A 288,358-nucleotide genomic window follows, 5' to 3' on the forward strand; every position below is an offset into this window, starting at 1 on the left:
TTTTGCAGCCTTCATGATCGTTAGCATTAAATTGTTACATTTCAATCCTTGAGCCAAAGCTTTACGCGTTTTCCTCCTACCATTATGTTTTATGCCATGCTTATAGATTTATGACATGCGAATGTGTGCTGCCAATTTTCACACATGGCTGTAAGACACACATGCATGTCTGTCTGTTTTCCTAAGGGTCTGCTGCATCTAACTTTATTTTTAACTTTGTAATTTTAATTGTTGTCTTGTACTTAAAATCTCAAGTTGGGACTGGTACGACGGTAGTAATATTGCTGGTAAATAAATGTTCAGAGCTTATTTAGGGATGTACTTCCAGCAAATGTGTGCAGACTTAAAAACTGGGACCAGAAGAAGAAAGTGGCCAGTTCCTTCAGCTCCAGCTGCCTCCTTGGCTTCAGACAGCTATACAGTTCCTTTCTTGTAGCTGTTTTTCCTTCCCGCAGTTGCAGGGAAGCTTCCACGGTGCAAAGACATTGCCATCTTCAAGCTGTCAGCTTTGTATTTTTTTGAGGCATAAATGGCAACAGTTAAAGCTAGAAGCTGAGAGCTCCCATGCTGATGTACAAGATGCGCAAGGTTATCTGACAATTGCCAAAAAACAATTCAGAAACATCTGTCTGTTGTGCGATTAAAAACAACGTCTCTTAGAGCCATCTGTCTGCTTTTGGATTAGCTTTAGATTGTGGAAATAACCTGCTTTGTTTAAGGTGATACAGTTATTTTTCTATATTACACCTGTGACTAAAATTAGAGATGGATTTAATGTGATACATAATGATTCTGAAAAGGAAATATTTTTGTCTTAGACTAGAAATAATGGAATAGATTCAAGGAGCATTTCAGTGCTGAATCTCTTCTAGGGTTTGAGGGGTTATTTCTTTGTTATTTTGGAACATTTTTACTGACAGACTTGGGGAATAGTTGAAGCGAATGCTATTGCATCAAAATTTGTTTGCTTAGTAGAAATTCAAAATGAAGTGGCAGATATTTGTTTCCTGCAATGTTGTTTGTTGCGATGGTTGATTTGGGTGTTTTGTCCCAGTTGTAGTACTGGTGAATAGGCTTTTTTTTATTTGAGAAACTGTTTTTTCCTATTTTTACCATTCTGAAGGTGGCCAAGTTCTTGCACATGCTATACAAGAGTCTTGTTTTATTTACTCCACTGTTCATTGGAGTTGAAGCTATGCTGGTCTGTCAAGAGGGCGAGGAGAAGACAGTTTTAAACAGAGGCAGCCAACGAGAATGGAAAGTGACAGCCGGTTGGGACTGTTGTCTCCCTGGTGCAATGGGAACAGCAGGTGTGTTTTGTTTCAATTCTAAAAGAATAATCACCCCACTGAGAAGAGTCACCTCTGCTAACTATGCTTGAGAGGAGCCCATAATGCACAAAGCTGCTCTCAGCTCTATTGAGGAGTAGTTCTCTCATACCTACAGACAAGAGAAGCGAAGCAGGGGTAGGCTCCTTTGTGAGGTCTCGCTGGCCTTTTGAAATTATGCCTCTTCAATAATCATTTTTGTTGTGCCCCACTGTTCTTAAATAGAGGACAAGAGTAAGGCCACAAGTAAGGTCGGGATTTTTCTTTGTAAGAATTTCATATGAGTGTGTTGTTCTGAGTAACAAATGGAGTGCTATTAGAAATAATCCTTTCATTTTCAGATTATTTTTCTAAATTTCTTTTTCTTACCATCCAAATGGCCAAAATACAACTTCTGCTATGGATATACTGCTTTTTTTTCTCCAGAGTTCTAGATGACAGATGGAGTTACTGATGAGAATCTTACTTCTAATGAACTAAACTGCACCAAACATGTCCAGTTAATACAAACTTCGTCTGCTGTCTTTTTAAGCCAGAATCTTGCTATTCAGCTAGCTGATAAAGTACACTTAGAAGACTCTTCTGTTGTTTTACTGTAAAACAAGCAACTGCAGAGGTCAGAATTCAGCGTCAGCATCACACTGTGTTAGCTGGTAAATATATGTATTTTTAGAAGCCTTCTAGCAAATAGTTTATTTCCAGTTATGGGGAAGCTATTAGGACTGTATTAAGTTCAAGTCAGTCTAGGAATTAAATGTTTTTCTTTTTGTTGAGGACTGTCTGCAAGACAGAAGAGATTCATTTTGCCTCAACTCAAGAACTATGAAGATGTAACTAGGAATTTTATGGGATTTCCTTGTGAATGCCAGTTGTTAAATAGTTTCAGCTTCAAACTGTTGAATAGTTTGTAGTTGAAATTTGTTGTTTGCAAATAATTTGTCCAGCAATGTTTGTACCAGATTAGTTTCAAATTTTTCTGCATGGTTTTATTGTAGCTGATATTAACAGGACATGGTAAGAGAATATTTAGGTTGGTTTCTGGTTTGGATCCTTTTCCCATGGGCTCATGAAGACATTATGCTCCTAACACAGTGTTTCATAGAATAGGTTCTATCATCTCTCTATTACTTATCTAGGTTTTTTGGCATGATGGATACTCCTCTCTCACTTCGTGACAACTTTCGTCATTGTTTCACTTCTCAACAGTGTGAAATTCTTGAACAGCGACTTACTGTCTACGAAGCCTCATGTTGACACAAACAGAAAAAGGGACACACTTCCACCTTAGTGAAAGCATGGTGGGTAAATGCATGTGTCGCTGTGAGTGGGGACAGAAGGTGGCGTGCTTCTGAATAGATGCTTTTCTTCTATGTAGCCCTTTTATTGTACTTTAGATCTTTAGCCAAACAGTGTGTCACTGATCCAGACTCTGATCTATAAGTAGGTGCCTTCCAGCACTGTTTATACTTTTCAGAGTCACAGATCATTGCTCTAACAGACACGCCACCTCATTTTGCATACCCTTTACATACTATTTCCAAGTAAACATCTCCCACTTCCAGGCCCATCTGCACTTTATTCTAGCCAAGAATGGTGCTTTTGCATGTTAAATCATCCTGGCTGAACACATGGACCAGAATGTCACTCCCTTGCCTACCTTGCATCTGAAGTCAAAATCCTGTGGTTGATATCCTTCCATGCCTTTAAGAAAGGGCCTGTTCACAGATTACATATTAAACACTTGCAAACAGTAAGTGAACCACTAACCTTTGTATTTGCTGGAATTTTGTACTTAAAATAGACTACTTTAATATGGATCAGTGACAAGTGAACTAAAAGGTGTACCTTTAAAGGATCCTCCTTTTTGACACTTACAAATTTCCCTAATTCTCTCCTGCAGGCAACTTTTTAGATTTTTTTTTCCTATTACTAGTAAATTTTGTCAGTATCAAGGTGATATGAGGTATTGTGTACAGCACAGTGGATAGAATGCCCACCCTATCAAGCTCTAAATGGAGAATTAATTATTTCCATCCTCAAAAGCTTAATAAGTATTAATAAACCAAAGGGTGAATAGAAAAAGCTGAAGGGTTCTTATTGTTTTGCTTTTTAATTAACTTGCTGAGGATCATAAAAAGCCTGTAGTTGGCTGAGAATAATAATCTTGTTTCCTGCTTCAAAATCAGTACATAACCGTAACATTTTTAACCTCTGACCCAACGTAGGTTTTAATTAATGATGTTAATTATAAAAGGGGAAAAAAAAGTATTTTCTTAAAGCTGGAGTAAAATTTGTGTGGGATGCTAATAGCTGGATTCAGGAAATGAAACTACTTAATTGAAGATGTTTTGAGAGAGCGTGATTGCCATTGAGTATTTAAGTAGGTTAGTTTTGTTTCCTTAATAGATTTGGAGAATTAATGTAGGACTTTTTCCTTCTCCCTTTCTTAATGAAAATGTAAGTTTGCAGAAATAGTCTTTGAAACCATCTGGCTTAATCAACTTTAAAGTCCTCCCATAAGGAAGCTTTACATGGCTTTTCTTGTTTTAAAGGAATTCGATATGAAGAAAATAATATATGCCTTATTAGCTGGAGACTGTGTAGTAGACTCCCTAAGGCAACTGTCCAGCACAAGATGTCAGAAGCTTGGAGTTGTCCAAATTGTGAAGGGCTCTGAAGACTGCCTGCAGACTGGACTGACTTTCTTACAAAGGAGCTCCTGAGCTGGTTTTGATGGTTTTAATGGCATCTCTAGGGAAAAAAGGAAGAAAAAGGAGGAAATAACCCCAAACAACCCTATATATATGAGGATCAGCTATTCCAACTCATTGTCCCTTAGAAGTGATTTATTACCTCATGTCAAGTTTCAGTCTTGAATGAGGAAAGAGCTGTACACATTCATTCTGTTGAGATGTTTGGGCCATTCCCTGAAGAAATTTGTTTTTCTGCTGTGACAGAAAAACAAATTCAGTGACACTTATTTTTTTTGTGGAATAGTTATCTGCCAGTTACTGATTTGGATCCGATCAGCAGAAGATCATGTGATTATCAGAACCAGAAACGGGTTAAGAGAGGTGGAGGTAGGGATGGAATGAGTGAAACACAGAAGACACTGAGTAAAACTTTGAATGGTTGTGAAGATAACCATTTTTTGTCATTGTCTTCTGTTACATTTTTAAAACCTATTTATTTTAGGTTTTATTGTCTCATATCCCATTACAAGTTTCTTTCTTCCTTCTGGGGACTTTTTTGGGGGTTTTTCCCCCTTTGGTTGGAATTAAAATCTCCAAAATGTTTAATTTCCTGTGGTGTCTCAGTTCACCTTCTGCTCCTCAGTTCTGCATGCAGAACCTAACTTCTAAAACCAACTCTGTGGCTCTGTATATACGCTGGAGTCAGGCTTGCTTTCTTTCTTTCCCTTATCCCCTCCTGCGAAATGTGTGGACAAATGATCACAATCACAAATTTTACAGGAGAGGAGAAGAATGAGGAGGAAGGGCTGTATCAAGGTTTTGTGAGAAAAGATGGAGAAATAATGTGGAAGGAATTTCTTACAGTATCGGATCCTTTATCGCATTGCTGTGCTTTCTAATTATGTCTTTCTCCTTTTGGGGCAGGGAAGATCACTTTAATTTCTTGAATTTGTTTCTGGTTTTTGAATAGTGGCTTGGGTTTTATGCCCTCCTTCTACTTGCAGGAAGATGGCTATGATGACAGCCTCGAAATGAATGGAGCCAGTGTCACATGTGCCTGGCAGAGTGAGCTCGTATCGTTTATTATTTGGGATTAGTGATGAGTCGTCCACTTTGGTCCGTTCTGCCAGGACCTCTCTCCTATTTTTTTCCTACTTCCTATTCTGTCATAGTTCTAAATAACTGTCAAGGGCAAGAAGTGCAGTTTGTAGCATTTATTGAATATAGTCAGTAATTGGGTGTCTGTTTCAGTCCTTGGGTTCCATGTAAGTTGAAGTAACTATTATTCACCCTCTAAAAAGATTACTGAATTCCTTATGCACAGAATGTGCTGTCATGACAACTTCGTTTTCTCAAAGAAAATGTTCCCAAGTAATGCTCAGCCAAGGCAAATGGTTTCTTGCTGATCTGTTTCTACAAGCCTTAGTAAATATGCGCTTTATTATCCTGCTTGTCTTAGTTTCCCCTAGAATAGATTTTGTACTTTCTTCATTGTGGTCCTTCTGGGTGCAGAGTTTCATATTGGTGGTCACAGAGGCAATTCATTGTCCTTGATGTAAGCTACTCCTAAAATTTCTTGTTGTAATAATTGTCATGAACAGTTTAATAAAATCAGGTTTTGTCTTGTGACTAGTATTCTGTCGTTTGACACTGGACAAGCAAAAGTGGGTATGTTCACTTGCTGCTTCTCCTGCACTGGTTCCTTTTGACTAAAGTGGGGAGAGGCTGTGGAAGTGTTACACGTAATCCTAGCAACTCGGAGACTTCGAGATAGGACTTCTCTTAGCATTGGATTTAAGACGTCATAGAAATCATGCTATGAACGCTTCCTGTGATTTGCCCAGGGCAAGTCTGTAAGTCTCAATATCAGAGACTACCAAATCTTCAGTACAGAATCATAGACTAGTTAGGGTTGGAAAGGACCTTAAGATCATCTAGTTCCAACCCCCCTGCCATGGGCAGGGACAATCAGTGGTTGTTTATTAGTGTGTGCACTCTAACAGGTTTTGTTGGATATGAGCTTTTTACACTATCTTTTTCCTCATATTTAAATCAGGAAGATTATTGGTATGAAACAACTCTTGCTGTGAAGTGCAACTGGTCTGTACCTTCTGTTTCAATGAATCTTGCACAGTGCATCGTCACTTGCTTGATGACACCCTTCTGTTCATAATGTACCCCAATTTTTGCAACCAGGTGGTAGTTTGGAAATTGGACTAATAGGAATTCTTAAAAAAAAACCGTTGGTATCTGCTTCAGGCTTCATACCACCATGCAGAACTGGGATGGATTTTTGCACAAAGTGGGTGCCAGGTGTATCTTGTCACTTCAGTTTCACAAGTTGGTTCAGGCTGTGCTGCTCGTTTGTGAGACACAGATGTTTTCCCAGAGGGGCAGAAGTCTCCACATTTGCACATTAGGGACGCCAGATGCTCATAGCCAAAATAGTTGTGAGTAGGTTGATATAGCATAGTGTGATCCAGATCAGATCCTTGGTGAGTCTTCTAACATGGGCATTTTCTATCCAAAATGTCATTGCAATCCTGGATACATGGCATTCAAATACAAGAGACTCTTCATATGCATGTACAAAGAAACTTCACAGCTACCTGCTAGGCACTACTCATGTTCTATTAGAAAAAGATCACATTATTTCATATACGCCATGTTTCTCTTGGTGCTTCAGTTGACAAACTGATGGCTGTTTTCAGAAGGTCACTGATCATTCAGCCACACCAGAGGGAAGGGCAGTGCAGAAGAAGTGAATGGACAACCAGTGCTTTATTGCAATTGCTTTTGGAGAGAAGAGGAAAGACTTTAGATGGCTTTTAAAAAAACTCAGATGAAAGCAAATGGGTTTGTGAGTGAAAATGATGTAAAATAATGCAATCAGTAAGTTATTAGTCCTGTTGTCTATTCTAATATTGTCTGCTGGCAAGAAATTACTTGAAAATGTTGTGAGCTTACGGCTCAACACTGATCAGGTTCAGAGTGCCTTATATCCTTTGAATTTTCTGAGTTCCTCTGCAGCTGCCTTAAATGCGAAGGTCCCATGGAAATACTGTTTTGAGTAAGAAAGTGATGATAGGTTTTGTCCATATTGCCATGCTGTGCAAGCACATAATAAGTATGTCAGGGTGCAGTAGAGGCCAGTGGCTCCATGGGGCTGCACTGGTTCTAAGCTGATCCTTGACTGCCAGAGCCAAGCCCCCAACAGAGGGAATGCACTGGAGCCCATGGACAGAGTCCTCTGAAAGCTTAACCTCAAACAACAGCCTCTACAGCAAATCCTACGTGAGCAGTGTTACATGGCTGCAGTGTCCTCGGACTTGCCTCTCAGGTGGTGAGTACAGATAGCCTTCACCCTCCACCTTCAGAGAGATCATGTTGTAATGTTGAAATGGTTGGACTTGATGATCTTCAAGAATCAACGTAGTTGATTCTGTGATTCTGTTTCCCTTGCTTTTTCTGCACTATGCCTTGTTGTGTTGTGCTTGTTAGACCTCGTGGGACAGCCACATGTGGATGTGATGGCTTCTTAATCTGGTTGGTGTCAAGGGCAAAATTCTCTGAAGTGGTGTGTTGAACATTTTTTTCTTTGAAAGAAATGCTCAGAGGTATGAAGTGACTTGCTCAAGATCACATGGCAGGTAGAGGGGCAGAAGTATCCCAGCCCTCTGAGTCTTGCTCCTGCCTTGCCCAACGGGCGGCGTGTCCCGTGGACATACCTTTTTCTTGCTAAGAGAAGAGTGAAAGGGTCAGTCTCTTGTTTAGCAGTGATGAAATAAATTCCATTTTCCATTTAGATGGATCTCCAGAGTAGATCCCACACTTACTTTGTTTGCTTGATTGGATACAGTGATGTATCCAATACAGTTTGCGCAAATGGATGTGCTGTGGAGCTATTCAGAACCTAGGAAATGCTCATTAAAATAATGTACCTCTTTACTAGTACCTCTTTAAGTTACCAAAAACCCATTAGTTTATTTTCCAGTAAGAAATGCAACAGATATTTTTATAGGCAGTCCCTAGAAATGGTGTCACAAAAGGAGAGAATCAAAATGAAATGGTGACGTTGCCATTAGTTGTTATTTTTCTTGTCCTCCATTCGCCTTTGATTTAAGAGAGTTTCTTCTTCTTTTCCTTAGGGAGGAAAGTAGGTGTGGGAAAGAGATTTACTGGGCTGAGACCATATTTCTGCTGGTAGTTGCTCTGCAGCTTCATCCAGAAGAGCTTATTTCTGTTTTTCACCCCCTCAGGGCTCACTGCCTTGGGAAGTGCTTTAGATAGGAACCGTGATCCCTAGCTGAATTACAGCTCCAGCTAACAGTTTGCCCACAGATCAGCTGTGATTTTGGGAGCCTTAAAATACTTGTATGTTTTGTTCAGGACTTCAGGCTCGCTTTTTAAAGACATCGTTTAGAATAGAAAGAAAGGTATTACAAGGATCTTTTACATTCTTAAGGCCGAGATAGAAATCATTTTCAGTAGTCAGAAGTTAGATAGTGACAAATCTTTTGATGACAAGATTTCTGTATTTTAGCACGTTTGATGCCCATTCAGCAAAATAAGATAGAATTATAAAAGACAGATCCGTGACTTGAGTAATTGCACGACGATCCATAAAGGAGATTTTATTGGAAAATAAAATGTCAACAATGTGATTCTTAATGTCAAGGTAAAATTACATTTCACAGTAGTGGCTGTTGATAGAAACATTTCCATCTGTATTTTGTGAGTATATTTTTTCTCTAGAAGAGATCAGAGAAATCAGAATTTAATACTAGTTTTTTAAAAGCGAAGTGAAATTATTATTTAATCTCTTTCCTTGTTGGGGTGCTAAGCTTTACTCTCAGGAGGCAGATACCTGCTTAAACTGTTGCTAATCTAGTGTCTTTCTAAGTTTACAGCAGCATAGCCAGAAGCATATTTTGGCCTGCTCTCAGCAACAAAAGGTTTGGGATCTCTTTCAATGTTTTTGTTCTAAAATAATGTTTACACTGCTGCACTGCTGAAGCTCTAATAATTGTCTCTGGTTTCACATCTTTCCTTCACATTGTCTCCAGACTCTGAAAATTGCTAATGTTAGAATTAATGTGTTCTAACATAAATTACTTCTTTGCAGGCAATGAGCTGAGGTCTAAAAATACTAATGATGAACCATACGTTTCATAACCCTTGATCTACATGTCTGTGTGCAACTGTCTTAATCGATGAAAGCGTCTATCTTATCAAAAGTTGGCTTGCTTGGCTTTTAAAATGACAAACATTAGCTTTCATTCTGCAGGAAGTAGTTTAATCAGTTGTTCATGATTGCTCGGTCAGAGTTCTGTTTCCTCGGTGCAGCGCTTTCCTGGCACGTCCAAATAAATGCAGCAACACTTCTCATGTTGTGAAACTTCAAAAGTATCTCACATCAACCCTGGTTAATATGAAATGGAATCACAGCTGCATCTCTTCAAACTTTTGGAAAATATTTCCCAAAACAACTGCTTCGAAACAATTGCACCCTGACAGATGCAAAACAAAGGAAAAGGCATGCGAGTGGAGGCAGTGGTGGAATTTAGAATCATAGAATAGTTAGGGTTGGAAAGGACCTTAAGATCATCTAGTTCCAACCCCCCTGCCATGGGCAGGGACGCCTTACACTAGACCATGTCACCCAAGGCTCTGTCCAACCTGGCCTTGAACACCACCAGGGATGGAGCATTCACAACTTCCTTGGGCAACCCATTCCAGTGCCTCACCACCCTCACAGAAAAGAACTTCTTCCTTATATCTAAACTGAATCTCCCCTGTTCAAGTTACCCCTTGTCCTATCACTACAGTCCTTAATTTATTCTACTCTTGAACATTACAGACATCCATTGGAATAATTTAATCTCTTTGCATAAATATTTTATCATAATATTACATTGGGCTATATATATAACAAAGTAGTATGCAAAGCATTTTAATATAATTGAAGTAACGTTTGATCAGAATAAAAACGCTTTTTATATGCTGTAAAGAAATGTGTATTTCTCCCCACATGGAAGAGAATTTTTTAGAACCCCATTCCTCACTTCTTCAGCATATTCCTCCATATTGGAAAGTAGAATTTAAAGTCAAGATATTTCAGAGTTGAAGAGGTAGGAACTTTATAATGCAGTTTTTGGGGTCTGGGGATGAACACGAATTCATCATGGAGGTAATCTGTGAAATATAGGGGAGGAGGAGGAAATTATCGATGCCAAGCATTTTGTGCTGAAAGTTTACCAGGCATTTAGGTTTTTGAGCAGCAGCAGCAGCGTAAGCAACCAAATAGTGCAGATTTCTGATTCAGTGTGGAGTGCTGCTGGGGTGGAGTTATTTTGTTTTAAATGCTTTTTGTTTTAAATGAGTGTGTAGAAGAGTCTTATTTAGACCTCACTGAAAATAAGCAAATCGTGATCCAAGTGCTTTGTGTTGTGAGTGAGATGTAATGTTTAATGTGTTGCAGGTTCTTTAATGTTTTGCTCAAGAGATATATAAACTCCTTAAAAAACAAACACTCTCAAAAAGGTAGACACAATGGAAAAAATCTACAAGAAACTCTTGGGCTACTTACACAAACTGAGACTAGCTTTGCAATATTTGTAAAATCCACAAGTTGTGCTATTCAGAAAAGATGGTTTAGATTCTGGAAGCTGTTTAATTTTCTTACCATGACAGGATTGTAGATATGAACAGTTTCTAACCAGGCAGATCCACAATGTTGCAATTCTCACCCTGTACACCGTGGGGACAGGATCAAGTTTATCCCAAATGGCACTTGGCACCTGGCACCTTCTGCTAGATCTTGTGCTGCTAATGGCGTTGAAACTATCTGCCTGTAAGATCTGGGTTCCTGCTCTTTGAAGGGTGGAGGCAAAGCAGAAGTCCTTCTTGTACATGGTGCTAGTGTGAGGAAGGCTTTCTATTTTACCTCCACCTCCCCACTTACTCCTAAAAACAAGTCTATGTACGGTCTCTGTTGTGGCCTCGCCGTCCCAGTACCAGCAATGTCCTCTCCCCAGGTCTGATGACTTTTCTGACAATACTAAGTTTTACTGGCAAACGATTGAAGCATGTCACGTTTACGTTGAAGTCTTTCAGAAGCATCATTCTTCTCTCTCTTAAAAACAAGAATAAACACAAATTGTAGACTGTCATGTGGGTTAAGATCTACCCATGTGTAGTTTCTGCATCTGTGGAGCTGAGGAAGTAGAGTGAAAGGCAGCTCTGGAAATATGGCACAAATCTGATGTGCAGAGTCGTAGAATGGTTAGGGTTAGAAAGGACCTTAGGATCATCTAGTTCAGATTCTCTCTTAAAACTAGCAGTAATAATATCTTCATTGACTGTTTTATTTTGTGTTTTTCCTTTTGGATCTCAGCATTTGGCTGTTATAAACAGAATGAAAGTGCTACTTTACTGCACAGAGTACTGAAAAACTGGTGGGTAGCAGTGGCGTGTTTCACTCTTGACTGAGCTTAGCTCCTACCTATGACCATAAAGGGAAAGGCTCCCTGGTAACTAGCTACTCCTGCCAAGTAAGCACAAACATATTTAAGATGCATTTTTCATGTCACTTCTAGGACAAGAATTCTAATTAAAAACAAAACCAAACCAGACTCCATATGAACACAGCCCCAGTCTGGGACTTGGAAGAAGAAATTCCTGCCAAAGTAGTATTTACATCAGTCTTACATCAGCAATTGTGATGTAATTTCTTTACATCAGTATTACAATGCGATACTGATCTATCGAAGAGGCTTCTGTGACCATTAAATAGATACTTAATTTTTTTTTAAACTATGTGCCTGTCAATTACTTTAGGTTAACATCCACACGTGATGATAGGTCACTGGGTGTTACAGCTACATAATAGCTCTGAACTGGCTGCTACTCAGGCCACCTCCTCTTTCTGACCTCTGTGTGTGTGTATATGAGAGAGAGGGAAGAAATGTATTCATAAAGTTTTACAACATACTCTGAAAGGTGGCCAGCTCAGACTCTTGTCAGGCCAAGGGAGGAAAACTATTTATCAACCTGTTTTATGTGAAGCGTGCATTACTCTTCTACGTGTGATAATACCTAACATCCGTTGCAACTGCTCCATCCTATTGATGGTGCATTTGGCTTTCTGCAGTGTGAAAAAAGTGGGGATTTTTTAGCTTCTGAGGATAAAAATCACCTGTATTTTTCACATATTTCATCCCTTGTTAGCCTTACATATGATTTAGTAAGCCCAAGGCAGTTTCGAAATGAATGCTACATACTATGACCAATTATGATCTTTCAATAAATAAATCCTGTTCGCCTTTATACATTTACTTTTTTTCTTACATCTTCCTTTTTCCCTTTGAAAAATGTGCTTTCCAGCTAGCAAAAACATGGAGAAACCCCCCTGACTTCTGTGTACAGAAATGATTAATTCGTGATCTATGTACACTCTTTGTCTTGCCTGGAAAATACAGGATCTGAGTTGGTCTTGGGAGAAACGAGTAATTTGCTTTGCTTTATTAGTCCTGAATTTCATTTTTTACTGGCTAGAGGAATATGTGCCCTAAATCTCAGCTTGCACATTACCCCATTTGGAAGGGCTTGCTTGTGAATACCAGTATGTCTTTTAATAGCTTATTTGATCAGTGTGGAAGTCTGTTTCAAAAGAAATTCAAGAAAAGGTGTTTCTAATGCTTTTGTAATAATTGGGTAGTTGGGGGTTTTGAGCTATAGTGTGTATCTGCCTGTGGGAATCTGCAGGTATAACAAATAGGCAAGAAATCAGTAGTAAGCCAGCTGCTCCTTTACACAAGCACTCTCAGTATAGTTTCCTCTGTTTACCGTAGCATTAGACATCGCTGGACCTCTGGATCCAGATAACTGAGGTACTGTTATAAACACTGTCGTGTTTACTTCAGCAGCAAGATCACAGTTCTGTGTCATTTAGTAATGCAAGCTGACATGATTTAGGAGACATAGAGAAACAGTTGAGGTCCCATGGAGCATTTGTGCCACTGCTGTCACTCAGGCTGGCCCCATGGCCCTCACAGCTGCAGCTGGCTTTGAGAAAGTCCTCACTCATCATTCTTGTTCCAGTGGTGGAGCAGGAAGAGCTATGGTTAGACCAACTAATCGACTCCACTTTTAATTCTCATTTTCTTCAGTAAGAAGTGTGTGCATCAGCTTCAAGTGGTGACAGCTGATATTTCCTAGGTGTAGATGATCTTCTGAAATTTGTGGTTCTGAGCAGCTAAGTAATTGTAAATTATGAATCCTTGCATAGCATGGAGTAAACAGCTAATTTATCTGACCAGCATTCTGCATTTTTTTTCTCTCCTTTGGCTGCTTCCTTTTAAGTGCAGCCAGTCTACAGGTCACTCTAACAGCAGAAAGTAAATGTACAAATATGTGTGGTGAGAATGTAGGTGTCTGAGAATAAAGTAACTAAGAATTGAAAGACTTTCTTCCTGTACTTGGTAAACACACAAATTATTAAGGAAAAAGTAAAGCAAGTGGGGTGAAGTGATTAGAAAAAATGGCTGAGAATTACTGCAACATGTTCATTTGCTCCCTAATAGTAGTTTCATTCTAGCTTTAAGAGAAATATTTTAAACTTAGTTTCTAAGGAGATTAGTCATCCATGAATGTGCTGCATTTGTCCATCTGTCTGCTAGTCTTTGCATGTTCCCAATACATGTTGAACCTGTTGCTAGATTTCCATTTCAACGGAAAGCAGAGGTTTATAGGGTATGAAATTTCATAGATGTTAGTGGCTGGGTAGAGGCCATTTAATATTTTTACAGTTCAGCAGTTGCAGAGAACTTCCCCAATACAATGTGGGGCACACTGGAAGTTTAGCAGGTTCTGGGATATAGGAATTCAAAGGGATCAGGGTGCTGTGTTGCAGGGGTCCTGGGAAGTGACCAGGGGAAGAATTGAGTGGGAAGCAAGAAACACGCACACAAAAATCATAGTCAAAAAAGCCTAGCCACTCTTGCTGTTCATCAAACATGTGTGATGAACAACCAAGCAGTTACACAATTTGTATGGTCTGAAAAAGCCAAACAAAAGGATTGGGAACCAATTGTTATCATGGCCAAGCACATATGTACCCACCTTTATGTGTCAAGGACTTGCTGGATGTGTGACCTGAATACCATTGCCTATTGTATTATTTTCAGTTGACTTACTCATCTTAAGCAACCGCCATCAGCCTTCCTTTATACATTCCCTCAGTTGCACCTGTAGGCCCAAGGTTTACCAGGCAGTTCAGGCAATTTACTCCTTCAGAGCTGTGCCATTACACTAGGCAGCCATGCTGAAGTTCTGGTAGCATTGTTTCAATGAAAGTAAGTTTAAAGCAAGTAAGTTTAAAGCAATGAGAGCAAGTTTAAATTAACACTATGAGTTTTCTTCTTCTGGGATGTTATCCGTGATCCTCCTGGAAACCAGCCTCAGTGGCATTTCTGTAAAGAACATCAAAGTTACCCTTCTTCTGCCCCACCTCACAGCCTTCTGCAGAAGAGAGCAGCCCCACGCCTTTCAAGATACAGATGTTGTTTTTGAGCTCTTGAATTAGCTAATTGTCTGCCTGCACAGTATATGCCTGTTCTATTTGTCTTATTTGGAATAAACTGCTTATCAGGGTCTGTGGTTAAAATGTAGTCAAGCCATAGGAAAAATCTGAAGTTCACATTATAATCTGGAGAGAGAATTTGGAGAAACGAAAGGCTGGTCATGCATAATGCTTTCATTTCCATAGCAAATATATATCCTATAAAAGGATGCCAGAAAGGAAAGTAGAATAACAAAAGTGAAGAATTGCCACTTTATAGAATGATTTGTCACCTGTTGACAGTTGTGCCTGTTGGCAGAAAAGTTCATTATGAATGATAAGTTGAGGGCTCAAAGCAGGACAGATAGAAAGCCTTGAAGATTTGTCCTTGAAGGCTGGTGATGTACAGCACGGGTTCTTTCTCGCTGTAATGGAGGTTAGTGTAGTTTCATGTGACTTAGTTTAGTTTAAGATATATCTGATCAAAAGAATTATAAAATGAAGTATGTTGATAATTAAACCATGTTGTGGCAATACTGGTAGAGTGCTTTGTGAATGTTTTTACAAATAAATGAAGAGAGGGCTATAGGTACTGAGAACTAATGAAAATCAGAGTACCCGATTGTAAGCCTAATTTTCATAAAGATGATCTCAGAACAAGAAGTTGTATCAGTTGAAGTATTCATCATCCTAAATGATCATAAGAAAAACTGAGAGCAGACCAAGGTTAATGGAACCGTTCAACCAGTAGAGAATTCTACCTCATGCAATCAAGAATTAGGCATTTCTGTTGCCATATTTGAAGCAGTGGTTTCTGTTGCATCCAACTCCTTTTTTCCCCTCATATATTTTCAGTAGAAATCTTGTATGTGTAATGCAGAAGAGACAACAGCAGGGTGAATGTCTCATTGATTACATGTTTTTTTCATGCTCCCTAAGGTGATAAAGGTGAAGCTGTATGTTCTCCCTACTTCCCACTGCCATTCAAACAGATTAGGTGTTTTGTACATGGGGAAAGCCATTTTCTTTCCTTCACCATTGAGTGTAAAAAAGCACTTGGCTTAAGGACTGCCAAGTAAACAATCATTTGACCCGTGAAGGCTTTTCCTTCAGAAGAAATGAAACTGAAGAATGTGCTAACCTTGTGATGAGCTTATTTACAAGGATTTTAAATCTAAGAGCAAAAGGGTATCTCAGTTAATGTGGGAATTCCTACTGCTTTACTTCACCTTTTTGTTTAGTCACCATATTACCAGTGTATATTTACTTTGACTGTTAATCTTCCACTGACCTTGCGCAGCTTCCTCCTGGGTTGGTTGACCTTGAATAGCAGTTCATCTTCCCTCCTGCATTTATAAAGACACATTTTTTAACATAGATTTTCTGGAATAGAATAACAGACTCTGGTCTACATAGTTCAAAACCGCTGGTTGCAGAAGTAGCTTGAGAAGTGTCAACAGCATTCTCAGGTCTGATATTCTGGTTCTGTAGGGATCAGATATTGCAGGTGAGAGACGACATCTTTAAAATGTACTCATCCCAATTTATTTCCTGTTGTTCAGCTGTGCTTCCTGTTGTGGGTGCTTCTGTGCTGAAAAAGACTACCCAATTAAAGTGTAATGTTGTCTTAACTATCGGCATTAGACTCGGTTGTGCATGCCTACTTATGAAATCTAGTGAAATTATGTGGTGACACCATATGCCTCCCACTCTTACTGAGTGTTGACAGGTTTCTCACATATATTCTATCTGAATGCTGTAACTACACATAGATGGAGCAGATGGAGTTACTCTGCTTTTAATCAGAGAATGTATTTGCTTAGGAAAAACATGCATTTGTTGTTTCCTAATTTTTTTTCGGGGGGAAGGAGGTTTTGTATGTTATTTATAGGGTTCTTTCTAAGTGGTTGAAAGCAGAAATGATCAGAGAATAGCTGTTCAGATAAGTATTTTGATAATAATATTTGGTAGGAAGAAGAAGGTGAAGATGACAACCCCACAGGGTTGTTCCGTGTCGTAAGTTTGACCTTCAGGTATAGAGGACACAGCTATGGAGAATGGCTCTGCCTCTCTTGTGTATGGCTGCCATGCTTGCATGCTTTAGTCAGGCCACGTGATTATAATCACAGCATTTCAGCTTGGTTCTTTATCTAATCTCTAGATAACTTGTTCACTAATTGATTTACAGTAAGAAATGTAATTAGTTCTGATAATGGCTGGGGTTTGTTTTTTAATCCTATTTGCCTTCTTGTCTTCTTATTTAGTAATACTTGCATAAATAGAGATATTTAGGAATATAAACCCTGAGTTTTTTTTTTCTAAGTACCTGTTAATACAAAGAAGACCAGTTATTTAAAGCATTTGATCTTCTGACCTTGTGACATCTCACCACATCAGTAGTCAATGAGAACAGCATCCTCTTTAAGTTGGAAAGCTTTTACTAATTGAGATCTTCCTTTATCTCTGTTTTACTATGGTAGGTTAGTCTCATGTTTGTCTAATATGCATGATTGCTCTTCTTTTATATAGGCTTGTGTAATTTTCATGCCGTCGCTTTTATAGTTATTTTTGATGAACATTCTGATAGATTGTTAATAAAGGACTTGTATCTACTTACCTATTTTGATTTGAAATTGTATTTCATAAAACACATTATACACTGTGCCACAAGTCCTAAATAACTCAAGTTGTTAAGGAAAAGATACCGGAATATAAGAACATTTAAAACATATGTTGACTAAATTAATTTGGGGGATGAAACAAAGTGATGCATTTTTAAAATCTATACATACTTTGGAGGGTCCGTTCCAATGCTAATTTCAAGATGCGCTATTATTTAACTGAAAAGACTAAGAACAGAATATGCCCCCAAATGACTAGCATGAAAGAACGACTGAAACCAGTCACTCATCACTGCATCTTGAGAACAGTCCCCTTGCCGATGCACTGCACAGGTATTTTCTAAGAAAAAAAGGATTTGTGTCCTAAAAGAAGCCAGTAGAATCTACTTTCAGTAGATTCTTCAGTGTCATAAGTCCCTTGTAAGGATTAGTTAAGTCATCACACTTCCAGAACTGTCCACCTTCCCCTCAATTTGTAATACAAGGAGTCTTCCAGTGCCAGAATTACATGTTACAATTTCCAGGTTTCAGACAAGTGATTTAGAACTGGGAGAGTTGTTGAAAATGAATTCGTTTCCTCCCTCAGTTCCCATATTAATCGGTCTTTGTAAAGGAGCAAGACCAAATCCCATTCCCAAAAAGTATATTCAGCCTCTCAGCTACTGTATTGCTGCTGGACTGATGGTTACAGCACGTTACTGACTTGGCTGTAACTAAATAGCAAAAGGTCTGATCAGTGAGAGGAGTAAGCAAAGTGATCTCTCCCAGCCTTCTTGCAAGAACAGACAAGCTGCACCCTGCAGCTCTGCCCAGCAGACCAATGGCAGAACCACTCATAGCAGCTGATGGCAACTTCTCTCTCTGCTGGAGCTAACGAAGAGCTAAGAATATATGAAACACACACAAAGGGAAGATAACAGCCCCAGCCCCACCACAGCAGTACTTCTAGGCAGTCTCCCTTATTGCATCCTCCCTTCCAGTAGTGTTTTGAAAACAGCTATTAAAGGGCTAACAATGAGCAAATGCTATGCCTGTCAGATAGTGTTACGCCAAAACCAAAAGAATTAAAGTCCGATTTGATATCACAAAGCTGAATTTGGGCATTTGGTAATTTTGGTAGGTAGGCTTTCTGGTACATCATCAACGGTCTCCATCTGCATCAGGAAGTGATACAGACCCTACTCAGAGAGCGACTCATTTGTTGTTCACAACCCAGCACTGAGGTCAAGAAGTCCTCTCTGTCCCATTACAATGTTTGGCCATTGATCTTAGCTTTCGTGTCATCATGACATCTGGCTTAAAAATTTAACTGCTCTTCTCTCTCACCGTATTTCATATCATCTTAGGAACCTTGCTCTATCCTGTTTTATATATTTTAAAGTCTTCCAGAACTGGAATGCCCATTTAGCTGTAACCATTTTCATTTTTTAATTGAAAGTCTGTGAGCACTGAAGTGGTGAACTTAAAGACACTTTCATGAAAATCTCTTATCTCTTCTGAGGTAGAAAAGCCTGTGAATGTCCTCATAATTACTTTTGTGGATATCTTATTAATAGCCTTGGGGACGTACACAAACATTTAATTATTAGGAAAGAAGTTAATACAATGAAGAATATCATACTACTGATGAAGCTTAGAAATACATAGAACCCATTAATTGATAATTATGTTGAAAGATAAGCACAATTCAATTCATTTTGCTTCAAGCAAGGAGTTTGTGCAGGTTTTTACTTAGGAAGAGATGGTGAGAAATCCTGCTGTATGATTCCATGTCAATAGTTTGTTTCTTGTCCTTGGTTCTAAAACGGTGTTGATTTAGTAGGGGTTATTTCCTTCCCTTTTCTTCCCAGTATGTCTTTTTCCTTTGCATGTTACTACAAAAAATAAATTATCACAGGTAGCAGGAGAGAGCTTTAGCATTGGCCTGTATAGCATGAGAGAAAGTCAAGGAAAAGCCAGGCAGGCAGAAGGGCTCTCTGTGGAGCAATGCCCCAGTGGCTTGTTGCATCGCCACCTGCTCAGCCCAGATGCAGCACTGTCACACACCAAGGAGTCACCTTGACAGACCAGAAACTAGGCTTTGGCTGGCTTTTGTTAGCCCATGGGGGTGTCTCACCACAGGGTAAGAGATGATGGTCTGTCTGCTTTTGGGGTGCCTGCCCCTGTACCTTCAGATCCCTTCCTACCCCCCCCAAGTGTCTTGAGGGCTACTTTGCACAAGTAACTCACAAACACCTTCATGGTGGCTGTTGTCTTTTATGTCCCTGGAAAGTAACACGTAAATGAACACATAGCTCTATTTTCATGTTGTATCAACTTGTACTTTCTTACCTGTTTTAGTAATAAAGCCAGTTGTTAGCTACACATTGTTAGTTGGCCGTGAGTGTGGGATACAGAAACCCAGTCAACTGCTCTGCTCCACATAACATTGCAGCAATAGAGGGAGGGAAAATACATCGATAGATGCGTTTCATGCGGCTGCAGATTAAGATCTCTTGTCCCTAATTTTGAACATTTCTAGGGGAAAAGCAAGCTGGTTTTTTCAACCACTATTTATACTATAATCTCTTAGTAATTTAATTTAAAGGAAACTGTCAAGTTTAATTTGGTCTCAGATATAAGCCTGTAAAAACACACTTTTTTAAGCTTTTTGTGACTCGCCTAGCAGATTTATTTTACATGCTTTTAGAGATACTGTTTTATTTGTGAGTTGACAAACACCTTTTGGGATAATTCTTGCTTGAAATGCAGTATTGAAAATACTTGATTTTCCTCAAATTTCTTGGAAAATTATTTTTCTTTCTAAAAAAAAGCGAATATTTCACAGTAGTATTCACAACAAAACAACAAATGAAGTATTGTTAATAGTACAGATGAGGAAATGCATTCATAAAAGGCATAGATGTGTGGAAGAACTACAAGACTTCAGGATTGCTTTACCCTGTAGACTTTGTTCTTCCCAAGCTGCTGCTTAAGCAAAAAAATCTGACAATTCTGAGAAGAGATCACAAAAATCCACAATTTCTGATTGCAGTTTCTAAAAGACAAGCTTGAAGACAATTGTCCTATTTTTGTATTTTCGCCCTATTTTATTTTCAGGTAAAAGGTATTAAAATCTTATAGAAGCTGAATAAAGAGTTAGGACTCCTCCACACTGGGCTGAATTTGCTGCAGGATGGGAAAGAACTGTCTTAAGGGCAAAAACATAAGGAAGGACTTAACCAGTAAAATAGGAAAGGATAAAAGTAAACGTAAATGCATTTGTGGCATCACATCAAAGCTGAAATTAGGGGAGATTTTCAGTGTTGGAATGCTTTGTCAGCTGAGGTCGGGCTGTGGCTCAAAAATAGAGGGAGTTTGGCTTTTGAGTTCCTGGTGCCAAGTGAGAGGTACTGCAACCACACAGCACAAAAGCTCTGATCTGCAATGATCACCCTCTGTCAGTTCAGTTTTGTTCTAAAAATGCATCAGGTGATGTCTGAGCAGGAAGTTGGCTGATTCCCTCTCATATGCAGAGGATATTTTGGTAGAAAGTCTGTCATGTTTCCTGCCATCACTGAGCTGGGTAAACATTTTTACTGCTGGTATCTGTTATGTGCAAATCCAGTATTAATGATGGGGGAATCACAGCTTTTATACACTCGGCAGCATTACAGCCTGACATGTGTCTGTGTAATGTACTGTAGACATGTAAATCAGTGCCATTAATTACTGTGGAAAACTTTAAAAACCTCCCAGTTAGTTTTCCAATAACAAAAATGCACATAGAAAGAAAATGTTTTCCCTGAGAAGGCATCGTGTGATACGAAAAAATAACAACAATAAAATCATTAGACAAGCTCCCAGCTGTGAGCTGCTTCACGTATCAATTCAACACCTCGATTACACTACTATGTACACTGACTAACATAACAATTTTGCCAGCAAAGTACTGTGGAGCACTCTTCTTTTTTTCTGGAAGATTTAAAGAAGAAAAGGATAATATGTGTTTTGCAATAGCAAATTATGTAATGAGCACAGCAGGTTGGCTGCGCACTTGTTTTTGAGGAACTGTGTATTAGGTAAGAAGTCTCTCAATATAATCTTGGTGGATGAATTAATTTATTCCAACTAATTGTATTCAGGGTATGAACTAACTGTTTTGGAAGAAAGTGAGATAAGGCTGGATTCTCAGTTGCCTTCTGTTTTCTGTAGCTCTACTCTTCAAACAAATGAAAATCCCTAACATAAAATGTCTGTGCTTGCTGCTGGGATCAGTTGGCTTCAGAAATGAATGCAACTATGCAATCCCAATGTTACTTCTCTGTGAAATGCATGCAATATACTACTTCAGGTGGGATTGAGGGCTCTCGCCTGGTAACATTTTGTACTTTGTATCTACCTGGACTAATTTTTGCACCTTTGTGCTTACCTGCAAAGAGTTTGTCAAAATGGAAGAAAATACAAGTTTCAAGAGACAGTTTCTGGTGAAACCTTCTCATTCCATGTCCTGGAATGCAGGCATAGGGTTAGTGGTTAGGCAGTCGCTGTCAGAGCTAAATTTAGGACTCGAAGTTTTGTCAGCGTTTTAAATAGAAATACAATTTTATTGCAGCTGCAACAGAGCCTATTACTACTTCAGGAATTTGATCCCCCCAGAATGTTCATATTCTCTGTGAGGCTTCCTTTTAAGTATGGGGATATTCTTCTAAATGTTCTGCAGAGCAGTACTTACCGAGTACCTTCGTATTGCAATGGCCATGCTAAGTATACTTTAGCACTATCACAATAATTGTCTTCTGCCATCTCATCTCATTTCATCACATCTCATCTCATCTCATCATCTCATCTCATGTTTTTTTCCTCCCTGTATGTTGAACAGATGGCCTTGAGCTTTGTGTAGGTGATTAATTAAGCTGCACATAACAGGAGTATTTTTTGAATGCATAAATTCCTCTTAACAGGATTTTAAATTCCTTTAGCAACCAGTCTGCTCGGGGTAGGAGTGTGGGGGGGCAGGATATTTTTATTTTTTCCACTTTTCTTTTAGATGCATGCAATATGTGTCTTGAAATAAATGTCTATATGTTGTGCCAGTTGTTAGAAAAGGCTTAGGTTTCAGTTCTGCTGGATTGTAAAACTTAACATTGGTATCAATAAACTGAAAAAGTTAAATCCTGCTGCTGAGAATATAGAAGAGACTTCTGTGGATGCGCTATAACAAATGGCAATGTGTATAGGAGAAGGCAGGCATTGCTTCGTCTGACAAGGTCTGTTTAGGGCACAGGGACCTGACTTGAACTAGCTGTAACATGCATTGAGAGTACTTGCGCTGAAAGAAGAGGTGCCCTTATGGCGAGGTGAAATCACGAGAACAAACCCTACAGACAGATGTTCTCTTATGCTTGTGCAGCTTCTATCAGTGAGTAGTCTACTGAACGAGTTTATTGGCAAGAGCATTCATGGGCTTGGTTGATGCAATACAGTGTTTTGAAAATTTTGTTAACATGTTTCAGAAACACCTCCTTGAATAAAGGCATTCCTTTTCTGTCAACACTCAACAAAATATTTGAACACTTGAGCTTAAGAGTTAAAATGTGTCAGGGTCACCATGTTCAGTGGGATGCTAACAGTCTGGAATATTGTGTTCAGCTCTGGGGTCCCCACCACAAGCGGGATGTGGACCTGCTCGAGTGAGTCCAGAGGAGGCCACAAAGATGATGAGAGGGCTGGAGCATCTCTCCTATGAAAACAGGCTGAGGGAGTTGGGGCTTGTTTGGCCTGGAGAAGAGAAGGCTCTGGGGAGACATTATAACAGTCTTCCAATACCTAAAGGGGGCCTACAAGAAGTTGGGAGAAGGACTTTTTACAAGGGCATGTAGTGACAGGACAAGGGGGAATGTTTTTAAACTGAAAGAGGGTAGAGTTAGATGATATATTAGAGAGAAATTCTTTGCTGTGAGGGTGGTGAGACACTGGCACAGGTTGCCCAGAGCAGTTGTGGATGTCCCATCCCTGGCAGTGTTCAAGGCCAGGGTGGACAGAGCCTTGGGTGACAAGGTCTAGGGTGAGGCATCCCTGCTCATGGGATGATCTTTAAGGGCCTTTCCAACCCAAACCATTCTGTGATTCTGCGATGATGATCTGCAGGTTCCAGGGAGGATTTCGGGTCTCCAGGAACCTCTATGATGTGTCTCGAAAACAGGTTCAATTTTGAATATTGAGTGGGTAAAATAATGTAATTACACATGACCTGCAAGTATACAAAGGTTCATTTGTAGAAATTAAAATGCTTTGGTTCCTACAGAGAGGAAGGAATGAAGTTTCAGATTTGATAACATCCTGGTGTCTTGGGTCTGCTTGCAATAAATCATTATTCTGCTGATGTACTCCACTGGACAGTCTTCTAGAAGCCCAGGATAATTACTAAAGGTGCATGAAGTTTATAGTTAATGGTTGCTGTAGCAGTGTATTATCTCAGTTATAGCAGTAGAATTCAATGTATGCTGTGGAAATCCAGTATGAAGGGGATGTGTATGTGTGTGTGCCTGTGTGTTTGTGTGTGCACGTAGGTGTGCTGCAGGATTTCTTGCTGTATGTTCCTTCTGTGTTTGTTAACAGTGTGGGGAGCAGAGCTAAAGGGAAGCTCATCTTCTTAGGAAAGGAGGTTAATACAAAAAGGGGCGCCTCAGGAAGGTGGCCAAGGATAACCACGTATCTTGAAAATCTTCTACTGTATTCTCTGTCTTTACATCTGTTAATAAACAATCTGTGATACTTAAATGTGAACATGCACATACCTGAGAAGAATGAAATCTTGTGAGGTTAATCCATTGTAATCCTTTGGTTGGCACCTTTGCCAGCTTCTTAAAAGTTTTGGGTTCCTCAGGCAATTTTTACAGGACCCATTTCCTTTTCCACTGATTAACACTTAGAAAAAAAACTTTTCATCTTTCAGAAGGCAAAAATATTTGGAATTTCTTGTCGCAAGGATGTATATTTGAGTCTCTTTCTTCATTTTCTAGATATATTTTGGGACTGTTACAATCCCTTGGGGAGCTTTTTCTTTGTAGGATGACAGCAGAAAGAGCCCTTGGTGGGGTTGGATTGTGGGAGTGCATGAGCTGACACTGCACACTGAAGGTGTATATTGATTAGACACATGCAGACCATCTTAAAAACTTCTTCTGTGCCACTTTCATTACAAGTTTTCCAACTAAATGGGCAGCCTTGTTTCTCATTCTGCCCTTAGTAGGCTGGTTGGTTCATTGGAGGAGCTTTCCTCACTTTTTCTTTATGCCTGCCTTGCTATTGCCCACTTACATGGGGAAGTATAATCCTCACGGTGGGTGACCTGTCGTGCTGCTCTCTGAACAGTATCTAGATAGACAAATGCGTTGTGCCATAGTGATCTCTTGCTCTCTTGATCCCTTTGGCTGGAACATGCAACAGGGATCAGAGCTGAGTCCACTGATTAGTTCTTAATCATATGAGAAGCCCCACTGAACTGAATTGCTGCCACTCACTGTGACTCTGTGTATGCCCACTTATGTGTCCTAAATTAAAATGCTTATAAAAGGTTTAGCTTGATATATCTCAGTATGTAACTGAGCACTTTGAAAAAGCTGTAAACATTTTGCTCTGTTAAAAGGGGGGAAATAATGCACACAGTTGCTTTTTGCCTTTGGCATATTAGCCTTTTTTTTTTTGATGACTTTTACTGATGTTTCTGTGTATTAGCTGATGAGGCCAGTTTTCCACTGGAACATTAGCGCTTCGGGTCTGTATCTTGTCACAAGAGGTGGCACGCTTGAGATGAATTGCGTACAGTGTAAGGAGACGGTGAAGCGGTAGTGAAGTAGTTAATGCCTCTTGGCCCCGATTACAGTGCAGCTGGCCCAAATCAACTCAGAACATTTGTAGTACAGAAATTGCTCCAGCCCAAATCAGCCAGGCTTCTGAGAAAAGGATCAGGGTGGCCTTTTTGCTAGATGGGGAGGTTAAGATGACCAGCGTTAACTGGATGCCTGATTTAAGTGGAACACTCTTCTTTAATACAAGCCTCCTTTCATCTTAATGGTATTGGCAGAGCAGCCCATTTGTCTCAATTTCCTTTAAGCAACAGTTCTCACGCCAAACCTTGAAAACTGCAAATTCTGCTGTACTTCAGCAAAATTATATACCTTGGACTTACTCAGGTTTCCACAGAAGGTGACTAATTTTCTGTCTTGTCTCTTCCTGATACTACATATGCTTTCAAGTACAATAGCATGTTGTGGTATGAATATGAATGTAACATGATCTGCAAATTCCGTGTACTGTCAACATGATTCCCTGATGTAGCCTGAATGACCAAATAGATGTAGTAGTGTTAACTGTATTAATATAACATTTTTCACTGGTTAGGAATACAAAATGCAGTGAAACCCCTAACACTCTTCTTTGATTCTGAGGAAATTTGAGCTGAATAATCAACATGCTTACAACAACTTAGTTGAGATGATCGACATAGTACAACTTGCTGCTGTTTGTTTTCTTGTCAATAAGTGTTCTTTTTATAGCAGAAATAATGTGTAAGTAATATTCTAATGTGAAATGTTTTTCTTCCAATGAGATTTTCTATTATCCCCATTGTGGTGCTTTGTTTTGAGCCTGCAGAGCTTTGTTGATAAAGATCTCCCTTTTGACATTTTGCTGCCAACGTAGATGTCAGAGGATGTTCTAATTCATCCCTCAAGAAAATTAATTCAAGTGAATTCTAGAAATATGAATGAAGTATTTGTTCTTACTATTTCATATAGTCATTTCTGGAACTTAAATATGTACATATGCATACAGAGAACTAAGCAGTGTAGACGTATTGCCAGGGGACTTGGTGTTCTGCACAGGAGGTGTCAGGGACATGAGAGAGAGGGAGGGAGGTGATGCAGTGTTTCTTTCTGGATCTCAGTAAGAAAGGCCTGACAAAAACCAGCTTATTAAAACAGCTGTTTTAATAAGGCAGAATAAGAAGAGAAATAAAAAGAACAGGTAAATCTTACATCCCTTCAGACTTTGAGCACCCCACATTCACACAGGACCCTGGGTGGATCTCTTCCCGTGGCATACTGTGCAGATCCTGTCTGTGGCAGAAGCTCCTCCTTTTTGGTCATTCAAGTTAATAAGTTTAATTTTCTTACACGGAAACAACTCCGTTTGTAAAGGATGTTGGCATGAGAACTTCCTGCTGCACTTTTAGACAAAAGCAAGGCCCCTCAGGTGGCATGACCAGCAGTACGGAGGGGGAGCTGCCTGCAGCCCCACTATTAACAGTGAGCTGGCTGCAGTTGTCCTGTGGCCGAGAGATTTGTGCAGCGCAGCAGAGCACAGGCCTGGGCATGCTCAGGCTAAAACTGTTCTGGAGCCCTGAGTCCTCACTGTGCAACACTCTCCAGTCAGGATCAACACGTTTGACCCGTTGATTCACATGCAGTTTACCTTTCCCAAAGTTACTATAAGTTACAGTTTATATTAATATCACATGTACAGGCATGTTCTGTTGGAGGTCACTGACTCCTCAAATACAGACCCTTCCATAAGGCTCCCAGGGCACTTGCTCTGCTGTTGCTCTGCTGTGGCACAGGTGGGATTTGCCATATGGAACTTGTATTTGGTTGTAGCAGGTAAAAGCATCAGGGATCTATTCGCAGGCCACTGAGTTGTTTCATAACTCTGGGAGTTAGTCTTCTCATGCATAATTCTGCATGTCAAGGAAAGTGCAATTTTCTGTCAATACACAGGTCCCAGCATGATGGGACTTTGATCCTGGTAAGATGCTTTTGAGATTCAAAGAGTATTTCCTGATAGAGAAGGAGAGCATGAGCGTATATACTGCGTAGCGTTTACAGTTTTGTATATCATTTCCTGCTTTTTCTGGGGAAGGCTTCTCTGAAATCAGACTAGTTTTGTTGTGTGGTTTTGTTTGTTGGTTTGGGAGTTTTTTTGTTTGTTTTGTTGTTGTTTTGTTTGTGGTTTGTTTTTGTTTGTGGTTTTTTTTCCCAAAGGAATTAAGTAGTGTTTTCCTTCTCCTCCAGTCTCCCAAAGAAACACAAACCCAAATAACTTTCAATCCTCTTACCAGGTTTCAGAATTTGTGCAATAAACCTTACAGTTCAGAAGCTGTGGCTGAGCTATATAGCACTTCTTAAAAGGGTGTGCAGCCTGCAGACATTGAGGATTGTCTGACAAAATTCAGTCTTGATAGACTGAATTTTGAGTACTTCTTACCTCATGTATAAAAGTACATCCTATACCCAGTGAGTTCCTTAGGCTTGAAATGGGTTGCATAGTTGCTATGCTTCTCCTCATTAGACAGAGAAGGCTGAAGTGTGAGGTAATGATGAAATGTGTTCCTATTTATATATGCCCACCTCTCTTGATATTCTTTGGCTGAGAGCAGCAGGATCCTAATTGCTGCTTCTGTACCGCTGTTTAGAGGTATGAAAAATTCATAGGACAAACTTAGCCCTGGATATATCTGGACCTAGGTCCATTGCAGCTGTTCTTTGCATTGATCTAATTATAAAGCTTTGATTATTGTATTGATTTAGCGGAGCTGTGCCCGTTTCTGCCAGAGCTGAATTTGGCTCTGTGGCTTCAGATGGAGACAAGTGAACAGAGTTCTTCCAGGCTTCGCCAGAAGGTTATTCCCCTTTGACATTGCCACAGAGGTCCCAGTTTGATTATGCAATGCATCAATGAATAGATTGCACACAAAATGAACTGAGTCAAGCCAAGATTTGTAAACCTTACTAGATAATTAAGTTGGACATAGCACTTTGCCAGCAGCTGGCAAAAGCAACTGCCGTGGAGAAGAGATCAGTTCACATATCAACTTCACTCTTAAAAAGGTGTGTGAATATAAACTGAACACATTAAATACTTCAGGTTGGTTGTGTGTTTTTTTCAAGGAAAGGGTATCTTTGTCTTGTGTTGCTTTTTCCATAGTGTTGTGGATTTTAAGTGGTTTGCCAAGGCGAAAGTCTAATGGTTGGTTGGAGGTGGTTTTTTTTAATCTTGTTAAATCGCCAATTTTATTGAACATTTAACAGCTTATCACTTGGGTTAAAACACTTTAATATGATGATATTAAAGCATGGCACATGGATTGCTGATGGGACACCATTTGTTACCATTTTGCAGACAAAATAATTCCAGGCAAACTAATTTAGGAAAAGTGGAGGCGAGGGAAGGACAGACAGTCTGTTGTACAAGCTAAGTTGGCTGGCAGTGGTGTTTTCAGAAAAAATAACATTTTGTCAACGTATTATTGCAAAAGATGTTTCTAATTTTTGACCAGCTTTCTTACATACCCTGCACTTTGCAGCTGTAAACAGTGGGCATGTGGATTAGACTTCTGGCCAGTCTCAGTGGAAGAGCAATGTCCCGTACAGGATTGACTCCTAGGCAGTGTTGATCCATAGAAAGGTGAAGCAATTAGTTTGTCATAATAAGCTGGCATAGCTGAGGAGTTTATTTATATAAGCTTATGATGATGATCACTGATGTTCTGTGTCAACAACAGTATTAAAAATTTCTCCTCCTCAACAAAACTCTGTCAGTTCTTGAGTTCAGCTTTTATGGCATTACTGTCGCTTACTGAATGCAGATCTCCTTGTCCCTCCACTTCCCAACATAAAAGTACTACTGGGGAGATTGATGTGTGCCAAACTTGCCCACCCCATTTCCTAAGGGCACATCAGCATGCAGAGCTGAGACACTGAAATGAAGATACAAGTATCTCTGTTGGAAACAGGAAAGAAGAAAACTCATCAAACTTGGAATCATAGTCCTAAGTCCATCTTGGATAGGGAGAAGAAAACTAACAGTTCAGGAGTGCTTTTGTGTGGGGAATTTTGGCTATTAATGTAAAAAACACAATTTCTGTGTTTAGCACTTAAAAATAGAGCAGAATTATGCGTTTTATTTTACACAAGAAATTGTTATAGGCTTTTTAATGGAACTAGTTGCACAGTGTTTGTTTGCTAGACTGGTTTGAGGGGTATTGAGTGCAATCTTTTATGGTGACTTTACCCCCATACTCAAAGATGGATAAAAATAAAAGTAGCTCTGAAATAGACATTTGTCTTGACTCCAGTACAAAAGCACTAGCAGGGCTAATGATTCAGGAAGACTGAGTGAAAGAACTGACCCTGTGTATTAGTAAACATGTTGTCCCAAGCCTTCATCTCATGTGATTGTGGAATTTCAACAAATGATACTTGAGTGCCCTCAAAGAGCCCTCATCTCTTTGGTTTTCTCAGGATTTGTGCTTTTCCCCTTTTTTCTAGCCTAAGTATAATTTGGATATTTTTTAATGTACGGAGGGAATGGAAATACATTTTGAAGATGTTAGTGTAGATCCTTAGTGTTTATTTGCAGGACAAATTTCTTTGGCAGTCTGGAGGAAATTGAGACTCCTCTGTGATTTTAAAGGACCAGGGAGCGTTTGGAGTTAAGGATTGTTGCTGTGTATTTGCAGTTGCCAAGCTCGTTACACGTTTTCCCACCCCGTGTTTTGGCTGTGGTCCAGCATCCATTGTTCTTCATGACAGGGTGTCTTTCCATTACTTTCAACCAGTATTTGATAAGGCTTTTTTAGGCTTAAGAATAACTGTGCCTCCTTCCAATGACTATTACTAGTGTGATAATCCATAGCCACAGAAGTTCAGCTTTGGAAAGGTGTGAATGAGCTTGCTTGAAATTCCAGAGGTTCCCAGAAAAAAATAATATACTATCTCTGTGCCATCTATTACATCCTTCAGTGAATGGTTAGGTACACGTTTACTTCAAAATCAGATGTTTCACAGCTAAAATGAATTGAATGAAATTTTTATGGCTACCAACAGAGATCACAAAGCTCCATTATTACATAATCCGCAAATGAAAGAACCGTATCAAGGGCATAATTATGTCGTCTTTAATTAAACAGCACTACTGTGCACAAACACAACTCCTAAAAAATAACCATACAGAGAACCGGTACAGTTTGTATGAGCATTCTGATATCTTCACGTGAAACAGTTTTCCAATCTCAGTAACATACTGAAAAAGAATAATAGTTATTCTGGTGTTAGGAAGTTGCATAGTTTTTCTTGAATAGCTTAGGCTGTGCATACTCTCCATACAGTGGCACTGCACAGCAGAGGTAATGAAGCTGTTAGCATGATCTGTCATGCCAGAAAAGATCCTGAAAATAATTAGAAAGTGACTGTGAATATTTAGCTAGGGTACATATTAGATATGCTGCATTCTCTTGTAGAAGGTACAAGTTTGCATTTAGAAATACTCTATGACCTCTAGCAACTGCTATACTTAAGTCAGAAATACAGACTTCATGAAGTCTGGTATGCTCCAGTGTCATCCTGTTCTGGTAAAAGGCATGAGCTTCTATGATACACCGCTTATCAGGTGCATACAGGATTCATTAAAAACCAAAACCAAACCAACAAACAAACACAAATTTTATATTGTCATTGTCATGAGAGAGCTGTCAGCATATTTTTTTCCAAAGGGATTTGGTAGGTGCATGTCTGTCAGCTCATGCAATTTTTATCACATATGGAAATTAAATACTGGGAAAAAAGAGACAAAAGCACATTTTAGGTGGGCAGTGTGTGCATCAGCTAATGAGGGTGTGTAGGTTAAGCTGAAAACAATGAAAAAATAAGGAGGGAAATTAAGGTTGGTGCAGGAATTTTAGTAATGTGTGTTTAGAATGTGGTTTCCGTTAATGATGACAAATTGAAAGGGGTGTTTTCATTATCTGCACCTTATCTTGATCTCATGAGGAAAAATGGTGAATATCATTACATCTTTTCATTGTTTTGCCTCTAACCACAGAGAGAATTTGTAGTTAACTTGCTACATGCATCTCAGGATTATTTACTTAAAGTTGCTTAGGGATTCATGAAGATTTCAAAAAGCTATTTAATGTGGGTACTTGGGAGTAAAAAAATTAATTAGACCATTTCCTATGTAGAAGGTAGACATTTAAAATGCATTGTAGGATTAAGCTTTTACATATAGCAAAACAGAGTTTAAGTTCACTTGAAGAAATGCTAACTTTCCAGAATGAAATGAAGTGCAAACCACGGTGTAATCCTTGAGGACTCTGAAACTCAGCACTATGGGGGTCAATATTTTATTAGTTTTAAATTATTTCAAGGCAGTTAATTTTTTTTTTTCTTCGTACTGTAAAGCAGCATGAAAACACCAACCTGGCAGGAGGCATTCCATTATCAAAAATAATGCTCAGAGGATTAGGATACGTGCACGGGAGAACTTTCTGACGGTGTGGCAAGGTGATCACTTGTGATTGCGCTAACACTGTTTTTTTAGTTACCTGTCCGTTGTCTAGCTTACAATAAATGATCTTGTTTTCTTCAGTGCAAGGAAAAAGGTTACTTAAAGCAATGCCAGAGGCCCCACACAGCTGGACAAAGCCTGTTAAAGTCATTTGAAGATCATTACTGTGGTCATAAGCAAGTATCTGCCCCATGCATAGCTGACACAACAAATTAGCCGCTCGGTTTTCTGGTAGTAGTGTGCAAGTTACACAAAGGGTAACTAAGGAGAAAACAGGATGGTTTTGTGCTTGTGATCAGAATTCTGCTCCAACTCTGTTTTACTAGAAGTGTTGTTTCTACCTTTAGCATGTCTCAGTGTTATTTATGTCCCTTTTGTTTAACAGATACAAAGACACGGCCCTAAAGCACAACAGGATGGTCAGCTTATCAGTTCTGCTTTACTCAGAAGTCTGATTTTGTTTAATTTGGAGTACCTGGGTAAAAAGCCCTAGAAGAGGGCAATGCCTGGATGCTAAATAATAACTATAAATAAAAATACCCCTAATATGTTAATATCTTAATCTTTTATACTCCTCTTGCTGTTCCAAGGAGAGTTTATTAAATGCAAACAGGTAATTCCTGATCAGTGGATATGTTATAGGATAAACACGAGGCACTAAACAAAATTAATTAAAAAGAAGCAAACATCATTTTGTGTAGCATCCTACAGGTACAATGAAGATAAATACACAGGAGATTAAATTTGTGAGATAAGTTTCGTATATTATTTGTCTACACTTGCACTTTTTGTTTTATTTATGAAAACAAACAGTAGCTCAATAAGTGCAGCATTGCCTGTACTAGGAGCAGACCATAGGCTTTGTACTGAAGTCACAGACCCTCCAAACTGGAGTTTGTCAAGCTTATTTTGTCTGAACTTACCTTGAACTGCCTGCAGTTCTGTTTTGGCTTTTTTAGGTGTCACAGCAGTTTTCCTCACAGACAGGAGGCTGTGCCTAATTTGGTTTACTTTTCACAGAATCCCAGATTCTAAGATTGGAAGTGGTCTCTGGAGGTTATCTAGTCGAACCCCCTGCTCAAGCAGAGTCAGCTAGAGGAGGTTGCTTAGCACAGTGTCAAGTTTTGAGTATCTCTAAGGATGGAAACTCCACAACCTCTATGGCCAACCTGCTCAAATGTTTCACCACCCTTACAGTAAAAAGTTTATTCCTATGTTTAAATGGAATTTTATTTCATTTCATTGGAATTTTCATAATTTCGGTTTGTTCCCATTGCTTCTTATCTATTTACTGGTTAGCTCTGGTAAGAATGTCACTCTGAGTCTTTGCTTCTCTCAGTAGACATTTATGTACATAGATAAGATCCCCTTCTGAGCCTTTTCTTCTGTATTTCCATACATCCATACACGTCTTCACTCCAGTATTTCCATCTCTCTCTTGAACTGGGTAGCTGAGAGCTGGACCCAGCACTCTGGATGGGAGCTCACCAGTGCTGAGCAGAGGTGAAGGTTCGCTTCCCTCAACCTGCTGCAGTGCTCTTTCTAGAGCAGCCCAGGGGGCTGTTGGCCTTTTTTGCTGCAAGGGTGCGTTGCTGGCTGATGGTCAGCTTCGTATGCACCAGGACTTCCAGGTCCTTCTCTGCAAGGCTGCTTTCCAGCTGGTCAGCCCACAGGGTGTACCAGTGCCTGGGAATTTTCCTCTTGAGGTGCAGGACTTTGTGTTTCCTTTTGCTTATCTTGGCGTAGCAATGATTTTTACGTAGATGGTAGCAGTAAGTAGCTACTCTGTGTAGACTGAAATATTTATGGTTGTATCATGATGTAGTGTGGAGGAATACAGTCCTGGGTATAGCCAACTCCTTTCAAGTGGGGGTGTAGGATGGAGTGTAGAGGAGTACGGACATGGGATGATAGAAAAACGGGGACAGGCTGGCACTGTAGTTAGCAATGGTCAGTTAAAGAAATACAGATACGGAACTGAGTTCAATCAGGTCTAGGACAACAGAACAAACAAATACCACCATCCAACATACATAAAGCATGCCTTATGTAGTACGTTTGGATGTAATGTCACCTTGCATGCCAGTGAAGAAAGATCAAGGTGTAAGAATGTGTTAGCAAATATCCAAAAATTACTCCAAGCACATCCCTTGAGTGAAGAGGAAGAAATCATCAACATCATACTCCTCCCAGAGAAGGAGAATCAGGATGCTGTGGAGTCACTGTACACCCCCCACCCCACACATCAAAGTGACTAATTTTAATATCCACAGGGGTAAAGAAGGCTAGCAGAAAAAAAGCATTCATATTAGACATGTGTATGTAACAATTTTAACTAATGATGAAGACTTCATTCTGTATTTTTTCCTTTTCTGTTTCTGTAATAATTAGACATAAATTACTAATAATTCATTGATTAAACTACTAACATTTCTGGCATAATAGTAAATTCTTGGCTTTGTGTATAAAGTATGTTTTTAGCCCACAACAAGATTTTGAATATAACACCTCTGTGTGATCCTTCTTTCTATATAAACGTCTCTATTGACCCAAACCACTGTTCAGAAACCTGAAGGATGGTTCAGGCCTCGATTCACTTTAGTTTCTACTTAGAAAAACTGTGTTACTCCTTTCATGTATCTTCTTTTAAACCAAACTCACTATCTTCCCAGTTCTAGAAGTGTGCTTGGTGCTACTAGTGTCTGTGAGTGGGAAGATGCATGTCCTCTGAAGAAATTCCCTCTGCTACTCTGTAAGATTAGTTCTGTCCTGGCACATAGGAACTCAAATACTTAGTTCTTTCTCTGCTTATTCTGGCTTGGTTACACAGTGTTTGCATAATGTTTCTAAATTCCATGCCAGAGCAAAACTGTCTTATTGCACTCTTCAATCTTTTCTCTTCCTCGTCTGGCAAAGGGTTGATTCTTACATGATTCCTCATCAAGAAACACCTTTAGATGATAAGTAAGATGAGAAATCGCTTAATATACTAAGTACATTCATTCATTCAAGAACCCATAAATATTGCCCAGATGTAACCACTTGTTTAACCACAGTCAGGGCCCAGGTAACTTAGCCACTTAAATATAGCATCAGTTTAATGCATGTACTTTCACTGTTACTAAATACCAAAGCAATCACCATAGTAACTGCCACACATATGCTGCAGAAGGGAAGACTTAGTGAAAAGAGCAAGCTTTGAAGTCAGGTGCCTTTGTCATTGAAAATAATCACACGAATCATCTTTGCAGCAAAAGCCTGCAGACTGTCAAAGGGAGAAGTCGGGTGCAGGTATTTTGAGCACTTGTGGAGGACCGATCTGGCCTGAGAGCTGTGCCTCATTTCTAGGCCTAAGTAAGATCTTCAGTCACTAGTTAATTACTGTGTTCAGTGTTTCCATAATAGTATGGTGTCTCCTGAAATATGCCTTGGGCAGAGTGAACTCTCCATTGCTTTGTTTTCATGGAAATCCACAAACGTAGCTTGATCGTACTTAGGTTTTAAGGGGAGGACTGTATGTGTCACTAGGTTCTCAGTGCACTTTGGGAAAAGGGCCTTGAAGAGCTTTCTTGTATGTGTACTCCTTTCAGTGTAACACCACATGATAAATCTTATAAAAATGTTTAAAGAACCCTGAAATAACAAACGTTAAATAAAACAAAAATAAACTAAGCAAAGGAGAGGCTAATAATACGAAAGAATAAACATGGCATTTAAAGCTGTTGTAAACTAATCCCCTGTATTTAAATTAAAATTGGTGAGGGTGACAGGTATTGTGCATGGGGTAATTTCTACTACATTTTTTCTTTTCCTCTCTGTTAAATTCTTATTTCAGCTAAATTCTTTCTTCGAATCATCCAGAATAAGGTTGTCTCTGTTGTTTTGTATGCAAGAGTTGATTATGACAGACTTTGCAATCAAACAGCAGATATCGCAGCAGATTTGGAAATACCATCCTGCACAATATAACTGATTAAAATAAAAGCACCTCATGCCATCCTTGTACTCATACCCCAGTGAAGTCTTTTCCCCTGATACTCTGCTTACTACAGAACATTTCACTGCAGTCTGCTTTTTCAGAAACAAAGGCACAGAAGTGAGATCCCTACAGAAAAATGCTGTGTGAATTAAAAAATCCTTAGTGCCACTTCCATCCAGATGAAGGGGAAAATGGCGGTAGCTTTGATACCTGAGAATATGAAAGTGTAAGGAAATGTGCAGAGAGAAGCAAGAATACTACTGCTGTCTTTGAAGGCGTGCAGGGAACAAATATCCATTACTTGTAATATTCGTCAGAGTAGAATAAATTATGTTGGAGAAATTGGATAGGGGAACCATGAAAATTAAAATTTGTCAACTCAGACTGAACATAAACATATGCTACATGCTGGAGGTAATAAAGAATGTGATTCCTCTGTTATCTTCAGAAATGGGAAATAAAAGAAAGAATATACACCAGTATATTAAAAAGGGTAAGAACTTTTTTTAGGGGTAACACGTGATAAACATAGCAATTGAATTATATCAGAGGGCATCCATTCCATGCACTGAAATATATTATGCAAAGGCTTTTGACCTTTAAAAAATATGTTGATGATTTTCCTCTGCATACACAAAAATGTCAGCATAGGTGCAAATAAATGTCATTAACTTTGGTTTTGTATTCAGAGTATATCCACAAGGACCAAGATGTGCTGGTATTCAGACACCTGAATGGAGAGCATTCGAACCACTCATTAACCCCCCTAGTTCACTGAACTGCTCAGGCTGTCTCGGAGGTGTCAGCTTCTCACATCACCAAGGAAATATGTTCTTATCAGGTCTATGCAAAGTGAGGATGCATATGGTCTTTCTATTAAAACTGCATGCATCACATGTCCAGTTTCAATTTTCTGTTTTATCAACTGAAATAGACATGTATGTGTTGTGGTTTAACCCCAGCCAGCAACTAAGCAACTTCTCAACGTTTTAGAAGTGTATGTTTGTTCCTTAATTTTACAGAAGTGTTTCAGTGTTCTGAAAGTAAATGCTATTGCTTTAATAATAACAAGGAGGAGAGATAAATGCCCTCAGGCAACTTAGATTTCATCAGTATTTTCATACAATTTAATGATGATTGATTGCATATATTGTTGGGAATTGCAGGCACTCAGCATATTTAAAAATTAGGTCACTTGTATAGATGTAGGAGCCAAATTTAAGCATCCAAGCTGAAGTAAAATTCACGAGGGTGCTTAATTGCATCTTGCATACTAGCGTGTTCTGGAAAGCTGGATGCTTTAAGGGTAGATGCCTACCTCTTGTTCAGATCTTTGAGTCCAGTAGCAGTACAGAGATCAGTAAGCAAAGTCATAAGTGTCTGCAGGACGGAATCATTGTAGACATCCCTTAAGGTACATTAGATTGTATCAGGGCTCATAATTCTCCTTTCTGATACATCTTGGTAACTTTCAGCATGCTGCCTTGGCATCCTACACCAGTACGTTACCAAGCTGCTTAAATGCTCCATGAATTTATGATAGAACCGTGTTAGGAATTTTTTCTTTAATAGCTCATTGACACATTTTGTACTGTACTATTGAGAGATTAATAGGGGACTCAATGATGGAAGGCATTGTAATAGCTACTTTGCAGCCATTTACAAATCGTTCTGTCTTTCAGTGTATGATTCAATATGAATTTAGGTTTTAAATGTGTTATGAAAAAATGTTTTCCTGTACTGACCTGATTTTCAGACATTAGTAACCAAAGCACTCTACAGGGAGAGCACCTTCTGCTGTGAACATGATAGCTCTGGAAATAATGCTTTTTACCTGTGCTCTCCATTTATATCATGAAGACTACACAGTTTTGGAGCAGACAGAAACAACAGAACAGAAATTCCTTTTGTCCGGGAATACTTCTCTTTCAGGGCTCTAAGGGAGTCAAAATCACTAGGCAGTGTGATGTAGCAATAATAGATGTTGCTTGGAGGATAAGGAGGCAGAAATGGAAAGAGTGGGAGGGCTGCAGGACAGTGTCACATGTACACCTGCTTGTAAATGTTTGTGTGTGTTTCTGCTTATGTACATGCATATGCAGCTGTGTGGGAAATGTATATGTGCAAAAGCACTCAAAAATACATCAATAATTGGCTGACCTTTCTGAAACTTCCGCATTTTAATGAATGCTGTTATACTTAATTCTGAAGCGTACGGTACTTTGTGTGACTTGCAAAAAAACGTTCAGTGATATGTCACTATCTTTTTCTTCAAGGGGCATAAGGCTTTAGTCTTTATTACGTCATTTGGTTGTCCTGAAGTTAATTATTTATGTTGGCTTAAAAATCTAGTTTAGCAATATTGCTAACTGACATTGCTTAGTGACATTGGCAATGGCTCTGCTAACTTGTACAGCAAATCCAGTTTTGAAAATAACTTAGCCTGGATGTTTTAAGGTTTAAATTAGTGGTTATAAGGAATCCTTAAAGGTTTTTAGAGTTTGGATTTGGAGAAATGTCAGAAAGTCAAGCTAAGCTGACTTCTTCAGTGTACAACCAAGCTGCAAATTGCATGCTTGAAGAAAACGTTAGAGAATTCGCATTAATGAATGTTGCGTGACTGTCCGTGCAGAGCAGATTGGATCAGTAAAGTTCAGTGCTGCATTCCTCAGTATTTTGATGCACAGTATTTCGAGTACACAGTGCAAAAATCTGAAGAAGGGAGTAACTTTCAAGATTTATGAGATTACATTTTATCCTTCCTTTCAGACTTCAGAGCTCAAAGGTGCCGCTGCAGAACATGACAAATCAATCTGCAGGTTAGAAATAATCCCAAAGCGTTCAGCGGAGCTGAACCTCCGCACGGCTCTTAACCAGTGATAACAGAGTTTGATGAGGGCAGATGCTCAGTGACTGTGGCCTGCATAAAGGAATATGTTCTACCATTCTGTGCCTGTTACAGAACTTCACCGTACTCCTACAGGAGAGATGCTGGCTATGATAGCTTGTATATTGGGCTGGTTCAGACCTTTCTTTGTAAGATACTTGTCTGTTGAAAAAAAACCAACCCCTAGTTCCTCAAAATTGAAACCTTTCTCAAGAAAAGGTCAGCTTTAACAAACGTTCTCCCTTTAGGAAAAAATACCAAAATGTATAGAAGCTGCTCTTGTCTCACTATAGCAGCCTAAAAATAAAAGTAATTACCTGTTCAGAATTTCATTTTGAAATTCTAGTGAATCTGTAATAAAATACAAACATTTCAGAATTAGCTGTGTGTTTTCCTATTAGACGCAGAATTTTGTTTTATTCTTAGCTCTTAGATGTGTCACATTTTCACTATTCTCTGTTCCACAGGCTTTCTCTATTTAAACTTCCCAAATATCTTTGTAATTTTTCAGTTCTGTTAAGTTAGAAAGATTCAAATTTGGTAAAATATCAGGCAGAGAAAAGCGGATACCTACCTAGGGATGTGGCTTACTGGGGATACATCAAGCATATTTAATTCCAGTTTTGATAGTGGGTAAAATCTCTTGTATAGCAGGTCATAAACAGTAATCACTGTTGTTCAGTATTGCATTTAATTACTGTTTAGTAGAGCATGCATAACATCAGTGGTGGATTTGTGTTCCTTCCCTGTTCGCTAAGATGTAGAACAGAGGAGGAGATATTTGATGTTTTTAGGAATAGTTCTTTCTTTATTTAATTTCAGAATATTTGGAAAGCAGGGTGAGGGAAAAGAATCCTGAGCTGGCAGTGGAAAATAAGGAAGGTCATTTCTTCAGTCTAAGACAAAATTATGTTAGTTTTAAATCCAGTTGGAAGAAACTATCACACAGATAGTTTAACCATTTGAAGGAGTTCTTTGCACCAGAGGAGAATAGTATGGCAACTCGAGCCATAATCTTGAGCTTTAAGTAGCTTTTCAAATGTCCTGAACCAGGAACAGAAGGATCTTTGAAGATGAAGCATAAAGCCTGGAAGTCAATTCAAAGCAGAGGTGATGGCTGAGATGTCTGATACTGTACTCACCTGTGGCAGAAAGCACAGAAAGCTTTTTCCTAAGTAATGTATAATGGCTGCAGACTAAGGAAGAAATAACGAAAGCATGAATAACAAAAAGTAAAAGAGGAGGCTCATAGTACATCACTCATTTTATCAAGACCACACTTGAAGAAATTATTTCACAGAAACTCATGAGTAAGACAGGGGAAATCAGGCTGACACAAGACTCTCAAGGAGTTCAATGGATGTTGTTTTGAATGATCTTTCTGTTTTCATGATCTGTTACACTTTGTAATTTACGAAGAGAAACAGAAAAGATCACAGAATGAAGGATCTCAGGTTTGTTTTGGGGGTTGTAACTTTTTAATAAAAATAATATTGACAAAAAATCTCTAAAGGAACCATTCAGGTGTCATCTCGTGCACAGCCGAGCTAACAATACTGGTTCTTGGAGACCTCTAGATTTGATTCCCCCTGTGCATTTAATACGACTCTACAGCTGTCTAAGAGTAAAAGGGCTATAATGATTGGAAGGAGCTGACAAGTGCAGACAGGAATGCATAACAGTGAAATTTGCTGATTAGAAAACACTTTTGCACACTGAGAACAATGTGATATTATGTACTTTCAAGATGTCAAAATTGAAGTTCTTGCAGCTGAGTGCCAGATGCAATTTTGTAAGAATAGGCTCAAATGGAATGAAGTCGTCTTGTAAGTCATGCTTGTACAACTAGATAAGTGCTCTTCATATCTTGATTTTTATTTATTTTGCACTAGAGTGGAAAAAAAGGACATTCGAGAAATTTTTATAGTATGAGGGTTTTTTTTCCTCAAAACCCTTTACTCTGCCACTGTACACCTGCTTACTCTAGCAGGAATTTGTAAACAGAAACAGTTTGGAAAACCAGATTATACTAATTTATATGTTATATTAATCAGTATTAATATTAGATTAATACTGAAAATAATTATTATTATTAATTAAAATAATCTATGATTAAAATCACAGATTTAATAGAACTTTTCCTTTAAATGCTAACTACTTAATAGTTTTGTCATGGTAAATACAACTTAATTACAAACTAAATGCATGTTCTCGCACATCAGTTGTTAATTATGGTTAATATGGTAGACCCAAAAGTAATTACCTTCAACAAGAAGAGAGATTGTAGAAGGCAAAAATAGTCATGTATTTACATCTAACAGGGTGCATTCTGTGCTAATCTTCTTCCACTACGTACTGCTTCACTTGTAAATTAATGATCAATGATTTCCATACAAGAAAGGACTAACTCAGTATTTTTCCCCTATAAAAGAAGCCTTATAGATTTGTTTGGTTATAAATTCACTAAGCAGAAAAATTAAGAAGGCAAATGATGCATACAACCAAGTTAAAATGAACTGTGAGAAAATCATTAAAAATTAATGTGCCTTAAATTTCATTGTAAGTTATTTACTACTCATGTTAGTTTCATTGCTAATTCAAGAAAACAAACAGATGAACAGGCTTTATTTTACCTTAAATGGCACAGTGATATAAAAAAAGCAGCATTCAAATATGCTCTTTTATTGGGAATTAGTATCAGGGCATGATAGAATATCAACATATTATGACAAATCCTTAGAATGCATGACAGAGCAATTGTATGTGAATTGCAGTGTGGAGATGCAGTGTCACTTTGATTGACTTGTTTTGTTTTCATTTGCTGTACCTTAGAATTTTATTAGCAAGTGCAAGATTGAAGAAGCAGATTTTGCTATTGAAAGCAGCTGTACACATGGGTTCTACAATCCAGGACTGATACTCAGAAGCACTGCTTGCTTTGATGAAAAGTTTCAGCATTTCTGTGGATAAATCCTTTGCATTAGAGACGTGGTACTAACAAATGGAATCTTGACACTTGGAACACATTACTCTTCTTTCCAAACTTGGAGGGCAAGGGCTGTTGCTTGCCAAATAATGCATCTCAACTGAGTTGTGGGAATGGGCAGAGTAGAAGCAGTGCAGAGAGTCAATAATTATCAGTGTGGCATAACAGGAGTGGAAACTAGAGCTAGTGTCCATAATTGGACTCAAGGAGAAATGCCAATGACACCAAACATCTCTTACTTTGGAATAAGTTATCAGCATTGTCGTGGCATTCCAATTGCAGTTATGTATTTTAGAATTGGCAGAAAGAAGGAAAATAACCTTTACCATTGAATCACGTCTAAGGTGAAGGTCTAAAGTGGCCTATTTACATGTGCTCATGACTTTTTGCTCTTCTGCCTCAGAGGGCATTACTTTCTCAGTCCTCAGAGAATTTAGCTGGTGCTGTGAAACAACATACACTAAAACTCCACAAGGATTCATGACCTGTCTTTGCATTTACACCATACTTAGTTATCAGAAACCATCTTGCATTCACAGTTGGCGAGTAAATGATGGTGCCCCCTGATGCTACGCTGTTTGATTCACTAGTTCCGTACTGAGTATTTAATCTAAAGCAAGTTTGAAGGCTTTGCATACGATGTTTCAATAGGAGTGATGGAGAAACTAGTTTTTTTGTGAGTATCTTCCTTCTTGGCTTTATTGACCACTTCTTTAGTAAAACTCATGGAGAGGAAGCAGAGATTTCTCAGGAAGTTGGCATTGGAAATCAGAATTGCCCACCACGAGGAAAACAGAATCACGGTCAGCTTTTTTTATTGTCTCACTAAACCACCAGCGCCCACTTCTTTCATCTGATAGTTTCATAGAACCCTATAGTAATTTAGATTGGAAAAGTCCTTTGAAGGTTATCTGGGTTAAACCCCCACTCAGAGCCTGGATAACTCAGAGGAAAATCACATTGTTTGACAAGTTAAAATTTGAAAATTGCCACAAAAGGAGATTCGATAACCTCTTTGGGTGACCTGTTCTGGTGTTTGTCTATGCTTATGATGACTTTTTCCCTAATATCATTGGACTTCCCTGTGTGTGGCCCATGGGTCCTGCAGTGTGAATGCTGAATGGAACCCTGCCTGTTTATTTTGAATAAAGGTTGCCTTGCTTCTTGAGGAGGTAAAAAAATTCTAGTTAAAAATGACTGCTCTGTTATTTTGTACTGCGGTAGTGACTTCAGATTCTAAGACAAGAGTGGGAAGAAACACACTACTGTGACCTCATAGCTACTCTTGAAAGATAACTGAACTTCCTAATATCCTACAAGCCTGTAGGTGCGTCTTCAGTGATAGAAAAACAATGCCTGTATCACACTACAGACCAACTAGTATTTCTCATTTAATTACGACACATTGAATCAGTCATGTGTAAGTTTTTGTAAAGAAATCTTTTGGCAAGGGATTTGCTGCACCATGCTAATGTTTGTGTTTTCTGTTATTGTTATGAATTTTATTCATCATATAAATAATATAATGGGGTAAAACTTCTCAGTTCCTTATGAACTCAGTGAATCATTCAGAATGACCTGTACTGATTAATTCTGTAGTTGTGGCAGCATGAAGGTTTTTATTTGTCCATCTATACAATTCTGTCTTTTCTACTCCTGCAGAACAACCACATCACATTTTACTATCACACAGTTCTCTTTGTTAAATGTTTTGCTTTACTCTTTCATAGCATTTCGTACTGAAGTCTGTGAAGACCTTTTTAATTTGAAGCCCAGTTGCACTTTTTTGTTGAAACTGAGAAGTTGAAGGCATTTTGTATCATAGGACTTGCTTGTGCTTCATGATGATGTATTGCCACAGAATTGGTTTATTTTCAGCCACAGATGAAAGTGTGAGACAAGCTTTGTCTGAAAATGTTTTCAGTTAGAAGGATAGTATAGGTTAGAACTTGGAAAGGTACTTGGATTTAGATCTGCTTTACAATTACAAATTTGCCTTGCCAAACACGGTATATCTTTTCATGTTTGCATCTTGGTGTCCCCATCTATACAGGAGAAATAACATTTTAACCCTTTTAGGAGATGTTTGGATAAAGAGGGTTATCCTGGTATATTGAGAGCAGCAGCAATAACATCATAGACCTATAACAGAAAAGATAGATTTTTTTAGAATTTAGAATGTATTTATAATGATAATTTATTGCTAAATTCATGTGTTTTGAATATTCATGCCAGAGTTTCATGCCATTTTTCATATTTAAACAAACAGCATGACTTAATGAAGTTTTATGTAAATGTAAGCAAATATAATGCGTTAAAGACCTATATATAATTTTGTGTACTGTATACTTAGTACTTGTCTAGTGAAAATACAGTCAACATATCTTATGGAAATACTTTAAAACATTTTAGGTAAAGTATTATTAAGTGTCATTTAAGTAGTTACCTGTACCCACCTTTTGCATCTGCAGGAAAAAAAACAAAATGGTAATCATTCTGCTTTAAATTTCAGAATAAAGCAGAAGATTAGTAAGATATTTATGAAGAAAGTGAAGTGGAATCCATTATATTTTCAAACCAAGTGCTTTTTCTTTCGCTGTCAGAAGTGTCGCCTTTGCCTTTGCAATTGCCACAGATAGTCAAGTTTATTTTTATTTCAGCTTTCAAAAATAAACTATACAGATGCTCACCAGTCACAGATGTTACAGGCAGAAATAGCACATGGACTATTAGACTACTTAATACAGAACATGATTGCTGTACACTTTTCTAATGACTTAGTGTTATCTCCCTTTTGAGTATAAGTAGAGCATTAAATCACTTCCATTTTTGTGAGTATCACATAAAAATACCAACAGTTGAATTCTGTCTGGCTCCAAGTATTTTGATATCTGATTTTTCCAAAGCTTGTTCAATTCTTTGTTTAGAAACCTATTACCAAGCAAATTTTTAGAACCTTTTTATCTCTGGTTATATGATAGTTCTTCCTCAAAGACATAAGTTATTACTACTGGCAACATCTCATATCTCTTAAAAGATACATTTGTTACGTTGCTCCAACATAAGGCAACAATTATTTTTCCTCATAATTCTGTTCAATTCGTCATGAAGACTTATCCACCTTAGTGTACAGTAATTGCTCAGATTTTTTTTAGTGTTCTGCACTTTCTCAAGATTCCAAGACGTGATTGATCTGAGCTTTGCATGAGGTTTTTGTTGTTTGGTTTGGCTTTTTTCCCCCATTTTTAGCCAGTGTTTAAGTTCCATCACTTCTTTTTTTTTTTTTTTCCTTAATATCCTTACTTATTTTTCTAAAATAAGTAAATATTCGGTGTATTTCCAGGTGTTAGGTATTTATTTGTATGTATTTTGGTGACTTTATCTAAGAGAATCACTGCGTTAGAACCACTTCCTGAAAACCAGGCAAATCCTGTGTAACAATGCCAGCCCTACCACAAATACCAAATAGAGCCTGCATCACCTTGTGGAGGATTTGAGTATGGCAAAGAAAGGTATAGTAATTCTCTCGAGGTTTTGCATTGTTTGTAAAAGCTATTAAATGAGTGAGACAGGATGGAGGATTGAACACATGAGGACGTATTTTGTCATTAAGAGTCCTCATATATACTAACAAATCACACTTGAGAGTTGCACCTTTTTTGTAGGACCTTTTGCTATTCCAGAGTTGGTCTTTCTTCGAATGGAGTTCTAATATGTAATATAATTGGAAACCGTGGCAATTATGTCTACATTGATTTCACAGGGGTAATTGCAGGAGTGTATTCCATACAACTGCATCCAACAGCGGTTTCCTTAGTAGCTGAAGAGAACTGTCAGGTTTGTAAACAGTTGCTGTTTCTCATTTATGATAACCATTTATCAGCAGTGGTCATTTTGGCCCGTCCTGTGACATAAGCAAATATCTTTTTCTGAAAGGAAATAGCTAACTCACCAAAAAAACTGGAATGAGATGCCATCATTCTCTGTGCGGGAACTCGGCTACGAGACTCTCTCTTACCACACATAATCTAATCATGTTTCCAGGATGGTGTCTCTTAGTTTGTTTTGCTGTAGTATTTGATGTTATACAACTGGCAGACTTTAAAGATATGCAAGTTGCTTTTCTAGTCACTTTGTATTACGGTAGCATAAATCTTTTACTTACTTACCACTATCATTCTTTCACATTTTTATCCTCAAAAATCTTATTGCTCTGTTCTCTTCTTGTGACCACCTTTTATAATGCATTTTGAGTTCAGGCATTTTCCTGATGTCTTATATTATGTGCCCCCCTGCTGTCTTCTAATACTGCAAGATATGTAAGGTAATGACTACAAAATGTGCAGTAACAGTTAATAGCAATCAAAAGAGAATCGATGTGTGTATTTTTGCTTCAAGATGTTTAGCATGTTTTTCTTTGTTTTGTGAGGGAACCTCTTAGAAATATATATATATGTACACATTTATTGATTCAACTGCGAAGGCTAGGCATTAGATGATGAATAATCAACCCTGAATAAGGAAAATCACTTTCAGTGGCTAAGAGGAGAATTAAGAAGGTCAAGCAGACAGAAAACCTTTTGTAGGAATTTTGTCCTAAGTGTAGGTGTCTTCTCTGCTTTCAATTAGAACCATTATTTTGGGTTTCTGCTCCACTTTGTGTAATGGCAAGCCTCGTCAGAGTAATTTGACTGATGCTCTTACTGGCCTTTCCTGCCCTGCTGTAATAAATGTACACTTGTGTGAGACGCTGAGGTAAGTCATTTGCTCTTCTATGCCTGCAGTGTGTTAGCTAAGGATGATACTTAGCCAAACATTAGCAGCTCCATTACCTCCTTACAGGGATTACCTTTATGCTGCACTAGAAAGGTTTTACATTTTTCCTTTGTATTTTAGTCAATGGTAAGATCAGGAAACTGTTAAATACAGCGATTTTCTCATTTTTTTTTCAGTACATAAGAACATCATCACTGTTACACATCACCATCCTCCTTTTTTCCTGCCAAGGGAATAAAACTACCCTTTTCAAGTACATTTACCCTCTGCTTCAGCTTCAGTATTCCCACAGAATTAGATCAGCATATCAAGTAAAGCAGTTCAATAATAACCTTTCTTAAATAGGTCAACTTTAGACTTATTTTTTCACAGACATGAAGAGGAGGTAAAAATGACACTAGATCTTGAACACCAATAGCCTGTAGCTAATTAAAATTAATTGCAAGTTTAACAGATATTCTAAGTTATATGCATAAAATTGACAAGCACAATAAAAAATGGAACATTAAATTCAGTTTAGTACTAAATTGCATCTAGAGAGATTAAAGAGATATGTCCATAGAGATAACTTATATTTACGAACAGCAGGATACTAGGAAGTTCAGAAGGAGACAGAAAATGGATAGGCTGAAAATAATTATAACCAAATGTAACTTTTTCCAATTCAGAAACCTAAAGGAAAACAAGGTATAGTAGAGGAAGGACTGAAGGTGATCAAGATTCAGAGTCTTCAGGTGGTAGAGCCACAAACAGTATTTGCTCAGGGCAGTACTTCTGATCACATATCTCCAAAATCGTCTGAAGGTTGTTAATTAAGAATGGAAGAGTAATGATCCTTTATGTCTGATTACAGCTCAGTTCTGCTGGTTTGGTAATTCCCACAGATTTCTATTGTAATCCTGGTTTAATCCAGTAAGTGCTTACAGAATCTCTGGTAACACTTGCAATGGGATTTTAGTGTTTGTGCTCTGTTTTGTGTTACACATTTATACTGACTGTGGCTGGTAACACTTGTAGAAAGCCTGTTACACCTTACATACTACCTATCCAAGAAAAGAGATACGGAAAGGGAGAAAACTGTTTAGAAAACTGGGGATTATCTACAGGTTGCTATCATGTTCTTAGTTATTTTTTTTGAACTTAGAATTTGTGCATATTCTTATGTCTGTTACCTTGGAATACAAAGTATCTGGGACCTACATGCAATTTATACTTAATTACTAGATCTTCAGTAAGCTGCTCACTAGAGGTTGGAGTGCTGGCAAACGACGTTTAGAATGCTGCTGCTTGTCCTTTGGGGATTGCAATGAAAAGCGTGGCTAACAAATCTAACAAATGTTGTCACTGAGCCACTGCTCTAAATGCAAATGAAACTGAAGTAAAAAAATCCCCCATCCATTAAGGTTCGAAGTAATATTACTGCCATGTTGTTTCCAGAGGTTGAAGATTTGTGTGTGAGCTAAACTTCAACCACAGAAGAGAGGAATACCAGTGCTTTTCACATCTGACTGCCCTTGAGTGCTCTGAGACTTCAGTAATTGAGGAATTCAGTTGTCCACTTTCTGTGGAAATTATCGTAATTTCATTGCTAACAGTGCCATATAATTGTAACCAAATGCTGGAAAACAATCTATAGGGAAATAAGCTTCCAGTAAAGAAGACTGCTGGCTTCTACCTGGTTGTGAATGAAATAATCCATTATCGAGATTCCTGCAACTAGCTGCTGTTTAAAAATGAACACTTAAGTATGCATCAGGGCACAGTAAGGTTTTCTGTATAAAATTTCACTCTTGGGATAGTAGTTGAGAACACTGCTAGCCTTTTAGCAAGTGAAGTGACACAAGAATGGCCTAAAATGTAGAAACTTCTTGGAAACAAGTGCTAGTATTTTTAAGAATAGGTAAAGTTTGTTTCCATTCTGCCACAGTGCAATACCTTAGCATGTGACCTCTATCAGCTTTAAAGTAATCTTTAAATCACCACCTTTAATACTTCAATTTTTTTCTATCCTTTTATGCATCACATATCCCAGTATCCACTAATACAGTCACCAGCTAGTAAGTTGCATCCATTGTTATGTGTTTCATATACCCCATTCATTGTACTCATGTTCATAAAATATCTGTCTCGTGTCAGGGTTTAAACGGTGTGCTGAGTTCAGCTGTAACAGCTATTTTTCTCCTTCTTAGTAGCAGGTGCAGTGCTGTGTTTCAGCTTTAGTCTGAGAACAATGCTGGTAACACACCGATGTTTTAGTTGTTGCTAAGTAATGCTTACTCCTATCAAGGACTTTTCAGTCTCTCATGCTCTGCAGTGAGGAGGGGCACAAGAAGCTGGGAGGAAGCAGAGACAGGACACCTGACCCAAGCTAGCCAAAGGGGTATTCCATACCACAGCACGTGATGCCCAGTATAGAAACTGGAGGGGAGTCACCCGGAAGGCCCAGATCACTGCTCAGGTCAGGCTGGATATCGGTCAGTGGGTGGTGAGGAATTGTATTGTGCATTGCTTGTCTTTTATTGTTGGGGTTTTTTTCCTTCCCTTTTTAGTTTTATATTTTCTCCCTTACCATTATTATTATTATTGGTGGTAGCAGTAGTAGTTTTTTATTATACCTTAGTTACTGGACTGTTCTTATCTCAGTCTGTGGGGTTTACATTCTTTCGATTCTCCTCCCCCTCCCACCGGGAGCAGGGGAGAAAGAAAGGGGGGAGTGAGCGAGTGGCTGCGTGTTTCTGAGTTACCGGCTGGGCTCAAACCATGACAAACAGGAATTTTACTTAGTATATTTAGGAAGCCCCAACCTGGTGATCAACAAAAAAACCCTGAAAAATGTAATTTTTCTTAAGATATCTGTAGAATATCATGTATAATACCATGCTGGTCTTCTTTTGATAGTAGGTGGGGGGGGGGGATAAAAAGAGTTTGGCTATGAACTAGATAAACAGTTTTATTATTACTTTAATCGGTATTTTACACAAATCCAGTTTTTTTCTCTTTTGACAATTTTTTTTGCTTTTGACTATTGCTAGTGCAGAACCTCATAGGTTCTGTGTACAGAACTTACACAGACTTTGAACTGCAAGCTCTTTCTTCTTAGCTTATTAAGCTGGTTTTAATAACTGAACCTCGTCTGTAATTTTATTATCCTTGTATTTGGTGTTGTCCTTGAGTTTATTTGTTACTGACTTTACTCTTGGAAACGACATTACGTTGCAACTGTATATAAGGCAGTATCTAATTTGGCCCAATCCAGACAGACATGCCAAGTTGAGAGGGATCCTGCTAAGTAGGTAGATGCTGGTTTTCTCCGAAGGCCAAAACTGCTTGGCAGTATTTCCTTGTCATTTCTTTCCTCTCCAGTATTCCTTGGAGATATGAGGAACTCCGTGTGTTTAAAGCAGAGTAACTGGTGGAGGAGATACTCCTTTTACGTGCTTGAAACTTCGGTCTAGCATTTGGAGAACACATAGTACTTTCTTTCTGATGCTTCTGGAAGAAATAAGTGGGTTACTCTGTTACGAAGTCAATAACAACAAACAGAACTACTCCTGAATATTGTAGAACTTGCATGGAGAAGTAGTTTTCATCTCCCTGCAGCCCATCACATCAGCTTCTGACATCTTCAGATCCAACTAGGTGCTTTAAAGTTCCAAAATGAAGCAGATGAGGAGAAAATGTGTGGCTGTTCACAAGTGGCACACTGTTAATGTTACTGTGTTTTGGAGACCTAATTTCAGCAGACTGGATCTTTGTCTTTAACTCCTTTCTTTTGAGTTCCCATTCTTGTGACATTGTCTTGTCCCTTGTAATTCATCCCCTCTCTTAATTACTCACCCTTCATTAATACATATTTCTTTGGCCAGTAAGAGCAAGATGAGAATTGATTGGCATGACACCCCTGAGGCACTTAAACCAGTCTGTTGTCTCCAGACTGGCAGCATGTCATAAGCTTAATGTTTCATTCATGGAGAACATAATAGTGCTGTAAAAACAACACCAAAGTTCATCTGTTGGCAGAAGCACAGCTTTGCTAAGGCTGCTGTAAAGATCAAGTGGAAAGCTCTTTCGGGAATGTAAAATTGACACAATAATGTTAAATTTAAATTAAATCCATTATTTGCCAGGAATAATGAGAAAGCGTTATGTTCTGCTAGTGAGAAGAGCCTGCAGGGGTCCATTAGTGTTTCTCAATATATGATTGCCAGCAAGTTTCAGGATGAAGTGTGAGTGGGGGTCTGAGCCTTACATAGTTGCAACAGGGCAGTTTGTGCAACACAGCATTGAGTTGACCTCTGTGACATGGTATTCAGTGGTCTACACCTGCTATAGCACAGGGCTCATCAATAATATTTTACATATTCAGAGGATAACCTTTAGAACAAGGAAAGGATGTATAATGTTGTAAATGTAGTCATTCACGGTGTTTATAGTGCTAACATATACGAAGCCTGAAGGCCTAATCTCTTGTCAACAGAAGAAACACTGGGACAAGTCATCCAGCCTGTTTTCAACATCTGCTTTAGAGTGAGCTGAATGCTCTTTCTGTCCCTGTATAAAGGCAGTGGGGATAGCTGGCTTGGGTATAGGCAGCTCCAGATGGATTGCACCAACAACAATTTGAATACAGTGCAGTTCCCCACACCGGAAATTATTCTAGGATCATAGGGCACTACAGAATAAGTGATTAGAGACTTGGTAACAGCAAACTCAGTAACAGCAAACAGTTCATATGGACTCCTAGACCAATAAATTAGCCCAGGGAGATCAGGAGGCATTATCCAGATTTATCATGATGCCATCCAAACATGCTAAGCCCTTCTCATCACTGCAGATTGTCTTAACTCTGTCTGAAGGCTTTTTTTTACCAGTAGTTCAACAACTCACAGGTTTCTGCTACACAGTGAGGCCACCAAGGTGTCTGAATAGAAAGAGTTATCAGTGATGTCCAGAGAAACTAGTGCTGAGAATTAGGTATAATAAGCATATAAAAGGGCACTGTGTTAAGGCTACTTGTGCACCTCAGTTCTCAAACCCATTTTTACCAGGTTTTTTTCTAAGATGAAGAGCAAATCATGCATACTCAGTAATTATGCCCGTTACTGTATATATATTTGATGTAGCACTTACTGTTTGTATTTTCCCCACCTTTTCTTTAAGCATTTTCTGAGTTTGCAAGACTATAGTTTTGCTCACTTGGCTTTGTTGGAGACGTGTACCTAGAGCCATCGTAAAACTTGCTAGCTTTTTTTCCTTCATCCACGTAGGTTCCATTGAGATGAGCTGGTCTCGTCATCAACTCTGTGATACTCTTTCACTTCTTTGGTAGCCTCAGGGAAGAAGTAGACACATAATTGAGGACAGGAGTCAGCATCCACACAACATACTCATGGCAGTTGAAGTACAGTACATAGAGGGAGTTTTCACTTTTTGGATGTTTAAGTAGCCCTGCAATCTTACAAAAAGTATCTTAAAAACTTGAAGACTTTTGGTGTTGTACAGACTTTCAAATGCTTTTATGCATATGGATAAAAATACAGTAGCTCTTAACCACACCTGCACTGCCCAGCTAGACTGAAGACAATAACTATTACTGAAAAGTCTGTTTAAATTCATTTGTGCCGTGTGCAGTAATAGACATTAAGTGCTCCTTGGAGCAAGCAACCAGTGATTTTTCTCTTGACATTAAAACCAGAAATCATTATTATTACAAATGATAATTAATGAGCAGATATACACTACACTAATGCAAGATGGTTTGGTGCAGGGAAAAGAAATACCCATCAAAGAGGACTGTTTCATTAAGTTAGCTGATAAGTGGGCTTGACCATATATTTAAAGTACTGCTTAATTAATTTTTTCTTGATTACACAGTGAACAACGCTGTTGCTACAGTACATTAGAATCTCACCAAATGTCACCACCCAGTTGGATGCTTGCAGAGGTTTATTGAACTTTGTGAATTAAGAAATAAATGAACAGGCATGATGAAAAGTCACAGTTGCTACACCACAGTGTTTCTTTACTACAAAAGGTATAATTGCAATATACCTGATTTTTTTATCTATAATACATAGGATAATACTATTTCATTCTATTGCTAATAAGTGCAGGTAATCTATTGTCAAGATAATGAAGTCTTACTCATGAGACCTCACTCTAGCGTCTGCTATGTGACCTATGAGGGCAGAAGAGACTTGTCTATAGGCAGATTCTTGTGATGATGTTTTCATATTTTCAAGATTTAAGTTGTTTACTGCATACTAATTCAGATCTTCTCCTTGGTTATTTCCCTGCTTTCCTGTTGAGTGACATAAATAAATTAGGAACAGAATATATGTGGGGTTTTTTTGTTTTTAAGGAAGTGAATATAAAGGAAAACGTAATGCATAGGAAGCGAGGGCAAACATAGCTTGGACCTGCAGTGTGCTTGAGTAGAAAAGTCAGGAAGCTTTTATTTAAAAACTGAAGGCGACATCTTTCTACTAACTTGAAAACATGGTATTAAGAGATGTTCGGGAATCCAGCACACATTATTCAGACCCTAAGGCCCAAATAAGGCTTAAAAAGGTCAAAGTTCTGTCTCCGGTAAGGAGTCATAGCACTAGGTGAAGACACAGTATAAATACCATTGAGTATTTTAATACTATTAATAATTAAGCTGAAACCACTGCTGACTAATATTATGGGAGCAGCTGTTTATCAGCTGGGGCAGCTAAGTCACTTAATGCTTCTCCCATTAGAAAGGATTTGTGTGACCTTTTCTTTGAACAGTATTAATCCATGCAGTGTTTGGAAAAAAGCCTTTGCTATTAGACAGAGGAAATCCATTCAGTTTAGGGAGGTGCCTTTGAAAGAACATGTTTTCTGCCATCTTCAGGGAAGCAGCAGAGGATGCTGCGTCTGCTAGAATTTAGAATTAGCAGGCAGCAGGGAGAGAAAGCACCCACTCTTTCCTGCTTTGCCATTCACTGGAATTAGTTTAGTAAATGCAGCAGAAATACATCTGTGCTAAAAGCTGGGGTACTTGGATGATACCTCATGAAAGGTACACTAATAGTATCACTCCTCTGGTCTGCTTTGGAGGAAAAAAACCCTGATATGCAAAGAGCTCTGGTCAGTAACATTGTTTAGATTGGAAAGTGAAGCACTGGGATGTTAATAAATAGCAAATTCACGGGGTTTACTTATGCATTCATGTGTTGATTTTAATATTGTCACATTGCCGTTCCATAGTAGACCTGTCTTGCTTAATTCAGTGTCCGTTAGTTTTTTAACTCAGCTAAAATAACTTCCTTCAGTGGCGTGACTTGTTCATAGAATTATGCTACTGAATACTGCTCTGGTATTGGCAAATGTTGAGCCTAATTTGAAGCTCCAACCCTACCCTGACAAATATACACATCAACACTATACCTAAATGTATGCTTCCAGCAATGTAGTTTGTTTACCTTCCTCTCTATAGTTTAAAAAGTGAAACACTTTGTTTAATGACAATATCAAAAGGCCTCAAACATTGCTGCAAGAAAACAATTTAAAATAAACAGCAGCGATTAGAACATTTATGTATAATGTATTAATTTGTGTACAGGGCAATAGAAAAAAATAGATAATTAGTACCTGGGGAGCCAATTCTCAAGATCTAGGGATCATTATGGAAATCTTTTTGTTGATTCTTTCCCAAATGGTGTTTATTTGCTTCACAAGATGTTTTTGTAATTTTTTTTTTTTTTTTTAATGCTTTAAGTTTGTTAGGATCTTGCAGAAATAATTGTCACTCATTTGAACAAAAATAATCCCATTAAAATGCCAATGGCAGAAAATGAAAGACAGGGAGCATTCCAGCAACACTGATCTGCTCTTCTGAGAACTCGCCGTTCGGAGTCTAAAAATAAACACACTACTATGATTTCTATGAACTTTGGCTCTGGTTCTTGTTACTTGTAAGTAACAGCCTAGGAGTAATTTCATAAACTTCCAACTACTCCTGCCACTTAGGTAGAAAAAAGTCCGAGTTAATTTGATTGTAGACCCCAGCAAAAGACAGTTCATCAGTGTCAGCACAAATTGTTGGGTTTTCATAGATCATGAGATATTGCGTGAATGGAGGGATAAAAACATATTTTCCCCTTTCTTTAAAATTCTTCCTGATGTCAACTATGGCCAGAAACAGGCACAGTATTTTTAAATCTGTAAGGAAGATTTAAGAGGCTTAGCTGCATGCTTAGAGCCCACCGAATACAATAAAAATGTTGTAATAGTACAATTTTAAACATTTCTTTCGGGTTTTGAACTTGCTTTAACACAAATTTCTGTGCCGATAATGTTGTTTTACGTGGATCCATAGAGTTTTTGGAGCTCAAGTTACAAATGCAAATTCAGAAATACTTATTTTTTTTATGCACACATGGTATGATTTTCACAGGCAATAACAGCATGATGTTATGAAAAGTTACAGCTAACTGCTAATGCCAAAATATCAAATATTCAAAAGAAAATCTCACCTCCTCTTGCAAGGTGAGAGTTTTAACTGCATCCTCAGGCAATAAATTGTAGAGCTTTTGGAGACACAGGGTTTTAAGTAATGTCAACTTTCTTCTGATGTTATGAGCAGGGATAATTTGCAGCATTCCACAAGGTGCATAGGAAAGGCTGTCTAAATCATGGCAGCATGCTGCTTTTGTGGTAAAGCTTCCCAGAGCTTTTGTCACATTCTTGGAATGTTAGCAGTCACCTCCCACTCCCTGCAGGGGTTTACAGAGAATCATAGAATATCTCAAGTTGGAAGGGATCCATAAGGATCATCAAGTCCAACTCCCTGCTCCTCACAGGACTATCTAAAGCTAAACCATATGACTATAAGCATCATCCAGATGCAACTTGAACTCTGTCAAGCCACAACCACATCCTCATAGACCCTGTTCCTGGCCACCCTCTCCGTGAAGAATCTTTTCCTCATGTCCTGTTTGAACTTCCCCTCGTGCAGCTTCATCCCATTCCCTCATGTCCTGTCCCTGGTCGCTGGAGAGAGGAGATCAGCACCTCCCCATCCACTGCCCCCCTTGAAGAAGCTGTAGACTGCGATGAGGCCACCCCTCAGCCTTCTCTTCTCCAAGTGGAACAAGCCAAGTGGCCTCAGCTGCTCCTCATAATTCTTGCCCTTTAACCATTTCCGTTGCCCTCCTCTGGGCACGCTTTAATAGTTTGGTGTCATACGGTGGATAGCCTGCAGTTCACTCAACTGGAAAATTCCTGTGCACCAAATGGAAGGTTTTAATTTTATTTTCTTTTTTAGCTGTTTTACTTGGGGAAGAAAGGAAGTTAAATGGAAGTGAGGATTTTGCCTTTAATCATTAGCCTTTTTTTTATAATACATGGCTAATGTTGTAGCAATTTTAATGAATGTAGAAGTCTCTGTAATTAAGAAATAGTAGTAGATGCTCCATAAAGCATAAAAACCCCACAGGTGTCAGAGTCTGCCATCCTCGCAGCATGATGTTGTATGGATGGTGATGTGGGTGTCGGGATCCAGCCAAATTCTGTAACTATGAAATTGAAAGGGATGTGTTGCAGATCAAGCCGCACTCACTGCAGCTGCCTAGAACTTGCACAGCCTGTGCCTTTTCATGCAAAGATGAGAAGCGGCTGAGGCAGATAGAAAAAAACATGTATTTTTTTAGTCTTCAGTATGTAAAACAGAAATATTTCAAAGACTGTACTCCCAAAAAGCCAGGCCACTTAAGAAAATATTTGGTTACGATTTCTTTCTGGCTTTTAATGTTTTTTTCCACCCTTACCTCTTTAGAGGCAGCTCTGTAACAACAGATTCTACCTCAGCAGCTTGGCTGCTATTTGAAAGGTGAGTGAACTCCCTAATTAGGGGAACACAATTTCTACTTGCTGCACTTCAGCATGTCTAGGGAAAGCAAAAAGTAAAGAGAGTACAGGTGCCTGGTCACCCATGTGATATATGATGTGAAGCGTTATAATGAGTAGAGAGTTGGGTTGCAAGGGAAATGTTCTGGACCTTTTAATCATATCTCATGCATCAAGTTGTAGTTCTGTTGTCAGGGAAACCGCTTTGCCTCTCCCTGTTCTGAATCATTGCCTGTGAAGTCCTGTGCATTGCAAGGAGAAAACCCAGAGAAGGATCCAAACAATACATTATTAAATACCTTTAAATTTATAACATTGATCTGTCTGATTTGGCACTTACCTTCCACCAGGTGAGGTAACCTAATGGTTTTCTATGATGAAAAAGCTGAAGCACTGCATTTTTAAAACAAAAGTATTGCTTTTCCAACTTCCATGGTTTTCAGAGTCTGTCATTTCTGAGAGCTATGAAGTTTGGATAATCTACTTAAAATTAGGCATGGGCTATCAAGAAATCATTTGGAGTGGCTAGAGAATGCACGTGTGGTATGCAGCTGTTCAAAGCTAGAAAGTTTTCTGTGACCTTGTAGAAATCCTTTTGTTAACAGTCCTAAAAATGTTGGATGCCTCAAATTTCGGAGGTCTGCTTTGGACAGCTGTTGCCAGTGTTACATTACAATAAGCAAGGTGTGTTCTGAAGGTAGATTAACAGACCATAAAGGCAAGCTTTAGTCAGTCAGAAGTTTCTAAGCAAAGCTACGTTGGTTTTTTAGTCAGAATTAAGAAAGAATCTTAAGACTCAGAAGCTGACGACTTGCCTGGTGTTAGCGTCAGGTGTGGAGACACCTCATTGTCAATGGCATCTTCCAAAAATCAAGGTTCTAATGCCTTCCTTTATGTGAGGTTGGAACGTTCGTAATCCTCATTCAGGTTCTTGGCACTTTTGAATGGTTTAACGTGTCTGTTAAGCTTTGAAGAGGAATGTAACAACAGCCAAACCCAACTTAGGTTTCCAGAAATACTGTATGTATCATTTAATTAATCTTCCATTGTTGACATGTATTGTTGACATCTCCTGTGTTCCTCCTTGTAGAATAACTAATACAGAAAGACAGCCACATCTGACTCCCTCAAATATATTATGTTACTAATGGGCTAAAATAGAACAGCCTTCCTAAATAGCAGAGGAAAAGATAAAGCTTTAAATTAATCTACAGAATACAGAAACAGGACTACCAAAACAGAAAAAAATGGCCTGCAGCAGGCTTTGAAATGGAAATAACGACACAAAACCCATAAATATAAGTTCACTGAAGTAAACTGGCGTTAAAGCTGGGAATATTTCTAGGCTTAATATAACTCTAATGCTTGCTTGAATTTCTTTGTTCTCTCACACTAACGGTGCTGAAAAATCTTCTTGTTATTCCTAAGAGTTTCCTCCTCATTCATTGCAATAAACACTTTCTCCCATATATAATTCAGGGACTTTTATTTCAAGTTCTAACAAAATCTGTAAGTTCCACATTAAAAAAGGCTTCTCAGTAGCACATTGCTAACTTAACACAGTGTGCATACAGTTATTTTCCTTTTAAACACGTTCATGCAAATTCCCTTCTGTCTAGTGAGGATCAGAGTTCTACATCTAGATGCGGACAACCCCTGCAACGGGTATTGGGTAGGAAATACGGCATCCTTGGGCGCTTCTCAGTAGCTCGAAGGAACTAGAAAGAAGATCTTAAAGGGATAAAATAGATAAAATTGAAAGAAATTTTGAAAGAACTTTTGTGAATCGCTTGTTAGAGTGACTATTTTACCAATTTACTGTATAATTTGGAGTAAATTATTTAACCTTACCAGACTTCAGCCCACCATTGTAAATTCGGATTAATGGCACTTTTCCACTTTAAGTGGGCACTAGTATTCCTGCATTTTCCATTTCTAACAGGTCTTAAGAGGATAATTGCATTAAAAATTGTGAATGATACAGCAGGGAGAGCTGTTACCTCCATTTACATAGCAGAAATACAGAGAAGTTCCCTAAACAGGTGTTTGAAAATAGCTTGAATAATACACCTTACTTCTCCTTTTTCTTTGGGGTCTAAGGGACAGATTGGCTGGACTGTTTTCTTTCTTTTTATTCCTACGTAGAAGTTTGCTATAAAGTCATGTAAAACAGCTTCATAAGAAGAGCAAAAAATGCAGTTAAAATGATTACAAAAACCCACCCAAGGCATATGCATTGGATTGCCAGATCAATGGCATCAATTTTCTCCTTTCCAGAACATCTTATTTAGTTCCCAAAAGAGTAAAGTTTAAGTAAAGTGAAGAAGCAGTAAAAGTCAAACTGTTAAAGGCTGCTTACAGAGATCAGTTTCAAACTCAAGCCTAGTTGACAGCAGAACTGCCTTTGGTCCTGGCTGGCTGAAATGAATCGACTGCTTCTCTCTTACCGGTACCTTTCATACTAAAAGTATATGACAGATCAGTATGAATGTATCCTTTCCTGATGGTATGGATGAGTGAAGTCTCAAAGTGAAATAAAGCTATGCCTCTAAGGTCTTTGTCAAGAGTTGGATTTTCTCTCTTCTAACATTAAGCATAAAACCCACAGTTCAAAACTTTTTTTACAAGTCTTACTTCCAGTCTGTCCTCTGATACACCTTATCCTATCCCCATTAATACCTTTAAATTTGGTTTGAAGAAAGCAAGTTCTGGACCATAGACTTATTCAATACACATTCCAGAAATGGAGCTATATACAACTGCGCATTTCGCTTGCCCTCAGCCTCCTGCAGTTGCATCTTCCCTCTTGGCACTGACAGCCTGGCTCCTTTCCAGTAGAAGGTGTTTCAGAGGCCATGCAGAGGATGAGTAGTCCCACAGCTGCTTATCCGTTGTTCGAATGTGCTGGAGCAGTCTCCACTCTTCCACGGCAATCCCAAGTGCAGGAGAGTGAAGCTGGGGAATGCAATTTGGGTTTTAACCTGTGTTCTGCTTACCAAGTCTCCTCCCCATTCTAGAAGATCTCAGAGGAGCTTTCAGCTGCTGCCTTGTTCTTGTGCATGTTCACTTGCACTGAGTCTTATACCTGCTGTTGCCTCTACAGAGGACCTCTCTCCTTAAACACCTCTGAGAAGCAGACATAAAGTCCTTTACTCCAGCCCTGGAGCGAGCTGGAGTTGTCTGTGAAAGGAGTGTCCTGCATGTCTTTCTGGCTGCCCAGTGATATCATATAGCTTTTAATGCAAATATTAACATGTGTAATATATAGTGTAAAATAGAAAAATGGCCTATAGAGAAACCTGTGGCCACCAGCTTTCGTGGTGAGAATGACCTACTTTATATGTTAATTTATTATTTTCAACCATTATAACTCATCACAGGAGACTGCGTAGTCTCATAGTTCTCCTTTAAGTAGTGAAAAGAAAGTTAATTCATTGCTCTATCTGTGCCAGTTGAATATTCGAGAAGTAAATTGAAGTATTTTTTTCTGTCATGCGAATATGACTCATACATGTTTATCTGTACTCACTATCTTACCAATATTTTTTGTTAAAAAATCTTCCAGGGAAGAAAGAGGAATGTATAAATACAAAGTTTTTAGTAAAATGCTCCTTATTGTAATAAACAATGTATTTGTTTAAAGTTTGAGTGCATGGAAACACACACACACACCCCCCCCAGTTTATTTTATCAGTATCTTCTGCAGTTCACAGTGCAAAATATATCTAAGCTAGTGTGCTAATTTGATTGGTTTTTTCCTTCAGTATTTCTAGCCTTTTCAAGAAGGAACAATGAGGTTATGCCTCTATGGAAAGGTATTAGGATCTGAGATTGTTTATCAGTTTTTGGCTTTTCAAGAATCATGTCATCTGTCTGTTTCTCAGTTTCTTAACTGAAAAGGGGAAAAAGGATCATAATACTACTTTGATAGCTACTAATGAAAATCATAGTATTGTGGCTAAGTATTACTAATTTTTTTGCTGGTAATTCTTTCAGGAGTATTGTTTTTCTTGTTGCTTAAGAATTGTCAGCAGAAGGATTTTACTCAATGTGTTTGTTCAAAATAATTTGCCATATAGAATATGTGAAAAAATACTAACATTTCTTAGTGTGTTTGCTTCTCAGATGTTTGCTTCTCAGACTGTTTCAATTTCCTGCAGGCATGGTAACATGATGTTTTAGTGAAGGGCATTTGGCTGAGTTTATGGATTTGATCCTGCAGCAGTGAGGAGCGGTATATTTAAAATACTAGGACTCCCTTTGAAGAATTTGCTTTATTATACAAATGCTGTATAAAATCTTACATCATGTAGGAACACGGATGTTGCTGATTCTTTTTCAGTGGGGAAAAAACCCAAACCCAAACAACAGGGAAATCACTTCGGTAGTGTAATCAAAAAAAGCAACCAATACATTTTTACTTGTAATTGAAATATATTTGCCAATGTGGCTTCCTCCAGGGTATGTCATAATGGAGACCCCTGCGATCATTTGCGTGGCTGTTGCGTCTCTTGTCAGTATTACCCATGTCATCTATAAAATATTTGAGCAGTCTGTTCTTTTGGGTAGTGTCTTGTGCATTGTAACTCAGAGCTGGTCCTGCAGATGATACTGCTAAAAAAAAAAAAGGTAATAAGATACTGTGCCAGCAGTATTCACTGAGAAAATAAATGTTTCTATTCTCAACTCTGAAATGGCATTTGTAAGAGTTTCTGTCTTCAGCTGTCTTTCAGGCACAAAAAGCCAGCCAGACCTGGCATCTAGTCACATTCGCAGGCCTGGTCTCACTTGAAATGCATCTGTACAGGTGTGTTCTGAAACAGATGAGTTTGTCTGGATGGAGTTTACTGGGAGATTATTTTATATTTTTGGTGTGTACTGCACTGGTATTGATGAGAAAACTTAGGTCTTAATCTGCAGTATATGATAGATCATGTATCAGCCCTACACGTAAACCAGCAGGTTCCTTCTGAAATACGTAGTTCAGCCACAGGCTGCGCTACCTTCACATCAGCACAGGTGCTGCGTGCTTGGGTGCTGGCAGGTAAGTCCTCAGTCACTCGGGGTATTTGCCCCCTACACTCTGTAGTGCACTGTGCGTGTACTGTGAATCATTTTATCAGGGTCTTTGGTGCACCTTTGCTTTATGGAAACCTACTTTTGTGTATGATGAGAGCACTTTTCTGAAGGAAAAAATGTAGAACTGCTTGCAGATATTGGGGGATCTCCCTATGAAACTACTGAAAGTTACTCCATGCAAAAACTAATAGCAGTACTGCATTGTGGAATTTACAGAAGCTTTCCATTTTATTGAAAAGTATTCTCCAACTCTCTCAGCATCATCCCATACAAGCAAAATATTTTCAGCATTGCTGGAGGAACAAATTACCGTGAGTTAAAATGGACTGTAGTTTATAGCACACAGATCCTCGACAGTACTCCATGCATGTGCTTTTATCCCTTGGTAAATGAAAGGTTGTTCAATGAAATTAGGGTAGGCAAACCCTCCTACACCACAGAAAAAGAACACACACAGAGACTACTTTCAGCAGAGTAGCTGACATGCTGTAAAATTACAGCCTAGTTTGCTTCCTGGTAGCTCATTTAGCTATTTCATGTAGCCATTCCCCTATTTGCTCTGTATCGTAATAATTTTCAGTATAGGCTACAAGTCTTACTTATCAAGATTTATGGGCACTGATCTGGCTTACATTTGCATATTAAAGAGTGTTGTATGTTTGGAGTATCTAGGAAGGATGAATCAGGCCACAACAGGGGTGGTACAACACCGTCATTAATCTAAAGAGAATATTACTGCGCTTGGAGGGCCATATGGTCTGCTGGCCACTCTCTTTTTGATGCAGCCCTCCATACGGTTGGCTTTCTGGGCTGCAAGCGCACATTGCTGGGTCACGTTGAGCTTCTTGTCAACCAACACCCCCAAGTGCTTCTCCTCAGGGCTGCTCTCAAACCATTCTCCACCCAGCCTGTGCTTGGGATTGCCCAGACCCAGGTGTAGGAACTTGCACTTCGCTTTGTTGAACTTCATGAGGTTGGCACTGGCCACCTCTCAAGCGTGTCAAAGTCCCTCTGGATGGCATCCCTTCCCTCCAGTGTGTCGACCGCACCACACAGCTTGGTGTTGCTGGCAGACTTGCTGAGGTTGCATCAATCCCACTGTCCATGTTGCCAACAAAGATGTTAAACAACGCTGGTCCCAACACTGACCCCTGAGGGACACCACTCATCACCGATCTCCACTTGGACACCGAGCTGTTCACCGCAACTCTCTGAGTGTGACCATCCAGCCAATTCTCTATCTACCTTATCGTTCTAAAATTAATTGTTCTTGTTTTGTCCTCTGAACCAGTGCTTCAAAGGCAGCTTTTGAAGTGAGTTTGCAAGATATTTTAAATGGAAGATATGTTGCCTGCTCCCTTGCAGCCTGTGATTTCTGTCTTCCTTTCTACACCCCCTCTGCATATGCGCTGTTCACTGTGCAGACAGACTGAATTTCTTCCGGTGCTTTCCCACGAATCTGCTATTATTTGTTATTCTTATTTTTACTGGCTATCTCAGCATCTGCTGAATTCTAGCAGTCTTCCTTCTGAACCTGAGACGTTCAGTTAATCTTTGCACAAAAGAGAAGGTGGAGCCCGTGGTCAAATGCAGCCATCCGCCTGCACAATTCCTACAAGCTCCGGGGGCTAATTTTCTGTTATGCTAACCTGAGGCTTCCTAAACCTTTTTCACTAAAAGATTTGCTGGCTTGTAGAAATGGAAGAGAAGTGATTTTTCAGAAGGTCCCTGTTCAGTGCTGTCTATATATTTTCAGGTCTTTGTACCAGAGAATTTCCAGTTGCAGAACAGGGAGGATTTCTGTGGTAGAAGAAACGAGGCTATGAAAGCAGTAGCAGTTGCGAGACTGCACAAATTACGTATTTTTCTCCTTGCAGCAGCAGAAATAATCTATTGTTGCCCCCATGTTGAATAGCAGCAGATGTTGGGGCTTTACAGTACACCACGTTCTTAGCTGAAAAGACATTAGTTGCACAGACTTTGAAATATCTTCTGTTGGTCTGTTTCTATTCATAAGGTGTAAACAAACCATGCTTACCTTTGACAGGATAAAAACAAGCAATACAGTATTCAGGCAATTTTTTCCAGAAGAAAATCCAGCTCAGATTTCATTGTGTAAGAAAATACGTTTCCTATAAAAAGGTTCTATTTTCTGTTATTTTCCAGTCCTGTCTGCTCCCACACTATTCTCACTTCACAATCACAACCAGTAATGCCCAATACTGGCAGCCAAAAGAAAATAGAAATCAGCAAATACTTTATTTATTGAAAAATGCTATTTCAGAATTGTCAGAATTGATAACCAGTTCAGGCAAAATTTACTGAAAAGTTTCAAATTCCAGGTGGAATGAAAATGCAGCATTTTAGAGTGTAAACAATGCCTTAACAATTTAGCAAATGCTGAAATTAACTGGAATCTTCCATAAACAATGTTATCAGCATTTCTGAAATCTTACTTCAGGTTCCTATAAATTAATGACCGAGGAAACAGAAACTACTATGTGTGGGAATGCTCTCGCCTCTCATTTTTTACTCTCCATTAATGTTAGAACTCTTGAGGGTTGTACTCATTCTTTCTTAATGATATTTTTCCTTTCTGCAGAAACTATGTAGGCATGCATTAAGCCACTATAACCTTGTGATAGCCTTGTAAAGGGGAATTTGAATGAAAATCTTCTATACATTCCTGGACTATGTCTTCAGTGCTTGAGAAACTACTGGGTTTTTGTTTTGTTCCAAGAGACTCCAAATTGCTTTCACTGGAGTATGAGAATAGTTAATGGGTAACTGATACGAGTTAACAGGGAAGAAACCAGCATTTTCCATTGTGTCAAAGGCAATGTTACTATTCCCAGACACATTCTAGTCATAAAAGTCAACCCTTTGTTATCTTACTGTTTAAAAGTGAAAAAAAAAGTTTGCAGACAAGTGCAATAAAGATTTGGAATGAGGACTACACCTTTTAATGAAATGCAACTTGCAAAGCTAAAATTATTGATCTAGTCTGTGGAAATACATGATTTATAAAGGAAAAGAGGTGAAATTGATTAAAAAAATGTTGACCTATCTTTAGGTAGAAGTTTATGAAGGCACAAAGGAAACAGGATGAATCAGAATAGAATAGTCTTCATAACAGTCGCTTTTCTCCGTTTTGGAGAAGACATTCATATAATGTTTCATCCTTGTCTACTCTACTTACTTCCAAATGTATTTTTCTAATATTATCACTTCCAAATTGTTTTCACAGAGTTCCTCTGGGTTGCCTATGAAAGAAAATGGTAGCTTTTCCATTATGCAAGTTTTTCTGTTACATAAGTTGCCATCATTCTCTGGTAATATTTGAGTAAAGGTCTCTGTCACAGGAACCCACTAATTTTACAGAAAATTATGTCCAGGCCAGGGGTAGGACACAGTTGTCCCTACAGCATGCATCCGGTTACTTATCGGATGGATTCTACTCTGTTACTGCCAACAATGCAAGTAAACATACTCATTTTCTATCTATATGGGAAGATAGAGTTTTGCTCAGCGTGACTGTTGTGAGCTTCTCTCTCAATCCTATATAGTCTTGATGAACTTCTGCATTTCTCTTGTGCCTCAAACAGAAGCTCAGATGGCAGAGAACACATTTCAGAAAGAGTATTTTAAGCAGGTTCAATAATCAGGAGTATAAAGCTTTTCTAGTTCCAGTTATATTAAAACGCAGGGAAATAGAGCATGCGTGTCAGAGAGCATTTCTTCATTTCCATGCCTGGGCCTGACCTCATTTCCCTGGGAAGTCCAGGCTTTCAAAAGTAGTGGTGGCTGTTACCCAGCAGCATATTGAAATTGCATCTACTTGAGGTAGAGTTTCAGAATACAGAAGCAGCTGGACCTGACGAGGGCTGGGAGGTGGGGTAGGGAGGGAGATAATCAGGCAATTTTTGTGTCTTCTGTAGCAGCTGTGACAAATGAGTGAGGCTTCATCCTACAGGCCATTTTCACTTTTCTGCTGTGCTACATATCTCCCTCCTAATATTATCATCATTTTTCATACCTTTAAGATTCATCTCACAGGCACAAAGCTTTTGGATCATGGACCTTACATCCATAATTGATTCCTCAACGGGCCATCTGTGACTTCTTTCTTGATAAGGTAGCTAAGAACGTAGAATTCGGTTCCTTGACTTTCATTTTTATTCATGCCACTTTCTAAAAGGGTTTCTGACAATTTCTGCTCATAGATCTCTGTGCTGCATATATTCATTGTACAGCTATATGATGTGATTTTGCTAAGTAATCAGCGGGAGGCAGATCTTTCTTCTACTTTTACCTTGCACATCAGACTAAAACCAAACTACATTGTTTTTCTACACTTGGTTGTGGCCTGTTACCACTTCATCAAAAAGCAACATGCCTACTTTCGTGGGCACTTGCAGACACTATTTTTTATTATGTAAGTATGTAGAAGTCATGGTGGAGACCAGAATACCATGTTGCAGGCACTGAGTGCACACATACGAGAAGCTGATTGCTGCTGTAATGTCAGCCTTCAGACTTTCAGCCTTTATCACCAGCTAAGGACAAGCAATAGGGAATAAAGGCTTGCAGAACCATGAGTTTTCTTCTGGGGAAAACGTGCTTGAAAGTTTTTAAGGCCTTGCTTTTATCCCTAAGAAACACCTCTGGTGCCCAAGGGGCAAGCCTGGAGGGATCTGGCCATGGCAGAGCAGGTCAGACTGCAGGCAGTGCCACCTTCCAGCTTGCAGCTATTCTGCGTGGTGTCACTGTTTCTCCCAGCAGCCACTGCCATAGCCTTCCATAGCGCGACATGTGGCAGAAGTGCAGTGTGTGACCTTCCTTAGATGATCATTTTAACAGTATGGATCATTAGCATGTCTTTAACTTCTCTTATTTCGTATTAATTAAGAAGTTCAGCATTTCACTGGGTTGTCATTAATACCTAGAAATGTTGCATGGATTTACTGAATAATGTATCGAGTGCAATTTCATACACGAGGGAGGAAAGGTTATTTCTTTGCTCCATAGAAAGAGGATCTTGACTTTTTTTTTTTCCTGTGGCCATTTTATGTTTCATACTTTGTGCTCTTCTCAGAGAAAATTAAATGATCTATTGCAAATACCATTTCCTGAGTGCCTTTTGGGGTTTTGTTTTGGGATGGATTTTTTTGTGGCATGCAGGAAGAAAAATTTGATAGCAGGTAATACAGGCTTCCGGGATGCAAAACTGTAGTAAGTGCTAATCTCAGTTCATAATAGGATCACTCCATCTACCCAAAATCTGAAAAGTATAGAAAACAGGGAGAAGTGTCCAACAGGGTTGTGTAACTAGTAACATCCGCAAGCTCTCACTTACTCTCTGACTTTATCCTATCTGCCTTTTCATATATTATTAGCAGCAAATCTGTGACAGGGGGGAAAAAAAAGGTGTCTTGCAGGAGTTCTAGTTTACAGACATCTGAAGGACAGAGGTAGAATGGTTTAAACATCAGCTCTTGCTCAGGGTTGTGCTTCAGGGTACAATCACAGAATCATAGAATGGTTTGGGTTGGAAAGGACCTTAAGATCATTTAGTTCCAACCCTCTGCCATGGGCAGGGACACCTCCTGCTAGACCGTGTCACCCAAGGCCCTGTCCAACCTGGCCTTGAACACTGCCAGGGATGGAGTATTCACCACTTCTTTGCGCAACCCATTCCAGCACCTCACCACCCTCACAGTAAAGAACTTCTTCCTTATATCTAACCTGAACTTCCCCCATTGAAGTTTGAACCCATCACCCCTTGTCCTGTCGCTACAGTCCCTAAGGAAGAGTCCCTCCCCAGCATCCTTGTAGGCCCCCTTCAGGCACTGGAAGCTGCTCTGAGGTCTCCACGCAGCTTCTCTTCTCCAGGCTGAACAGCCCCAACTTTCTCAGCCTGTCTTCATAGGGGAGGTGCTCCAGCCCCTGATCATCCTCATGGCCCTCCTCTGGGCTTGCTCCAACAGCTCCATGTCCTTCTTACGTTGGAGACACCAGAACTGTACAATCAAACCCTTTAATTGCACTGGAAATATTTTCAGATACTCTGTCTCTTAAAAGAAGAGGCTAAGAAACCTGTCTTAGTTCCACATTTCATGATCTTTCTGCTGTTTGCCATTGTAAGCAATGCTGTTAGATTTTATTAGATACTTTTACAGAACAGGAAAAAACTCCAAACAGTGTGATAAATTTTCCATCCAGATGCTCAGCCCATTCAAAAGGAAGGTGATAAGACAATACTAACAGGCCTTAGGGGATTAATAAAGTTCTTTCATAAAATGAAATTTGGAATTAGGGCATTTGAATTAGCTCTATAGTAAGATCAAGGAACCCTGTTCAGTTAACTTCCGTTTTGAAGTACACATCTTTGAGCGTTTGATTTTTGAGGCTGTTTCAAAGTGGACCTGTGTTACGCCTTGTAAAGTTATGCTCAGAATATATACAGTTATACCCAGTCATTGTAAGTGTAATTCAGAGTAGCTGAAATAACCGTAGCCCATGTCAGAAGAAAATTTACTTAAAGTTATTCTTAATAAAGTTATTAAAGTTATTATTAATAAAGTTATTAACCCAGTGTTTAACCAAATTCAGACAAAATGCAAATCATTTATGCAGTTGAAGATAGAGCATAGCAAGTTTGTGGTAATTGTGATATTCTGCCTCATGCAAAACTATTGGAAGAGCTGATTTTGAAAGATTATGTTTGTATCTTTACTGATATGTAAAGATTGGTACTGTGAGGCTGATGCCGATGCTGATTTTTGTTATCAGTATATACAGAAAGGCCCCTTCCATCCTCAAAGAGCATCTCTTTACTGGTCCAGGAATGGGGGCATCTTGCTGATGCGGCTGCCTTCTGCTCTTCTCTTGTAAGCAAGAATGTCACAGTCCTCTGTTGGCATAGCCACCAGACCCACATCCAGCAGCTGCCTTGTAAAACACCTTTCACTACGTAGAGGCTAAAGACAAAGGTAGCTTGAGAAAACATGCAAAATGAACAAGGGGTGTAACTGGAAAGGATTTTCCATCTTGTTTGGAGACCCCCTTTTTAAAAGTCTTTGTAATATACTCTTGAAAGGATGGAGAAAAACACACTTTCATTGATTTCTGTCTCTGCTGCTGAATACAGTTTCCATTTTATGACAGTAAAGAACTATGTTCATAAAATTGACTTCCCACAAAAACAATTCTGCAATAGGTTTAGGTTATGGGGAAGGGAAAGGGTGTACAAAGCTCAAGCTGATTTTGTGAAATGAACTCCACTGAATGTATTTTGTCTCTTTTTGAAAAACAAAAAATCCACACCAAAATGCAGCTAATCTATACTGCATTAAAACATATATTTCCTCACTCTCACATACAAGTGGCAGTTTCTCTCTCACTTTCCAGAAGATGTTTAATAGTGCAGAAAAACAACAAGATCTCCTGTTATGAAGACTTCATTATTACGCTTTACAGTTATGGTACCAGTGCACCACAAAACAGTATCATCATTAACAACTAAACTGGTGTCAGCAGCATAAAAATGAATGAAGAACACACTGATGCAGAATACATTTGTTTTGTGTTTATTACCTTACTAATTTATAAAACCATTAAAACGGTTGTAGATGTCTTTGTTAATATGTGAACTCACAAGGTGATTCTGTACTAACAACAGCAAATACAAATGAATATAATGAAATTAATAACCAGAATGAGGAAAACAGCTTTTAAAATCTGGGATGATATATCTTCCCAGTCGTAAATAAGTAATTAAAGAGAAAACCTGACTATTCTTACTTGTGCGTTTTATTTCTGTTAATTGTGGCACAAATTAAACATAGTGTAAGGAGTAATGGATAATTATTCGAAGGCAATTAAAGATTCTGAAGGCTGTATGGTAATTATGATTATTTTCTTTGGAAAATGAGAGTGCCATTTATTTCTAATGTATGCTATGTAATTAAGTCCATATGTGATTATCTTTCTCTTACCATCCACTTCCCATGGGAATTGTTTTTTCAAATGTCTAACGAGAGAATGCACTTGCCTGCAGTGGGACACTCCTGTACATAAAGAATTTCTTAGGTTTTGTTCAGCATGACTTCCTAGTTGATTTTTACTTCATGACTTTTGACATTGCCTACCTCGTGTTAGACACATGGCACAGTCACTTCTGTGACTTCTTCTTGTGTCAGCGCCTCTATTCCTCTCTGAATTCTCCATAATTTAGGATATCCCTCAGCTTTTGTAGAGCTGTTCTGTTGTGCATCTACTCATGGCTCCATAAAGCTGGGCTCCATTAAGTCTTCCTTGTGAAGAGATTGAAAGACTGCTGTGCAAACCCTCCAAGCCTGTGTTCTGAGCTGCTTCTGTAGCCAGATAAGCAGAGAGGCAAGAGAAGCTACAGGAAGTGAAGAAAATTGCCTTTCAAAATAAGGCTTGATGTTTCAGCTGATAAAGAACTTGAACGCTGCCCTCTACACATGTTAGTTTTCCCCTTCTCTTCAGGTCTTTCCAGCCTAGTCCTTTCCTAGCTTATAGAAGGAGATCTGTTGTGTGCAAAATGAAGTAGAGCTTGACTTCAGAAGGAGGTCAGTATGGTGTGTGCTCTGAGGCCCGTAGAAATCTGTCTTCGAAATGCACTCATTGTTTCAGCACGCTTTGGCTTGCACTGTACCATTTTATCACTCATTGAAACCTTTTATGTGGTCAGCGCAGAGGATGACTCTTAACACTGCACTGGCTTTTCTTGTGGCTCTTAACGCAGCTGCAAAAGGGATGGCCTGATGATAAAGAGGTTCTCTCCCAGTTGCGCATGGCTCAGCCATTAGCAACAGGTTGATCCCATGCGAAGTCCCATCGGGTAAGTGTACTACCTGGGAAGCTACACGGGTAGTGCTTTCCAAAGGTGTCAGAAAAGCAGCAGGAAATGTAGCATCCAGCTGCGTTGCCCTGGAGGAAACCAGTAGGGTAAAAGGAAGATTATCCTCTGGGTGTGCTATGAGGACATACATATATATGTGCAGTGGGCAGGCGCAGCTGTTGCAGCTCTTTGTGTTGGTGGGCAGGAGCCATGCAGCCAGGTGCGGGGTTTATGTTTGGAAGAAGGTAATGACCTGGAAACAGGGGGTAGAAGCAGATTATGGGCGTTTCATGGCTTGTTGAGGTTCTCTTTTCTAGACAACAAATACGAAGCCATAAACCACAGGAATAAAGATGACTGGACAAGTTAAATTAATGCCGCGTTCCACGATTTACTGTATTCTTAATGTTGATTGTATTTTACTTATTACTCTTAATGTCTATAGCTTCCTGAAGTGGGACCTTCTGCTTAATAGTTCTGAAATGCCACACATGGCCAGATAGCAGTGCTGCTAATAAAGTCCATAGCATACTTTTTCTCTATGAAATGTACTATAACATGAATGTTTAACAGCTAAAAACAAGAGGTTTATCGTCCCGAGTGTTTAAACAATATTGAAATAAAATGCAAGGCTGTGCAGTATTTGTGCACCCTATACTAATATCCTAAATCACTTACTAAATGGCTATATACTGCTTTATTTACATATCTGTTAAATACTGCTAAACATCTGCAGAAACAAAATTGCTTGTTAGTACTACTGATGCGTATATATTTAACCAGATTTCTGGATTTCATCACATGAAGGTACTTTGAAAATAGAATTTGACACATGTAAAATTGATTTGAAACAAAAATTAGCTTCCTAAAGCAGTTAAATATGAACATAAAGAGTGTTGGTTTTATCCTTATTTGTTCAGGATCTGAACAGCTTGTCCTCAAAATACACGCACCTACATTTAACTCATTGCCTGGTGTATCACATCAAAGTTCAGCATTTTAAAGTTATTTGTCAGTTTGTATGCCAACCTTTTCCAATTTGGGCACATATAATTAAGTAAGTAAATCAATATTTAAGCTCCTAAACAAAACTGAACTCGGCCTCATAGAGCTGCAGAGAGTTAGTGGCTCCCTTCAGAATTTGATGGTCTCAGCAATTCTTGATAATCACGCTCTCCTTGTTTGGATGCCTGAAGTCAGTTACTTTATATATACTGATTCAGAAATAGGAAATGATGATTTGCCACAATGAGATTCTCAGTGAAGCTGGATTAATCAAGGACTAAATAGATTACCACTGTAAAAGGAAATTGCCTTTTTTTTTTCCCCCCAAACATCTGAGGAGGAAATTTTAGCTAGCTTGCTCGAAAACTCTTCTTTAATCAGCTTGAATATTATCAGCAAAACGTAAGAAAAAGTAATAATTCTCTCTATTCTGATCTATAGATTCAGGTCAGTCTTGTCTCAGCCAGTGTTTTACAGGAGAAAATATCTATGTTTGAATGGCATGCATTGTACAACTAACTGCATTTTAATAATGAGCTTAAATGGAATCTAAGAAATAATCATTCATAAATGAAAGCTGAGGAAGAATGATAAAGAATATGTCTTGCCTTAAAATTAACAATAGTGCCAATTTTTGTCATTTCATCCCCAGTTAATCCATTCCATGATTAAATCCGTATCATGCACAAAAGGCACCAAAAGATGCATATCCTTGTGAACTTGTTATTTGTCCCACTGGCACAAGAAAATGGATTTTGCAATTGATTGTGTCAGTTAAGTATAGCATATATTAATTGTGCTGCCTACCAGGGGGAGCTCGTGGGGTTCCTCTGGAAAAGAGACAACCTCCTGAGGTCTTCATTACTTCTGATTGCATGCTTGCTTTTCAGGTTGTAGCATTGCAGCTTTGCGTTGCAATGCCAATAAGAAATAAGGCAAGGTGGAAAAATATTCCCGATCCTACAAGCCACATAGCATTGTTCATGTGGCGATGAGCCAGCCGCACATGCCGCATGAACGGCAGATCACAGAAAGAAAAGAGTTCCTGGAAAACTTGCCAATGCTCTTCAGGGATCTTTCAGCTCTAATGTGGAGCTGAGCCAGGACAAGAAAGCAGCAAATGTAGCTGTAAGAGTTATGATGGCACCCACACTGCTCATCAGCTACAGGTTGGCCTCCTGAGTGTAGGGGAATAAGAAGGCAGCTCTTTCCATTTATTCAAAGGTACCACTTCTTGAAATTCACAAAGGCTGTATAAAGTGAGTAGGAATGCCTCTTTATTACTGCATCAGAAAAAACATGAAATAATCCTGGTGATTAATCAAAAACCATAGAATCATAGAGTCATAGAATGGTTAGGGTTGGAAAGGACCTTAAGATCATCTAGTTCCAACTCCCCTGCTGTGGGCAGGGGCACCTCCCACTAGACCATGCTGCATATTTTACAAGTTCCTTTCCAAGGTGCAAAGTCTATTTGAAGTTGTGCAGGTGTAGCTGTTCAGGTCATGTACGTAGCGTAACATACATTTTCCAAGGAAAATTGTGTAAAAATGTTACATCAGTGATCATGAAAGTTTGCCACTGTTTTATCGTACAATACATGAAACCCTCCTCTAATTGCTTAAAGGGAATAATACCCTCATGTTTATTTTAATAGTTTCTAAGCCAGTGAGCAAGAACCTTATACTGTAGTCTATGGATATACAAGCTTATTACTGGCAACGATCCTGTCAGGACAAATGAAGTGTTTGCTCTTAAAACTAAGCTGGATAGCCTTTGTCTAGCTTGAAAGCCACTCCTGCACACAATGAAATCCATTTCTTTTTTGATAATCTTTAGGTGAAGGTAGACAACAGGCTATTATTTTCAGCCTATTCTATTCAGCAAAAGGACTGGTATATCTTACATGATTCAATCTTGCTATGATGAAAGGAAGACCAGTCTTGCAAAACGTTGGTCACATTGTGCTGAAAAATAATATCTTTCTGTTCACTGATTATTTGCTATCCCTGATTCCACATCAAATTCATGTTCTTTCCAAGAATCAGCACTTCATGCTTGAAGTCACATTTGAAAATAATCTGCTTTTTTCTTTTTCATAAATTACAGCAAATTGTCTGAATTGTGTATATTGTTAGCTCTCCATTTTAGGAGTGATGATAGAAAGGAATAATAGGTCACTGGCTTTGACTGTGTCCTTTTGTCTTACATAGTCAGAAATAAGTGTAAAATATACTGAATTTGGTATATGGAGGCAGATGGGTTCCCAGTTGCTTCTCCTACTGCCTCAGAACAAAGCAGAGGGAAAGAAATACCGAGTTACAGACTTGCATGAGAAAGGGGAAGCGGTTTTCCTCCAGGGTTGGTATGGCATAATGTTTGCTTTAGGCAGATGAAGTACTTGAAACTGCTTCCGAGCTGGACTTTACAAATGTACTCAGGTGCTTTTTTGGCTGATAGGAAGGTAATTATATTCTTAAACATTTGCTGAATTTGGGGTTATGAGTATGATCTCTCACTTTTAATATCATTGCTAACAGGCAAAAAGGAGAAACTTTGTTTTGGGAGGAAAGGGTGGCCTGGAGTCATTAAATATCTCTGAGTTTGTTTAATCTGTTCAGCTCCTTTACCTAAACTGAGTGCGAGTGCTCCAGCAGTGGAACTGGGTGTCTGAACTGCACAGTCAGTTCGCTCCTGAGGGGTTCCTGTGGAGATGCAGCCACCTTCTGAATTTAGATAAAGATGCAGGAATGTGAAAAGATGAAGGCATCATTAGAAGGCTGAAAAGCTGTAAAATGTTCCATTGTTTAAGCAAGGACTTTCCTTAGTACTTAGTAAGTACTAAATATAATGTTTCACATTATAATTCAGTTCAGAAACATTATCTTTCATCTGATCACATATTTATAGATGTTGGGGATTTTTTGCCTTGCAGGTGATGTTCCTAATCACTGCAGGCGATTTTCCTAATCGCAGAATAAGTTTTCAACATCTACAGTAGCTCTAATAGGCTCCCCTCTCCCATCTTTTACTCTTTGAATTTCTTCTCAAAGTAATTTTTTCTTCTCTTTTCTTCTTTCACAATTTTGCAGAAACATTTGAGTAATTTGTCCCTGCATGCAGTCTAACAAAACATCTACAAAATGTTATTACCTGCAATGATACACTAATAATCACATTTACTTTACACATTTTAAACAGCAATACATTATGTGATTATATTTTTTAAAAGGGGGGTGTGTGTATGTGTAACTTATCAGCACAAATTATACGGTATTATTATTGTTCTCCAAGCAGGCAACAGTCCATCAAGTGTGATGTTAGCCTACATTTAATGTTATCCAGGGCAAAGAGAAAGCTGAGGCTGGCATTTTTAAGAAGATAACATGGTTGTCATGTTCTGGTGCTGGCGCCACAGAAAAGCTACCACAGATTTTTTTTCTGCTCCTTTATTGGCTAAAGCCATGAGAAGGGTAATTAATTCCTCATCTGTTATATCATGGGTGGTTGGCTAACTGCCCTTTTCTGAAACCGTGCTGAAGGGGAGATGGCCTTATTACCATGATGAAAAACGGTGTGTGTTGTTTTTTCTTTTTAAATTCTTCAAAACCCAACTTCATTCAATAAGGAAAACAGTGGGGTTTTTTTTCTTTTAAACCTCTTCACTCTGCATATGCCGCATATCTCTTGCCTTGAAGCTTGTGTGAGTTGGCTGAAAAGAAAGCTGAAAATTCCTGTAAGCTCTGTTTTCTTTCTCACTGCCAATCTTGCAGCTAAGTAGGTTCTGCCTACTGCCTGCCTGCACAATACTTACTGTGTTCAGAAAAGAGAATGACATACAGGGTCTTTTCTCCCTCTTGTACATGTTACTGCTGTAACCCTTCTATCAGGGCTTGGTTAAGGTTTAAAGAGTTTAATACTGAAAACACTGATTGAAGTTACCAGTGGGAAACCAGGAAAAGATATACCAAACTTTTCTAGTGCTTGGGATTTAATTTTCTCTGTTTGGAACCATGAGTCAAATAACCAACAAGCCATACTTTTATAAAGGGAAGAAAAAAAAATTGTGCAAGGCAAATAAATTAACAATTAGTATTTCTAAAGATTAATTAAAACAATTATATGATGTTTCCTTTGGTGACCAGCTAGTTTTTGTTGGATTTCTGCAGTAACATGCAGTTCAAAGATTTTTAAGACTTGCTGGGTGCCAGGGTCTGGCTGGTTTCTGTTAACCCCACTTCACTGACTGCTCCCATCACCTGCTTCTATCTCTGCTGCCCACACCTTGCAGGGGTCCTCTGCTAGACGTTTTTTGCGTGCCATGCTTACTCTGTCAGCATCTCCGTGTTCATCCCTTGTTCTGTTAGTCATCTTCATTAGCTCTTCGTTGTGCTGCTCCTGGTGCCTTGGCCATACCAGTTAACTGAGAGAGGTTTGCTGACAGCTATCCCATGTCGGCTCTTGGAAGAGAGCGTGCAAGGGCGAGGTGTGTATAGTCTTTTTGCTCATAGAAGACTTTTAAATGTCTCATTCTGTCTGGCACACACACGAGATGCATATGCAAAGCTTTGCGTCTTGCACCCCCCCATAGCCTTTAGAATGGTGACGTGTTACCTGTTTAAGGTGAAAGCATCCACTCACTTCAGGCATAACTGATTGTTTTGGCTTTGAACACCAGTTCAAGTACATACTTCTCTTCATTCTGCATGTAACAAGAGAGATGAAGTTTGAGAGGTCACCTGTTTGCGAGGCAAAGAGTACACAGTTGATGTTATTCCAGTATTTTTATACTTGAAAGCATGTTACAAATCCATCACATCTTCCCAGCTTAAATGCTATAGCAACCTGGGGTAGTATAAGGTGTCCCTGCCTGTGGCAGTGGGGTTGGAACTAGATGATCTTTAAGGTCACTTTGAATGCAAACCATTCTATGATTCTGTGATTCTGCAACACAGTATGGTTAATTGTGCTCAATCTTAAAAATTTACTCCTGAATTCTTGCATTTTGTACATTGGACATAAAATTTCTTTTCGTTGCAGAACATGTGCCATTCTGTGTCTTTAATGAGTTTTCCTTACTGGGGTGTCCAACCCAGTGAAGTGGAGAGTTTGTGGCATGTCAAAGCTCCTAAGGCAAAGACACAGATTTAGTATGTAGAATCCAATTATTTTTTTTGGACAGGAGAAAGCCAGTTGTAAACCAAAATTAATTTCACTGCTTTCCAGTGTTAGAATTTTTATTAAGCGTCATTTGACCTTTACCATCTGTACATCTGAGATTTGCTTTAGTTTGACCGCAACCATATATTAAAGACTTTTCTCTTTAAGGTATTGATAGATACATAAAATGAAAGGCCAGATTTTTCTCCTGGGAATGTCATCTGTAGTAGATCTCCTCTTAAAGTATTTGTTTGGCATTTCATAGATTTTAAGGGCAGGCAGGAGCATGCTGATTATTAACTCTAACTTCCTGCATTAGCTACGCTAAGTACCTCATCCAATTAATTTATGCTGCAAGACCCCAGCTTGCATTTAAAGCTACAGATACAAGTTTCTAATGACACTCATCTTGACTTAGACATTTTAGGTAACAGAAAATCCACTGAGTAAGTAGGTTTGGTTAGTTGTGCCAATGTGTGTTACTGCACTTGGCATTAAAATGTGCAGGGTCTTATGAGTCTTGTTTGTTTGTTTTGCCTTTTCTTTCCTAGTTTAAGAACCTGTATTCATTGGTACGTTAAAACATACTTACTGGCTTCAAAGTTCAGCACTAGTTGGCATGCAGTTAAAAAAGTTCATGGTAGTTGTTTTGGAGATTATTATCTTACAGTCAGACACAAACTGAAGTACAATTAGTTTTCCCCAAGCAAGCAAGCAAGCAAGCAAACTTTCATATCTCTCGGAGCTATAAAAAACACACACAGTGTGTACACATCTATAGCATATCTTTCTTTTTCTTCTTCTCTTTTTTTTTCTCATGAATGTTCCCACTTCCCCACTCCTTTTAATCTTTCTCTGTCAGTTTAGTGAAAACTCGAAGAGAAAGAGTAAGAGTGACTGTAGAAATACTTGTGCAAAATACTTGTCTTGTTCACATTGGACAAATACACAGACTAGTTTTGCATTGGAAAAATAAGAAAATTTAACATGCAAGTTCATTTCACACGTCTGATGCAGCTGCAGGTTGGGTGAGTGTTACAAGGGAGAATTTTCTGTTACAATATGTTGTCTCTCCTACCTCTAAGCAGGTATTGGCTCATCCCTTTTAGACATTTTACATATCTACTAAAGGAGAAAAAAAGCAGGGAAATCTTGGTACAAAAGGTGAAGTACTGATATAGTAGGATATTTTTTAAACTAACATAATTGTCATGATTTGTGCCCATCTGGCAACTAAGCACCACGCAGCCACTCACTCACTTCCCCCACTCCCCAGTGGGATGGGGAGAAGAATTGGGTAAAACCCATGGGCTGAGATAAGAACAGTTTAATAATTGAAGTATAATAATAATTATAATAATAATGATAATATAATAATGGAAATAAAGACAGAGAGAGAGCAAGGAATAAACTTTACCTCCCAAAAAACCCAAGTGATGCACAGTACTCACCACCTGCTGACCAATACTCAGCCTGACCTGAGCAGCGATCAGTCCCTTCCAGGTAACTCCCCCCAGTTTATGTACTGGGCATGACGTGCTGTGGTATGGAATGCCCCTTTGGCTAGTTTGGGTCAGGTGTCCTGTCTCTGCTCCCTCCTGGCTTCTTGTGCCCCTCCTCACTGGCAGAGCATGAGACTGAAAAGTCCTTGATGAGGGTAAGTGCTATCTTCACAACAACTAAACCATTGGTGTGTTATCAGCATTGTTCTCAGAGTAAAGCCAAAACACAGCACTGCACCAGCTACTGGGGAGAAAATTACTCTATCCCAGCCAAAACCAGGATAATAATGCAAAGGAAAAACAGAACAGTGAATAAATTGAAATTTGGCAATCATAACCCAGTATCAGAACAATGGGTAATGACACTGCTCTTCTACATCCTGATTTAGGAGTCACAAGATCAGTTCCATTGAGAGAAAGTTGATCCTTAAGTCTAATCTAGGCTTTACTCAGGCAAAATTTCATCATTAGCTTTTCTTAAGGGTTTTACTTGTACCGACATTCCTTTATTGAAGTAGGATTTAAAAGTGTTTCAAGTTCAGGTAAAATTACAGTAGACAATATTCTTACTGGAAGGTATTCATCCAGCAGTTCTGTATTCTAAAGAAATCTTGGAGGAAAGCTATACAACCACACTTTCTTTTACTCATCATTTATGGTAGTAGTCTCAGTTAATCGAATAGTGGCGTAATCAAGCAAATCAGTGCTCTTTTTCCATGCTAATAATCTGGGTAACTTGGTGACAAAAACATTCAAGTGAGACAATCAGAATACTTTCCACAGTTACGTGCTTTTACCCTCTGTTGACCTTATGTCAGTATGTTAGCTGTAACAGTAGTATTTATACTGAATGAAGTTCACCTGAGTGGTATCACTACATGGTGATTAATAAGTCAGTTTGGGCACTTGTAACTACAGTGGATCATGAACATATCGCTAGAAGTACTGCAAACATTAAAGAACAGATCTGAGAGAAGTAGAGAAAAATCCATCATCTGGTTATGTTGGTGGTAAGGTGGTGCAAGCTGCATCTTGCAGAGATGCCATGTTTCAGCACAGGATTTAAAAGACAAGAAGTGGACAGTACTTACAACACATTTCTTTCTGACAGTTACCAGCAGGTCCCTTTTGGCTTGTAAATCCCATTTAACAGCGATTCATTCCATGTGGTGTTGTCTCGCGTGCTGGATCAGCTGCCGCCTGTTCTGTTCCAGTGCCGTAAGCGTCATGTCATAACATATGACTGATGCCATAAGCAAAGAAGTCTCAAACTCCCAGCAGGACTTCTTTTTGGAAACAAATGTGTCAGCTGGGTTCTGGTAATCTGATGTTGCCTTGTGTATTTTCTAACATTCTATTTTTTTTACATCTATATCTCTATGTATATATTTTTTTTTATATATATATTCAGTGACTGTTTTAACAGTAGTTTTTATCTTATCAATTACTCACACTTTTCCTTTTAGCATTTGTCTACAGGTTAGCAATTTATCTTCTCCTGTATCAATGATACACTTTTATTTAGTTTTCTTATGTTCCATATCTATTTCTTCCTGTCTTTGATGCGTTACCGTGAATCTCTCAGTAAGATCTCATGTTTGACATCTTTCTGTGCCAGAAATCCTCACTCTATTTCTTACACTGGTATGAACCTTAGTAAGTTTTCTTCTCTTCGTGCTGAAGAGAGTTTTCTTTTGTGTTTGTTGAGTGCCCAGTGCAATGAGGCAGCTGGTTTTTATGAGGCAATAAATAATTAGGAGCAAAAAGCACCAAGTATCTGATCTAGCTGCTCTTCCATTGCATTCCAGGAACTTCAAAATACTTCACATATTCTCATCTTAGCTTGAAGACCATATTAAGGAAGCTCTTTTGTTGTCCCTATTGTTGGAACATTTGTCCTCATTTACAGGCTGAATTTACCCCTTAAGTTCTTTCGGTGGATCTATTTTTAAAACGATCTCCAAAGTCCAGGATTTAGCCTCTAGAACCAAGGCAAATATAAGATGATAATTGTCTCTGATTCTTCCTCCTTCTGAACTAAGTGTGCAACTGTGTTGTTTCTGAATAATGTTAGCCTAAGTGTTGTGCCTCTCTCTCCCTGCAAAATCATAGAATCATAGAATCATAGAATCATAGAATCGTAAGGGTTGGAAAGGACCTTAGGATCATCTAGTTCCAACCCCCCTGCCATGGGCAGGGACACCTTGCCCTAAACCATGTGGCTCAAGGCTCTGTCCAGCCTGGCCTTGAACACCGCCAGGGATGGAGCATCCACAACCTCCCTGGGCAACCCATTCCAGTGCTTCACCACCCTCACTGTAAAGAACTTCTTCCTTATATCTAATCTAAACTTCCTCTGTTTAAGTTTGAACCCATTACCCCTTGTCCTACCACTACAGTCCCTAAGGAAGAGTCCCTCCCCATATACAGAAAGAATATAAGCCCACATTTTGTCCTTCATAAAACGTCAATTGGGAAAGCTTATGTTAGGGACTAATTGAATGTAAAAGCTCATTCCTGTTTACTACTGATATGAGTGTTCAGGGTTTAATTTGCAAGTTTCACCACAAAGATGAGTTCCCGGGCTAAAAGCTGCGAAGCCATGTAGGTCTAGATATACAATTTTCGAGATTTGTCTCTGATCCAGTTTGTGCTCAACACTTCATGACCTGCAGTGCCTTTTCATTTCAAATAATAGTAGTAATGCGTATTATTTTCCCTGCTGTATTTACATGCTATATTGAGAGCAAAAAGGAGCTGAATTGAAAGATTTCAGGAAAAAAAATGCCTTTTTTTTTTTTTTTTTTAATTAAGAAAAAAACCCCACCACTAATTATCCCAAATACTTTTGTTTAGAAATGCTGCTAGGGTGTCCTTTGGAAGCTGTGGTTCACATCTCCCCTGTCTCACTCTCCTACAAAGACAGGCAAGCGGATGAGACAATACTCCTGCACGTCTCACCTTGCAAGCAGTAAAGGTGTTATACCATTGAAATCCCTAACACAGATGCTTTCTGGAAGTTGCTAACGTCATGTGTCCAGCCCACATGAGGCAGAACAGGAACATGAGGAAATCAGTGAAGTTTAGTGATAAATTATTTTAATCAAAACGTTTGATTATTTTACAGTTTTCAGTAAAACACCCTTATGTTTTGGGCTCTTTGCCCAAAAGAGCAGAAGGCTACCCCTATGCAGTAAAGTCTCCTTTCATAGTCACTTTCAATTAAAGTTAGGAAGTATCATGCTGAGTATGAAAAGTCTGTATTGAATCTGGTACCAAAAGCTACAGTAGAGTGGAGGAGAGTAGGATAGTTATAAGAGAATTGGTCAGAAGGAAAGATGAAAGGAGTAAATATGTGGTTCCCTTGGAATTTGACATTCTTAATTACCCAACAAACTAACAGGTATCTTGACAGGAAGTTTCGTAGAGGTTTACAGACCAAGTACAGCTAGCTGATAGTAAAATCACTGGAAAAAGAGACGGTTTTCTCCAGAGGCCAGACCTGAACTCCTGTCCACATTATTTTCCTAAGGTGTTTTTCTGTCTCTGCAGGTTGCCTCACTACTTTTGGGTGCATATGCACTGATATCTCCCAAAGCAATTGACATGAAATGAATTGATTACTAGCTGTAATGTGCTAACATTAAGACCAGTGTGTCTTTAAGCAAGACAGCTTCTTGAACTGAGGTTTGTAAAGCAATTCCACAACCCTTGGAATTCAAGTAACAGACCAAGATAGAGAAGACATTACTTTCTCATTTTGCATTGAACTTGTAGGTTTGACTGCAGCTGTGGTATTTTGGGAAATGGCAAAGTGACACATTATCTATCAGATACTTGCAGACAAGATATTTTAAGTCTGGGAACAACACACCTACCCAAATCCAGGAAGACAATTCTCATATCACCAAGAAGCTTAGGTCTGCTTCGTCTGAAACAGTCCTTCCCTAAACTGCATTCTTACTGAAAAAATCGAAGGACCTGTGATTCTCCCTCATCCCCCTCTGACTAAAAATTTTATCTTCACAGAACAGAAATTACACAGAAAAACAGCCAGTTGGATTAGGTGACAAGTCAAATAGTTCAAACAGTGATTTTCAAATATTCAGCTTCAGTAAATGCTTTGCAGACAATCATAAAGTGAAGCATTTCGCAGATCATATCAAAGGTCAAATTCAGAAGCACATTTGCTCAAAAGGAGAGCTTGTTCTTCCTCTAATGACACTAAATGCTGAATTAAATTGCAGTGATAACTTGTGAAACACTGAAATAGCATGACTGTGGTTTAGTATCTGAAATATCTAATGAGCATGTGATAGTTTTTAAATAATTACATGCTTTAAAACAGCAATTAAATGAAACCAAGAGTTCAGGACATTATAGGTAATATCAATTGCAAATGTGTTTCAAAATCATTAATTTTCTTTTTTCCCTATTAGTCATTTTCTGTATATGTCTACTTACCGTGTAATTCATTGTATGTGGTCAGAGATTTAGTGCCATGCATTTGTAGAAGTAGAACCATAGTTAGCACTTTAAATAATAGTAGACTTTAAATAGTAAAAAGAAATTCCCTTTTACCCTGCAAAACAGTGAGCTTCTTCCAGGGTTCACCAGATTGCAAAACCATGAATTAACCAGGCTAGTGTCTTTAAAATTTTTATTCATTTTTCCACAGATCTCCTTCTACTGCTTTTAACCAACTGGTGGTCTGTTTTCAAGAGCGACTTGTTTTCTTCCCTGACAATAATAAGTCAGAAAAAGATGTAGAGCCATTCCTAGAAGGTGGAGAGCTGGCACAGTCAAACCATATGCAGTTTCCCTCAGCTCCTATAGTAGAGGCAGGAAGGGACAGACCCCAGGACGGCTGCAGCCAGTGCTGCTGAGCCACTGGGTGGTTGCCTGGGGAGCACAATCTTTGTCCTGTGCCACTTTAAAGGCTTGAGCAGTGGATGAAGAAGCACTCACAGGTTTCTGTGACTGCCTCTCCCTTTATCGTTTGCCAAATATAAACTTAAGCAAGCAGCTTAGCCCACAGTGTGCTGCTAAGCAGAGGTCAGAAATCTGGATGCTAAGTTGCCCGGTAGAAAGAGGATTATATTCTATACTTAGCATCTGTGAATAAATATATGTTTTTCCCAGTATACCAAAGCTAAATCATAACAGAACTTTTATGATACCTTAAACATCTCCACAACAACATTTAAAATGTGAATTATTCAGTGCCCTTTCTTCATTATCCACCCTACTTCATCTTTCCGCTGGAGGTGGCAAATGACCACGCACCTTAGCTGCTGTGGCACTTTTCTGCTGGAAAAATAAAGTCTTAAAGCACTATAAAGCTGTTGATTTGCCCAGCACATTCAATTCTTAGGTTTCACCTTAAATGGTGACACACGGCTGACATATTTGTGTAGGGGCGATATGACTATTTTATTCCAAAATTAACAAATTATAACAGTTTACAGCATCAAGTTCAGCCTTGCAGAATTCTCATACCCAAAGCAAAAAATACATTTTAGAGCATGTGTTTTTACCCCTGTTGTCAGCCTCTGAGTCAATGACACATGCATATTTCTCAGTGTGGAGCATTTTTTTCCAACAGTAACTTTAATGGCTGAAATCATGAAACACTGAACAAATATCGTTAATGATTCCTTTTAGCAAAAGAGCTTTTAATGACTTCTCTGGTTGTGCTCCTTTTCTTTAGTCCAAACATTATTCACTTTTCTGAACATTCATTCCACTGAATAAACACGTAGCACAATCATCATGGTGCCAGTGCTATGTCTTGAACAAACATTTTTTAGTTAAAGAAAAATCTCAGTGCTTTCCTTCCCATTTGCATTATGATGCAGTCAAAATTGATGGTACCTCTTACTGACAGATTAAATATACTACACAAAGGCTTTAATTCCCCTTCCTCCTATTGAATCTCAGAAATTTAAAGGTTGCTTAATCAGAAATCAAGATGCATTAATGTCTTGGAGTGAACAGTTAAGACCACCAGTAGTCTAATATATATACAACTGTACTTAGTTTGTAATGTGGTTCTTTTGAAATTTGGTAGCACAATCACAAATGACAGGGATGAAAGGACATCAAGAGGACATCTAATCCCTTTTCTTGCCCAACACCTGCCTTATTCCTGATAGATATCTATCTAATGTATTCTTAAAAAAAACCTCTAATACTAGAGATTCCACTGCTGCCCTAGGCAATCTCTTCCAGTGGGCTTCATTATCCCAACATTAGAAAATTGATCATCATGTCTCACCTGAATCTCCTTTAATGCGGCTTAAGCTCATTACTATTTGTCCTATTGCCTTGGACACGGAGGATTTTGCAGCAGCTTTTTACTGCTTGAAAGCTGTTATGGCTCAGCACTGTCCTCTCTTTGCCAGACAAAGCATCTCTGTCAAAGCACATTTTCTTTTGTTACTACTCTCCCCTAGAGTCCAGTTGGCCCACATCTTTCAAACAGTGGGGTTTTACCAATCCTAAGTGGAAAAGATTGTGCTGCGTATTTTGCAGGCTCTGTTTATACCTCCTGGTTTATGTTTTCATAATGGATAACACTGTTCACTCATTATGATACTTTAAAACCAGCAGATCTTTCCTATAAAATCACCTAGTCAGTGATGAGTCATTTTGAATACATACAGCTTATTTTTTCTGCTGAAGTGTGAAACCTAATGTTTATTTCAATATTTGGCAGAGTATTTTCCCAGTTTTTCAAGATCATTCCCTCATTTACTGAAAGTAACACATTTGTGGTCTGTACTGAGTAGCTTCTGTGTGACTTTATAATAAGCATGCTCTCAACTGGGCCATTAAGAAAAATATGACAAATACCAGGCGAAGATGACTACGTAACACATTCTTTCATTTTGACACTGATGGACAGTTTCTAATCGTGTTTTCACTTGCTGTAGGTTTTACCTAGCGTGAAGCAGGTTGTGAGAATGTTGTGTGAGGAAAACCTCACTAAAGAGAAGATACATGAGAGAGATCTAATAGCCCTCTATGAACTTTTCAAAGAAGGAAATTAAAAGTGATTTGACACCATTTATTCTTGACAAATCCACGTTAGATGTTACTAATCTTATTTTCTTCAAGGTGCTGAAGAATCACTTGTGTGACACATTCCAGTATTTTTGCAGGAACTAAAGACTACTTTGGCAGAGAGTAAACCCAAGGAAGGAAGGGAGGAAAGGAGTGAGGGAGGAATGAGGGGAGGAGTGGGGAGGAGAGGAAGCCCCGCATCCCTCTTACCATATTGATAAGTTAAATCAAACCTCAAAAAGGTCCAACAAATACCATAGACAGCTGTCTGTAACTTTCTTCATAATCTTACCCTGCTCCCCTGAGGCTTCAGCTGAACAGAGGGAAGCTTGTCAAGGGATTCAGGGATTCAGGAAGAAAAACACCAACCTGGAGAGGTGTAAAATCCTATAGGAAAAAAAGCAGGGTGTCAGTGTGGTTGGCGGTGTGGATATGGTGGGAGATAGCAACTCAGCAGTGTTACAGATTTTTCCCAGTGAGCATTACATATCATCCTTTCCCCTCCTGACTGGTGCCTACCTCACTAGCCATGACTGTTCCAGTGCTTTGTCAGGATGGGTAATTCATGTTTTTTATGTCCTAGATACCTTCTGTGAGTTTATCAATAAACCATTACTTTACACTCCCAAGTTGTGTGCATCCTGCTTCCAGCAACTCTGTGCCCAGCCCAAGGTGCCTGAAGAAAGTACCTTTGGAGGGAGGGAGAGCAGCTGCAGAGCTTAATGTCTGGGAGTAGTGGAGGGAGAAGGGGCACTTGGAGAGAAAGGTCTCCTGTTCTGGTGGCAACAAGCCCTGAGACTGCAAGCCTAACCTGTATCCTTTGAAATCCATTCTTTCCTGTTGCCTTTGTCACCACCTTGATGCCTTTGCGCAGCCACTAACAGCCTGATTGCTTCCAGTGAACACTGCAAAGTCAGGGAAGAAGCTGTTTGCCCTTCTGGCATCGTAAGCCAGTGACTTACTTTCTCCTTATAGTAACCGAAAATTACTTAATCTCACTATTATTATAACTGTAGTCAGTTCTCATGTTTTGGTGTCCTTTAGTTTCAAGCTTAGCCTAAAGCAGTAAGCTTAAAGTAAAATGTTGTTATACTTTTCTAGCAATCTAAGGATGTATGGTAGTTTTCTTTCCACCTCTCCTTTCCAATTTTTTACGTATGGGTGTACTGAAATGCTCTGTTTCTAATGCAGTTCTGGAGCAGAACAAAGGGATGAGACAGTACTGATCAGTTAAGTAGTGCTTATATCTGCTTTACATCACAGGCCTTTTCCTCCCTACCGCACTGCTTTCATGCCTTGAGATTTTTCTTCCATCCTGCATTCCAGTTTAAGCATAACTGGTAGCACCACTTAATTACTATTTTTTTTTATCTTGTGAAAGTATCTGATTCACAAATAACCTAAGAGAAGTATTCTGTTTCATGACTGCTGCATCATTTCTTCCAAGTGGAAGTAAAGCCCAATTGTCCTTGCAACACAATGGAATTTCCCTTTGTTGGTACAAGGTGGAAGAGTGTACTCACAAACGTGTGCAGGGGCAAGCAAGTCTGACAGCCAGATTGTTGTCTATCTTAGAGTCTGTTTTCCAGTACTACAGGAGAAGCTGAGTTTGAATTCTCTAGCTGATATGTAATGCCTCATAAAGTTTATTCAATACTCATACGCATAGAATATGTTTCATATAGCAAAAGTTAAAAACTTGTCCACCATTGTGGTATAGAGGTGGACAGTTGCTGACACTGCAAATATGCCAAATTGTTTTTTTCCTTCTCCAAAACCCCCTCCCTGGCCCTTTCTCAGTCCATGCTCTATCTCATTCTCAGAAGAATCACTGGAATCAGCATTGTACTTCAGCAGGGTTAGATTGGGCACTACACTGTAATTACCTTAAATCTGCACTTAAATCAGCCCTAAATCAAGACTAAAATTTTACGTACTTATATTTGCATACTTGAGTGATGTAAAAATTGAACTCCATGCTAGTGTAAAGTAGTAATGCTAAGGAATGTTATTTTCTGTCTGCACCAAATCTTTATTTGTATTTGGATTGTTGACAAGGTTTAAAATGTTGATAGATTGTATGAATTGCATAAATAATTTTCACAATTAAAGAAAGAGATAAAAAATTTGAGCCACAAATGAAATGAGGAGAGACAAACTCATTCTCAATACACTACGGTACAATTCCATTCTCATCATTTTGGTATAATAATGTTAGTGTAGTTGCTAAATTTGAACTGGATTCTGGATTCACATTAACAATAAATGATTGCAGTCTGCGTTTTTTATTATCTCATTACATATATATATACACATTAGAAGTTAACAAGTCGTTTGTGAAAATTATGTCCAGGTTTTGATGAGAGAATGTTCTGTTAACCAACACAACTATAATGAAGTGTGAAAAACAGCTTACAGAGTATTAATAAATGTGACAATCATCCTCAAGACGTGACAAACATTAGTAGCTTTCAGAGTTGTTTATTCTTCAGTAAAGAGAGCTTGCAAATGGATCTTTCAGAAGGAAAACTTAAAAATATATTTTTATACTTTGCTTTTTTAATGTCTGCTAAAGCAGTTAATGGTAGAAGACAATTTTAACACTGAAAGGCTGATCTGTGTATATTTTTACTATGTAATCTTTACATCTTAAACTCACTGCAAAAGCATAGCATGCACTTGTTTTTACATTACTCTTTGATGCCCAGTTCTTTAGAAATGCACAGAAAAAGTGCTTCTAAATGGTGGCTCATAAAGATACCTAAATAGTAAATAAATATTTTTTTTTTGTTTGAAATTTACCAGTCCATCAAAATCTAAGCGTTTCATGGCACAGTGTAGAAGTTGGTGGCAATCACCAGGTTGTTCAAATGGAGCTGAGGAATCTGCCTTTGGAGCAGATTTCCAATCACCTCACCCACCCAGCTCCTTGGCAGCGTGCCTGGTGGATTGCAGACAAGTGTAGACTTCAAGCTCATGACTTTGTACCTTTCCATTGTCCCAGTGTCTTCCAGCTCTTTCCTCCACATCCCCTCCAAGATTGTCCATAAATGCTGGGTAGAGTCAGAATCTATTTGTCAAAAGTTGTGCTTTGTTATTTTTCTAAATGATAGGACATTTTAAATACATGTGATTCTTAACAAAATTTCTTTGCTGTGCTCTGTTCTCCATATCCTCACTCCTTTTAGTACTCAAGCAGTTGTGAGGTCACCTACCAGAGTTTAACTCTAAACATTTAGCATAGGTAACATGAGAATCTAGCATCCATGTTAGGAATGGCTGTGGCAAGTGGTAGAGAAAGGGGTTGTAATTAATAGATTACACACAAAAGACAATGATCCATGCCAGCAAACTACATAAGCATCACCAGGGTTTCTTCTGTAGTATGTTGACTGTCTAACTCCACTGAAGAAAGTTATGTAGAAATTCAATGACTCAAAGGAGAATAAGTTGTCCTGGATATAATTTCTTCAAAAGCTTTAATTGATATGTTTTCAGTGCAGTATCTCCTTCAAAACTGTTTTTAAAGTGATTGTTAATATCGTGTAATAGTCTGATAAATACACTTCTGTGTCAAAAATCATAGAAAAATAAAGCTCTCTACTGAGGATGAGATTTTGTTCAAATGAAAAAGATTATGCTAATTCTCTATGCAGTCTACTTCACCAAACCATTGTGTCAAAGACCATGTAAAAGCTATTCTATAAAATTGCTACAAAAATCCTCACACAAATTACTATTCTTTGAATATCTGCAAAAAAGCTTCTAATATGTCAGGGGACACACACTGAGTCAGGGGATACACGTTAATTAATCCCCACCATTATGCACTTCTGACTGTCAGTTTTTAGTGTTTTCATGTTCTGACTTCAGATGTGAGTACCACGTGCAATAGCATTCACTTTTACATTGATCCATTTTCATGTGCATTTGTGTGTATAGGCAGGCCACTACTGAATGTGTTGGTGTACTTCCTTCTCCAGTCTTCCAACATGCTCCTCTAGACAACCAGGTCTGTAGCTCACTTTAAATCCATGCAGTCATGCTCATATGTCACTAAGTATTTTTACCATACATCTAGTTGCCCTCTAGATACATGCTCTTATTTGTCATCAGCTTGGTGAAGTAAAGGAGACCAAACTGCAGCCTCCATTGACTGCCAGTGAATGATAGTATTCCCTATTAGCATATTTTCACCTAGTAATAGTTCACATGGCTTTGTGAAAATGGGTCTTGCAAGATAAACATTATTCTATTTGTCGATTAGATTATGCATGTGGCTGAGAAAAGTAACTTTCTAGTTATTTTACTTAGATTTGACATTGGGAATAAAATAATTTCTAAATAAGTGGCTAATTGGTCTATCTTGAAGTGCTTGACCATAAAGAAGCTTTATTGAAATGAGAGAGATGCAGCACAAGTCTTACAGAGCTGTACAGATCACTCAGTGAGATGGTTCCGGTCATATGCAATACTTTCTTAAAGCTGCAAAGATGCAGGCATTCAGGAAACAGGAATATGGGCTGCAATGCAAAGGGAGTGCGCAGCACTCTAGAATGCAGCAGTTCAGTAAGAATTATTTTAGTATAATGGTGAATAAAAACATTGATACGACAGAAAAGGGCTAATGTTGTTGGAGAGTTATGCAGAGGGGTGGGTAGATGACTTTTCTCTCTTCATGTTTGTCATTGATAAGATGAATGTTGGAACACCATGTCCAGTTTCAGTTTGCAAGGCCTCTTAAGGGGGAGGGTGCTGGTCTCACCCAAGAAGGTGGCACCTAGGTGTCTCTGACCAGAGGAAGTGTGGTGACAGCCTGCTGCAGTCACGGACTCCTGGCTCCCCACTGTGCTAAAGGAGCTGATGATGCCTCCTGCTGGGAGCAGTGTCCAAAAGGTTCCGGCCACAGGGAGCAGCTCTAATTCACATCAGCTATAGCCAGCTTCAAAGCTGAGAGCAAAGTGGACACAAGGGAAAATTCTTTTTTTTGCCCCCGACTTTACTAATAACAGCATCTGGCCCTGGCTAGGAAGGAGCATGGCCAGATGTCACTATGGCCAGGGAGGCAGTTCTGGCATCAGGTATGGTTTGAACAGAGACAGCATTATGTAGGAGCCTTGGTGAGCACTGTAACAGGGGTGTGTGTGGCAGGATCTCCCTCCACCTGAGAGTGGGCTGTAAGGAGACACCCGTAGAGATCTGAGGGCCTAATAGCATGCAGAACCCTCAGCTGGGTCGTGGCAAAGTGCTGTTTGGAAGCACAAATGAAATTTGTGTGTATTTTTAGAAGTCTGTTGGACAGGTAAAGACAGGACAGAAAAAAAGTTGTAAAGGAGTCTCTGGAAGGAATAATCTGATTTTACTGCAAAGCAACGTCACTGGGTTTCTTCAGGGGTGAGTACCTTTCAGCAGAGTGCCATAGTAAAAGACATACATTAATTACATGCTCTTTGTAAATGGGAGATCTAATTGGACAACCAAGTGAACTTTCTTGTCCCTAAGATGTCTGAAATGAAATTTTGATGAGTAAATATTATAAACAGTAGGCTTATGTTTGTTACATTATTTTTTCTTTTGTTTTTCTTTAGGCTGAATAAAGAGCATAAAAGTTTTGAGCCACTCACATGTTAGGTGTAGATTAAGACACAAGTATTTGCAGCATGAGTATCTCAAGTGACATTGCCCCTGATAGAGGGAAGCAGCACAGTGTATTTCCCTTTCTAACACATCACTACTTTCAGTAGATTTCTTTCCTCAGCTGTGCCAAGTATCGCTTCATCTTCCTGGTTAGATGTTTTCCGTCTTGTTCTAGACTACAGTGTCAGTTCTTCTAACTGAAAGTTACTGATTTTTTTGATATCTGAGATATCATCAGCGAGATAGCTGATAAAGGTGTCTGTCATATTAGTAGCCTCAGAAAAAGGAAACGTGAGGGGAACCTGTCTCATGATTCATGAGAGCATATCAATGTCTAGGCATGTGAAATGTCAGAATTTAGAAATATATAGGTGATAAGTAAAAAGAGTAACTATAATAGCGGGATAAAAGAAAGAAAGGTACGTTATTTTGATGCCTTACTTGCATCTTTCTGCTACTTTTCCTTGACTGAATTTCAAATTTGCAAAGGCAGGTCTACAGTGGAGGCTTTTTTTAATAACTTTAAGTATGATGATGGAGTAAGGCATTTATGTCAGTAAAACTCCTTTTAAAAGTTTTAAAATATATGAATCTATTTGGTTTTACTTGAAAAGAAGTTATGGAGCTGAGAGAATTGTCAAGAGGGTTTGTACCTGTACCATCCTGCCATGCTAGCTAGTAAAATCTTGCCCTGCTGACAAAGTTTAATGCCCAACTGGACCTTCTGGCATTATTGTCCTTTTATGTGCTCCTTAATATTTTCATATTACAGTAATCCCTCCTGGCAGAAGATCAGTATCTCCAAAGGCTTATTAAATTAAAAAAGGCAGAAAATGGCAGAAAATGTGTTTTATTTGGTAAAAAGACAAAAAAAAAAAAAAGGTGAATGGGTTGCTCAGAGACATCCATGAATTCTGCCAGAACCTGTCATCTGAGTATTTATCCCTGAATGTCTGTGCCTGCAACTGGGAAGAATTCTCCTTCCTCATTCTTATTAAGTATTAATGAAAAATTTACTGGTAGCCTAAAATTTGGCTGTTTTAGAAGAGCATTTTTGGTACCATAACATTTTTCTGACCCTTTTGGGGATAGTAGAGCTGCCTGCCTCTAGCTGTCAAAGTAACGGCATTAACCAAGTTCAAGTCACAGGAGTATTCTGTGTTCCCAGTAAAGAAACTGAGCTGGTAGTGCCAGAATATTTTTTTCAGTGTTTTGGAAAGAAATGAGGACTAGTATAAGTTATAAAAAGTAGAGTCCTAGAACGTTTCTGCATAACTGAGGGTTCACTGAAATGAATAGAAGAAAGGTAAGGGAGAGGCAGAAATCAGAATTAATTTTACTGATGCTCATTAATTGCATGTATGAATTTGCTTCAACTCCACATACATTTTAGCAAACTGTGTGTAAGAAAGCGTTATTGGGAAAGAGGAAGATGACTAGAGATTTGGGGAAAGCAGAAGTTTGCATTAGAAGAATACATGAATCTGGCTTGTTTAGCATGGCATAGTGAAAGGATGAAAGCTTTCTCTGTACAGATACTCCAAAAAAGTAAATAGAAGAATAAAAGCTATTTAATTTGAAAGAGTAATTTGAGAACAACTTAAAAAATTAGTATGAACCAGTCATGAGTGAATTCAGGTAGGAAATTAGAAGAAAGTAAAGAAAAAAAGTCTTGCTGCTTGCCCACTTAGGCAAGGAAGGAAAATTAGCATGTTAAGAATCTGGGGGGTGAGTTCAGTGCAGTATTTAAACAGTATCTCTTTTTATGCTTTAAAAATAATTCTTTAATAGAACAATATATAAAGTAAATGTTGATTTTCTGTATTTGTATTGACTGTAAGTCTTTCTCTCATATTATCTATTTTCCTAATACCAAGTCATAGGCTTTAAAAGGATCATCCCTGCTATCAGACATATTCTATTGTTTGGCATAAACTTCCAAAAGGACCAATCTCCTTTCTTCTCCAGCACAGCTGAAAGTAAAGAAGCAAAAAAAAATACAAAGATGTTGCGTTAAAAACCACCACCAACAACAACAAAACCCCTCTTGATTTTCAGCCAGTTGATGATTCTGGAGGGTTTTCTTTTTGAAAACATTTGGAATTGGTAATACTTAAAGCAGCGTAGAAGACTATTGTGGATGACCTTTCTGATGTCTTCACCTTTCTGAATACTGCATGTAGTTTAGGTTGTGTTTGCAAGGTAAAGTTAAGAAAGAGCTGAAATGTAACCAGATGATGGATGTACTCAATCATAAGAATGGTTTGCACATATTGTTTCCTTAGACATGTTAATAAGTGACATGCACTACCTGCTCTGGGACTAAAATGCTAGTAACATGGTAACAGGAAGAAGACTGTAGAAGTAGTCATCAGGCAGGTGTTAAAAACTGTCAGGGCCCTGAGAGCATATATCTATAGGCGCTAGTTGCCCAGACCAGCCCCACCTGGGGCCCTTGCCACATACTTTCCACCTGTGGGCTCTTTCTGGGCTTGTGTCCTTGCTTGGGCTGGCTGTGGTGGAGCAGCAAGGGCAGAAGGCTCTGCAAAGGAAGAGGAACCAAGGGTTGAAGGCAGGTTATGCCCATGCCTACATGGGACCCAGGGTGGAAGAGCGGAGCAGGTCTGCTGACAGCTGCCAAGGTCAGGCAGCATCTGCCCTGAGACGGGCAGTCACGTTCCTCCTGTCCAGGGCACAAGGCACGTCTGAGGTCAAGCTGGGCAGTTGTCAGCAATAGTAGAGGTCAAGCCTGAGGACAGCCTTACCTGCAGCCCAGCTTGGGTACAGAGCGGGGCAAGGACTTCTGCTGAAGCATAGCTCCCATGAGGAGGTAACGTGAGTGGAGCCCTCGAATGGAACTGGCCTGAGCAGGTAAGGGTTACTGGTGCACTCAGGGCTCTGAGGAAAATTACCCCTGAGCTCCCAGATTTGCAGCACAGAGCCTTTCCAAATGGCAGCATTAAAAGCTAATTGATATTCCAGTAATATATACTCCCCAGATCAGAGCCCACTGTGCTAATTAAAATAAAATCGTGACTCCAAAGGTGTTTGCAGTCTACATAAATGTGATAGGTGAACAGTGGGTAAGAGGATGAATGGCTTTCTCCACTCAGCAGGTTGAGTTTTAAAATTGTGTGTGCATCATTGGTTTCAAGTATTCTTTTTGTCCCATTATTGAAAAGGAATACTCTGCAGTTGAACTAATGGGAAAGTGTTTTTCAGAGAACAACGAGATGTCTGAAGAAAGCTGGTGCAAACTGAGGCAGGTGAAGGAACACTATGTGATTTTCTAATGTTCATGCCTTTTGTGTATTGGAGAGGAGGCTCAGGCTTAGGTGACAAGAAATGGCAATTTCTTTGTAGGCAACTTACTGTACAGCTTGGGACATGAAGGGTTCACACCTTCTGGTGCAGCTCTGGTGAAGTCAATAGGCATCTATTTTGTAGATGCCTACAAAATAGATGTAGAACAAAACAGCTGTAGAAGCTTAGTTAATTTTCATTGATTCTTTGCTTTTCTTCCTCAGTGGTAAGAGGCATTTGTTATGATTTAGGTCATATACTACAGTGATGGGTACCTTTATACAGGATTTATGTATAATCTATCATTCAGGAAAGAGTAGAGGCTACACAGATGACCTGGGTTGAAAAGTAACTTACTCATTGTGTTCATAATGGCAAGATAAATCTGTTGCTATCTAGTTTCTTCATCCTATATATGCCAGGATTTTTCTGACTTTGTATTCCATAACACATCCCTGTTTCCATAAATAGAAATAATTTACTTAAGCGCTTTCCTTCTGAATACTTTATTATTCAGCTCACTGTCTGTATTGGTTTTCATGAAGTCTTAATCAGATATATCAGTCTCTCTCTGGATTGCCTTTTTACTATTCCATATTTGTGCTTGTGTTACATGGGGATTTTTCCTCCCACAAGACACTATGGATCTTTTCTAGTTAAGGATTTTATTCTTTGACTTTCAGGTTTTATCAGATGTTATTTCTCTGAAAAAGAAACACATTGCTATATCTGATGCAGCAGTGATGAGCACAGCTATTGGCAAACTGTATCCCTGCTCAAAAAAGTGGGGTAAAGGATCCTTTGGATGATAGGGTTTGTAATTCTCTTCTAACTTTTCAGAGCCAATATTGAGAAAAGCTTGCAGTGATGCTCCGAGTGGAGTGTAAGAGGGGTATCCCAAAAGCACATATCATTGCTAATCTCTTGCTAACCTTGTTTCTCTTGTAACTATTGAAATTAAAGATAGTAAAATTTGAGTTACTGTGTTGTGAAAGACAATTACTTCAAACTGTGTTAGGGGTTAAAACTGGAAAATCAGGAGACTGGTGAACTGGTTCATTCAGAGGGAAGAGTCCCTTTTTGCACATGATCCTCAAGTGGATCATGCATACGGCTGGCCCTGTAGACTGTGCTCGATAGGGAAATGGCTTAAAAAACACTTGTGTGCTACACAGGAAAACATTAATAACAAAACAGAGAAGGAAAGGGGTGGGGGGGGAGGGAGGGAAAGAAGAAGAGGGGAAGAGGATTTAGAAGAGACAGAGGAAGGAAGAGGAGGAAGGAGATGGAGCAGTGGTTTCCAGTCAAGCTGCTGACATGTGGTAACCATCATGGCTCTCAGCCAGAATTTTGGTGATCTTAATTTCAGCTGTACCTTGTGGAATTCAGCTGCTTCACGTAAAAGAGTAACATAGCTATGCTAAGTGTCTATGGCAAAGAGCCTTTATTTAGATGGTCTGCAGGTCTCCAGGTATTGATGGGGGAAGTTTAACATATTCATTCAGAAATATTTAGCCACTAAAGAGAATTGCCCTTTAATGTGGTTTTGTGCTACAATTGATTAACAACAGTTTATTAGTAGTCCAGGGGGAATTGAGCACACACTCAGGCTGTGGGTACATCAGCCACCAGCTGCTTGGTCAGATTGATCAATACTCTCTCCCTGCTTCTTTGTACTTGTCTGTCTGTAGCTCTTGTTTTTTTTCTCACCTCATTTGTAGATTGTGAATGTTTTAGGATTAGCTCTGTGTGATGAAGATCTAGTTTATGGTTGGGACTGCTATCTGCCACAGTAAGAGAATGAAAATGGCAATGGTAACAATAATAATATGCATAGATCTGGAGAGGTATCATATGTACTAAATCTGTCTCAGGTTGCCTTTTGGTTTCATGCTGTATGGCTAGGTCCATCTGTTCAAAATACATCTATTGTATGGTGCTGTATTTTTTTTAAACCAAGGACCAAGCTGACAACTTTCAAACTGCTACTTCATAATAAGGTGTCATATTATCCTCCTCCAGCTATTTCACACCTCTAGCTATTCCCTTCAGGCAGATTCTAAAACGAAATTAGTGTGGGGGGTTAGTAAAGATTATGCACAGTAAAGAAGCAGTGAAAAATGTTTGAAAGAATGTTAACCAGCACTTTACACCTTTATTCCCAGCGGCAGTAGGGTGATCGCATACAGTATGCATTAGTACCAAATCAACACAAATCATTCATAACGGCCTGGGCATCATGTCGAGAAGAAGAATGGAAAATACATAACATACATAAAATTATAATAAACTATCATAATGTGAGCAAAACTGAATCTATTAACCAAGACAGTTGTTTTCACATACTTCAGTGAGCTGTTCCTCCACTCCTCACTCAGACATAAATATCAGAACGCTAGGGAGCTGTCTAGCGCAAGTTGCCTTAGGTAGCCCATTGTATCTACCGTCGTCTCCACCAGTACAAGCATGTACTTCTGATGATATACAACTCTGGATCTGCAGGCTATGCCAGCTGGTTCTCTGTTATCAGAATGACTGACGTGATAGAATAAGCAAATCCATCCCTTGGAGCCACCTTCATTAAAGAGTTCTGATTTCCGTAGTGAACTCATTTAGGGCTTGTTACAAGGTGTTGCAAGATTTTTCTGTAATCCTACAAATAATGTCCAGACTATCTCCTAGTGGACTTTCACCATTCCTTTGCAATGATGCTACTCCTTGAGTTCTGATATGCCACTGAGAGGCATGATTTTGAGAATCTGTGATAGTATTTTACCTAACTATTTCTGCCCCAGAGTAAAACCTTTTTCTGTTCAGTATCCTGAATGTTGTGTCACAGTGGGACGGAACCGAGTTACTGGATGATTAGATTTCCCAGGATATGTAGTGCACTGATTACCTCTCTCCCATCCTCTCTCCCTCCCTTGGTGAATACTATTGTAGTCACTAAACTGGAGTAGCACCTTCAGCAGTTTGGTTTTATTTGCACAGCCAGGTAGTAAAGCTATTCAACTTCCAGTGGCATGTTATCCAGAAGGCTCAACAGAGTTGCTGAATTTTGTCCAAGGATGAAGTCAAGTTGATACACATGGTACGTAGTGATTTTTACACCTGTAAATTTGAGAATTAACAAAGATTTTCAACCAAAACAACTCCCGAGACTACCATTACCACAACATCTTTTTTCCTTGACTATTACTATTTCTACTAGTGTCCTTGACCTTTTTTTTTTACATAGGAGATCAGAAATTTTGTTCCTCATTTATTCATCAAGCTGTTTTCTACTGTTTATTCTGGAGGGGATAGAGGTTTTCAAATTTCATCCTATTCCTGTAGAAATTGTGCTCTGAATATTTAATGCAGTTTTTTGTCAGAATTAGAATATGCTTAGAAAAAAAAATGCAAGTTTTAAAAATAGGGCTATTTCTTAGGGAAAGAAACAAACAAACAAAAACAAATGCCACAAAACCAGAAACATGCACACCTCCTCCCCAACATTCTCTGGCTTTCACATATACAAACCAGCTACAATGAGCTTGTAGGTCAGGGGAATTCCTTTATTTCCCCTTGAGAGCTATCGCAGTCCTATAGTCATAAAAAATTAGGGTTGGGTTTTTTTGGCTGACGTTTCAGCAATCTTGTAAACCTTACCAGGTGGTGTTGGAAGCCTAATTCGTTAGTCAAAATAGCAAAATGGATTTTGTTTATTTAACTATTTATTAGGCTCAGGTTCATTTATTTAGAAGACTTAAACACACAGGGAGAAAACCGTCAAAATAGCATGTGAGGATTTGACCTACTGAGTCCCATTAACTTCAGTAGGAGTCATGGAGTCAAAGCCACAAATCCCACTTTAAATGTGTAATGGAGAGAGATTAGGCTTAATCTGGGCAATGGACCTGAAACCATTAAAATGTCAAGTCTTTGAAAAGTTTTGAGGTAATATACATACTTAGAAGAAATTAGACAAAGATGTGATGTTGGTGCAGACTAATTCCTTGTGACAAAAGTCTCTTTTTAGTGTTATCTTTCCTGTATCATTTAAAGCTTCCACTCCATAAGGCTGGTGGCTAAGTGGGGTTTTATAATCTCCTTTTCACAGCTGTCATACGCAAATAGATACACAACTCTGTCTTGTGTTCGTCCTGTTGACTAGCTGCAGCTAGGCTGCAAGATCACAGCAGGTATTACAAGTAAGCAGCATGTTCGTAGCTATATCTTACATCTTTAGAAAAAGGATTATGCAAGGCCTTAACTTCAATTATACTGCTTTTTTTATACACCAGAGTTTTGGTAGAGTCAGCAAGCAAACTACAAGACTGGGAGTATTTAATATGAGGGGATAAAAAAGAAAGGAAAAGATTGAGATTATGTCCTTCTTGTGGCCCACTATAGCCCACTTGATCCATCCTTTCCACTCCTGTATGTAAACACCAAAATAAAATATACTGTTTAATGCATGAAAAAAAGAAATCCAGCTAATTAAAATATTTAGATGGAAAACTTTCAGGCAACATGTGAGACATTTAGGGTATTTTTAAGGTCATTTAAATATTTTCTTTTACAGTTTTTATGCTGGTATCTAAATTCTTCCAGGTCCTCTTCTTTCACTGACCAAAGACGTGCAGTCCCTACTGTTAGTGTTACCTCCATTGTAAAGCCCTCAAACCAAATCTTGTTTATTTTTCTGCAGGTGTAATTCTTCTAACAAACACAAGTGTTACAGCCATACTAAGAGAATAGCTACAGCTCTTCAGTAACTTATGCTTTGATCAGATTCTGCAATGTTCCCCTCCAGGAATAGCAAGTCACTGTGTGGACACACCTGAAACCTGACCGTATTCAGGCAAAGAGCAAAGAATAGAGATGTCTAGGTAATTTTTATATGAACTGCTGATTGCTGGACACATCCTAAATAGAGAAAAGACCAATTTAACTTAAAAGCTGTGTTTTCGAATAGTGTGAGAAACCAAGTGAAGGTGGCCAGTTGCCACCCTCTAGCAGCAGAGCTGTTCTGTCTTCTCCTTGAATGGAACCTCAGCAAGGGTCCTCTTGGCATGCTTTGTCATTAGGAAAATTGGGATATAAGTTAAGAAATGCTATTGATAAAAAGCTGAAAGCACCAAACTGGAAAACTCTACTCTCTTGCTCACAAGTTAGCCCCTGTATTTCTAATTGAAGAGAACTCTTGAAGTTACAGACAAAACTCAGCTGTCACTAAGGGTGCCTTTAATGCCCTGTGTACTGGGAAGAGGTACAGAGGAACATGTCACCCAGCACCATGAGGAGGTGCAGAATTGGGCCCTTTACCAAACAGATTATCATAAAATCCTAGACCTGTCCACTAAGACATAATCACCCTGCACATGTGTGTTTGCTGTGGCAAACAAGACCATAGAATCATAGATCATGTTGAGTGCAGAAATACTGTCTGGCATCACAAATGTTCTCCATATACATCCAGACTTTGTAACACTCAGTTCTATCATCATGCATTTATTGATATGCATTTATTGCAGTTGCTTCCTTATATAATTACCTTGGATGCCAGTAGATGAATAAATGATGTCTGGTAATAACAGTCACATATAGAAATCTGGCAGGAGAACCTTGCTGACAGTTATATCTGAAAGTTTATAGTATCATACATTATACTTGGTAAAGAATTAAATACAGAGAAAAGATAGCGAAGCAATAGAATTTTTGATTACTAACGAATAATGTGCTTAGACTATGTTTGACTTTCAAATCTGTACCCAAGACACCATTTTAAGATTACGCTCAAAAGTACATTTGCATTCAAAGTGAAACCCATTTAGGTTATACCGACTAAGTTCTGAATAGTAATATGCATCTGTGTGTACTTGGCAGTCTGTAGTTCCTGAATTTTGGCTCTTGTTTGCTGCAGTGATTGGACTGTGCCTTTCATTCATGTCAGGTGAAGCACTTTAGCAGTTCCCTCAGAACTGCAGTTATTGGGAAGACTTTTCTTAAGTGTTTTAAGGGAAGTGGGCATGTAGTTTTTGCAGAAGCTGGAAGAACAGGCTTTATTCTAGAAGTCCTGGCCAATCTTCAGGAAACAGCTTCACCATAGAAACTTTTTCAAATTTTTATTGGAAGCAATAATACTTTCAAACTTTTGGCCTCCTCAGAAATGTTTGTTTCTCTCTCAAGCTTAACACCAGCCATTACTGGGCCCTAAGAGACAGTTTGCCTTACGCTATTAGTAATTAAAACAGCAGATAAATAGATTGTGCAATACAACAGAGTAGCTGCCATAAAATTACTTGTTTGTGGCTCTCTAAGGAAATAACTAAGGAAATCCAGTTTCTGGGTTTTGGAGGTGTCTTAATTAATCAGGAAGAATCAGGGTGCAGGAACAAGTAGTGGTGCTATCCTTCCAGCAGAGCTGCTGAGAACAGTGTGAAGGCAAGGGGCTGAGCTCTTCATGGTCACCCATGGGGTTCCCCTCATCTTGCCAAATGGGTTTCAAGCCATCAGACTATCAGGATCATAATTGCTAGTTTGGGAGGGTTTAATACCTTTGAGAGATTTCCTCAGAAAAAGGACATGTATCCTTACTTCTCTGAGCAGATTTAGGGTAAATTAGGTTAACAGGGATTTAAAAATGAAGTTTTCTTTCCTTCGGTACCCTTGGTATTTCTGTTGCTGCCATGTTAGGCATCCCGTAACAGCATTTAAGAGCAGAGTTAAGAATATATAGGCTCCAAAACTGTATACTTCGGACTTTCTTTTCTGTTTACTTTAGTTCCTAGTATGTACTTCCAACCTTAGTTTTTCATACAGCTGTTTCTAAGTTTGACACTGAATTGTCTGTTAGTTGCAGTTGGCTTTTTAATCAGGACTATCAGAAGATTTCTTAAAAATGATGTCCAAGTTTGCTTTTGTTTTCTACTTCAAGGACTGTCTTGCACATCCCCCAAACCTTTCCTTGCATTAACCATAAACTGAAAAAGGTAACAGTCTCATTTCACCCCTCTAAACCTTTGCTTGCATGAAACTAAAACACAGCATTTCCCTACGCAGTTGACAGCTGATTTCAGTGACTTAAAAGCAGCATACGGTCCATAACATTTTGGAGGCATTCCCTGAATGCCAGCCCTAGGGGATCACTGTTTAGATTGTGTTTCCGATGCACAGTTTTTGTTCCAAAATTTGAATTGCAATTTAGTTGTTTTTGAAACCTTTGCCCTTTGAAAGCCATGAGTTCCCTGGTAGCTTCCAAAGCATGATTTTTCCACATCACATAATACTGTTCCCCAATGTGTGTGCCCGTGCCTGTGATCAAAATGTGAATCTATGGCTTCGATGGCAGCCCCCTTTGCAAGCTCTGGGGCTGTTATTTAGCAGAGAAGGTAAAAGGTTTAGTGAAGCTTTAATACTCTTTCATCAATACTCATTTGGTAAATATTCAGGAGACATTCTTTTTTTGATGGTTGAACAGCTCTATAGAACAAACATCTGGTTCAAACAAATCTTCCAGTTTTCACTTTGTCATCAGTTTACAATCAATTAGAGACAGGCTTTTACCCTTTTAACTCCCCAGTGTCCCTTATTTGCTTTTTATTTCATTATCAAAGAGCAGTTTTTTCTGTAAACTTTTTTAGAGTTACTATATGAAGGGATCGAAATGAGCATTGATGTGATTAAGGATGCCAATAAGCTTTAACTGAATTTCTTCAGAAGCAAGAGGCGCATAGCTGCTGTATATAATGAACTCTGAAAAACCATTGTATCTTATTTCTACTTAGCCCTGCGTAGAGCATTTGTATGTTAAGCTTAAGAGATAAGAATCAGCTCAAGGCTGAAAAATGAATCTGCCTTCAGGTATGATTTTCCTTTTAATTCTTTTTTTTTTCCATAACATCCTACTTTAGGTTTCTTTCCTGCGTATGGCATATTTAGTTTAGCTAGCATTGTATTTTGACTAGATGCAGCCTTTCTAAGCTTGAAGCCTACTCTCTTGAGTATCAAAGATCTTTGCTTAGCATTTTACTACCACTAAGCTCTTCCCTGCACTTCACTGATACGTGCTGCCAACTTGTGGAGTCTCCCAAGCTGTGCATCTCCAACTTCCTTCAGGATCATTCCTTACGAAATTTGGTTAGGTGCCACAGCAAATAATAAAGCCAATCCTAGGAGTTTCTGTTGTCATCATGAGCATATGGCCATATAAACCATAGGCAGCCTGTATGTTAGCAACAGCAAAACTCAGGTGCCTTCAGCAAAAAGGAAAGTCAATTTATCATGCGAATGAAAGGAATAGGAATAATCTCCAGTCTGGGATTAATTAGTGGTCATCAAATGGACTAGAATATGCCAAAAACAGAGGTCTATACCTTTGGCTTCAGTGAACAACCATTCACTTAGAAAACAGGGATTCAGGTTTTCTGTCTAGGTGTGTATTTGCTTTGCAGCTAAGTTTTGCATCTAAAAATAGCAACTAAAAATTCATGACAAAGACTAAGGAAATCCTGAATTGTGCCGACATTTTCATTTTCCAAAAATGAAAACATATCCAGCTGTAGATGTGTAAGTGAGAAGTAATGAGAAAAGAAGTCATCACAGTGATTTTAGTTTTGTTACTCATCGGTTACTCATTTGAAACAGTGCAGTAATTCAGTTACTTGTGAAGACACATTTCTTGTTACTCACCTTAAATTTTATTTCAAAACTTCTGTTTCATGAGGACATAAAGTCTCTGGTTCCTTACCAGTATTTAAATCTACTGTGCTATAATTAATTCTCCTGTAACATAAGACTCAGGATCAACAAAGCGCCACAGTGGTTAAGAAGATTGAATATAGGTTACTATAAAAAGGAGGGTAACCTGCATATGTCAGTAAGTTTCTTCAGTAATTTTTAATTTAAGAATTAATCCTGCCTGTAAGAGACCTTAGTGTGCTTTAGACCAGTAGGATACAGCCAAGTCAAGGTTAAATAAGATGAAGAATTTTTACTCTTCTATTTTATGTGAAGCAGTTCTAGCAGTCTTGTGAGATTCTGTTTTATACTTCAGGCAGAGTAAAATGAATTAATATAAAATCCACTTCTATATAGGCAGGTGAACAACAGCAAAAGCTTAAATAAGATCATATAACAATATGAATTAGCTCATTTGCCTTCAGATAAATCGGCAGTGGTCAGATTCAACACATACACACATGCACACACACACAAAGAAAAGTAATACTGATGTGTGTTGATTTTGCTGCTGTCCCTGTAAGGCAGACAGCGTTTAATGAATACAATAAATCAAGAGCAAGACTGCATTTTAAAGTAAATATTTATTGGATCATTTCAATAAATAGCTGTGGTCCATTCAAATGTGGATGTATAAATATATTGTGAAACTTCTGAATAATGCAAATGAGGCTTAAAACTTTGAAAATGTTGCCATTTCCATAGCAGCTGGACATTAGAGTCAGCCCTTATTATTTGCATTTGCACCAAAAAGAGATGGGCATTTATTCTCAGGCAGCTACTTCTATGTTGAAGATGTAATTAAAAAATTAGTTTCTCTAGGATCATAACTGTGGTGGAAGCTCAGGGCTAGCATGTTCTGCTTCAGTTTAAATGTTGAGAAGAAAAAGCTTTTCCTCCCTAGAGTCTGACTCAATACATACTGAGTTTGGAGCTGGATTTTTTTTCAGTTCTGTCAGTCAGCTTTGTATTTGCTCCTTTAGGAGATATTAGAACACCTTAACATCCTGAAGTACATGGCACAAATTCTTGGTACTGCCAGGCTTTCCTGTGAGTTCTTACTGATGACTATGAGAAGGTGAGCTGGGTACCTGGGGACCCATTGCTTGGGGCTTTTGGCACCTTCTGAAAATGAAGACCGTGCTTTCCTGACATCTTTCTCCTTACCATGTCTACGTTGTCTTGCTTGATAGTTGATCATGCTTGATAGTTGATCATGTAGTTTTCAGAGCTGTCGTGGTGAAGAAAAGCAAGATGCATTGATTTGGCATTAAAATGCCATGTGCTACAGAACTCTGAAGATAAAAATGTTTAGAGTTTCATGTTTTGTTTGCTTGCTTGCTTTTCCCCTCATTTTTCTTGGTAAGTCATAGCATTTATTATAACTGTTTATGGTAGCTCACTGCCTTAGGATATACTGCTGAGAAGCCCAGTATTTGAAACTGCCCTGCCCCAAGGAGGGATCGCGTGCCACGGGATCATTCTTTCCACACATTTTACCATGTTTTCATGTTGCACTAACAAGGTGACCGACTGTGCCCTAAACAGATAAAGGAGGAGCTCCCATTTGCAGCTTCATCTGTTACCTTTTCTAACAACCTCATTCAGCTGGTGTAGATGGTATGGAACGGGGGTAGAAACAAGCCTACCTAAGCCTAAAGAGTGCATTCTTGAGCCAGTGCAGGAGCTGCTCTTTTAGGTGGTACATAATGACTAGTCTGACTAAACATCATAGTATGACTTTGGTATAGTAATCATTTGCTAAAGGTTTGGTGTTTCAAGCAATTCTGAATGCATTTCTTTAAAAACAAGGCAAGACCTTTGTTCATCTCGAATGCCGTAGCTACAATGAAATGTACTTCAGGGCACAATAATGTTAAAGCTTCATCAGTGTTATCTGACAAGCGCTATCATTATGGGAACAAAGTGCCCTGTGTTTCAGAGTAATGTTTTATATGGATAGTGGTTGAGTCCTATCTCATTTCTCCAGTCCTCTGACAGTGGCTATGATAAATGGATTGTAGCCATCTTAAATTCATGTCCTAATGCAAATAAAACCTTGTAAGGAGTATGAGTGTCTGTATAGGTGCCTTTCTGCTGTTTCTTTTCCTGGCAGTGCCAATGTATTGCAAACACTCAGAAAACTGTCTTTGGAACTTGGTTTCTGAGCACTGTCCTTTCTTGGTGTAAAATACAACTGATTGAATGATGCTGTGTTGTAACTACACATCACTGGCACTACCATTTTATAGATGGACTTAAACTGTATCTCGAGCAAAGTTGCATCAGGCTAGAAACACAACACAGAAAGTGGTACTTAGAAACTTGGTATATTACATTTTTCTGTTTCACAAGAAAGGGCTCTAACTTGGTGTGAGGAGCTCAAGAGAATCTTGAGCTCAGATTTTGGAGGGAATAACAAAAATCATATCCTCTACTAGGCTGACTTTTTGGCATAAAATGTCACTTGTTTGAAGCTGCTCACAAGCTGTAGCCTAAGAATAAGTCCTGAGGGTATGAATTAATAAGCAGATGGTGTAAGTAGCTTTCGGAAAACTGAGGGACACATTCCAGTGTCCCCATTTAATTCACTTGATTTTTGTCATTAACTTCATCAAGAGCAGGACTTAGTTCTTGTCATTTTTCCAGGAAAAGTTTACCTAAACCATTAAGTTTCTATTTTGGCTGGGGTTTTTTTGCTACTTTTACAAACAATTTGTTTTTCTTTTTTAACAGCAGACTCCATCAACATTTAACAAGACAGTACTTGGCTTTGTTTAATGTAAAGTTATATTTTTACTATTGCCAACTTATCACGGGTATGTCAAGACTGTAGAACTTTGCAAAGATAAATGTGTAGATTTAGCAGATAGCAGTAATCCTGCCGCAGAACACATCAGTACATAATGCTCCATCATCTGCACACATATTCCTTTACTGATTCCTCACTTGTTATGCAGCATTCCCGGTTGTATGCAGCTTGTCATGCAGTTTCTGAAGACTATGTACAGAACAGAGAATGTAAAAAATGCAAACAAATCCTTTTCAGATGCAAACCCACTGCCACCCATACAACCTTAAGCAGTGGTGTTAGCTAGCAACTTATTTTGGCTTTTCCACTGTTTTGACCAGGTAGATTTAATCATAATACTGTACCTGGATGCACTTATGCCATTTATCTACATCTTATGTTACTGTACTGAGAAAAGTCCTTGACACCTGGATTCTTTTGCAGAGTTCCAAGTGTCAGGAACTGCTTACTTTTAAGTCTTTGATAGAAAAATCAACAAAACCAAATTATTTAAATTAATTTGTGTTTTATTTGGTAGTTGTAGCCAGTGGATTATAGAGTTTTTCACATTTTTAGGTACTAGTATTTGCAGATGATCGTTTGAATACTTCACAGGCCATAGAGGATTGGTGAGAACAACAGAAGTATGAAACTGTTAAATTGAAAGTTTGATGCATATTCGTGCATATCACTGAATTATTTAAGGGGAAAAGTTCATAAAAGTATCAGAAACCCACCTGAAATTGTTTATTTACTTAATTAAAGGGAATATATGGAAGGAGTTAAGATATTACTGCAGCTGTGATTAATATCTGACTGTACCTATTTACTGTTATTTGTAGTGCCAGACTTGTCTCCACACTCTCTGCTGTTATTTTGAAATGATCTCTGAAACAAAATACCTTGTATCCAGAAGTACAGAAACAATACTTCTGTATGTCAGAGAGCTGAACCTGTAACTCCCCAACATGTGTGAAGTCACAGTTCCATCCCCAAGGGCCTTTTCCCTGTCTTCAGCAAATGGATATTAAGAATGATTTCTGTTTGCAGCATTTTCATCCTTACAGCAGTCATAGTCAGAACCTGCTTCCTGTTGGCAGGTTGGGAGGTTTTGTTTAGCTAAATAGCAAGTATTTTAGATCATGTCAAGCCAATTTGCTTAACTGTTGACAACATTTGTGCTATCAGGGCATTACACATAATATACTTTGAGCAGAGATATATATACATACATGTGTAAGCTGTACATTCTGCATAATTATTCTCTGTCTCTAGGAAATCTGTTCTATTATGCTGCCTCGTGTATGAAAAGAAATTCTTTCTAACATCACAGCCCCAAGTGTAAGACAGTCTTCCTTCCTTTGTGCAGGTGGATATTACTTCCAGTAAAGCAATAGCATCCAGCCTCTCTGGATCGTAACGCTTTTCTATGTCTCTGCTGCAGCAAAGGGGAGGGTAATCACATCAAAGTTTAGGCAATGGGTATCTGGACGTCGTTTGAAATGCAGAGAAATGTAGAAATACATTAGAGTACTTATCAGTGTATTCTCCCAGCTTCTTGATTTTAGTACTGGCTAGCTTCTAATGTATGCAAATTAATTCTCTGTTAAAAAGGAAATTTCAAATCCAATAACAATAACTTCAGTGGAAATGAAGGAGTGGTTTTCCCCCTTGAACCTCTGGGGGAATTTGATGAAATTAATTTTCTTAAGCAACATCATAAATCCAGAGAAGGAAAACCACATTTAGATAAATGAAAGTCTGTCAGAGGCCACAGTGCTGGTGGTGTTGAATTGGACAATTAATTATGTATTTTGTGCACATCATAAATAGCGAGCAGCTTAAAGGATGATGACTCAATAATATAGCAAGAAAGAAATCAGAGTGAATCTTTTATCAATACTTTTCCCCTGTGACCCATGTTTCACCCAATGCTGTTGTAATGATGTGATGAAAGGATCAGAGTGCCAAGATATCCAAACCTACTGCTCATTCTGACAACCATTGCTTTCTACCATCAGGAAAATGAAATTAGCATATATGGTCAAACAGAGAAACGGAGGGGTAGCTCTTTAGGGTTACTAAGTCTCGCTATGCACAAAACTACATGCACAAGCTGGCTGTCCCACAATATCAATATGACAAAGCAATGTGTCTGTGGGAATGCTTTGATCTCCTGATATAAAAGAGAGAAGATTCATACTGCTCTTGTCCACAGTATTTATATATGCAAGGCTGAGAATTCACTCGGTAAACAGAGCCTGGCTCATGTATGTGTCTGCCAGAAGAGTCAGCTACAGGGCTGGCTACACCTTCTGCTTTTTTCTCTGTATCCCTGTGTGGATAATATTTTCCTTTTTCCTTTACCCAGTCGAAGACTTCATTTAGGTCCTGTTCTCCCAGAGGATGCCTGTTTTGTCCTTTGAATACAGCCTGCACTGATCTAACTGAGCTAGCCTTAAACAAGATGGCTCAAGTGCTAATTACACTCTGCAAACGTGCAGTGCTCAGCACAGGCTGCTCAGTGTGCCTCTGAGGAGCTGTGAGAATGTGCAAGTGTCCCAGCTGCACTGAGCTTTGCACTGCACTGGCTAACTGAAAATTAGCCTGGGTGCATGATCTTCAGTTGCAGTTTTGGTTGTGGAATGGCTCCTATCTTAAGAGCTGCAGTGTGTTTACTACTAACTGCGCTTAAGTGACTGAGGCAGATCTTCAAGTCCTCCCTTTGAGAGCTGTAGCCATGGGTTCAGCCTCTCTCTGTAAACTAAAGTTTTGCTCATTTTAACAGTAGAAACAACGTGTATGGTTGAAAAGTCTTAAGACTAGTGGTTGTTCCTGGATGGTTAAGTCAAGCAAGCCTGATTTCATTAACACCTTCTACAGATGCCTGTTTCATAGTTTGTCCCTCCCTAAAAGATCACTCTTGAAAGAATGATCATACTTTAATTACTCTTTTCTGTTGCATTCCTGGATATTTATTTTTTTTTCCGGACAAATTTTGGTCTAGTGTTTCTTTAGGAAATAAAACATGAAGAGCTAAAGTTTGAACATTGTTCCTTAATGGGAACAAGGCTTGTTACGTCTCACACATCTTTTGCTTTGTGCTTGGTTTTCTCTCATAATGCTGCAAACTAAAAGTGCACAGGGCAGCTATCTCAATAATTGCATCCTTCACTACTTTCATAAATGATATTAAGGAAATTTCCACCCTTCAGTATGAGTTCAGATGAAAAAAAAGAGAACTACAAAACTGAAAATTAATGTTGGCATTGAGTTTGAACAAAAGAAGGAGGTAATAACACTTGCCCTTGCCCTCTGGAACATTGCAATATCCTATAGACTATCTATCAAAGGGCAGCAAGGGGAAGTAAATTTCAGACCATATGTTAAAAGTTCAAATTTTATTTTTTTTTTTTTTTTTAGCCCCAAATTGCTTCTGTGATTAAAAATATTTCTGGTTTTGCTGTGGTTTTGCTCTTTCCTTGTTTTGTTGCCTAAAAGCTGTGGAACCATTCTACCTTTTGCACTTGCCATAGTCACAGGTGCGATAACAAAGTAGAGTGAAACTGCTGTCATTAGATGTTCAGTGGCACATCTGAGGTGATCTTACCATCTGGTGGCAACTGTGGAGTCACCAGTGGGATGGACATCTCTTGCCGTGGGGGAGAGTCATTTGAGATCATTCACGTCATCCACAGGGAAAGGCACCCACCTGCAGTCAGAACTTTGTCTCCTTTTTTGTGCCCAGCTCGCTCTCTCTTTAGACTGCCTCCCCTACAGTGAAAATACCAACACACTTCTTGTTTTCTCTTACTGAATATTTACAGGGTAACAGGTAGTTATGGACTCTCCACTTACAATACTAGCTGGGCTGAGGCCACCTAAGCAGCCAGTTAGCAGTAGAGTGCAGCTCAGCACAGATCAGAAAAATATGTATTATTAGGATTATATACAGCGTCATTAAATGTTCCTCAGTAGAAGCCAGGGGCTGGTTTATTTTCACAAGCTGGGCTAGTATTCCACCTCTGAATTTGCATGGTTGTTGCAGCAGCTGGTCGACTGAGGATCAGGAACACACTATGGCTGTCCTTGAGATGCTCACCAGTGGTCTTGACACCACATGCCCTGGTTTCTTTCTTGAGTTATCATCACTCATGCTCTAGGATGGAGCCAGGAAGCATCCAGAGCCAGACCTGTGAGGGGAAAGCACGCTCATTCCCTTAGCTTGAATGCAGTTAATATTATCCATGAAACTCCCAACCTGGCAGAGGGGGCCAGTCACATATGGCTTTCCTTCTGGCAGAAACCACGTTGCTACGTTAGCCAGGCATTGGTGGCAAGTCAGATGTTGGTACTGCTTTGTGTAATGTCTGTGTTAGGTTTCTCCAGGTGTTGTGATGGTTACTTAAGGGAGCTGTCGCAGGGCAGCTCAAGAAAGGGTTGAGCAAAGGCTGTTAACCAGAACAGGGGAAAGTCTGTTTTTGGTGATGTCGCACTGGGTATAATGGCAAGTGGGAAAATGAGGGATGGCAGAAAGCAATGACAGCTGCATCAGACTTTCACTACATTCACTTTCACAAAGATTAAACTCCATGAATTTTTTGAGATTATAGGGTATCTTGGGGAGTTAGGGATGATGACAACTTGGAACTCCTTCCTTCCCCCAGCAGCCCAGCTCTTATCTTAGGGAACAGCATTTGCCCAGTCGTCCTCCACAAGAAGAACCCCTTCTTTCAGTCCTCCTTTCCTGTCTTTCTAGAGAGCGTTATTTACCTGTTCTGTCAAGCCAGAACAAAAGGAGAGTTGTTACTATGGGTAACAGGCAAAATCTTTTCAGAAGAGGTAGGTTCGTCAGTCGGAGAGACTCCATTGACCATTGAGATGTGGCCAGGGCAGACCATTTGCCAGCAGATTGTGAAGGAAGATGTTGCCAAACTATACTGTGAACACTCTGCTTGTAATTTGAATCTGTTGTTTGCAGAAGATTGGCGTGGTTAGTGCATAACACAACTTAGAAATGAATGAGGCTGGATTTTTCTGAGAGACAGGGATAAGGTAAATATTTGAGTACCTTGCAGGTTATTACAAGACCTGTAAGATTTCATGTGGGACCTGTTCTTGAAGATTTTTTTTTTTAAAGCTTATGCCTGGTGCAGCTTTGGGCATGTTAACTACATGTCTTGCTAGTAAATGGAGAAAGTTAGGGCAGTTGCCTGAGCAGTGTCCTGTGGTTGCCCATTTCATTTGATTGTTGGTCCTTACCTGGCATAATTCTGCAGTTTCTCAGACAATGCCAAAAACTAGGTCTAAGGATAGTACAGACCAATGTTTTACTCAGTGGATAGTGCAGGCACCATGTTTTGGAAGGAAGAGAGGTTAGCCACATGTATACCCATCTGTACAATTGTACCATCTGAACAATTCCAATTTTACAAAGACAGTGGTTGAACTAGTGACAGTGGCAGTCATTGTGATAAGCAGTAAAGGAAGGACTAAACAAGTTTCCTTCCCTTCCAGGCAGAAAAAAGAGTGTTGTTATATTTAACATATTATAATTCATGGATCATCTTTGCTCTTTCCTGTCTTCAGTTCAAAGGTAATAACACAGTAAATTTTGCTAAATTCATCACTCATTGCACAATGCAACAATTAGTTTTGTTCTAAATTCTGCTCCTAGCTACATCCCATGCAAATTCAGTTTTATAAGACTTAAATGCCTCTTGCCAATATACCTCGTAAGACCTTTTATTTTTAAAGATGCTAAGTTGTTTGCTTTTGGAACAATCATAGAGTGGTTTGGGTTGGAAGGGGCTTTAAAGATCATGTAGTTCCAACCCCCCTGCCGTGGGCAGGGACACCTTCCACTAGACCAGGTTGCTCAAAGCCCCATTGTAAACAGTCATCAGTGGGGTTTTTTTCCGCATTCTGTGCTTGCAGGGCACAGAAATAGAAGCAGGAATTCAAAGAAATAGATGTGCTTCAAACATAGACTTAGGCCATTGGTGCTGTGGGAAGGTAGGCTGAAGTGAGCTTTCCAAGGAGGTTTCTCATATGCCAAGGGATAATTTTTCTTGATGGAAACATGAGACGGGGGTAACCACTTCTTTGTGCCCACTTGAGCTAAAGAAATTGCCGCCTTTTGTCTGATTATTTGCCTTCAAATTCCAAATTATGTGAAAATGACTGCTTGGAGCTTGGTCATTTATCAACTCATCAGTATTCACTGACGCTGCTGGAAAGACGGTTGCTACAGTCAGGTCATCAAAAAAGAAGTAAAGCATTTCCTAATTCCAGTGCAAACTCTTTCCTAGATGGGCACTGACCAGAAACTGACATTAAAAAAAATTGAAATCCATACAATCTACTCACAAAAAGGGTCAGAAGAGAGGAGAGGGGAAAAAAAAAAGAATCTTTTGCTGTTTTCCATTTTATCTAACAATGAACAAGAAAAAGTCAGGAGGGAGGGTAAAATAAGATACTTTATTGCTTAATACGCTTCTCTTTCAGAAATCAAAATGCGATTATTGTCTTCAGTTTCAGAAGTCTATAATAATGGAATTACCAGTAGCATACATTAAAATAATCTGCTTTTGCTGAAAGTAATTTTTAACTGGAAAAACAGAAATATACATTGTGATGGCTAACACCACCACTTCCCCCCATCCCCTTTTTATCCCCCCCCCCCCCCCCCCCCCGCCACAGTCTTTGTTATATCATGTTTCCAACATGTAAGCAACAGTTTTATTTCTGTTGGCTAGCTTGTTACTGTAAAGTAACAGTCTTACTCTGGAAAGCTAAATACATCAATAAAAGGAAATAATTTGGAGAAAGTCAGAATTAGCATCTAAATAATGCAATAAAATTCTCAGATCTGATGCTGAAGTACCATTCTGAAGAGCATATTTATATTCAGAGGTCTTAAATGAGTGTATTAATGACCTTGCACTGGATAAGAGTCTGCCATGAATTGCACTACCTCTTTTCCAGGGAAACTTTTACTCCATAGGTATTTCTGAAATAGAAAAGAATGATATTCTGCCAAAACTATTCTCCTTTTTAACAAATCTACTAATACCTCCTTTGTCTTGCCTCTTATCTCACAGGAGGTCATAAAATATTTTGTCAGTGATTCATGAGAAATACGTATTATAAGTTGTCTCATTTCCGATTGTTAATTTCCTTGTCTCTGTGTGGAAGTGGGAACACATTATTCCATGTACTGAAATCAGAAGCAGCTTCCTGCCATTTACTATGTCCATTACAAAGTGTCATAGTAAAAGTAATAATGGATGAATATTGAAAAGTACAGAAGTTTGGTATGGTTAATTACAGAAGATGGGGTGATAATTCACAATTCGTCCATGCCACCCAGAGAAAGTAGACTGCTGGAGGAAACCTCTTGGAAATGTTGTATGAAGCAAGTCCTATCTAACAGAGCAGCCTGTGTTTGGTACCTGAATCCAGTTTTTGTAACCTTCCCATGAGTTCATCTTTCTTCTTCTCCATATGTCCCTGTCTACAGAAATATCCCATTCATGGTGACAGGACCAATTGCTGAAAAGTTAGCTTCAACATCGGAATCGTAGAATGGTTTTGGTTGGAAGGGACCTGAAATATTATCTAGTTCCAACTCCCTGCCTTGGGCAGGGATACCTTCCACGAGAGCAGGTTGCTCCAAGCCCTGTCCAGCCTGGCCTTGGACACTGCCGGTGATGGGGCAACCACAGCTTCTCTGGGCAACCTGTGCCAGTGCCTCACCACCCTCACAGGGAAGAATTTTTTCCTAATATCGAACCTAAATCTCCCCTCTGTCAGTTTAGAGCCATCCCCCTTTGTTCTATCACTACATGACTTGAAACTTGGCAGCCAGCGAGATGACCCATTCAGAAATTACCTTGCTGGCTCTCTGACCAAGAAGGGCTCTGTTCATCCCAGCAGGTCTCTTGCTGTCCCTGCTGATCTGAGGCCTGTGTGAGAAGCCCTGTGGTCGATCTGCACAGGCGCAGGCTCCCTCATTGAGTAGTATGTTCAGGTACAGTGTGGAAAATGAATGCAAACAAATACTAACTTAGTAGATGAGGAGTGCAGAAATGAAGGAAGGCCAGAATGGGGTTTGACCTATTTAATTTATGTGTTGTAATAGGCTTTTACAGGGGCTTCTGTAGCTTTACTCCTATCTTTGTAATTCCCTTAGCGCGGGAGTTAAGAAGGCTTACTCTAACTTAATCAAATTTTGGGCTGATATGTAGTGGTTTGTCTCAAATGCTAGTAAGTCATTGACTCTAGATAAAGTCTAGAGGGAGACTGCATTGGTCCCTAATTCAGTTTCAGGTGCACATTTCATAAGTTATCTCATCTTTGGTTCCCAGAAGAATTTCTTGCTTATCTATATTGGCTTCTGAGTTTATCCACCTCTTATGGCAGGTGATTACCTGCTCAGTCTTTACAATAGGTATGTTCTTTCACCTTTTGCTGTCTTTTGACCTGTTCTCATTTTCTGCTTCCAGAAGTTCAGACACCATGGTCGAACCATTTTTTTGAAGTGCATATGACCTTGTTTTCCCTATGAAGCTAAGGTCCCTTTTCCATACCAGAATATGCTTCCTTAGCACTCTATTAACCCATTCTGGAAACTGTAGTCCATTCAACTTTCCTGAAGCTTCGGTTGAATATTCATTGTACCCTTGAATAAGACGGTGTGTGAGGAATTAATCTTCCTCTTGGCAACATCCGTTATGTTAGACTTTTAGGTTCTTTTAGTGTGGTGTTTTACTCCAGAAAATTGTCTCTGATTTAGAAGTGAATATTACAGAGCAACACTCTATTATCCTGGGACATGTGAAAAGCAGCTATCAACCAAAAAATGAGCTTACCTTCTTCCACAAGTTTTCTCACTAGAACAAATAAGTAAGCTTATATGAATAGTAAATGCAGATACTAATAAATAACCATATAAAAGATATAAAATCAATATAAATATTATAAAAAATAACAATATAAAAACTTACAGCTGATGCCTTTCCACTCTTCTCTTATCTCCAGGTGAGGCAGTACAGTGGCTTGTGTTCACATTGCTCACAGCTAGTCCTTACCAGTGAACTGGAGCCGCATCCTCCGGCAGGATGCCCTGGCCCAAGCTTTTCTGGGCCAGGCATCTAAAATACTTTGTGACTTTTCAATGTAAAGTGACTGAAGTAATGTATCAGACTCTTGCAGAGCAATTATTTTTCTTAATTGCCTGATAGGGAGAGGCATTGCATGCCTAGCGACATGCCATGAGGCCATGTGTGGTGTTGCCGGCATCAGAAGACTATCTAGAACTTTGTTTTCTTTTGGTTTCCCATTAAAAACTGTGCTGCTCATTCAGACTCTTACCTAATCCCAGAAAACATTCCCAAATTTCATTGTAGAGGGATCTCTTTGTTTAGCACTAAAGAAGAAGTTAGGAATGAACCTATATACTGTGTGAAAGGTCAAGGGGCAGGATGCAGCAGTGAACCAAGGAGCTAAGTTGTTTGACGGTGCAGATGCACAGTGAAGCTGAGTTGAGCTTTATTCAAGCCCAGAAGACAGTTGAAGTGAACCTGCCCGGTTCATGTCTCTGACCCAAATCCAAATGCAGTAGCTAATTGTTATTATTATTTGGGGCTGGATTAATCATACTCTAAAAGAAATTTGTGACAGAATTGTAATTTAGTCGTCATAAAGAATGAGTACGAAAAAAGTGAGATTGAGTTCTGCATGAGACTTAATTTCTTAATTTTATTGAGAGAAGTGAATGAAAAGAGGCAAATCCCCACTGCTATAAACTGATTTAGATCCTGCCATTTTATGATGCAGTGAAAGAAAGTTTAACACTTTCACGGAGCAATTAATAAAGCAATGTGTATTTCTTATTTAGTTTACTTTCCTACTTAAGCACTGCCAAGAAAGATAAGGTTCCTATTTTAACACAGTGATATATAAAAGGCTGTGAAAATATTAATGATTTCCAAGTCACAAAGAGCTGACATTTGCTTTTGTGCAATGTTCTCTCACAATCCAGTGTGGTGAAGAGTACAGTCTTCACTGAGGCATGTTAATTACAGAGGGTGAGTTTCCTTATACCCATTAATGAATAACAGCTTCCTGGAGTTTATGCAGCGTCAGTAGTGAAGCATTTAAATCTTGGCTGCCTTGGACTAAAATGTATTGTAAGATTTGCATCTCAATTAAAAGGGCCTGTGTGGTTTTTAGCTGTTAGAACTTAACTGGAGTTAGGCAAGTGCATCCAAAGCTGAGTTCTGAATAATGCTTAGTTTATTTAGCATAGAGCTTCACAGTAATAAAGTAGTCCATTATTACAGACCTTTGCAAACTCTGGAGAAATGCCTTCTCTGTAGTCTTGACTCAAGTAAAAGAAAAGAAAACCTGTGGATTTCTTCTGCCAGGGGCCTCCTGATCATATCTAATGAGGAACACTGATGTCACACAGGCAGAAGGGGAGAAGGCTTGGCTGAGTCGCGTTTAAACTGAACCTGTCGCACTGCTTCTGTGAAGGGTCCCAGGGCACGAAATGAGTGTGACATTTCCATGGGCTGCAGAACGCTGAAGTGAGATCACGTGTGACACACAGGCCACCTGGGTGTGCAGTGGGGGCTAATTGTAGTTACATGAGTGGGGTGAAAAGAAGAGGGTCTCCCTTCTCCCTCTTGTGCGTCATTCAACACATATGTTAGTCTCATCCCTTAGTGTTGCTCCTGTGTGCTGTTATCACAGACCTACTTTAGCAATAGGATATAATTCTGAAAGGCAGCTCCATTGCAAACTGACTCATGACACTGTGTAACACATTTACTGCAGAAACTGTTACCTGCTTATCCAGATGAAGATGGAGAAGGGATTCAGACGGGGAATTATTCACTTTTAGTCTCTGTCCAACAATAACTGCAAATTTAATGTCTTTGGGAACATTGGATTTCAGTCCTTTCTGAAAGACATCTTCCTTAGCCATGCTTTGTCTTATAACGTCCTGCTTATCCTGTGGGTGACCTTCAGGGGGGAAGTAGTATCACTTGGCAATCGTCAACACCAATTTCTAGTGCCCTGGAGGATTTTTGTCATTTTTCAGTGCAATAACTATGGAAAAAAGAACAACAAAACAGAACCCCCAAACCATGGTAGTAAAGTAATACTTGCTGGTTCTTAGAGATCAGATACTAGTACCAAGTGCTCTACCATTGCATGCAGAGGGGTGGTCCAACAGGAGAATGTGTTTTATACAGAAATGATGATCAGAAAGTGGGAAACAAAGAGACAAGTACTGAAAAGACCTTTCCAAGAGCACACAGCACCTTATCATTGGATCTTAAGAGAAGGAAAATCTCTCACTGCCCACCGAGTATATAATTCTTTATGTTATTCAGTCTGTATTACCTGTCACAAGCAGCTGTTACTCAATCAGTTACTACGTTCTTTATTTAGCAGTAAAGTTTCTACAATATCCAAGTGTATTTTCTGTAAAATTCACACCCACATGTATTTTAGCTGTTATTATGAGAAGTATTAGAGATGTATCTGTCATGCTGCAGTTTGAAATTACCGAGATATGGGGCAAAATTAGCATTATATACGTGCAGCAAAAATTGAGGGAAAGAGAAAAAGAGCATGCATATGCATACTGATATATCTGATGTTTTCTTCTTTTGCAAGAACTGCTTTCTGAATAATCCTTTGTTGCAAACACAAGATTACAGCAAAATGAAATAAACCTGCTTTTATATCATTTATGGGTTTTTTTATAGCCTTTATGAATTCTCTTATAAAAAAGATGGAAGGATAAAGATTAAGATCTATATTAAAAAAGCAAGATGTCAACATTTAACACTCTCTTCCAAGGTGTAACTTCCACGTCATTCCTTAGCCTTGAGTCTACTTTTATAATGAAAATCAGGAGCATCCCACAGGTCAGTGGAATTCAGAATAATGTCAGTGCAAGCCTTCAGCTCCCCAGTGAAGAGTCACCAATTCATAACTCACATTTTGTGATTTGAGGATTAAGCAGAACTCACTTGTTTTTAAAATCAGTATGGAGAGAGCTGCGGATACGTCTATTAATTACTTACTACTCCTCTAAATTTACATAGCTAAAACTAATTTTAACAAGTTACAGCTTAGTTAGCTTAGACTTCAAGAGCCTAAATTTTGTCTGTGCTGTTCCCTTGGTGTTTGCAGATTTATGCATATATTTATATTAACTTTAACTAAATCCAGTTTGGGTAAGAGTCTGAATGATATGAGTGTGTTCATTTGAAATATAATAATCAGAAAGGACAAAGTCTCAAGCCTCCAGCAAATGTCTTTGGTACAGTCTATATAATTTAATGGCCTATTGGTCTATCCTAAGAGCACCTGGGGCATGAGGAGTACTTTAAAATAAGTGGAGTTCTGCATATGAAGAGAAGCCCACTATACTTTCCTCCCGGGATAAGAGGAGACCAAAGGTAAGCTGTTAGCCCAGCTTTCAAATACAGATTGCCTAGCACAGTTGATTTTAACCTATGTCTAGTTGCAGTATAAATAAATACTGAAAATAATCTTATGAAGTGGGGAAACTGGAGTGTTGTCTATCCACTTACTCAGGCTTTTATATTTATTATTTGTGACAACAATAATGAAATGGTATTAATTTTTCAGTTAATATTAGCATGAATATTGACTTATGCTATTATATCAAGACACAAAGAAGAAAAGCTTTCCTGCTGCTTTACATAATTGAATAATGCTACTTTAACATTTGCATGAACTTCAGGGAAATATAATGAATTCTGCAAATACTCAGATTTACATACTGGAAACAGAAACAATGGGAAAGTTTTCAAATGCATCTATTGTATTTCATGCGAAGTGATGTTGGTTTTCTAAAAAAATTAAAATTCTAAAAAACTGTAAAGTAATCTTTGCCACAGAGCTGACAATGCTGTGCTTGCATTCGAGCATTAGGAAAGATTGAGATTTGTACACAGAATGAAAGTCTCTCATTTCCAAGTCTGACAAAATAGGCAGTCGGCTCAAAGCACAATTTTGGGAGCACTCAGGAATGGCTTAGCAGGGGAAATCAGTGACAGACAGAAATCACTAAAACCTCTAGGGCATTGAAAACAAGTGAAAACTAGGGTAAATAACTGTGGTTCAAGTCACTCAATGATTGCAGCATAAACAAAGGCTACCATAACTGAGTGGCCAGGCATAGCTGTGGTCTTTGCTGCAGAAGGGAGCGGTGCTGCCCCAGCCTCTGTCTGTGAAGGGTGAGTGTCCAGCATTCAGTGCCACCATGAGATTAACCTTGTGGAACAGAATCCAAATCTGCATTCCTTTCCCTAAGAAAAACTGAGGAGTCAAGATTATCTTGCACCTAGACTATTTTACAAACCACTACTTATCTTTGAAAGCTGCAACTCTTGTTTTCTAGCTGTGAGTTTTGCTATAGGCAGGAAGTAAGACGAATGAAGTTCTACCAATATTTATCTAGCTCCTGGCAAAATGAACTGTAGTAACATCCTCTCACTGTAGTATGTCTAGAACTGCATGAATGCAGGTTAACATGTATCTTTTCTACTGCCAGATGCTGATGTCAGTATGCTGGGTTGCATTCAACAACAGAGCTAAGAAGACATAGTCTGAGATAAAGATGCAACTACAGCTCCATTTTCAAGTTGGAAAGTGAATACATTATTTGAAATCTAGGTATTGATTTCTCTGCTTGCGTTTACCTCTCCTTCACCTCTTGCAGTAATTCTTGGGAGTGGCTAGCTGCAACTAATTTTAGGTTAACGGAGAAAAGTCTTATTTTTACTTGAATGAAGATAACTATAATTCAGAGAATTTGACAGAGACATGGCTGGTGCTACATTGCTCCAGTTATGAATTGTTTGGCTTTCTGAAATACAGCACTTCATTCATGAGATTCTTGCCATTACTTTCTTAAATCCCCTTTCCAGACTCAAGTAGTCAAGATCATCTTGGGGCTAGGTTTGCTCTTTCTCCTTGCTCAGGTTCAGACAAATTTCTGCTGCCGGATTCTATCCAAAGCTGTCACCTCTGATCTTGTCCTCTAACATCTTTGTGGAGCATTTGGCATCTCTAAGCAAAAAAGGACCCCTGCAAGGAGCCCTTTAGACAATTTTCTTACTGGCTTTGATTTCTGTACCTAAGCGTTTGCTCAGGGCAGCCACTTTCCCTAGGCTGTGTCTTCCCCAGTCATTTCATTTCCCATCCCTTAACTCACAAGCATCACACAGTACTCCTAGGCTCAGAACACAGACTCTTACTACAGCAAAATGCTGAGTGAAAAAAATGCATTGGTGCTGAATAATAATTTATGTAAATTAAGCCTTCCCACACTACTTTTTCCCTTCTCCTAGAGGGGGAGCGCAGGGCTTTTCTTCTTAAACCTTCTGGCTTATTGCATTAATAATTCATAACCAGTGTGCTTTATATAGGCTGTGCCTCACTCAAAGCAAATTTACAGAGAACTATTTTTCCAACAGTGTTCATCAGAATGGATTTTCTTAAGAGCATACAGCTTTTCAAACCACAGTTCTTCATTTCTGTGGCGAAAAACCTGTACTCCAATGAACTGGTTTAAACTGGTTATTGACACATTCCTTCTCTACAGAGCTGAAGATACGCACAAGACAAGGAAGGAGGTGTTTGTTGCAGCAGATTCTGCAGAGTTAATACAGGTAACAGATCTGCATCACTAGGAAAAAACAGCACTGTGAGACAGGGCTTGATTAAACATTTCCCTGTAACTTTATCATAAGGAGTTAGCAATCCACCTTAGTATATTACTGATAGTAATGAATTGCCTTAGAATCATAGAATCAACTAGGTTGGAAAAGACCTGTAAGATTATCAAGCCCAACTGTTACCCAGGACTGCCAAGTCCACCACTAAATCATGTCGCTTCATGTCTTGGTAGACTGGGAGCAATTTAAGAAGTAATTAAGTTGTTTTAAGTCTATAACAAAGTAACGTTTTACATTTTCAAATAGTAAAAAGTTAACAAACTCTTTAATTTCCATTATTAAGTAATAGCTTTATAATATTAAATGACTAGAGTTATGTTGTTGAAAAAAAACCCCACATGAAGTTAACATTTTCAAGGCAACTTTGTGAAACATGTTGAATAGATGAATGATCTGAGCAGGCCAAGACTGATTAAATAACTTTATAAGGTATAAAGTAACATGAACAAACATTTCAGAAAACTGGAAACGCTTAGTACAAAAAGATGGTTTAGCCTCATTGTATAACTTTTAAAAGAGATCTTTCCAAAAGAAACTGTAAAGAGATGTGAAAACAAGACAGAACCCAGCAGGAGAAAGCATGTTTTCCTAGGTTACGGCAGTAGTCACAGTGAACAAATCTGGATTCTAGAGCTAGCTGTGCTTAAATTTTTTGCTTGTTTACGCATTACATTATTGATGTTGAGGAGAAACTTGGGAGGCATTTAGCTTTTGGTATTTGGCTTTAAGGGCCAAACTGTATAATAGAGATGAGGAGTGTTGGGAATGTCTTCTGCCTAGATTCCAGTTGCTTTTGTGGCAGAATGGCAAAATCATTCAAAATCAAAAGAGAGCGGTTAAACCTTCATCACCTGCATCCTGCACAGAGGCCCAGCAATGGGCAGCTCCCAGAGGCAAGCCCAGAGCGAAGAAGTGTTGAAGCAAACAAGCAGCTTCCAAAGACCAGGAACAGCTAAAAATGAGGGGGAAGGCAGAAGAGGATAAAAATAAATAAGCCTCTGAGCCTTTGACAGACTGTACAGCACTTTTGTCAAGTTAATATTTGTATCAGGTAGACTCGATACTCAGAGACGTACTCCTCAAGAAACTGAAAACTGTCAGTTATATGGACAATTTCTTTTGTAGTAGCCATGTGGTAGCCAGTGTCTGTTCACTAACAAAGACGTACTCCTACTTTTAGCTGAAAAACGGAAATCAGTCAATTCATCTATTTCCCCTGTATACTTTTCAGACCCCAGCCATCAAAGAGTTATCAATTCTGAAAGCAAAATAAGCAGTACAGTTAAAGCACTGATACTAATGGTCTCACAAGCACTTAAAACAGTGATGACTCCTACTTAAGCTCTGCAACCCCTGGATTCTGTTTGCTGTCAGAAAGCTATGAGGCAGCAGAGGCTGTCTCTTATCCGCGTATACCAGGAGTGCAGGTGTTTTTCTTATTAGGAATTACAAAACTCAACAGCAAACTGCACTCCCATCAGGTTTGTTTCAAAATGCTTTCTTTCAGTTATAACTTTCCTAGGGAAGTTTTATAATGCTTTGGCATCCCCCAGATCCTACTTGAAAGCTGTAATAAAAGGAAAAAATGTTAATAATAAAAGAGTGAAGTTTTAAATCCCAGCCAACTCTGGCATGCTACCGGAGAGAAGATAGATTAGAGAATAATTTTCAGCCACATTCTGACAACAAGGAATTGTTTTTCACAAAAATTAAAACACTGTACCTTCTAATAAAGTTGCAGGAGATTATGTACAATCCACAGTGAGATAAATAATAGGGATTGTTCCTGGATGTTACTGTTATATTGAATTGAAGGCTTCAAGCGAAATAGTGAGAAGCAATTCACACCCACATGAAACATGTCAAAATGAAGACAAGTCTAGGTGACATATTGGCTCAGGATCAGAAGCAGTTTATTTTACAATGCTCTGTAGACTGTAATTTTTGTAATTACAGGTGAATGTTCAAATTCTAGGTGTGTTATGATTTGGGGATTAGAGGGGGGAAATCACATTTTGTTAATTTAACTGTGTAAAATAGTGCTATTTCAAATGTAATATGAGAAATACTAAGATAGGAAACTAGCACTATTGGAAGGTTTGTCCAAAGCTCGTTTGATAACTGAGTTCTTTTCATTTCTTAGGGATTTTCAGGCTAAAAATCTGGAGGTCACACAAATTGATGGTGAAGTGACACTCCAATGCAGTGACAGACTGAGAGAGAAAATGAAGACCTGCTCTATTTACAAAGAACTATTGAAGGCACAAAGAAGTGTGGACTCCTGGCCCTATGGAAAGGCGGTATGGATACATTGTCACTATATCATCTGCTGTCTTTGCAATAAGACAGGTAGCTGCAAAAGCAGACCAGAAAATGAGGTTTGACATAGACCTGTTCCCTCCACCAGTTCATGTTCTCCCAGGAGCAACAATGAGGATGGGACGGATGGAAGTACTCAGGCAGCCTGTTATCTCTTCTTATCCCTATTTATATGCCTAGTTAGCTACTGTAACTGAGAAAAACATGACAAGTGTAAGTTCTCTTCTTGCCTAGTTCAAGCTCTTTCCTGCCTCTTTTCACTGCTTTCTTGCTTGCATCAAGGTATAATTTGGCAGGCAGTCCTGATCTGTAACTATAGCAGGAGTAAACATCTATTCAAGGAATTTATTGCATGGGATGAAAGAAAGTGTGGCCCCAGGTGCTACTGCAGCTCTGCATCTTCCTGCATACAGGACGGTGTGGGTTGCAGTCGGTCTTCCAGCATGGTGCCCACAGTAGAGCGGAAGCATGTGCTTGCTTGACTCTGTTAGGAAATCCTACCTCTGTGATGGTCAGTAATACCAAATAGTTATAAATATTGATCAGTACATCCAGAGATACCAGGCAGTTATTTTCTATGATTTTATTGGCAGCTCTGATCACAACTACTTTGAAGTAGTGACAGGAAAGTGGAAATATAGACATATGCAAAATGTATACATTATGATCACTGAACAGGAAAACTCAAAACAGAAACGTGAACAAAAACTTAGTAGAGGTGATTGTCAGTCTTAAACTTAGCAATGTTTTAGGGCTGAAGAGTTTCTTGTTATCAAATACTCATTCCTTCTAGTTACAGAAATTAAGGATTAATTAACAATTGAAAATAAACAGAAATCTTTTATTTGAAAATGTATGAGTGATATTGTAGCTGCAGAATAGTGTTTGATAGAACAATAAAAATATAATAGGCTGGATGTTGTGAACCTTAAGAACATGGATGTGCGTAGACAACTTTTTAAAGGCTGGTCTGGCTGCTTCTTGTTCTTTAGCTTGTGCCGTTTCCTTTGAAGTTCATTGGATGAATATTGGTGTGTTTTAAATAAACACTAATACTGTGGTAGCAGAATAACAGAGATTTGCTTTAGAAGCTCATCATGAGTTTCGGAAATGCTTTTAATAAGAATAATAACAGTCCTCTGAAACTTGTTTGGTGTTCAGTCATTAGGAGGAAGTACTGTTCTTACTGGCACAAATTGCAAAAAACATTTGTTTTCAGCTTACGCCTGGAGGAGTTAGCAACATTACCATCCCATATGTATTGCATTAAACACTTTAAGTCACTTTAATAATGCTTGCAAGTTTGAAATTAGATTCAAGACTGGAATGATTTAAAGGTCTTTAAAATGAATGAACCATGCGATTATTTTAAGTATAATTATTTATATTTAAAAATATTATTCCTAAAACATTCAATTTTGGCATCCAAAAAGAGATTAATTTGGCAGGCTTTTCTGTATTAGGCTTAATGAAATCACTTAAATTCAGATATTCAATATGACCGATGATTTATAAGTGCCTAATTTGACACATACTGGAATGCCATTATCATAAATGTTTCTAAATATCAAATATCATATCATTTGGGCCTCACAGAATTGCTCGTTTCCTGAGATATAGTACCATATTTGTGATGTAAATCAGTTTCTAAATTACTTGGAAAAGTGTTATGAAAGTGGATCATTTAATGCTAACCTAACTTCTGTAAAGCCTGTTGAAAATTTTAATGAAGCACTTAGGCAACAATTGTGTCATGGACTTCCAAGTCTATTAGATGGCCAGGCTGTAAAGCTTGAATAGAATAATACTATGATGTATAAGAAGCTCCGTGCTGCCACTGATCCAAGCCTTGCTGAGAACAGAGAAAATCATTTAGTAAAAACTCATCTTTAAAGTATTGCGCAGAAACTCCTGAAGTAAAACCCCAAAAGTTTTGATGTAGTAGATTAAGAGAGAAGGAAATGAGAGTAATTGTCCACATGCATGTTAACAGTTATTTTGGATTGCTATGTGCAGGGTAAAGCCTTTTAGAATAACAATTTGAATGCTAACTGTGTATTTCTTACTCTCGTGAGGAGGATGGAAGGGAGGAGAAAAGCCAACTCCTTTCCCAAAAATTTAGCCAAAAATTTGGCTTCTATTCTGTTCTGAGGGATGGGGGATGAGAGGTGAAGGGACTGCACAGGGTTCTTTCCACATGTCAGTAAGAAAGGCCTGACAGCAAATGGCGTAATAAAATAGCTGGTTTAGTAAGACAGAATAAAGAGGACTGCAGGATAGTGAGTAAATCTTACATCCCTTTAGATGCTGGGAATCCCACGTTCATGCAGCATCAGACGGACCCCAATAAATACAATGGCAAAAAATGCAGAATTATCAGAAGGGTCCTCATGGCATCATTGTGATGGCACAGGGATACGGAAAGGACCATCACACTTTTATTTGTGCATGTGCATGGATGGACATATGGTTAAAAGCAGGTGTGCTATGCATCTGAAATGCCCTTTCACTGCAAGAGGGCATGGAGCGAAGTTTTGACGCAGCCTATATGTTTCAGTCCTCATATTTCTCCCTGGACATCACCCAAGCCCATGACAAATTACATGTTGACAAATTACATGTCAGCAAATTGCAGAACTCAAAGATGTATGGTTGAAACAAGTCAGATTCTCTTAAATATAAACAGATCTCATTAAGGTTGTCTGTAAATTTTATGTCTGGCCAAGAAAGAGTAAGTATTGTGTAGCCTCAAGATAAGCATAAAAATGTGAATGGAAAGGTCACTTTTCTTTTTTCTGACAAGAGCAAGAAAGGGAACACTAGGTAATTTTAGAGCTGAAAAATTTAGTGCTGGAAAGTCCTCTTGAAATAGGCAGTAGAGTTCCACAAGACCAGAGGAGATCTATACTACTTCATTTTTCTTACCAGAAAAACAAAACCAACCAACCAAACAACAGAAAACCATGTCAGGTTAATCTGGGTTTTCCCTGGCCACAAAAAAACTCTGTAATGATGACTACAGCCATTCTTAACCAGAAAATCCATTAACTTTCATAATGAGACTAGAAGCAAATGTCACCTGTATTTTTGAGAAACACGGAGCCCAGCCCATGCTGCGATAAGATTCATGCAGCTACAGAAAAAAAAGAAAACCAAACCTCCAAATATTTCTCTTTCTAAACCACAATTCAGTGGTTTCAATATTTTACATATTCACAAATGTATTTAAAATATAGTACATTTAAATATATCAATACTTTTCATATAGCATGTTTAATGTTTAACCCGTAAGCTTTTCAAAATCTGGGAATTGGGAGGAGCTTTCTTAAGAGTTTGTTGGTTAACAGGGAGTTTTTGCAAATTAGTAAGAAGTATCTCTTCAATGAAGTGATGTTTCAGGTGAGAGGAGGTACACAGTGTGATGTGCAAGAAGAGACCAAGAGCCAACACGTTTTCTTGTTTTGTATACAGAGTGTGTTTGTGTCTGGGGACAGCTGACCAAATGCACAAATCAGATTTACTGTACCGATCTATGAACTGGAGCATTGCCTGTAAAGGCACAACGTGTTAAGAAACATCAGCCTCTTCTTACTTTTCATGCTGTTTGAAACTAACAGTAACTAAGGTTTCAGTGGAAGACGTGTCGTAAGGCAAATAATGCCGTAGCTTAGAAAGCCACAGTTCTGTAAAATGCTTGCAAGGTAGTCCACCTGGTTTTTGTCCAAACCAAACAAATTACCCACTTCAAATTCCCGTTTTTACCCAGTTTAATGATCATCATCTAGTCACAAAAAAAGTCACACCTGATAACTGATCATCACTAAGTAACAGTTAAAAATTAAAGAGGCAGAATTCTACTTATGAAAACACAATATAGGAAAAGCCATGTAACAATGAAGGAAAAGCCATGTAACAATGAAACATACGTTCAAAACCTTGAAGGCAAGAAAGTATTATAGGGAGAAATTGAAACATTCACCTGGTTGTAAAGTGGATGCACTCCTTTTTCTAAAATGAGTTAATAATCAGATCTTGGTCAAATCACACTGAGGTATTTTTAAAAAGCTGATTTTTGGTCAAAAGAGCCAAACTGGACAACTGGGTTAACTTCTCCTTTGGAAATATCTGTAGAAATTCTCATTTAAGGTTAAGCATCTCTCAGTGGCATTATAATGTACAAGATGACTCTCTGTTACGCATTCATATCTACTGAGCATAAATGAGAATGCTCAGTAGTCTCATTTCAAATTTTCTCATTCTCATTTCATACTCTCAAAAAAGAAAGCCCAGCTATGGGGAATAGTTTGCAATGTGGTAGATCCCATTAGCCAAGTGCCGTCATCTCTACAAAAAGGGAATTCCTGCAACCTACTTCCAGCCCCTAATCTTCCTTTAAAAATATTACAGGGATATATCCAGCCTGACTATATTTAACTTACCAGTGAATTACGATTATAGCAGAATAGTCAAAAGTAGCTAAACTTTTCTAAAAGAGAATTAATGTGTGAAAAGAAAGTCATAGCAACAAATTTTGTTTAGTGTCACCATGAGAGGTGAACAACTTACAAATAGTAGCATGTAGACACACATACATCAGTATATCACGTACGAAAAGCCATCTCAGGGAAACATCCAGCAGGCCTGTTGGACTGAGCGTACAAAAATCTTTGACTTGTCCTATGTCTGAATTGTTACCAGATTTTACAAAGAAGATCTAACATCTAAAAATTCACACAGGGCGAGGAATGAAATGTGCCACAGAGAGCAAAAGGAGTAAAAAGCTATCTATTCGTGTTGTATGGGATTTGAGAAAGAAAAGCTCTAACAGAGTCAATCTCACAGCAAAGAATGTTTTCATTACCCAGTGGTTAGTTGAAGTCAAACAGCTACAGATTTATTCCTGTGACTCAGAGGCTTTTATTCCATGTGTGTATGTGGGTTTATGTTAGACGATTCCATTGACTTCTGAAGAGTAATCTTGGATTACACTGATACCACTAAGATGAGGTAAGCAACCTCAAAAAAATAAAACCAACAGTGACAACACCAAGGTTAAAAAAAGCTCAGGACTTAAAGAAATTGATGTTGTATTCACAGATATATTTTAGAAGCCTGGTTGCAGTCCCTTGTGCAAATAAAACATAGAGTACTAGAAATCTCTCCTTCTTGGACTTTTTCAACAAGAATAAATCTGAATACAGAGCTCAAAAAATGTGACACTGATTGAGGAACAGATTCCAGACAGGAAGCAGGGAAAACATCTCCCACTAAATGGTGATAGGGTCTAGGGTTGTATAGCATAGATTCATTTACTTGTCAGTAATAGCTGAAGTACCAAGACAGGAGCCACCCTGTAAAGACCTCAGGAATGCAACATTGGATTGAAAAGAAAGCATAAAACGAAAGCTGCAGAAAGCTCTCTGAGTATAAAGTCATACAAGGCAGTTGTAGATCACATGAGCCTTCTCTGGCAGAAATAAATTTTGCAATGTTTTAAAGAACTGCCTATTTTCCCATTATTGCCTGTTTTATAGACCAGATGCTTTTTTGTTGGATCCTCTGGCTCAAGAAAAGAATAAGATGCTTTTGTTTTCTGTTGCACCTAAGGCATGCTGTAAAGGAGTCTCCACTGAAACCTATTCGTGGTAATAACTAGGAATTGCACTCTAGTAGATCTTAACTTAAATGATTCTAGGATAAATGGGATTTCTTGGGTGATGCAATATTGACAAAAGTGTCATCAGCCAGAAGTATGCCTGTGCTTATGTAGAGGCCACAGTGAGTTTTTAGTATCTCAAACATACACAGCAGCTTACATCTCCAGGAAGTTGTCACTTGCAAGCATAGTACAGCAGAAGAGCTAATACCATGAAGCCAAACAAACCTGTGGGGGAAAAATTGCTCAGGTACTAATCTCTTTGGTCTACAAAGAGTTGTTAGCTTGTTCAAAGTCAGCCTTCTTTCTCTACAGCAAAAATACATAACTTTTCTATATAACCTCTACAGATATAAAGTTGCAGGCTTTCTTGTTGATGCCCGTTTGCCACATCTGAGGTTGTGACTTTCGTGGGTGAGATGCAGATGTCTGTGCTGTCCTAGAGGCAACATAATGCATCACAAATCGCTTCATATGAGAGGTATGAAGTTCAGAATATATCCAGTGATGGAGACACTGTATGTTTCTCACTGTCAGCCTCTTCTGGCTGCTTTCTCAGCATCCTCTACTGGTCTGCGTGCTAGTTTGCTAGCGTGTGTTATAGGCCTCAGGCTTTTGAGTTCTCGGAAGCAATGATTTTAGTTGCTAAGGATGCCAGGAAGGAGAGCACTGCCATTCAGCCAGAACAGAATGAGAGAAACAGTTATGCGCAGTGACAGCTCTCTGTAGCCCTCTTTGCTAAGAAGGCAGGAGTCCAGTCCCTCACTCCATTATCCTGCAGACTAGAGTTCACCTCATGGGTTACTTGCTACTAGATTGGAAAGCTGCTTGGTATTTAGAAAGGAAAGTTCAAAGCTACGTGAGTCAGAGCAAGTTCCTCTTTTATTCTTTCACCATGTCAGATACCATAGGATAGCAATTTCCCTAAGTGATATTTAATGCTAATTACTTCAGGGTCAATGAGCTGTAACCAAAAAATCTTTAATAAGGCATTTCTTGTATAAGACTTATAATGAATATTTCTTCAGGCCCATTTCAACTCTTCATGTGTCTGTCCATACCTAGCCCACACTAGCCTGTATGCTGATGTTCAGCTTCAGACTTTTATTTTTTCTCATCAAATATCCGCTCATGAGATCCTACCTGGAGTATTGTGCTCAGCTCTGGGGCCCCCAACATAAGGAGCATGTGGAGCTGTTGAAGCAAGTCCAGAAGAGGGCCATGAAGATGATTAGAGGGCTGGAGCACCTCTCCTGTGAAGACAGGCTGAGATACTTGGGGTTGTTCAGCCTGGAGAAGAGAAAGCTCCGAGGAGAACTTCTAGCAGTCTTCCAGTACCTAAAGGGGGCCTCCAAGAAATCTGGAGAGGGACTTTTTACAAGGGCCTATAGGAGTAGGACAAGGAGGAATGGCTTTAAGATGACAGAGGGTAGATTTAGATTAGATATTAGGAAGAAGTTCTTCACTACGAGGGTGGTGAGACAGTGGAACAGGTTGCCCAGAGAAGTTGTGGCTGCGCCGTACCCGGCGGTGTTCAAAGCCAGTTTGGATGGGGCTTTGAGTGACATGGTCTAGTGGGAGGTGTCCCTGCCACTGGAAGGGGGGTTGGAACTAGATGATCATAGAATCAGCTAGGTTGGAAAAGATCTTGAAGATCATCAAGTCCAACCATTTCAACATTACAACATGATTTCTCTGAAGGTGGAGGGTGAAGGCTGTCTGTACTCACCACCTGAGAGGCAAGTCTGAGGACACTGCAGCCATGTAACACTGCTTGCGTAGGATTTGCTGTAGAGGCTGTTGTTTGAGGTTAAGCTTTCAGAGGACTCTGTCCATGGGCTCCAGTGCATTCCCTCTGTTGGGGGCTTGGCTCTGGCAGTCAAGGATCAGCTTAGAACCAGTGCAGCCCCATGGAGCCACTGGCCTCTACTGCACCCTGACATACTTATTATGTGCTTGCACAGCATGGCAATATGGACAAAACCTATCACCACTTTCTTACTCAAAACAGTATTTCCATGGGACCTTCGCGTTTAAGTCAGCTGCAGAGGAACTCAGAAAATTCAAAGGATATAAGGCACTCTGATCAGTGTTGAGCCGTAAGCTCACAACATTTTCAAGTAATTTCTTGCCAGCAGACAATATTAGAATAGACAACAGGATGAATAACTTACTGATTGCATTATTTTACATCATTTTCACTCACAAACCCATTTGCTTTCATCTGAGTTTTTTAAAAAGCCATCTAAAGTCTTTCCTCTTCTCTCCAAAAGCAATTGCAATAAAGCACTGGTTGTCCATTCACTTCTTCTGCACTGCCCTTCCCTCTGGTGTGGCTGAATGATCAGTGACCTTCTGAAAACAGCCATCAGTTTGTCAACTGAAGCACCAAGAGAAACATGGCGTATATGAAATAATGTGATCTTTTTCTAACAGAACATGAGTAGTGCCTAGCAGGTAGCTGTGAAGTTTCTTTGTACATGCATATGAAGAGTCTCTTGTATTTGAATGCCATGTATCCAGGATTGCAATGACATTTTGGATAGAAAATGCCCATGTTAGAAGACTCATCAAGGCTCTGATCTGGATCACACTATGCTGTATCAACCTACTCACAACTATTTTGGCTATGAGCATCTGGCATCCCTAATGTGCAAATGTAGAGACTTCTGCCCCTCTGGGAAAACATCTGTGTCTCACAAACGAGCAGCACAGCCTGAACCAACTTGTGAAACTGACGTGACAAGATACACCTGGCACCCACTTTGTGCAAAAATCCATCCCAGTTCTGCATGGTGGTATGAAGCCTGAAGCAGATACCAACGGGTTTTTTTTTAAGAATTCCTATTAGTCCAATTTCCAAACTGCCACTTGGTTGCAAAAATTGGGGTACATTATGAACAGAAGGGTGTCATCAAGCAAGCGACGATGCACTGTGATCTGTAAGGTCCTTTCCAGTTCAAACCATTCTGTGATTCTGTGATGATTCTATGAAATATGCCTCTTGCTCATGCAGAGAGGCTTCACAGGAGGCACATGTAAGCCAGCTCTCTTCAACACATGACAGCCCTCTCTCTGTGCAGTGTGCTCCTTTCAGTGCCTTCCCTCTCAGAGCTTCCAAAATGACATCACAGACCGGTAATTTGAGCTCAACAGTCCAAATCTGTGGAAGCAAAAAACCCATTGTCTAATCACATCCACTTGCATTTCAAATTGTGTGTATTGCAAGTGAGTTTGTGTCATCCCCCTGCTCCCCTCTCCACCCCCACTTATCACAAAATTTATTTGTTCTTATTAAAAAAAACCCCAAAAAACAGGATTTTTATTTCTGCATAAAAGACAGGAATTTGAGGCTTTTAGAACTGGAATGAAACACAGGAGTTATTGAGTGAAATTGTACAGCTCTTTTCTTGCAAAAGCTAGACCAGATACTGTCTTTGTTTCTTTTGTCCTTCAAGCCATCACAGTAGTACCAGTCTTCAAACATGATTCAGACCCATGGGAGAAGATAAAAGTAATAATTTTGAGTGGCTTTTTATTTATCTTTCAAGATCATGAGCTTTAAGTTCTTAGTCTTGTCTCTGGTGTCCTGAGGCTAGAATTTTTTCTTTTTAAAGAAAGCTGAAATTCTGATATAATCATATGGCAAAAGGGCTCTCTGAGCTTTGAAAAGTTTCGCCCAGTGGGGAAAAAAAAATCACCATTTTGCAAACACAAGTTTGTGGTGGCAGTATTATTTAAGGAGAAGGAGCAGTCCTTTATTCTTTCCCTAGAAAATTAAGAAAATTATTTACAAGTTAAGTGTTGTTAACCAGTGAGATTAGAAATACACTGCTAGTGAGAAAAACAGTTAACATTTACACAGTGCTTACTCAGAGGTACCGTAATATTTACAAAAATATTATGAAATGCAAATTTCAGTGTTATAAGTATTATAAACATTAAAATATAAAATATATTAAATAGAAAATATTATTAAATGGATGATTTAAAAATAATTGTTATTTACTAAAATATACACTGCTTTTTTTCCAGTTTGCCAAATGTCTAACAAATTATGTTGGTAAGAAAAAGAAGATAATTGAACTAGACTGCTAAAACTCTGCTGCTATTTTTACATCAATTAATAGCTTTGGCAAATGTACTGCTGTAAGTTTATGGAAAACTAAACTTAGTTTCCTACACAGCTTCTAAACTGGTTTAGGACATTTAGCCATTTGCTAGGGAGAACTCTCTGTGTTGTGGAGTTCCTCCTGCTGATATTTTCCCATTCTGACCAGAATGTTTTAGAGTGTAATTAAACAGCAGAGATTGAAAGTGAGAATAGTTTCATAGCCAAATACCTGGGACACTTCTCCTCCTGATGAAACACCTGAGCTTGAGCCTCTGCTCCAGTGCATATTTAAGTGTTCTATGCAAAGTAGACAAGTACTGACAGAAGAGATTTGGGAAGTGCCGATACAGGCAGCGCTGCTTAACGCCCTGGTACTCAGACAGTGCTCAGGTGGAGGCGTGATGTGGGTACAAATCTGGTAAGCAGAGAGGGAAGTTGAGCAGGGATACTACAGAAAGTTGAAGCTAGCTCGTTCATAAACTTTGATTCTCCCTGCTTCATTCTATTTACTTGTGAGTTTGCTTTTCCAAAGCAAAAACTGTGACAAGAACAAGAAGTTAAATGAGAATATTATCACAGAATTTACAGTTTATGTCAATTTTTACTAAAAATATTGAAAATTATATTATGCTATTCTGTGTATTCAATCAACAGGAAATCTTACATCAAGTAAATTTTTGACAGCTAGTATGCGCTATGCTTTTGTGGCCTTGAAAGACCACAGTGAAAATTTTCATTGTTTTGTGATACTATTTTTCTGCTCATGCATCTGAGTTGCAGCTATGTGAGCATTGCATTCATGCTGAAAACTATCCAGGTAAACTATACCGGTTAAAAAAAAAACATGACAAGCATGTGCTGTAATTCTAAATGAGAAAGGAACAAGACGCAGTTACTAGTTTTGTTCACTTCTCACTTTCATGCATAGTCTAGTTCATTGACAAGTGTGTTATATTTGGTTTGTGTTATATAAAGGTTTGAAAGTTTCTGAAGGAAACCTTTATATATCTCTCAACTTCTGGAAAATCCTAGCTATGAAATACACTGAATCCTACAATGCCACCACCCGAAAAAAAACCAGTTGAAAAAATTGCTAGGTCTGGTTCAATTTGGTTTAAATTCCAAACATCATTTGTACACGTTTTTTTCTTAACATGGGAAAGTAGAAGATAAATAAATGGGAGATTCAGTCCAAAGGAAGATCTCTTCTGCTGTCTTTTGAGGAGATGGAGTAGGGTGATGGATTTTATATGCAGCTACTTTCTTCAGAGTTCTTTCTCTAAAGAAAAGCAAAGCTTTATTATTGGGAAACCCAACTTGCTATGGGGAAGTGAATCCCAAAGGGGAGGCTGTAGGCTTCTGTAGACAACCTTTGCTTTGACAGTGAGAAGACCAATAGGAAAGCTGTGGGATACAATTCTGTCTCTTATTTTATTAGCTGCATAGAGTGGCAAGGAGAGAGATGAGGAAATAATCTTCAGCTAAGAGCATCTGTGAGTAATTCTTAGCCTACTCACTTCAAAAACTTTTACAGTTCACAAAAGTGTAATGAAATGAAGAAAGTCTATTAACCCTAAATAACTGCAGGCTTCATCAGAAATTAGGTCTCTTAAGCAGAGTAAATGAACCAGCCACCCTCACAACATTTGAAAAGCGTGGTCTATCATTACAGTTGTCTTTTGCAGACTGTACTGCCTTGGTTTTATTCCTTACTTTCAAAATGAGCAGCCAACTGATACACAATGCATTAAAATTATTATTATTATTATTATTACTACTTATTTTCTACATGATTTATATTTTTATACTTAGTGAGCAGATGAAAAATACCTCTATTCTGTAATTCTCTTCTAATTCACATTATTTTCTTGAGTTTGAAGTACTTTCATTAAAATAATGAACACTGACATTACACGTGGACATAGCTTCCCTTTGCTATGTAAAATCAGTTAAAATTTATTTTTAAAGATTGCACATACATCCCTTGATTCAAGTAACCTCCTGCCACAGTGCTGTTATTAACTCTGAAATAGTTACTGAACCTGTAAATATATATATTTGTCTATAATACATATGTATGTACAGATATATTTATATCTATATATGTGTGTGTGTGTATATCCCCACATAAGTACACACAGCTCAAGCTCTCTTTTTTTTTAATTATTTGCTCTGAAAATATTCAGGTAACTTCCACACAATTATGAAGTTTTAGCTTGTTACATGAGTAAGTTCCAGCTTTACAGATCAGACTAACATCTGGTACAAAACCCAGATGATTGCTAGGAAGAACTCTCTGTGTTGTGGAGTTCCTCCTGCTTATATTTTCACCTGCTTCATAATGTGGTGTTTTCAAATCCATAGTAGAGGATGTACAGGTGAGAGGGAATTTGCTTTTCTTCTTGTTGCTGTTTCTGAAGGAAGCACCCAAATGTCCTGTATCTCCCTGTCATTCCTATGAAAAGATACGAGAGATACATTTGACTCTGACCTCTCTATTTTGTTACTCTGGAAATGCCTGAATAAAGATCCAAAGTTTTTTTAGCTTTATCTGACCCAGGCTCAGCCAGTATTTTTTAGGATTTATTTGGGAAAAATGTTTTTGTTTATTTTAAATACAAAATCTGTCTCTTTGTAAATCCTTTGTTACTGGTAGGAAGCTCCCTGATCATGACTACCATAGGAAGCTCTACACTTGCACAGGTTTTGTCCTGCCTAGACTGAAGTTCGTAAACCCTAATAAACCAGCATAATGCAATCCTTTGCTTTCTGGAGACAAGTCATATAAGGTGCTAAATGATGGCTTCCATTATCCCTTCCATTGTCCTGAGATTAGTACACAGTCAAAAATGTAAACGCTGACTTGCCTTAGTCTTCCGATGGTACATTTGAAACAGATTCTTTATCAGTTTCAGCTTACTGTGGAGAAACAGCCCTTCATAAAATAGATTTGAAAATGAAAGATTTTGCTTTATACATTCATGGAATTGGAGCTTTCATTGTCATATGGTTCTGTCTGTCTTAAAAGATAATTTTTGTAACAGAGGCAGAACCAATTACATAATGTAGTACACTCTCCTTAATGACACAACTTTATTGGAATTTAAGTGGATCACCATAATTGTACGGTATGTACTTTATTGATATTAGAGTATGCTGCATTAAATTACTATAATTTTAGTAGGAAATTCAGTTCATATTCCCTCTATCAGAAATGCAGGTATAGTTCATAATGTTAAAAAGATGTTTGAAAAGTGAAGACTGATTTTGAACTGTTTGTACTTCTATAAAAAACCAGGAAACTTTCCCTTACAAATGTAACTGTATGGCTGTTACACGCTTACACTGTTTCAGGGATTTTGCCATAGAAGATTAGAAATTAAATCTTTTCCATGTGTGATGGTCAGCTATTACTCATGAAAGATGAACTGCACCAAATGCACATTTACAGGGAATATATTCCCCTTTCTTCCAAGGAAAATCATAACCCAGAGGCATGAACAACATGTGAACAGTGCTCAGCCTTTCATCTGTTTCTCTCTCTAGATGTATTTTCTCTTCATGCATAGTGCTCCAGAATATCTGCACAAGATTTTACATGCCACTTGTTTATAGAAAGAGACAAGAGCTATAGAGAACCTCTCCCTTGAAAGAATAACATCATGAAACATCATCCTGACGTTTAAGCACACAATGTCCTCAACAGATTTTGTGACTCAATCTTGGAAGGCTACCTGTGTTGTCGGTGTAAATCAGTCTAATTTCTGTGCATGCGTGCACATAAAGTATACCTTTCTTTAGCAGCGATTCAGCAGTTATGTGGACTCTATAGAGGGAATACCTGTAAAGACATGGAAATACTAGCTTTACTCAAGAAATCTCTGCCACTCATAGCCAATGTCTGTTCAAGTTCAACACTATTGCTTGTAAAAGAATGTCCCCATTGCTTTCTCAGCTGTTTCTGATTTTTTGTAATGAATAAAAATACAGTGACTTAGTTGTTCAATAATGGAAAACCACTAATGAAAAACTTTTGCATTAGTGAGGTAACAAATATACTCTGTTTTCTTCATTACGTCTATGTAGCTACTTAACTTTTTAGTTAGTCTTTTTAGCTAAAGACTGCTCAGAAATGTTTCAAAGTAAGGATACAGTTAATCCTCACTGTTTCGCATAGAATATCTAAAAAAGACAAAACAGAAGAATATGAGGATTTTCACTTCACATTATTATATTGTTAATTACTTCTGTAAATCAGAAGTAACATATCAATGTCTGGTATCTAAGATGACAAGTATACCTGAGTATATGGTTTCCCCAAAGTTCATCTAGCAAAATTCAGTGCTATAGGAAGACAGTTTACAGTGTGTAAAAATAGACCTAGAGCGGAAGAAAGAATTTAGAATGTAAAAATGGCATGTATAGTTGGCTGCTTGAAAATAAATGTCTGAATCAAATCTTACACTTTTTAAAAGTAGAAGAAATTAAAATCCAATGATAATCTTGCTGTAAAAGATGAAGATATGTTCCCATTGATAGTGGAAAAAATACTTAGGGATTCTTCCTGAGTTTAAAAAGCAGTGATAATAAAAGCATAACTTTCTATGTGCTTTCAGCTGCTGGAGACCAAGATGGGAGCACTAAAATTGACAGAGCTCACAGATAATATTTTATGAAAGAAAAAAGGTTATTTTTCAAGTTCTGAGTCATTTGGTGCAAGCTAGAGGAATGAAATTCAGCTGCCTTAAAAACATGTTACAGAAAATGTTGACAGTGCGTTGTTATTTCCCATCAGGCTTCAGGTTAATTATGTCCAAATCATATTTATATTCTATTACTTGAAATAAACCACATGTTTATAAAACAAGATTCAAGGTGCAAACCCTGTCACTAATATAGTTAGTGAAGATGAATCTGATGGCTGAATTTGTGTGACCTTCTTGCTAGTGTTTTATTTTTACATATAGTTATTTACTTCAGGCATGGCGAAAGGAGTGCGACATATTATGCTGACAAAGGCTGAAGCCTCATTTCTGCTCCTGCATTTCCATGGATTTCAAGAACTTGGTAAGAACAGATTCATTTAACTCCCTGTAGCTGCTCCCTGGATTTCAGTACAAATGCCGGTCATAAGGCATAATGTTGCATTCAAAATGGGGCTCTGCTACAAACCTCTCTTTGGCCTGAAGTTAGTCAAAATCTCTGTTTAAATTTTCATTTTTAAAAAACTACATAGTGAAAATGTGAGGGTTTGTCACACTACATAGTGAAAACCTTTTTTTTTTTTTAACCTTCAAAAACCTTGACCAGTTGATTTCTAACCTTTTAAAGCCCAGAATTTTCATTGAATTCACATAAGCTTTAAGCCTGCTGGTAACTGTACAGTATTCTGGCCTTGGGATAGTGTGATAATATCCCAAGGTTGAGGGTAAGAGAAAGAAATAGCAAGTTCCCTGAAATGGGATCCAGTTAAGGTGACTTGTTAGCTCTGAAAAGAACTGGTTTTTAGGTTTTTTAATTTAAGGGACATCTACACTTCTCAAATAACAACTCTCCAGTTTGTTTTGGGGTTCTTATTTCATGGCTGTCTACACTGAATAAATGCTATTTTGCTCCTTTCCCACCAAATCACCTCCAAAGTTTGAAATGTAAGCAGAACCAGCACAATTTTTCTTCCACCTACTGAAGAGATGAATTTAGAATAGTACTGATCAGTTAGCAGATTTAGCTCTGCTGTTCATGTGACATAGATGTAGTCCAGGTCTTCCGTGATCCAATGGACACCAATTCTACCTAATGAACCAAAACAGAGCCATTGCTTCTAAAATAGAATCTCTTTTTCTGAGCCAGTATCATTATAACATTTGGCTGTGACAGATGATAATTTCTTTTAACAAGAACTACTGGGAAGTTTAATCTTTCACTCACTGTGACAGTATGTTGCAAATGCCATATGTTTTCTGGAAGAAAGTTGGCAAAGTGCATGCTGTGTTTCCTGTAAGGTTGCACTTTCACTGATTTTACTAGAAAGTTGCATGGGAGACCTGAAGGTAGCAAGCTTCTGTTTGGTTGTACCTTTTGTTTCTTTGCTTTTGTTAAACGATACATAGCATACACAGAGTATCCCGCTAGCCAAACTAAAAGTGTGTTGAAAGACAAGACACTTTATTATTACTGAAAAGAGAAACAAGTCTAGGTCATCTACTTATAGCAGATGTTGTACGTACCTGACTCATTTATCTTGCAGGAAGCACTCAACAAGGGTCTCACATAATTTTTAGCCCAGTATAGGGTTAGCTGAAGGTACTATTCTAAGAAGCTACTGAAATTACAGCATAGAGAATAATAGGCTTAAATAGGAAAAGCTTTCAGCACCTTAAACCTGTCAGATTTTGAGAAGTAAAATAATTTTCAGTTTTAAATAATCAGCACAACATTTAATGTGTTCAAAATATTTTAGTTATTTTCTCGAAGTCTTTAAAATGGCTACCTTAAAAGTCGAACATAAAACCTTCAACAAGATGACTGAATGTTAGGAAATGGACATCGGTATAATTTTTGGTCAGTGATACCTTCAAAAAATCACAACTTTTACTAAAAAAAACCATATTGGTTTTGAAGATGAGGTTGCTGATTTATTGAGGTATCATGCTGTTTGTATTTTATACTGAAATGTCACTTAAATTGGATCCAGTATTAACAAACTTGTTTTCCAGCACAATCTGAACCCTAGAAAGTCAATTTCAACAGTTCGTCAAAGAGTAAGGACATCCTATACTTTATATGCTGTAAGAATCTGCATGTCAAACTGACCTGCCTGATTCTGGTTCATATTTATTTTCTACAGTATGGGAATAAACTGTCAAGATCAGTTTGATCAGCATTTTAGCAAAATTGCTAAATTTACCTCGTATTCTTTTTTGTGTGTTTTGGTACAACACACAACCTAGTCATTTGGGGAGGCATTTCCAATCTGTCCTTAAGTAAAGCTAGCAGAATAGTATCTCAGCACTTAATGTCCCTTCTCACAATTACAGATATATTACAAGAAGTATTAAGTAAGTATCTATCAAAAGCCCCCATTTCTTCAAGTGCTAGAAACTCAGAATACAATTGCTGCCTTTTTTGTTTCACCCATGTATCTGGACACTTTTATGGGAAACAAATCCTAGGTGGGAGAAAAAAAATTACAGATACGCTCAATACATGTACATTTTCTCCTTTCCATTTAAAAGTTGATTTGACACCTTTCTGCTTAGCACATGGGGAGAACTACAAACAAGAGAAGTGGGATTTTGATTGTCATGTTTATAGTCTTCTCAGGGCAGACGCTGTTCAAACTAGTACAGGGAAGGGGTTTTTTTGCCAGATTAAGACCTAAAAATAAATAAATAGTGATAGTAACAACTATGATAATAATAAAAATAACTAAAAAAGCAAAACACCCCTCCACAACTCTGAACCCCAGTTTTGTAGTAGAAGGAGATGTATGAATCCTGATCTGGTAGTTCTGGGGTTTCCTTTCAAATTTTAATCTTAAGGAGTATGCATTCTATTTACAGTCTTGCTTTTAATATTGACAGTAGAAAATGAATGGCTTTTTAAATAGGCATAAATATAGTCTTTTTTTTTTATTCAGGAAGGAGCATGCTTTTATTTGTTCTTTGATTAAATGTAGTCAGTACAACATCAGCAGTTGGATTAAAAATACCCAATGCACTCTACCCTGATATGTGGAGATAATCAAGCTTGAGGACCTTGGCCTTCATTCCAGAAGCCAGTTACAGTAGAACAAATATGTTTCCTGAAGACCTCTAGTTTATGACAGGGTAGATCCACAAAAGAAATTGGGTGCCTAAATTTCTAGTATAATATTAACAATTCCTGCTTTGCTATCACCTCCCCCTGGACTCTGCACTACAGTCTTCAGGGCTTAATGTTACAGTTTCTAAGACCAGAAAATCCACTTCTGGGCAGATATGCTGAAAGTGGTGACAGAAGAGAAAGTCCATGTTCCCACAAATCGTGATGAGTCTGGGAATCTCAATACCAACTATATTTCTGAATACATCAAGATCCGTAAACTTGGTGTCCCTTTTTCTGTCTTATCAGAGGAGCTGAGCAGATAGGGATCCTCAGAACTGCCCACTGGACTAGTCTTTGCACAAAAATCTGGTCTCCTGTTTCAAGTCCTGTGCTGGTATCTGCAACATGTTGATAGCCCTTTAGGCAGACCCACCAACAGAGCTCAACTCATCTGCACCCAGGATGACAGCTCTAGTCATTGATTGATAACTGCATTCAGTTTGCTATGATATCTTTTGGGGTGTGGGCTGGCAGGATCTCAGGAGCAGTTCCCCAGATGAGTATCAATCTAGGTCACTTAGCTTTTGAAGTATAAATGCTGTCTTTAAAGTATAACACATTTCTCAGCATAAATTTCACTTTAATAATTGAATAACAGGTGCTGAACGATCTGGTTACATCACACAGACAGCTGAATTAGGCTAAAAATAGCTGCTAAAGAAGAAAATGGCATAAGGAGGGGAAGAAAGATGAGAATTAGCCTCTCAGATGGAAATTGTGCTTTTAAATTAGATGCATGATAGAGGATGACAGAAAAGTGATAGAAGCAGCAATCCTTGCTCACATTCCTGTGGACTTCAAAGGAACTTTTCCCCATGTGAGAACTGCAGGATCAGACATCCTATCTGTACTTGTTTCTTTCAGCATCTGGCTCTTACATGTGTTGTCAGGAGAGCTTTTCTCACCATATGGGACTTGTGAAACGTATTTAAAGCCCTTGGTAATGTTCAGTCCATTGCCTACTTGGTTGGGCATTCCTTACACCTTTCTAAAAAGTGCCCCTGCAGAGCAAAGTTTAATTTGCACTTTAACGTGGGAAAAGAAGTCTTTCTTTTATAGAACATTTTTTTTTTTTTACAGTATTTGCCTCTTACAGCAGCTTTTAAAAGGTAAAACAAAACAAAAAAAACCTGGCATGCCCCATGCTGCCTCAAAAGAACTAGAGCATGTCCTTTCACTTACTGCCCTCAGACTGGGGCTCTTCCGTTTCCAAACCTCACTCAACAGCCTGAAGCTAAAATGGTTTTCTTTGGAAAGCCTGCAAAACTTCATCCCTTTCAGGTCATGGGATGCGGAATTACTTTTGGGCTGCTCTTTCAAACTGCGGAAAAGAGATTAACCATTCTCTCTTCACGTCTACGTGTCTGGAGAAAGATGAATCAGCTGCCATTAAAGATATAAATCGCAGAATCATAGAATCAATGTTGCTGTATAAAAATATATCTTATGTTGCTCTGTAATGAGGATCTGATTTCATCTATATCCTCTAGTTATTCTAAATGCTTGTTTAGATTTTGTGCCAGTGCATAGCCTGACTCAAAGGCCTTTTTTGTATGTTTTCCATTGCTACGTTAACATTGGAGAAGAGGACTGGTGAGTCCTGGAGAAGGCTAAGATGAATGTTATCTGTAAGGCACTTGGATCACTTCTCCATCACTATTTTCTACAACACTTAATTTCTTCTGTGTGATGCTGAGAACACTCCATGTCAGGCTGGGGCAGGTGGTAAGACCAGTATTCACAAACTCATCTTTGTGTCCTACATACAACGTGGTACACATTCTCACTAGTGATGACAAGGTCCAGTGCATAATTTATATGTCTGGATTTTGGACTCAAGGTCTTGACTGGCATTCTTGTCCCACCGAAGCTGAATAACATTGACCACCACAAACTCCAGGGTAGGAAGAGCAGTGGCTCTCTGATCCTGTTTGAAAACAACATATTCTAAGTACTTACATTATTTTTAGATGAATATAGTAATTATTTTTAGATTAATATAATAATATATAGATATGGTGAGAATGTGAATATACAGTTTTGTGTGCTAATCAAAACATGCAGAATCATCCATTTAAGCCACTTTTCTCTCTACTGAATCTTGTAATTCTGAGAAGTGGATAGAAGTTGACAAGTTTGTTGTTCTTGAATGGTCATGGTGCGCATGTACCAGCGTTATCTGAAGGTGGTGTGTTGATAGCTCGGGTTTAGTTTAATGGAATGTTTTTGAGGGAGAAGTCCTAATTCTCCTGTTCTAATTGCTAGAAGTAGCTTTGGTAAAAAAACGTTCTGATAGCTTTAGGCTATGCTGAGCAGGAAGTACCCTTATGCGATAATAAATGTTTTAATTCTGTTGCTGGTGGTTGTTTAGGGGGTGGGCTTAATTACAGCAGATATGCCAAATATTTAAATGCTCTGTGCATTTATTCCCTTGCTATAATGCATGGTTTCCTTTAAAAGATAACATCGGTCATTGTCACTGCTCCTGTTTTGTGAAGATCTGTAAATAGAGCTGCAGAACTGTGGTGTTTTATTAGCAGACTCTTCTGCAGACTGGAGCACCTAAGCATCTCCAGTAATCTTTTCTTTCCGTTTATCCTCTGGCATTCTACTGATCTAGTTTAGATATTACCTCTGCCCCAAGTAATTTGAGATGCTGAGGGTGAAAATCATGACAGAAGACTCAAAAGAAATCATTTGGTTAAACCTCTAGGTGGCCATCAAAAAATCTTGTTTCAAATGCCTTTCCACTGTGCAAAAAAGAACAGAACTTCATTGTGACATTCAGCTTTGATCAAATGTCATATCTGGGATTCCTTCTGCACAGCAGTGTTTTTATAATAAGAGCTATCATACGACTGCAGCTAATGCTTTAAACTAGCATTAAATGAAAGTCTGTGAGCTGGGATGCCTTTCACAGTGGATAGCATATCTTGCCATTCCCTGGAAGAGGGAAGTTTTAACCTAACAGTACCTTCGTAGGGTTTTGGCACCATCTAGACATAAGTTCCTTCTGACATAGACTTCCTCTGTGGCCCTGAATGAGTCTCAAGCTGCCTTGATTTTCTCTAGACCTGTTTAGCTTTAAAATAGAGATAATATTTTTCTCTTGAGGAGAATACAGTTGAGATAAATCGGGATTATTTTTGTAAAACTTCAGAATCCATGACTTCAACAACATGATACAAATTTACCTGTGATTTTAGTCTTCTGTTAAATGAAAACATGAGATACTTTACTTCTCTCGTGTCTTTTTTGTTAAATTGTATACCCTCGTTCATACTAATCATTCTTGCCCTGCTTCAAAGATAACAGAGGGAATCCGTTGTGTTTTTTAACAGGCAGCCTCAGCATTGATGTCTATCCTGGTTTCAGCTGGGATAGAGTTAATTTTCTTCCTGGTAGCTGATACAGTGCTGTGTTTTGGCTTTGGTCTGAGAATAATGTTGGTAACACACTGATGTTTTAGTTGTTGTTAAGTAGTGCTTATTGTAAAGCAAGGACTTAGTTTCTCATGCTCTGCCAGTGAGTGAGGAAGGGCAAAAGTAGTTGGGAGTGAGCATAGCCAGGACAGCCGATCTGATCTAGCCAAAGGGATATTCCACACCATGGCACATCATGCCCTGTATATAAGGTGGGGGGAGTTACCATGAAGGGACCAATCGCTGCTCGGGTCGGGCTGGGTATTGGTCAGCGAGTGGTGAGCAATTGTATTGTGCATCACTTGAGTTTATTGGGTTTTTTTTTCCTTTCCCTTTTCAGTTTTATATTCTCTCCTCTTGCTATTTCCCTTATCATTAGTATTACTAGTGGTAGTAGTAGTAGTTTTATGTTGTACTTTAGTTATTGGACTGTTCTTATCTCAACCCATGGGGTTTACATTCTTTCAATTCTCCACTCCGTCCTGCCCAGTGCAGGGTGGGGAAAGGGAGATGGTGAGCGGGCGGCTGTGCGGTGCTGAGTTACCAGCTGGGTTTAAACCATGGCAGTAATACATCCTAAAGCTGAGGAGGAGGATAGCACTGTAGCAGGCAGCCAGAGAAGAGAAATTGAGGGTGGTTTCTGCTCATTCATTGAGAGAATTACATCTAGAAGGGGCGTGGCTGTTTGTGGCTTGCCTTCAGCATGTGAACTGATCCATTTATGGTCTTTTGGACCACAGTTTTGACTTCTTTTGTCTAACAGTCAGGGGCCTGTGCACTTCAGACTTCGCTATTCTCATACGTTGTTTCCAAGGTAACATATTTTTAGTCCACAGATCCCAGTTTTGATAAATGAAACTGTCATGCCCTTTTTGTTTCTTTCTTGGTTTTCTCTTTTAAGACTTAGCGTTCCTGGGGTTCCAGAGATGTACTGAAATTATAAAGCCATACTGTCTTCCAGAGATTGCATTAGCATGCAAAGCAGACTTTGCCTTGAAACGATATTCTCTCTGAATCAGTACTGTAAGGAATGACTGTGATCCAGTTTTCTTGGATGCATACTGAGATAGCTTCTTCCCATTGACCTCAGTGGGCTTCAAAAAGAGCACATGTAGAAAGACATTGGCCATCTGCAAGGGTGTGGGTTTAAATGCAGGTTTTATCAGATGATGAGCTGTCTTTTTGAAGTGGTGGTATTGCTGAAGATAAGATGTAAGACAAATGCTTTAGTTTACAGTTTAGTGTAGTCCAGCGGCAAATCAGTATCATAAATAGTAACTGTAGTTTCTAGAGCCATTTTTCCATTTTCCCAGTTCATCCTGGTAGCCACCTATAGATCTAGAGATCGCAGTAGAGTAACAGTAGATACACTAAACTGGAGTCACTTGCCGGATACAGAATTTTCAACTTTGCTCACAAAACTGACACACACCTCTGCCATCACTCTGTCATTCCTTCCTTTTTTTTTCACGACTTGCAGCCAATGTGAAGCAAGAAGTGCATTTTATTTTATTTCGCCCTAATGACATTTGAATAGATTAGCCTCCAGACAGTTACTGTTGCCATACCTTCTGGCACACTGGAAACACTTTACTATGGGAGATCAAATGTGTGTCTAAATTCACTAACCAGTTAATTCTAAATTAGGAAATAAAATCTGACAGTAGAAATTGGAAGAGTATTGAGCAAATGATCTTTAAAAAATGTAGGGGATAAATTTACATACGCTATCAAACATATGGAGAAGAATCAAGAAAATGATTGCAGGACGTCTATACTAATTACAGCTAGTTTTGCTTTATACTGAAAGCCATGACATGGGGAGATAAGGAAGAGCTGGAGTTTGTTGTTCTGACAAGATTAGTCTTTTTCTGGAAAAACATCTAACTGCCTGTATGCATATGGTCAAAAAGAGAAAAGATAAATCATTAGTGCTTCCATAGGATATTCAGCCTCAGGATCTCCTAGTGTTTTTCAAGCTTTAATTAATTCTTGCATTACTTTGGCAAGATGGAAAATAAAATACTGTCTCCAGATTGCCGCATCATCTGTAATTACAGTATCTCCTCCAAGGCTGCATACCAAAACTGTTCCCGAGTCAGTAGCTGACCCCAGACTTTCTAACAGAGTTCCTGCTCTAACAACCAGCGAAGCTCCCACAGCAATAGCAAAACAAAATTAAAAGTCGTGCAGATGTCTGGTTGCACTTCATCAAAACAGAGCACAGAACCTACAAAATGTGGGACGTGAATAAACTGCTCTCAAGGCCACTGGCATCTGCATTTGTAAATTCTACTCCAGACTCCATTATAAAATTTAATATTTTAAAGCGATTTAAAGCTCTGGACTTCAGGTTTGAATTCCTCTGTAGAATACATAAAATTGTCTATTTTGTGGGATGGTGATAAAGAAGATTGCATTGTTTTCATTGTCAGCTACCTATAACTTTCTCAGCTGCGAGATCAGGCTATAAAGCTGTGGTTGTTACTTTATTTTTAAAATGCTTTCAGAGCTAAAAAAACCCCCCAAACCCCAAAAAGCAAAAACCAGGTGAAATTTTATTAGTATAACATTTATTGTTTCAGTTTCTTTCACTTACTACTCCCTTTCAAATCATCAGGGGCTCAGACTCTTGCTGATTAGCATTCAGACATGATATTCATTATATTTTGAGGCTGAATTCTGGCAGTAGGTGTACATGCTAAAATTATGAGCTTTGTTCTAATGAAGAATTGACTCCAGCTGCAATGTGTATGAAATACTCCCAATTCCTTACTCAGCTAATCATAACATGCTTTGACAGAACTGTGTTTCACAGGACTGAGATGTGGTCTTGGTACACCAAGACCTATAAAGCAAAGCAGTCCTGGTGGGGACCCGTATATTTCAGACAAAGGTGGCAAAATATATTCCTTTTTGTTCTTCATAGATGTTCCTGCACTGATGCCAACCAATGCATAAAACAATGACACCACCAATATGACATTTTTTGTGGAGTTGTATGATTTCATACCTTTTTCCTTGCTCTTACTTACACTACAGGTTTTTTAAATAGATCTCATTTTACACTGTTGTTTTCCCTTAACTGCTTACTGGCACAATAGCATAAAATCTGTAATAAGGTCTTATGAATTTTAGATCTGATGGCACCTGGCAAGCACCTAGAGTGAGAGAATTTTCTGAATGATAATGATCAACATTTTTATCACACAAACCTCAGTCAAATTAGCTATTTCAGGCTTATGGAATTTTTCACAGATGCTTCCATCATTACATCTCACCTTGCTCCTGTAAATACCAGTGTGGAGTTTGGGTGGAAGGCAAGCCTTGACCCACCATGAGCTAACCTTCTCAGCGGAAATGACAAGATTTTATTCCTTGGTGGGCTACTCCCCTCTCTCTCTCTGCCTTTTCAACTGAAGCTGCCGCTGGGACCTTTTCCACAAAGTAGTTTTCATGTGAGTGCTGAGCAGCATTACAGACATTTCAGAATTAATAAATTGACCTGTTGTATTTGCTGCTGTCCTGTAAACCAAAGGCATGAACTCATCTGGAACTATACGGTCCCTCTCCATTCCCTGCAAGCACGTTTTCTAGAATAATGCCTACAAATGTAACTAATTAATAACTACTGAATTTGATTTCTTTCCTCTTGCTTCTGTTTCACCTTTCAGAAATGTAGGTAATGACAGCAGAACACAGAGAAAGTAAGTGTGCTTCTAGTGGAGCAGAGAAAGGCTAAATCTCTTCCTCTGTGTTAACTTTCAGCATCTACCTCCCAAGTTAAAACCTTTTGTATTGTGTGAAAACAGGCTTTAGGTTCCATTTCTGTCATCCTCTGCTGCCATACCATGGAGAAGTTGTGTTCTCTTTCACCAGACTCATGGTCTTCATTATGACTGTCACTTAAGTAATTTATTGAAATTAATACAGTCACTCCTCTATCACCTTATTTAAAGAGAAGACTGGTTGTAAGAGGAGCTGTTGCAGCTGAAGTGCAAAAACTCTTTTAAGTTCTCTACTCTTTCTGAACCAGTGAGGAGATCCAGGGTCTGTATGCTGCTCACCTGGGAGCTGGTGCCATTTTGTGATTACAACAGCCAACCTAATGACTGAATAAGGTCCTTTCCTAAGAAGGGGTTAGTGTCAAAGGACAGGTGTTGTTAGTCTGTAATTAAAACCACGCCTTTTTGCAAAAGTATGGATTTAAACCTAAAAGTCACTAGCATTCAGGCCTTTGTAAAAGCCCAGGTAAGAGAACTTGGCAGCACTGCTCATCTTTTGCATACACCACAGCTGCTTTCTCTTTAGGTTGCTGCTGCTTGCAGAGGTTTTGGAAAGTACTTTGAACATTGTTTTCATGTGTAGGCAACTGATATTGATTGCTTATACAAAATACATTAACAGAGATGTATATTCCTAAACCCGCTGTGTAATTGTTGCTTTTAAATTGGGAATTCATTCAGGGAAGTTGTAATTTTCCTAAATCCAGCAGAGACCAACCACAACATGTGAGAGATATTGCCTCCTTTCTAAGAAGGCAATTCTACCCTTAGTTTGTCAGTACTTGATGATTAATTTTTAAATATAATTTAAGTGGACGATTCCCTGGGGTGTCAGCAAGGTTTTATCTGTGATATCTGTTGTCCCTTCTATTTCTGCTTGTGTAATCTGTAGTGTGTTTTCACGTATTTCTTCCCACTAATGTACTCTTTAGATATGCCTCTTTAGGCAGGACACTTGAAAACGTGGAGGATGTGCCAGTGGGTTGGCAGAATCAGGTATCTGCACAATGTTGTTTTTATGTTAATCTGAAGTTTGACAAACATTCTGTTTGTATTTATTAGTGCCTTTGTGTGATAAAACGCATCTGTACATATGCGCATATTCTTGGCTAAATGAAGTACAGAGTAAAGGTAGGAATGGTGTCAGATTTTTTTTAATGTAATGTGCAGTATTCTATAGCTAAAAAAATATAAACATTTCCTTTACAATGCACTAACAACTGAATACTCTACCGGGGAGAGAAGCGGGTACATACATGTGCATTATGTTAAGAGATACGCCCTCATGTCTCTTCTATTTCAAGCTCAAGGTAAAAATCAGTCCCCAAATTGCTAACATTCAGGCACACAGCAATTGCTGTACTAAGTCAAAGCAATCAGGTGACTTACACAGTGTAGGTGGGTTCAGATGCTGGAGAGGCAGGTATTAGCTTTTCATAAAAGATAAATTCCCCAGTAACATAACGTTGAGGATTGGGAAAGAGCAGACTTTAATTAGTTTATAGTCTGAAATAACTCCCCTGTAAACTAAATAGCAGACGTCCTTCCATGCCTGTGATAATTTTCATTGTTCATCCTTGAACATGTATCTATTTCCAATACAGTTTCTTTAAGAAAGGTGAGTGAAGTGAACAGAATATTTGTAATGAGACTACCATTGATATGATACAACTTTACAGTAGTCTTATTACTGTTCTTGAATCTGTTCTTTGGTGGTTACCAGGCAGGTGTACGTGCCTTGGGATGTTGCACTCTGCAGACTGGGCCCCTGCAAGAATCCAGATTTAAAAGTAAAAATTTAAAACTGCTCTTCAACCTTTTTATTTAAATCACGGTAATTCTGCCATTTGGCTCACCCTGCAGTCCCACAGGCTCATAGATGGGAGAAGGAACAGGAGTGACTGACTGGAAGCTGTGGGGGAAGGAACAATAAATGGAAGGAACACAAAGGGAAAGTAGTTTTTAAGCTGAAGAAACATGGAACCCCCTGCAAACAGGCTTATTTCCTGATTAAAGTTTTCGTGAAACTGAATTATTCATCTGCCTAATCAGCTGCTTTGATGATGTCAGAATGTTTCCCAAGTTTTTAATTAACATCAGTTAGAGAAAGAGACATGTTAACTGTGGATGAGGTGAGGGATAGAAACGAAAGCTTGGAGGAGACAGGTGTGGCCAGAATTACTGCTCTTGGGGAAGTCTCTGTTCCTGAAGGCTCTGAGGAACAAAAAGAGCAGCCTCAGGGAAATTTTGCTGCCTAGTTAAGTATCAGTTGTTTGCTGAATGCTGATAGCTTCTGCTTGTTATTGAAGGCAGTATCAGTGTAATTACACTTGTTACTGGGTGTTTCTTTCCCTTTCATATTCGTCTTGAGTATAGCAATGCTCACCTCTCCATTACTCATTTACAAATTAATAATTGGGTGGGAATGGTCTAGTATGCATGCTTGTGAAAAATGGGCAAGTGGGAGTAGTTGCACTGTGCATCCATACTTAGGTCTATAAAACAATAAAATTAACTTCCATAAATTCAAATGTCAGCTTATTGCTGGGCATTTCGGGGTAGAGAAAAGTTTAGTCCAGCCTAAAAATGTGGAAAAAACTAAGTGATGCTGAGTGAAGCACCCAACAAGAAATTTGAGAAACGAAACTACAGAGAACTCGGTGGGTGATACTTCCCTACTCATCAGCAGCATTTTTAAACAGAACTTTGCAGGACAAGGGAAGAGGAAGGTTGTGGAGAAGGTGGGGAAAAAGAGTAAAACGCTGATTTGGAAGACTTGATAGGCAATGGGAACTTTCTTCCCCTGGGCCAGAGTTCATTGGCTGTAATCCCAAATCAGTGTTCCTCCATTTGAGAGACATTCAGGAGTTCGTTAGCTGCCACCTTCTGCTAGAAGATATCACCTAATCAGAATTTGCAGTCCGTGCTCAGGAACCCTGGATTTTAGGCAACACCAATTTATCGTTCCTGAGGGATGAAGAGATTATTATCCCTGCTGTACTTGGGCCACAACTCAAATGTCTCCTCAAGGCTGGTGCAGCTGATGACCTTGGCCTGAAGACCTTTTACCCTAGGCATTTCTCAGATGCTGTCAGCATTCCCAGTTTTCATTGGATCATCTCCTTCAGCAGCTCCAGCACCATATTTTGTCTGTTGGACAGAATCAGTGAGTTACAGATTTCCTTTGCTGAATATTTTCACTGAGCCTTTACCCACAGAAGACAGGCTTGTCCTCGCCTCCCTGGTCTCACAAGGCTCTGTGCCCTCCCACTGGTGATCAGGGTATTGCTTTCTGCATGCAAAATAAAAGTGATTCTCTGGCCAATTCATTTTTAAACAGGAATGCAAAAGCAGCATTGCTTTAAAAATACGTTTGTGTAGTGGGTTTTGTGGTTTGTTTCTTTTTTAACCAAAACTCCCCAATTCTTGCATAATGTAGCGGCAAAGGAGTCCTGGCCTCTCTTCTGGCTCTTGAAAAAGGTAATTAGGAGAGGAAAGGAAGGAAGGATGAAAAGAGGTTTGAGTGTGTAATGAGGAGGAAATCTTGATGTACATTTAGGTGTAGGAAAGGAAGCTTGTAGCAATGATCCAGGTCATGGTCACAGGGGAGAGAAGTTCCAGTCTAAAGAAGCCAAAAGTTCCTTTCTCTGGGAGGGGGTTCAGACTAAAAATTGCTGCTACTTGCACAACCAAGGGCTTCCCTCTGTACCTCTCTGATATCTCATAGGGACCATGGGAGCTAAGGCTCACCCTAGGACCACACAGGGGGTACTGAGTTTCATCAGGAGAACACAGCATTGAGAGCACTGGGGACCTCATTGCCATGTGGGGGATGCCAAAAAGAGTTACATTTCCCTGGCGATTGCATCTCCTCACCGTTTAATTTTGCCTTAACAGATCAGCTCTGTAGTAAGGCACAGTTTGTCTTCTAGAATGGTGTACTTAAAGCAAGGGTAAATCTGATTATCTCGGTTCGGTCTAATAGTTTCAAGCTCCAGAAAACAAATTGGGTTTTATTGCTATTATGGGTGTATTTTGGCAAATTGTCTCTTTCTTTTCTTAAAAACTGTATTGTACTATAAAGTCTGATGAAAGTGAAGTGGAGTTATATATAAAGTTATGTGTGAAGGTTTAAAATCATTTATTAAAAAACGCAATTTGAGCATGTTGAGATATTTAGGGCTTTTTGTATTCATGATTATTTTATGTGTAGCTTGCTGTTACGTAAAATACAAAAGTAGCCTGTGGGGAATTAATTCAGAGCTTAAAGGCGCTAGAGGAAGACACACTCTTATCATATGAGCTAAGATGCTCGTTATTTGGAGATACTGTTATATCAGGGAGGCAGGCTTACAGCCATGCATACTGCTCAGTGGCCAAATGACAGTGCTGGCCCTGTTCTTCCCAGGCATGGCAGGAGTTAAAGATGAATTCTCCTCTTCCTCTCCAAAGCTGGCCGATGCAGGTTAACAATCTTCTTCAACCTTTCTGTGTTACCACAAGACTGTGTTATTCACCCCGAAAATACAGTTTTTAACATTAGTGTTAGGCACCATGTCTAGTTTGTAGCTAAGAAAAACCTAAAGACTTTCTTCACCTCTAGCTTAACCCATTTTGAAGTAAAACTGCAAGAGTGATTCAAGTCTCACTGGTTTCCAAATGAAGTGCCGTAACCCCAACAGCACGGTAGCACCTATGTGGAATTCACAAGCTAGGCAGAAATTGAGCTCATGGCTCAATCCTGCCAAGAGGATTGAAAACTTAGAGGTAAAATGGGAAAGGAAGGTTGCTGGAGAAACTGCTTGACATGATAGTCATTTTCATCAACTATGATAATTTTCATTAACATTATTGAACAGGAATTACAGACCTTATTTTCAAACGTCTGTTTCCGTATAGGCAATTTATTTTATTTATTTCCAATACATTATTTATTCTACCTTGCATCCTATCTCGTTTTATTTCATCTCATTATTGGATGCCCAGTTACTTTTATTAAATATTAATAACTATCTTTTAATTTATCCTGTAATTTGGTTACAGAAGAGCAATGCAGTGGTTTTTGAGTTTCCGAGGGACAATATTTCTGTGTAGTGATGGAGGAATCTGAATGGCAGTGCATCTATCTCAACGAGTATCAGACCCGGGCCGACAGCACACCCATTGTCCTGCCACTCTTATCCTGTGGAGGTAGAAGATAATTTGTAGAGCTGTGTGAAAATATCGAAACAGATAAAAGGCTACCCTCCACATTTCATACATCCGGGAGGGGTGTTCATGTGGGAACCAGCATATTTGAGACAGAAATAACAACTGTTCAGGCAGAACCAGTGTATTTCAGCTTTGGAGATGAGTCTCCCTTTCCAGGGTTTTTCCGAGGCTTCTGTGCCAGGGTTTGAGCATCAGGCGCTCAGGTCACAGGCAATCTGCCTGACACTGTCTGAAAATGAGGAATATCTGTGGCATGTTGAGCTGACATTCAAAATCCATTTTATTGTAGGACTTCAGCACTCCAGCAGTGTTACTAGAAGCACTAACTGCAGATGAGCCACTATTTACTGAGGATAGCCTTGCGACTCAAACAGCAGGAGGGTCTCTGCTGTGTCTCAAGATGTTTAGGGTGGGCTTTTGGGGGTTTCCTGGCCTCCAATCATTGATTTGCTTATTAGGCAAGAAGACAGTAAATGTACTCCCTGGCTCAATGACAAAAGAAACATTTCATACTGACTTTCCGCTCTTGTTTTTTTTTTAGCTTAGATCATGGCTACTCAGAATACCCTCAAGCACTGATGTATGTGTGCAGTCAAGGATATTGTCACCTCATCAATAGAATGAGGAGGGACATTAAATGTTATAACATGTCATTCTGAATCAACTTTAAAATCTCTTGTTTTGGGACAAGCTGTAAAGTGATTATTCATTCTAGATAGGAGTCAGTGCAGATTTATTCTTGTCCTTTTCCTAAAAATGATTGATAGTAAGATTTATTTTTTTTTAAGCTGCCCAGAGGGATTGAGAATATTTATCCTTTGGGTGAGGTTGATGCCTCTGACCAAGTCTGTGAAGTTTGTTAATGTGTGCAGTGTACTAAATCAAGTTTGCCTTAGACCTCACTCTGCTTTGCAAATTAAAAACAAATAAATAACGCCCTCCATCTTCTTGGACTAAGACATTTCAGTATTTTCCCCTTTAATTAAAAGATGTGTAGTTCAAATGGCAGCTTTGTACTTGAGAATGTGGTGTTGTATGGTGACCATGCAGGGACAATGCTTTTTGTTCAGAAATAAACATGGTTCTGCCATCTGCCGCTCAGAGTTGTCTTAAAAAAAACCCCAGCAGGCAGCACTTAGAAGATAAGGATTTTTCCTGTTGTATACATACTCAAACAGACATGCCTTTTAGTTCTGGACATAGGTTCCCAGTGCTCTATGTTAATAAATTAACCACCTGTTTCAGAAAGATTTAAAAGACTTTGCTGAGCTTAATTTAAATCAATCCTGCCTATGTAAAATTTATCTATTTTTATTTTATCTACAATAGTTCTGAAGGTTGTAAAGGACAAGAAGAGATCAGAATTTATGAGTTAAAGGAGGAAATTGGTGAACTGAAAGATTGTAATTACTGATGGAATAGAGGATTGATCATTTGCTTTCAGGGTAATCATTCAAATCCACCCTAAGATGCTCAATTGCAGATATATACATGAGTGTTTATATATATATGTATGTATGTATTAATTTTTATTCAGCTGAGTAACCCTGGTGCTTATAATTATTCATGTGCACAGAAGTACTCAAATATATGTTGGGAAATTAATGGCCTAAGTCTGTATTTTGTGGAAATTGTTACAATTTGATTCATAATAGAGCATACTGGTATACAGGTATTTACAGAAATTGGCAGAGCTAAAATATTGGTGCCAGTAGGGCAGCTGTTAACACAGCTGGAATTAAACAAGGATTTCCCCCATTTTCCCAAACAAGCACGGAAAGCAAACTCTTATCAGCTTCAGTTCATTGGAAAGCTGGCACTCTGTTGACTACTGTCCCTTGCACTGCCAAATGCTGTCTTGTCACCTTTTTTTCTCTCACCTGTAGCTACCTCTTGTCCCTCTGCCTATCTGTACACTGTGATTTCTTTAGGGCAGACAATGTCTTTTTCTTATATGCTTGTGCATAATCCCAGTCCATTAACAATCCTGAAACACATGTTAAATAACATTCAGTATCAGAGGAGATCTAGGACCACAAGCTAATACTATCTACAGTATTGGTGATCCTATAATTAAATGGGTCACTGATTTAATGTAGTTTGTTTTATATTTATTACAATTTTAGTAATATCATTGCTAATACAAGTATGGGAATAAGGAATTTTCATTCAAGTATAGCTATCAAAACTGTTTACAGTTCAATCTCTGTTGAAATGGCTGATTTATGTCCTCTCTTTATTTTACTTCAAAGTGGTTTAGATGCCACCTGAGATTAGAGAGAAAGAATTAAAAAAGAAAAAAAAAAAGGAAAAGCAGAAATTGAAACTCCTCAAAGAAAGAGGCTTTTTCAGAAAAATTATGCTCGTTTCTGTGGTAAACATTTAAACTTTTGGTTATTCTTTAAACTGAATCTCTGAACTATCTGCTAATGAGAAAGTGGGGTCAGCCATCTTCTACCCACAGCCGGAACAAGGAAACCTGAGATTTCTGCTTAAAGTAGGTAATCTCTGATTTATTAAGGAACATGGACTGATAGATTTTGAGAGAGCATTCCAAACATTACTTGTTCAGTAGTTCAGGGTGATGTATAAAGCCACTTCATTTTCTTAGTTTAATTGTAGATTATTTTTTCCTTTCTCACTTGCTACAGATACAGTGAAACAAAAATGTATCCACAACTAAAAGAGATGTATGTGTAGATAATACTTTGCTTTTTAGTAGGAAGGGAGTGGCCTGATGGTTTCTTCATTGCAGAAGCATGATTTTTAAATGGAGTTCTGAGACATTCTTTTCATCTCAAGCTAAAAGAGATTTAAGCATCAAAAATTAGTAATAAATAGGAATCAATTGTCAACATTTCATCATTGCAAATATTTTCTGTTTGGAATGTGACACCCAGCATTGTCATAATATTTGTGGGCTATGAAAAATGGGGCAAATAATTGGATTGGCAACATTTGAAAATCACATAAAAGAGAAAATTGAGTAGAATTTCCAAGAACTCCACAAGAACAGGTGATTGTTACATTATTGGATAATGCAATATCCAATATATGAGATAGCTATGTAACATATTGTAATGGTAGAGTAGATCTTGTGATACAGAGTGCAATTTTGGTCATGTCCCTTTATAATGTGTATGGGGGTTTTAGCTTACAGAAGCAATTAGACTTCTGTACAAAATGTTGGTGTTTATTTTCCATTATAAACAATAAAAAGACATACAATCAAGCCACCAATCAAAAGAGGAAAAAGGGGGGGGGGAGGGGCAAAGAAATTACTGACAGTAAATGTCATTTTACGTCATTTCTATAATAATACTAGATAAGCATATATAATTAAATAGAAAGCACTTAACTGAAAGATAGCAAAAGTAATAATTCTTTTACATAACAAGCAATTAGCTTGTAAAACTGTTTGCCAGAAGCTATGACTGAAGTTGAGAGCATACCAGCCTCTGTGGATTAAATTTTTTAACACTTCCCAGGTGAATTAGGTGGGCATATTTTCATCATGGGAATGAGGACAGAAGAATTTCCCAAGATAAAAACAATGCTTGAAATAGTGTTTCTTGTATCTCCCCTTGAAGACGTGTTCCAGGCCATCATTCAAGACATGGCTCTAGATTGAGTCAATCACCACATTGGTTCTTACATAGCTTTATGGAAAGGCCCGTATTCACAGGAAGTTAAGGTATAAGTAGCAGTGTACAGTGTTGTAAGCAAAATGATGTCGTATTTTAGATGCTTTTTCATCCATTTGAGTATGTACCTTAATTCTGAGACAATTTTGATCCAATTAATGAATCAGTTGGGGAGGGGCTATTTTTAAGATGCTTTGAGAGGCCTAATAATTTTTAAACAGACAAATATCATGCCAGGCCTTTGCTCCGAACCAGTTATCTTAAGCTGAAATGCTACTTAGGACTGGTTTGCTATCTAAATAGCACTTGGGAGTATCATCGAAGTAGTGTTTGAACAACTCTGACAAAACATACTGCTTTTTCCACAGTTAAGGAAGAAGAAAATCTAAGATGGCCGAAAGATTTCTGCAGATAAGGAGAAAGATGCAGCTGCAAAGAGCAACAGAGAGACAAAAATATTTGCAAATTCTTCCCCATAACAGACTCTCATTGCGACATTTGAATTAGGCGTTGACTCATCTGTGCAAAGCCTTTTACTGCAGGTGCCATCCATTTCATGAGTCTCCTCAGAGGGCGTTGGGGGGAGCTCCGCTGCAACAGGAATGCCTCAGCCAGATACAGCAGGTAGGAGAGCAGAGTCCCTCTCAGACAAACAGCAACTTGCTGCAGCTCTTCTCACTTCAAAGCAGTATTTCATTTCTTTGGAAATCATTCCATGGGGTAAAGGAAATATCACGCTGAGATTGTCAGCAACATTCCTCACTGCTCAAGTGGCTTCCTTTGGACAGCTGTTAAGATACCGTTTTAGCTTTGCAATTTGCTCTGAAGGGATAGCAAATAATGAGTGTAAGTTGGAAAGAAACTGTTTGAATTCCTAGGCAGACACCTTATTTGTATTGCACTTATGGTCGGCCAGCAGCAGTGACCATTTGTTTTTAACTGACACTCGGATCCTGTGTCCTGCTGTGTGAGATGAAACACAGCGAGGGATTCATTGCTCCTCTCTCTTACCTTAGGGCAAAAGGACTGGTGTTGCTGCAGGCTGAGTCTTGGGGCGGGGGGGGATGTGCATGAAATGAACTAAGCATCACATTTTGCTATACATATGTGGCTAAAATACAATGGAAACTGAGGGCACAACCCAGATTCACTATGAATGTTCGTAGAAAAGTCTCTTATCCCTTCTATCATCACTTCCCAGGGCAGGGAAGTGCCAATGCTGGACCAATTGCAGTAGTGGTTCTTCCATTGTCTCATCCGAAAACAGGGAGCAGAAAGTGCTCAAGAGGAGGATGCAGGGCATGGCTTTAGCTTTTCAGCTCTCTGAGGAGGGGGGAGGAGAACACCGTGCAAAGGCTCATCACGTTTATATGACTGCTTTGGCTACAGTCAGTGACACAGCAGAAACCCTCCCCACTACCCTAAAACCAGCAATGGCACATAGTACAGGCAGAAAAGTCACTCTCAGCACTGCTAGTAATTCAAAAGTGCAAATGGAGAGAAGTGGTTTATGAATTATTAGAGGTGTATGAGGTGTCTTGAAGCACAGTGAAAGTTTAAGAAATACGTTACGTAGCAGTAAGCTCAACAATTTTGTTGCCAATAACTACAATGATTTAGCATTGTTTCTTTTCTGGAGTTGAACAAAATGCAACAACTACTTCCCGTTATGTATCCTAAGGGCATATTAGGGCAGTGTTTTTTGTTTGCAGAATAATGGTCAAAACAGCTTTGCATAACCAGTTACAGTAAAAATCGTTTGCAGCATTTATATCATCTGCTTACATGGGCCATTTTTGGTTCTGATGTGGTTTGCAGGAGTTTTCGGTTGAATTGAAGACAAGCTTTTAAAGCTGATTGGAACCAACATGACATCAAGTGAAGCTAAAGACGAGCTTTGCATGACCAAAAAATGAAAGAGGAGGTACTTTGGATTCTTACATGCCCATAGAGCTGTTTTGCTTTTCCCTTCAAATAGTGTGTAAAAAGAGAATTTAAAAAATTTCAATCTCATGTAGTTTTTGTTGTGAAACACTTCGAGAATTTCTCACAGTTTCAGTGGTGTGTGAAATATAAGAGAAAAGCAACCAAGCCCATGTCAGTTTTCAGTGTTAAGGCTTGTGGTAATTCTTGCATTTAAATTTACCAAAGTTACACTACATTATTTTTGCAGGATAGTACTTTTTTCCTAGTTCATGTACCGTATTGGAATTGAAATTATCTCATGCTTATGTTGAATAACTCATTACACAATTAAATGAGTCACTGTGGGGTTATCTACATAGGTAATACTGACACCATGCTGCGGGCTGAATCCAGCCCCGATTCTGTCACTGTCATCCCAATGGAGCTGTATGAAATACAGTAGGATTATCTGTATGCTAATCCTGTAAATCAAGATGGAAAAAAGTGGACATCAGTGTAGATGTATGGGTCATGAAAGATAAGCAATGTCTGGAGTTGGTAGGTTACTTCCACAGTTGTATAGATTATTATTTGAAGGAGGGCTGTAGCAGTGCACTCTTCGCTGACACTTGGATAATACAGTAAATATTTTGCGGAATGCATCAACTGCTCTCAGCCTTGTGTGCGACACTGAACTTTTATGAAGTGCATTATTATTAAGGATTAACTACAACATTACCTTTTAATAGGATCATAAATCTTTAATTACAGTTCAATATGGTACCAACTAAAATTGCTTTTGGAATGAAACACTTTTATTAAATTATATGAATAAGAAATTTCTTCCAGAGGTAAAAAAATCATAACTTCTCAGGGAGAAGTTAAGGCATACAAAACTCCCCCTGACTTCAAAGGATGCCAGTGTCTGCCCGCTGATTAACATGGAATTTACCCAGTCTGCCACTACTATTTTTACTACTTTTAATGCCCATTAAAAAATCGGGCCCCTCTATGATTATTATATTTATATTTGTTCTTTAAATTCACAATGGTGTCAGCCATAATTATGTAAAAGAACTCATCCCAGAGAAGTGGCTTGGCATGGTGTCTTTTTCTCCTGTCAAAGATCAAGGCAGTGGAGAAACAGCAGGTTGGTGGTGGGTGATTTTCATCAAGAAACAAGAGTGTTCACTGAAACTGTATTAAAAGTACATCTGGAATTTCTTGCCAGTTGAAACATGAATGTCATTGCAGCTGCAGTTTCTGCTCCAGCTTAGCTTCCCTGCAGTGACCTTTCTGAACACGTTTCTGCTCAGGCTCAGAGGCTGCCTGTGGCAGCAGGGCTGTGCCAAGGGAGGCAGCCTTCTGGACGAGTGATGGGGGTCACACACTGTAGTGATGGGAAAGTTTTTAAAACATGCAAAACCGAATATTGTTGCTTGGAGGGTTATTTTAGGCACCTCCCAAAGGGAGTGTATAGTGCAGTTAAATACCTTACTGTTAGTTTACTCCTCAACATTTTATGTTGCTTTGTCTTTCAGACAGCAGCTGACTTTTATATGGGAACATCTTTTGGATGATACCCTTGGATTACACCCGTGAATGGAAAGGCAATAGATCCTACCCACTCCTAAACTCTCATTCAAGGCGAAGAGGAAATCTGTGCCAAAGAGAGTGAGCTGCACTAGGAAAATGTTCTTTGCAGCTGTGTGCTGAATGGATGCGTAAAGAGGTAATGCTTCAATTGCAAGGGAAAGGAAAAGGGAACACTGTTTTCACAGCAAATATTTTCCAGCCCACTGATGTAAAACCCAGTGTTTCCTTATTAGAGGATACGATGCAGGCTCTTCCACACTTGCAGAGGCTGGGCAAAGCAAATGTTCGCATGCATGTGATGAAGCTGTATCGCAACAGCTGCTGGTTTAAGCAGTCCTTTCTGCTCTTGGTAAGTGTAAAGAATCATTGGCAAATAAGGTTAGTATTGGTCCCAGGGCTGTTCCATTTGCTGTCAGTTAAAAGCTAAAACTCAGGTGATTTTGCAAGTGAAGGCAAATTTGCATTCTTTGCCTGACTGACATGTTCTTATTATAAAGATTAAAACATGGAGAAAGCTACCTTTGCATCATTCCCCTTATGCCTCTCTTGACTGGCATTACTGTCCTCATGCCTTTTTCTTTTACAACTGTCTCTGCTTTCCTCTCAGATTTGGAGGTACCAACATAGTGTTTCAAATGTAAGAATGGAATGTGTTAGCTTTCTCTAACTAACTTGAAAAACCATAGACAGTGAAGTGGCAATAGCATAGGCATCAGTCAGGCTATACTCCATACCCAACAGCTCTGCCAGGCAGAGTTCGTTTATGCTGAAATTCATCCTGGTACATCCTAGCTGGCATGGCCATTGCCAAACTTTAACTAGTTTAAAGGTAGTTTAGAGGTAACACCGATCCTTCGTGAGTCCCTACTCTGCAGTCCTCCAAATACATGTAGCTACAACTTAACACATCCCTGACTATTGTACTTGCTTCTGTCCTTCAGAAATAGCTTTTGTGTAGAAGCAGTTGTAATGTTGATATTTGTGACCTGGGAAATTTGAAAGCTTGAATGATTTTGCTGCAATAATTCAACAGGAAATTTGCTACCCACAGTTACTGAGTCTCACAATGCGTGGTGAGTGTTTCTGAAATGGGTACAATGACTACATTATCTGGCAGCATGGGCTGAGAGGAATGTACTTGTAGAGTGAAATGGTAGTGAGAATGCCACATTTCAGGCTTTTTCAGGTTTTATTAATTCAGACTGCCTTGCATGTACTGAGCATCCATTTGCAATCGGGGTGCATTATGTGTGCTACTGGTGCATGTCTTCTGGGTTAACGCTACCCAAAAAGAATGCAGTTTGTGCAAGATCCACAGTGCAGACAGGCAGCAATATCACAGGGCTGGGGAGGAGGATGAAATAAAGGTTGCCTAAAATCTCATAATCTAAACCAGCAAAGAGTACTACACCTTAATTAAAGCATTATCATTTATTGCATATAAAAGGAGTGGAGTTGGGTAACTGAATGGTGCATTCCCAAAAGTAGCAAATTAGGTATCTTTTAATCAGAGGTTTTCTTAATTAATTTTTTACCCTGGGTTTTTAGTGCTTAGCTCTGCTTAACTGCAGAATTGTCTTACCAAGTTAGCAGCATATTCTAATTTTTAACACCAATGTATGTTGGGCATATATGCAAAAAGTTATAACATACTCGAGTTTTTGCACTCTGTTTTCACAGCCTGTTCCCTTAGGCAATCCAACTCATAATTATGGTGGTTTTTAATATACTGTATAGAAAACTTATAGGTAGCTTAAAGTGACAAACAAATAATCAGGAATGTTTACATTTTTCTTTTCCTAACATTGTGCTAGCTTATTAGAGTATGTTTACAAATGAATGCCACAAATAATTTGACTAAAGTTGTGAAATGCTCATCTAAAAATTTCAGATTATCATTTTTTTTGTATACCAAGCCTTTATGCCAGAATAAGTGATTAAATATTGCCTCAGCTTACACTGTCATGCTGACAGATTTTTTTTCTAACAAATAATTATTTTGGGGAAAAAAAAAGGGAAAAAGGTGGGTGTGTTTTGATTTGTTTGATTTCTTTTGCATGTGTGTGTAATTTTTGGGTTTTAGTTTTTTTTTTGGTGTGTGCCCTTCTGAATGTGCTTTATAATGTCAAAGAGACTGAGAGGGCATTTCTCACTCCATTTCCTCCAGATATAATTTACCACAGGATTCTAGATGTATGTGAACTGTAACATAGGGAAGAAGAAAAAACCAGCATTTCTCATTATATTGATACTACTGGGTATACTGAGTAAAAGACTACTAACTTAAACTCCAAGCCTGGTGTTTAAGTTAGTAGTGTTCAAATTCTTTAATTAAAGAATTTGAAAGGACTACACATCTGAGTTTATTTCTTCATTAATTTTTTTTATTCACAAGGATTAATTGTACAGGGCAAATAAGATAAACTGAAGTGAAAAAAAGCAGTCTGTGTACAGTGCGTATTTGCAAAGTCAGCAGCCCAGTTACAGTGATAATTTTGTCCTGGAAGGTAGCATCTGGCATGCTGACCTCACGGACTGACAGAAAATCCACACAGAAAACATACATTCAACTTATAGGGGGGAAAAAGTTGGCAAAGTCTGTGCTTACCACACAAAACTGTCCTCTGTGCACATGTCAGAGGGATGACATGTCCCTGTCAACACCTGGGAGAGCACCTCTTGTTGGAAAGGTAGGTTGTCTTCAGAGACAGAAGTCACACGCTCAGCAGTTTCATTAGAGAAAGTTGCATTTGGGGGAAGTATTTCAGGATTGCTTGTCTGGGGTGTGGTTTAAAGATTTCTTATGTTCTCAGTTAAGAAGCAACAACTATCCGAAGCTCAGGAGCTGACACAACAGTATAATGAAAATATAGCCAACCTTATGAAGAAATACTATTTCATTCTTTCAACAACGAACGTAGTTGTGTTGGCAAATGATGGGCACAGACTGAGTAAGGAGCCAGAGCTATTTGAAAATAACATAAACTGGTACCTGCTGTCACATCTCTTTGAGTTACGATCTCATCATGATTTCTAAGCTAAGTCAGCCTTTACCCTGTTAGTAGCTTGATAGGAGAGCTGATAGGGGAAACCCATCACATTTTTAGGACATGGTATTCATGGATAAGTCATCAGTGCTGTCATTCCCTCCCCCTCCACAGCCCAAATCAGTGCTGCACTTTGCCCCCTTATTCAGCTTGAGTGTTTTGGACTTCCAGAGGGTGATACTGCAACCAGATCCTGGTCCTTAACATTGATTAACTTTCCCTCAGCAGGTTTCACCAAGGAGGACGATTAATCAGATGTGCCTTGGTCATGTTCTAAACTGGGTAATTAAATTTTTCCTGCCTACATTACCTTTGAAGTTTTAATTACTTTACAGCTTTATTTCCCTTTATTTGATTTCCTAAAATGTTTTGCAGTAATTCTTTGCTCTCATACATGCGTCCACTCCAAATACATCCGTATTTGAACCACAGTAATTCTGCCCCATGTGACATTTGTATAGCCCCTGCAGACATGCTAGGAACCAATAAGTGTATGTGTTTCCTTGGTGATACAACAGCGATTCATGATACATCACCCTTCACCATATTTTAAAATAAATATGCCCATGTATTCTCTGCACTTGAAATGCAAATAGCCACATTGTTTATGGGGGCATTGTCCTCAGCGTAGAAGACCCAGATGCCTGGAGAACATCCTTCAGTTTGGAGCTTTTCCATGTCACCACCTAAATTGGTATGTGGAGGGCAGGAAACTGTCTCTCTCATAAGAGAGTCTGCAGGCCCTGAATATTGTGTTTGTTCTGCCACAGCTTTTACCTGGTTCTTTGCTATTACTCTAAAAATAAGCTGAAACTGTGGCTTAGGTCATGAGAGCCATCCAGAAACATGGTCATAAATTCCAAACAGTCAAATAAAACTTCACACATCAAATGAGAATACAGAGCAGAAAGATTTGATTCAAGGCATAGTCATCCAGGTTGTTGCACTGATGTAATTTCCATCCCTCAGAAAGGTTAAAAGGAAGAAATAATAAAAAAAATGTTGTAACTAAGCCTATCACTGAGATCTGTACCTGGGGAATATTGATTCGGCGCTACTCAGCCAGAGGAAAGGCAGGGGTTCTTGCATTTATTGTAGCAGTAATAAGGTGAAGTTGTACTTCTCAATGATGTTCCACTCCAAAACAAACACTGAATCAATATTCAAAGCTGCTGTTTCCTACTGGAAAAGTCCACAGCAGGAGAAGTTGAGGAAAGACTTGCTTTGCCCACATAGATTTTAACACATACACCATGGGAATATGTTAGTTCTGTGCTTTTTACCCAGGCATTGCAAGAGGGCTCTTGGGCTTTGTTGTGTTCACGTTTTTCATTTTGCTTGTATGGTAGTTCAGATGCTGCTGTGAGATTACCACTGCTGGTAACCTAACAGTAATCTGGATACAGAATTTTAATGTAGCAATGCAGCGAGAGTTTTTAAGCACAACATTCCTCTTACAAAGCATCAGTTCTGCCAGCACCAGCAGGCAGCTGGGATAGGTCTGCAGTAGCCTGACAGCAGTAAGGGGGGACCAAGACCTTCCCTTACCTTGTTAACTTCCATCGCTTGGTAAATGGTAAGGAGGAGAGGGGCCAGAGAAAGGAAAATGGAGAGATGACATATGGAAGGGAAGGTAAAGAGAACAGACATCAGAACAGGAGAAAATACTGTGTTTGCCTTGGGACCTGAAACAGCTTTTGCTGCCTGATAAAGCAATACATAAAATTAACCATTTTTATAATTAAAATAATGATACTAGAGCTTGTTCAATAAAATGCCTTTTCATATCTGGAATAACATTCAAATCCAAACTTGTTTTCAATAGAGATACAACACAAAATTTGAGTCCAATATGAGTCCTTGTGTAGCTATGTATATAGGTCAAATGAAGTGATTCAAGTGTAGTGTTGTGTTTGGTGTATGTAATACTGACTTCTTTCTTTGCCCCATCTTTCCCTCTCCTGGCAGACTTAAGCAGGAAAAGACATTGTGTGGATAGGAGTGTCAATATCCTCTTAACATCACCTAACATTATCTAGCCCTGCTCATGACAGTAGCTGGCTCTTGGCATAATGTTTATGGAGAGCATGAGATGAACTAGAAAGCATGGCAATACCGTTGACCTTGCTGCTGTTCAGAGTCAAATAAAGCTCTGTCCCTGAAGGGGAAAACTATTCAGAAATAGAAGTGACTCTGATTCTCCTGCTGCCTTGCACCAGGAGTGGTCATTTACTCTTGGGGGTGTTATATTTAAAGAATTACATTTTTGAATGTGCTCTATATCCATGTTGATGCTGTTAATGAGTAGCTGTCAGGGACTGACTGTGAGACTGCAGTGATACTCTCTTTCTTGCCACCTCTCACACTTCTCAGTGTCATTTCATCACAGCCAATATCCACCTATTGAGGACAGCTCTTCCAGGCGCTCTGAAGGCTTGGCAGTGCAAGTTTTTGTACACGGCGACCCAAGAATTTGTGGTTTAGGGTATAAATGCATAGTGTACAAGCCGTTCCTCATTCACACAGACCCTTATTGTGTGGACAGAAATGCTGAATGTTTCTGTGCACGGGGTTTTGCTCTGCTCCTAAAAAGCACATGCTGCAGACATCACCCCAGCCATGAGTGCAAAATGGCTGGTCATTACAAGTGGTCTCATAGCCACTTCTCATACTTGCTTTTCCCACTATACAAAATCTAATTTTCCTTAATGTCACTCTGTTGGTACATTATAGCTGCATTTCTCGCACTCTTGGTAAGAGCTCTACTGACCTCGGGATAGCACAAATCGTGTCATTCCCTTTACCAGTGAACACAGCTTCCCCTGTCATTTCATCACTCAGTGCTCTGGTACTGCCACATTGACAGCACTTCAGTGTTTGCATGGGTGTAGCGTCTTAAAAATTTTTAGAAACATTTAAAAGGACTGAACTTGTAAGTAACATCCCTACTACTATATTCACAAGCCTTTACTCAGACTTTATGGTGGACTTCACAGAGCTCAGAGCAGCTTTTATGCAAAAGTCTAAACAGAGCGAATGGGGCAGAAGAGATTTCTTATAATTCTTGCAGTGAATGAATATTAGGGGAGATATGGTATGGGAGAGAAAAAACATTTGTTGATATTCTGCTTCCTGTAGCTTTTCCTTTCAGCTCACATTACTGTTACAGAGCTGTTAATAACCAGTATTTTCTTGCATACATACATCAGTGAAATTTCTTCCCATACATCTCATTTCTCACTCCTCCCCTCCCCTGCAAAAAGAGCCTGCCACATTTCTTGATAAGCTAAATAGGCCAGACTCGCTCGCTTCTACAGTCTGGGATTTCCCAAACTGTAAATCACACCTGCCACAATGCTCCTGATTCAGCCTCCCCTGCTGCTCTCCTCACGTGTCATTTTACAATCACCAAAAGCAGAGCGGGACTTGCACTCCTGCTTTGTTTTGTTGAAGGCCTTGTACAAAGCTGACATGGCTTTCAAAAGTTACTTGCACCCATTTAAAACAAGGGCAGAAGCTCATCTCCTTGATTATGTAGTGGGTTGCAAAATTCACGTACTTTTTTTACTGGATACAGATCAGTGGGAAACCTGGCTGAGGAGGTTCCTGCAACTCCATTAGGGAGAAGGCTAGGGTGCATATATATATATATATAGGCCTGCCACAGATTTGAGGAAAACTGGCACTTCAGTGCCAGTTAAAGTTGGTTATCATTGTGTTCCTAGCAAAGGTAGTCTTAAGCTACAAAAATTCAAGTGGAGTTCTGTAATGCCCTAAGGAGAGTTTAGGATGGTTTATGTAGGAATTTTTAGCTATTCTTCAAAGCTCTGGAATGTAAAGAGATCCTAATAGTCAAATCTAGGCTTTTGGCTTAGGTTTAACTCTAATTTGCACAGACCTGTCTTGTCCCAGCCTCCTCCCAGCCTTCACCACATTATACTTTCCTTACACCAGCCACATGAAATCACCTCCATTACAATAAACAGTTCACTTAAAAATACCAACTGTGGAAGTGGAACACCCCTTTATTGCTCTAAATTGACATTCCAATATAGATATGAAATAAATGTTTTCAATGATACTAAAGCACAAACCAAGAAAAAAAGAGGCTTTGATTTTGGATCTTGCTCACAGTAGACCCAAACATGAGTTGGTTCCACATGAACTGCATGCTGTTAGGTTGACCAAGCCTATAAAGGCAAAAATCAATACCAAACAAAACTCAGGTAGACCTATTATACAATATTTTATTTACTTTACATGTTTTCAGTTTCCAAGCACTTCTTCCTAAATAATTTTTATTTTATTCCTCACTCTGCATTGCACACGTTTAATTTTTTAGGTTGACCTTGTTTAAATCTGTATCCGTTTGACTTTGGTGGGGGATCCTCCCAGTGCTATTGCAGTTACAGTTTGTTACAACTAACTTTACATCAAGTCGCAGCTAATTATGGCCAACCAACCAGACAATTCTTGGAAAACAATCTAACACACTTGGGTTTTTTTTGAAGTTACCTGAAGACCCAAATACTGGAGTAGATGTAACACGGGCAGGATCCAACGTGGAAACTAACTGCCTTTGGAAATAATGCTAGGTAATTCTCCCTCTCTGGTTGGGGGATATTTGACAAGGAAATCACTGTAAATGTAAAACAAACCTTACAACTCTGTAAATGTGGTTGTACCCAGAACAGCTTATAATATACTAGAATAATATCTGGTCAAATGTCTACCTGTCAGCAAAATAAACACCCTTTGAAACAGGAATTGCTTGAAATAGAAAGCATAGGAAACTGATAAGAAAAGTTTTAAAAGCTTTAAAATTGATTCTGTAGAAAACAAATAGGGTCAAACCTTAAAAAATGCTGACCACCTAAAAGAAAAACCAGTGCAGAGAAGTGCTGATTTTGAGTTTAGGAAGCCCTGCATGTGTCTCTGACATGCTGCCTACCAGCTCTCTGCTTCTCACCTCCCCAGGCTCCTGGCACGGTGGCAGGCGCCAGCAGAAGGGAAGGTTTGATAACTGAATACCTGAACATCTGCTACCTCTGATGGTTGGCTTGGGGTAGGTGGTGTGTGGGAACATATCCTTGTTGTCTGACTGCTGCCTCCAGCAGGGAGCTGAGCTTGGCTGGTAGATGCTCTTTGCCCTCTAAAACTCTTCTAGTTAGTCTGAATAGTAAATTAACCACAAATATTTTAAAATGTTGAAATAAAGAAATAAAACTTTTTGTATTTTCTTTAGGTCTGTGTTAGCATGGACTTTGCCAAAAACAAAATTCCAGATATTCTTCCCTTAATAATTCTCCTTCTAACTTCTAATTAATTCTGCACATTTTCTGAGATGTACTTTCCAGAAAAGCCATTTCCTCTGATTTGTATCAATTGTTCATTTCTGCTCCTTCTTGAGATTTCTCACACCTGATTCATGAATCCCTTAAAAGGCTTTCCTTTGAAAAGCTGCCCCACAGCTGTGTCAATTATTTTCCAGCGTTAGTGCTGGCAAGTAGAACTTGTGACTCTCCTGAGCAATTAACCTGGCAGTTATCAATAGCAAACACTGTGCACTGTAACAAAACGCCACCAAGTTGGAAGTCATGAGGCGATGGATTGTACAATACAGCTAATGAAAAATGTAATTGTAAAATGGTTAGCCCATCTGACTTCTTTGAACCCTTGGCAGGCGACACGCTTAAGTAATGGGTTTAAGAAAGCTCAGTTTCCCACCTTCCTGTGTGCTAGATGCTGTGGAGAAACAGTAATGCCTTTATATGTGTAGGTGTGTGTGTATGTTTAAACAGGGAATGGCAAGCAGTCTGTAACACTGTTCACTGTGCCTGGGTTTTCTAAACTATGTGAATCAGCAGATGCAAATAGAGGACTTTTAAATCAAAATCAAACTTGGACAGTAAATCACAGTTATTTTACAGACATCCTTACATGGATAAAGTGACATTTGTGCTCAGACCTGCTGCTTGGAGCCTAGTGCTCCATTTCCTGAAGCAGGCTTGCTGGATTTATAGACTCCTAACCACTGTGCCCAACCTGCACTTTTTTTCTGTGAGCTTGCCTAGTACGTGATGTGCCCAAGTTGCTCCAGACACAAGGCAGGCAGTGCTAACAAACACGCCACTTTAGGTACTCACCATGCAAGAGCTGGTCTTAAGAGAGTTCAAATGCTGCAATGCAACATCTGCCTGTGTTGCAATATTGTGCATGTACAGCCCTCTCTTACTGCATTTTTTGAAAGAATCGTCTCTTGCTTCCCCCTTCCTCCCATCCCAGTGTGACTTCTCTGAAATCAGGAGTTTTACTGTGGCTCTTCAAGCTCTCTGCCTGGGCTTGGCAGGGCATGTGCTGCATTGCAAAAGGGAACCAGACCCTAACCCAGTGAACTCAGTAGTGAAGCATACCGAGACTTTACATTTGTACTGTGGTATGTGTGTGCCACATCACTCTTTACAGCAGATGATGACATTGTCTTGCACCTTCTAATTGATTGATAGGAAACTTTGAGTGTGTGATAAAAAGTTACTTTGTAATCGAATGCAAATACTCAGTACCTTTGGCAATTGTTTTCTACTACCTATTCCATTGAAGATTAGTTAATTATCTGATTTAACACCAATTCCTTATGATGGCAGTTGACAGAGACATGTACTGGACATCTGAGACTGGTCCAGGGTTCTGAAACTGCCCAACATCTCAAAACGTGATCTGACTTGATTAGTGCTAAAGAACATCTGAAGGTTATTATAACTTGTATAAGTTACAGAAAAGCCTGCATTTAGTACTGTACTATATGCTTTGTGAAGTGTAACAGTTATACATTAGCTTTATGAAATTGAAGTCTTCTTGCATATTACATTAATACCAGTTAATAGGGAATTAGTGCCACCTAATGTAAAAATGTAACCCAAGTGTCTCTGATAGTATAAGGATAGGCTTTCTCATTCTCTCTCTTCCATTTGCAATAAACATTAGTGAAATAAAAATAACTGTGGATTATGGAGCTGTTAAATATTGTATATTCTTATGCTATTAAATATAGACTATTCACCTTTGATTAGCAACAAATATTCTGTTTGAGAAATTGGCTGTTTCTTAATGCTTTAAAGGATTCGTTGTGGTAATGAAATACTTCCCTGTCTCAGTCTTGTGTAAACTCTAATTATTTTGGCCCCAGTTCTGCAAATGCACATGCACAATTGCAGTCAGATGTGGAGAATTAAGTGCATGCATAAATGTTAATGTGAGCAGAAGCAAGGTCCTATGCGTAGCCTTTTCTCCTTTTACTAAACGTAGAAGTCCAAATTCCAAAGATGATTCCATCTCTCTGGCTGTTTTATAGGAGAAAAATAATCCTTTCATAAAAATTAGTGAAAGCAAAGATAGATATAGAGAAGGAGTGCTCTGGTTCCCCAGTACCTATTAGGTATAGGTAGATACTTATTAGGTATCTTCTATCTGAACCAGATTTGCCAAAAGAGCAAAGAGAAATGAATCAATAACTAAACCCAGAGCCCTTTTCCCATTCTCACACACCAGCCTTCTTGCACGCTGGCTGCAAGCATCCTTCACCTTTCAGTCACTCACTGGGACTGAGGTGTACGGCAGTGCTGAACATTGAACACTTAACCCAACCTGTGGGTTTGCTCTTGTGAGTCCCACTCAGGGCAGCGCTCCCAGTGTCTGTGGAGAAGGCAAAACTCTGTTCAGCATCTAGATGGAAATTCTATACTAGGAAGATACATTACATAGAGCACCATACCTTCTCTCTGTAACAAATATATAATTGATATGAGGATGGGTTTTCTTGCTGAGATGTAGTCACATGATTTACCCCTGCCCAAAGATGATTTGGCATTAACACAGTGACTTTCATAAAGTAACAGATACATATTAGAGTATCTAGAGTGATCTAAGAAAGAGCAGTGAGCAGTCCAGGTGAGCTCCTGTTAAAGGCCTAGCTAAAGGTTTTGCTGAGAAAGCTTTGTTTTAATCTTTTCAACTAATTTTAATGTCAGCATATGCTGAAGCACTATTATTACATTTGATGTTTTAGAAATGGCACATTTGAACAAAGGTTGCTTTAGACATTGCCACTGTTAATCACAGTAAGCCTTCAAATTGTTGAACTGGGATGCATCTGGGTATTGATGAAGGAGGTAGCTCCTGGCAAATACTTTGGTTTATAAAAAAATAATTATGAGTCCCTGACACCTCGAAAAGAGTCAGAATGGGGTATCAGTGAATGATATTATGGGAGCTTTTGAAAATATTTAGGACATAATGCTCTAACCACTTTCAGGTAGACAGAGAAGCAACTACATTGTTTTTGTTGCATGATCAATAGTATGTCATAAATGAGGTAAGGAAAAAGGTGCCCTTTCTCAGCTTTTCTAGTTTATTCAGTAATTACCGTGAATGTCTGATAATTCATGCAATTAATGCATGCAACTTTAAGAGAATTAGGGCCCAAACCCCCAGCATCTCTGTGTCAAATGTGAATTTCGTGATACCCGCTATTTGGTTGCACTAAGCATTTGTAGTATGATACTTCATTTTCCTTAGAATAAAACTTGAAATTTATAAAAATGATAAAATCAACTAAATCTTCAAAAAACAACCTGCAACTTGACTCAATGAACTTGACTTTGTGAATCACGGGAAAGATAACTGTTATTCTGAGTCAAAACCAGTGAACATTGTAAGGGTTTTTACAGTAAGTTTCTGCACAGTCCAAATGTTTTAACCAAAATGCAGTACTTACTTAAGGAGAAATGCAGCTAGGTGAGATGTTTTGACTCTGACAGTCAAAAAGGAAAGATTATTGTTATAAAAGGAAAGATTATTGTTATAAAACTTACTCAAAATCTAATTATAAAAGAAATAATTTGTGTCATGCACTCATTTCATTAAGGCTCCAATTTAGCTCAGATTTTGTTACCACAATGTAAAAGACAAACATTATTGTAGCTGCCTTCATATCAAGTTATGTATTTTATGCATAAATTGTTGCTGTCAGGATTAGTACTCATTCTGATGTACAGAAAGTGCATTCTGGAAAAATTACACAAAGTTGCCTGTTGTGGCTTTTGAGGTAGTTGCATGAGTCTAATTGTAAAAGGTTTGTCTGTTTCAGAGATGGACACAAATGGAAAGCTGAGATGCTTCTGCTGAACTAAGCTAGATTGCAATGTTGGGTGCTAAATGATGACGTGCTTCTCCCCAAAATTCATCATTTCCTCTTCCTGAAGCACACAACCTCATGCAGGTATAGTGTCTCTCCAGTTGTATTGTCTACCCTGCCACTGCATTGGAGGTCCTCAGGTCCAGCATGGCCTCTCCAGGAAGTCCAGTTCCCTGCTTTTATTTCTGTAGCTCATCTAGCTTTAATTAGAAGATTATGCATCATATATTCTTGAGGACAGGGGTGAATGTTAGGGATCTGTACTACCCTTCCTTTTGGTTGGACGGCCTGGATAGCAACAGCTGCAAAGCCAGAAAAGGGAGCATAAGCCTGCTCACATAAACACCCAAAAGCTTCTTGAGAGGGTGTTTGCCCAGAACTGGTGGCGTAACTAAGGAAGATGACCATCAGCTGGGTTAAACAGTAACTGTGAATTATAAAGAGGCTTTGGAAAAAGGAGAAGCCAGCTTGAAAAGGAATGATAATCGACATGAAGTGTGTTTGGGGCTGGGCACCCAGGGAGGGCCAGGGGCTGACTGCAGCCCTCCCAGCTAGGGCATGGGGGCTTGTGTGCCCACAGGTGCTCTGTCTTAGAGGTGGCATGGGAAGGTGTGAGGGGTCTGCAAGAACATACTAACACTTTGCAAGTGCCTAGTGTTGTGATGAATCTCCTCTATCACTGGTATTGATCCTGAACATACGGGTCACAGAGTAGCAGTTATTTATGTGCTGTCAATAAATCAATAAACCATTTGATCTTGATTTGATTTAAACCACCTGAACTGAGGAGATTTCCCTGTAACAATTGTGTATTTCAGTGGGATGTTTGGGTCTTTGGTAACTTTTGCTCCCATGTACAAGAGATTTCTTTTTCTTTCCCTGTACCTTTCACCGCTGCCCCTGCCCCTGATTTCTGTATTTCACAAAGATGTCTGAAAATTAACTTGTAGAGTCTTAGTGGAGCCAGGAGGGTTTCTTTTCATTTTCCCCATACTATCATTCTGTGAGTGAATTAGATGCATAGAGAAGAAATGGACAAACGGCCTTCTGTCGTGGTTTAAGTACTGCACCAACTACTAAGAAGGAGAAAAAAGACTGCTACAGGTGAACCCAGGACACCTTCTTACTAAGGTAATTTTTATGATTTTACATATATATATATATAATTTATATTCGCCAGAGGGGGAGGAAGGCTTGACTACATCCACCCATGATAGCTCAGAAGTCTAGATTTCTGTGTGATCCTGTACCCTTCTCTCATGCATTTAAATTCAGTTAGAACACTGAGACATATTCCAGAGTTCAGCTGTGACTTCTAAATTGAAAAAACATAGTGGAACCCCTTTCTAGGGGAATTTATTATTAAGTAAGTAAGTAAGTGCAGTGCTGCATTTTAGAAATCCATGAGAAGGTGCAGAAAGTGACTGCAGTTTTCCTTGCCTGTGATCTCTTGCTTCAGCAAGGACAATGAATGCCTCTCTCTAAGCAGGCTGGTTTGTCTGTTTTCAAAGCCATTTCTTTGAACTGCCTTCCATTAAAAAGAAAAGAGCATTTTAGCATATCAGATTTACTGGAAGATTCATACTAAGCCACAAAATAGTTCTCCACGCTCTCGTGATCAAACTGATGAGTTAAATTGGTCCCTGCATACAGCAGCAGTGCAGGGCTTATTGCATCTCTCAAGTCCCAGTTATGCTTTCAAAAGAGTGCATTGGCATTATGAAGGCAAATTTGCCTGCAGATGCATTGCACTCAGTAGGATCCACTTATCCTACATGGTGAGCTTTATCTAAGGTTTGTAAGCTTGCCTTTTCCTGCCAGGCAAAATCTTTACAAACAGATTTCTTTTAGAGATTTTTCTGGGATTTTACGTTTATGAAGAGGTATCTGGGTAATGTGCTACAAGATGCTGAATAGTCTGTATTTTTCCTGGTTTGTAATAAAATTTCTGCATTTCTGGCACTTTCAAAATCCACATTTTGGGACAACCATATGTTCAAGACAAGGAGGGGGTTTTTTCTGCCATATATGCATGCTCTGATGTTAAGGGGTGTTGCCTTTGCAGGAAAAAACCCTCTTTCTCTATACCGAGTGGTGATAAAAGTAGCTGGTGGCTTTAGAGGTGATAGATGCCAATACTTCGAATCTCAAGGGGGAAAAAAAATTAAATTGAAATGTCTACCATGTTTAGAGCATTGTGCAAGTCATCCTGCTTTGCAGCACTGTGATTGAGATACGCTGATCCGCCCCATCTGCTCCTGGTTGATGGGTACTGGTGAAAATTGACCCACTAAGTGGTCTTCAAGAGGTATAGCAGGAAATGTATTTGCTCTTCTTTTGATTGCTAAAGACAAGGTTACAGTGATAAAGGAAAAATAATGAAAGCAAAGTAAAAGGTAAGAAGAGCTGATGCTACTCCTTTTCTCTGACCTTTCTGCACAGCTAGGTAATGTGAGATAAATCAGTTGCAGTGAATGAGTGGAACCTCCTGAGGCCACAGCCTCAGGGTATGGAGTGCTGGGTGGCAGAGAAGTCCAGGGCACTCCTGCCCAAACCGACCTCCTGTTGGGCCACAAACACAGTGTGTGATGCCCTCGGCTGGGCCAGCACAGTCCTTCAGGGGACCACTGTGTGAACCACAGTCAGAGGGCTTATCTGTCTTTAAGTAAAATGGGGTTTATTGAATTTGGGGCTTTATCTGCACACACTTAGTCAAGGTGTACCATACAACTGACAGGATCTCACTGATTTTGGAAATGTTATAGTGATACATATGCTCCTTCTCAAATGTCCTCTTGTATTAATCTTGAAGCAGCATCCTGTATCTCCAATCCTGAACAACATTGTTCGTATGTATTTCATGGTTGGCTTTATATAGTTGCATAACACAGCACCAGCTGATAGGGTCCGCATTTTCAATTAATTTTCTTAATGTAAAAATCATGTTTGTCTATTCCTAAATGCATACACCAAACCAATGGAAAGAAACACAAAATCGTATCTGACTCAGAATAGCCATTGGTTTGGACTTCCTTTCCACTAAAAAAGGCCATCAGCTTTGGCATGTACCTTTCTGGTCATGTATGATTCAGTAAAAGCTAGCATATAGAGCATGAGCTACCAATACAAGCAGTATTGCTCACATTTACATCCCATGTTTTCTGTGAAGTAACACATGCCATTTCTTAATTTCATTGCAGAATACAGTAAGCTTTTTTTCTTCTACTGTTGATATTTATTTCAGATGAGGCTGCAGGAAGGTGTATTATATGTTTTCTGATGGCAGTAAAATTGAGTCAAATACTTGATTCCAATATGGATTTCCTGCTATATATTAAGAATTAAGTAGAGAGCTGGTTGTAGCAGATTTATTTGTCAGAGCGAGATCTTTAAAGACACACCTCACTGTGTGATTCATTTTTATTATTAGTTATTTATCCTCCACTACATAATCTTTTCAGGGAGATAGCTAACATGGTTTGAATGTACATTCAACCCTAGGAAAATAAAACTCATAGGACTCACCTTCCATTTCCATTCATTCTTTCATCTGTTAACCTCAAATTTGTTTCAGTCTGTGTCATCAGATACAATGATGTCATTCTTACACTTTATTATGTCATTCGATGTTTCTTTTCTGGAACTGAATTCTGTTTGTTGCTGGAAAACACCATGAATTCAGAAAGAGTTTGGAAAAAAATCTTTTGTAGTAACTATCTGTAGTTATATTTTGTGACCATGTCACACCAGAGCCAGCTTATGTTCATGTGTTCTTGAGAACAAAGCAAGTACTGAGAACATCATCACTGATTTATAGGTTAAGCCTAAGTGGTTTCTAGGCAATGTCCTAAAGTTATGAGAGCTGCTTTTTTGTACTACATGACAAAACAAAGAGGGTTTAAGGAAGGAGCCTGAAGGAAGATACTGCTACTCTAGGCATTATCGTAGTTGCTTAGTTAAGTCCCAGTAAATAAGGAAAAGACTGAAAACCATGCATTTTATCAGTCCTGCCAGTACAAAGCAAAGTGCTTGGGTGAATCCAAGCCTCAAAACATACTTTCTGGAGCTGATCCACTATTCTAATGGAGACAGCAACTCTTAGGAGTGAAAAAATGTGATTATTGGAGAAATGACGCTGCATTGTAAGCAGCACCCCTGATTTAGCTGTCCTGGTGCACAGCAACACTGCCCCAAGCAGACAGACTTGGTCCATGCACATTAGATGCTTCTTCCTCACTGATTTCAGCCATGCTTGACTGGAAAGCTGTTTCTTTCAAAAAAGCCTTTCTGACACAAATATGTACATATCTATGTATGCATCTTAGAGAAAAGGCACCCTAAGGAGCTAATTGTGATCTTGGGACCATATACACAGGCAGAAGGCTTACCGTAGGCGCTTTGCTCTTTGAAAAAGTTTGTTCTTTTTTTGCTGTAGGCGTTGATGACTAAACTATTTGCATTGAACAACAGCAAGACTGCAGAAAAATTGCTAGATACAAAAGAGAATATTATGTTGTCATTTTGTGGAAAATCTGGCTTCTAACCTGCAGAATGCAATGAGAATCTAGGTATGTACAATGCTGTGAAAGTGAGTTAAAATCTAATCCTGTGCGTATTACCAGCAAAGAGTTTCTGCCCCATGACTAATAGTGATTTGGAGGAGATGTGATGAAAACTTGGAGCCCTCCAGTCCAAACTGACCTTGGCATCTTGGTAACTACAAATCAGATAATCTTTGACCAGGCCCTTCTTTTTTTTGTTGTTTTTGAAGAGCTGTAGCTTAAGCAACCACAAAATGTATTTATCATTTTCAGAGCAGTGTTGGCCTTACAAAGCTTGCATTCAGTGCTTCAAGGAAAGGGGAAAATAAAATATATGTAAAAAATACGGTCTGCCTGTTGGAGCCCCACTTAACAGACCCTCTGGTACCACCTGAAAAACGTGTTCTATGTAACAGAGCAATGACCAAATGAAAAACTCAATGCCAAAACCCCCTAAGAAATAGCATTTGCATCCTCTTTGCTCTCTTCAAATCACTTGTAGACACCATATTATAAAAGCAGGCAAAAGGGAACAAAGAAGGGAAACTGGTATAAAAAGAGACTCCTTTTGCAAATTTTGTTTTGGAGAACTCTGAACAACCAGGTGCTGTTGTTGAGTATGGTGGCCTGTGAAAGAGCCATAGCTGAGTACCCATACCACTGTAGCCTACAGCCATTAACACAACATGTAGCTGGAAGAATTAATTCTCATGTTACTAGTAAATTGTTCTTGGATTACTTTACGAGATGCCCAGCTGTGATTTTATAATGTGCAATTATATTGTGTTAAGTGAGGTTACTGTTTCTAGGAAGTAGTAACATTGGTAGGGTGTCTGTAGTCGGGGAGCATGAACTGCACTTTGGCTATAAACACAGCAACCCTGGAATCAGACCCCTGACAACAAAAATTGATGGGCAGACAAGGGAGTCAAATGTGAATAAGCAATATGTTGCAGGTATGGTAACTGCTAGTGTCAGTATGCAAAGGACCTGCTTATTGCCAGGATGGAGGTATCTGCCTCAGCCTGAGCAAGAGATGCATCTCTGCATCCAGACTCTAACTCACCCTGGACTTCGAGTAAATGCAACAGTTCCTTTCAAAAAGGCACTGCCAAAGACAACCCCTACTCTCGATCCTTTCCACTCTCCTGCTTAAAAACATATGCATTAGGACAAGCTCTGCTGTGGTCCTCACTCCTCAAATGCAGGCATATAAAGTTTGATCCATCCAATGATACTTATGGAAGTATCCATTTTATCTTGAATCCTACAAACTGTTGTGGCATGCAGCTGAGGAGCTTGACTGTCATTCTTCCAGGGTCCTTACATTCAATACAGACTTGCACACATTGGCCCTATGGGCAGAACAGCTTGCAGTGAGCATGTTCCTAGGAACAAGAACATTTTTCATCAAGTCAGAACTGAGGGCTGGATGGGCCTTTCTGGTAGATTTCCAGTTTTTGGGGGACAGTCAGAGCTTAATGCAACTTTTGCCCTTCCTGCTGTGGACTCACCCTGAGTCTGCTGGAGTAGCCCCCTTGCAGCCTTGGCCTGGGAAATCTGGTGCAATCAATATTCTTTCATCCATGTGTGCAAACTTAGCAGGTAAATTGCAGCCCACAAATTAGGAGTTAATTCGGTATTCCTGTATCTCCTTTAAACACATTAATCTGCTTTCTGAGGAGGACACGACCAACCATCAGTTCAGCATGACAAACCATTAGAAGCACTAAGGAAATATATTGTTTGACTGAGTCTGCTATTAATGTCAGTATTTTTTTGGTACTTACTTATGCAACTGGTAACAAATAACAGCCAATTCTCTTCTATTTCATTATATCGTCCTATTTTTTTATAGTGAAGAACAGGCAGCTGACTGAAATCCTGACAGTGGAGGCCTGTATTATGCAGACTATTTCTGTGTCAGAAGCTTCTTTTCTGTGGCCACTGTTTAATATTGCACTGTAGTAGCAGTAATAACTACTTGTTGTGGCAGTTTTCCATGAATTTATACAAAATTGTTGACGTGAAAATTGGGCAGTATTAATCTGCTTTTATTCCACATGTAATTGTTGCAGGCAGACATGCTTCCCTTCTGTCTCCTAAAGTTTAATATGTGTTATACCGTGTGTAATTAAATACATCTAGAAGGCAATTCTCTTTGAGAGTTTTGAGCCTTGTTTACTTAATTTTAAAATGTTTTATGGTGGAATAAAAATTTACAATACTCCAGCCTACAAAAATGTAATCTGTTGTAAAATATCTTTCTAATTGAATTTGCAGCTCCCAGTGACTGTCAAGGTATTACATAGTAGTAGCAGGATGGCAGTTGTGATAGTATGCATCCAGGGTGAATGTGACAGGGATATCAATCTGCATGCTACTTCTTGTAGCGGCCACTCCTCTTGTGTATTTGTGACATGTTTTACTACTGGCATATCCCACTCAACCATGTTTGTCCTGGATATTGCCAGCAAAATACTGTAGATGTTTTGTTTTTTTCCTTTAACTTCTTCTGAGATACCCTTGGGGGTGTGAATTTGCATTCAGGCCTGACATGGTGCAAAAATAATGTAAAAATAAAAGCTCTCACCTAGTCATCATGTTAGTCATCTTTGATTTAAAGCCAGCTTAAAGCAGGTAGGAGCTTACTTGATGCTTGGAAAATGCATAAGCACTCAGAGCATACAGAAGGGAGACCATACATAAATAAATAATAATTTGCCTCAGTGCTGGGACAAACAGACCCATGAGGAATTGTATCCATATTGAAAAAGGAAATGCTATGGGGCAGTGGTAACTGTGTGAGTGCTTAATGCTTGCTCATTGTTTTAGCATTGAACTGGACTGATTCTTTTCCTGGTCCTTGCTGTTCAGTTTTTTGGTTTTGTTGTTTATTTGTTTGTTTTTAACTGGAAACAGGGAAACAAGCTTCTTTAAACCTGCTCCAAAGTAGATCACTGGAATGCTATTTCTTTTTATGTATGTAATGCACATTCAAATATGAGTCCTCCAATGTGAGAGTTTCAAATATAATGAGTACCATAAAGCTTTCTATCTGAAAGTTGTAACTTTTTGCATCATTTGATTGTTTGGGATAAATGCAAAAAAATTATAAAATCCTGTAGTGAAAGGATTTTTTTCACATACTAAATGGCTAATTCCCGGTTCAAACAACTGCCAGTTTAATAGGAGAATTAAACCAGTGGCCTGATAGCTCTGCAAATTATTTGCAATCCAGGGAAGCATGAAATTTAGTCATGCACTGTGCTTGGTCACCAGCATATTGCTGTGCTGACATTTGAACTTGACTGCATTTCTTTCCTCTCTCCATTGCATATTAGAAGTTTGGAAATAAAAATACAGAATTACTCTGAGCCAGGCCTGGCACTAGAGCAGTTTTTCGCTGCTCTTACTGATGCTGCCTGTGTCTGCAGCAGCCTGTTGCGGTGCTGCTTGTCAGTGCCCCTGGGACCAAAATCCTGTCCTTCTGAATTATCAAGCCTTTGAAAAACCTTTGGGTAGCTCAAAGATGCCCCAGTTGTTATGCTCGGATTGAGACTTTGGGAGCACCCTGTCTTCAGGTTGTTCTTTAGACTGTCTCCAGAACACATCATCTGGAAGATCTACATTACCTAGTGCTCTCAGAATTTACTAACTTGCGTCACTTTATGTGGCCTGTAAGCTTGGTGGGGCAGATAGTCCCATTCCGTAGCTCTGCCCCATGGAAATCTGACAAGGCCCAGGTGAATGCTAATGGGGCTTTGCCGGGAGGCTTTGCCAAACCTCATGGGATAAAGACACCACGTCATGTGCAGAGGGGAGGCAGTCTGACATTTCTGACATCCCAACATGAAACAGGCATGCGGCCAAGGATGTCCTTACTGGGATGGCCTTCAGATACAACCTAACACAGCAGCAATAGCGTAACAACTAAAAAGCTGTCCTACAGGCTGTCTTTATCTTCCAAAACAAGATGAAATACTTGGGAGTGTATATAGTAAACAGCAAGACAGTTTTTATGTTACTATTAATGCTTCAAGCACCTTCCTCAGAGCCATTTCCAATGTACATGTATTGAGCAATTTCATCAGTACGAATATGGTTTGTAACAGCACAAGAACTGAACAATACTGCCAGCTGTACTGGCCCTCCCTTATGGACCCACATAGTCATCGTGCTCTGGTGGGGGCTGTGAGCATGCACAGCATGACCACAGCACCTGATGGAAGACAATGTGGTAAGCATCCAAAATACCTCCACTCTGTTCTGATAAGTAAGTAAGTAAGTCTGCTGGTACATCTGTGACTTCTTCACCTCTGAGTTTTACAGCACTCTTCACCCATTGCTGTGAATAGTAGAATCCCTGTAAGAACTTGAATTTTCCTCCTTGATTAAATTTTTAATAGCAACCCCAGGAGGTGAGGCATGCCATAGCACACAAATACACCAGGGCTCGTCTTAGAAGGGGTAAACCTGGTACCTGGGAACTTAATGCAGAGCCAAAATTGCTATTATTTTGTGTGCGATTTAGAACTAAACATTTAGGTGCTTAATTTACATGGCTTGATTTTCCTTTTAGGAAGCAGCCTTATTTGATGGCCATGTCTGTCAGAGAAGAACCTCTGAAGGAGAACTTATAATGTCTCCTAAATATGGCATATGCAGTACTAGTGGTGCTGGCCCATTTACTTTGCTTTTTCCTTTCCTGCTCTTTCTTGCCACTAGTGGGTGAGGTCATTACACACCAAGCAGTCGCAGCTGAGCCCTTTTCCAATTAGACTTCAAAAAACCCCAAAACCAGTTACCCTGAAAGCTTAGATGTTTTACCTGGATGCATAGAACGTGGTCATCTAAAAAACCCCAAACCCGTGGAATATTTCTGGCATGTGGCAATTAGCAGAACAGATTACCAAGAAGATGTAAAATAGTATACAAAAGGGATAACATTTTATAATAATATATATTTAAATATAAGTATATAATGTATATTTAAAAAACTTTAAAAATGTAAACTAACTTAAATTGCAGAAAGGCTATTAAAATGGTTTATTTTACATACAATACTGATATCCTCCACAGTAAACGAATGCAGAAATGCACAGTGAATGGTATCTTTTGCTACTGGTGCTGTGCAGTTTTGCCATTACTATAATCTTTATTAATCTATAGCATGTGGAAAAACTTTGTTGAGATAAAAGTTAGACTCTTTTTCCTGGCTCTTTGCCTAATACAAGTCAAATTTTAGATTAAAACGGCCATATTTGAAACCCAAAGTAAAAGTTTCTACCTGTAGAACTATCTCTTTTTTTCTGTGAGCACATTTTCATCTTTGATATACTGGGAAATAAGTGAACTTCTTTATTAAAAAATCCCAAACCAATATAAAAAAATAAAATACTTTCTCCTATCTCTCTTTCTTCCCATATCAACTTTTCATGGCTCATAGGATACAATGATCTTGTTTGAGATGGATTTTGGAGAACTTATATATAGAGCTATTATTGGCAATACAAAAAAAGCTGAATTATTTGCCACAGTGGGTGGAAATCATCAGTTTAAAAAACTGATCATAGAATTACACGTGTCCTTGGGGAACATCCTGAAGTGTCACATTTGGAATTTAAAAAGAAATAAAAAAGTTACATCAAGTTCCTAATGCATGAACAGGTTTTCTTTTAGTAGGACTTGTTGAGGTATCTTTATGTGTCTTCTTAAACCTTCACCACTTATTCTCTCTTGAATCGCGTTCTTACTGATTTTTTTAAAGATTTATTTGGATTTCACACTAAATGGAATGCTTTTAGAGATAAGTAGTCTAATGTATTCTGTAAAGCTCCAGAAGGGTTTCTTTCAAGAGACTCTTTGTTGCAAACAAAATATTCTCCAGCATGATTTGAAGGGTGACTTACTTAAAAACAGAGATGACGTTAGATACCGCAGCCAATTCAAAGCTTCATCACAGGTTTCAGTGATAACCAGATGAGTGTATTTGGGAGTAGCGTAAACAGAAAATTTCCATTCCTCACAGTTCAAGCATCACTTTGTGCATAGGATCTGTTCCAATGAGTGTGTCTTAAGTGCTACAAAAGATCCTGAGCAGGACTGAAAGTTGTATTTCATATGATGTTTGATGTTGGCCCTTCCCCTGGGTGCAAGTGCCACCCTGAAAGAACAGAAATTCAAATCACAGATCTATAAAACCTGTCACATCTTGCCTGCAATTATGCAGTGCAAAGCTTGCAAATACTAGAAATGCACATGTTTAAGGTGGGCTTTCGGTTTATGAGTAAGATATTACTGATACGGGCACTAGAGAAGAGTGGAACACTGATATATCATTGTCAAGTTTCTAATAGGAAAATAAAGTTGTTCAAACTTCGAAAACCCTAAGTAGCCAGAGGTCTATGACAATTGCAGTGAAAATAGTAGGAGAAAAATATTTCCTAAAGAATATCTTCAACCATAATTCAAGTAGCTACAATGAGTTCAGCAACCTGGCTTGGCAGATAAAGGTGAAGATCTGTGTGAGCTTGTACTTGTCAGCTACTCTGCATTTTTGTCTTGTTTGCTAATGATGCAAGTCTAAGAAACTGCATTTGAAAAACATTTCAGAAATGACTGAGGTGGATGTCTTATGACAGTTTCCAGCAAAGCTTGAATAATTTACCGGTTTAGCATATGCCAAGCCAGTGCTGTTACTTTTTGTTCTTAGTGTGGAAATGAGTCATCTCACATCACTTAGGCAATGTAGAAAGGGTATGTTGAAAATGAGAGTGAAGAGACAGCAGCCTCAAACTCTGAAGCATCAAAATAGTATGAAAGTTTAAGAAAAAGTCCTAAATTAAGTGATTGTTTGTCTTTCTGAGTATTTACAATTAAATCTGTCACATATTTCTATGAAGCGGCTCAGCAGCAGCCACAAAAAGCAAGCTTCAAAAATATGATGGTGGACTCCAAAGCCGTTTCCAACTATGCTATTTGATTAAGACCAGAAAAAAAAAAACCTCTTTCTACTATCGCTGTTTCTCTTGCATCTCTCCAGCCGTCATGGCCTTGTAAAACTTGCAATTGCTGCCAAGAGTTTTGCTCCCCTAAAGGATTTTAGGGTTTTTGGTCCTAAAATACTTGGAACAAAAATTTATGGAAGAAGTAAAATTTGACCCTGAAGCTGATTAAAACAGAAGTTTAATCAGCCTTCTGTAGGTAAGGAACATACAGATCATATGTATATTAATTATTGAAGATTATCTTAACAGTAATATCATTATTAAATATCACTATTAATATCACTGTTAAATATAAATCATGAAAATTCATATGGATTTACATGTGATTCATATATGAATAATGTTTGTATGGATTTACATGCATTTACGTGTATGTACATACATAATATTTACATAGAGCTTGTATATGCTTATATGTGCACCTACGCAAATGTTGAGCTCATCATTAAGCATGCATCATTAAGCACATTTAAGGGTCTAACCATATCAAACCACCTTTTGAGCGTTAAAATAAGTATGAGACAATATGAACATGATGTCATAATGACATCATTAGAAATTACTTGTGTTTACACAAGTATTAATAGAATGGCTCAAGGACCCTGTTAAGTGAACTCCATAAATTGGATGCTGCCCATATCATCTTTGTAACCTTGCCCATAATTTGCTACTAGTGAGAAAAACGTGAGGGTCCAAATTATGTTCATTACCAAAATGGCATGAAAGTGTCAAAGTGGCTTTAATACAAATGAGAACTAGATCTTTGAAGTATGACTGACTTACGACACTTTCTGAAAAGGAAAAAACAGAAATTGTTGGGAGGGCACCCTAATAAAATCCCAAATATAAGACAAAAATGAAAAACTCTAGCCCAGGGGCAGCATGTAGCCTTTTGTTGTACAAACTACTCTTTTTGTGAGGGATCCCAAGCAAAATACTATAATTATGGGAAAATAGTAATGCTTAGCCAGCCTATCAGTGCCAGATCTAATTCCCTATTCATTTCCCCTGATAAAAGGAAAAACAACAGCAACAAAACCCCAAAGATTTTAAAATAACTCTTTAACCACTCTATTTTCAGTGCTTCAGCTTTCGATTCCTACATCCTCCAATAACTCCCTTTTGCCTTTGTGGATCCTATTGTTATTACACGTGAGTCTGCTAAGAATCAGTGAGGCAGAGAAATGCTTATGTCTTTGCTATAAGAGGCCCTTGCACACTATTCTATGATCAGTACACCACACCTTTTGTGTCATCCCTTACATCTGGCCCACAAGGAAAACAAGAGCCTATTCCATGGTTTCATTTTTAGTACGTAAGTGATGATACAAAGTAAAGAGGAATAGAAGAACAGCCAACTGTACTCTGATCTGGCAGGAAGCCTGTGCTCACAGCAGTCCAAATTGTCAGCTGTCTGAAATATTTCAGTACCAATCAGGCAATCTTTCTGTAGGGAAGCCTTAAAAAGAAAGTGAAAGATTCCAAGGGGCAGCATGAGGAAGGCAGGAAAAATGCCTATGCAACAAGTCACAAAACAAAAATTGCATATTCATTGTTTGTAGGGCAACGGAAAATAAGACTCCGTAGCATCTCCAGCTCTGCTTTTATATTATATAGGAGAGAAGAATTATGAGCTTTTTTTACCTAGATTTATAGAGAGAAAACGTTTTACAAACTTGAAACGCAAGGGAGTTTCACAATCAAGAATGAAAAACATGGCCAGAAAAATGGGCAAGAGCCTGTGCTGGCAGCAGTACCACACAGCAGTGGTGCAGGCCACAGTTTTTTAAAGCATTCCTAGCAAGCTCTGGAAGCAGTGACATTTCCACACACCTCTTCTTGAAGATGATGCAGCTGTTGCTCTAGCAGGATGTCACAGCTTTGCTCAGTCTCAAAAATACCATGCAGGTCTGCAGCCCAAATCCCCACCTGGCAGAGCTCCATCCAGCTATGTCCAAGTCATAATTTTACCCTGTTCTCCTTTCACTCACTGTTTGGATTGCTGGGTTTTAATTTATGGCTGTATGTTTTTATTTGGCTGTTTTCCCCCCAGTGTGGAGTCTCTGCTGACTATGTGAGCTGGCTGCTACAAACCTGGATTGCAGCTAGGAGGAGGAGTGGGCATGTAATTCCCTGCTGTTTTGTTTTATTTTAACTCTTTTGCACAGCCAAATGTCTCAGATGAAACCTGAAAGAAACTGGAAACCTCAAATGCCACAGTGTGGTTCAGATTATGTTATCTATTCACTGTGAAAATCCTGCTCCTGCATGGGATCATAAACAGAAAGGAACCAATGATCATACATGTATTTATTATTAATACAACTGTGGCTTTAAGTACTATTGATAGTGTGGGAGGACGTAGTAATAGGGGTGACTTTCACGCTAACGGTGTGAAAAGCACGGCTTCTTAAACATATAAACAAATCAGAAAATGCCCCTGCACATATTTCAGTATTACAAACACTAACATTCATCTCTGTCATTATGCAACAGGCTTTTAGTAGGAGACCCAATAGCATAAGTAAGGTGGAAGTAAAGCCTTTTGTATACAAAATGCAGCTTCAAGTACAGGTAACCTAGGCTAGACTCCTACTCACGTTGCTCTGAAAGTAAGTCTGGAATGAAAGCTCTTGAAAAAAAACCCTCCAAATCAATGCTTTTCAACTCACTGGGAGATGCTTAAAATGCATGTGTTAGTTCGGTCTAAAAGATTTAGGGAGTCACTTCTGATGGGGAAAAATAGCCTACAGAAAATCCAAAATGCCTTAATTCTTTCATTTAGACAACTGCCAAGGTTCAGGCATGAGAGTAAGTTTATTAGTTTGACCTACAGTTAGGACAGAAATGCCATTCAGCTGGCATCTGAATTGCTAAATTTTGGTTTGATTTCCAAGTCATCCCTAAATCCAGTCCAGATTGTCCTCTGGATTTTATAACTCTCACTGAACAAATAATTTAGAAGTCTACTGTTGATAGGTTTCCAACACTCTTATATTCAAGGCATTTGACTTGAATGTGTCTCAGGACAGGAATGGTGTAGGACCTGACCTTGAGAAGGCATGCATTTCTTTTTTTGTGAATGAGAGATTATTGCTGCCAGCATTTCTGAGGTTGTATTCAGAAGCAATCTATGTTTATAGTCCAGTTAAAAATACAGAATATGCAGCTTCACTGTTTTCAAAATACTGTTGCCCTATAAACTCTTTAGTTGTTTTACATATTTTAGAGTAACCAGTAGTATTTTTTATGTAACCAACTTCCTTCTATAAAGAATAAGCTTTCAGGCATTCAAAGATTCTGTTTTCAAAAGGTCAGTAGCCTTTCTGATGTTTTAAATTTTCAGTAAATGAGAAATTTGATAAAGATCTCTATGCTTTGTTTCTATACTTGTTGACAGACTTGTATCATAAGCTTTGCAAGAGATCTTCCCCCACCATCAGATGATAAACTGATTTCTCAAGGATTTAGTATTTCACTAGGGAATTATTTACAGACAACAAATTGTCTTCAATTTTATGATTCCAGTTGTATAAAGTGTATGATTTCATGTGCAGATTTGTATCTGTATTCTTACATGTTTAAGAATGTTCTAATTGTAGGTAAAATACTTCTGAAGACCATAGAAGTTCTGTATTTTTTTGCTATAGCATGTTCGAGAGTGAGGGTGAACATATGAATTCTTTGATTAACTGAGGAAAAAACCTTCACATTCCCACAAGACTGACAGCTGAAATGAAGAGGGATGTATTAAAAAAACACTGTACAAAACTATTGGTATGTGTGGGAGTGTGTATGCCTGTGCGTGTGTCTGTATAAATACCTACATTTTTACTCACACTATTTCTTGTCCTATTGGTAATTTTCATTCTGAAATATTACTGCAGTAGTGCCTCAGCATTAATGAATGCTGTCAAATGTCCCCTTCTAGGCACAAGAAAAGACGTCACTCTCCTGGTTCCTTGTAACATCCATTAGTAGTATCTCTGCAGTAATATTTTACTAGGTGGCAATATTTCCTACTGTTGGCAATACTAAGAACTCTGCATCCTTTATTCCACCTTAGCTGCTAGTTATATTCTGCTTGCCGAACAAGTTGATACAGTTTTCTTATTCCTACTATTTTTCTTGTTACCTGCTGTTCAGTCCTTTGCTGTTTCGAAGACTATTGTCTTCCTTCTTTCTCAAATGATGGCTGCACCAGTGATTCACGTGCTGTGCTGTGCACATGGCTTGCTGGTTTGACTGCAGGATTTGGTTAGCTTGACTCCTACATACATATAACCTAGTCAACCCTAGGACTGAGTACATTTGAAGGACAGATTTCATTACACATCCCTTTCCTTCCATCCCATCATCTTATCACTTCATCTTCCCCCTCCTCCCCCCCCCCCTACAATTTAACAATTTTTAGGAAGAATTTAATGATAGGACAAATTATATCAGACAGATGGCTTCAAATTACAGTTATTAGAAATTCAGTTTAACAATCTGCACTTTAATAATTAATCACTGAAAAGCCCTTATTTTAAGCTGCTCTTAGAAATGTCATTTCCCTGATGTGCATGTAACTTGGGAGAGGACTGACAAATTCAGTGATTTTTATCTAATGTTTTCCCCTCTTACTGAGGCACGGGGTTATCTGTCTATCCAATGTCTTGCAGCTGCAGAAATCTCTATATGACACTATCAAGATGCCTGAAATAGCTGAATTAGAGTAATTCAAACAGTTCCTAAGAACTGCAGATATTACCCACAGTGCACACATGCCTGCACACACAGACATCTTTTCTTTCTCATAAAACTACTTAGTTTGTATTGCAAAGAAACAGAAGTTTTTGCCTTCAGACATCATAAAATTCACTGGGAACAGAGTAGTCAATAGATATAATTTACACCTGCCAAGGACCTGACTTCATCTTGAGTATCTTGGCTGAATTTGAAAACTGCTTCTTTTCTAGAAAGGCTTCAGCAGTGGGAAGCCAGTGGAGACCACAGACACCCAGCTTGTCTCTCCACTTCCACACAGCTGTGTTGCTCAAGTGGTAGAGCCCAGCCTGTGATTGCACCCTGCAAATGCTGCTGTGGGATTGCTGCAATTGCAGTTGCTGCTCTCCTGCAGCTTCAGTGTCACACCTTTGCTCTGCTGTCTGCTAATGGTCCTCCAGTTGTTTATGAGTGTATATACCCACAGTAATATATAATAAGGAATAATACCCATATACATATATACCTGTACCAGTAGTGTTGTCTTCCAGCTTGGCCTCTAAGTGGGCAGAAGCAATGGAAATGAATGGAATTTAGGTTAATTAACAGTGAGTCACTAGTAATTGTACAGACTTTAGAGAGTGCTTGAAGATGAGCTACTGGTTCATGAGTACTGCTTATTGAATTCTTTTTAGCCATTTGTCTTTCTTACGAAATCTTAGTAAATGAAGTAATTCTGGTTTTGAAAAGAACAGAATGTGATCCATCTTGGGGAAATCGTTAAGATACCAAGAAAGCTGAAAATTACTGGGAGTGCCTGGGAGTGTGTGCTTGCCTGCAGATCCTCTGCAGTTCCCAATACCCAGACAATGAAGGAATAAGCACAGCAACTCTCTTCCGACTATAGTAAATTGAAAGGAGGAGTCTTGTCCTATGCTTTGAAGATTAGCAACCCCCAGAAGGGGCTTACAAGCCAGAACCTAATGCAGGGGCAGGCAGAAATGCAAAATGCTTAAATGGTTTGGTCACCCTTTACTTTTCATAGCTTTTACAATTCTGCAAACCAAACATTAATATTCTTAGGTATGCACTTTCCACTGAGCTCTCTTTGCTCCTTTATGCATGTTTACTTTTAAGATGCACTTTCGTGGCTTTCCAGAATGCAAAATTATTTTCTAAAACAGGAAACAGAACCCCATTTGTTTATCAAAGGGGCTAGAACAAGCTCCCAGAGTCATTCCTGAATAAATGAATACAGAAGCTAAGTGCAATTAGGAAGGGAAAAAGACTGAATATTTATCTTCTTACCTGAGAGACTGATCATTGTCAAACTTCTATGCTCTCTTGCACAGCTTTGCAGGCATACATTTGTACAGAAGAACAGTAGTATAGCTCCCTTATAGCTACTTTGACCTGTACTACCAATAATATATGTCATGATGTTTCCATGCCTTGGAAAACCTGCAAGCCCGGCAAGTTTAACTGTAAGACTCTAATATTTTTATTTTCTTGAATTACCAAAGTGTGTTCACACCAGGTTAATGACACAGAAAGTGACAGTGAGCTGGAAATCTCAAGAAGTCAATGACACAAGTGTTCCCAGCATCCCCAATGTAATCTGTGGCATCTCCCCTTTCTCCTTAGGATACTTTATGTACTAGGCAAATATTTGCTTACACATTCAATGCTGTTTACAGTGGGGTTTTTTTTTTTGATTCACCTGACCAAATGTGTCAGGATACATGCCTATAGAGCAGTCTACTTGTGAACTCTTCATGCTGGTCTCCATTTGCAAAGAAATAGTCAGTGGTAGGGAGGTGGCAGTTAACTGATGTGTCTTAGACATCTATCTCAAAATGAGATGAACCGTACTCCACAAATACCTATTCCTTGCCGCTGACGTTAAATCTCATTTTTTTAAAAATCCTGTAATTAGAAAAAACATACATATAAAAAAAAAAAGTAAAATTGGGAACTCTTAGAATCATAGAATGTCTGACTTTGGAAGAGATTCATAAGGATCATTGAGTTGAACTCTACCTAAAATTAACCTCATGACTAACAACAGTATCCAGATGCTCCTTTAATTCTGACAGGCGGGGTGCCATGACCACTTACTTGGGGAGCCTGTTCCAGTGACCAACCACCCTCTCAGTGAAGAACCTTTTCCTTGTGTCCCATCTGAACTTCCCTTCATGCAGCTTCATCCCGTTCCCTGGCGTCCTGTCCCTGGTCACTGGAGAGAGGAGATCAGCACCTCCCCATCCACTGCCCTTCTTGAGGAAGCTGTAAGGCTGCAGTGAGGCCACCCCTCGGCCTTCTCTGAGCTGAGCTGAACAAGCCAAGTGGCCTCAGCTGCTCCTCATAATTCTTGCCCTTGAGGCCTTTCACCATCACCCTTCTCTGGACACACTTTAAAAGTTCTATGTCCTCCTTATATTGAAGTACCCAAAACTGCACACAGTACTTGTGGTGGGGCTGCACCAGTGCAGTGTAGAGTGGAACAATCACCTCCCTTGGCCACCTGTCTATGCTGTGCTTGATGCACAGTTGGCCCTTTTGGGCGCCAGTCTTTTTATGCTTCCTTTTTCTTGCTTTTATATTTTGTCTTTGTTGATAGTAAAAAGTAGACAGAAAAGGGGAGGGAAAGTTAAAATGTTTAGAGCTATCCTTAGAAAGATTACTTGCCACTATTAATTTTTAAGGCTTCTGAATTACCATTTACTTTTTTTTCTTCCAATTTATTTCACGGTATCACAGAAGAGATGAGATAGGAAGGGACCTCTGAAGATCATCTAGTCCAACATCCCTGCTCAAGCAGGGTCATCTAGAATAGGTTGCCCTGGAACATATGCAGTCTGATTTTGATATACAAAGATGGAAGCTCTGAAAACACTCTTGACAACCTGTTCTGCTGCTTGATCACTCCCACTGTAAAGAAGTTTTTTCCTATGTTTAACTGAAATTTCTGGCATTTCAATTTATAACCATTGCCCATTGGTCACTGCATACCATGGAGGAGACCCTGGCTCTGTCTTCTTTACTGGCCCCATCAGACACAGTCAAGATCCCTCCGGGTCTTCTCTTCTCCAGGTTGGACAATCCCAGTCCCCTCAGCCTCTTCTTGTATGACAGACGCTCCAGTCCCTTGATTGCAGCCCACCTTTTGCTGGGAAGTAAAGGACCAGCTTTGGCCATCAGCAGCTCTCCTCACATGCCTGAAATATAAACTCTTGTCAGTATTGGAAACGTGGTGCCAGACAGTTTTGTACATGTGAGCACCCCTTTGGAGTCACCTGGAGAATAGACAAAGCCATACTGGCTAATTTTAGTGTTGTTCAAGTACTAGCTGATTTCAGAAAGGTTACGTGCATAATAACATCTTTAAATGAAGTGACATACTTTAATGCTGCCACTTTAGTCACTTTTTTCTTGGTCTCAGAAGCTGCTGTGAAGCTGAAAGGAGAGTAAATACCCCTCCATTGTATACTACGTTTCCTCCTTGATTGGAAGTTCTAAGGCACCATGGTGAAAAATAACCATTTTTCCTCACAACCTAGAGCTAGTCTCTGCACTGGTTCACAGTAGTCTATCTCAGACCAGGAGATAAAAGCAGCTGAACAAGAGTTCAGCACTGTGATGCCTTTCTCTAATACAATACCAAGCTTCCCTATAAATTAGTGTCATAAGGTGACTCAGCTTCTGCTCCACACCAGGATCTCTTTGTAGGGTTGAAGTCAGAGCTCAGACCATGTTTCAGGTTAGCACAGTGAACGAAGAAAGCATGATCAAATCAGTCCTAGCCCCTAGCTGAAGAGCAGGGGCCACAATCTCACTAGCCCACAAAGTTGAGGCTGTGTCCGAGCTGACAGGATTTCAGGGTAAGCTTTTGAGATCTTGTTGCACACACAGAGTTATCAAGACTGCAGCTGAACTTGCTTCTCTGTCAGTTTAGGAAAGATTTCCTATTTTCAGTTATATAGATTGCAGTTAATGAGGTACTGTGATGAAAACATCATAACTGACAATAATTATTACAGACCAAGTGCTTTTTCCTAAAATAGTTGCGTTAAAGTCAAGAGGTAGCAAGTGTTTGCAATATCAAGCCTGTAATTTGCTGCCAGAGAGCAAAGCAGTTGCTCTTTCTAGTGCAGTAGTTTCTAGTGGCTTTCCTTTTCTCTGAATTCCAGCCCATAGTCCCCAAAAGCTTAACTTGGAAAACTTTCTGCATTGACTTATTCAAGGAATTGACTGTGTGGTCAAAAAGCAACTGTGAAGTGATTAATTAGAATGTGTTCAGTTCATTGAATTGTTATTATATGATATGCCAAGCTTCTGAAGCTAATGAAGGAAACTAGCCTAGTAACTCCTTTTGTCAGAAAAAAAATATGGAAAAGATACTTTGGTTTCAGAGGGGTTTCCTGCTAATTAGAATGTCCAGAAAAAGTCCACTTTTTTTGCAGTACAACCTAACCATTTACACATCAAGTTCTTAATCTTAAAACTTCTTGACATTTTAAAATAGTAATTATATTGGGTTATTTTTTTAATATCTAAGCCCTTAGGATACCCTTAAGTTTAAATTTGAATTTTAACAATGAAGATTAAAAGAAAAATCAATTTTCAAATAAAAGCTTAGATCATCTTATTAGCATGTTATTCTGAGTATTAGGAAGATTCCGATATCATGGAGGAAGATGTCTTCCCTTGGGTAGAGGACTATGGTTTCTGGGAAGCCTATGGCTGTTTGATATTATATTTGACAAGAAGGCTCAAACATGTAATTCAGCTAGCATGAAACGAATCCGAGAAGCAAAAGACTGAACACTGAGATAAGGTCAGCTAGTGGGAAAAGTCAGGTCTCAGTTCAGACAGAAGAGAGAAGCCAGAGAGGTAGCACAAAGCTGTAGAATTGCAAGGAAAAGAAAGATGCTGAAAAAATGCTTTGTGCCTCCCAAAGAGACAGTTATGTCCTGCATAGCACCTGACTTGCCATTGGCACAGGATTTGTTTGAGAGAGAAACACTTTGCTTCTGAGCTTCAGACTGTAAGTCAAATAAAAATACTCTAATCAGGCAAATAACTGTCTGACACCGTCACTGAATCAGTTTCCTGAGGTATGAAATACTAGAATAGAAGCAGGCTTGATGGGGGACACACATCTAAACAGAAGAAACCACACAGATGGAAATGCAGCTCCTATGGTGGAGGCTGGCATCCTGTCAATCTACTGCAGGTATACTTGCTCAATCAAACCATAAGACCGAAATAGAGTTCACAGGATTTTCTAGCACACATCAATCCCCCTAGTTTAGTCAGCAGTATCAGACATGCCAGAGGAAGGCGCAAAGATTTTGGCTGCAAGCAATTTTAGGAATAGCATCAACAGGCAGCCTGCCCTTAATAAAGGTAGGAATAGGTTTACATGCTAAGCATTTGCCTTGCCATATTCTTCTATGTCAACATAAACAAGGGTGACTTTTAGATTTATAAATGCCTATTTCTTTTGTAATTTCAGTTGTCTGAGGTGTTGATGGTAACTAAAACTGGAGAATGCATTGCAGTATTAACTTTTGAAATCTTTCTGTCAGTTGCAATTGTACTTTTTGAATAAGGCTGGTTGGTTTTCAGTCCTTTGGGATGCACTTGTGCTCTCCTACTTTGACAATGATTTACAACAAAATAAGGGAAGTTGTCTAAAATACATGGATTAATTCCTATATTCTGTTATTTATCTTTAAATGCAAATATTAAAGGGAAAAACAGTCTGCTGAAGTCATAGTCCTGTAACTTTTTTAACCTGCCACTGCAGGATATTTGTGTGCCCGCAAACTTGTTCACTGTCCTAATTCAATTGGTGGCGTTAAATGGAGGTATTACCACTCCCCCAAACTGCAAATTTTAGATGCCAAGTTACAGGTGACGTCAGGCCACATCTTGAGGTATGTGACATCTCAATGCCAGCATAAGGCAGAAGGAGAGATGTTCTAACAGTGCTTTCCTTAGTCTGTTCAAGACCCAATTATATACTCAGAATGCTTTAAAAAGATATACAGGTGTTCTCTTAAAATAAATGCCTCACTAAACGTCTCCCTTTCTGTTAGCCAGCCACAGTCCTCACATATTCTCTCATTCAGTTCAGAGAGCTTCTTGCTGTTTTCACCCTAGTTTGCACATTAGCAGCAACATGCTTATTTGCATATTTTCCCTACTCTTTCATTCTGCATTTCTGTGGGCTCTTAATGCATTATGACTGACGTTTTTCCCACACTTCCTCTTGTCTGTCTTACACCTTAAGTGATGAAAGGGTGAGAGATAAAGGAAAGTTGTCAGAACATCAGTAAATTGGGATCTGTAATAGCAAGGTAGTTAAATATTCAACATAAGCAGTTGCTGCAGCACCTGAAAAGCCTGAGCAATAGCAGCAGAAGTCACTTGTTTCATCATTCCTTGAGATTGCTTTCAGAGGTGTGCAAGATATAAAATATTTCTGACTTAAGAGTGCAGGGCAATTCTACTCACCTGTTAACACACTGGGCCATATATGCTCCTCTTTCACTGGCGTGGTGAAGTCTTGACTGGGCTCTTAGCAGAGTTCTAAGCACAGTTTGTATTTGTATTTTAAGGCCAAACTTTTGCCTACTGCTGCAGCAGAAGAAAACAAAGACAACAACATGGAGAGAGCACAAGGTGAGAAATGGGAGTTGCAGAGGTAAGTGAACAGGGTGAGGATGAGCATGCTTTTAGCTACTTACCATTATCTATCAGCAGGTACTGAACCAAGCAGAGATTTGGCACAGTTGAGCTGTCCACCTTCAATAGCAGGGAGGAGCCCTGGGAAAGACTGATTCTCTGGGACTGCTTCCTACTGCTGCACTCTCTTGGCAAAGCCATGGTCAAATCTTCATTTTTCTTGCAGCAGAGTTCATCAGTCTTTCTTCTTGTATCCACCAGGGACACAAAATATAGTCTCTTTAACAATTTTTCATACACTTGAAGAGTATTAATATCTATTTTCTCATATTTCCCCAGTCTTTTTTCCTTTAATTTGTATTTAGCCTTCTACAATCATAGTTTGAGTTGGAAGGGACCTTCAAAGGTCATCTAGTTCCAACCCTCTTGCAAGTAATCAGGTTGCTCACATTCAGCCTGGCCTTGAGTGTCTCCAGGGATGGTGCATCTACCAGCTCTCTGGGCAACTTGTGCCAGTATTTTATCACCCTCATTGTAAGAAATTTCTTCCTCATGTCCAGCCTGAATCTCCCCTCTTTTAGTTTAAAACCATCACCCCTTGTCCTGTTACAACAGACCTTGCTAAAAAGTCTCTCCCCATCTTTCTTACAGGCCCCCTTTAAGAGCTGAAAGGCTGCAATAAGGTCTCCCCAGAGTCTTGTCTTCTTCATTTAGTCTTTCTGTGTAGTTCCTGGTTTTCAAGCCTTTAATCTTTCCCACTGATTTGTAGATTTTCTCAAATCAGCTCCCAACCTTTCTTGAAGTATAGTGTCAAAAAAATGGCTGCAGTCTTCCAGTTCATATCTTGCCAGTGAACAGCAGAGTTACTTGGCATATCTTATTTATATTCTATCCAAGTATCACTGGCTGAAATAATTTCATCTAACTTCATGCTCTAGCTGTGTACACCAAACCTGAGTGCCCTTAAATTCTTTTAAAGTGAATGTCCTGATTTTAGGGTGTGACTCATCTATTTTACCTATATCCTTTAGGTGAGTTGAACTACACCTCAGAAGTGCCTGTTTATGTTGGCTCATCATAAAGAGATCATAGGCTGACTGGCTAAAATGTAGGCGCTCACCTACAGTGTGCATGACCACTTTTGGCCAGATAAATACCATCCTTCATCTACCAGCTATTTTGTACTTCTAGATGCTGGAGAACATGGGATTGGAAACAATTACTTGGATCATTGAGTTCTGTCCCCTGCAGTCAAGGGCAACCAGGCTATATATATTTCTAATTTAGAAGCAACTTCTCACACTGTGGTACACTGCAAGTCACAGAACTCTTCCAAATACTCATTCAATGCATAGTAAAAGACTGAAGTCTCAACTGTCGTGTGCCTCAGGAAAAGAAGGATGATGCACCCTGTGCTCCTGGGAGAGCACATTCATGAAACTACCCTGAACGTCCCTATGAAGCAGACCAGGCCAGCCACTATACAGGAGTGTCAACGTTTGCTACTAAACTGACAAGCAGTTGAAATTCTCTGCCAACCTCACATCTGGCAGTTGTTTTAGTCTCATATGGGTGAACACAGCACAAATGCATCAGGGTGAGGTAATCCCTGCACCCTGAGGCTACAAACCAGACCAGCAGGTTAAAAAACCCCCACTCTTCCTGGTCTGTTACTACATTTGTCCCCTCCTGAAATGCTGCACCACACACGCATGCACACTCACAACAGGTAAGTGCAGCCCTTCTGTGTGGTTGATCCTCTTGTTGTCTACTGCCATTATAACAACTAAGTGAGTGTAAGGCCTGGAAACTGCAGGTTATTGGAGTAGCTGAGTCAATGAAGAGGTTGAGTGCTGTGTTTATTCAGACTTTTAGGTCTCAAAAAGTGGTTTTTTTAGATTTTCTCTGAACACATTAAAGAGTGCAGTGTACTCTCTTGCAGTATAATAAATAAATACTTTATTACCTGCAGTGAATTGCAGGTTAATACTAAATACAAAATGCTAACAAAGGAGCAATGGATCAGCATTTTTAGATGAAAATATGACATTTTATATACCCCTAAGTAAAAGTATTGTTTGCTCCCTGGAGCTACCCTGACCAATTTAATTTCCCACATCAGTACACATCATGAAGTCAAACTTTTCCACTCTTTCAATCTACACATAACATTCAGACTATCAGATTAATTTTTCTTCTTATACATTTTCAGTGTATTGCTTTCTTTAGACCTTCTTTTTAATGGATATTCACATACTTGTGATTACTGGTCTCACTTAATTTGGTTTCTGCATTTCATCAAAACAGAACCATACACCCCGTTCTGTAGTGGTAGGAGAAGGTGAAAGCTATAATGGTAGAGACTACACAAAAGTGGTGAGGAGGTGCAACATTTAGGTAAATCAACTACAGGTAAAGCTGAATGGATTTCCATTCTTTAGGACCTCAAAGCCAACAAAGCCCTATAAGGGGTGAAGTTTCAGGTTGAGTTAAAGATGTTAAACCATTGCTAATCTGAGGATATCCAAGCCATGCTGCTTGTAGCCAAAGAGGGAACCAAACTTAGAGGTGTGAAAACTAAACACTGACTGCAGAAAAGTGGCTTTGCCGCCTTTAAGTGAAAATCAGATCACTTAGTTTAGGATGACAGGTCCCAAGATTTGAAACTTTGTGCATGTTACCTATAAGAATAATCCAAGTTTGGTTCAGCTGAACCTGTGAAGATTTGACTTTATATATATATAGGTATGTCCACGCCTTGCTTCAGCACCAGTTATTAAACAGTATGGGGTGTGGTTTTCATCCACGTTCATGAGCTCACAGACAGCATCTCTCCTTCCAAAAATAAAAATTTACATCAGATTTACCTGATCTTTCTGTTGAGCATAATTATTAGAAAGCAAAAATTGTAAACTGGCCAAGAAAAATGTCTGTCAGAAATGCTGAACAGATCATCTTCATCAAAAAGTGTTTCTCAAATTGCTACACAATTAAAGGTAATTTCACATGGTTGCTACAATGAATACCTGAGGAAAACTGGAAATGATATGCTCAGAGACCCTACGGCATGTGCCAAGCTTTTAACATAATTTGTCCCAAGCATATTTTTCACTAACACATGTCAGCTCTTTTGAAGAGGAAATTTGGCTTGGTGTTCTGTCTTAACACATTCTTTTATTGCTAAGCCATACATTACTAAATAACTTTTATCGTTACAAGGCATTAAAATCTCCATTCTAGAAAATAGATAGGAGACATTTAAAACGGTGACATGTTTCCACTTCAAATATAGAGAGAAAAGCAGGGGGAAATAAATAAATAAATAAATAAAAAAACAGGTGTATGGTGGTGGGGGAATGCATCAGAGCAAACCTTTGAGAGATGAGGCATACGAAACTGGCCAGCTGCCTGGCTTCCTGATGTTCTCTTAGGTTCTTGCTGAGACTTACTTGAATTTCAAATTGTTTTCTAAGCTGGTGAATAGCAGGTGCTTGCTAACCAGCTCATAATGAGTACAGAGGTCCAACTCCATGGAGGCATTTCTCCCTGCATTTGGCCGTCTTTTGTACTTGTGGAGACAAAGCAGTGGACCTGGAAATTGGAAATTTTAATTGAAAGCACACATGCACAAGGCAATTTTGTAGCCCGCTCAACACGTAGAGTTATAAAAGAAAGCAGGATGTTATTAATTTTGTATGCTTTAGGACATATTGTGATCTATTTTGGGATATGTATATTAGATCTGAAACCAGACCGCATGTAAAAAATATTAAAATCAAACCTTCCCTATTATTTTACTTACCTATACAGGTTCTTGTTACATGCACTTCATTAACACAGTAAATGGAAATGCTTAAGGCAGAAAGCTGAGACAACACTCAAGGATCTTTTTTTTCCATTCAGCCTCTTCCTAAGGTTTATTCACAGGACATGAGAAATTAAAGAAATTAAATGATACTTTTTCCCTTGCCCTTCCCAAACTGTATCTTACATTCAGGGGTTTAGCATGTATTTAAGAACTTTGTGAAATTATGTCTTTGCTTGTACTTCCAGCTCTGAAAGGTGATCAATGCAGAAAATGTGTAGTCTACTGCAAAATTGCCACATACACCCTAAAGTGAGAACATTACCAATACAACAAATTGCCACATACACTCTAAAGTGAGAACATTAACAATACAACAGAAAGACAAGTGACACTGAGTGTTGTATCTGGCAGAGGGGGAGAAAGGTCCGATAACAGCACAAAGGCTATGCTTAAACTGTAAAACCTGCAGACGTTCTCAGGTCCATAGCTGAAATTAGTGTCCTGACTCTGCAGCCCTGCTTCTTCTTCATCATAGTTTCCATGGGAATGAAATCCAGCATGTATGCTGGAAGCAACCCACAGCTGACTGGGTCCCCTGTCTGGGAGATCAGAGGACCACCTGGTCGGCTTAGCAGAGCCATGATTGTCTTATCCACTGCTAGCTAAACATGAAAGAGAAACTGAATAATGCCAACCACTTAAGTAAAACCTTTGTTATTTTATGTTCTGCAAATAGAAGAGATGTAATAATTTGTCATTTTAAATGAACATATCATATGCAAATAAACTTAAATAAACTTATAATGGACGTAACAATAGCAACAAAGCTAGTCAAAAGGAACCCTTAGTTACAAAAAGCTGCAGACTGACTCTCATCTGGTGCAATTCAGTGTCATTCCATTGATTCAGGGAGGCTGTGTTGATTTACTGCAGTCGAGGATCTCATCCAACATTAACAAATTCCACTTTAAATGAATTGTCATAGAGATTGCAGTATCTCAAATATTTGGAGTTTGTTGGTTTGGTTTTTTTTCCAGGGGTGAACTGATTGCATAGCCTATTGAGCAGGGGATTTATGTATTCCCATTACTGAGGAGTTATCTGCAATACTTTATTGATGCATTTGTGTTGGATGATCCATAATTAGCATTGGCTAAAAATGACTGAAAAACTAACATGAAAAAGTCAATGAAAACGTTGATGGAAAAGTAGTTCTGTATTTTGCCAAAATCTAAATGTGATATAAAGGCCATTCCCTTCAGGCAGATGTGGAGATAACCTATTTTGGTAGCTCTTATCATGAGTTTAAAGCCATGGAAAAATCTGATAACTGTATTTGAGGCACCAAGAGGACAGAGAGTGAGAAGAGGTCTGTCTTTGTTCCACCAGGTGCAGAAATGTCATTAGTACAGGAAGGAATTAGTTATGTGGCATAATGTGTTTTGTTACCTATGGAGAAGCTTCCATTTGGAAACTCTGGCACTTTGCATACCTTTTGTACTCCCTTCTCAAAAGAAAGCACTGGTACTGAAGAGGGATAAATAGGTACCCCCTGCTTTGGGAATAGGGTGGTGGAAACAAGTGTTTTGACGGTGATTTTCAGTTTTATAGTCTAGTCTGTCTTCCATTCACTTCTTTGGAGTGAAAAGCAAAACAGCTCCCCATATCTCAGAAAGTTTCTTCACCATCACATACCAAGATCTATTTACTTGGGCTTTTGAGTGAAAAGACCATGATGAAACTTACGTGTTAGAAAAAAAAAAAAAATTCTAATTTGCTTTAATTTGCTTACTTAGTAATACATTGTCTGGCAGTTCCTCAAAGGATATATGTATTATGTTGTGAAGAGTAGCAGAGATCGAAATATACCCATTTTTCTTGCTACATAGAATCACAGAATAGTTTAGGTTGGAAATGACCTTAAGGTCTTCTAGTTCCAACCCCCCCTGCCATGGGTAGGGACACCTCGCACCAGACCATGTCACCCAAGGCTCTGTCCAGCCTGGCCTTGAACACTGCCAGGGGTGGGGCATTTATCACTGCTTTGGGCAGCCTGTTCCAGTGCCTCACCACCCTCACAGTAAAGAACTGCTTCCTTATATCTAACCTGAACTTCCCCTGTTTAAGTTTAAACTCATTACCCCTTGTCCTATTGCTACACAATATGCATCACCTACACAGTCTACTCATTCTCCTTACTGTTTGTTGGCCAGTTTTTTGCATGTGCCATGGGAGAATATGTTTTGAAGGGGGAACTGGATGAACAGGGAAAAAGTGACCTTGTGAATAATTTCTGACTGATTCCCTGCCGCCTACAGGCCATTAGGAAAAAAATATGAAAAGACAGTTAGTTGCCTGTCAGCCAGAATGACTGTATCTTTTCTTAAGCTTCTGGATACATCAATTCCATAGGTATGTCAGCTGTCTGTAACTGTATCATCTGGCTGTCCATCACCAGCAGCTGACTCTTCTCCTTCTTCTAGTTTCATTATCCCTTAAACCACTCTTCATCAGTCAACCATTCTTTCATATTAAAACCGGGTAATGGAAACACTGCTTACATATCCCCTAACCCCTATTCAGTTTCTCTTTCATATTTGGCTAAATAGTTAATTTAAACTATTTCTAGTATGGGAAATGGTTGAGAAGATGTGGTTTGTATGTTGGTGGTGGTTTTTTGTTTTCATTTTTGTTTTGGTTTGATTTTTTGCTTCTGGGCATGAGACAGAGCAGATTCAGTAAATAGATCTAACTGTGTGTACTGAGAATGATTCCAGTGCTTTAGGTTCATTAGTCTCACAGTGTGAACTTTAATAAAAATGAATTTGACCAGATTAGATGCAATTGTAGCAACTGGAGTTAAAAATTGTGTACACATACATGTTTATAAAAAGAGGGATTGTTTTAAAAGTATGTTTGGCTAAATGATAGAGAATAATGTGCATGGCTGGAGGACATGTCAGTGACTGTAATTCTTAATTTACAGAAAAGAAAATTTCAATCACTAGGCCCAGTGGTCACTTCACTCACTAATTAGACCAAATAATTGGTGGTCCACGTTTACGTGCCATGATCCAAGTAAGGCTTATACTTTATGTGTAGGCATGAATGTAACACAATCATCTCAGAGATGAGCATTCAACCATTTTAAATGTATGCACATGGTACACAAGTTGCTGAATTGGTGCCAAAAGTGTTGTATAATTGACTAAATCTGTCCTCTTTACACATGATGGCTAATGGTGATATAACGGTCTCGATGACACTAGGCACCTCGGCATGGGCTGTGCAGCTGTGCCACGCTGCATTTTTAATTGAAAGGCAAGAAGATCTACACACTGCACCACAGGGAAAACAGACCAAATTACCCTGTCAGGTTTGCATAATGGATATCCCGTTTACCCACAGTCTTTTCAGTCACGCCTACTCCTTGCCTAAAATATCCCTTTCAATTTTCTTTCCCCTTCTTTTTCCCATATGACTTCCTTACTGTAATGGAAGGAATGCATCAGCCTTGAAACACCCTGCAGAGTGCAAGGTCCCACAGCCAGGCCCAGAGTCCCACATTCTTTGCTAGCTTTTATTTGCACCGGAGTGCAGCACTGTGTAGTGCCCACAGAACGCCACGTGTGACATTGTGGGATCAAATCTGATTAGGAATGCTTATTAGCAATAAAACATTGCAGATCTACTGGCTAGTGTTGCTTAGGGAACTTCTCTAAACCGCCATGCAGTCTGTTCTCAGCTTCACTGACATCTTTTCTTCATTCTCCCCTTTTGCACTTACTTAGTTATGTTAGTGTGAGATTATAAAAGGTATTTCGCTGTTAAGCTAAGATTTTTAAGTAGATTTTGGTTATCTATTTTCTGCATCTCCTAGTCACTGATGTTTCAAGTACAACAGAAACATTTCACAGTGCTACACAGCCAATTTTCCCATGTACTCTACATGTGAAGGACATTTTGGATGGCAAGATAGCCTTTTGCTGTTTTGCAGTCTCTTTGTCTATTTCTGCTGCTTAAAGTCACTTTCTTAACAAGATACTAAACTTCTGCTAGCAACTAACTTCAATACAGAAAAAATGGTTGGTACCTTCTGTGAGAACTTGATAATGCTGTTGATTGAGTCACTGACTGCAAAGGTGGAGCAGTTCTTTTCTGGTTGTTCCTAAAAGGGAGGGAAAAGTAAACAACCACCATATATAGTGAAAAGATAATCAACTGGGAGGAACTGATCACATAAAAATGTCAAATACTGGAGAAAGCTTTTGTTTGGGGGGGGGGGGGGGGTGGGGAACAAAACCAAAAAATTCTTTCGCTTCAGAATGTCACCAAACAGTTCATTGAGTAACCTTCACTGGAACAGAAAAGTATGGGCAGGTACTGTATCAAGCAGAAGACTTGTGCATATGATGACAGTGATGAGAGGGCTGCAGCAGCTCTCCTACAGAGAGAGTCCGAGAGCTGAAGTTGTTCAGCCTGGAGAAGAGAAGGCTCTGGGGAGACCTTATAACAGCCTTCTAACACCTGAAGAGGGGGCTACAAGAAAGCTGGGGAGGGATTTATTTTTTTTTTTACAAGGGCATGTAGTGACAGGACAAGGGGGGAGGGCTTTAAACTGAAAGAAGGTAGATTTAGATCAAATTTAAGGAAGAAGTCCTTTACTGTGAAGGTGGTGAGGCGCTGGCACAGGGTGCCCAGAGAGGTTGTGGCTGCTCCATCCCTGGAAGTGTTTAAGGCCAGGTTGGATGGGGCTTTGAGCAAGCTGGTAGTGTAGAAGGTGTCCCTGCTCATGGCAGGGAGGAGTGGAACTAGATGATCTTTAAGGTCCCTTCCAACCCAAATTATTCTGTGATTCTATGATTCTATGATATTTGATATGAATATTACATGGAAACAAACTGTGTTCAAGTCACATTTAACATGGTGAGAGTCATGTATTGGAACTGGAAATTTTGAGATTTTTTTGAGTATTTAAACAGTTTAGAAATGTCTAATTGCAAGGATGTACCATCATGACATTTCAGTCTGAAGATGGTAAAAATGTCTAAGAACCAAAATACTGGTTTGTTTTTAAGGAAGCTGCCATCCCATGATAAAGCCGCTTCTTTCACTAGGCAGAACAGACTAGACCAATAAAACTAAAGTGCCACATGCTTTAAGCTACACATGTTTGAGACATAAAAGACAAAGCAGTATTAGATTTAGACTTTCTGAATGACCTGGAGTACAAAATAAAAGTAATTTTGATGATAAACAGTGTAGTTACTCAACACTTGGTATCACCAGTAATCATTTTAAAAATCACTCCGCTTCTCTGTACAGTTTTCCAAGTAAGAGTATTTGCTTCTTCCCATAATTCAAATTCCTCCTGGAGATGCTGTCTCTACAAAAGGCAGTGATTAGTAACACTGTTAAAGCAGGCCTGAAGTTCTGAAGCAGGGAGTAGCTAAGAAAAATGAGATTGTGTGAAATGGGGATCATGCACACAGCCAACCAGGGGCTAAACCAAGTGTTAAATGTGGAAAAATATACGGTATGTCTTAATTTTGTGTTCTGAGGCTTGTCAATATCTGAACTGAAAAAACAGAATATTAACATGTAGCATCCATCACTCTTTGCAGAAAATATTTAGCATCCTCTGAATTTCAAAAGGTTAGCCTCTTAACTCTGTTTATAGATGGAAATGGGTGGAAGTCTGTTGTGCTTAGTTGTAGGCACAGCAGGCAGCTTGTACAGCCATCCATGCAGGCTTATAAATGGCAAAGCTGTAGGATAACTGAGTGTTATTGCAGATCATACCCATAAATCATCTAATTCCTTCAGTTATCTTTCCATCAGGTAAAGGAAAACCACTTTCAGAAGCTTTGTTTGCATCACATTCATACAAGGCTTTACTAGGAAGCTATAATCTGTACTAGTATATAGGTGATGGTGCTCTGAACTGCCAGTAGGTAGTTGGATGGGTTTGGCTGGTACAGAAAAGATTGCCACAAATGAGCCCATAGCTGAGCAATATCACATCCATATGACAGTCTGCAGGCTTTGATTCCTAGCATACTATTTGAAAGCATACATTTATTTCTTCTTTTTACACACAGGTTACTTTCTTTGTTTCTCTCCTACCTCCTTTCAGGGTCTGGCTTTTTTGCTAGCTCAGTGATTTTGTAATTTATTTTCTAGTGAGAAAGCATGGATTCATAAATACAGGCCAGAAATGAATTAGATAGAAATAATATGACAGCTATTGATATGCTTTACACTGAGAGAAACCTTTAAGAGGAGAGGTACAGACAGAAAGACAATAAGGAGAAAATACCTATGCCTCCCCTGGCAAGCCAGACAGGAAAGCTGTTTTCTAGAGCAAGGCTGTGAGACTCTCCAGCAAGACTGAAGCAAAAAACAGCCCCAGACAAACATGATTAAAGCAATAACTTCCCAGTGTCCTCTGGCAACTACAAGCCCATTCAGAGATCACTTTAAAAGAAGTATTACCTGCTCAGTGCACAGAAAATGATGATGGTAATATGCTCTGCTACGCTTGTTGCTGGTTACTGTAATGGTGACCACTGAGGCAGCTTTTCAAAAGTTTACCAGGCTAAACATATCTTTTCTCCTCAGTTCGCTCACCTTTAGTTAATTAATTTTTCACACATCTTCATTCACCTTATTTCAGTCTTTCTCAATTCAGGCAGTTGGCAAGATGGAGGTCTTCCATACAGCTAATAGGAAGTAATTTAGATCCTCGGATGGACTTGGGTCAAGTGATGGTGCCTGGGGACTGTTACCCTTTTTCTGCCATGAGAGAACGGTTACAAATATGTTTAAATTGTATTTTCATAAGGTGTTATTTAATAGTAGATGCTTTTTACTTAATGAACTGTGTTTGAAGAAGGAAAGGGGTGTTCTACATGTATACACAAGCAACATAACAAGGTACTAATTTGTAAAGAGCTAAAACGCATAGACATGAGTACTGAGACCTGTTGGGTTTGCTGCAGCAGCAAGCTATGGAGCATCTTGGCTTTGTGTCTGGTTTGGCTGTGGTAGTGATCTACTGTATAGGACTGGACACAATAAAATCCCTGTGCCTGCTGTAGTCAGTTGTCATGGTTTAACCAATGTCGGTATATAATGAACAGAGGATAAACAAAAGTGACTTCATGTTAGCTTTTGGTAAAACCACTCTTGCTGTCCTTTTCTATTGAATGATGAAATTTAATCTTTGCAATTTAACTATCTACTCACGATTCCTTAGTTGCAGAAACAATATGATCTCATTATGGGACTCTCCTATCTTTTTTCAGGAGTGGTGAGTCACATTAATTCAAGGTGTGTCTCCATTTATTGCTGGGCTTGCACCAAGGACAAATTTCACCAACAGCATTTTGGGAAAACTGGAGGCATCTATCTTATTGCAGAAATCCCAGACCTGCACAAAAAGAAGAAAAACAATTGAAAGCTATAGATTTTCCATCCTTTTCAGGCTTAAGTGGCAGAATAGTGTGCCATTTCCTACATTTATTTTGTTAGGATGTCTTGTCTGGTTTCTCCTAGGGACTGAATGAAGACTGGATGTACATCTTTTCTTTTGAACGACTGACAGAATGTGAGGTTAGACAAGTCTATTTAGAGACAGTCATAACCTCAGAATAAGCGATCTTGGAAAATATACTGACTTTGTAGTGGTATGTACCTCCCTTTCCCCTGAGTATCCTTCTATTCCAGTGAGTGCTGACAGAATAAAGGACTATCAAAATAAAAAAGTTCAAAAAACTCTAGAAATTCTGATGAAGCATGAAAGTATTGTTCTTCAAAATTCTGGACTGAGGAGAGTACAGTCAGTGCACAGTGAAATGTTTGGAGGGAAAAAGAAACAAAAGAATGCAAACCTTGGTATTAAAACCAAGCTATAAGAAATATTTACTATGCATCAAGTTAACCGTAGTCTAATAACCACAGTGAACTCATTTGCAGTGGCATATATAAACCTAAATGTTAACCAGGAAAGATGTGGGAAGAGGAAAGTGGCAGTGTGTGAGGCCAACCACAGATTACATCATCAGTCACAGTGGTGAAGGTGCCAGACAGGGAACAGTCGAAAATGAGCAAGGAGAACAGTGCGACATGCTTAATACTTGTTATCCCAGTATCTCTGCCAGGGCAGGTTTTGGCAGTGTCAGAGACAAGAAAGTTGAGAGAAAAAAAGTAGTGGGTAGAAAGATCTTACCCACATGGATGAATTCATTCCAGGCCAACCTTTTGCTTGAAAGCAATGGGAAGAGGAGAAACACTTAAAATGGATCCAGCTCAGTCAGAAGCATGTAATATATAATGAAAACTTTCCAGAATTAATATTTAATACCCTTAATTAGTTTTAAGGGAATACAAACCTTGTGCTTATAATTTTCATTGGCCTGTGCAGCTCTTGCTACAAATAGAAGCAAGCATCTCCGTGTGCAAGTTCTTCCTCATTGATTTCACTCTGAGCCAAAAGCATTTTGTACTGATGTCTAAGTTTATCCAGACTGCTGAACCACCATGAACTAGTCTATCAGTTGAATTTAGCTGATACCAAATAGCAGAGCTCTATTACCCAAATTCCTTGTCAGCCTCTGTAGTACTGTGGATAAATGTACCATATTTGCAGTTTGTGTATGTACTAACATATACACTCAGGAACTCCAAATACAATTTTTCTTTGGCTTGGTCCTTTAGTTTGATGCTGTGTGGGTCTACTAATTATTTTAATTGGAAAATGATAATTCTACTTATTCCTCAAAGACTGTTGAATTACTGAAGAGATCTGCATAATACATCCTTAAATTTCCTAATATATACTAAACCAGATTTATGTTTTGTTAAATATTGAATTTTAAGCGATATCCATGAGAACTTACTAAGGCATTTTTCTTTTTTTTTTTTTTTTTGCATAACTGATTTAGCTGGAGCAGAAAACCGGAATACATACATCAATTTTGAGTATTTTGTAATACCAGATGACATATTAAGAAGTACGTAACAATATGCTGTGATTCAATAAAATATTAGACACATAACAGTGGGAATTGTATATGTTCTGAATTCTCTTATTTATGCCTCAGAAGAAAATGGAGGAAAAACAGTGGCTAAAGGAATCAGTTGTACCCAGTGGTCCACTGATACTGAAAATGTGTTAAAGCTGGAAAATGTCTGCCTTTTGCTATATTATAAAGGGAAATTATAAAGCCAAATTTAAGAAATTTAAATGAGCAATGTCTGTTGCAAGCCTCTGTTCAGCTTCATATCCTACATTTGTTTAGTTCATCAGTATTTATTCTGCTATCTAGGTTCTTCAGTCATCACTGCAATGACCGTCCAATAGCAAACTGTCACAATCTTTGGATGAAATCCGCACAGTTTGCTTCAAACAGAAGAGAAAAGATCATGCTACCAATGGATTAAAAAGCCCAGCTGACAGTCATTTGACTCATTAGCTGCAGGGAATTTTTACTGAATACTGAGAACTTATGTTCTTGGGGCAGGGCTTGAATTGCAGTGCAGCCACCAGTGCACAAATACAACCAAGCCTCCTTTCCCAACTTTCCATCCCCCCACAAAAAGATGGAGGAATATGCTAGAAAAGGATAAGCAAAGTTTCTGAACATTGTTGAGAAGCATTTGAGATCCTCAATAAAACATAGTGTTTAAATACCTGGAGGAACGATAAGGCAGAGAATACTTACTGCTTATTGACATGTCGTAATTTCTCCTATTTAATTCCTCATTACTCTAACAAAGGAGATCCATTTTGATATAAAAACTAATTCATACTACCAAAAAGTAGAGACGAAAAAAGGGAAGGGACTGATCATTCTCAAATTCCATTTCTGTATGAGGATTATTAATAAATGAAATTTTTACCATTGTTAAAGAAAGGACAGGAGCACAGTGTTACAGCTTTGTGCAAAAATATCTTCAGATGTAAGTACTGCTTCAGGCAATGCTTGTTTTCTAATATAAATCTGATTATTTTGGCAATCAGCAGACATAATCACTGAACCTGCTCAAAATAGATACAATATTGATTTAAATATATGAATAAAAGCACTCAGTGTCAAATTCAGCTCATGTGTTCACTATGGAAGTAAATTGATCTGAATGTCTGAAAAACCCTATTGTTTGGTCTCTAGTGAAGTCATTTATGACTTTTTAAAATGGGAACTAAGACTTGAATTCTGTTTTTGTAGTATTTCATTTTAAACAGGTTCTCAGACTTCCTGAAAGCAAGGATTTAGTTCATAGGTTCTTGGTCTGTGCACTTATTAAATAGAATGCAGTCAACATTAAGTAGTCAGGTATCAGCAAACAAATTTCTGTCTTCATTTTCAACTGTGCTAGTAAGATATGTCCTACTGTATTACTCCTGCATGAAAATCTGAACTCAGTTACATCCCTGATAGTGGTACAGCTTCAACAGATGCATACACACATACACATAGAGGCTGTCCTATATCCTGTTTTAGGATATCGTAATCTTGTGCCGCACAAAGAGTCTGTCTACTGACACAGGTCAGTTTTCTGAAATAGTAAGCAGCAAGACTGGTTGTGGTGCTGGGAATCTAAGCATATGCTAGCTTTACAGAACTGTATTAATAATGGAAATCACTGAGCATAAACTATTCATAGGCTTTTATGCAATCATCATCTTAATTATATCAAAATAGCAAGTAGCTTTTCTATAAACTTGTGATAGGAGAGGAGATCTTATTTAGCAATCAGGATCTGTCATATCCATCAAGATATCAGAACATGAGATAATATATCTAAAAACATTCTTGTGGATGAATTTTTAAGTTAGTTCTGCTCAGCAGTTGCCTTTCCTAAACTAGTTTCAAATGACTGCATTGTTTATAGAATCATAGAATCACAGAATCGTTAGGGTTGGAAAGGACCTTAAGATCCTCTAGTTCCAACCCTCCTGCCATGGGCAGGGACACCTCGCACTAAACCATGTCGCCCAAGGCTCTGTCCAGCCTAGCCTTGAACACCGCCAGGGATGGAGCATTCACAACTTCCTTGGGCAACCGATTCCAGTGCCTCACCACCCTCACTGTTTAAAGTTCAGTTTCAGTAACTACTGCCTTAGTAAATAGCACTTTTTCAGTGACATGCATGAGCTAAACTCCACGTTACTATCATCTCGAATGGCTTCCTATGGATTCGCTTGTTGCATGGTCTTAAAAGGTTTCCATGAAAAGAGACTGCTTGATTTCTGCATGGAAATCTGGCATCTAGGCTCTGAGGCTAATGAGCTGTAAAGAGAATGGGCCAGACAGCATCAGTGCTATTTATGTACCCTCCTGTTTATTAGAATTATGATTATGTAACAGTGAATATAATGCTTAATTTCTACTTATTCACTAGTCCATCAACTTGGACACAACTTTGATTTTGGAATGGTAGTCTTCAAAGGCTTAGAAATATTCAGGGAAGTTTGCCAGTTAGTACATTATCTTTCTGTTAGGTGATTACTGAAACCAATCTCTTAACAACTTCACGCCATCACTTCTGTAAAACAAGGTACATTAGAAGAGTATGCAGTGAAGAGACCAGTTTTAGGCAGCCTAACTCTGAAGCACCTTGGTCTTCTTCACACTTTTTTTTCCAGTACATAACATATCGTTTAATTACAATATGGGCTGTTTGACAGGCTATGAAAATGCCTGTATTTATAGAGCTCCAATGGGTATCAGTCATTATTGACACCATCTGTTTACCTCAGTGCTAACATTTCCAATATGTTCTGGTTAAAGGTAGATGCTGAAGAGACATTCAAGTGTCTCTACTAGATGAAAGAAATTTTGCCCAGATACAATTTTTATTTCTTTTTGCTTCTTTTCCTATCCTCTGTGCAAACAAACACGCAAGGTTCCCATGCACTTGGAGGTAAAATAACTTCTGACTGAAATAAAACAGAAGGGCCTAGTAATTTTTGGCACAGAGATTGTATGTTTAGCTTCCTGTAATCAAAGGTGTCGTGATTGCTGGAATAAAAATATATATTGCGATGTCCCACTATGTAGACAGTTATATTTTCTTCATGAGAAATAAGAAATGAAATTTCATGGGAAATGAAACTTGAATGCAAAATGTGATCCAAATTTCTATAGGGTGTTAATTATTAGCTGATAGAACTTATGAGGAAGTACATGTGAGTAGCTTATTTAAAGGAGGAAAGAGAAGAGAACAAGGGATTAGCCAATTAGGATATATGATAGTACTCAAACTAATGTTGTGTGTTACTGACTCTTCAATGATACACAAGCAATAATTACATGAACTGCTTTGAATCATTTACCAGCTTTCTGTAATTTATAGCTCAAGCTTTATGAAACTTCAAAGTTAGATAAAAAACATACTGAAACTGTAAGCACGGTAGACTTTTCCAATGGTTCCTTTGTTGCACTACATAATAATGAAAAAATGCATATGAGCATGTAGTAATGTGTTTGCCAAAACGAGATGGAGTTCTTAACTTGCTCTGAATTCCTGAATTTTGTTTTTCACATAACTCTAAATGGCAGAAATTTCATTTGTAAGCTCATGACTGGTTAATGAGTGCACATACTTTATTTCCATTTCCATTTCCAAAGTCTCAGAAAAAAAGGACTGGAACTTGCAGAGTTCTGGAAAATAAAAATACCCTGTTTGGATGAGTCAGAAGGATGATCTGTCTTTTTAATTGCAGCGTAGAATAAAGATGTGCAAGACTGGGTAAGTAATGAAAGCATTTTGGTCATGGTATTGCACAGCTTTGTACAAGGTAGTTCTGTTCATAACAAAGCACGTATGATTCAGGATGCAGAGTTCAGGCTCCCAGCTTGATCAATTGCTTGATCAGTCTACGTTGCACACTGAAACGACTCACTGACATTCTGACCAGCAGGTTTCAAAGAGTCACTAAGTATTCAGTGCTCACTAACAATTCTGAAAAACTGTTTCTAGAGGTCATACTGCAGAGAAGCAATATTTTTATTGCTACTTCCAGCATAATTAATGTGGCATGCTATTTTTTTTTCTGTAGCTTTAGATGATAGTTCTAATTTTTTTTCTATGACACACCTTCACTCATTTTTTTGCTATGCTATTCCTATTTTCTGGCTTTGTAGTCCTCTTTCTGCAAACAAATCTCTTGCTCTACTTAAAGCAAAAAGGTAGAGGTTCTGTTCTTCAAGCACATTTACTAGTGAATGTATAGCAAAATCATCATGTCTTAATTTTTTTTTCACTGTTGAAGTTATATAGGGGAATTAGACTGAAATACATTCAATTATTCTCTGTCTAGAACATGCTGTATGCATCATAACCCAAGTATCTTTGCAAATACAATCTATGAAGTGTCAAGACCACAGTGTTTGTAAAGTTAATGCTGTTATTTTCATTCTCTATTTTTGAGCAGTCAGTTATTTAATGGCATGATATTGTTCAAAATCATGTTCTGAAAGAAAATAAATTAACTTAGCATGGACTACAGAAAGACTGACATTGACACAGAAATTTTGGTCTCACATACACAGTCCATTTTACTGTCATTTCAGTTTGCTTTATCTAAAAGTTAAAAGGATAAATAAGACAAGCACTTTTTGGAAAATATTCCTTGTCATCAAAATCAATGGCCATTAAAACGTATCATACTCACTGAAAGAACAATAGAAATAAAGTATTTATAGTACTTCAAAAATACGTACTTATACTTTCAAAAATGAAGTAATATTAAGGAACTAGCAGAGCCCAAAATTGTAATATTAAAATAAAAAGGAATGGATTTCCAGATTAATTTCATAAATTGTACTGGCATTTGGTAATTATAGAAAATATGGTCAGAGGTATATAAAACAGCAGGTAATATAAATGGAGCAAAGCTGGAAATATTGCAAGTGGATGTAAGCCAACTGTTTCAGCTAGAAGAATAAAATAAAGTTAGTACTTCAGAATAATTACTGTTCTTTGTTTCTCAAAAGTGTTCAGGAGAAATCATAATTACAGGAGTCTATGGAAATTTGGAGTCACTAAAACTCATGTTACAAAGAGATGAAATGCCTGCTTTCCTACTGTAAGTCTGTCCCTGACACAGGGTATGGTTTTAATCAAGTCATTTATGTTTCTTTGGGATAGTCTAGTTTTATTTGATGCAAATGGAAATGACGTTTGTTTACGCTATAAAAGTTTGCTAGTAAAGGGATATCTACTCTCAGGAAAATTCAAAAATGCTGTGACAAAGAATGGCTAAGATATTGAGCAGAGATTCTGGGCATTTGATTTTTAGAACTATTTTTAATCTGTATCTCTTGTGCTGTTTATTTCACCTGTTTTGGCTTTATTTTCTCCCACCATTTGGCTCCAGAATTGTTTTTGCAATCCTCGAAAGCTTTGCAATCCTTACTGTAAGAACCAGTACAGAAGGAAAGAGTACAGGAAAACCTAGTGATGACTGCTGCATGTGGACAGTACTTTAATCTTGTTAAGTAGAATACACAAGAGTATTGCTGTTTACAATGGGGTCATAGGAGCACCCCTTGTTGGGAATCAATACAACCTACTGTGGAAGTACATTTCTGGAAAAAGGGGGGTTTTCCTTCCCCCCTGCCGCTCTAGGCTGATGAATGGAAATCAGCCAATGTTAGCAAAACTTTCTCATTTAACTGTTTAACGTAGCTTGTATTCATTGGAATGTGCTAAAGAGTGCTCACATAACCTGCTGGATCTGCTGTGGCGGTAACCACAAGGAAAGAAGTGGGCCTAAGCTCCTCACGGAAAGAGGGCTGATAGCTGCTTTGTCAGCAAACACATCTGTGGCTAAGGGAGGATGCATGTCCATGACCTCAAGTGAATAGAATTGGGCAAAAAGCCTACACTGATTCTTAAAACTGTTCAGCAGCTCAATCTAGGGCACCTTCATTTTGTAGGACAGCCTGTTAGAAGCAGATTTAAGAGTCTAAAGCTGTGGTTCATTTTACATTTCTCTACTGTCTCTTATTAAAGGCATCTGGCCTCTGCTTGACATACTGGTGAAATTAAATATGTGTATCCAGAACAGGATATGCCGCTTACCTAATTAAGTTTAGGAAAAGATTGCCTTAAAAAGAGCATCTTCCAGAGGGTAAGAGTTGTCAAACGCAGCACCTGCAGTAAATAGAGATGTCATTTTCTTCTGTTGATACGGGTCTCAGTTTATCTTCTTCTCTTACAGTTTTATTACTGTTCTTGTTTCATGCTAAGGTATTTTATGTCACCGAGACAAAATTTGGCATCTTTCTGCAAACAACTGCTCAAATTGGATGCCATTCTAATCTTCCAAGCATTGTAAAAGATACTAGATGGTTTGTAACACCCAAATCTCTTTGGCATAAAGCCCAAAGATATGCAAGCAGGTCATCTCTTTACAAACTCATCCATCTTGGAAAGCTGTTTAAGTTACTTGTGGAACAGCACATTTTTGCAGGATACACACCTTATTTAATTGAGCAGAGCTGTAAGTATATTCAGCCAGGCTGGCTTTCCCTGCAGATGCCTGTACTGTGTACAATATTGCACTCTGTGGACATGCAAATTTTTTTCACAGCTGCTCAAATATTGCCTTGAAACATCAAAATGATCTGGGCAATTAAGTTACATGAAAAATAACTTACATTCATTAAAGATCTGTATCCTTTAATATTTTGAATTCTCCTGGCAGGTTAAATGTGTTAGGAATGGAAGGCTGAAAAATCCAAATTTTTAAATAAAGACTTTTTAAAAATCGAAAGTACATTACAATCACTATCCTGTTTTATGGTTGGGTAAATTAAATAAGTGTTTTCTAAGAGAAAAAGAGCAAAATTCTAAAGAAATCTAAAGAAAGCTTATTTTCTTATTTTTCATGTTACTTACTGCATCTATATCACTTTTTTAAACACAAGTATCAATAAACAAATTACATAGCACATCTGACCTGCAATTCAGATGAGCTACTGTGCTACTCAGACAATGCTATTAGGTCTAAGTGATGTGACGAAGCCTGATAGCGATCACTATAATACAATATTCTGATGTTCCTTAATGCAAGCATTCGAGGTGTTTTTCAAGCAGTGAGTCCTGGAAACTCACCACCATGCAGTAGCCATTAACTCACTCTACCAGCAGACCAAGCACAGGCTGACCAGTAATTCCACAAGACTAGAAACCAGCTTTCAGCCCGGACCAGAGATACACTCTGATTTCTCTATCTTTTCCTTTCTGTGGAAGTAGCAAAATGCAGCTGTTCTGTCAGGGCTCATAAAAAACAGAACTATTGTATATGCAATGAAATAGGTAGTCTAAAATATTAAAGAAATCTCCGAATTTATAGAAGTAAACTCTGTATTTCCCAAGGAGAACATTAGGTTGGGGTTTTTTTCCAGTAAATAAAGTCTACACTTATTTAACAGTAATCCTGTAAATATTTACTATCCTATGTTGTTTTAGCTTTTTGTTGAAGTAATCTGTTATCACTGTGTTGAGGTATTCCTAGCATTGAAACTGTCCCACCCTCTACTAGCTATCTCAACTGAGAAGCCAGGTACTGAGCACATATGGAGACTGTTGCCAACAGCTGTCATCTTTCCTGATGCAAAGCCCTACTAATTGAGCAGTCTCAGAGTCAAAAAGGCTTGTGCTCCCATTGCTTGAGATTGCTTTGGGTTTTGCACACAACTGAAAAGGAAAATAAAAAGGAAAAAAGGGGGAGGAAGGTTGTGTGTCTTGTGAGGAAAGGAGCTTCTACTGATGGCAGTCTTCCAGTTGTAATCTGAAGGTGACAGCTTGTGCCTGCCTTCATTATCCAGGTAGAAAACAGTCATGTCTTCACTGGCCTGAGCTGAAGCTCACTGAAAATGAAAGAGAGGTGGAAACCGAACAGAAACTTATGATTTCAGAAAGGCTTCAGTACGATGACATATGATCATTTAAGTTCCCCGTAAGTTCTCCACTGGAAATTAAAACAGGGACTGAACAGAGACATTTGCACATTAGATTACTGTACTACAATTGCCATACTAATAAACTTGCTCAACCACTATACATTAATTTACATATATATCAGAAATACTGTATAGTAGTTTATTCTGTATTAAAATCACAGCTGTTTATACATTTGCCTCATTTTCCTCCCTGAAAACTGGTGGTCAGCAATTGGTGTCCTATTTATAATACCCACTATTGTAACTGTAATTTCTCTCCAAGGAGAGTTTAGTGATACTGGATAGCATAACTGCAAGGTTTTATGTTCTCCAGTATAAACATGCTGTGCAGGAGATATTTTGCTACTTTTCAAATTTTAGTAGTTTCCCTCCTCCCCCTTTTTTTTTGCATGACAATTTTACGTTGCTAGTGAATTCCTCTTCCATCTTATAGTGTATGTAGTGTAGCCTACAGTACAGTACAGACACACATCTATTGATTTTACTTTGCACAATAACTACCACATCATGACAGTTCAGCTGAAGCTAATGGAATTAATTAAACAACAGGGACCTCCAAGTCAGAGTGTCATAGATTTGCAGTTGTAAAGATCTATCAGTCCATCTGTTTTATCTTCCTGTCAGAGCAGGACTTTTTCCATGCAATGTATCTTCTTTTGTTCACCATGCTTCAAATTGTTCTAAAAGATTGGGGCTTTCACATCTTGCCCCAGGAGACTGCTCCACAGCACAATAAATCTCATTGTTACAGATCTTTTCCTGCATTCGGCAATATTACACTTCTTGGAAATGCATGCCATTTTTCTATTTACAACTTCTTATTCTGTCTGAAGAAAGCCCTCTTCTTCACTACTGAGCTTTAAATATTAGCAGACAGCCTCGTCTTGCCACGTCTCTCACTGAGTTGAGTGGCAGCTTTGTTTTGGTAGGCCTCCACAGAAGGCTTTTTCAAACTGAAATTAGACAGTTTTGAACATAAAAGGCAATCAGCCCGGCTACTACAGACATGTTTTAACAGAGACTGAGGATCTCCGTTAAACCTCCACAGAGTTTCCTCAAGAGGTTTCATTGCTGCGTCTTTTCCTCATACTTCCAGTCTCTTAGGCATCATTGCATGGAGCACTGCATTTGATGCTTTTGAGGACATATCAACTGGTATCACATTGTTATAAAAATCTAAAAGTTAAAAAACCACAACCCTCTGCCTTTCCCAACATTTGATCAAAAATTAAGGATGGGAAGAGAGATGAGCTTGTTGAAAGCAGGAACACTTGAATAGGAATTTCTAGCAATAGAGAAGTCCCTCAAATGAGAAGGGAATAGCTTGCTTCTGAAGAAGAGACCTGCAACGAGGAAGGAGCAGAGGTCTTTAAGCCATAAAATTTCTTTAGAGACTAAAGGAGGTGATGGAGTGCTCAGCTGCAGCTCTGCTGAGTTCTGCCCAGCAGATTGTAAATTGTCTTAAGTTTTGAATTTGTAACAGAGGTGATTGACCCTGATTTCCAATTTAGGCATAAAAGTTGTGTGCATTCCTGATTATACTGCGGAATGAGTGCAGCTATGATGAGTGATATGAAATAAGACAAGTGACAACACCTAGCTAGAAAAGGAGAAGTTACTGCATTTTAGGCTTTAGTAACAGCAAAAGAACGAACATTGCAGATTTAAGTCAGGCCCTTAGCCTGCATTTATTACCTTTATAAACCACAGTATACTTCTGAGAAGACTGATTTTTGAAGAAAAACGGTTGAAGGCACATTTACACTATTCCTGTTTCTGTGGCTTATTTATGATTTCAGGACTTTTGCAATTTGGTTAATGTAACTCTGACATTAATTTCTGAGAAAGACAACTTGAATAATTGAGTGTGTCAGCGAATGGTGACTGCTTCCTTGTGAGATATGGCCAAAATGTTTTATAGAGTTGCCAACACCTGCTTATGAAATCTGAATCTCTCTGGTTATCAGGGTTGAAAGAGGCCATTCACTGTGTGGGATTTTATTATACCGTTAGTGCATTCTGTTATAATTCATAACTTCAGTGTTAATGAAGTTGAAGTATCTGTCCTGGTGATTTATAGGAGACTCCAAATCACATCTTTTGGTTCTTAACAACAGACAGCTTTCTTCTCTGTTTTTTACTAGTTGATATACTATGCTCTAGCTTCTAAGAAATGCGGGTTCTGAGTATACAGCCCAACCTGCTTTACCTTTGAAAAGGAATTGTTCCATTTGCATTCCTTTAAAACAAAATGTAATGGCTTTAAAACTCACAGTTTCTTTAAAAAAAGTAGAAAGCGGTCCATTTTGTATATACTTGAAATCAGTACTAGCAAAATATAACAAGTAAGAGCCTGATAAAAATGTATCATAGAATCACAGAATGGTTTGGGTTGGAGAGGACCTTAAAGATCTTTTCCAACCCCCTGGGCAAAGTCCCATGGGCAGGGATACCTCCCACTAGACCAGGTTGCTTTGGGCCAATCCAGCCTGGCCTTGAACACTGCCAGGGATGGGGCATCCACAGCTGCTTTGGGCAACCTGTGCCAGTGCCTCGCTATTCTTCTGCTGAATATTTTTTTCTTAATATCTAATTTAAATCTCCACCCTGTCAGTTTAAATCCATTCCCCCTTGTCCTATCACTACATGCCCTTGTAAAATGTCCCTCTCCAGATTTCTTGTAGGCCCCCTGTAGGTACTCAAAGGCCACAATAAGGTCTCCACAGAGCCTTCTCCAGGCTGAACAAGCCCAACTCTTTCAGCCTGTCTTCAGAGGAGAGGTGCTGCAGGCCTCTGATCATCTTTGTGGCCCTCCTAGATTGTTATAGGAGGAGTAATGTTTTTCATAGATAATGAGATTGTTCTTTTTCCCTGGTTCATCCTAAATATTTTTCCTTGTTTGTAGGATCTTTTTGCAATGATATAATTCTTTGCCTACTGCCTGTTTGCTATTGGGACGAGGGAAACAGATGAGGGAGAAGCAGAAATTTGTGCTAAACACCTTTAGTACTGCTACTTAACCTTGTTATAAATCCTTTAATAACCACCAGCTGCTCTGTTGTTATCATGCCCTTCTGAGCTTAGCTGGCTAAATCTTCCTCCTGTTTTAAAACTTCTTGGTAAAAGTAGCTTCTTTCTTGCAAAGTCCTCCTTAAGTCTGAACAGCAACTGGCCAAGGGTCTGAGCCCTGACATCGTGTATCTCAAGACATGGCTGCTACTGCTTTGATTTCACCTCACAAACACACATACGCACCATAAATAGGAAAAAACAAACATTGTTCAGCATATGAATCATATGACCTAATGTTTACAACTTCAAAGGAAAAACAAAAGTAAGGCAAATCCTATGGTGTTCAGGATATTGTAGGGGATAGATACATAGAAGTTACTCCAGGAGTGATGTGGCAAAGACTCAGATTATTCTGTATCTCCTGAAATTTACTGCATCTCACATGCTTGTGAGGATCTCTGCTGGCATTATTTAATAAAATAAAAGGCTTCCAGATCAATGAACTGAGAACATTTTGGAACCACATTGCTGTGAAAACAAATACAGGAATACGCCATTTATCTTGGGGGTGAGGGGAGAGGAAATCACTACATTAAAAACCAAAAAATAGTTTAATTAATTCGCAGTATGCAGAGAGCATAGGGGGAAGGAGACAAGGAGACAAGTCTGGATCTTTTAATATTTAAAGTTGAGGATATTGAATTGTTCCATTTATTTTGAGCACACTCCTGGTCTTGTGTACTGCAGCTATCGGAGACAGTGAGGCTAAAATCCCAGAAGGGATGTCGTTAGATAATTTGCAGAATTTCTGCAAGTGAGTTTTCTTAGCACATCTGTGACCTCTTTTGACTTCACCTTAGTTAAAAAGGAGCTGCAACATTAAGCTTGCAGCAGAGCTCAGAAAGGTCCTACGCTATCCTTGCAAGCAGCAAAAGTTGTGTGGTCAGTGGTAGCAAAGTAGTAAATTGGTTCCTTTTATTTTTCCTGTAAACTTTGCTTCTCTGACTGTAATTTTCTCCTTCAAGGAGGTCCTCCAGGATTTTTTTTGTCTTCCCTTTCTCACTGTAGTGACTAAAGTGAGAAAAGAATGTAGCCTGCGGTTTAGCTAGTATGTTTTAATCAAGAGACTTTTCTAGAAAGAAAAGAAGACATGAAGTGAAATTGCTTAGTTTAGCATAGATTAGGGCCTTCTGGTACTTCATACGTATATAGATGAATTATTAACCCTGGGGGAAAGGTAGCAGTGTGTTCATATTAACTACTTTTCAGAGCGTTTGAGTTTTTTCCTAGTGCACATTGCCCGTTGGGGAGCCATTACAATGATAATAATGAAGAGCCCACTAATTCCTATGACTTCGTGCTTTATTGTCATAACCTCTCCAGTGTACATACAGCGCATACCATTCCAAGTAACCATAGCAATTATTCACCATGGAGGCTATGATACTGTTGCACTGCAAAATGCTACTTCATTATATAATGTTAATCCGTTAGTATTATTACTATTATTATTGCTGTGCTAATGTTCATCTGAATTGAGAAGAAAAGCTTCAGCACCTCTCAGATGGTGTTTATATACCTTGATCTCCATGTAGACTAAATTTAAACGGAGTAGGCAGAGTAGTAGGCTTCTGGTTGATTGTTTTGCCTTGCTTTTGAACTAATTTCTTCTCATGGGAAAGATGTTTTCCCAAATTCTTCAAAGGTGGATGCCTCTGGGCTGAAAATAATGAAGCTTCTGGGAGACAGTGCACATGGAAAGGTACGATATTGATAGGCAATCCACAAGGTAGGATCTGTTTCTGCAGAAAGCTTTGTTAAGGAAACATCTAGTTTAAATATAGAAATATTTACTATTACAATTGATTTTAAATTAAAGAAAGTAATTTCTTTTACTTCAGATAAATGTGTCAGCGTAATTTAAAAAATAATTTGCTACCTTATGTATTACTCATTATATTTTCTAAAATTTATATAAAATGTTTGAGGTAGTGTCTGTTGACCTTTAATGATTTACCAACCACTAAAGTACTAGAAATTGTGGTTTCTAATATTTGTAGGTATTTTAAACACTTGGAAAAGTTAAATCAGCTTTTTACAGCCATAGCCTCTTTGCAGACATACTTGTTTTAAAGGTAAATGTTTATTCCATGTCAGCTCATTAAAGTATTCCACAGTTCAGACAGTAAAGCAGGGAATTGTCTGAGGAATTGAAAACTTGGGAAAACTGCTTCCGTATATGGTAGGCTGTAAAAGATAAGTGAGAAATAGTAGTCCCATAAGCCAGGACAGTTTGGAGCCCAGAAAGACAACTCACTAATTAAAAATAGTGCTTCCCTTTTTTAAAATAATAATTTCATTTTATTTTTACTTTCAGAAACATGATACCTGCAGAAAGATCAGATTCCTGTTAAACTGTAAGCTTGAAACGCACATTTAAAATTCTATTTTTAAGCTTCCCTGATTGAAGTCAAAATTTCAGACAAAGCTTGATAAAAGGCACAAGTGGAAAGGAATAATTTACTAAATAAATGGAAGTTAGCATTTACTAATACATGACTACCCTGAATAGATGCATACTAGGACAGTCACCTTATAAGAAAAAAAGAGTACTTTTTTTTCTATTTGTTTGCTGATCCCCTTTTGTACTGTTTCATCTCATTTCAAGTCAGTTTAAGGTTAAGATTTGCATCCAGAGTATTTCCATATTTGACAGCATTGTAAGTGAAACCAAATTGTAGCTTGCTAGTCATTCAGGAAAAAAAAAAAGTACGTAATAGGCTTATGTACACTAGACAGTATTTTCCAGGGAGAAAAATAGAGGTAGCACAGATCCTCCAAGGTGACTCTACCTCTGAATAGGTGGCAAGCTGTTATTTCCTCCCTGTCACAGCTGGGCTGCCTGCTGAGGGACGGCACGCCTTGTGATGAAGAGGGTCTTTCTGACAGGAGCCTGATGCACCATTCAGCTGAAGAAAGGTGCTGGGAAAAAGAGTATCAAAGCACAATGCTTTTATGAAGTGTGGCATTTTAAGCACAGCACTGAAACCCCTTCCCTAATGTCCTTTTAAGAGGAAAACTTACCTCAAGGGAAAAAGAGGGAATGTCACAGCATCTTGCCTGGCAGACAGTGGTGCACAGACAAATCTTTCACAAGGTGTATTCAGGAGGATAAAGAGTGAGATTTTACTGGATTCTAAACACAGGGCTGTCAATCCCTCTATTAGCCAGAATATCAGGATGTGTTTATACCCACACTGGGGGAAACTTCAGCCAGTGATTTAATCTGAAAATCCTTGAACAATTTCAGCTACCAAGTGCAGCTTGATTATACTCCACCTTGACCCAAGTGTTCTCCAAGCAGAAAGTCGTCTGTGCACAGATGGTCATCCATTCTTTGAAACACCACATGCCTTGACAGCACTGGATCGTTTATAAGGTCTTTTTTACCCTGGACCATGGCATGTGTCACTGCAGACGTTTAGCTCATACCACACAGAGCACAAAGACTCACTCGTTCCACATCAGTAGCCTTATTTGCCCCTTCAGCTAGCAAGTGGCAGTGAGTATCTGTTTTTTGAAACAGACCTGGCCTATAATGATTTACAGAGATCTAAACTTAGCAGTAAATCAGGAAGCAAAAAAGTCCCAGCTAGTGGATTTCCTTTAAAAGACTGAGAGAAAATTGCATTTTTTTTCTTTTCCTCTTTTGGCATTGTGTCTAAAATAAACTTTCATTAAAGCTTACTCTGTCTGCAGTCCAGATGCAGTGGTTTAGAAAAATGCCTCAAGAATAGTACAGCAACACTATGCAAGGAAGTGGTATCAAATCACAGGAGCAGAATAAAGCAAAATTGAAAATTATTAAGCCCTTTCAAAGCCCTCAGGTTATCAGCTGTAAAAAATAAATAAATAAATAAATAAAACCCAGATGCCAGATGTAATGCTGACATTTTTCAGTCAAAACCAGGGTACTTGACATCAGCATGATCCAATTTCTGGCACTGCCATGCATCATCAGAGTTATAAGTTTAAGTGCCTCATGTAGAAGCTCTCCCCAGGGAGCTGGGATCTCCAGCCAGATTTAATCTCCCAGGAGGCATCAGAGTGTGTCAAGGCATTGTGCCTGTTTGGGCAGATTCATAAGGATTCGACTTGTAACTCATTTTCCATTGTGAAAAATATTTTGGAAAATAACAATTCCTCAAAACTACATTCATTGTTAGAAGCTTTTTTTTTTTTGCTTTTCTGTAAAAATAAGGATTTATGTTTCCTGACCCACAATAAAGAAGGTGCTTTTAATCATTTAGAACATATTTACACTAATACTCCAATGTACATTAAAACACCCAACTAGTAAGAGAATTCAGAGTAATTAATACATAGCAGTAAAAAAACTGGTTAATTTGCCCTTGCAAGTTTTAAGCTGACTAGAAGAAGTTTCTTCTATGCTGCTATATGTGAAAAACATACTTTATAGAACAGTAAAGTGATCTGAGAGTTTCCTTTATCAGAGCAGTTGAAAGGAAGGAGCCCCAAACCCTTCATAAACATTAGTGAAGAATTAATGATTTAGTCATTACCTGGAGTCTAGTTCTGGGCCATGGAAAGCTTTAATCTTTCCAGTCTTCCATTCTTCCAACTTTGAATCCTAATTTAAATCACTGCAATTTTGGGACACTGTTTAAAATATCAGTGTTTAATGAGAACAATCCATCATCTGCTTGTCAACTTCAGCTGTAACGCTGTTGAGATCTGCCTAGTATTAATGGATTTCGGAGACAATCAATAGCTTGGATACATACATTTTAGGTTGCAAGAGTAAGGTATCTGAGAAAGGGGAAAGGACAGCTAAACAAAATGGTCAGGCACATGAATGAGAAAAAATCTGAAAATGTTACGAATTAATAAACCAATTACAGATTTAACAGCAAACAAGTCAACATTTCCCAAATATAAGTAAATATCACTCAGTCTCAATGTAAAAGAAGCACTTTTCTTTTTAACAGATTAAAGGACAGATGTTGCAGTATTGAATTCCGATTCAATACCGCATCCCGGAGAATAAAGACTTCCATTTACAAGAGAAATAGTCGGCTTCTCCAAATTTTAAATGCCTGCAGTACACTGACCTTCAGGTGCTTTCCATCAGATTTCCTCCTCTAGTGTAAGGAAATCACCAGCTGATTCAAAGCATACACCAACCAGAGAAATGCATAGGAGATCTCATGAAGCCAGAAGGCTAAATGCAGAAGTTTCTAGCCTCTAGCTGGCTCTTACAAAGCCCTGCCTTGCCAGCCTTTTCTGTACTTCTAAGGAAAATGGTGCAAAAGATAACCTCCAACACTGTAGCCCTTGATCATCCATACTGCTGAACTACTACTGTGCTCCTCAGCAGATTTGGCTATGCCAGTTAGCACTCACTCAGACAACACACTGGTCTGGTTTGAGGAGAAGCACACACTAGGGACAATGCCTGTTGTAGGGGTAAGACTGCACCAGGTTTAGCTTCCTTTACCATATGCTGTTCTTCAACAGTATCCCAATGTACTATGTACCCTCATCTTCGTAAACTTCAGTCAGTGGTTCAGGGTCTGTGATCCGAGGACTACTGCTATGCAAAGGAACTGCACGATCTTGGCTCACTTTTACTGAGAAAACTACTATTAAGGCGTAAGAAAGTACATACAGTAAGGCTATGCAAGCTAAAACACGTAAAAGCAGAAGGAAGTAATCTAATTTTTGAGACGAGTTGTGAACAGCTCAAGAATTCAAGAGGAAAAACACTTACATGAAAATGTATAGAACTATAAGAAAAACAGCAGACTCAGATGATGTTCATTCAGCAACACGAGAGGATCAGCCCATTCTAAGAAGCAAAGGAGACTGACACTTCACCATTTGATTGACAACTGCTTGGCTGGTGGAGCCCCATCATGCATTTCATCAGGTGGTGATGAGCATATTAATGTTTAGCTTAGTACCTTATTATTCATAGCTAGCTACTATGTGCATTAGTAAATTTTAAAGAAGCTTTGCACTCATACATACATTGTATGCATACACTACCTACAGAAACTGTTTTATGGTATGAGCTGCCCAAATTCTTGTGGCACAGTCAGGGTAGTTCCCTACACACATGCACACACATACACAGAGTAACTCAGAGACATGCAATGCCTACCTTCAGTTTTATGGTATGAAAACATCACTGAACTGAAAATAAATGATCACACACACACAAATACTGTCTTACGTACATAACACACTGCGTGGGGGCCAGAGGGGTCAGGTGATCTGCAGTTATTTCAACAGCATCAATCTAGCCACGGGAAAACATTCCTTGTACCTGCTTTATTTAGTAATACAGTGCAGTTATACTGACCCTCTGCTGCTTGCCCGGCAGAAACTAGGTAATAATTTCACTTCCATTCTTAAAGTAAGGTTGAGTGAGCACCAAGAATTAACTTTCTCAGGTCTAGTGAAGGTTTAGTTTGGTTGACTGTGACCTTAGGAAAGCATACAATGAAATCTGCTGAGTTGTGCAGATAACATATTTTCAAATATATAGTATACTGTTTAACAAATAAGGAGAGGTTACGGGATGGTTCTTAGGGAAAACAGCTTCATGGGCAATAAAAGAAACTTAACTTCAAGCCCTTCTGCAGTCCCTTTCTTGGTCAATTATACATCCTCCTTTACCATACCACCACTCTTATTTTTATCTCGATTACTTAAGGACACAGGCTATGTAAGGACTTTTTTCCAGGAGCCACTACCTTTGAAAGCTTAGAAAGACCATCTAAATTAGTTACAAATTTACAGTAAATTACTATAATGATGTTTTACAGAACTATACCCTTATGCATTCTAATAAATGATAAATGGCACCAGCTAATCCAGTGGCCCACATTAATGCTATAATCACAAATGAATGTACACATATCTTGGGTGGTTCTATTTGTGGTGTGTGCATGCATGCACTATACATGCATGGAGCTTCAGACGCTATAGCTCTGAGTCTCACCACAAAATAGTATAGAGAACTTTTACATATGGGATTAATGTGAAATAATTCTTGACTAGAAGTGTGTGCTGTTAGCAAATGTTATGATAGCACTTCAAGATCTGTGGATATGATTACATTTACAGTAGAGGTTTAGGAATAAAATATAAGAGGAATTCTCATAAGTGCAACTAATTAATGTTTGATTAATAATAATATGTGTATGCTGCTGTATTAATGAATGCTAGTATATAGACTGTTGCCTAACATTCACAGCATCTTGCGGTGGTAATTACAGATGAATCATGAACTTAAATCCTGGCTGTCTTGGAGTCTGGTCAGCCCATTTTCTGTCAGTCATAAATTTCAGGCCAGTGCTCATATATCAGCTAACTCATTTGAATGGTCCTTCACTGTATCATTTGGCAACTGTTGACTGTATGCATCAGTCATGAAGGTAAGAAGCTTTTGCTGGAGTTGTAGGGAAAGCTATTTTTCAGTTTTGAAAGAAAGTCAGTGGCAAGGCTACCTAATATTGGAACAATCTTCCTGTTTAACCTTTTATGCCAAAAACCTTGATGTAAGAGATGGTTGCCCGTTAGGACTCAGAAACAACACTCAGACTGCTTGTCACTACAAGCAGTTTGAACATCAAGAGTTAAGTAGTTGTGGAATACTACTACTCTCAGGCCAAATGGTATGAACCAAGACTCAGTTGTACTCCAGGTACTTACTGAAACTCAGGATGTGACCTCCTTATTTTGCAAGTATTTATTTAAATGAATAACAATGAACGTATTTATTCAAACATATTGCAATTTGCTGCAGTCAGTTTGTAAACAAAGGTAAAACCAAACAACTTTAGCCTTGTGTTTGTAATCCTGGGAAGATGTATGTTTTAAAAGATAACCATAGACTTTGACTTCCAAAACAGAAGTTCAAATACCATCATATAATTGAATACCCTCCTGGTTGCTATGCATTGATTTTCACTTCTACCATTTTTTGAAAGGTTCCTTTAAATAAATACCCAAACCTAAAATTGCACAGAAGGAAAAGTCCAGCTTCCTCAGTCTGCATGTGGGTTAGCAGGTAGAAAAGCAAATGAATGTATTTTTCATATAGGATCTGTAAATCATAGCTCCTAATTGAATCAGGTTAACTATCAGAGAATTAGAGGTAGGTACTTTTTGGCATTCATGCTTAACTGATAATGTTATGGCAAGGAAGTTACGCAAGTAGCAGATGAGAGAGGGAGCAAACTGAATCAAAATCAAATAATATTCTGCATTCCAGAAAGACAACTGGGCTGTGGAGGGAAGGTTAGCACACATATATACCTTGGACCTGATGCTGCTTTCACTCCTTCTCAATCTCTCTGATGTTAGATCCAGCCTGCTTATAGACATGAACAAAATAGAACTTCATTTACTTTTTTGTCAGGTTTTTTGTTGCCTTTTTTTTTTTTGCAAATACCAAGACAGCATCTTTCCTTCTGATACAGAAAAAAAAATTTTGCCCACATTGTATAGTTCAAGGAAGCAGCATCAAAAAACAAAAAAACCCCTCAAATGGCTGTTGGATGTTTCCTTAGTGATTCATTTCTTCACCTTGCTTTATCATACAGTTCCAAAGGGAGGTGAAGTAAATGCATAATTTTAGATTCAAATTCAAAATCCAATATAATGCCACGATAGATTTATTTTTTTTCGCCCAATCCAGTATGTATTTTGATGAGGGCAGTGTATCAGCCTTTGAGATGGTGGTCTATGAGCCTCCATGAAAGACATTTAGATTGACCAGCTTGTTTAGAGCTGTAACAGTGAGGCCCAATAGCATTTAAGCACGTGTTTCTGTTTTGGAGTAAGATTGTTTTTACTTTTCCAGTTTAAGCTGGAAAAAAAAGCAACTTTGGTAAAATCTTAAATTTGCAGTATGTTTAAAAATAAAAAAGTCTTAATCCCAGATCAGCTGTTTGCAAAACCAGTGAAACTAGTTGAGGAACTTGTCTTTTGACACGCTGCTTTTGACTTCAAATACATGAAAAGATTTTTTATGTTCTACATACTCATGAAAAAGACCATATTTCTTTTCTGCTATGTCTTGATGAGATCAAGAGCATCATTTGAAACCCTGTGAATGTGAGAAGAGCATCTAGTACCCACTACTAGCTCAAATATTGCTTTTCCAGTTTCACATTTACGTGAATTTGTAAAGTTAAGGAAACAAAAGCTGGAGTTGTGTTTAAAGGAGCCTTTGTTTAACTGATTGTGCTCTTGAAGTTATCTCATTCTCCAAAAAAAATTCATCAGCTCTGGACAGTATTATCATTTAACATCTTCTTTTCTGGAACATGCATACATCCAAAAATAACAGTTTTGCTATACAGTTCCATTATATGCCCGCTGGCTGATAGTTTGCTTACAATCTGCTCTTGCCATCTGAGTCTTACTAAGTTCAAACTTTTTTGGTCAGTGAAAGATGGTTTTACTTTCCTGAGGTCAGCACAGAACACAATCTGTCAAGCAGCTATTCTTATAACCCACAAAGGTCACTATGAAGGTTAAACACTCCACGTAATGGGTGGCTTTTCTTTTGCATTCCCTTCAGTTCCCTAAATATAATGCAAGCTGGATGAAATCTTTTATTTCAATTAATATGCTCCACTTCCTATTAGATGCTATTCTATCAAACCAAAATTGTCCTTGTCAATTTTGCTGTTTTATTAAAGAGATCCTAGCACAAAATCTGTCTCCTAGGTTCTGTATCTCACATGTCGAGACTGCAGACCACACCAATGTGTGCAGCCTTGTCAAGAGCCTGACAGGTGAATCAGGTAATAAAGAGTAAAATCAAGACTGTCTACTTTTCAGCTGAAAATCTCAGAGCAGACGTGTTGGGCTTTATTCTCCACGTTTACAAAACTGATTCTGACAGTTGCTAATCATTTATACAGTTCAAAGGAAAGAACCAAGTCTTACACTGCTTGCCCAGTGTGAGCAACAGTAGGTGACAAAAGAACATCTTTTCACCCCATTGAATGAAGTATATTATTATATACCCATTACAAAAACAACCCACACTATGGGTAAAAGTCTCGGTTTTCCTCCTGAAGAACTCTTTCAGAAACATGGCAGATTTGAACACTGATGAAGCAGGTTTCTTAGTATACTTCCAGTCAATCTCTTTAATTATCCCATTTCCTCCAAGTTTATAGAAAAGTCGACTGTGGGAAAAAAAACTAATTCACTAACAACTTTGTCATGAGTAAAATCTCTGAATTGAGCTGGGGTTAAATGGCAAACTGATTTTCAGCTAACTGCTTCTCGTGTAGACACTTCTGAGTGCATGGCTGCAAATCTGCTTGCTCATACGGCTGTTTCCTAGGCTGGAGTGACTATTAAATTTTGTAATTAGTGGAATGTAATTATTTCCTGTAATGGGCTGTAAATTCACATTATGCCATAAATCATTCTTATGTACACTTAAGGATTTATTACTCTTCTTTGCAACTGACTAGCATATTTACTAAGCACAGAAGTGTTCAACTGGAGTACCCTGTAGGTTACTGGGAAAGCATTAGTTGTTCCCAGATGAGATCTCTTTGGTGGGGGGAAGTGGTTAGCAGTAGGAAAAGTGTGGTTCTACCACTGTGGTAAGAAATAAGACTTCAGAATATGATTCAGCAAGGTACTAAAAAAAAAAGATTTGCTTATCAGTTCCATTGGGATCATTTATTGTTCTCATTAAGGCTCTTAAATGCTGTCTTAAATCATCTTCTGAAATAAGAGTCAAGGGGAGAGAACTGCTGTTATGGCTAAAGAAGATTTGTCAGTGAGGATAGCAGCTTTCTCTACAGTGACAGATCACCAAAATAAAATCCACACATATGCTAAACCCAAGCCAGAACAACTCCAAGCATAGGCAGACCTTCCCAGGTCTGGGCACAGAGCACAAATATTCTTCTGCATCCCCCTTCCCAACAATTTTGCAATGCAGCCTCATAGCCTCCCCTTATCATACCTCATCATACCTGCTAGAGGCAGGCTTGCCCAACTGCCACACAGTCATGCAGTAGCAGAGATGCCCAGGTTGGTGTTCATGAAAGCCTCCTTATGGCTTCTGTGCTATACAGACACCTCTCCTCCTGGGAGCTCCAGAGACAAGCCTTGCATATGCCTTACCGTCTACAGTTTTGTGCTTTTGGAGGGGAAAAAAAGCAAACTGAAAAGGCTGGTAGTATTATAAGTAGAAACAATGAGTTAAGTTTATTATATCACTTAGATGCTACACTAATGTGGTCTTTACATTAGGTCTTCCTTGGAGATACTCTGTTCACCTCTTAGTGAGTTAGAGGGAGCAGAATCTTACAATACTGCCATCAAGAAAGGAGAGTGCAGGAAAAGTGATTTGGTCCAATAATAATAATTAAAAAAAAGCTTGAGGATCCAGTACCAAGTTTGTATTCCGTGTTGTCAGACAATTCAGATTCTTTCGTATACTGACCTAATATTCTTATAGCATGCACATACATGTGTCTGCACCATCCGAGTATGTGTACGTGAAGGGTAAACCAGACCCTGAGATACTTGACTCCTCAGCAGAATAGATTCAAGGATTGTGTATAGTTACTAGGGAGGCAAACATCACTCTTTACAAGATGGAGGATTTCAGTAAAAAGTCTTTCTTGCATTTTTCCTGTACTGCTTTTGTTGCAGCCTTTCCTCTTTCACAAATTAGATCTTATCCTACCTATGTCCTCTTCCTGTTCATAACCAACGATGAAAGTAAAAGCTTAGGCAGCGGTGAAACAGGATCAGCTCCTGGTGTCTTTCTCACACAACTCTGCAATCTGCTCTGGGCAGACTGGCTGCCAGACCCAGGGAGACCAGCCAACACTCAAAGAAGGGTCAGAATCTCTTTTCCTTGTTGCTGGTTAGCAGGTTACGCACTCCTCGCCATTAAACCTTCCTTTACTGTGGTTCTGATCCAGCAGAACTGGCACAGACAGGAAATCTTACTATAATATTTACAAGATATGCATAAGATATGTGACCCTAATTAAAAAAGGATAAGTCTAAAACAGGAAAAAGAAATCCCCATCTGCACCCAGACCATTTGCAATTAGCATTGGCCAGATGTCTAAAATGTTCAAGCTGCAAAAATATCCTAACGCCCTTCAAACCCAGCACAGAGTATTACTGATTGCTTTAACTGGAGGGAGAATAAAAAAAAAAAGGATAATTCAACAGATAGTAGCAATGGACTAAATGCCAATAAAGGGAATCTGAGAAAAAGCTTAACAGATTTGCTAGAGAAACAACTGCAGCACAGACCTTGAAGGCATTAGGCATTAGTTTGTGGCCAGAACGATCAGTTATCTGCTTGTCTAACTCTGATCCTTTGCATGTGATTAACAAAGGTGAAGGGAAGCATCTCTGGGGACCTGTTGCAATGAAAGATAGACGGTTTAAGACAGAGTCTTTGTTTATGCTGTGACTAAATTTCAAATTCTATGTCTGTCTGAATTTACCGTGTCCCCAGTGGGGGCATTGTCAGATCCCATCAGCCTTGTTCCCTTCCTCGCAGAAAGTTCTGTCCAAATATGCACAAGTCTTTGTGCTCCCCCAAGGCTTTGCTGGTTCAACTGAAAAACTTCATATGGTTTTCTCAGCCAAACACATGGCAAGCACGTCTGTGTTAGACCTAGAGAAAACCTATCCCAATTACCAGTCCCTGTTCATAATGCTTGTGTAATGTGCAGTACCTGGGACCAAAAAAGCACACCTTGTTTCATTTCAGAGAAGACTGTGGCAAAGTGCTGAGCTCTAATAGAAATCAAACATTGAAAGACCATTTGTTGTGGTTTTTTAAATGTTTGTTCTTTGGCAGTGGTTGGACAACAGCGCATAGTTACCGAGTATGGAGCCAGAGTGTTTCGTGCTTTTCATGCATACAGAGTTCTACATCAACATGATTATGAGAGGTGCACATTAAAAAACATACACAGCGTTGTTCTGGCAACAATGTTAAAGACAAGCCACTGTGAGGATTTTCTGACTCTGCTTTGGGTCTGGTTTTGCACTCTGCTACCTCTTCCAGCCATGGCTGTAACTGTATTAACAGGCTCCCTTCATTCCCATTAGGGCGCAACAAGAATTCACTAAGAAGCCTATGACATTCACCGTATGGTTTTTGACCAGTAGCAGGAAATTCTGCTAGCTATCTGTATGTGAAGGAGGAATCTGTAACAGAGCCAGAAAGATGTAAATAAATACCTTTTTATTTCATTATATTTGCTGGCTTTCAAAACGGGCAAAGATCTTAAATATAACAAAAATGAAAACTGCTTTTCAGAAGTGTGCAGTGAGTGTGTAGTATCTCCAACTGTCCTGGGTTCAGCTATAGCAGTCATTTTTCTCCTGCTTAGTAGCTGGTGCAGTGCTGTGTTTTTTAACTTTCAGCCTGGGAACAACGTTGATAACACCGATGTTTTTAGTTGTTGCTAAGTAATGTTTATTCCAACCAAGGACTTTCTCAGTCTCATGCTTTGCCAGGGAGGAGGGGAAGCCGGGAGGAAGCAGAGACAGGACACCTGACCCAAACTAGCCAAAGGGGTATTCCATACCACAGCACGTCATGCCCAGTATATAAACCGGGGGGAGTTACCCGGAAGGCCCAGATCACTGCTCGGGTCGGGCTGGGTATCGGTCGGCGGGTGGTGAGCAATTGTATCCTCTCCCCTTGTTATTTCACTAATCGTTATTATCATTGGTGGTAGCAGTAGTGGTTTTGTGTTATACCTTAGTTGCGGGACTGCTCTTATCTCAACCCGTGGGAGTTACATTCTTCCCATTCTCCTCCCCATCCCTCCGGGAGCGGGGGGAGGAAGAAGGTGGGGGGGGGGAGTGAGCGAGCGGCTGTGTGGTTCTGAGTTACCGGCTGGGCTCAAACCACGACACCAACTAAATATGAAAAGTGGTCTGTATGTATCACTTCTCAGCACTTCATAACACTGTAAAACACCACTGAAATATATAGTACTTCTGAGATTCTTATGTTCAATAAAAGGGTCAATAGGAAACTGTTATGGTAACAAACTGTTTTCCCTTAATTGCATATCTGCTTACCATGCAAAGCTTTCTCTAGGACTTCTGTTTCTATAAAATCTTTCACAGCAGATTATAAAGTTATAAAATATCAATAATTATACTTAATTTGTAGATGAATGAAACCATGTTTCTTTTCTGTTCTTTGTTTTACCTTGCTTTTCCAGATTATTGTATAGTTTTAATAACTTCGAAGAACTTTTAGTCAATTCCACCAGTTCTTTATCAGGTGTAGAAGCTTTTAAACATTGAAAGCTGGGACAGAGAGGGAGCACAACCAACCAGCTGCTTGACTATATCCTGCTTTCAGACCCTGTTGTGGTCTGCTATTTGCTTCTAAAGAGCAAGTTAGTAACCAGCAAGTTTTTCAACGTCCATCCAGAACAATTTGTTTACAGGGGTATGGAATTGCTCATGAACATCCTAATAAAAAATGCCCTTTCAATTTAACTACCTTTTAGTTACATTGACTTTTTTCTCCCACAAAATTTTTAAAAGATATAAAAGCTAATTTATTTTATTTTAATCTTTTTCCTCTTGTGTTCTGTCCTGGAAAGCTTCTCACATTCTGTTTCCCTTCATGTCCTTTTCTGTTGGGTTGTTTTTTTTTTTCACTTTTCATTGCTCATCTCTTTCTTGGCAGTCCTTTACTACCTCCATCCCCCATTAAATACCTGATGATTACTTTAGTCCACCACAAGGCAAACTGTAATACAACTTCTTAAGCCAACACACAAACAAAGATCTTTCCTGGGACAACGTAAGGGCATCTCAGTTCCTTTTTTTTTTTAAATTCCAGTAATTCTAAAGCCTACATTGCTCCAAACCCATTTCTCCAAAACCTTGCTGAATTAAATGAATTGACACTAATAGGAACCTAGCTAGCTCTGGGTTGGTGTATCTTACAGTCCATCTCTCATGTATGGCTATGACCCAACTTAGTATCTTCTTATTATCTAAGTAACAAGCCTCATAATAAGCTTACCCAAATAAGTAATCAAAAAACAAAACATGAAATAAATTTGCTTAGGACTGCTAAAGACAGAGGTTAACTCAATGGAACATACTCTTGAAAGGTTGAGTTTAGAAAGGTAACTCTGCCTCTGCAGCTAATCATAAGGGTATAAACAGTATTTTAAATCACAGCCTAGAGACTCAGGTTTATTCTAATGGAACTAATCACCTATTTCCTTTTGACTACATTTACATTCTAATATAATAAGTAGGGCTATGCAAAACAGGTGATTTTTATATTCATAGTTTTTTTAGTAATTGATTGTCCCAATTATGTAGGAAAAGGCTTTAGGGTGACCAAATTTTTAACTCTTTTCAGGCAGTCTGAGTACATTTTGATACTACAGATATTTTTAAAACCCCCACAATTATTCACAGATTTTAGAGTGAATTTGTTCTGATGAGTCTTCTAAGAAATGTTGGGGGTTTTCCCAGTCAAGAAAAATGGTGTCCCTCAGCAAGCACATGGCTTATTAAAAGTGTCTATATATTTCTTCCTGTTTAGGAATTCCCTGTAAGTTTTAATCCAGTATGTCCATTGTGATGAAGAGTTTTATTTGCACACACAGATATTTAATGTATTCATTATCATCATTAGCTGTCATTAGTTGGCTGAGTGGACAGTCAGTCTTAGTCCATAGGCTATGCATTTCACAATGAATGAAAGGGAAGTGAAAAGGAGAAAACTTTACGTAGCAGAAGATGACACATTAGCACATTAGTACAGCTCTATCTCAAATTCACAGTTAGTACAAGATAAAATGAATAAGTTCAAAGGCAAGTCATAAATCAAAATTATGAAATGAAAGTAAAGAATTCATACCCAAATGGAATCTTCTGTCAGCAAAGCCAGTGTTGATCACTTTGCAACGTTGAAATAAGTAATGACAAATCAGAAACAAACAAAAATTACCAGTAGGAGGAAGTACCTAAGAAAGCAGTGAATGGGAACACGGTCTCTAAGTTGATACTGAAACAACTTTCTCTGCATTCAATACAGGGGGAAAAGCGTGACTTAGAACAGTGGAATAACTGCAGAATTCTCAAACCTAATACAAGCTGATGATTTTAAACATTTATATTTGCATAGATTGTGACTAATGCTCTGACAACTTTCGGGGTATCGTTCATTAGGCAAACGGTTAAGTTAGTAGCTCCTCTCTATAACAGATCTTTTATGTTCTTCAAAACATTTGTATGAAAAAGGATCAGAGCAGAAGGAATGTATATGTGACATTCTCTTGAAATGGGGGAAAAAATCTGTTGCAAATGTTGAGTATATTACTGTTTCAAACCATTAGAAGTTCGAATAACGTATATAATATATATTCTATATTTCATCTTACTCAAAAGCATAATGAATCATGCACTGCTCCAGTCAGGTCTCTTTGGGCTTCTGAATAGAGCAAAGAGTTGCTGGGAACACAGACAATGTCTTCCTGGAATATTCTGCAAGTCCATCTTGAAATCAGATGTATGCTCTGGCTGGTTTACTCCCAGTAGAGTGTAAGGAGAGACATTCACTGATTTCATTCACATAACAGGTAGCATCTTTAGATAAACCAAAAGGAAGATCACAGATATTTAACCTAGATTTTGATTCTGCAGGTGTTCATTGAACTGTTACAAGAAATTTAAAGTTTCCTGCCTTTTAGAGAAAGCTGCAGAAGATTTGATTATAAATATCTATTGGGAAAAATATTTCTGGTCACTTGTCGTGGCAAATATATGTGGGTTTCTCCCCTATTTCTGCTTGATTTAAATATTTTCAATTTCAGTAAACTGAAAAATGACCAAAGAGAAAGCAAAATGTAAGCAGAAGGGACTATTTACAGGAAGGATTTCCACTCTAACTTCAACAGAGGATTCTGTCCCCTTGGTGTCCTATTAGCACATTGCGATTCTTTTTATGAAGAGTAAGGATTTTCAATATTTAATTATTATAGACTACAATAAAATTACAGGTTTCTTCCTTGGATGTATTTTCTTTAGAGATGTAGGACAACCTTTTGGCTGCTATCAAAAGGTAGCAAGAAATTAATGAAACAAAGATTGCTTAGGAGAAACACAGTAACTCAGAGATAAAGCAGTGCCTGATATTACCAAGTTTAATATCTAAAGCATCTCAAAAAACATGATGACAGACTGATCTAGGTAGACTGGCTAAGAGGCCTTTATTCGGATTCACATGAGCTGACTGTTTTAGAACAGCTATTTGAACAATGAGAAGTTCTGGGTGAGATTAGAGAAAAAATGACTGGTCAGATAAACAAATGTTACAGCTGAGCTGTTGTCCCGGAGAAAGAGAGTACTGTAGCTGGTAATGTGGATGTATCTAGACAATAGACTATTATATCTAGAATTACAATTCTGACACCACGCTTCCTTTAATAAGCAAATAAACCCCCCCAGAATACAATATTAATGAATGTTCAAATGACTTTCAGTATTAGTTTATCAGTGCTATGTAAATGAATTACTTGGAAACCATTTCTGATGGGACATTTTGATATTTGCATATCCCTAATCTTCAATATAAATTGGAGAAGTCTGTAAAAGCAGAAAGAAAAGTGTAAATATTATGCGCTTTGTCTAATAATCAGACCCATTTTAATAATAATTGAGCCTGTGCCTGAAGATCAGAACAGAATTTGATGAGTGCTGGGGTATGCTTCATTGGTTTCACTTTATGAAGTGCAGGCATCCTGAGGAAAGAGAAAGATCTGGACTAAATTTGTAACACAAGTAATGTAAAATGCCTTTTTGATATGTTGTGATGTGGAAGTTTTTTAAGAACAGGAAGAAAAATAAACATAAATGTTAAAGGTTAAGAATAAGCAATCTCAAGCAGTCATTGACTTTCAGATGCAGACCACCATTATCTTGATATTCCCACATCTCTGTGTTAGTTTGGGTATGAGTCCTTTATGGTTTTATTCATTGCTTCTCCCCATGCTCTTTGATTTTTATTCTAGTGTTTGATAGATGCTTCAGTTAAAAAAGGACTCTATATAAAACATGTCCTAAGACTGGAAATCATTTATAGATGGGTGTGTAAAGTCAGTTTGAGAGGAGAGAAATTTTTCCAGTATGGTTTTTTCAAAGAAACAAGGAAAAATGCTTAAGTAATAAACCCAGATAAATTATATAGCCTTTCTGAAGTGATTTTGAACAAGGAGAAATCAAACCTTTTTACTGAGATGGAGCAAAAGTAATGTATCACCAGAGAGCAACTGGTGACAAGTCATTGATTTTAATAGCATAACAATGATCAATTGAGAATGTGGCTGAAACTCTCCTGAAGTTTTGAAAATGAACTGAGAAAGTGGATCTTGCCAAAACTTGTCCATCCATGTTAACACAAGGATCTTTTAGTATTGAGCTCAACCAAGACATTCATTCTGATATCATCAGTCCCTTTATAATCAAGAACAAGCACAACATTTCACAAACACATCTGTTTCTGTTAAAGTTGCTGTTAGTATTGTGAAAGAGCCACATTTCTTCCAGACATATCTATTTAATATTTTTTTGTATATTTTTTCAAGTTCTTCTCGAGTTATCCTTGTTTAATTTATTTGCTAGTATTGATCACTTTCTTAAGAGAAGATAATTGTTCAGATATATCTTCAAAAATCAATAGTCATCAATCAAATGAGCTTTTATTTAGTACTTCTGACCAGTTTGCATTTTGTGCTTTTCTCAAGCTATGCAGGGTCATATGTATCAGTTCAGTTAAGTTTTCTGAAGGGCTCAGCATCTGCAGAGAAGGACAGATTTTTCAGGAGTGTGTCATTCCCATTCAGACCACAAAATAAGTGATTTGACACTAAAATTGAGCTCATACTTGTGCTAAAAGATTTGCAAACCTGACAACACTTGTGGACACTATAAATATGCACTCGTGGCTACAGGAATAGATTGGAGTTTTTTTAGGTTTTGCAGCATGTGGGAAGAGGAGTCTGTTTAACTCTGCATGGTCCAAATGAAGACATCTGGACTTGAATATGTCATCCTTATTTTAATTATATGAAGAATATATATACACCCCTTCTTCAATGGGGAGAAATCAGCATTTATATTGCATGATTCATCTCCTCTTGAATTAGAAAAGAGATCAGAAGAATCACATTCTCAAAGTGCTTGTTTCTGTCTATTCATTATAGACGAAGCCTATGGGGAAAAGGCCGTATTTTTTATATATATATATGCACACACATATATACACATGCACTGCAACTGGACTTACCTTTAGTGGTTTAATAAAAACAAGATTTCTTCTTTATATTTGACATATCTGATTTTAAGGTGATTGTGTTACATACGCTATTTAAAGGCAATATTCCTCTCTAAACAGTATTGTTTTCTTTAAGTTTCAGCAACAGCATTTAGAACATGGGCTTAGAGTTGGTTGCTTTTTACCTTGTGAAGGAAACAAGTAACAATCCAGAATGATGGTCACCCTGTGCCTCCAATGACAAGAAACAGGAAGTTTTATCTCCAGGCATTCATAACATTATACGATGGTATTTTCTGAAAAATGTTTTCCTTTCTTTTTGTTCCTAGATTGTGAAACATCGTTGGAATGATCCTAAATGTAGCCATACAAGTTCACACACAGCTCTTACAAGTCAAAGAGTTAAAATTAAGAATAAACGCTATCAAACATAATAATGAGTAATGGGTTGGAGGAAGCAGCATAGGCGATACAGTAAAGTGGCATTTTCTGGTTTGAATGTAAATTCAAGAAATCTATCTTCATAAGAGATTGTTTTTGGAAGTTCAATGTGTATATTTTGTTGTTAGAGCACCTAGTATACTTGGAAGTCATCCATGGAACATCCTGATGACAAGTTTATTTGTCTTGATCTGCTTGTCTAAAGACTCCTTAAAGCTTCAGCTGAATACATTCTTCTGAAAAGAGGAAAGCAGTGCTGCTCTGTACTGGTAAAAAGAACAGTGTGTGTATTGTCATGCCTGGTGGTACTACAGGCTTCCTACAATGAAAGATACAGTCTGAGTTTGGGGAAGCCTGTGTATCCTAAGATGTAGATATAAAAGTTGTCCAGCAGGAGGACATAAATAGGGACCAGGATTTCGGGAAAAGATCAATTTGTCTGGTGGTCCTGCAGGATAAGTTGCAGCAAAGAGACAGCTTCACTGCAGCAAGGAGGAAAGAGTTGCAGTCTATGATAAGCTGCAAAGGAAAGAAATGTACATGGTCTTGCTGAGGTCTATGAGACCTCAGAGACCTGAGAGACAAGAGGGAGGGTAGGAGAATAAACAGGATTTTATTGAAAACCTACTCAGTACACGCAGAGTTACTGCTTGGCCAGGTTCTAATGCCTGGGATTGACAAAAACCCCTTTGGTTAGAGGAATGTATGTATTGGATATTGGTATTTTTTGTTCCGTTTGTGTCTGCCAGTTGCTGAAATACTGAGTTTGCGCAAACAATAAAGTACTGCATCATTAGGGGTATTTCATTTATTTACAGGTGTATGTAGTACAACAAAATGCTGGTGACTGAAGCACAGTGATACTTTTTGGAACTGCCCTTGGGCTCCATGCTGGATCCCTCTTAAATACACTTTCCTCTGCGTTTTGTTCACTATTTGCTCTTTGTGTACTCTTGAGAATAAACTGAATGACATAAGGATTTTTGCTCAGGTAAATGATTATCAACCTCTACGATTCCTGATTTGTAAAATATAAAAATAGAACTGTCTTTTTACCCACAGCTGGCTCAGATGAATGAGCTAAATCCCATCTTCAGTGTTTCCAAATGGCTGTAATGTGCTGCTTACTGGCAAAGCACGTGCCTCATCTGCCTTTCCCCACATAAGCTAGCTCTGAAAGGTAAGAGATACCTAGAGACAACACTCGGTACAGCAATATACTCATGGGGAAAAACTGAGATTGATTTTTTCGTCTGTACTTGGGTTTTAGCATTTACACTGTTTTGCTAGTATTGCAACCCTATATTTGCACTGGATGTTTACGGTTATTACATTGGACATCTCATCTATATTTGCAGAACATGCTGATGGCTTTTTTTAACTGAGAGTCAGCTGTTATTTTTCCCCTCCTAGGGAATGACAATGATGCTATTTTAAGTAAGAGCTGATACTCATAGTCAAAAGACTCATTTCACTGAGAACCACAATACATATATGCTTACAGCACACTGACCTGCTAACTCAAGACTTCTAGGAAGACATGACGTTTCTTGCAAAGAATTCAAGGCAAGGTTGATGTAAAAACTCTGCCAGCAAGATAAAATATTATCCCATAACCCTCTCTCTCCTCGAGCAAGACCTCTCCCCAAAATCAAAAGCCTGTTAAGTCCAGAATTTTAGGGTAGCATTGCTTCCAACTCTTTTAGGCCTACGTTGTCAGCAAGCTCCAAATATTTGTGTTTACTCTTCCAGATGATACCTTTAAAGACATGAGTGTGCTTTGTAGCTGCATAAACAAAATGCTGCAACTGGTCTGGGGCAGCTCTATGTACTTTGTATGCTTTCTAGAATAGGAAGCCATATTTTATTTTTTCAGCTGAACATACCAACAGGTACCACAGGGGTGAAGACATCAATTTCAGACCTCCTTATTGAACCTTTAAGGAAAACTTGTACTCTATCCATCAACCAGGAGGCCAATCTGCTAGTAAGCACTGAAGGTGCTGATCTCAGCTAGATACTCTTTTCAATCCATTGCTTGCTGTAAATAGGATTTTGCCAAAACTAAAGCAAAACTATGAAGCATAGAACTACGCTGCTGTGCTTTTGTATGACTTCGTTTTCAGAGAGAAAACCAATTGATCATACTACACAGTGGAGTGTATCTGTCAATCTCTCCCACTGAACTGGCTCTCAGATTCACAGGTACTATAAGAAAGCTTCCCTTTTTCTTCCTGTGGATGGAGGCATCAAGCACACTTGACCACAAATACAAATCTCAATGCACCAGAACCTATTTGGGAAAGAGAAGGGCTATGTCTTAAAAGGGAAGAATTATCTGAAATCAGAAGCCACAGTTTCTTGTTGCACTGGTAGTGACATAACTACAAAAGAGAGTAAATCTGTAATATGTTTAACGAGTTGTATGTCTTCCCACAGCTCCTGAGCACAGTTTATGATTCTGTGAGAGCAATCACGCTGCTGAACATCCTTCTACCTCCCAAGTCATGTTTAAATCAATTGGGTTTTTTGTGGAAAAATAGCAGGATGATGTATGGCTGAAGATAACACAATCTGGGGAAAAGATATAAGAGAGTAACCTGTTTCATCTTCTGTCACTGGAGGAGTGACCTTGATTGAAAACTCCTTTATTTGTTCCCAGTCTAACTTATAAAATTTGAACAATACAGCTTCAGCTATGGCCTTCTAGAGTGTGGTGGACTGACCTTGACTGAACACCAGGTGCCCACCAAAACTGCTTTATCGCTCCCCCCTTCAACTGGTCAGGGGAGAGAAAATACAACAAAAAGCTCATTAATCAAGATAAGGACAGGGAGAGATCACTCACCGATTACTGTCATGGGCAAAACAGACTCGACTTGGGAAAATTAATTTAACTTATTACCAACCAAATCAGAGTAGGATAATGAGAAATAAAACCAAGTCTTAAAACACTTTCCCCCCACCCCTCCCTTCTTCCTAGACTCAACTTCACTCATGAATTTTCTATGTCCTCCCCTGCAACGGTGCAGGGAGATGGGGAATGGGGGTTGTGGTCAGTTCATCACACGCTGTCTTTGCTGCTCCTTCCTCCTCACAGGGAGGACTCCTCATACTCCTCCCCTGCTCCAGCATGGGGTCACAGCCTCCTTCGGGCATCCCCCTGCTCCGGTGTGGGGTCCTCCACAATTTCAGACTGATTCATCTACATCTTCCCTGTAATGCTGTACGCGTGCATCTACAGTTTGTATTCCACTGTTGAAACTATTCTACCCTCAGTGAACAATTAAATGCTCATAAGTGCTAATGAGACAGCCTAGAAAGGTAAGGAACTCAAGATGTTTTGGCAAAATGCCTGGTTTGATCCCACATAAAGCAGGAATTTGAACATGAAACTTCTATACCCTTTCATTTCTGAGGGTGTTAAAGGTGGACTGAGAAGCTTTCTGCTTCTAAGATCTGTTCCACATATTTGTAGAAATGACATAATATCAAGACGTGCTGCACCAAAACCACATGGAACTTCTTAAATATGTTGTGATAGTTACACCACAAATACATATGCTTTAGTATCTTTTTGGAATACATTGTTTTATTTTCAACTTCCCTTTGCAGTATGCAGAATAAAAAAAAGGGTTATAGTCACAGGAGAGCATTGGTAGATTCCTTCATGCTTAATAATGGTATCAAATTCACAGCTCACCATCATTTTCCTTCTTCCTTGCTATCCCTGTTTCATAATATTTTTTTAAGAACATGATAGAGGCTTTGAGATCTCTAATCCTTTATCACATTCAGCTTAAAAACGCTTAAAAGGTCAAAAGTTTACTGGAGCAGGAGATGAACAATGTGATCACATAAATCTTATCTTCACAGGACAGCAGGAAAAAAACATGCCATTTAAAATTAAAAAGCCAATTCTTACCTATTCTTAAGTGGACTTTAATCCACGTTGTGGGAAAAAATCCCTGCCTTGATCTATTCGTTATGTATTGTTTTTCCTTACTAATGATGGTTCTACTAATCTTTGATTTTCAGAGTATTTTTGTAATATTAGAGTTATTATAAGTAGAAATTAGAAAATTTGTTTAATTAGTATTTAGTTCATTTTGCTTTGAAATTCTGTTTTGAAACTTTTTTTTTCTTGTCTTTGTGTAATGGGAAACTATAGTTTTTCGATTATATTCTAGATAATCATCACATCACCATTTAGTACTAGTTCACTGTTTTTTCTTTTAAATATCTGAAAATCTGTGTTACCCAGACTAAGCCTTTGCTTTATGTCCTTAGTAGTGAAAGATATGTGAGTACATGAAGGATGTTTTTGCGGAGGGAGGGACTTACTCCTTGCCATGCTTGGTGGACAACTTTCCCAAACAAAAGGACAAGGCATACATGATGTGATCTGACTGCAGTCAGTCCCACAGTCTTGCATTCAGAGTTCCTTATACACTACCATATGTCAACTTTTCCTTTTTTCCCTTTTTTCTTTCTTTAATTGGTAGTATTTTCAGCTAGCCTTCACTTTCTAACTGGCTGGGATGAATCCAGCAATACATATTCAGTGCCAGTGTTCTAACTCAACTCTTGTTATCCGACACTATTTTTGGATTTCTTTATATAGATTATTTCCCTCTTTTTTATTTATTTCTGGCTGACATATACCAGTATTCATCTGAGCGTGCTGATCAACGTAAGCTGCTCTCTGTAATTACACTTTTTTAATTAAAGCAGATTAAGATGAGTTATTTACATGAAATCAGCTTTGCTACTAAGAAACCTTTATTGGTATTTACATGATTGCCTTCTGCACATTTGCTTTTATAATTATACACATGTTAGCTCTTAATGGAATGAAAAGGGCACTAGGACCCAATGTTTTTAATCTGCTATCATTTACATCCCAAAGTTGCCAAATAGGTGCTTGGCTAAAGACTGGTTTTCAGTGGAATAGTGAGGATGGTTTTCATTAATCTAATCATGAAGGTACACTTGTACTCCTATCTATTTTCAGCTGTACTAAAAGAAAACTAGAGCAACTTAACGGTAACTAAACCTCCTTTGCAAAGACAATACTTCTAAACAATGGCAAACAAAAGACCACCTGCAGTTCAGCACATATCCCTTTAAAGTTAGTGAAGTTCTCTGACAAAGCAATAGACTTTGCTGTAGAATAAAAGTATTTTTAGAGGAGGCAATTATACTCTTTACTTTTTCGCCAGCAAAAGCACTCTAAAAGTGGTCTGCACTGCACAACTAGAATGTATGAAAAAGAATGATTGCTGGTTTACATGTTGAAGAAATGTAGGAAAGTAATTCAGGCAAAAATGTCAAGGTTGCTATACTTCAGCTGGGAAGAGAATGTGACATTGACATCCAACGGCTGTATTAGTGGTACCCACTCTGCCATCCTAAATACATCTCCTTAGTTACCCTGAGGTGAGTGTATTCATATTTGCCTCTCTCTCTATTGAAATACACAAAACATTTATGAAGAGTCTCTTGAACAGTAGGACAACACAATTTACATGAGAAGCGCATAACCCACAATGCTTATAGGCACTCTCGCTAAAGCTTAAAAAATAGACTGACCTCAGGACACAAACTCTATTGAAAAATAAATAATTCTAACAAAGGACAGGTTTGAAAAAACAACCAAACACCACCCTCAAAATCAGAAAAGGCTGAGAGTTTTGCAACGTGATTCCATCACGCTTCTTGCATTTCAGTGTATCTGGTGACACAGCCTCAGAAAGCCCACTTGGGAATTTAAGATATGGTCACAGTAATCCTAGTGTCTTTAGATGGACTCAGTTCTCAGTTTTCAGGATGAACAAATATGTTTGTCTTCAGAAATTCTTTTAAAAAGAGAAGAGAGTGAGAGAGATGGAACAGGGAGCTGTCCATGTATTGCTCAACAGCAGATGAAAATACCCTATTCACTCTGTCCTCCATCTATACTTGCCAAAATTAATCCTAATGCAGAAACAGTCTGTAGATTTTTTTTACCTCGGTTTTTGAAAGAAAAAAGAAGGATTTTTAAGTATTTCCAACCAGCTCTCATTCTGAGCAGCTGCAGTTTTTATATGACCAGCCCTGTGGTCAGATTTTCATATACAGAGCCTGTGAGTTATATGTAAAAATAAATGAATCTTCATCCTGTGATTTAAAATCAGTGCAGGTCACTGCAAAAGTTAACCTTTGTCTAAGCCTTTGTGGAATTTCAATACACTTAGTGTTTTTTGGATCTGAACCTTTACCATCCTCTAAGGTATGGACAAAGGCTTTAGAGTTCTTCTGGAATTTCCTTAGACAGGTCATGTCCATAGCAGTCAGGAAAAATTTGGTAGCTGTGAAGCCTTCTAAAGAAACCCAAAGAGAACAATAATCGTATAATAAAATGTGGCAAAGGGGCCTTAAAATTTGTGCTGTTTCACACCGCACTTAGAAGGCCCTCCTTTGAAAGCTGAGGCTGCTGCTATGTTCACTAGCAACTTAGGGATTGTTAAGGAGCAGCAACAGACTTGACTGACCTTTACAAAACACTTTAGAGATATAAAGCATACTGCAAAGATACCAAGTATCACAAAGAAGCCATCCATTCTTGCCAAGTCGCAAATCTTCTAACCCTCCCTGTTCAACTTTTCGAGGCCGTCAATCAATATCATAAAACTCGTGATTACATTTCATATATGTATAAAATATGGGTTGTTTACAACATCCCACTTGTCAAGCAATTAAAAAGCTGCAGACATTCGTAGAACTTAAGGTAGAAGAAACAGTGCAGATCTGAAACCTACCATAAACATCCAGCTGTCTATGGTAAAATAGAGACAAGGAGAACGCCTGCAAACAAATCTTGGTAAGGAAGGATGCAAAAGAATTGATGGCCCAGGTTACCTGGGGCCCAGAACTGTCCCTGCAGCAGCACTGTTGAGTCACAGCAGGTGTCACACGTTCATGGAAAGAATCTCACTGGTACCAATCTCTGCATCTTAAAGGTGTGTCTGCTTAATATCATGAAAACAATCACTCCTGGGCCTCTTTCAGGAGTAGAATGAGATGCTAACAGGAAATAGCAGTAAGTGGTAGCTATGGTAGTAAACCAGACGAAATAGTAAATCTGTAAGAAGGCCCAGTAGAGAACAAATCAACAGTCTTACTGTGGACCCAGTGGGTCTCTGCCAGAAACAGGTGATATTTTACAGTCTGCATAAAGATCTCTCCGTTTTATGCTAGCCTGGGAATTAACTCTCCATGTTCATGAAACGGCTTGTTTGCTAATTAATCAACAGAATAAATAGATCTGATTGCCAGGGTTTTCTTTAAAATAATTTTAAAAACTCCCACAAATCTTGAATCAACAAACTCTTTTCAGGGATTTCAATTGCTGATTAAAGAGCATTATTACTATTTTATACAGTATAACATTTTGTGACACTTCTGATTTGTATGAATAAATATAGGCAATAATGGTGAAAAACTCAGAATGGCAGCTTTTTGGATAAAGCTCAGTTCCCAAAATATTACTCTTTCTTTTTTAATAACCTGCAGTAAAAAAAGGTAGCTTGGAGCCTGGATGCTAACCATAAAAGACATAAAAGCATTATACATTATTAAACTCTAAAAATATGGGGCTTAAAGATATTACAAAATATACTAGGTTAGGTGCTGACTGCACAGAAAAACAGAGTATCTACTATGATACCACCCCAGCATCTTTTGCATATTATACTTTTAAAAGAGAAAGCAATGCCAGAAAGAACAAAAGGGCCAACTGAAAGAACAGACCTTGAGCTGGTCAATGATACAAATCCCACTCACTATTTACAGGTTGCAGACAAGTATTCAGCGCACAGTTCATACGGCTTAAATCACGACATCTTGTGATTCGCCATGTCTCAGAACAAGACACATTTGATTATGCAATGCTGAGAAACAGCACAGATCGTTACTAATACTCCAGAGGACTTTGAGGATTAGCTTACTCTGTGCGCATTAAGCATTAAGGAAAAAAAGCTCTTAAAGGACTGCCACTTCCTTCAATAGAAGGAGTCTTCCATGGTTTGGGAAGAGACATCTTTGTAGAGACGTTATTTTTGTTTTGAATACTTGCAAATTGAATATGGTGTGATTAAGTCAAGTGCAGTGCTATTTTTGTGTTTCAGTACTTGCTCCTTTCTAATATACCCGCTTCACAGTTATGGTGTTGGGGAACCTTGAAAATTCACAAATTTGGATGCTGTGAAATTTCAGAGACCTCCTTCTCCAGCTGAAAGTGTAATTTCATCAACTTTTGCTTAAATGTAATCATACATTGCAGCACTACCCTGCCAGAAGATTTATCAGCCGGTGAAAGAACTGTGGCTTCTGTGCAGGGGCACCTGAGACTTTTGATGAAATACGAGGATAAACAATTTAATGAATAAATAATTAACATATAATTAAAGCATTATTAAAACAGACTTGCATTAGCTGTGTGCATACTATGGTGCTCTCAGCGCTTTTCTGAGAAGTAATGGGCCTAACTTGCTAACTTTTTGCATTTTGAGTGCAAATCTTTACCATCGAAAAAGTAAAGGTGAGCTGCCATCAGTTGAAAAGAGCAGTGTCTTTTTGGATTGTTGTAATTTAACTGTAATCAAGAACCAAAGCCATTCTTTTTCAAGTTATCATAAATACTACCATATTTAACTAAATTTCTTTCTATTTGCAATATCTCCTTTCCTAAGGAAAAAAAAATAATATGATTCAGAGCTCACCCATATATAAATTAGGAATATCAATAGTGCAAAGAACAAACTAAACCTGGTGCAACAGATTAGGTTCCCCAAGACATAAATTTCTGTTTCTGCATATGTGAAAGTAATTAAAAATGGCTTACAGAGACCATGATACTGTGACATCTGTCCCAGATCTGAAGAAGTGTGGCAGATTCGATGATTTTCTTTCACCATTTAATTATGCATAGAAGGTCCTAACAAGTCACAATATCTCTGCCTCCATAGAAAAGGGATATTATATTTTTGCTTCTCACTGTGAACAGGATGTGTGCATATATGTATTACATTTCTCACATCTTGTGGCAATGTGAAAACACAGAAGAATGTGAAGAGGTGTCTAAAACCTCCTCCACTAAGAATCAGTGTGCACAAGATTGCTCCTAATCCCATCACCCAGGAGTGCTAAGGACTGAGGCTGTATTTAGCCGTACACAGAAACTGAAAGGAGAAAGACCTTTTGGGGTCTCCTGCAGTGTCAAATCAGCCACCATTTCCCTGAAGATTTCTGTACCAATACAGAATTCCAATACCAATACAGAACAATTCCCTGTTCACTGTCATCAGCCTGATTTTCTAATAAAGCCTGGTGGTTGCTGCATTTATTCCTGAAACTTCATTACTTCACAAGTAAACCCTGGAGTTTGACAGGTGCTGATAGTGGGTGAACTCATACATTTAAAGTGAAAAGTTTTCCAAATTAGTCATAACTGTCTCATCTACAAAACACAGCTTTGTGAATAAATGTCACTGTAAAAATATTATATTTTGAGGAGCTGAAACCTGTATAGCAAAACTCATAAATTAACTTGTCTACCAACTACAGGAGTTATAAAAAGGAATTGTCTGAGCATGCTTCCATAACATACCCTCTCCAGTTCAAGCCAATTACACATTAGCACTGACGAAAAACTTGTGCAATTCTCTCTGCTTGCCAAAAGAGAGCAATGTACTGTATGCTAAATACTGTCATACTGCTTGTGGTAGTGCATTTGTCTTGTAATCATATTAAATACTAACTTCAAAGGGGCAAGAATTCTTTGTGGACCCCCAGAAAGCCCCAGTATAAATTATAATTTATTCTCAACCTGCAGCTTTTGTGTTTGTTTCTTTCAGGTTTTTTTTTGTTTCTTCCAGTAGCAGAATCAATACATTTGCCAGTATTGAGAGAATAGACCTCAGCAGAGTACCTGGGGAGAGTGAAATAGTAGGCACCTTGTGATGGATGCTGCATACAGTCACGGTAGCGGAAAAGTTGAGGCACAGTAAAATCTGATTAGGTTAGTAACAAAGTTTGGAATAGCTTGCAATAGCTGAGACCCAAATGTTTTTTCTTCAGAAGTAAAAGGCCCCCAAACTAACACAGTTTTCCAATTAAAGGCTATGAAGCTTCCATGTGGATTACTATTTGAAGATACGCTCCCACAGTTTTCCACATAGAGTGAGAGCTTGTGCAGTACTGACAGAAGCCACCTACAACTTCTTGCTTTCTTGACCATGCATCTTTGGTGAACTGAAGATAAAAATCTATACCTTTGCAGCTTCAATAAAGTTTCATGAAAGCTAGTTCTCTGAATGCAACTTCTGTAACTTTTCTGAATGTTAATAAAGGGGGTAAAGTCAATCATTCTGAAAAGCGGAAGAAAATACAATAGCTATAGAAAATATTTAAAATGGCCTGTAAGATCGTCCCTCCCCCCCCCCCCCCCCGCGCTCCCCACCCCCAATCTTTGTATTTGAGAGAATAGGTATCACAAACAACTTGGAAAAACATTACAACTATTTCACAAGATTTATGGTAATGTATTTGCTAGAGTTACAAATCAGTGGCAAAACAAAGATCTGACAGAAAATGCTAAATCCGAGTCTGAAATGTTTCATTCAAATCAATGGCAGGAAGGATTTTCTCCAAAGCATCAAATACTGAAAACTGCAAGTCCATGACTCAAGGACAGAGTCTTGCGTATAACCCTGCAGATACAAAACTCTGCATTTGGTCATTGCAGCTGACAGCCTTAGTTTCACAGCTGCTAGCAGCAATGATTTTGGCAAGCACAATAATTTCATTGAGCAGCTGCAGTATCCATGGCTCTTTTGGGTCACCAGAAAAATCAACACCACACACCCCCTACACTTTATTGTTTCATCTTGATTTGGATGCACATGATATTAAAAGAAAAGAACCAGGGAGCAGTGGTAGTGGCAGTTTTCCAGGCACCCAGAGGAACCTGGTTTCCAGCCAGCTCCAAAACCCATCTTTCTGCAGAAGAATCCTGAGTAACAAGTGGTGATCCTTAAATACAGCATTTGGCAGTGTTACTAAATGTGTCCTCAAGACACAGAATTCTGGATCTGCACGCATGTGTAGCTTGGAATCTACATCTAGATGTATCTGCTTTATTTAACACTTCTTTGTCCTCTTCAGAAATATGCCAGTGTAATATCAAAGTGCTGTGAGCAAAAATCAGCCCTCTACTTCTTTCTTCTGGACTTTCCAAACCACTTCCATTCCCTTAATCAATACCAACTTGTTTCTATCTGTCCTTCTCTTGCCATCTCAAGATCTCAGTTTAAACCAGTCCCTTAAGAGAGAAGCAGAAATATGCTGTCATACTAGTTTTCTGTCAGATGAAATAAAATGTACATGGGGTCTAGTAGGTATACTGCTGATAATTTCCAAAATTAAAAGTACAGCATAAGGAAATAAGAAAGAGCAACTGAACCTTTTGACATCTGCATCCTTTTTAACACTTACTGGGGATCATGACTACTCCTGCTACAAACCATGCTGTAAGGAAACCATAACTAAAATGAGAAAACAAAAATAGAGTGTGTGACTCCTTGTTAAAGAAAGGAAAAAAATGAGAAAAGCAGACAGCAGAAGAAGAAACAAACATGCAAACAATGGTTACTTCAGCTACTCGAAGACACAAGTTTCCAAAACAAGTTTGTGAAAGCAGAGAGCAACTCTCAAGCCAAGTTGAATGTTATTTTGATCCTGGCTAATATAAAGAATTCACAAATGGTGAAATACAAGTAATTTTAACAAGAGAAGCTATTTTAGTTGCTTAAAAGATGCCATGAAAGGAATTGTCTTGCGAGGGAAATCAAGGCATATTAAGAAACTTACATTCAATTTTAAATATCTTTACTTCTCTATTTGCAAGGTTACAAGGTTTTGTCTTTAGGAATCCCTGAAATTGTCTTGGATTTTAGCAGGAGGTGCACGTAAAATATGAGTAGTAGCATTACCAGAAAGATGTAAAATTTTGATAGTGCTTTGACAATCGTCCTTTCACCACTAGGCAGCAGCAATCTAGTCATGGCAGTAACTGCAGAAGCAGGACCATGCTGGTGGGATAGTTTCTGGTGCTGTATGAGGGCTTTTAGTTTTTTTTATCTTCGTGCCGCTCTGGCCATCTGAAGGAAGCCAAAGGAGATGAGATCAAAGCCTTGAGAAAGGAAGGCCTCTAAAAATGAGGGACAGAAGCAAAAAAATGCTGGTTCCTTCATTTACAAAGACTTTTATCCTCCTATCAGAGCTTCACTGGCAATGCAAGATGGTTTTCTTCTTTCCCTTAAGCCTGTGCTTACCTGCAGGTTTCATTAGCAGACTGAGGAACAGAGTGGTGGTAAGTGCTAATTTTATTATAATATCCTATGCCATTTACCTGATGTGACATTAGAGATATTTGAATATTCATGATTTCTTTGCTTCATGATATGTTTGACTTCTAATTGTGTGCAAAGCTTCAAGAGTTTGCAGTCTTAAGAACTATTGGTTGAAAGCAGAGACCCCCTGGCAGCACTTTTTCAGAGAGCAATTAACTCCATCTCCTACAAAGAAATACATCTTTAACATGTACTTCTGAAGTTTCAAAACTTGAAGTAGTTGTAGTGCACCTGGTTTGTCAGACACCTTCTTTAAGGTCACCCTTCCTCTTGCTTTCCCCCCTGCTTCTCTCCCAACAAAGAAAACCTGAATATTAAATGCATATACAGAATTAGAGGAATGTTTGTATTGCAACTACTCCCTTTTCATAAACCCACTAAAATCCAAACATAATAGATAAAATTATTTGGATTTCAGCAAGCTTTTTGACAACCTCCTCCATCTGAGGCTCTTACAAAAACCGGTCTGCCTTGGGATAATAAGGAAAGCCTGCTTATACATTAATAACTGCTCAAGAAATAGGAAATGAATGTTATGTATAGTAAAATCCCTGAAGTGTAGCTTTGTCATTATTTAATTGCTAAAGCCTACGCTGGAAGAGGAGTAAGTAAATTAATCAGCTCCTTATTGGAGAGAGCTAGACAAAATCTGAGATCCCTTTGATCATAATTGACTACAGGGTGTCCTTTTCAGTGTGTGAAAAAGAGCACAAAGTGTTTCTTTGAGGTAAGGGTGCAGGGTGCGTTGGGCTTTGAGGGTGTTTTTTCCATCATTTTGTGTACTGTTTGTTTTGTTATTTTTTCTATGGAATTTCTGACGTAACAAACAAAACCTCCTCAGGTTGACCTGCATTAGCAAATCTTTTCTCATATGGCTTTAAAACAAGATCCCTTTTACCTTGAAACCTATGTAAGTGTTATTGTCAAAAACTGAAACTCAATTCCTGTATTTATTTGTTCAGGGTGACAAAGCTCACTGCTTTGACTGAGCTTCCAGACACTGTATTCATCGGTGCAGTCTTAACCCAGTTCTTATAATAAATAACTGATAGTTGATTTTCTTTGATTATATTTCATTCCCTGGCCCATAACACCAAGAAGAAAGTGTTGGGATTGTTTTGTTCAATTTGCAATGAGTACAAGACAGTCTCTATCTAAATAACACGTAACTAATAACATCTAAATGACCTGTGTTCCTTCGTTCCCCAAACTTTACAGTATTTTGGAATAATGATTCTCTAAATCAAATCTTTCCTCATAAGAAAATTTCAGCAGCGTGAGCACAGATCAAGAAGCTGTGATATATAGATGTGCTACTGTGATTCAGCAGCTGCAGCTGGTCACATTGAGTCATTGCCTTAGTCTAAGATAACACCTCTGTCAAAAGTTGATTTGCAACAGTACTCCAGTCCTCAGACACATGAGCAACTGATATTCTCCATCACCTTAGCTTGGGTTGAACTAACAATTAACATTGAGGATAATTCAATGATTTCTTCTCTGACTGATCCCTGGACAGCAGCTGTGATCAGTTGCCACCCTGGGGGATATCAGAGCCAAATGCATAGTCCAGATATTGGTTAAAAAAACCCTCAAACAATACAGAATTCTTTGATGTATAATTTTTTAAGGTGTAAGGATCTCAGAGTTTTTTTCCCAAAAATAATTTTTAATATAGATCACTGCTGGCCTGTTATAGGTACACCTAATTTCATCCTCTCAACCAGATTTTTGCCTCTGCCTCATGCTTAATACTGAATAAATCTACATCTTGCTAAGAAATGTGGTGCAGAATGACCTATCATATTTCAAATAAAGCTTTGGGAAGACATACCTAATTTTGTCTTAATCTATTGTAGTTGGTCAGCATGAAGATTTTTAATAGGGGTTTTTTTTAAGATCTGAAGGTGAGTTACCTAGTTATTAAAAGCATTTTTATATCCTAAAATCCTTCAGAGCCCTTAAACCCACACAGCCCTGAGGCAATCTCTATCAAGTTCACAGACTTCTGATGTCCAGCAACAACTCTGTAAATCTGCAAGGCTCCAGCACCTCATGGTATCTCTTATAGTTCATATAGCCCTAAGGCAGTCCTTTCCATCACAGCATGGCCAGGAGGCAAAAGGCAAGTAGGAGTAGGCCGTATAATAGACAGGGGAAGACTTCACTGCACCAAAATGGGAAAGCTTGGTGCTGGAGGTGGGAGCAGGGAGCAAAGAGTGAGTGCACCTGCCACTATGGAGTTTGCAGGTGCTCTAGGTATCCTGGTGAGCAGAGATATAGTTTGTGATACATATATGAAACAGTCTGATTCTTATTTGGACATGTTTGTCATTCTCACTTGTATCTGCAAGACAGGAAGAGCTTACTCACTCTTCTCACTATAACCAGGATAATAACTGTAACATGAAAGGATGCAGTTCAACTCAAAATGTCACAACAATTAGGAAAATGGATGTGAACTTAAAATTTGAAGCTATTACCGTTACTCTGACACACAGAACTCATGAGGCAAAACACACAGAAGAAAAACCTGAAATGCCATGTACAATTATAAACATCATCACAGTACAGAGTGAAGGATTTTTCCCACCTCTCCCCAGTGGCAGTAAGCTCACTTACATAATGCCAGAGTTTTCAAGAGTTCATGCTTTAAGGAAGTTGCAAGAGCTGACAGCTGAGTACAAGGAAGAAAAAGATGCTAAAATCAAGTATGCTGACAAATTCAGGCTCCTTTCAGCTACTTGCACATTGCTAGGAGTTCTGGGCAAAGAGACAGAGGAGACCACAAGCAAACGCACAAGCATCAAAGTCGGCTAAAAATCAGTATTTCTGATTACAGCTGAAATAGTGCAAACCACTCCTGAAACTTTTTGTTATTTCCTGTCAAATTAAAACCAAAGCTGGAAAATCGATCACATGAGAACACATCAGTTTCTCTGCTAATAGTTTCATCTTCATGCTCTTGTTGAAAACATTATTTGGTAAAAATAGAACATTTAAAATTGAGCAAAGAGAAAGGCATAGAGTTTATAGAGAGAAATGACAGTTGGATTTTCTTCACAAGGCAGAATGATCTTGATCACTGAGATCATGGCATCACTGCACTGATACCAAAGCAAGATGAAGATTTACAGTATGTTCACATTAAGAAATGGATAAAATCACTGGATTTATTTTACAACATTAAGAGCTTCCAGTTAGTACTGTTGTAGGAACTTTCTGAGTAACATATACAAATATGCCATACAATTTAGACTGCTTTCAGTAATGATGGGAAGCAGGAAAGGAAACTCCATTATTATGATAAAGAAGTAATCTGCTTTCACTCTTGCATATGTAGCTTATCTGCATTCAGCTATAGTGCTAGACTGGGACTAGCCATCAGTAAGCTTCATAAATAACTAACTTTCTGTCTATCTTTATTGATATTTGTGACAGAAGATGTACCTATGCACAGTGTGAAATTCTCTGTCACAAGTATTTTTTTCTCATCACTAGGAGGAGTAATGTCAGCTTGAAAAGGAAGCACCACCAATTCCACCAGACTTCCAGACAGCAACAGTAAATGTAGTGAACACGAAAATATTCTACCAACAATTCAAACATGACAATATAAGCACAGATGACAAGCATGTTTCTACAGGTATACAAATTTCATTGTGCTATGTACTTGAACAATAAGCAAACTTGGTAAAACAAATAGAGCCATTAGGGTTTTTTCTGCAAAAGCAGATATAAAAGGGGTTAGAGGAGAAAACAGGTAGTTTGGGAGGGAAAACCAGAACAGTACAAGGAGAAAAAGGTAGGTCAGACCTAAACTTTGGTACCTTTCCAGATATAAAATAAAGCAGCAGTTCATGTCACTTCAGAGGAAGCAAATATCAGGATAGAACCTCACAGACACATTGATGGGTTGACACAGAAAGAAAATAAATCCATCAACTGATAAGGTTTGTCTGACATTGAGTCTGGGGACCTGTGTCTGATGGCTCTGGCCTAACCAGCTGATGGAATTTTTATGAACTTGGACAGCAGAGGTTTTGACTTTGTGGGTGAAACTGTGCAACAGAAACAGTTTCATTTGATTCAATTCACTGCAGTATTGATTTTCAGGGCTGATGATTTATTAACGTAACATTCAGTACAGTTGGATCTCTCAGTAATGATGATGCTGTTACTGACACTGAAAATAAATCACTGTAAATCTTTAAGAGAACAGGAGTGCTTAGCCAACAAATTGGATGTCCTGGGTTTGCAGAAGCTTGGGAAATCCCACTAAGTGGTATAGTGACCTTTTTTTCCTGTGGAAGTGTTCTCTCTTTTGACAACATTGGACAGAAGACAAGTTTATTTAAACATACCAGTGAGTTTATAGCCTCATTTTTTACCTAAATAGCCAATTGAACATGCAACATGTGCACTACGCATCTAATTTAACTTTTTCACTACAAAAGCAATACTATATGAAAATTAGGCACTGATCTAGAAAAAGGAACAGCTAACCATTGGTGCAAATCCTTACTTACGTGTGATATATTCAAAATTTTAACCATAAACACCACAAGCAAGTTAGCACGGACAAGTGAATCTAAACAGACTACATTTTAAAAATACCATATTATGATCTGTGTGCTTCTTGGTGAGAATTTTAGGTTAAAAATAGACATATCTTCTATCAAATACTTTAGTATGCTAGGTAGACTCAGAAGATTCTGTCATTTCCTCTGCAGAGGGGTACTCATTTGGAGTACACAAAACCAGAAGGAAATGTCAACAAAACAAATATTTTCTTTGTATCCAGTCCCAACAAGAAACTTGCAACAATCAAACCAGTCCTGCGTTAACTGTGACTGTAAGTTAAATGGCAAATAAAAACCCCATCTTCTTCCCTGTACAAATGGAGCCCTTCAGATTTAACACAGTTCTCACTGAACAAAACATAATATTGAGCACTGTGCTTTATGTACTGGCATAAAGTATAAAAAGGACTAAATTTAAGGACTTGACTAGACATGGAAATGCATTTGTCTCTTGGTCCAGCCACTTGCTGGACCTTCAAATCAGTTCAAGTCAAAACAGAGCACTGGTACAGCAGTTGTATAAGATACCTCATCTCAGTGTGGTGTTGAGACTTGGATTCTGCTCCATGTCTCATATAACCTTATTCTCCCTGATGGACTTCATTTATTTTTACAGGCCAGTTTAAAACAAATTCTGAGGACACAGAAGACGGGTGTAGGTCCCTCTGCTCCCTAGTCACTTCTTTTGTATCTACCTGGCAGACGCCTCACAGACCATCTACCACTGAAGTGCAGGCAACTTCATAGATCTGGAGGATTTCCTTCACTAGCACTTTTTTCTGCTGGCAATAATTTTCTACACATACCTTTTTAATTAAGGCTGTACTTGGAGGCAGGCAGGTCTTTGTTTTCTTCGCATAGCGAAATAAATGCCACCAAGTTCATCAAGCTTCTACATACCATGGAAATAATAATGCTGCTCATCAGCCTGCTGCTGTATTACTACTCCGTAATCACTTTTAGACTGCCTGAGATGTTATCTCAAACCAAATGTAGACCATCCTCTGTGGTAAACAAAGATACACTAAACGCTCAGTAGTACTACACATTACAAAAATGCATTTCTACAAGCTAAATTACAAGAAGCTAATAACTTCACAAGGGATCGTACCTTCTTTTTTTTGCTAAAGCAAACTGTTTTGTTTTGCTACCTAACAAACTGTATTTTCAGTTTGGTTTTTTTTTCCATGTGAGAAAATAACCTTGGTAAGCATAACACACTAGAAGTAATTCTGCCCATTTAAATTGTAGCCCAGGTACTAGTAAATAAAAATTTGTCAAAAATTCTGTCTGCAGTTAGACAAAACTGTAAATGAACTGCAAAACTGAGAACTAATTTGTCACATTTAGTCACAGCCTTGACAAAAGGTGTAAAGAATCATCTTCCCTGAAGGACCAAAATTTCCCCGCTACATTGCTCTGCAGTTGTACTCAAGAGTGATCAATTACCTAAAGCTCATTAAAAGGTTCACCATGCTCTTTCTACACCAGGGTCAGACCAGCTATTGCAATACAGAGGAGGAGATCAGCAGCCCTTCCAGCAGCCCTTCCCAGTATGGAAGAGATGTAGTGCTCTTCCATACTCTCTCTCCAATGAGTCAGAGACTGATGCTGCAAGACGTTAAGCAAACCTCTTAAGAATATGGGCAAAGTCCAACTTCCTGAAAAATATAGGCAACTCAGAATGAAACAGGCATACAAAAATAGCGAGTGGCAACAAATCTCCCCATTTCTTTCTGCATTTATTCAGAATGGGTCCTTTCTCAGAAAGGCACTCACACAATCCCCCTTGATTCCTCAGTAAATAGGAAGCAAAATGAAGATGACATATACATCTGCAGAAAAACCATTGAGTCAGAAATTATTGGCTGTTTGGAAGTTGGAAAGTTTTGCTGATTATGCAGGGCTAGATCTCTAAACATGATTCTTTTTAACTTTTGTGTAATGCAGAGATCTTGGGGATAAAAATTTGTGCTTGGCTGAATGTAACATGTTAGACTCTCAATAAACTCACAATGAGAATACCAAATTAGCTTTAAACAAAAGAAAGGAAGAACCAGCAGAGATACCAGACATGTAAATGAAGCATGTTTAAATGTAAAAAAAACTGTCTGTGAATCATATTTATCTTAAACCCTGGCAGCTCTGGCATGAGCTTTGTAGTAGCATACCATGCGTCTTCACTGTTCAAGGTTGGGAGCAGCAGTGGCCACCTCCTCCTCCTGCTGAGGGAAACATGAAGCAAGAACTGGAGAGGCAGACTGTGTAAATACTGCCTCAGCAGCAGGGAAGGGGAGCAAATTCAAATGATTGATAAGTCCACGGCTGCTCTAAGACTGTAGTCCAGCTCTGAGAACCTTATTTCCTTGCCTTTGCAAATGAGTGGACAGAACATGCATTACACTGAAACCTGTGTGCCAGTGATGCCTAAAGATTGGTTACTAAGTGATATTGGTGGGATCAGCAGAGTTCTTGAGCAGAGAAGTAGATAGAGAGGAAGTAATCTCAGTTATTCTCACCATTTTTCATTATCTACCAAGGAACTTTTCTGACGCTGATTTCTAGTTATACTCAGATTAGATACCTTCAGCTGCTTGTAACTACTTTTGTAAGCCAATCTATCAGTATGTGAGCATTCATGCAGATGAAAAGAATGTCATAATTGAGAATCTGACTTAACTTTGACTGTTCAAGTTAAGTAACACTTACTCAGATGTGTTTGCACAGTAAATTCAGGGGAGTGCAATCTACTTCTGTTTTATTCCAGATATGGTAACTCTGTCATATATTGTTAATCTCCTTCACATCTATCTACTCTGATGGACTTGACTCCGAGCTCTTTTGTCACCAGTACATTAATGTCAGGCAGCCACTTTCTGCTGGCAGTGACAAAGTTGTAAATCTGAGGTAAGTCTGTTTATCAGAGATGAGTTCAAAGACATGTAGGATTTGTCCCAGTCACTCTGCTTCAAGCCCCACACATACAGGAGGCTGTAGAAAGATTCTCTGCAGAGGGTTTAGATCAGGCTCCACATGAGTGACTGTTCTTAGAAGCAGTAATGCAAGGCTCCAAAACCACAGCTGTATTAGTATTTGTGTCATGTACCAATAAAGTTAAATTAGTGGACCCAGAGCTGCTTTACTAGGCTTGCTTCATGAGCAGAGTGCCTAACTTAGGTGGTCTCAGTCTTTCTCTGGTTCTCTCTTTTTCCATCTGTGAAAAAGAAAACTTAGGGAGATGTGTTAAACTAGCCAGTTTATTTAGGTTCTTCAACCTGTATGGTGTAAATAGCCTGTTCACTTGTCCTGGTTTTAGCTGGGATAGAGTTCATTTTCTTCCTAGTAGCTGATACAATGCTGTGTTGTTCGAATTTAGTATGAGAATAATGTTAATAACACACTGATGTTCTAGTTGTTACTAAATAGTGCTTACTCTAAATCAAGGCCTTCTCAGTTTCCCATGCTCTGCGAGTGAGGAGGTCCACTAGGTGCTGGGAGGGCGCAGAGACAGGGCAGCTGACCCAAACTAACCAAAGGGGTATTCCATACTACAGAACATCATGCTCAGTATATAAACTGGAGGGAGTTGGCCAGGAGGTTGCAATGGCTGCTCAGGGATGGGATGGTCATTGATCAGCAGGTGGTGAGCAATTGTATTGTGTGTCACTTGGTTTATTGGGGTTTATTAATATTTCATTTTATATCAATTATTAAACTTTTCTTATCTCAGCCCATGGGTTTTACCTTTTTTTTCAATTCTCCTCCACATCCCACAGGAGAGCAGGGAAGGAGGGTGTATGAGCTGCATGATACTTAGTTTCTGGCTGGGGTTAAACCACGACACTACTTATCCCTACAGATTCATCATCTCCATATGCAATGCACCTCTTCATAGCAAGGTATATTCTTCCACTGATGTTTCGAGTGGGGTCATTCACTTGAAGTTAGGAAAGTTCTCTTGTATCTGGCTGTATGAAAGCCTTTATGACCCTAAATCTGATGCATCTCTGAATTTGTCTTGGTAGGTGCTTGATTGAAACTTCTGTTAGACTAAAAGGTGACCTATAATTATGAAGGAGTCCTCCTAAGAACTGGGAGACATCAATTCTTTCCTTAACACAAGCATTGTTGCAATCAGCAGAAATTACAGTGGAGGAACAAAGCCAGGCAGAAAAGCATAAACAGATTAAAAGCAGCAGTGATTATTTTAGTAATTAAACATTTCTTAACTGAAATTACATGAAATGCAAAAGCAGCATGAAAGGTCAGGAGAGATTTTTGAAAGAGTGCTCCAGAGGAAGGGAAGGGGGGAAAAAAAAGGCAATTAAACAGAGAGATAGAAGGTTATGATGCATAGAAGATTATTCCAAACAAGTGGCTGCCAGCAATAAACTGCATTGTTTTGAATGTTTAATTAATAAAATAATCTTTTTCATTAACCATTGCCACTGGGGAAGATAGATTGGAAAAAACATGCCGAAAACAAAACAGGCACATTACTTGCTTGCTTGTATTTAAATAAATGTACAAATCTGCAAAACAAAACTAAGTGTTTATCTCCAATATTAACAGATCGGAATGAATATGTGCTTATTACTTATGCTGCATGTGCAGGTCAAGTTTCCTAAATAACACTAGCATATGGGAGTAGAGGGACCTTCTGAGACAGGCCAGTAGGTTGCCTGATTGAACCTCTCTTGAACTTTGAGAGCACACTTTATAAGGGCAGCCAGGAGCTTTGACTCCACTACTTTGACTGCAAAACCACTCCTGAATGCTACTCGTTTCCCATTGCAGAGCATGACCTTCAGCCATTTTGGAAGTACTTTCAAGAGACAATAGTTCTTTAGCTCAAATTTTAAATCTGACCCATATGACACCACAACTAAACAAGACATATGCACTAATTGCCTGCTGAAGAAAGTCTGTAAGATGTACTGATCAACTGGTATGATTCCAATTGTTTTCCTCTACTTGAAATTACCAGTTCACCTAGACACAAGGCACTATATTTTCCCCTGCCTTTTTAACTGCTCAGAATGACTTGATAGATATCCAACTCCTGTAGTAAAATCTTGACCAAAAAGACTACTTTCCTGGCATTGCCTAAGTCAAAGCATGGGAAAGAGGACCAAGGTAGCAATAGGAAAAATGCTAGTAGCTAGACCGGATCCAACCAGCAGCAGCCTCCTCCAGCAGTTAAAATCCTGTATTTTCCCAGTAGCTTGATCTCAAATGTGGACAGGCCATGTTCAATGAAGACAGAACTCAGAAAGAATCAGCCATTACGTATAAAAGGCTCTCCTAGTTACATGCAAGCAGTATTTTTTCCAAAACTTACGCAACTTATCTATAGTTAGTCAGACTTTTACAGGAATCTACCTGATTCAAAGACATTTCTTTTGAGACCTCATGTCCCTTCTGCAAATCACAGATATACAGGAATTTTAAAAAGCCACCAAAATTTGCCAACAGAATTGTTTGGATGGGTTACAGGATGCACTTTTTTCTTTACTTTGTTGTGAGTAATACTCAAAGGTAGAAAAGGTACCTGAGGCAACTATCACCCTTAAAAGGGGGGAAAAAAAGGAAAGAAAAAAGAAAAACCCCACTTATCCCAGGATTTAAAACTACCAAAAGTCCTAAGCAACCACAATCAGGTGATAATGACCTCATGTGGACTATTCCCTTTTTTGTACATATCTCTAACAGATAATTACCTCCCATGAATCAGAGAGGATAAACAAACCCTTTGCAAAAGTAGAGACTGAAGGAGTTAGTTATTTTCTTTTAAGAGGAAAAAAAGGTGAGCAGGTGGCCTCTGGAGGAAAAAGGAATCGAATAAAGGACCTATGTAGATGTTTAACCTCTTGCTTTGTGTTCTCTGCTTAATGTGTGTTTTCCTATGCCAGCACACTCCCCTTCTGCCTTCAACATTACTCCACAACGAAAGCTGAGCTGTTGCTCAGAACTCTGACATGATCCGTGATTAAAGCAAGGCCTTGATCAAGTGCGGTTTTTAGACTCTCAGCTTGCTATTCTATGCAAGATAGTGACTTTGTCACACTACATGAATCAAAAGCCCAACTGGATGCTGTTGTAAATAAAACCACTTTAAACAACAACAACAATAAGGAAGAATGAAACTTTGATCAGGCTACAGTTAATTGATTAAAATGTCCATTTCATTGTTCTTTCATGTCTAAGCTTCAGTAAACAACATGAGAGAGCAGAACCCAGCATGCAGTAGTAGGAAGGAGGCCACAAAGGAAAGCCTGGCAAGTAAACAAAGATTAAAAAGAGAGGGAAAAAATAGATTATACAGAATAAATACAGAAACCTACTGTGCTCATGCCCAGAAGCTTAACCCAATTCTCCAGCTATGCCAATAAAAGGAAGAGAAATTTATAACCATCAGCAAAACACAGACTCTTATTTGCATTTATTTTTCTCACAGTAACCATACAAATTCTTTTCCACCAAAACCACAATGTGATTTGTGCAAAACTAACCTAGTATAATGCTTCCAATATGAAATGGATTAAGCACAGGGAAGGATATTGACTTTCATTCTTATGAAATCTGAAAAGAAACCTTGTTTTGGTTAACAAATAAACCAGGTTTTCCACTCTGTGGAAAAGCAGGATTGCTGTACTTGCAATTTCTCTCTCATCTGAGAGGTATGAGGATGGTCCCCAAGGTTCAATCATTCCGAGAGACATTCAGATATAACAGCAGCAAGGGCCACTGAAATATTTCAGGATGTTTACAAGTAGTCAGAAAGTTTACAGGCTCTTTTTCTTATGCTGTCAAAAGAGACACAACCCTCCCCCCCCCCAATCCCTCCTCCTCCCCTCAGACAATTCAGCATCCTGATACTTCAACTTCTGCTCTGAATCTTCTCTTAAGAGAGTAAAGGCTTCCTCCGCAGTTCAAATACAAAGCCTAGGGACACCTGCCTCACTTACCAAAGTCCATCCTTTCTAATTATCCCCCTCAGCCTTGAAAGTCGTCTTGGCATTTTCACTCATGCTTTGGCTTAATTTGATAATTTGAGACGCAAGAGTAATCTGAGACCAAGAGCTGCTCTTGGAGAAATCATAGGTCATGTTTTTACACACAGAATAGTGTTTTTATTTCATTTTTCGTTTGTAATAAAATGTCCTGCTTGGTTGCACCTCAGTGTCATTTGAGCTCTGCAACAGATTGAATATGTGAGTACAGGAAGGAAAGAGAAATCCAGGTGTAACCCACTCAGTTTCAAATGCTCTCAGAGAAGGTTTGAGAGAGTAGTAGTCTGAAGTAAATCAGCAACAGCTAAACATAAAATGGCTTATTCATACATGAAATACAGGTACTGAAATTATCATGATAGGTAATAGATAATAAAGCTAACACGATTTGAGGGTAGTAGCTACTACAGAGCAACAAAATGGTACAGAGAACATAATTCAGACATATAAATTACAGAGATAGCCAAAGAAGGCATTTATAAAAATCTGACTTATCATCCTGAGAATGCCTGGTACTCAGCTCTCCCCTCTCACGGTAAATCATTGCATTCACTTATTAAATGTGTTTGTTATTAAAACTTTAATTCACTTGCTCATTAATTCAATTGTTAGACTATCTTTTCCAGCCAAGAATCACTAGCTGGATTCTTGTAGGGGAATATGACTAACATTTCATTTCCTCTAAACTAATGCTGTGTAAGAACCAATAAGTTGAATTATTTATTTAGAAAATTGGCCTAGAATTAAGTTTTACTGGCATACTACTTTCTTTTCTTTCTGTGGACAGTTGGGGAAATCCTGCATGTGCAATTCAGTACTGCCTCTTGAATGAAAAAAAGAGCATCTAAGAGAGGGATGCAAATAATTACACCTACACTCAGTGTAACATTCTTAAATTATACTTACTTCTCACCTCCAGTTAATTACTTTATATTCAGGCAAGAAATAAATTTTATCTAAACAGGGACTGCATCAATATAATTCTGGTCACTCAATTTAAACTGTACTGTGAGCCAGAGTAGAAACAGTGATATGATAAACCAGGCTGTTCTTCAAGTTGGAAATTTAGATTCATGAGCTTCAAAATTTTATCACTTGCATTGCAAAATGTGGCTTTATTCCACCTGGCTACCCCAGCTGAGACCTTTGTCTGCCTTAAGAAACACCATTTTCCCGTGCTGTAGGATAAATTGCTGTTCCTTCCTCCAGCAGCTACCGTTTTCCTCAGAAAGCCTAAAAAGGTGTAAATCTACCTCTTCTTTCCCTGCTCCTGCTGTCTCTTCTCTTTTCTTTCTCTATTATCTGTTCTGCAGCTCCCATTCACTCATCTGCAATTCGCAGCTCAGCAGCCAGGTGACCCGGAGTGGAGCTACTCCTCATATCTCCACTCCCTTTGGAGAGCTCTGCTGGGCCCCACGAAAGTGAGAAATTGATTTTCAGAGCCAACATGGAGTCCAAGGCTTCCTGTGGCATAAATCTGACTTGTCTAATTACTCAGCACCTTCTTTACTAGGATTTCTTCTTGGCTCACCCTTCTGGTTTTGCCTGCACTGTAACTCACACGTCTGTAGCACTTTATAGTCTAAACCCTCGGCCTGTTATATTTCTTCCTTTTTGACATACATTCCCATCACACACTGAGCTTCTAAATTGATCAGATTTAAGCCTCCTCTGGGGGGGGGGGGAAGAAGTGTATTTTAAACTTCTTATTGCTGCGTTAATACATATGAAATAAGAAAGGTCTAGTTGTCACAGCAACTGGCACATTTGCAAGCCACAGTAATCACTGTCATCTCTAGACCTCCCTTGCTCCCCAAAATGGTGAAATTTTCTGCAAAAAGAGACAAAGAGTTACAGTCACTGATTGAAAGACAAATGCTTTTATAGGTCATACCATCAGCAAAGCTTTGCACTGCCACAAATGGATGGCGCTCTGTGTCCTCAGTCCTCACTTGCATGACGAGGTAGCAGAGGCAAACATCTGAGAAATTGTGAGTGCATGTAATTAACAATCCCATTTACATGCTGGTTAATTTTTGCCTAAGTGAATATTTGGGTCATAACTTACACCCCAAGTAGAAATGTACAGGGGCAATAACTAACTGACCTGCATTACAAAGAGTTTATTTTCCAAAACCTAGTGTCACTACTTCTACTAAAGCACACTGAAATCACTCTCCCTGGGGATGTTGTTCAAATCAATGCTTCCCTTAGCCAAACCACCAGCTAACCAGCACGAGTCCTCACTGGGTCTCCATTTAAGAGCACTGCTTTGTGGCCACCAACCACATGGAAAACGAGGTGGATGCAGATGCCTTAGGAATAACATATTGGAAGAAGATACAAGATGCTTGTTCCTGTCTTTCTCAGCTTCCAACAATCTGCATTTCAGAAATTCCTAAAGCCTACAGAGGTAAGGCTGAGTCTAATTGCCCTCATAACTCCCTTTCTCTTCTGTGAAGGTCTCTTATCATTTGAACCTGTGTACAGTTTGGGCCTCCACGCCCTGGGACAAATAGCTTCTGTTGCAGTATCACATGCTGTGTGCTTTGAGCCTTTCAGCTGACTCATACATGGCATGTCTGTTCTCTTGGCACTATGAGAAACAGCAAATAATTGTGTCTTACTCCAGCTTTTGGTGCTTATGATTTGATATGCTTCTATCGTAGCTGCATGCACCACTGCCTCTTTTCCAGGTCAAAAAGTACTCCCTAGTCTCCTTAACCTCTACCCACGTGGAACTCATTTTACACTTTTTGGCCATCCTGCCACTCTCATCTGGACATCACATAGTCCTACTACATCTGTGTAAGGCAAGGAATGCACCCTGCAGATGTTTTTCCAGAACTATTTTCCATCAACTGTTGCATTTTAGCTTTTGAGCATTAACCTAAGGTTTTCAGCAATCTATCCACTTATACCACTACAATCCCTTTTCCAAGAGTTCAGAGCATAATTGCTGTCTGTAGTGGAGCACTAGAAAAAAACCATGCTCCTTACAGGTGAACGGTGTGCCCCAGTGATATTAAAAAACAGGAATTACCAAGCAGGCCCCAAAGCAGAGACAGCACACCAAAGTTTATTCTCCCAGTTTCTTCATTCCTTTTAATTATTCTCTTACTGTCTTCTTGATTAGTGCCTGGTTCCAGCTGGGAACAGAAGTGGATATATCCGAAACACTGTTGGGCATAACCAGTTAACTCATTTTTATTTCAGACCCAATTTCTACTGGCAGTGTTTACCTGATACTTGGTTTTTCTTGAAGGCACACATTAGCTTACCTAACGTGGTTTTCCCACAACACTCTGACTTTTTGGCTGCTTACCTTATAGGTATTGCTTAAATGTTCTACAATTCCAGTTATCTGATGAAAAATATACAACTGGCAACGAAAAGTCAAGACAATTTCCTGTTAAAACCAAAGTAACACTATGTAGAAAGGGAGGAATGCCCTAGATAACTAAGCACTAAAACAAAAATAAAAATCAAAGACGTATCAGATGATGAATGGAAAAAAGATAAAGAAAGAACCAAATTTCAGTCACAGTGACTAGCATCTGAAACAACATTGCATTTTGTTCAACTTACGCTTAAATCCTGGATCATGCAACATCACTGCAAGGCAGTTAATGCTGCAATAGTGAGAGACTATTAAAAAGAGTTTACAACTCCATTAAGTATCTCCACAAGTATCTCCAGTGTCAGACATCACATTTTTGGATAGATAAAGTGAAACAATACCTTGACCTCTAAAGTACTATTATTCCTGGTTTTACTTTTGCTTAAAGAATACCAGTGAGATATCTTGAAAGCATAAGATACCAAAATAAAATGTTTTAAAACTTGAATTTTGTAAATGTCAAATCAATCAAATCAATATACACTGAAGGACAATGTAGTTGGGGATGGGGGAAGTGAATTACGCTTGTCATGTAAAAGCTTGGTTGAGTTTTATTAAAGAGGAGAAAAAATTACTCCAAGACTCCTAGCTATTTTATTTTGCTGACTTAAAAACTTGCAAATATAGTGGTTTTAAGTGTAAGTAGTGACATTTTTCCTAAAGCAGCATGAACATCACAGCTGTAATAATAGCCCACTTGTGTCATTCTCCAGGCTTAAGTATATATGCACACATGGAGACAGAGAACTGCTGTCAGTTATATCTTCATTACTTCTACACTGACTGATGCTTTGCAGCCCAAACATACACCCCCAGCACCAAGCTTGATCTTTTTGCCCCATTTAGCAGCCAAAATGTACATCCCTAGCCACTAGTTGGATTTTCTGTTATTGCCTCATGCTTGCAGTGCTTGATATATGAGCTCTAGGCAACTGAGCTCTCCTCTCTGAGAGCCATCAAATGAACACCAATTTGGAAACATTAAGAGTTGCCCAATATCCCATCTGACTCTGATTAAGCTTAAAATATAAAGAGCTAATCTCGCCAGTACTTATTGCTGCATGCGTAAGTACTGACTACCATGAATCGGAGCCCCACAGAAATCTTTCCAGAGTAGACACATTGCCATCACTTGTAGCACTAAATCACTAAATTATTAAGGAGTACTGGGGTAAAGATTACACAAACAGATATTTAACAGGCACTGTATCTAGGAATATTAGCTTCAGACAAAACAAGGGTATTTGCCTGGAAGTACTGTGTGAGCAATTTTCTTCTTTGCAGCAGTGTGAACCACTTCTACACCTTGGAAAGGCAAACAAACAGCTGTGTACAAAATATTTTATAATAGACCACTAAAAATATTTCTGTTCAAATAGCCAGAATTGCAGCATTAAGCCTCAAGCTAATAGCTTTTATGGATCCATTAGCTTGAGTAGGTGCTGAATTTTTGAACTGGGCTAACAGATTTGCACATACTGCCTCAAGTTTGTACCTTGCAAGGTGTGTTTCCTAATTTTGAAAGATGAAGCTAGTAATGTAATATCTGAGTGTGCGTGAACAGTGTCATATGAACTGCAGTGCTTTTTAATCTCTGCTCTAATTTCTTAATGTACCATATTTCAAAAAGCAGGGGCTTTTTCAATCATCTCATTTAACTGTCAAAGATGCTTAGCATAAACATCCAAAAAATATTGATTATTAGACTACTGATGCATTTGTATTTCAGCAAGTAGTCAAATCATGCATTTCAATTTAATTTAAAGCTTAATGTCCAATTCATATAAAACATTTGCACATGGTTTTCAAAGCTACTAATATGAGTCAGACATAGTCTTCTGGTTGGTAATAGCAAATTTTATGAGACTACATTTTCACAAGTAACGAAAGTAATTTCAGTTACCTGAACTCACTGCTGTAGCACTTTTTATTTATTTTTTAATGCAAAAAGTGCACAGTCCCTCCCATTACTGAGTTTACCTCCAAAAAAGGACAGCTTGCTGCAGGGAATCTCTTGCAAATCAAATGTGTTTCAGCCCATGACCAATGCTGCTGAAATCTATGGATACAATCTTAGTGTAGATGGCTTCTCCTTAGGAATGAATGCATAAGATCCAAGGGGAGATAATCACATCCTGGACTATAACATTTAAATAGACTGGCAGACTAGCCCATATACCCTATAGGTAGAAAAACAATCCTTTCCTAAAAAGCAGTTCAGATCACCAAATGAGGCTCTACATCTAAACTACCCCCTAAAAGGAGCTGATACCTCTCCACTGACTATAGGGAAAAATCTGTGAATGCTCACCAGACCAAGTATTTGTGTTGGATATTTAAGGTAGCATGCAACTAAAATTCATCCAACAGAAATATACATATATATATATGTTTAATAAGTCAAAGAACAATTGTTCTGGAGCCCATCAGAGCTAAGCCATGTATCAAGGGTTGCACTACCTGTCATATTGCAGGTGGGTACCTGAAATCTCATCTGCAGCCCCTCTTGGCCACGTGTGGATGCTGCCCCAGACAACCCATTAACACCACTTTCTTCCATACTTGGTAACCATAGCAGCAGTATAATCACTTGTTGGTCTGAAAGCGGTGTTATGGAAAAAAAAAAAGAGTGTAAAGGAGGATAGGATCTCACCTAAGGACAGTCCAGCACTGACAAGAATTTTGGGTTTTGAATCAAAGGGAAGTCAAATAAGGAGGTTTTTCAGGGACATTGAATAGGACCTCCTCTTAACTACTTGTTTTGGGGGGGTCTTTCTTGAGTGTAAACAATCCATCATAGTTTTACCAATACAAAGGGATAATACAGAAGAGAAGGTTTTTAAACTACTAAGCTATGTGTATAAATAACTAGGAGGAAAAAAAAGGACAAAAACCTGAGATAAACACAAGTAAATTGCTAGATAATCTTTCCTGTAGATTGCACTCTAGCTAAATTACCTGTACTGATCTTAATTATCCAAATGGCTCCATTAAACAAATGAGAAGTCTGAGAACCACACAGGAATACGCATTCTGATTTTGCTCCCCAACTTTTTTGATTAATATGCTACGTAGCTAATTAATCTTAAGGGGGAACATAAGAGTGATGCTTCATATTGCACAGGTTACCAGTTGTTAACTAGTAAAACACCCAAAAGAACTTTTAATCTAAAGGGTGCGTTCACTATGCATATGTTCTCTATTTAATATTACATTTTAAGACTGCTTAATTACTGCTGACCTTTCGCTTAAAACCTACTATTTACAGTACAAATCTGAACTTTTAAAAAATATGCTAGAGAAGTTGTGTAGACAGACTTGCAAAGTTCTACTTATAGGAAAACATATTTTTTAACCCTAAAGCAGACATGCCTTACTTTGAACATGGTATAAATCCTGAAGAAGACTCTTAGTATTTGTTTGCAAGCCTGTCTGACATACATGCTATGGTGATACATAAATAGATGACAATATATGCTCCATAAAATAGCAAAGTAGTTTCTTCATTCTCCTGCATATAAATTGACTGGGCAGTCTGCATGTGAAAAAACAGGAAACAGTTCAATTGAAAAAAAAAAAAAATTGAAAAGAGTAGAAAATCACTTAATAAGATTTAAGAAGGAGTATCTTGGGCATCTCTGCAAAGCCATGCCTTGCATTGCCTTAGAGTTCCATAAAATGAAGTTTAAGAAGCAAAATGCACTTTCATCAAAGTTAAGGGTAATGTGCAACTTCATCACAACCCATGAGTACCTAAACATTGCAGAGGTTTTTAAGAGGAAAGAAGCCCTTTAGGTGACCTAAAGGCAGATGAGATCCAGTTGAAAAATATGCAGTCAGTGAGAAACTGTGAGAGTTAGCGGTACAAGTTGGCTTTACTATTCTCTAATATGAAAATCTGACTTTGTGAGATTGACAGAAAACCCACCTTTTAAACTGCGTATGATGAGTAAGTACACAAAATAGCCTAATAACTTTTATCTGCTACAATAAACAAGGATGTATATGAAGGAAAGTACATACACTTCAAGAGAAGAAAGGTGCTCTGATAGAAACACGGTGTTTGTGGTCTAAAAGTGCTTTTATTCTTTGGCCAAAAAACAGCTTACGCTACAAACACAATGCAAAAATCACTAAACCGAAAGTTTGTGGGTCAAGTTCTAGGAGAGATGAGAATAAAGTAGCTGAATGATCTTTCAGCACCACTGAAAGATCTGGGTTTGACTTTGCATTTCAGGACATGGATGTCCTGCCCTACCTCAGGATGTTTTGAGAGAAAGAAAGGGAGAATGCTTCCTAAGGTATATTCATACCAAAACTGCACTTCCAAGAAAACACCTTCCTGTATCCTTTACGTGATTATGCCTGGTGTGCTTCCACAGATGGAGCAGGTCATGCTACATGATTTCTATTTTTTCAAACTGTATGCCTTAGGACACTAGGCTCTTCCAATTCTATCATGTAAAAGGGACTTGTCATTACGCAGGTTAGCATAAAATTTACCATTGCTGAAGTGTAAAACATCTCTCCCTGGCAATAGGCCAACAAAGAATACCACTAGAGTGATGAACCAGTGGCTTACTATAGGATTTCAGTTGCCAGCTAACCATGAACTTTGTTTGCTACAAAATCAACCAACATGGCAACAACAAATGATCAAGAAAGTATAGTTACTTATTACAGTCAACTTCATTACATATGCTACATGTCATAATATTTGTATAAAATTATATAATATAGTATCATTCTATTATTTATGGAAAATTTTACTTGATAGCTCTTCAATGTAAGGAAATGTAAGGCTTAATTAGCCCTGTGAAAACAGACATTCTCCTAACTTTTTCTTTCAAAAGTCTGGTAAGTTCCTGATAGACATTTAACTACATGAAAGAGAGATATGTGCTGAGCTTAAGGGCTAAAGATTTAGGAACACTGTGTTCCCAAAAGGAGGACTTTTCCAAAAAGAAAAGTCATGATTTTTCTTCAAAGATGCATTGAGCTGAATTGCATTTTAAATACTAAAAGAAATAAAGCAGAACAAGAAAACGTATCATCAAGGTGTTTCAACTACTGATGAGATTTATAAGCGTATCTTTGGCTAACAGCCAAATACAGACTGCACATTCAAACACTTGCATATAATTTGGAATATTTCTCTCAGTGGGATGTTTTAACTTTCAGTGGAACATAGACAATAGAGATAAAAACAGCAGATGGGATCAGAACATTGGTTTACTAATCCAACTAAAAGCACTTACACGAGAGGAAAGTCAGAAACAATCCTACTAAAAGTTATATTCTGTAATCGCAAAATAAGCCCTTACAATACACAATGTGCCCTTGTCTTTTAGCATCTAAAGAAGATTTCTTACTCCATTCTCAATTTCTCTTTCTAATCCACATTAGCCTGCGGCAAGAAATAAAAAAGCAATTTAATGTCTTAGAGTAAATTTTTTAAAACGTTAGAATACCATTTTCTCTCTTTTTGAGCTTTGTATGGCTGCAGGAGCATACTAGCAAGCTGATAGTTAAAGATTTTTCTTTTGCAAAACATACCTTTGCAATTACAGAGATGATTCCCAAGGTTTATGAACTAGATTTGTGCATGCACACACAAAACCATTTTCAAGCAAAATATTTGCTATTTTAATTTATTTTTCATAACAATTAATAGTTTCCTGTTGGTAAGAAAAAGCGCTTGAAATAAGAAAGAACACAAGCAGAAAATAATAAACCAGGAGATATGCATGTTTCATAAGCCTTTGACAATTTTCTTTTTAGAACAATATCTACACTTGTACATTTTGGATGCTTCATCTTTTCAATTACAATTAAGCAATGTTCCAATGGCCAGATTAAAGAGAAAAGAAGAGATGGCATAAGAGGAATAAAAACAGTGGAATGCTAGAAAAAGTAATTACAAAATAAAAATTTAAGTGAACCAGCACTGCGAGAGGTTGAAAAGCAGCCATTTCCGATATTACTGGAAGCCTCAAAATCACTGAAGTTACTTTGCCAAAGATGAAAATAGAAGCAAAGCTGCCTCTTGTAAAGGCAGTCATTATCTGCTAGCATGCCTAAAAGTAGACAGAGCCTCAACCAAGACAAATCCTTTGAGGCAATAAATGTACCAGGACTTTTGCAAAGTGTTCAACACTGTCCCGCATGACATCCTTGTCTCTAAACTGTAGAGACATAAAGTTGATGGATGAACCACCCAGTGGATAAAGAACTGGCTGGATGGCTGCATGCGGAGAATTGCAGTCAATGGCTCAATGTCCAACTGGAGACCGGTAAAAAGTGGTGTCCCTCAGGGGCTGGTGTTGGACCCGATCCTGTACAACATCTTTGTCAGTCACATGGACAGTGGGATTGAGTACACCCTCAGCAGGTTTGCTGATGACACCAAGCTGTGTGGTTCGGTTGATTCACTGGAGGGAAGGGATGCCTCACCACTCTCACAGTAAAGAGCAAGAGGACATGCAGGAAAAGAGACAGAGGCAAGTCAGACCTGAAGCTCTGAGACCAGAAACAGGCACAAAAATTCCACTGAAGAAATGAGTATTTCAATAAACATTGCTATGTCAATAAAAGCCCCAAGTCAGGCTTTGTCACCAAGAATCTCTACTGAGTTAACTAGCATTGTTCTGTAAGACGACATATGAACACTAGTAAAATCTTTACCCTTCCACCATGTTACCTTTACACTACAGGCTGTTGCTGAACCATAGTGGCAGAAGAGGTGCGATGTAGACAAGGTCTGCACAAGCAGGGTGATGTCTAGGGGGAGCTGAGAGTGACTGAGATGAATGGGGAAGACCCAAGTCTGACAGACATTTGCAAGTGGAAGAATTGGTAAGTTTGATTAGGAGAAAGTAAGTGAAGCCTTGTGTTGAGCAGTTAAAATTGCATTCTTCTGCCCACTGAAGGCCCAATTTTGCATCAGTTGAGCATATATGATCATGCTGAGATAGGGATTTTAAGAAAATTTATGGAAAATGTCAAAACAAAGCTTGTGTTTTTAAGGTCTTAGAATGCCATCATACTTGTTTTGGAGATGGTTATTTGCTCTTGATCTTTTAAGAAAAAAGTAAGTAATGAAAGAATAGACAATCGAAGGTCCTCTTTCATTCTGTCCCACCAGATAGAAAATGAGGAACAAAACCAAGGACTGAAAAAATATCTCAAGATAAAGCCATAGAGGACCAGACTAGGGACATAAGCAAAAGAAAATGAAATTACAAGTAGAAGCTGAACTAAAGGTATCACCAATCAACCAGCAAATCTTCGGCTGAATGTAGAATTCTATAGAATATAGATTCTATTCCACAGAGGCTGTCAGGAGAAAAATGGCACCTGGGGTGAAATGCTTAGTTTTGAGAATGCCTTTTAAAAATAATAGACTTCTGCTACCTTCATACTGCAGCACAAAGATTTTTGTGCTTTTCCATGGAAGGCTTCACCTTGATAGCTCAGGCTGCTGCTGGCCAGAATGGTGTGCAAGAATTTTCACTGCCTGGGGAAAAGAACAGGAAAGAAACCTGACTGTTGCAGGCATGTGACAATACTGGCCTTGTTTTGAAACTGCCTCAGAAAATAAGGCAGTATCTGCCAGTAAAGAAGGTGCTATATGTCCAGAAACATTGTTTGTTAAAAAGTAAGAGAAGGTAACTGGTAAAAAAAAAAACCCAGTGACACTGACCTTTGTGCTACTGAGTTAAGCTTTTCATTAATAGATTCATCTATGTTACACACTGACACAATAAGTACATGTATGTGCTACTGATACGTTAATCCACCAGACTGAAAACAGCATAATCTCTTCATATGTTTAGTACGTAGGTATTTGAGAGAGAAGCAATGCAAGAGTTGCTCTGCCTTCAAAAAGAAATATTTCAGAATTTTGTGCTCAGCTCATAAAGTCTACCCTCTATAGCTCATGCACTGATTAAACCAATTCGATTTGGATTTATGAGTTCACCAAAAAAGAAACGTCTTGAAGAAGGTGGCACCTACTGGAGGGTCTATTTTAAAAACTGTTCTACCAGAACAGATTCATTTTAATGAAGCACTGAAGCAGTACGCCAAGAGTAAAACTGGTCCTTATCAGGGTACAATGTCACACATAAACATTGCTCTGTAGTGTGTAGGAAGGCAATCTCAATAGATGATGAGCACATTCATGTACATTTACAGCTCTCTAAAGCACAAACATGGAGTGGCTTGAACAGCCATCTGCTATCCTGCAGCTATTAATTCACTAGACGTCAGTAATTCAACTAGTCTCTCTCTGATCTTGGCACATGAAAAACACTTTGAAGAGGAAGGTGTAAATCACCATGTTACAGCACACCCAACTGGTGCAATATTTCATCTTCTTCTCTATGTTACTTCTGTCAATGTAAAGCAAGCCACTCAACCTAGAGAGACAGTATCGGCACCAGGAAAACATGTCTCAGAAGAAGGAAAATATGGATACTGAGAAACCTGTTGGGATGGAGTATATAAGACATCTTCCAATTTTGATCCCTGCTGGATTGCCACAAAGAAATTTGTTTAACAGATTGTTTCCATAAAAGCAGTTTTCCCAGTGATCTCCCCTAGTTGTTAGTAGTTTCTCAATTTATTAAAAAACCCACCATTTTTTTGATGGACAATGTCAAACTAATTGACATAACCGTACACTTAAACCTAGATAAACTAAAGGTGATACCTTTAATTTGTAAGATGTTTGCGCAGATAGGTGATACACCATGACTGCATTGAGATGTGTGGAATCCCCTACCCAAACAGCTCCACAATTAAATATAACAACAGGTATCATAGGAGGTAGCTAGAAATAAGAAAATAATTGTAACCTAAACCCACCAGTACCGTGGGGATATGAGATATCCCTGGAGGACCAAAGTCTATTCGGTGTAAATCTGCAAGCTGAAAACTGTTTAGTGGACTGCAAGGCAGCAGAAATAGCATTACTGCTCTGTATTTCTCAAATGATCAAGATGATTGTAGATCAAAACTTATTTCACTGGCTTCAGGACACTGTCGGTGAATTGACACCTGGGTTTGTTTCAGGGGCCTAGAAGCAAGCTGAATAATTTATTTGAGATCCCAGCATCTCTCTCTGTATTTGTACCTTTCTCTCTCAGTTTCTCCTGGTAATAATATTCTTGCTTCTGGGTAACTGTGGTGTGTATCACCAAACTCTCATCACTATGACAGAAAATGTAGTTCTTCTCATTTCCCAAACTGACCATAAGGCTGATATGTTTTTTTTCCTACCTGTCATTAAAAGCAACTGTAGAAAACTAAACCAAAACAAGCACTCTAACTTTGCAATTATGTAATATGTACTAAATCCGATAGCTAGAAAGAGAAAATTTTGGAAAGTAAAATCACCCAAACCACAGAGCTATTATTTACCCTTGAGAACCAAATCTCATTCAATATAAATCTGTTTAAAAAAAAAGTGCAGAAAAATAGTTTCCTACTGTTTGAGAAATAGTGGAATGCATTTTTAGAGTGTTTACAGGGAAATACGTGCTTTGCTTCACTAGAGCTGCAAATGCTGGATCAGTTTTAAAACTGAACTAGAAACAAAAACTGATTAAGATAAATCCAAAAGGGTTTATGAGAAAGTAATGTAAGAAAAATTACATCAGAGACAAAAAGGGGACAAATGCAGGAACTGGAGCTATTGTTTTAGAAGAAAAATGCAGATAAAGCTTTTAACTTTCGAGGGGGTTGAAAATGAGCAAGATAGTTGTCTATGGGGAAAAAAAATGAAAACCTATAAAGATGGAAAGATAATCATAGATGCAGATAGTAGAGAGAATTCAGTTAAATTCATATACTTTAGATGTAAAGTTACTCTCCTTACATAGTGCTGTAATTTCTTTTTAGTTTTTTTGTAGATGAAGTGTGCAACTTTTAGGTGTATTTTGGGGTGATTGTACAACACACTAGAAAACAAGTGTTGCAGAACACAGCAGTTCATGCAAATCTGAGACACATGTGCACTATGGGATCTGTGGAGAGTACTGGCAGTGGGAAAAAATGGCAGCACTAGTAATGATTGCCAACAGAACTGAATGAAACAAATGCAGGTGGGTTTTGATAACCAAAAAAATCCCCAAACTAGTCAATGAAATGAATTCTCTACTTCTTATGTTTGTCCTAACAGCCCAATTTCCTCAAAAATACCACTTTTCAACTCTTTTCTCCCTCACTATACCCACTGGAAAGTGATTTGCTATTATGTTTAGGCAGAGCTCTTCTGATCTGACAATGAAAAAGACTGGGAAGTTGCCCCCATGACAGACCTTCATATTATCAAAAAGTCTTTCTTAACTAAATCTGGAATCCTGCTCCAGCTTGTCATAGATTCTCACATAAGCCAATTCACCTGCAGACAGTCCTTTTTCAATATTAATGGGAATAAAGGAGAAGCCACTCTGCCTGCCTTATATGTTCATTGAACATTGATCTTTAACCTGCAACAAGCTAAACCTATCAGACCTCCTGCAATTTGTTTGCAGCAATCACTGAGAGAATGAAGGGTCAATGCATTACAACGTCAAGTCTTGGCTGTCCCAAGCCCTGCTACAAGATGGATGGTATTGAACCTACACCTCAGAAAGGGAACCAAGCAGTTTCCCGGTAGCTGCCTCGTAAAGAATTATCACTTCAGACAATTGCGCGTTTGCTCCAAGGAAATCAATACATATTTTACCAAACCCCCTTTCACTGTAGAGACATCAAAGCTGGACGATGCTTTGCCAGAGCTGTACTTCCATCTTCTGTTAATCAGGTACTAAATACTGATCACAAGGAAAATTTCTCTTAGACCCACCAAGAGTGAAATACATATATATGAAGAGCACACAAAATAAGAAAATGTATATACATATACAGTAACTACAGTTCTCTGTGATGTGCCACCCATATATTCCCTGATCTAATATTCCTTCTTTGTGTAATGGTATCCTGTTACATCTGATAAGGTTATATTCTCACCTTTAGTCGAGAAGGTGGATTGTTACACGCTTTGTGTCATTTACAAAGATGAAACAGACACACCAGGTACAAATGTAATCCCAATACAAATAAAATCATACCTAAAAGAATCTGACCTCAACTGTATAGTTAGACACACTAAAAATGGAATGAAAAATGCTTTCTTTTCTGAGAATGGATCTCAAAGAAGTTCTAGTCTTAGATCAATAACATGACTGAGTTTCCAAATTCTACACAGCACCATTTCGTCTATTTGGCAAAACCCTGCTTTGTAAATAAAAAACCCAAAATATGAATGTTTCCTTTATGTCTGTTCCAATAATTTAAAACATATTTATTTGAATCAATTACTCTCTTGTTCTCAACAGTATCAACCTATCATATGATCAAACTGTAATAGAAAACATTTAGTAATAAACCAAACTTTATCTAACTTGCTTCTTATTTTTATTAAAATTTGACTGTGTTCTCATTCCCTTTATTTGATGAAAAGATCCTATAGGCATGCTAAGAAATTCCCATTTCTGTCCCCCTGTCCAAGTAGGTGAAATCCCTACCAAACATTAAAAAACCAAATCTATGTTGTGCTTTGTCAAATTTTTGCTGCAGAGCCAGGTAGTGAGTTTATGAGTACAAAAGTTTAACGACTAGTAAATGAAATACATTATAATTTTTAATTCCTCCATCTTGAATGGCTTTATTCCTGCTCTTTGTAGTTCCCACACTGTCTTTTGATTAATTTCTGTCAGGAAAATTACAGCTGTTACAGTACTACATACAGAATATTGAATGCTGCACTTGAGCTCCTAATGTTTCTTTCACTTGTTCCTTTATTGTCTGGTACCCCAGAACCTAAGATCCTAAATGCTTCTGTAGTCTTGGTGTCTTCTTTTTTAATTATTGTTTAAAGATACTGTATCTCACATTTTATATACCTGCAGTTTTGTTTCAAGGAAGCATCTGATCTTAAAGGGCACATATACACTGAGCTTCTCATTGTGTAATTCTCTTATAAAATACAAAGGTATTGATCAACCTCATTTTATGCGGTTCCTTGAAATGACAACAATCTGATGAGAACTCTTAAGCACTGAAAACCTCTATGTCCTACACTCTTAAAAGAGCACAGACACCTCTCTATGAACTGGGAGTCAGAAATTTGCAGGGCTCATTTACTCAAAATCTCCTATCTTTCTTTATAAGGTGGTGTTTTTCACCTGTGAAGAGGATGCAGCTTGTTATCTATATTATCCTTCTGCAAATCCCTTTTGGGTGGTAGACTCCCATTCTGAGTTCTGTTTTGGAATGATTCTGCAAGCTTCACTATTGGCAGAGGAATATTAGAGATGGTGGAGAGGTGCTTAATACTCCAGTTTCTGCTAGGGAGGCAAAAACTTCCAGTTCTGCACACACAGAAAAGCAAATCCCCTGACTGTGGCTGAGAGCAAGCCTGCCAGCTTAAAGGACCCAAGATATTCACAACATGATGCTGATGGAAAGCCCCTCTTCAGCATAATGATGTGCAAAGAGAATCAGTGAAGGGACACTGTACCATAAATGTTTGCTCCTCTTTCTCCTGTTTCCCCACATTCAGTTGTCTCCCAGTTCCTCCCCATCAAAATTTTTCTGCAAAAGACTTATCTAGGATGGCTGAGGAGTGGGCTGTCTGGTGAAAGCTGTTCATATAGGATCCCTCCACTGCTGGAAAAGAAGAAAAGTACCTTCGCTGTCATCTCTCATTGCTGCAGAAAAAGCCCAGATAATTAGCTTAGGTCAGATGCAGAACATTTTCAAGATGCTAAAGTCAGTGAATTGAATCTGAACAAAGCAACGTTCCCGTCTGTCTCAGGTTCCTGATCCTATATCTGAACTACATTAAGCAAGTTCAGGAGTCGGAATTCATCTTATGTAAAATGGTGCATAGAGAGGCAACTGCCTCCCTATGCGACTTCAAGAATTTCAGCCCATTATCAACGTACATGTGAGGCACACAAGGCTGCACTGCTGTAAAGGAGGTATTTATGGTTCTGAGCTCCCCTACATTGTGTAAACTAGATCATGCCCACAAGTATTAAACTGAGGTGTAAAAGAAGGATGTAAGCAATAATTACAGGCAAGAGTCAATCAACTCCAAAGAAATGCTGGAACATGAATTACAGTTGACCAGAAATTGTGAGGTAAGCCTCTTTCAACCACAGCTGTTAACAATGTGTAAAAGGTCTGCTGAAGAAATCAATACATAATTGCAGCATTTATCAAGTTCATATAGATTTGTTTTGTTCCTATCTAATTTGGATGGTATTACCAAGGAGATGCCCACAAGTAGGATATCAAAACAGCACCCGGGAAGCTATTTCCTCATTTTGTTTTTTCCTTTGGGTATTCTATTGAGGAATAAGATCTGATGTTAACTTCAAAGGACAGCCAGATTCTTTGAAAAGGGATTGTTATTGATCTTAGGTTCACAGCTATGCACATCAGAATGCTGTGTAAGCCTGTCCATATATGAATCCTCTGCGTGGATTTTCTTCATATATTCAATTCTTTCTGCCTATGCTTTATCACTTTTTCCAATTACACAAAAAAAGCTAATGTAAAAGATAAGCAGGAAATAACATTTGGAATATCCAATGGAGTTTGTTTACATTCTGCTTTTATCTTAAGGGCATTATTTTTGCTGATGGGGAATGAAAAAGCCAACAAAACAGCTAAGAAATGTAATAAAAAACTGAACTTCAGTTTCCAAGGGGCAGCCTCAGATCATATTTGTTTGAATAGCAAAATACCTTTAAAAAAAACAAAACAAAATCCCTTAAAGATGTTTTTTTAATGCCTACAGTACTTGCAAAGTCAAATTTTACAGCAGTCATCCTGCATGAGAAATACTGGCAGCAAGAATTCTCTTACTGCAGAAATCCACAAAATAAAAAGCAATCTCTGACCCAAATAGTACGCTACACTGACATTCTTCACACAGGATAAAAGATTAAATGGAAAAGGAAATTAATTTTCTGAAGGTTCCTCCTTCACCTCACCAACTCCCAGCTCCTTCTCCCTCCTTTCTATATTATCTCTCAATATTTTGAGAGACAGAAAACAGAGCCCCAGAAGGAAGGAGGAAAAAAAATGTTGCAATAGTGCAAGGAAGCAAAAATGATGTGTAGCTGCAAAAAATTTGAAGAATTATGTGAATAAATGATGTAACTTTCTGCTTTTTTAATATAAATAAATATAAACATATATATAAATACATGTATTTTTATATACATATCACCATAAATCAGATGGGGGAGGCTTCTGCCAAAAATCAAGCTGATGAGGTTCAATCATGGTAATTTGGAAATAGACAGGTAGATACATTTTCTTAGGTTTCATTTTTTTGACATGATGACTATAAATTGAAGTCCAAAGACGAATTCAAATTACATTAAAAAAAAAATTCAAAACAGTGCTCCTTTCCCCACTGTCCCTGCCAGCATAATTAAAATATTTGGAAAAAGGATTTAGACAGCCCTGTATCCCTTCCTCTGCATCTACTGACCCATTCTGCCATTTTAAATACGTAGCCTCTAGCAAAACAAAGATGCTTATATAAAATAGAAAACACAGACCAGACACACCAATTAGAGGTTTTTGAGGAGGATACTCTAGAAACCTGTGAAAAAAGCAGCAGACACCATGTATCCCTCCAATTTACTGGTATGAAATGAAAGTTGATTGAAAGAACTAGCACAAGGCCACAAAGAAACATGCATAAATATATGGCGTAGGACAAAGCGTCTCTTGTACATGTCCACAACTGCCACTTATTTTATGATACTAAAAAGAAACATTTCTTATTGGGAAAGTATACCCTTGGACAAATTCAGCAGCAGCATGAGAACTGTGTAATATTTATATAATTAAACAAAAAAGTAAACAGAAAAACACATAAACCGAAACCACAAGTACCTTCTCAGGTCAGGGCTTGCACAGAACCTCAGTGATGTTGAAGTCATGTGGCACGCATATACGCCGATGTGGGAATTTCAGCTAACAGTCTGTCTCCCAGGGCTTGTAAAGACTATCTTCCTTGCTCTTGTTATACTCCCTTGAGTAGTCATTTTGTAATTTTTTTCCCCTGTTTGGAGTTAAGAAGCTCTACTTAGCCAAATAGCTCTTTATAGAGGCTGCTCTGCCATGTAATCAAAACATCTCACAAAAGGCTGCTCTTCTAGAAATGACAAATTAGCTTCATTTGAAATACTTCTTTTCTAAGCTCTCAAACAAAACCTAGAAGCAACTGGTTAAAGGAGAACCAACGAACCTCATGCTGGGTACACTGCAGGTGGTAATCATTATTTAATTAGCCCAAAAGCAATCCAATCAATAAACAGGCTTGAACTAAATGATTTGGCAAATAATACGTGATATTAAAGTACAACTATAGCAGATGTTTAAGAAATTCTTTTTTTAAAGATTAAAATATTTTTAACACACAAGGGCAGATTAGGCGTATGTGTGTACACACTTGTGCATGCGTTCATACTTTATATAAAGTTTACATATTAATAAGTATACAGGGTGCACATCAAAATTTTGGTTTTGTTTCAAATACACCCAAATAAATGAAACAGAAAAGAAATTTACAATTTTCTTACTATAGCAGACCACTGCCCTCTGGCTATTTTTAGTATTTTGATAAGGAAGAAAAAAAAACCAACAAACCCAAAACCCAAAAAAACTTTCACGACACACTGCAAGTTATTCAGAAGAGGTTCCAGTGAGAAGCAGACTCCAAAAATGAATACACCACCAAGAATACAGAAGATGCAAGTTAGATCTTCTGTGAGTTGTATTGCTGCTTGTGGCTCTCCCTGGGAAACTGAAATCACTGTACAATGAGGTGCTTTCAGAGTCCCCCTTGTAAGCAACTTTTTCAATCTTAAGCAATAAAACCTCTAGCACCTGTGAAAACAAAGTGCAATAGAGTAGCTAAAATTGCTTAAATTCTGTAGGAAACCCCAGTGCCAATTTAGTCTGGCTGGGACAGTAGCAGCACAGTGTTTCCTAAAAAGCTGAGTGTTCTGTCAGGCTAAATAACATACCGTTCTGTTAATCTGATCGAGAAAAAGATACCAGATGATATCAGCCCAGTAGAGACTCAGATTGTGCTTTCTGTGGGGTGGCTTCCTTCTGTTCTCCTGCCGTGACACAGCAAATTCAGTGGCTTTTGTTTCCTCTTTTGTTTCCACTTTGTTTCAAAGTGCAGCAATAGAGTTTGATGCAAATGAATCATTTATAAATGAGCATAACTAGACCCTGCACCTCTACTTCTATTTCTTTTTGTCAACCATGTCTTAAAAGAATAAATACATTCCTAGATATCTTCACAGCCTTCCTTTCCCAGTGAAACACACAACTACTCAAAGCATCACCTCTTGTATTCACAATGGCTGTTTTGGATAGGAGGTATTTCCTCTCCTATTTCTTTAAATTCTGCATGGTTTGGGTTTGGATTTTCTTTTTTTCCCTTAAGCTCTTAAAATCAGTGCTCATGGGAATAAAGCTATCACAGTGGGTAAGGTTAAATGTTTGTTTTAAAATGGCGGCTCTAGAACCTTCCCTCCTCCTCTGAGGGATTCACAGTCCCCCTCTGAGGGAAACACCCTCTGCCTTTCTTCTCTGTTTTCTTACCTGTTGATGCAAAACTGAAGTAAAATACTGATATCTTATGTATGTAAGAAAGTCAAAGTAAAAGCTAGAAGAACCAGGCTTAAACAAAAAGACTGTGAAAGACTCTTCTGCTAATCTGGCAGAATAAAACAAAAATGGTGAACATTTTCAAACATTTTCAAACTTTAACACTTTGAATATTGAAGTGATGTGGTTATCTTCTCTGGTTATTAACACTATTCCTAATTGTAAATCCAAGGTCAAGATATGCTAACATTTATCCAGCTCTTGATCTGTTCTTGATCTCCTCTTCACTTGTTCTCTTTTTACTGAAGTAGACAAGACCTGGCATTGCTGCTTTGAGAAGAGAGTTCCATGGAAATGTCGCTTTTGCATTCTGAATTATTTGGTTAATATAACTTTGGCATCAGCCCACTTTTATATTCTGTAATGCCTAAGGACATGATACAATTTTTATAAAACATAACTCCATGTGGACTTCAGAAAAAACAAATCAGACACAAAACCCTATCAGCACTTCACGTTATTCTTAGCTCAGTCTTGCTCATCTAGAGCACTGTATTTCTGTGAGACTGTTGACCAGTGGGGCACAAGCTGAATTTAGAAGAGCCAGCTGGGTACTTCAAGCACCAGTACATCATAAAAGACACATTATGTTCCATTTCTGAGAATAGACTGACACGCATTTATTTTGGGGTTTGATCCTCTGAGATCTTAGCAACGAACTAACCGTGCAGATGAAACCATCTCCACAAACTTCTGCTTATCAACTCTCCAGCTATTTCCAAGGGGCACAAAACACCAGGGCCAGCAGGCCATCTCCGTGGGCCAGGAAGGGGCTGGGGCACACACCGTGGCAGGCTGGCTCCAGTGGGTTCCCCCCCAGGGCCAGGGAACACCGCAGCTCCCCAAGGCCAGAGGCTGAGCTGCTGCTCCCAGACCCATCAAGCCAGAGGATGACTCCTTCCCTCTCTTGGCACAAGGCTCCCTGCCTGCTGCAGGGAGAGAGTTTGTCTGCATTTAATCCTAAGTACTTTCTATGTGTCTCTGTTGTTTTGCCTTTACAGTCCTGAGCAGAGCCAATGGGCATTTGTGAGACTGACTGACAGTTTGCCCAGGCTGCAGAGCCACTATGTTTCCTCCTCTGTAGCAGGACATAAGAAGTGTGGAAACAGCCATTGCAATTTGGGTAATAAAAAGGTGACACATGGAAGCCAGAAAAAAGTAAAAACAATTAAAAAAATACAAAAGTCAGCAAACCACTGTGCAAACACATAGGAATTCAAGTACCGCAAGAAAACACAGGCAGAAGTTTGTAATAAAATAACCTTTTGAAAATGCAGTGAGGACAATCAATTGCTAGTGCTTATTCTATATATATCATTAAGACCTTTACAGACCAAAGGTTAAAAAAAAAAATTCATGCTAATAAGCTTATTGAGGGTAGTGCAAACTTTGTGTGAGATGGAGCTGAACTTTTTCTATTTAACTCATCCTATCTAGCTCACACCAAAGTCAGCACTTTTCGGCTTGTGTTTTCACTATTCAAACAAGCCCTTGGTTTACTGCTCCCAGAACTAAGCACTCAGTAATTCATATATAGGGAGAGATGTTATTGCAGCCTCCATTGTGTGAGTCCTTCACTTTGAAAAATTTGCGTATTAATTACCAGTTTTAAGGTACAGGATGAAATGCATACAGAATAATGAATAACCATATCCCATTTCATTTCTAGAGAGAGGCATGGAAAGCCATGATCACTTTTAGTTTCATTTACACAGAACACTGCCCTGTAAAATAATATGGTCCCTGAAAGGATGCCTATTCTTACAGGTTGGAAAACCAACCCTAATCAGGATGACATTTGCAACAAATATTATCTGTGAGATTACTGATTTAATCAACCCTCATGCTGTGGTTTAACATGACTTTTCCTGGTTGTACACCAGCTTCCAGACCTGTCAGGCTAGCACATCTCATTGCACCTTCAGCAGACACAAAATGACATTTTCTTTCCAAATGTCATCGTGTGTCCAGAGCTCCATGAAGAAAGAGTATCAGATTTTCATCTGGGAAGATGGAACCCATGTTCACGCAGCAAAGCACTATATAAAAATCAATCAGGTTCCAGAGAATGCTTAAGCTGAAACTGGTTTCACTGTACACCAGTGATCAGAAGCTGCCAGTTTCAACAGTGCTGTATTTATGGAAGTCTCGGAAATCTCCTCTTTAACAAAAAACTTGCATTTAATAAGTGTACCTTGCAAAACAGTCTCAGTGACAAACTAAGGCTCGATAACTATCGTAACCACTTCTCACCAATGCTCTGTACCAGTGATAGTCTGGCAGAGGCTGTGGATTAAGAGTAAATCCTTCATACAGCAGAAGTGCCAACACATATGTCATCCCTCAGATTTATCTCAACATACAGTAAATTTCAGGACTTATGTTTAAAAGGGCAGGAAGCAGGAGGAGGAGTGGGGTGTAAGCCCAATACACTACTGGCTTCAAACAGAGCTTGTCACTCTTTAGAGACATACTCTGTTTGTCAACACATCTCATTCTTGACGTGAATACCTGGCCTGCAGTAAACAGGCTTCCTCTGGTAGAAACACTGAATGGTGGGGGAGCTTTAGGAGAGGAACAAAATCCTTACATCACATGCATTTTGCTTACATTTTAAGGCAAAGCTCCCAAGGCAATGCTAAACTTATTATTTATAATGCTGCAGTCCAAGTTAGCAAACTGATATGTTCCTGTGAAGAAGAAAAACAAAGTGAAATACAAATTCTATGTTTTACCAGAAATATTGGCTGCCTTCTGCTATGGTGAAATCTAGCTTTTCTTAGATCCAAGTTCTATAGTGCCATTAGGGTTTTGTCCTGTCACATGCATTCAAGAAAAAAAGAAATAAGAAATCTTTTGTGATAAATTCTGCCTTTGAAGTTCTTATTTTATCTCTGTTTTGACTCTTACTATGAAAAAAAATTGTGTCTTCTCCAGAGAAGAGACCTATATAAGACTAAACTCCCAAGCATTCCCATTTTGTCAAATTAAGTCCCCTATAATTTAATAGCAGCTTCAAGAACTACCATTGCAAAGCAGCTATGCAGATGCCAGTACTGAATTCCTAGGATCTTCCCAGAAGAATTTTCCCCAAACCACTTCAGAGAGTCCTCTGCCAGCCACCAGTGACTCTCCCTGCTCCCCATACCCAGCAGGCAGCTGTAGGTGCACACCACTTCTCCAGGGGGTGGGATAAAACCACTTGCTGCTCAAGAGGTAGAAAACCTTGTTTTTAGCAACAAGACTACCTATGTGCAACTGATGTGAGCAGGAAAAGCTGGGTATTATGCTGCGGAAGGTCAACATTGTCATCGTGCCCCAGGAACTGGCTGGGGGCAAAGCAGGACCCGGCCATTGCAAAGGATAAAAGACTGGGGGTGCAGAAGGAAAAAGAGGGTTGGAGAAGAAAGCACAGGGACTTGAGAAAGAATGAGTTTTGTAGCAGATAAAGGCAAGAAGGAATGGGAAGAAGTGAAAAAGAGAATGATGACATTTTGGGGCTTGAATAAAGGAACTACTGTTAAAGAAAAAAAAAAAAGAAAAAGAAAGAAAAAAAGGTGTAGGTCATCAGTCAAACCTGAAAATGTCAGTCACTTAAATGTTATTGTACTTGTTACCATAAAAGATAAAACAAACTTAAGAGGTTTAGATCTCTCACAACTTTTATAACTTGTGGCTTAGACTCAGGTAAGGCAATTTACAATATGATCCTTAAGATTTCAATAAACCTGAAAGAAATGAAAAGCCTTTTAGGTGATGATGATGATGATAACGTTTGTGAATGGCACCACGGTTCCATATGAGAAATTTTGTATTTTTCAGGTAACTCCAAAACTTTAAGATCTGGACCCTAAAAAAATTATTTCCCTGTAAAAAACAAGACGAAACTTCTGTTCCCAGACCAGTACAATCTTCCCATGGATAAGGGTATGCTCGAAGGTGGATACCTGGCTTTAAATCAGAGATGGTTGAAGTCACCAGACCTCAGTTAAAGTGGTTAATATGTTTTTACAAACCTCAATTTCCACTAAGAAAAAAAAAAATTTGAAAAAACAATCAGAATTATTTAAGTAAAATTCCAAGATGGTAGAGGGACCATCAGAAAACATCAGCAAAACTGCCATTGTATGTACTGCAATTAACCTTGATCACAGGTTTAAACAGAGTACTGCCTCCAAGACAAAACATGCCTGCTTTATATAGGTTACCGTGGGTCAAAGTCTGTTCTCATCTGTAGCTACCACAGCCTTGGTGGTACAACAAGGTGAAAACTACAGGGAAAAAAATCTGAACTTTAGGTTTTCTACTTCTCAATATCTAATTTTTTGCCTTCCTAGAAAAGCAAGCTTTTACTGCTTCTAGAACACTTGTTTAACCCTCCCACACGCATACTCCATTTCTGCTTTCTCAGTGTATACACTTCCTCACACTGAGTTCATAGCATTTTATAGAGCAAAGTAACATATCTACATCTCAGGCCAGCTTCAGGTTCTCCATGAATATTAAAAACAAAGAGATCCTGTGAAGGAAAGACAAACATATGACCATATTGGAAGATATTTCAGGAAATGTTAAGAATTACTGAAAATATCACATAGTAATAAGAAGCAAATGAGGTCACATCCTTCCCATTTCTTATTCCTCATTTCAAATTAAATATTTATTTGAATTAGTTTAATAAGGAAAACAGAAAGAACCAAGGAAATCTTTAGTTTCAGAGGAAATAAAGGTTCCTTAGCACTTGAGAGGATTTTGTCTTGAGGAAGAGGAAGGAGAAAGGATATCTGAAGAAGAGAAAAGGAGTTTGGAAGACAGGTGACGTTACTTGCATTCTGACATTTAAGGGATTTTGTTAACTTCAGAGGTACAAAATTTGTCTAGTCTCTCGGAGAATATATACTCCACATTCATCTGGCCACATCTCCAGAGATGCTATGGTTTACAAGAGGCAGGTTACAAAAACTTATAATAAAGAATCTAAGTAAATCTTAAATGGTACATAAACTATGCACAATATTAATTTTGTGCATTATGCGGGTAACAAGTACTCTTATATTTTTGATGGTATGAAATGGATTCCATTCCACTCCTTAGAGAATGCAGATTTTAAGCAGAGTGATTTTCTCTTCTTTGCTGGCAATCAGTACTCATTTTATCAGTCTTACTCAAAATATCACGAGCATAGCAGTTCTGTAAATAACCAGATAAATTTGCCTTTTTACTTATTTCTTATATTAAGGATCTGTTCAACCTTCATTTAATGTTTTTGCTCTTTGCTAGATCGAGCAACGATAAAAAAAAAAAAGGGGGGGAGGAAAACAAAACCCAAACCTTTAAATTTATCAGAAAATAACTGCTACAGAAATGGAGCGGTTTGAATAAAGCAAAATTTATAAATAAAAGAAGCCATCAGACTTGCTTGTTTGTTGCTGGCATTTAAGAGTCTGGATACAAGAAATGGATGATTAGGAAAGATGTACAAGTCCCCACACTTACATGGATTTTATACATAAATGCATTTAAATATAGGATTTTTTTTTTTTTAAGAAAATATTTAGAGAATAACCATCATTGTATTAGCACCCAAAACCAGTTTAGACCTGTTTTGTGACATTCTGTGAAGACTGCTGAAAGAAAAATATATTCCTAAATCACATGGATACATTCCACACCCGCAATATAATAATTTTCTTAAAGAATCAGTTCTATTTTCTTTGTAATATTTTTTGTATTTAAGCTATTTAGACTATACACTCATCTGACTGTAAACTTATGCCTGTAGCCATGAAAGCTGGGAACTTTTTATCTTTTCTTCAAGGAAAACTCATTTTCCTCATATATCAGAGTGAGCTTGATATTCTCAGTTCAAGTACAAGAGTAG

At 38.6% G+C, this 288,358-nt stretch overlaps 3 long non-coding RNA genes across 8 annotated transcripts; 2 read left to right on the plus strand and 1 right to left on the minus strand.

Annotated features, from left to right (window-relative positions):
* Positions 1 to 60,291: 60,291 nt before the first annotated feature.
* On the minus strand, positions 60,292 to 77,638 carry LOC115601600. The gene is made up of 3 exons (XR_003989418.1): positions 77,597 to 77,638; positions 75,600 to 75,687; positions 60,292 to 60,646 (listed from the first exon to the last, which is right to left on the minus strand). It is a non-coding gene; the product is annotated as an uncharacterized LOC115601600 (long non-coding RNA).
* A 41,137-nt stretch (positions 77,639 to 118,775) lies between these two features.
* LOC115601598 lies at positions 118,776 to 172,835 on the plus strand. 6 transcript variants are annotated; one of them, XR_003989411.1, is made up of 10 exons: positions 118,776 to 118,892; positions 119,824 to 119,890; positions 122,100 to 122,256; positions 137,026 to 137,112; positions 156,342 to 156,597; positions 157,792 to 157,897; positions 159,420 to 159,610; positions 159,708 to 159,823; positions 162,747 to 162,803; positions 171,667 to 172,835. It is a non-coding gene; the product is annotated as an uncharacterized LOC115601598 (long non-coding RNA). The 6 variants fall into 6 exon arrangements; XR_003989413.1 differs by having other exon boundaries at positions 162,750 to 162,803; XR_003989414.1 differs by lacking the exon at positions 162,747 to 162,803.
* Positions 172,836 to 174,997: 2,162 nt separating this feature from the next.
* On the plus strand, positions 174,998 to 239,248 carry LOC115601599. The gene is made up of 2 exons (XR_003989417.1): positions 174,998 to 176,282; positions 238,160 to 239,248. It is a non-coding gene; the product is annotated as an uncharacterized LOC115601599 (long non-coding RNA).
* Positions 239,249 to 288,358: the final 49,110 nt, after the last annotated feature.

The sequence above is a fragment of the Strigops habroptila genome, chromosome 2, assembly GCF_004027225.2.
Source record: "Strigops habroptila isolate Jane chromosome 2, bStrHab1.2.pri, whole genome shotgun sequence".
Taxonomy (NCBI): Eukaryota; Metazoa; Chordata; class Aves; order Psittaciformes; family Psittacidae; genus Strigops; species Strigops habroptila.